At 37.0% G+C, this 225,641-nt stretch overlaps 1 long non-coding RNA gene and 1 other non-coding gene across 3 annotated transcripts; one reads left to right on the top strand and one right to left on the bottom strand.

Annotated features, from left to right (window-relative positions):
• Positions 1–66,467: 66,467 nt before the first annotated feature.
• On the bottom strand, positions 66,468–220,705 carry LOC140698040 (uncharacterized). 2 transcript variants are annotated; one of them, XR_012075433.1, is made up of 4 exons: positions 220,574–220,705; positions 216,664–216,784; positions 98,032–98,108; positions 66,468–67,432 (listed from the first exon to the last, which is right to left on the bottom strand). It is a non-coding gene; the product is annotated as an uncharacterized lncRNA (long non-coding RNA). The 2 variants fall into 2 exon arrangements; XR_012075432.1 differs by lacking the exon at positions 220,574–220,705 and adding an exon at positions 217,522–217,590.
• LOC116277701 (small nucleolar RNA SNORD36) lies at positions 172,799–172,873 on the top strand. The gene has a single exon (XR_004187179.1). It is a non-coding gene; the product is annotated as a small nucleolar RNA SNORD36 (small nucleolar RNA).
• Positions 220,706–225,641: the final 4,936 nt, after the last annotated feature.

Raw genomic sequence — 225,641 nt, 5'->3', positions numbered from 1 at the left:
ACAAAGAAAACACAAACGGAGCAGTGTCTTCACTGCACAGGAGTTCATTGACACGCACTAGAACTTGAAGCAGTCACGATGGACTCTATTCATTGACTGGTAAATGAATTAGTGCTTTGGATGAAGGCTCTGGGGAAGACTAGGTAGGGCTTTAGGAAGGGAATACCTGGAGTAGTTATATATAATATACCAGAAAATTAAAATATGTATTATTTTCATGTATTTATGTTTTACTCCATGCTAAGAAACGTAAACATATAGATTCTCAACTTAAATTTTAATTCCCAGACTTTCATCCCCTTTTTGTCCTCTCTCTCTTCCTCTTTTTCTCATTGTTTCTTTCTTCTCTTAATTGATAATGAGTGGAGGAATAGAAAAATGGAGTTGATCTCTAGAGAAAAGGAGAAATGTGAAATGAATGGTTCCATCCCATTATGTCTGCTTTCTAATGAACCCCAGTTCAGCCACTAAGGAAATAAGATGGAGGAAAAGAACCTGGAGACTGGTGTCTTTGCTTCTGTCTGTACAGAAACATCTGGGATTTGATGGTATGATACAATAAGAATCATTGGCACCATCATTGCTATTAAATGTCTGTTAAGCATTAATAGAACAGAAGAGGCTCCTTTAATATGGCATGTATACTGGAAACCTTGGGATGATGGTATGTTATGAATCACTGGTGGGCTTTATCAGTGACTGTATTTTTGGCAGGATAGCAGAAAGAGGGAACAAATGAGAATTTACTTTTGTGATCTTCCAGTGGAATAGGAGAAAGAAGAATGTGGCAGTTCTAGGGAAATATTTCAAACTTCAAAGACCAGAGCCCTAAGATCTGGTTACTGTTCTCACAGGAGCCTTTCTTTGTCCTGTTGACTGGACAAATGTTTACAATCAAAATTGTGGCTAACGGTCTGAATTCTGCTGAGGAGACTCTCTTCATTTCCATGAACAGAAGTGGTTCAAATACATTTTTCTCTTTATCTTGTAAGCTTCTTTCATTTAGTCGTGTCAGTCAAATCCAGCTCTCAGGTTTATTACTCATATTTTCTCAGTATTTATAAATTATTTCTTTAGGTATCTGTTATAGCAAATTTAAGACAGAAGTGTTAGGGACCTAATTTATTATAGAAGACATTGACTTTTACTAGTGGACAATAATGTTAAATATTTTTTCTTGGCATATTTCAGCAACGTGGCTGACTGTGATTATTTTCCATTTGCCCCTTCCTCCATTACAAACCATCTCTCTCTCTTTCTCTTTCTCCCTCTCCTCCCCCACCCCTTCCCCTTGGTTTTCCTAGGAGCATATGAAATTTAACCAATTCACTTTCTTGTGGGTCAGAACAAGAAGGCTTCAGCTTGGGATGTTATCTCTGATGAAAGTGGCCCAGGATTTGAGTAAAAACATGAAAACTGCCCTCCATAACCAACATTAGTGTCTAGAAATGAGAGAATTAATTATACATGAAAGGTTAGCAGAGAACGAAAAACTGAAGGGTGAACATGCCAGAGTATTTGCAATACTGTGATTTCGGTGTGCAGTCGCTGCGTGCCTCTCCTGCTCTTTTCCTCTGGGACCCCTGCTGGCAACACAGTCCAGAATGAGACATACAGAGATGAAATGCTGTTTGGCTTCTGAGAAACTGAGTGGTTTCATGAACTCATGGAAACAGCTCTGGACCAGACAGTTATATCCAACTTGCACTTGAAAGTGCTGTATGACCTCTAACCTCTTTAGGCCTCAGTTTCCTTGTCTGTAACAGAAGATGGTTAGAGCTCACTATATGCTTCAAAACTGACAGTTCTTCCAAATTCTCATTGTCTGTGGCTCCCTTTCATCTCACAGCCTAATTCTAAGTCCTTAATTCCTAACTCACTTCCTAGTGTAGCGGGGAGAGGAAACAAAAACTGATGTTTACAGAACTCCTCTCTGGAGAGCAGTGTCTGTGCTGAGCAAAAGCATGCTTTAAAGGGTGTGCTTCAGACCCCCTAACCCAACCCAGCAATGCCTTTAGGAACTGGGGCTGGATGAAGAGGTTCTGTGAAGAAGCAAACGGGACCTTGGAGGGGGAGGGTGACTTTATCAGGAAGGAGCTGGGGGAGGTCAGAGGAGATAAAGCTGGCCAGCAATGTGAACGGAAGCTGGAGCTGAGGAGAGGCAAGTAGTGAAAATTCCCCAGTGGTTGGAATGCAAAGATGCTTTGAAAGATAGTGACAGTCTAATAAATAAGTCTAGTGGTTTGCAGCATATGCCACCTCTACCCTGACTTCCTTCCAAATTCTCCACTAAGTTTACTGTAGTCAGTAGATTGGGTGAAACTTTGGGGAAAGGAGGGGCCCACACAAGTTGCGTGGGGGACAATCAGGTTTGTATACAGCTTATTGACTCGATAAGAAAAGGACCACCTCCTCAGGAGGTGAAATGACAGCAGAGATTAAAAAATTTAGAGAAATCAGGAGACTCCTGGAACCAGAGGTTTGGAGAAAATTAAACCTCCATGCCACCCCCCCCCCCCACTTCTTAGCAAGAAACTAGGTTTCCATCCCTAGGTAAGTCAAGATATTTTAACAATTTTATTTAAGTATTAAAGGAAAAGGTGATTGTAGCAAGCTAGAAAATTTGGAATCATCTAGGCAGCTGACATCTCAGACAAGTGATTAATAATATAATAATTCTACTTTTTATTTTCTAAGAACCAAGAGACTAGAAATAGAGATTCTTTTTTAAAGTGCAGGTTACTTCTTTCAATGATTCCTTTTGGATCCTTTAATTAAATTTTAATTTAGACTGTTTAAACTTAATAAGTCAGTAAAATAGGAACTAATATTTCTTTAAATAATTGTAATGCTTTGGAAATTCAATGTTGAAAAGAAATACCTAAGGTTTTTAAAATGAAGAAGTATATCATCCCCTTCATATCACATTCACAGACTAGCTAATGTTAACCTGCCTTTCAACACCATGAGATATAAATCAGAGTATATTGCACGTTTTCATTTAAACAGATCTTTTTATTTGGGCATTCTATTCACCATGGTTTGTGAAATGACAGATTGTGGACTAAAAGGAAATAATATATTGTTCAGATTAACCTGACTTGCCATGAGCTTCTGCATTAATCATCAGATTTTAAAACCAAGAGAAGTAATGCTTTATATTTGACTGACATACACTATCATTTTGCTCCTGGTTAACATACTGCACAAAAGTGAACATGTTAGAGAATTTTCTGAAGGATTGATGGCAGACCAAGATAACTCCTAGGAGAGAAACAAAGGAGAATATAATTTCGCTGACCTAGCTAAGTACTTTTTCTTTTAATCTTGAAGGACGGTACATGCCTAGTGCTCATAGAATTTTTGAATAGGACATTTTTTTCACTACATTTCTGGCATTATTTACTAGCAATCCCTTTAAATCAAAGCTGAGTTCCCATTTGTAGATCTGAGAATATGATAAGTATAATCAGTATATTGGATACTACTGACTTGTCTAAAATGGAGGGTCAGGGCAGGTCTTGGTAAAAGATATAAATTATTAAGTCACAAAAAGTCATGTAGTAACACAAAATCATGGATTTCCTTTTTATCTAGGACTCATATGGAAGATGCTCAAACAACCTGATCTAATGACAAAATTTAACTATGTGTTTTACTGTTTAATTTGAAACAGTGGAAGTGGTTTTATTTCCCCCAAATCAATTACCAGACATAAGGTAATTCAGGATTTAATTTGGTCTTTTTGTCATTTGCTATTATTCACACATATATAAATAACATTAACAAAACACTTCCTATCACGATATAAATATATCCACTCATTCTAGATACTGTTAGGTAGTCACATATGCATGGAATTAATTAAATAATCTACAAAATACTATCCACAACAGGGAGCCATGCTGTTCAGCCCCCAGATTTTAATAGTAACTGCAACAGTGTATATAATTAAACTGAAATTCTCTCCAAGCGAACAAACTCTTAACAGCCATTCATGCAAGCTTATGGCAGCTGTCCATTTAGAGAAATTATAGTTTTGCATGGCCCAGAATGAAAATTTTAACACCATCTGTGTCCTAATGAAAAACAAAGGAAACAAATGAGCTATGTTTAAAGATATGTTAAAATACTACACTCAAATCCCAACTGTAATCACATATTCTCTTCTGAAAGTTACTTGCCAACATTCATATCTACATGAATACAGTCTGTGTGTACAGAATTTAAGCTCTTCTTTACCTATCAAGATTTTCTCCTGTTCCTGGAATCATTTTCATAGTTGTGGATCTCATTCCATTCTATCATATGAAATACACCCACCCCACCTTTATTTTCCCAAACCAAGTGAATACAAGAGGTGGCTAATGTTCATGAAAGGTAGAGTGAATAGCCTCTAAATATCTTTTTTAAAAAACTGTCTTCATGGACTTGATGTAGCTAATAAATGATAAGAAAACTGTATTTAGAAGACAATATGAATTGTCACTGATGATACCTACAGAATGTAAAAGGTCCTTGAAAAAAATGCAAAGAAGTTCATAATTCTACACCTTAAACAGTGAATGTTACGTTTTTCTCCACCCTGTTTCCAAATTGATTTAAAAACAAGCTGCATACGGGGAGGGTATAGCTCAGTGGTAGAGTGCATGCTTAGCATGCATGAGGTCCTGGGTTCAGTCCCCAGGACCTCTATTAAGAATAAATAAACAAACAAATCTAATTATCTCCCCCACCCCAAACAACAACAAAAAATAAATAAAATGAATACCACTTAAAAATTTTTTTTAAAAAGCTGCATAAAAATTATGATATGATTATCTGGACTGAGGAATACATGTGCTTCCCTACTGAGCTGGAAAGTACCTAGAGAATCACCTGATGGGGCGTCACAAATTCTGAGAACTCCCTTATGGAATTCTGTGGCCTCCTTTGAGTAACAGTGGGAAAAATCTTGAGACCCATCGGGTTAGAAGATTTAATTCTGACAGTGAGGCTGTGTTGAGTTCATTAGGGTCTTTGGCTTTTTCAGATTTACATTTAAAAATCCTTATATGTCTGTTTCTGCCAAGCTTGTGTCCATTCTAAGCCATTTATCTTCCATATTCTTGTCCTTTGCTCTAAGAGTCTAAAAGAAACACTTTGATCTGTTAAGGGAACGTAGGAGACCCAGTGCCCTCTCTGTCACAATGTTGATTCACAGCTGCCAGGAGCAATGGGCAGCAAGCCAGGCTGCAGACAGTATCTAAATCAGGGCAACAGGTCAGATGTGGTGCTCACTTCATGGGCCCCTCTGTCTTGAGCAAGCAGCTCGCCTGTCACAGTGGGTACAACTTTCTCATGGTAGGAATTAGTTGCATACAATTTCCTGTCACCAGGATTCCTCAGAAGGCTGTTTGTGACCAGGATGTGGTACTCTCCTACAGCAAGTGGAGAATCATGTGCTCTAATACTGGGCCGCTTCCCGTGCCCAGGGACCCCAGACAGAAGAGGAAGGGAAGGGGATTCACGTTTAGTGAGCGTCTACCTCCGCTAGGCATTTTACACATGTGATATCACTGCTGTCTTGTGGCATCTCAGCGAAGTATAATTACTCATACACAGACATGCTGGTTCAGTGATTAGGCTAGGACTCAGCTGGGTTGAGACTCCAGGCCTGTTTAATGTGAGCGATTATGTTTTTTCCATTTGACCACCCTGCCTCCATATTATCCTTGGAATTTTGCTTATATCACTCAGTGACCTAGATTTTCCCCAAAGCCTGCTACCAACAAATGGCAACAAGTACCTAATAAAAGTGAATTTTAAATTTTTTTGTTACAAAATCATCATTTGATACAAATGGCTTTTTTGAAAACTGTGCTAGTAAATGTCCATTTTTATCTCTTGCATTTTCTAAAAGTTCAAAAAACAAATTCATCTTGCATTTTTTTTAACATTTTTTATTGGTTTATAATCATTTTACAATGTTGTGTCAAATTCCAATGTTCAGCACAATTTTTCAGTCATTCATGGACATATCATCTTGCATATTTTGAAAGGTGTACAAGCCCAGGTATTGAAGTTGTATAGGGTTGAATTTAGTGTTCAGGGAATACTGGCATTCCTCATCTTTGCCGAAAGGAGTCCCACAAAGGAATGAAGAATCTGAGAGATTAATTTCCAGTTAAAAATGATGGATTGAGCATACACATTTATTCCCTCCCCAAAATGATATTAAAATGACATTAGAAGAATTTGGAAAGTACGTACAAAGAAGGACAAGGGCTAGAGTTTTGTAAATTGAAGGACTATGAGGCAGAAGGGCTGAAATTTAAGAATTAAAGCTGAAAATGGGGGATGAGGAGCGAATAAATGAACTACAGGACTCTAGTGCCTTTTCAGCATCCTGCTTTCACAATTCCAAAGACCAAGCCACCATACGTATCTAAAAAAATGAATGTTCTGAAACCTACTGAGATTCTGGAACATTCTCCCATGCCAGTACTATGCTGCTTAAATTTTGTCTTGGGCCTGCTCTGGGTCTCAGTGAGCCAGGCTTGGTCAGTGGATACTTTCATCCCATATCCCTGGAGTCCCAATGCCCTGTTTGCATTTTAACAACTACTTACTAGGTGGGCGAAAGCGTGTACTGACTTGGTGCCAGGCGGTGGCAGGCTATTTTCCACTGAGCCAGTCTCACAACATAAAACTGTGAAATTTTCTAATGAGACATATGAGAATTTTGTGACAAAATAAATGGTCCTGATGGCATTTCTTTCCAACCACTGGTAGATCTTAGAATAACCCTTCATACTGTAACACTAAAAGGGAATTTCTCTGTCAAAAGTCATGCTTGTGTCTCCTCTTTCCCCACCTCCCTGCCTCCCTCCTCCGTGCTTTCTTTCAGCTGGTTTGCTACATCCAACTGCCTGAAGTCCACGCAACTTCTCCACAGTGTGGATGAATGGCGTGGTACAAACTATGAAGCATTACTGGAAATGACAAATACTACTTCACACTGTTGGATTCTCTTAGCATAGATTTAAGGCTTTAGAGAATCCCTTCTGGGATCTTTTTTTTCTTAAATCTTACTATGAATTGATCCACAGATCACTCCTTTAAGATCCCGGGGAATCTTAAGATCCAGGCTTTTCTTAACTGTGAATGTCATCCTACCTACATGCTTACATTCTAAGCTACTGAATTACTTGCTGCTCAAGATCATGGACTATTTTACATTATTTTAGTGTCTCTTGCCAGTAGACAGCACCATAGTAGGTGTTCAGTAAAAGTTCGATGAATTAATAATGTATCAATGAAAGAACTGTGACTCTTTCGACTCAGAAAAATTTTCTTCTTTAGATTCTATCTAGGTATCATCCTTTATTGCCAGGTTTTGCCACTAGCTTCTGTCCTAAAGCCCATGTTAGAGGATAAAAATAAAAATTAATCTCCTATTTGGTAAAGTCTACATATTCAAGTTTCTGTTATTTGCAGCCAAATGCAATCCTAACTGATGTGTATGTATGGGGGGAGAAGGAGAAGCACCTCAATCCTGCTGAAACAGAACATAAAGCAGGTCCACAGTGAACATATTCTAAGAGGACTTTGTACTGAAAAGATTTTGTTATAAATTGGCTAACAGTCCCTTTCATGGATGATGAGTATAGAATTACAGTGAGGCTGCTATTCCCTATTTACTAATCTGACTCAATAAATATTAAGTAATTTCTAATATGTTTAACCTCATCTCCTCAATACTATAGTAAGATAGAAGTATGAATAAAGAATGGTTCTCTACTAAGCTCAAGAGATGAATGAATCAATCAATCAATCAAGTAAGCACTCAAATATCCTTGATACAAAGTGGAGTTCAGTGTACACAATGAAATAGATATAAAGGTAATGGATGGAGACACTGAATTTTGTTGGAAGAATCTGGAAAGCTTCACAGAGGAGGCTTTGAAGACGGGCAGGACTTCAGTAGGTTGAAAGGTCAGGACACCATGGAGAGGAGAGTGGTATGGACAAAGGCATGACGGTGGGAATATGCCAGGTACGATCTTATGAGTTACTAGCTACCATATAGACTATCCTGTTTCTTTCCAGCTCCTGACAACTGTCAACATGTCATTTTTGATCACTGAGATCCCTCATTTACATTTTAATTCAGCCACCCCTGATCCTTTCGTCAGGGAAAAATTTTATTTTTCCATTTAGTTCTAGCAAGGAAAGTAGGGACTTGAAGACGTTGTAGTTTGAGGGTATTAATGTAAATGCATTCCTCATTTGTACTCACTGTCTTCGAGAAAGCCTGGAATATACTAGTATGATATTTATTTTCCATGATGCTGTGAAATATGACTGTTTTAATGACAGCAGGATTATAATAAATGCAATCTCCTTGGCTATCCTTGCCCACTATATAATGTGTAATGGTCTTTAACTGCACTCGTTGTCAGCAGAAGATATTATACAAAGGAAGTGATAGGGCCTTTGAACCAATAAGTGTGCATTTTATGAAGTGTTCCACAGTGTGTGCGAATCCCTAATGAATCTTTGTTCACCACTTTATTCCTCTTGTCTTTTAAATGAAGTCTATGGTACATTTTGTTCCTTGAGGGTGGGATGGAGAGATTTCCTTTCTTCAAGTTAGCCAAGCAATTAATACCATGACCTGAACAAAACCATTGAAATAGCTGAACAGACTGTGTGGGTTTCAGAAAGAAATGTAGTTAATTAAAAGTGTGCATATCAAAAATTATATTCTCTATGGGCAAAGAGAAGCTGGAATAATGCTACTCTTTGAGGCTGCCACATATAGACCAAGCACTGTTCATCTCTAGAGAGTGGCATTCACATCCTTGTCTGTGGAATGGCAGCCTTGCTGCTGGGTGGTGTACAACCTCCGAGGCCATGCAGAGCAGCCCTGGCCATTCTTTGAGCTGTCTTTTGTTCTGCTTATTGTAGCTGAAGGTGTCTCCTTGCCAAGTTTCCCTACGTATTTTGCCTTTCCTCCAGCTCTTACTTTTCCTGGAACCTTGGCAGTGGGATCTGTTGGCAGCTCTGTTATCCTGTACTGTATTTGGCTGTGTCCTTGAGTCCCTAGATTACCCTGCAAACTGGCATTTATATACCCACTGTCTTTGTTGGGCAATTAGTGGAGATACTTTCTTTGTGTTACCATTTTTTTTCTCCTTCTGGATGCCAAGGTCTTCCCCTGCCTGAGACTTTTTGCTTCAAAGAGAACCATATTTTGACTCTGTGTTCACTAGGGGACTATATCATATACTATTGAATCAGTGACACTTTGAAATATATCATATGGTCATCCTAATACAAAGACACAAAGACCAAACATGATTCCCTAAGAAGGAGCTGTTGATAATGAGACTGGAATAAGAGTATAAACTGGACTGTCCCGGACACCCTGGGGTGTCTGATCACCTACCTTCTCTCTATCCAAGCTGATATGCAGCAGGTTCATACCTGTAAGGGTAGAAGCTATGTCTGGAATATTTCTATTCAGTAAATAAGTAGCCAGTGCCCCTCACCACCATGACACTTCCCCCAGGACTCCCCAGACCTCCCTACTCGCCAGCATCTAAACAGGATGGCCTTGGCATGGCTGGAGGTCTCTAGAGCCCTGCACCAGACCCAAGGTTTGCATCTGCTCTGAAAGGGGCCTGTGCCATACCAAGTGTTGAAGACTTTTGATATTACCCCAGTCCTTCCCCTGTCTACCTACAAAGTCTCCTTTTCTCTTACTTTGTCCTTCTGTCAATCTAGTCTCAGGACTATGGAGAAACCCCAGCTTCAGTGTTGTTTCATCCCTGCATAAGTGTGTGTCACATTCAGTTCTGTAGCTGCTATTTATACACATGATAGATAGCAAGATAATTTTTCTGACTCAAGGAGAGGAAGGTATTTGATTTTGTTATCAGCATCACAGAACTGCCATGTGATAAGGGCTACTTTAAGCAAGTGGCTTTGAAAGGAGAGCTCTGTCTCTCTTCATAATCACAGCATTGTTGAAAGCTTGTTTCTGTGAATCCACTCTGCTGCCTGGAATGTGGAGAAGACTGGTCTCCATGAGTAAGACTAGGGAAACTAAAGGAGAGTTTCAGAGTGTAAGGGCTAAAAAGAGATCAGAAAACCATTGTGTTTTCTGGTTAAAAATCACACGCCAAATATTTCAGATTACTAGTTCAAATTAAGACCTTTTGAGAAGCAAAGAAAATGAAACAATTGGAAATTTGAGATTGGTGGGTTTTCTGAGAGCATCAGTTATGAACTACAGTCCCCCTTACTAGCCTTTTGTTCCAGAGATGACTCTTCTGATTTGGTGCTGCCACTGCATTGGCAATTGGATGGTCTGTAGGCACCAGCCCAGCTTGTGCTCTGCCCCTGCCTTTGCAGTCTACAAAGACATAGCTAAACCCTAGCTTGAGTGGTGGGCTATTTTGATACACACCCCTTGTCCACACTGCAGAACCCTGGGTAGGCGCATCATCTTGCTCTCTCTCTGGGACACTCTCAGCTAAACCCCACTCTCCACTCAAACCTAATGGAAACTTTCAGCTACTCTATCACTTAAGGTCACAGAAGACTTGGGAAGATGAGAAGGGTGATTTATGGCTCCCTCGTGGCTAGGTCTGCTGTGCTGCTGTCTCTCTAGTCTTCTTCATGACTTTGTGAAGCTGCTGCTTCTAACATCTCAGACAGAAAGCTAGGCAAATGGCTACTCTACTCTCAGAACTCAAGCGTAAAGAGAACTCTGAGGGGAATTCTCTGGGTCTGTCCTTGCTGCTTTCCTTTTTGCGTATTTATCAATGACTTGGATCAATGAATAGAAATCATGGTGTTCTAGTCAATAGATGACACGATGCTAGGAGAAACAGCTGAACATAAAATAGTAGCTGCAAACCCATGTCTAGTGCTTACTATATCCATTTTTCTATGTGCTTCACATATGTATTAGCTCATTTAATTCTTATTTCATAGATGGGAATCTTCAAGTCACTTGTCCAAGGCCACTCAGAAGGAAAGGACAGAGTTAAGGTATGAATCCAAGTAGACTGGCTCTAAAGTACAAGCTCTTAACCATTCTATTTCAGTGCCCTCAGCATGGTGTAATAGTTCAGCCAGTAGAATGGATTTTTTAGATATGCTAAAACAAAGGGAAGAATACAATAGGTAGGGAAAGGGCTGATTTTATGAGTTTATTTAAAAAGGAACAAGAGTCTTTAGTTGGTCATAATCTGGATTTGAATGGAAATAAGCTGCTTCTAAAAAAGGTAACACAACCACAGACTTGTGGCAAGGAAAAATACAATCCAGTAAAGAGGAGGTAAATGTTCCACACTGTATACAAACTACCCTGGCCTATAGATTATGCTGATATTTCATCTATCTCGTGTCAGAGTTCACGAACAACACTATCAGACTCAAGATGTCTAGGACGTTAGCCCAAATGATGTTCAGTCCAGTAAACACTCCATATGAAATGAGACAGAAGCTTGTCAAAGAGGGCATATAGTAGCAGTTTTCAGATATTCCAAGAATATTCACAAGGAAGAGGTATGGTTTGTGGTATGGTTAATAGCTCAAGATCAAAAGGAATCATCTAAGTGCTCAGATTCTTCCACAAAAGTCAGAGCTGCCTCATTAAGCAGTGACCTCTCAGGCAACAGAAGTTTCAGAATGTGTCCGGATGACCATTTGTTGAACATCTCATTATTGGAAAATAATATTAATTGGAATACCGTTCCAATGAAGCTGTTTTAGGAATCTGGCTTTTCAAAGGTAGTTTTTAGCCAAAAAACAGTTTCCCACCTAATTGTTAACTGGAAAACATCAAATTAGATTAGCTTTTCAAAACTCACATTAGCATATAATGATGAGCAATATTACCATTAAATTTGAAAGAATAATACTGAATTCTGAATAATGAAACTCTGAAACTCTTTATCATGTATTTTGCAAAAATGTTGAGAGCCCAATTTCAAATGGATGTTTTCCTGCCACTTCAGTGTTTTTAAGTGCTTTCTTCAGGAAAATGCTTCAGTAAATGAAAGTGTGAAAGTTAAGTGGCTGAACACCCTGTCAAGATGCCCTGTACAGAGAGTGCACATGTGACGAGTGAGGAAGGGAGAAAAGGTCAATGTAATTAGAGGAATGAATTCTGGGTAACCCCAAAGAACATGTCTGGTGAGGCATCTATGTTCACATTTCTTTGAACTTTGTCTGTCCTAAGGGAGATGAAGCCATTACACAGACATGATGTGTTAACCTTTCAGTACAATGCAGCCCACATTCCTCCATCCATTCATCATCATCAGTGGTATTTGTGTTCAGTGCTGTCACGCAAGCTAGTTGCCAACAATTATTAAAAAGCAAACCAAAAGGTTATGCATTTAGGAGACAAAGCAAAACCAATTTTCACAATGCGTCCTATGAAGATGTCAATCCATTAAGGGGAAAAATCGCTAAGGAGCTCCTACAAGATACTCTTACATCAAGAACTATCTCCAGAGACCTAAGAAGTAAATGAAGTGATTATCTGTCACTCATGATTTCTATTCTCTGAAATGGAATCCACAATGGCTGTGGCACAGCCGCAGAGCAGTGTCCCCTCTCTTTTGCTCTCTATTTTACCTACATTCTCACTCACTGACTGTGAAAGCCTTTTTCTCTGGACTTTCCTCATTATCTGCTTTTTTTCTTCAAAAAACAAACAAAAATACTCTAGATTTCATTACCTGTAACTGAAAATGAAGCAAGTAGCCTCTACCTGAGACCTCATCTTTGGCATTGTCTTCTCTTTCTGCTATCCTGACCTCCTGGACACTCTAGAAAACTCGAGTTAGCCAGTCAAGGCTTTATCTTTCTTTTTAATCAGCTCTCAAGAATTTACTCTCTTATCTGGGAGACTTAGGGGACCTACAACCTCATCTGGTTCTGAGTCATACTGCTGACTCTGATCTGCATCACACATTTTTTTCTTTCTTTGTTATCCTAAGTCCTAAAATGGAATATTGAAAGGCAGTGACTAAAGGAGAACTATATGTATCACATTATAAGAATTATTAGGTTGAACCCTATTAAACTAATGTTTTTGTAGGTTGACTAAGGTCAAACAGTGAAATTTAATAGGGTCAACATCTTATGAGTTTTATAATGCCCATTTTAATTTTGATAATTTGTATCAAATAATTAGAGAAAATAGACAAGTTTTAAGGAAAACTAGTATGAAAAAATAATTGCCAGTATGTTTTACATAGTTTTATTTCTTGTCTAAATCATTGTTAAGTGTGCACCAAGCAGCCCTGGCAACCTAGCATTTGGCATGCTGTGAAATCTCAAAAGAAATTTAAAAAATACATTGAGCTCCATGAAAATTAGAATATAGCATATGTAAATTTGTGGAACCCAGTTAAACCAGTGCTGAGAGGAAATCTGATAGAGCACAGATACTTTAGAAAAGAAGAAAAGTCTCATATCAATCATCTTAAGAAACTAGATAAAGAAATATAAGATAACCCCAAAGCAAGCACAGGAAGGAAATTATAATAACGACATAAATCAATGAACTTGAACACAGAAAAAAAAAATAGAGAAAATCAATGAAACCAAGCACTGGTACTTTGAAAAGATTAATAATAAACCTCTAATAATATGAACAACATAAAGAAAAAAGACACAAGTTACCTATATCAGGAATGACTTAGGAGATATCACTATAGATCCTGCAGACATCAAGAGGATAACAAGGAAATACTGCAAACAATTCCACACTCATAAATTTGACGACTCAATTGAAATGGACCAATTTGTCAAAAACCACAAACTACCACAACTCATGCAATATGAAATAGATCATTTGAATAGTCTTACAACCATTAAAGGTATTGAATTCATAATTTAGACTACCCTCCTCCATCCCCAGGCCCAGACGGTTTCATTGATGAATTCTTCCAAACATTTAAAGAAGAACAATTGTCCGTTCTACACAGTCTTTTCCAGAAAATAAAGAGGAAACATTTTCCAGTTCATTTTATGGAGTCAGCACTAACTTGATAGTAAAACCTGGCAGAGACATGACAAGATTAACAATAACAACAACGACAAAACAAAAAACAAATAAATAAACTAGTTACAATATCACTCATGAACATATACACAAAAATACTCAATAAAATATTAGGAAATTGAATCCAGTAATGTGCAAAAGAGAGTAATACACAACCACCAAGTGGGATTAATTATAAGAATGCAATTTTAGCTCAATTTTTGAAAATTAATGTAAATCTATTACATTAACAGACTAAAGAAGAAAAATTACATGATTCTATCAATTGCTGCAGAAAAAGCATTTGATAAATTCAATATTCATTTATTATAAAAACTCAGCAAAGTCAGAATAGAAGAAAACTTCTATAAACTGATAAAAGGCATCTGTGAAAATGCCACAGCTGACTTAATACTTAATGGCAAAAGACTGAATGCTTTCAAAAACAAGGTAAGAAAATTTACTTTCAGCTCTTCTATTCAACATTGTACTAAAAGTTCCAGTCATAAGTAAAAGAAAAAAAAGCATATAGATTGGAAATGAAATAAAAATCACCTTATTTGTAGATGACATGATTATCAACGTAGAAAATCTCAAACAAAGTACAAAAAAGTTCCTAGGATAAATAAGAGAGTTTGTCAAGGTAACAGGTTACAAAGACAACATATAAATATTAATTGTATTTCTATATACCAGTAATGAACAATTGGAAAACAATACCGTATAGAACAGGTCTATTAAAAAAGAACTAGTTAGGCACAAATGTAACAAATTGTACAGGAACTACATACTGAAAACTACAAAATTATGATAAAAAATTTTCAATATCTAAACAAATGAAGAGACATACTGTCTTTGTAGATTGGAAGGCTCAGTATGGTTAAGATGTTTGTTCACCTTAAATTGACCTATAGATTTAGCACAATTCCAATAAAAATTTTAGTCAGTTTTTTGTAGATCTTGAAAAGCTGACTTTAACATTTATATGGCAAGGCAAGGGAACTAGAAAATCCCAAACAATTTCAAAAAGAATAATAAACTGGAAGAGTCACACTATCTCATTTTAGGACTTACTGTAAAGTTAAAGAAATTAACATAGTGTGGTATTAACAAAGAGACACATAGATCAATGGGATGGAACAAAGAGCCCAGGAAATGACCCACACAAATATGACTGATTGACTTTAATAAAGATGCAAAGTAACTACCGTTGTGGGCACAACGCAGTGGGCCGGTAACACGGGCTCGGGCTCCTATAAGAATTACTAGAGACTGAGAAGAACTTAGGAAAGTTTAATAGGTATGCTGCTACAGACAACAGCGGGCCACACAGGCAAGAGGTGCCTGTGTGAGTGTGAGCGCCAGGGGTGGTCATGTAGGGTCTTTTTATTGGGGGGGAGGGAGCTGTGCACACAAGGAGTTGGGGCTGCTTGATCAATTTGTGCACAGGTACCTGTCTGATTGTAAGATCTGTCAGGGACTTCTCTCAACCATAGGTTTTACGACTTTGACAAGGGCAGGATGTGTCCGCCCAGGGTACTGCGAGATGGGCCATCTCCTGGGGCGGTGAGTTTTTGTTAGGCTAAACACACATCAAGAGAAGATGTTTTACATCTTGCAGAAATGCAGGTATGCGAAGGGTCTTGTGTTGAGGAGTGGGGGTTAAGGTGTCAATAGCTCCAGGCACACACAGAGCCCAGGGGTGGGGGTTTTATGACTCTAGAGAGTGCCAGCCGGCTCCACAATGACATGGAGTGAGCATAATCTTTCAACAGTTGTTTGGAACAATTGGATAGTCTTAGGCGAAGAAGTGAATTTTGGCTTAAATCTCATACCGTATATAAAAATTACCTCAAAAAGGATCATATATCTAAATACATAAAAAAAAAAACTATAAAACTTTCAGAAGACCACACAAGAGAAAATCTCCATGACCCTAGGTTAGGCTAAGAATTCTTAGATATAACACCAAAAGCATGATCCCCTAAAAGAAAAATATTAATAAATCGAGCTCACAAAATTAAACACTTTGATTTGTGAGAACTCTCAAAACTTGACAATCAGAAAACTAACAACCCAATTAATAAATGAGCCAAAGATTTCAAAAAGACGTTTTAACAAAGAAGACATGTAGATGGCAACTAAGCACGTTAAAAAATGCTCAACTTTATTAGCCATGAGGGCAATCCAAATTAAATCCACAATGAGACTGTTACGGAAACGACAGGCCAGTCAAGAAACAAGCACCACTCGGAGGGTTGGAGTACTCAGATGTATTATGCTGGCGGGCTCAGAGGGGCTTCTGCTCCAAAGCTCTGAGCACCTTCAAGATGTGCACATGAGGTTTTATAGGGTAAAGTACAAGCTTGGGGTATTCAGCCAATAGGCATGGAACAGCTTTAGCAGCAGCATCATCACAAAAGTGGAGGCGGGGAGGCTGCAAACCAACATTCCAAAGCCAGATATGTATCTTTGAAAATCCAGCTGGCTAGCAAAAAACATAAACAGCAAACCAACACTAATTAACTTAGATTTACAAGTTAGTCTAGCAGAACTCAGATCAGTATTCCAATACTTAGATTTGTGAGTTATCTTGTTACACCAGCCCAGCCTCTCCTTCGCACTCCTAGACTTATGAGTTATCTTGTCAGACCAGCCCAGTTTTTCCTTCACAAGACATTAAAGAGAACTTATTAAAGAGACTAAAATTAAAAAAATAAAACCCCCAAACAACTGACAATCTCAAGCACTGGCAAGGCTGCAGAACACCTAGAATTTTCATGCATGTTGGCGGGAATGCAAAATGTATAGCCAGTATGGAAGACAGCTTTGTAATTTCTTATCAAGTTAACTATGTGCTTCCCATATGATTTAGGAATCTCACTCCTAGGAATTTGAGAAATGAGAACTTAATGTTCACACAGAAACACTGCAAAATAAAAACTTACATTCACACTGAAAGCCTGTACATCAATGTACATATAACAGTTTTATTCATAATAGCACCAAATTAGAAATCACCTAGATATTAAATTCATTTCATATCTTCAAATTAGTGTATTTATCTTTGAGTAAAAAGTCCTGGTTTATTTTTAAAATCACTTTCAGCTCTAATACTATATGACTTCTATGCTCAGATCAGCTTCAGCTTTCTATGAGAACCACTTTTCATAAGTAGAGCTTATAAGGAGAGGTTTATTTTATCCAATTCTTTACAAGACACATAAATTCTTCTACACATTCCTGATAAGGTGCTGTCCAGATATGATTTACCAGATATGTCTCAGCTAGCAAGGTCAGACCTAAACAAAACAGCTAGTATTCAGCTGATCATTAGAGAGAATGAATATATTTAATTTATTTAATTTAATACAAATATTGAAAATAATATTTAACTTTAGTTATTGTTAGAGCAATGTATACTCCCATCAATTGTAGTAAGAGCAAAACTGTGCTCTTAAAAATCACTGTAGTAAAAAAAAATCACTATGGTATACGTCCATGTTCAGAGCAGCATTATTCACAACAGCCAAAATGTGGATACAACCCAAGTGCCCACTGATGGATAAAAGAATAAACAAAATGTGGTATATATACACACTGGAGTATTATACAGTCTTAAAAAGTAAGGAAATCCTGTGACATCACGGATGAACAGTAAGGACATTATGCTAAGTGAAATAAACCAGACACGAAAGGACAAATATTATGTTATTTCACTTATATGAGGTACTGAGAATAGTCATTCACAGAGACAGAAAGTAGAGTGGTGGCTGCCAGGGACTGGAGGCAGAATAGGGAGAAAGAGGAAGGAGGGAATGAGTGTTGTTGTTTAACAGGTATTTAGTTTAACTTTTGCAGAATGAAAAGCATCCTGGAGACTGGTGCTTTTATTTATACAGCAATGTGAAATTATTTAACACTACTGAACTCTACACTTTAAAATGGTTAAGATGCAACTTTTATGTCTATTTCACCACAACAAGAAAAATCACTATAGTAAATATTACAGTAATACATATTGTGTAAAAAAATTTTAGGATAACTTCCTTAAAGTGTTGGGATCATGTTTTAAGGTCATGATGCATATTTCCAAATTGTTCATAGAAACATGGCACCAATTTATACTTCTACTAGCAATATTTTTTAAAAAGTCTATTTCCCCACATTTTTGCAAGTACTGGATATTATCATTTGTGGCAGAGTTTCAATAGCCATTACCCTAAGTCTTTTTTCCCTTTAGCTGAACACAAGGCTGCTTAAAATAAAGATTTCTCCTTCCTCCAGCATCTCTTGCAGCTAGGTGTGGTGATATAACCACAGTCTAGTAATGGGATCTAAAAATAATGCTGTGTATAAATAAAAATAATGGGACCTAAAAGTGATGGTATGTGCAGTTTCTGGAATATTTTCTTTAAGCAGAGGGCATGTCTTTTTTCCCCTTTGTACCTGCTGCTCAGACTGTAGATGTGGCTATGGCCACCATTTTTGACCATGATTTCCACAGTTTGAAAGCCACACACGGCACAGCAACAAGACAGAAAGGTTCAGAGTCTCTGACACCTGGAACTGCACCATGAGCTCTGGACTGCCTGCCTCCAGACTGTTATGTTGGAGACAAATACATTTCTTTCTTTTTTAAAAAAAATTTTATTCAAGTGTAGTTGATTTACAATGTTAGTTTCAAGTGTATAGCAAAGTGATTCAGTTACACATATACATACATGTATATTTTCTTTTCAGATTCTTTTCCATTATGTTATTAAAAGAAATTGAATATAGTTCCCTGGGCTACACAATAGGCCCTTGAGGCTTATCTATTTTATATATAGTAATAACATATGGGAGACAAATACATTTCTAACTGGTTTAATCTATTTGCAGCCAAATTTATCCTTCAGTCTTTTAGTCTTCATTCTTTTTAGTCTTTATCATATAGGTGAAAAATGGTATCTTAGTTTTGTTACACATAGCTCTTTTCCACTGAGAGTTAAAATTTCTGGAGTTATTGCTACCTTTAGCTAAGCAAAGGAAAGAGTACAGAGACATTTTTTTTCTTCCTTTCATATCTGGGATGGCATATTGCTAGGGTCCTTCCCAATATGAAAAAGTAAATCCGTTATCATCCCCTTTCTCTTTAATTCAGATTGTCTGGAAGATAAGGTTGCTAAGATCACCAGATATTTATTGCAATATTCTATTCAACTGATACTTGGAAAGAATGCTTAGATTTTAATAGTGATGCTTTAGAGGATTTTAATAATGATAAGAAGCCAAAGTGTCAGATCTTTCTGATTCTTTTAATAAAATCAGATTGAAATTAGAAACTGGATCTACCATCTCTAGTCAGTTTAGGCCTTGCTACTCTCGTCGGGTGGGTGTGGGGAAGAAGCATAGTGAAACTATGAAATCTGTCTTGATGTTTTCAAACTTGAGTGTGTATTACAATCACACGGAGAGCTTTTTAAAAACACAGATTGCTAGGCCCCATGCCTGCAGAATTGGCTGGCCACATTCTTTTTGGACAGGCAGAACAGCAGGATGAACAATTCTGGTGTACAACTGCCTCATTCCAGGCATTTTGCCACCATTTTGGGGTAACTCTGCCAACTCAAGGGACCAGGCAAAACATTTAGAAGGAAACAGGAATGGCAAGAGGCAGGGTGTATTGTACTTTTTCAAGGTCATTGCTTAGTTTTCTTTAGGATGTTGGACTGATTTTCATCAAACAGACTGATTTCTGTCAAATTTGAACTTTTGCTTATTCCCATAGTAGAAGCATCACATAAGACCCAATCTCTACTTCAGTGCATCCAGAGAATTTTCTCCTTTTGGCATTAGGGAGCAGAGCCACAGGCCCTCATCTAATCTCCTTACAGATGAAATGATGCAACTGAATTTACGTCACAGTGTTCCTGGAGAACACTTAACCACTGTCGCAGATACTCTTGGCTACATTTCAGCAACATGAGAATCGCTTTAACTACTATTCCTGACTTCGCCGATCTCTTCCACTTTACTGTATTTACCATTAACTCTGAATCAGGGTATCTGTGGTTGAAAATAAATTTTCAGCCCCAGGATAAATTTAATGATGAGGTTTCATAGTAGTTGTTTCCCTTAAAGAGGGCATGTCACATTATTAATATTTAATTGGTGCTTATCCATTCTGAGTATTTTATTCACAATTACCAAGTTATTATACTGGTTTCCATTTCTATTAAGTAAGTTTTTATCAAATAAAACACATCTGAGTGGAAAACTTTCATTCTCTTATCTCAAATGCAGTCAGGGAAATAGAAAAGATTAGAAGAGACATTGCAATTTACAGATGTGATGTATTTTATTATATGAGTTGGAGATCTTATCCTCCAAAAAAGATAGGGAAATAAATTTAGAAGGCAGCTTAAAAATTGTTCAATTTAGCACTTTAGTTTTACAGATTCAAAAAAAATCTGAGATTCAAAGACTTTAGGTAATTTACACAAGATCACCTGACAAAACCAGTGACTAAGCCAGTTTTAGAAATGGGACCCCTAGTGCTTTGTAAACTCAATATTAAATAAAATGAACTGAATCCTAGCATTTCAAAGGGTGAATAAATTATTATAATTCTCTTTGGTCTATCTGATGAGGCTTTTAGAAAAATGAAATTGATAATTCAGAAAGTCTCAAGGTTCTACCAAACATACAAAGAAGAACTCATACCAGTCCTTCTCAAACTCTTCCAGACGATTGAAAAGGAGGGGATACTCCCAAACTCATTCTATGAAGCCACCATCACCCTGATACCAAAACCAGGAAAAGACACTACAAAAAAAGAGAATTATAGGCCAATATCACTGATGAACATAGACGCCAAAATCCTCACCAAAATTTTAGCAAATAGAATCCAACAACACATAAAAAAAGATTATACATCATGACCAAGTGGGGTTCATCCCAGGGACACAAGGCTGGTTCAACATACGCAAATCAATCAATGTAATACATCACATCAACAAGAGAAAGGACAAAAACCACATGATCATCTCAATCGATGCAGAAAAAGCATTTGATAAAATTCAACACCCATTTATGATAAAAACTCTCGCCAAAGTGGGTATAGAGGGAACATATCTCAACATAATAAAAGCTATATATGACAAACCTATAGCCAGCATAGTTCTCAACGGTGAAAAACTCAAAAGCTTCCCACTAAAATCTGGGACAAGACAAGGATGCCCACTATCACCCCTCCTATTCAATATAGTCCTGGAAGTCCTAGCCACAGCAATCAGGCAAGAGAAAGAAATAAAAGGGATCCAAATTGGAAAAGAAGAGGTAAAAGTGTCATTATATGCTGACGACATGTTACTATATATAGAAAACCCTAAAAGGTCCACAAAAAAGCTACTAGAGCTGATCGAAGAATTCAGCAAGGTAGCAGGTTACAAAATTAATGTTCAAAAATCAGTTGCATTTCTTTACACTAACGATAAATCAACAGAAATAGAAAGTAAAGAAACAATCCCCTTTAAAATAGCACCCAAAGTAATAAAATATCTGGGAATAAATCTAACCAAGGAGGCGAAAGAATTATACACAGAAAACTATAAACCATTGATGAAGGAAATTAAAGAAGACTTTAAAAAATGGAAAGATATTCCATGCTCTTGGATTGGAAGAATCAATATTGTTAAAATGGTCACACTGCCCAAGGCAATCTACAGATTTAATGCAATCTCTATCCAATTACCCAGGACATATTTCACAGAACTAGAACAAATCATAATAAAATTTATATGGAACCATCAAAGACCTAGAATTGCTAAAGCATTACTGAAGAGAAAGAAAGAGGCTGGAGGACTAACTCTCCGAGACTTCAGACAATACTACAGAGCTACAGTCATCAAGACAGCATGGTATTGGTACCAAAACAGACATATAGACCAATGGAACAGAATAGAGAGCCCAGAAATGAACCCACAAACTTTTGGTCAACTCATCTTCGACAAAGGAGGCAGGAATATACAATGGAATAAAGACAGTCTCTTCAGCAAATGGTGTTGGGAAAACTGGACAGCAGCATGTAAAACAATGAAGCTAGAACACACCCTTACACCATATACAAAAATCAACTCAAAATGGATTAAAGACTTAAACATAAGACAAGATACAATAAACCTCCTAGAGGAAAACGTAGGCAAAACATTATCTGACATACATTTCAAAAATTTTCTCCTAGAAGAAATAAAAGCAAGAATAAACAAATGGGACCTAATGAAACTTACAAGCTTCTGCAGAGCAAAGGAAACCAGAAATAAAACAAGAAGAAAACCTACGGAATGGGAGAAAATTTTTGCAAGTGAAACCGACAAAGGCTTGATCTCCAAAATATATAAGCAGCTCATACGACTCAATAAGAAAAAAATAAACAACCCAATCCAAAAATGGGCAGAAGACCTAAACAAGCAACTCTCCAAGGAAGACATACAAATGATCAAAAAGCACATGAAAAAATGCTCAATATCACTAATTATCAGAGAAATGCAAATCAAAACTACAATGAGGTATCACCTCACACCAGTCAGAATGGCCATCATTCAAAAATCCACAAATGACAAATGCTGGAGAGGCTGTGGAGAAAGGGGAACCCTCCTACACTGCTGGTGGGAATGCAGTTTGGTGCAGCCACTATGGAAAACAGTGTGGAGATTCCTCAAAAGACTAGGAATAGACTTACCATATGACCCAGGAATCCCACTCCTGGGCTTGTACCCAGAAGGGAATCTACTTCAGGATGACACCTGCACCCCAATGTTCATAGCAGCACTATTTACAATAGCCAAAACATGGAAACAACCTAAATGTCCATCAACAGGTGACTGGATAAAGAAGAAGTGGTATATTTATACAATGGAATACTACTCAGCCATAAAAACTGACAACATAACGCCATTTGCAGCAACATGGATGATCCTAGAGAATGTCATTCTAAGTGAAGTAAGCCAGAAAGAGAAAGAAAAATACCATATGAGATTGCTCATATGTGGAATCTAAAAAGCAAAAACAAACAAAAACAAAGCATAAATACAGGACAGAAATAGACTCATGGACAGAGAATACAGACTTGTGGTTACCGGGGGGGGGGGGGGGCGGGGGTAGAGGGTGGGAAGGGATAGACTGGGATTTCAAAATTGTAGAATAGATAAACAAGATTACACTGTATAGCACAGGGAAATACACACAAAATGTTATGATAAATCACAGAGAAAAAAATGTGACAATGAGTGTGTATATGTCCATGAATGACTGAAAAATTGTGCTGAACACTGGAATTTGACACAACACTGTAAAATGATTATGAATCAATAAAAAATGTAAAAAAAAAAAAAGAAAGTCTCAAGGATTTATATACTGATGTCCCTCCAAACAGTTCATTAAAATGATTGATTTAAACCAAGTAAAACCTATCATTAATGATGTATTCCTGCTGACTTATGAGGAACTGTAAGTGAGTGATACAGGGAGAATCTTGGAGAAGGGATGAAGATGCTAAAGAGAAGCCATGGGGGGGCAACAGCCCAGCTGGGATGCGTTTGGAATAAATCTTTCCCTTAATAACTTCCTCAATATTCAACAGCCTCAGTATCTCAACATCACAACATCTACACTTATTGTTTAGGCTTATATTTTTCTTCAGTCTATATTGTTTCCACAGTTGCTTAAGACTCATGAATAAATGATAGCACTAATGGCAATAATAAATTTTCATGGCAAAATAGTATTCTTTTAATTGAATATAGTTAAAGAAAATGGTTGTGATTTCAAAAACACTTAAAATATTAACTTCTTATTCTTTGAAGAATTAGAAAGAATAATTGGGGTGCTCAAACAAGGGAAATTTTGAATAAAATTTGGTTTTAAATGACCAGTTTTCATCTTGACAAGTTCTGTGGCCATACAAATATATGGCTGAATGAATTCAGGACAAAAACAATCAATCAATTGTGCCAAATTTATTAAATTCAGCTAACCCACATGCAAGTTTAGTTAGATAAAACACAATCAAGTCAGATGACTGGAGTGAGAAATACTGATGTTTTAGTTACTCAGTGCTTTATGTGTAGGTGTGAACACATCACTGAAAGGAGAACCTCCAAAAGAATGTCTAGAAACCATCTTCTCTGTTCTCACCTTGTCTTTTGGCTTTGCCCCCATGTCTCTGCACTTTGGAACCATTGGGATGAGAGCAATTCACTCCCTTCCCTTTCTGTGACTGAGGGAAGAGTCAGGCTCAGGTTCACACTGTTAGTCAACTTCAAAATTGTGAATTAGACTATGGAAAATATTGGTAGCAGCTGTCTGTTCTAGAAAAAGAATTACATCAAAGACTGTATGTTGCCTCCATGTTTGATTCTTAGCCTACTGAGAAATGATTGATAACAATTAAGTTCTAACATGTATTTTGTGTTTATTACATGTATTTACTGCTTAATGTATGTTACTTAACCCTTAACACCACCCAATAAGGTAGACCCAATTATTAATATTTCCATTTTACAGATGAAGAAATAAAGGCAGAACAAGCTTAAGCTACTTGATTAAGATGGGCAGCTCATAATTGGTAGAGTTGTAATTTAAACCCAAATCCTAATCATTCCACTCTTCTTGATCAGAGCTCAGGTTAGATGTATTTGGAAAGAAGACAATTTGTGTGAATCAAGACAAATTACTCATGGAAATTCAAAACCCATGCAAAATGAGGAATATAGCAGATGCCCTGAGATATTAGTCCGTCTGGTTGTTTGGAAACAGGAATTGTAATTATAGCTTCCATAAACAAAAGCCTGAGAGTCTAGTATCTGAGAAATACGGAGACAGAAAACATTTTATGAGGTAATCTAGCCCATTCTTTATCTTAATGCAAGACTGGCTAGAACAACAATCTTGAAAATCACTGGAATTTCTAGGTTCTTTTTTCAACAAGTATTTACTTGTTAGTATTATGAACAGTTTAAAGCATTTTAAGATACAGTTCTTGTCTTCTTGAAACCTACTGTTAGGAAAAACTGGTCATTCACATTTCACATTAACTATGTAACAACATAGGGTAATTCTATTTAGTTATGTGTCACGATGAATACTACAGACAACATACCTTTGCAATCCCTTTGGTAGATGTATTCAGTCAGGGTACAACAATGTGGACCTGTTACGAGAAGTTTCATGTAGGAAATGAGTTTGAGCTAGGACCTGAATGCTAGGTGAGATTAAGAGAATGATCAAGTGTGCATACTAAGTGGAAGGTAGGATCAGTATGTTCTGGAGGCAGTGAGGAGACAGCTGTGACTGGAAGGAAGGCATGCAGAGAGCAGTTCAATGGGTAGGATAAGGTACCCTTTGGCTTAGGAATTTGGACTAGATATTAAAGCAGCATGGAATTATGTGAGACTTTAAGGAGATGTTCAAGTGTTTTAGGATGATATGGAGAAAAGATTGGAAAGGAATAACCTGAAGTTAGGGAAAATGGTTAAGAGACTGGAGCACAAATCCTAGTATGATGCAGGAGCTGTGAAATAGGAGGGACTGTTTCTGCCCCCTCAAGTTATGTCAGCCAAGCTAACGGGTGTCAGGGCTATTGCCCGGGGTGATGAGATAAGTGGCATCCAAACAAACTGTGCCAGAAGAGATAAGAGTTCCAGAGTTCAAAGTTCAAGAAGGCAAATCTATTCTCAGGGTATAGTGGCAAGCATGGGGCCGAGAACTAGAGATGAAGATAAAAGGAGATAAAAAGATAAAGGCAGAATCTGACCAGGAGGTGAGGAGATAGTATGGGGCAAAGTGAGGAGGTTGTGAGAAGGCTAGAGTTTTCCTGTAAAAAGTTGTCTAAAGCTCTTTGCAGGGGGTGCCAGTCCTACGGCCTAACAGTTAGTGATTCTAAGCAGAGAATGGACAACCATCACTCTGGGTTTTGAAACATTAGAAAGTTTATTACAGTTGACAGAAGTCGTGTTGGGCATCGACTAGTGCAGTTTTAAGGAACTAGGAAACCAGATTGGCTCTAGGGCTTTCTCAAAAATTTTTCTCTGAAATGACAGAGTATTTTGGATGACCCCAAATTTTGCATGATCCAAGTTCTGAATCTTGGAGAAGATTGCAAGATGGAAATGAATTCAAGAAACTTGCCAAGCTAAATCAAAAATTTTAAAGATGGAGAAAACCTAAAACTGAAATCATATAATTTAAGAGCAGAAAGGGACCTTGGAAATTTTTTATAGTTCCCCACCTACAGTCTAAGCTGGATTCTCAAAAATAACATTCACTATTATCTTCAAAGTGTTTTTATATCATCGAGAATATTTCTACATACATTATAGTACTTAAATTTCCCCTTTTTATAACAATTGATTGGACTCACAGACAAATGTTAACCTTTGCAAGAATAAGCTACCGTGTATTTTATTATAAATCCTACTGCTGTGATCACATTCATTAAGAAATAAAATAAACTGGGACACTTAGATGTAGATGATGATTTTTTAAAAAATCTAGATCTATTGTAAAAATACAAAAAGTCATTTTAAATGATGTCTTGAAGAATTCCAAGGAGAAATGTCTAGCCTTGTTAATAAAACCAGCTAGTTGTATCCTACATATAAGTCGGTATGAAATATTTAAAGTGTAAAATCTCACCTGTTGCCACCAGAGAGAAAAGCTGACAGGGCTACAGGAAGTCACACAGAATCAGTGATGTCTGCCCCCACTGCAGACATTTTCAGGAGGCACTGAAAAGAAATGTTTTACTTCAAGCTGAAGACACTGAATTTGTGTTTGTAACAGGTTTTTCTTTGCCAAGGTGAGTACCTCCTGGCTCATTTGCCTCACTGTTTTTTCCTACTAGTTTGGGCATAAGAACTATTCTTAAAACCATAATACAGAAGAAATCATAGAGATATAATCTGAAATAAAATCATATTTTTCTCTACATAAAAAAGACCAAAGCAGTATCAACACATCCTAAACAATCTACTTTCTCTGGAGAATAAATTTTCTGCTCACAAAATATCTGTACATCCCATCTTGTTCGTATTATCGTTTAAGTCATATGATGAACTGTGAAAAGAATGTTACATGCCAGTGTACCCTGTCCTCATACTGAACAGCTCTGGAGCACACTGCAGCAAAGGTGAGTTTATCATTCCTTGCTTAAAACATGATGCCTATCCTTCCTTTGGAGGTAGCCAGCTACAGCTTCAATGCTATTAAGTCACTCTTTGCTTCCTCTTTGAGCTACTGTTGGGTGACTTCAAACGTGTACCACTTTTCAATAAGGCCTCGTATGTTGTACATCTGTAGTATCATTCTTTGATTTTTTTATACTAAAAATGTGGGAGTAAACTTATAAATCATCGATTCAGTGTACAAAGCAGCACAACACATTTCAACTGTGCTGACATCAGTGACTAACTTGTTAGGATGGTGCAAAGCTGATGTAAGAAATATTCTTAAAAAAAAAAAATCCTGATCTTGATGTGTCTGTGTTGAATTAGCTAATTTGGGGAAATGGCTCCAAGAAAGTCATATGAGTAACATGCATGCCCATGATGACAGAAATATGTGAATCATTCTATAAAAGTGGAGCCTGTCCCTCTAGTCTTGCAAACATTCACGGCTGATTTTACATGGGATGAATGAAAAGATTTGTGCTTCGCTGTTTGGAGGTAAGAGCTGCAGATTGCAGTGGAGGGCTTGCCACTACAAGGTTTCCTCATTAGAAATTCTCACTTATTGAACAATTCAGCTACACACGCAGGCTTGAGTTAGACTCCTGGGGGCTGAATCACGTGCAATAATTAGTCAGGATGAACTCTCGTAGGAAATGTCTATAGACCACTTGGATTTGCAGGGATGAGAAAAAATGACCCAGGTTAAAATTAGTGGTGAATAAGGGATATGCAAAGGAGGGTGTCTTCTGGTGAACCAGAGGCATACTGGGGATATTTGGTCCTTCTGCCTCTGCACTTCATTAAAATCGGCTATATCACCATTATAAGGCAAACCTCTATAAAGAAAATACATTAAGCCTCAAAATAAGTTAGTCTCATCTCCAAAAAGGTGGAATGAATTAACTGACATCAATGTTGCTCACATTTGTCCATTGTGAATCCTTGAACTTGTGTGTATTCATCTTATTATAATAACTGAGATGAGAAAAACTGGTGTCTGAAACACAAACACCAGCAATTTAAATGCATAGAAAAAGAGGAAAGGGGAATTTGAAACACTTCTGTACAGTAAGAATGAGTGACATATGATCCAATGATGATTTTTTTTTCTAAAATCTTTTTGATTATGGATGTGAATGTTCTGGAAATTCCAAACTGCATTGGCCATCTTTCTTTACTAACTGTCTAGGAATGCAAAAGTTTGGAGTTTATGAATATTCTGTTTTTGATTTAACACCATATGGAGATTGCTCACAGGAAAATATGATTTACTATTTTTTAAAAATAAAATAGTTAATAAATCCTTGGAAAACCAATCAGGGACAGCAGCTAAATCTGGAAGGGTAAGCCATCCTTTGGTGGATCTATACAGCATCATGGAAATAATTTAAGCAAGGAATGATAAACTCACCTTTGTTGCAGCATGCTCCAGAGCTGTTCAGTATGAGGACAGTGTACACTGGCTTGTAACATTCTTTTCACAGTTCATATGACAAACTATAATACGAACAAGCTGCGATGTACAGATATTTTGTGAGCAGAAAATTTATTCTCCAGTTATTTTAATAATGGACATCATTTACGGAGCATTTTCTGTGTGCCAGGTACTGCTAAGTGTTTAGCAGGCTGTGTACCAGGCTCTGTGCTAAATACTTCTCATTTAATGATCATAGCAACACTATGAGGCCCATACGGTTATGACTATGTCATTTTGTAGCTGAAGAAACTAAGGCTATAAATGTTTAAGTTAACTTGCTTACGGTCACACAGCAATGATTTTTATCTACATTTGCTTAGCTCTGAAGCATATGCATACCTCAACATTATAGAAATTAGAGCAATAAAACCCCTTATTTATTAAAAGCAAACAAATCTCTTCAATAGAATTATTTAAAGGTAGCAAAGTATGATTCTCGAGCAGTGCTGCTCCTTCACTGCACAACATGACTATTCTTGGAAATGACATTCAACACGGAGTATAGTTACTTATTAATAAGACTTTTAAAGTTATTTCGTAACTTCTCCACTCCAATTTCTCCTCCTTACATTTATATCATCACACTCATCAACATTATACATTCTTGGCTTTAGAAATCATTTAGTTCAACCTTCCTGAAGTTTTAATTCCCTTTTTAACGTCCCACCTAGTGCTTGAAATCCCACCATAAGGAAAATCTTTTCTGTACTGGTGCTGTCGATTCTACTTTTGGACTGCTCTGACAAAGAGAAAGTTTCTCATATTAAAGTTAAAATTACTTTTCTGTGAGTTTCACCCACTATTCCTAGTATAACCCCATGACTTCACAGAGTGAGTCATTCTCATTCTCAAAATGCATTTGCTAGGTAGGCTAGGTATAATCCATATAGAGTAAGGTGCCTGTTAAATAAATATGGTAAAATCTCATGATTTTATACTACTGGTAAGTGGGAAGAAGATCGGAGGGGGAGGCGAGGAGAGGGGAACAAAGGAGAAAGAGTTGACGAGGTTTTGATAAGACAGTTTTGAAATGAACACAATGCTATTCTTTCATGAAGATTCAGCCTACAAGTGGCTAACAACAGAAGCCCACCAGGTTCCTCAGATACATCAATAGGTCTAAAATCTTCAACTAGTAATTTTTTGCAAATGATGCTACCATGTGCTTGCTTAAAGACAGCTTTCTCAAGAGGCTGCTCCTTTTCCTGCTGGATTATTGTTAACATTAATTTTTTGACAAACTTTTTTTCATAGATGCTACACATAGAACATTGGTCACTTTTAGGACTGATTATTTCCAAATTCTGAGTTAATGGGATCTGATATTTCACCAAAAAGTTAGAAAATATTCTCATGCTGTTATTATTCTTTCTGGGGTATATTAATTGTCTACACAATCTGGCTTCACTTATACTGTCTCAGTTTTTGAAGCTTGGTACTTATGATGCTCGCACTGTAGTAATAGTACCTAACACAGAGTTAAGTGCATAGTAAATATTCATTAATACTTGTTGAACACAATGAAGTTGAATTAAATCAAGTAATCAGTTAATTTTTGACTGGATTAGTTGACCTTATAGGATTGAAGGAAAATGTTTCAAAGTCTGAATTATGTTTTAATTTTAGCTAGACATCGCACAAGGACCTAAAAGCAACACAGAAGATTGGAACAGTTCAGTGAAGGCCACTGCTTCAACAAGAAACAAGTCATGCGAAAAGGTGATACGGAAATAGCATTAACTTTTGAAACCTGACAGGAGTTAAGCTGCTAAAAGTCAAATAGGTAGTAAGTAACTTAACTTCTTTGAGCCTCCATTTTTTTAATCTATAAAATTATGACAAAAATATTTTAATCCAGTGACTAGTGGGCTCCTTAAATTAATTATGAAAAATTACTAAGCAGTACGTGTACCATCATTTTATTTTATGGGATTAAATAAGTGCATGGAAACAGTTCTGGAAGGACCCAGAGTACACCAGAGAGGGGGACAGTGGATGCCCTTGTTCAGGCGTCCGCTTAGATTAACATGACATTAAACAAATATTTATTGCATTTATAAAATGTGGCTCTTTGGATACTAATGTTCCAACTTTCCACTACTAAAAACAGTTTAAAGCAGGATTAATTGTCTGAAAGTCAACTGGAAATTAAAAACAAAACAGTGTGAACCTCACTAGGTCCCACTCCAGCCAGATTCTGAAAAGCAGACGAAAAGGAGCAAAGGAAGGCAAATTCACCAAAATTTACAATGAACAGGATGACAAACACTGAAGGTCGCCATTTATTTCTTAGAAGTCATTACTAAAATTAAATTATAATGTTTGCCATCTTGCTTGTACTTAAAATGTTTGGGGGAAAAATGATTTCTAGCCAAATTATCTAAGATTTTTGTCAAAACTGTCCAGTGTTTATATCTTTGTGAAACTTTTTGATCTAGTTGTTTAGAAGTCATAAAAGCTCTTGGTTAGACTCTGGAAAAGATGGTCATTCCAATTACAGGGAATGTCAAGAGTATCCTTAGGGCTGATAACAGAACTTTGAGTCAGAGGCAGCAGAATGCAGAAATATGCAGAAGCATTTAACACTGCCCTCAGGAAATGCTGGGAAGTCTCTTTCCCTGATAAAACTGGTGGCATGCGGGATCGTCTCTCCACCAGTAAAAAGATCGATGCTTGGGTAGATGCTACTGTGAGGTGCTGTACAGACCTGGTACTTTGGGAACCTTTGGCCTAAGGGCTCTTTCAGCAGAAGACCTCACATACCAATGGCATCAAATGTGGGGTGTTTTACAGTCATACTAGCTTGCTGGTTAAATTTACTTTATTAGAAATTTATTTTTATTTGAAATTTCCAATTTGATCATTTATGTTAACAAGATGAATAGTTACTGCCTGCAGAGGGGTGGTTTACTAATGCAATTGATGTAACAAAGAGGCATTTGATCAACTAGTAGGTACGACTAGAGATGGTCAGATAATATCAAGGGAAAAAGGAGATTTTGTTGAGAAAATGCAGAATTTGTCAGAAGGATCAACTGACATCAGGACCCCACAATGAAAGTAGAGAGAGAACAGGAAATTGGAGGGCAGTAGGGTGTCAGGAATCCAGAGACAGAGGCTAGGCTGCCCCTTACTTGAGTTGTGATGTCAGATGAGTCATTTAACTTCATTGGTCCCAGGTTTTCTTATTTCTTAAATATGATTAATAATAACAGCTGTTTCCCCTACTGATGGTAGGAGTGAATCTGGTAAGACAGGGTTCTCTCAGGATGTAAATGCCACTCATCCTGAGACACGAATTGGAACACAGAAGAGGGAATTTCTCCGCGTTCAGAGTTAGGTAACGCAGGTGGAGAGAGAGCAGACAGGGAGAGAGGGCCCATGTAGTGGAGACCTCTTTGGAGCTAGACACCCTGGCCCTAGAGATTAGCAGTAAGGAAGATCTGTGAGTATTAGTTAAAAGAGCTTTGGGAACTTAATTGTTGAAACATTGAGAGTTCCAACCTATAGTAGCATTAGCTTGGTCATATTACTCAGGAGAGACTTCTTTTTTCACTCCAAGCCTGGAGAATCTACTTCTAAATCCCCTGTGTTCCAATAGCAAGAGTAGAAACCAGTGAAACTCCTCAGTTATCTGATAGTACTTCCTGATTTCTCTCCATTAGATGATAGTAACCAAGTTGCTTGACTTCTTAAATTGCAAAAGAATCCATCTCTTGGAGTTATCACAGGAAGGGAGACCCAGAGAAGAGAAAAGGGACATTCTTGCAAGAAGTGGGATGGGGGCTCATAATCATTTCATTAGAATATTAAAGTGAGTGGCTCCCATTTTGAAGTTATAAATATATATGTGTGTGCACAAATGTGTTGTGCTTTGGAAACTCTAAAACATATAACAACTCTTTACATAGTTTTTTGACTATATTATCCCAAGAAGTGAAAAACTTGGAAGTTGGGAGTAACATATGGAGGATACAGATGATGAGAACAGTAGTAAAGTGCAGACTAGGAGGAGCCCCTGAAATAGAGGGATTTCATTTATTTCAAGAAAGGATATTTGAGAGAAGGAAGCTATTATGAACTGAATTGTGTTCTTCGCCTCTCCAAATTCATATGTTGAAGCCTCAACACCTGATGTGACCATATTTGGAAATAAGGACTTTAAGAAGGGAATTGATGACAAATGAGATCATGAGTGGGCCCCAATCCTATAAAAGGAAGAGACATCAGAGCTGTCTTTCTCTCTGTGTCATCACAAAAGAAAGGCCATGTGAAGACACAGCAAGAAGGCAGCCATCTACAAGCCAGGAAGAGAGCCCTCACCAGAAACCAACCCTAATGGTACCTTGATCTTGGACTTCTAGCTTTCAAAACTGTGAGAAAATAAATTTCTGTTCCTTAAGCCACTCAGTCTGTGGTATTTTGTGATGGCAGCCCAAACAGACCAATACAGAGACCTTCCTTTGGCTGGCACCAAGACCAATTGATGATAATCATGGCCAAAGGAAAAGTAGCACACCTGACAGTCCTTGATGAAGTATCACCGGAGTGATGGATTGACTGGAAGAAGCAGAGTACTGTGAATTATGGAGGCAGTAACAGCAGCAGCAAAATTATCACTAGAGTAGAGAGGCTGCCCAACAGTGCGGGTGTGTGGTGTCTGATGCCAGATGGTCTGGACTCAAAGCCTGCCTCTGGCACTTGCTAGTTGTATGACCTTACGCAAGTTACTTGAAGGAATTTTTTTCTTCATCTGTAAGATGGGATAATTATAATATACCTACTATGAAGGTTTATTGCAAGGATCAACTGACCACATATAAAGTGATTACATTAATGCCTGAGTATTATCAGCATTGTTATTAATAAGAATAAAAATATTATAATGGATGCACTTATCAGAGCAAAGTATTCTTCTCTCTTCTCTCACAGACTGACCATTAGAGTCATAACTACTAACTGCCCTAGAAGGCACTTAGCCCCTCAATCATATAATTCTCACTTTCATGTAATAAACTGGAAATCCTACAACTAGGTTTTCATATACCATAAAGACACTTTTCACTTTTGTGTTCAAATTAAAACAATTAAAAGATATATAAACCCACTGTCCTTTTCATAAGGATATGAATCAGCAGATTTGCTCCCTAAATAGCCAGCAAAAGAACTCCAGCGAAGAGGGGTGTAATGGTTTTTACATTCCTTGTAAATTGACATCAAGTCTTATTATTTACCTTCTAGGGGATGCCTTATTCCCAATATTGCAATTCCTTATGTCTTCTTGGTGACATAAAACCTATCCTATCTCTGATTTTACAATTCTTTTTGTCTCAGTGTCATAAAACCTTGTGGCCTAGCCAAAGAGTGATTCAGGTAAATCAGTAGCAGGGAAAAGGACATTCTCTGACATCCCAAAACTGGGGTGGACTTACAGGAGACATGAATCCTGTAGCAAAGGGGTGACTCATACCTTTCCTTTGGGACTCATTCAACTCAGTCTCATGAGAATCCTTGGTGCCATAATTCCTGAAAAGATTAATCTAATGAGTGTATGTACTGGGCAGTAGTGGAATTTGTACACCGATATGTACAGTGTAGGCTTCCAGAAAAGTTCAAAGCCCAAGTATTATAATAAGATTAGAAAGCAGGACCAAATGATGGAGAAAGTTTTGCTTATTATTCAGAAAACTTGTCATGTTAGCACTAGAGTCATTAAGCTTGGTTAGTTTGTTCTCATCAGCTAAACTGTATTCTCCTTTGAGATGAATTTCCTAGTAAAATAGTTCATGTTGATCATTATAGAATGAAGACAGTTTTTATCCCACCCTAATATACTTATAAAGAAACCCCTCTCTGACAGCTTCCTGTTGCCAGGCTAGTGAAACTGCCTGAGTTTATGGTTAAAAATGACCCATGATTAACTTGGTTGGTTTTGGCATAAAAAACCCTCCTACTTTTTCTAAGTCTCAATTAGTGGGTTTGGCAAAGACCTGGATCATGAGTCTATCCTAAAACATCTATCTTGTGCCTGGCATTTAGATGTATCCAGTGAAGGAGGAGGAGGAGAAGGAGAAGAAGAAGAAGAAGGAGAAGAATTTTATTTTAAGTAATTATTTAAACAAATAATACTTAAATAAGTTTTTATTTATATATAAAATATTACTAATAAAATAAATAATAGTTTTACTTTAAATAATTTAAAGGTCATTTATAATGCAGTCTTCCTGTGGGAAAATGTTATTTTTTTTCTTTACCTGGGGAAAAGACATTTTCTCCAGTTTGGCAGTATATCAGAAACACTGTCATTTTGAATATTAGGAAATAAAGTGAACGATTTTCCAGAGATTCATTTACATACTAGAATAATGCAAAGTGAAAAGGAACTTTGACAAACAGCCATAACCTTTACATTTTTTATTTCTTAGTCTTTGCTCCCTAATATATTTTCAACCATTTACTGTGCTATTCTGTTTGGTTATTCAATATGTCTGAGCAAAACTCAATGGCCCACATGCTGAATTTGAATTCTCTGCAGTTTTCAATGAACTGTCATCCTCCTGGGCAGCCATATTTGAGGACTTAGCAATATCTTTGACCAACTTCCCAATTTTTGTTCAAATCATCCAAAAAAGTCAGTGATACTGACTTATTCATTCTTTGAAATAACGTATCTATTCATTATGCTCATTCCTTCCTTTCCTTTGCTTTATCACAACCCTGAATATTTTCAGATGCATTTTCAGATGCATTTCCCTTAACTCACTATTATATGATTTTTTTCCTCAATTGCCTTCAGTGATGCATTCTTTAGACTGCAAGCAAGCCTCTTAAACTGAGAAATTATTGTATTTCCATGAGTCTAAGGGCTCATTATTTAGTAACATTTCTTCAGGAAAAAAACACACAGCTGAAAAGTTAAGATAAATTCTAATTTCAGAAATATTAAAAATTGGGAGAAAACATGCATCTAAGAGCCAAGGACATATGGCACTCCCTTCACCTCTGTAACTCTAGAAACTAGCCCAGTACCTATTATGTAGTAAGTATTACTATTTGTTTATTTCTTTTTGATTGTTACTACTATTACTACTACTAAGTAAACATTAATTGATGAAAAATAAAACATTATCATTTCAAACTGATATGTGAAGTCTTTGGTTCTCAGCTTTATTCTGCCCCATCTTTAAACCTATTTGCTCTTTAGTGTCTTTAGTTTCTTTACTTTGCTGATCATGCAAATTCCTTCCTCCAAACCTTTTTTTTTTTCCCTTCTTCTTTTAGGTGATCTCTGCTTTCCAAACTGGAGTAATGTCACACCTATCTTTCTGTCCTCTCAGTTCTGAAATCTTACATTTGATTATCAGTAGTTCGGCATTTGGTACAGTTATTAAACAGATAAAATTTAACTTTTAAAACAGATAAAAAAACAATTATCCTAACGGCTGGTGCCACAACTTCACTTACTGCAGGTAGGGAACTGTATGTGTTCAAGAAAATGTCCTCATGAATGTGAAAAGAGGGGCTCCTGAGAAGAGTTTAGAAGAAAAGGCAAAATAAAAAGAAGATGGAAATGCCCTGCATAAGAAAACAGAAACAGTATGAACTTAACTTTTTTTTGTTGGCTTTGGGAAAGAAGGAGTAAAAGTAGAGAAAGGTAGAGCAAGTAAGCAAGAAGCTGAAGGGAAGGCAAGAGACTGTAGATTGAAGCAAAGTTGATGGAAACAGCCAAGGGGCTTTGAAAATATTAGTATATATATATAATATTCTGTTATTTTCTTTTAGCATTGCTGTCACCTTAACCCACTAGTATATTCTGCAACATGCACAAAGACATTGTGTGGGGGGGAGTTAATTTTGCAAAAATTACATAGACGCAATGTCTGGGTTATCTGGGTGGAATAGAGACAACATATGTAAACCCGCCAGAGGGTCCATAAATTGAAATAGTAGGAAAAGGAGCCTGAAGCAAATGTAAGCAGGAAAGCCATTCCACCTGCACTCACCATGCTGCCATGGAGATGAGTTACATCTGTCTCCTTTCTGCTCCTATAAGATCCTTATTAGCAGACACCTTGACTTTCTTCATTTTGTACCTCCTGCTTTGCCAATACAGTATGAAACTCATAATATATATTCAAAAAAAAACCCATTGATTTGGACAATTTGACCATTTTCATTGATGCAGAAAGACAATTCCAATACACAGAGCATCTGAAGGTTCAGTGTGAGTTTACATATCTGTCCTGAACTCTATCACTAGAGACGTCTCTCAGGTACCTGATTTTCCAATATGTAATTAAATCTTTGTTCAGGATGATTATTTCCTGTCACTTGGTCATGGAAACTAATAGGATAGTTATAAGTAATTGAAAAAGAATATAGTTGAGAGAATAGAGTAAGTAATGATCTTGGTGACTTACAAGGGCAGGAAAAAACATTTACCTTGAGAAAAACCCAGATGGGTGATTTTACTTAACACTCATTCATGTCTTGTTCAACATAGTTCAGTATCATTTTTCACTAGTTTGATACCATCTAGCCTGTAGTTACTTTTTTTTTTGAAGGGATCATGTGGGAGTTGTTTTGCTGAGTGTCTCCAAGGAGCAGTTTATAAGAAAAGCTGTAAGACTAATGAATATGAACTTCTTCCAGTGATGTGAGTAGATAGGAACTATGTGAACAGACCTACAAAGAATGCAGTACTGGTTCATTTAAGCCCAGACTCTCCCAGTGCTTACAGCGAGAATTCAAGGGACACATAACTCTATTGGAGCAATTTAGGCTAGAGCTCCATAATTCATTCAATAAATAATATTCATCACCTGCTACATGAGAAGCCTGGTACTGGGCACTGAGTAGAAAGCATATGAAGAAAATATAATCCTATATTTAAGGGTTTTATAATCTAAAATTAAAATCTCATTTATAATCTAGGCCTTGAATTAACATTATCACAAAGAGCCCTAAGAGAAGGTGAAGTAATGAGTTAACAGGGTTCAAAGGAGCACATGTCATTTTTTTTTTTTTTGGTTTGATTTGGGGACATGAATTTTGAGCTGAACCTTGAAGTTGGGTTGGATTTAACAGGTGGGCACAGTGAGGAAGAGAAAGTGGAGGGGGATCCCAGGTGGAGTGAATGACATCTGTTTACCTCCAAAATTCTCTCTTCAGTTTGTTTCTAAACATCACTGCAATTGAATTTCAGTACTTTTGTTATGTCTGGCTTGCTCTACGGCAAAAGACCTTGATAGGTCTTCCTGTCTCCAGTCGTGCCTCTTCTAATTTATCCTCCAAAATTCATTGTCTCATATGTTACTTGACTACTAAAAACATCATGTTTCTCATTACACACTTAAAAAATTAAGTCCATATACAAGGCCCTTTATAATCTGGCCCAATTCTACCACTCATGTCCTCCACGGAACATTTAACAATGTATGAAGACATTTCTGGTTATTGCAATTCAAGGGAGGGTGATTCTAGCATCTGCTGGGAGAGGGCAGGGATAATGCTAAACATCCTACGGAGCACAGGATAGTCTCCCACAACAGAGAATTATCTGGCCCAAAATGTCAATAGTGCGAGCTTGAAAACCCCGAGTTTATAAAATGCAATTCAGTTGTGTAGTGAAAAAGCTCAAACCATTTAAAATATGAAGAACGTAGCTCTTTCTCTGCATCACCAAAGCAGTGATGAGTGAATGACATCATAGAGAAGTCTGACCATCAAGTCCAGATGTGGCTCCTCTTGTTTGGACACTTAAGAACCATCAAGACAGGTTTTCGCCCTCTCTCCCTACTCTCTAATAGATAACAATGGAAAAGAAGGACACACTGATTTGGGGAGGGAAGAATGGAGACAGCCAGCAGTCACTGGACGGTGGAAGTTCTGAAATCCCACTGAATGGACACTGTGAGTACCTGGGGCGAAACAGCATCCTGAATTCACTGGGCTGTGGTCCTGTTCTCCAGAGGAATCTTTGTCTAGAGGTCTTTCCAGGATGTGTCCTTTCCTCTTTATTCTTAGGTGGATCTGAAATGGGCACTGGGAACATATTCCCTCCTTGGAGGCTGAATAGCTCTCTCAGTATATTCTCATCAAGGAAGCTTGGAGGTTTTAAGTCAAATACTCTTTTGGTCAAAATTCCTGATTCTTTGGCAATTTGTTCCGTTAAGTGTAGGCTTCTGATCTAGTTCATGTACCAGTAACCTCACTGAGAACCTGGTTCTCAGATCTGGTTTCTTTCTGTGCTTCCTTGTTCCCCCAAGCCTTACTTTATCTAGACTAACTGAGGGCTATTGAGTTTAAATGGGCCTTTTTAATTTAGAAGTACTTTTTAACCTAGAAGCACTTTGATCAACGAGGAGTTTTTATTGGGTATTTTCACTCAATGTTTTTTTAGTCCTATTTTTGAGGTGCAGAAGCAGTTGACTTTCCAATCTGGAATGACCTGAATTTCTGGTCTTTCCCTACAATTCCACTGCAGCCTACTTTCAAATAGCCAGTTCTTCCTGAGTTCATTTCTTTTTGGTGATGTCTTGCTAAACGTAGCAAAAAGCCACCAATACATAGTACTAAAGCTCTATTTTCCATCATTTTAATCTACTGAATACCATGTGAGCCAACTTTCAAGTCACTACATGTGATAGTTATACCAAATACTTTATCACTGCAAAACCCATATCATTATCTTTCAGCCTCTGATATTAGTTTCCTTGCTGCTCATTACCCACTAAGGAAATTCACATATTTTAGGTTTTGTTATCCCAACACCCCACATTCAGGGATTAGTTTCCTTATGGGGATAAATAATGCTAGCTGCCACAATAAATACGCTGAAATCTCAGTGCTTACAACCAAGGGTTCATTGTACTTGCATCACGCGTCCAGAAAGAGCTGGCAGATGGGGAGGAGGGAGTTTTCCTCTACACAGTCGCTTGGGAAACTATTGGAGCTAATGGAGGCTCCACTGTCTTGTAGCTATACCACCAGGAACACTTGGCTTTCAAGGTTTCGCTGGCACAGGAAAAGAAGGACGGAGTAGCACACCACTTCTTAACTCCTCAGGCCCAGAAGTTATAAATATCACTTCTACTCAGTGGCCCATTGCCTCGACTCATCACTGAACTCTGGACTAACTGAAGAGAGACTGAGAAACGGAAGGATGCGTGTGCATAGATGGCAAGCCCTAACTGCCTCTGTCCCCGGAAGCTACTGTAGGAGTCTGCACATGTGAGAAGACTACGCGGCATTGGACAATAAGGTCCTGGCAGGAAGGTATCTGGTAATCACTAGTTCTGTTCAACAAGTATCTCCAGTTCCTCTTCCCAGCACATTAGTACTTCCCTACTTCCCTGGAGTTAGAGTAGTCATATGCTTTGGTCATTTGTTGCTTTGCGCAATGAAATGTGAAGAGAAGGATCTGTGTTTCTTCCAGGTGGACTCTTTAAGAATACTGTGTGATATGTTGTGTCCTTTCTTCTCATCTGCTGGGATGACCAGCAGTGTTCCAGACAGAGGCTGCTTCACCAGCCTGGGTCCCAGAGTGAGGGTGACTGGAACAGAGACCCAGCCAAAGCACAACAGACGTGGAGTGAGAGCGCAGAATAAATCCAAGGTTTGAGTGGGAAGTGGGTGGTTGTTTACCGCTGAAATACATTTCATTCCATTTTGACTGATATCACGCTGTCTCATCTTCATTTCTTTAATGCTAGGGATTCAACAAATGCCTGTTGAAGGAATTTTTAAGTGGAATTTAAGGAATTTAAAATTTTAATTTTAACACAAGACTTCCGCTTGTGTTACTGCTGTTCCTCCTGGTACTTCTCTATCTCTTATTTGCAATGACATTCCCAAGCAGTAGAACTAACTTTTCTAAGTTACCTGAATAGTATTCAACCCAGCAGCCATTAATGGCCTGGAGCTATGGAAAAGAATATGAAGAGAGATCACCAGTGGCTCCTAGCCTTGCTTTCAAAGCAAAACTTTTTTGTAGGTAAATTTTAGCAGAATGTCCTTTAAATACAAACTTATACACTCCTTCCCTTTCTTTCTCATTCTCTCTTTCTCCCTCCCTCCTTGCCTCAATTTTGTTGGAGGAAGACTCTTTCCTTGTTATGATAACAGTACAATGATTCTTAAAGTGATCTTAGAAAATAAGTGAAATGGCTTGATTGTACTTCTGGGTTTAATTATAAGTAGACTTAGATAATGGAAAGTTCCTAGAATTGGATTCAGAAAATTTGGATTTGAATCCTGTCTCTGCTACTTACTAGCTGTGGAGATTTTAGTTTCTTCACCTGTTAAATGGGGCTAATGTGTGCTGGGTGTTTCACAGGGTTGATATGAAAATAAAAATATTATAATAAAGATATATAATGGTGGTCAAGGCTCTTTTATGATCACAATAAAGGCCAAAGGTACTATTATCATAAACACTTTTTTCCCTCTTTTACTTATTTGCTTTAAATGCTTTTAAATTTGAGGAAACCTGAGAGAGAGACTTCCTTGATTGCAAAGTGTTCTGGTTCTCTACACCTGTCTGTGCTATAAAGAATGTTTGGCACAATCAGCCAGGAGACCCTGGTAAGGCTTCATGTCTGAGAACAGCCCTTTATCTGCCAATTTAGGTTAAAAAAAACTATTGGCTGCAATTTAAACATAGGATTTACTTAATTCAGATTGTTATACCTGGAGAGGTTTTGGCTTTCGAAATTTATATAGCAATAAAAAAATGGAAATTAGATGGAAATAATTGACTCTACACAGTTATGAGAACTCACGGTAGTTTACCAAACAGGTAATTGGTGCAAAATTGTGTCTCTGAACAATTTGGATAGTTACTTACAATTCTTCTCACTAGGGAATTGGTAAAATTTGCAGGCAGTTGTGCTTAAAGGAAACGTGGCTAATAGTTTCTTTCTGTTGCTTTCTAGATTCTCTCCTCTTTCAGCTGTTCTTTGTAGTGTTGAGTCATCTAATGATTTTTGTGTCCCTTGCTGTTGGTGTCCCACCTAACTATACTGGAATAGTTGTTCTACTTGCAATTTCAAAGAATTTTCAGTCTCTCTTTATGAAATTTTTATTAAAGATTTTGAACAGAGTTTTTATCGATAGTTATTTCTACAGAGCTAAATATTGCTGGTCTTAATTTCCTATATTTAACGTAGGCAGGACAGATCTCTTCCATTGACCCCCATCAGACAGACCCTAAACTTCCTGTACCTTGTTTTCTGCCCAGGCAGGGCGACTCATATGGACCACATCAGTGGGTTCCCATGCTCGCTGATTTCTGGTTGAGTTTTGCCAATGGACAGCCCTGGTTGTAGACTGGAGGGAGACACAGGGAGGTGAGGCTCTGGCATCATCCCTGCAAGGTCTCCTCCAGGAAGCTGTGTCTCTCCAGCAGTCACTGATTCCCTCAAGGCAGCAGGCAGACTCTTCCTCTGGGTTCCTGTACTACTCCCTCCCCTCTCAATAGCTTAGGTATTAGGCTAATACTATGTCTTGGATGTATGGTTACCCTAATCCACATCATTGCAAATGTCTCTTTGTAAATAAACCTTCATTAAGTTACCTATTTTGACATACCATCTGTATCCTCTTGGGACACCAAGTAATTCAGTGGGTGTCTCTATTTGAATCGACTCCCTATATTCCTGCTTTCTCTTTTTATGTTGGTGTTGTTGGCACTTTACCTGTGTCTGATGTCTGCTGTGTGTGACCTTTCTGTGTATTTCTGTTAGTACTGTGCGTCTCTGAACTGTCTTTAGTTTCTCTGCCAAATGAGGGCTGTAGTTTTCAGAGATCTTGTATATTTCTTTTCTTTTCTTTTCTTTTGAAACAATTAAAAACCTACCCTGAAGTAGCAGGAATAGTTTGAAGAGCTTTTTCATTCTGAAGCATTTGAGCAACTGGTTGATAAGATGCCTTATAGTCTCCAAATACTTCAGTGTGTATTTTCTACAAATAAACACAATCTTCTGCATAACTACAGTAGCGCCATCAGTCAGGAAATTAACATTGATACGTTGCTACCACATAAATCACAGGTATCGTTGAAGTTTTGCTACTTGCCCCCAAAATGTAAAGAATTTAATCCAGACTCATGTTGCACTTCGCTATTTTATCTCTCTAGTCCCCTTTTGACAGGGAACAGTTTCTCAGTCTTTTTTTTTTTTAAATTCACTTTCATGACTTTGACAATTTTTCAAGTTAACTTATAAAATATTTCTAAGTTTAAGTTTATCTAATGTTTCCTTAGGATTAGATTCAAGTTGTGCTTCTTCTAGGGCTGGAATCCATAGTAAAGATTTTGTATTCTTTTTATTGCATCCAACTATATGGTACATGTTTTCAATTTATCCTCTTACTGGTGATGTTAATTTTAATAATTTATTTGGGTTGTGTCTGCCAAATTTCTCTGCTTAAGAGTCATTCTTTTCTTCACTGCAATTAATAAGCATTTTGTGGATAGCTGAAACTATGGAAACATTTCATTTGTCATCAAACCTGCACTCACTAATTTTAGCATCTGTCAGTATTTTTTGGATGAATTAATTATTACTATGATGGTTGCCAAATGGTTATTTTCTATTTAGACTATTTCTCCTGTATTTAGTGGCTGGCATTCAACTGCAAAGAATTTATCCTTGTAACTTTTTACTTATTTACTTTTATCAGCATGAACTTATGAATTCCTTAGAGACGCTAGTTGGAGCCCTTCCAAGATGGCTTCTATAATTATTTGACCATTTCCTTACTAATAACATATCCAAAGTCATCTTTAATTTTTCCTTGCTTTAGCCCTGAAGTCAGCCATTTCTCCGTGGAGCCCTGGGTTCTTATAGTGGAGAACTGTATTTAAAAACTGAGATCTGGGCATTTGGTATGCTCACTGGTTTCGAGAGTCACTGAATCCAGACCTTGTCCACGTAAGCATGAGCTCTCTATACATATGTCACAAGGGTACCTGTTAGCTACTGCAACATAACAAACTTAGTTTCCTAAAACAGCAGACGCTTCTTACTTCACAGTTTAGTCCCGAATTCAGAGCTGGTTTAGCTGGGTGACTTTGGCTCAGTGCCCCTCAGGATGTTGCAGTCAAGACTGCAGTCTTCTTAGGGCCTGACAGGGGCTGGAGACTACACCTTCAAGGTGGCTTACTCACATGTCTGGCAAGAGGGACTAGTTGCTGGCAAGAAGTCTCATTTCCTTATGTTGCTGATTTTTCCACAGGGCTGCCTGAGGCCATCACAACGTGGTGGCTGGCTTCCCCCAGAGTGAGAAAGCCAGAATAGCTTTCATGATCTAGCCTCAAAAGTCTCACTCTTTCATTTCTATAACATTCTATTGTTTACACTGGTCAACCCTCATCAGTATAGAAAGGGACTTCATAAAGGTATGAATACCTGGATTCAAGAAAATTGGAGGTTAGAGGCTGGCAACCACAACAAATGTATGTATGTATGTATCTATTGGAAACTATGTGTTTATACCAACACCTCCAAGTTCAATGCAACACAAGATCCATCCTAGCTTGTCCTTTCCATGACAGTGAGAATGCTGACCCCCATTGTTCCCATAGAGTTTCAATATATTTATTTATTTGATCAACCCCTGTATATGAAATCAACCTCCTGGCCCTGGGCTTACAGCTAGGACATTACATATAGATGTCCTTACTGAGCCTTTAGTCTCTTACTTTTTGCCAGGCCACTCCTGCCCCTCCTCCCCACACGAACCACTGACTGATAAGACTCCACCTAATGGTTTTTGAACTAAGATATTCAGGAAGTCATTCCTTCCTATTCAGGAAGGACAATAAGTAAGTGTGACTCTATTTTTCATTGTGAATTGTAATGTGACAATGGAAAGAATTGATAATATTTAGATTTGGACTAGAGAAATAAATCTCTGGACTTAGTTTAACCTGAGAAAGGCTCCCACATCTGTGGAGAGGTCCAAGAGCTATGTCACATTTCCTGTGTATGTGGGTCAGGGTCTCCATCCCTCTGTGAACAGTTGCTTGTTTAATCTGTCAAGGACACCTTTATGTGGGCCACATTTATAGTCTTTTATCTCGTCCTTTTCCCTCCTTTCCCTTTCCTTCCTTCTCTTCTCTTCCTTTCCTTACACTTCTCTTCTTTCTGCACTTCCCACAGACTCCATCTTTGCCCATTATTTCCCCCTCTAAACTACCTTTGCTTTGAGTTTGTCACTGACATCTCACTGGCACACCCAAGCACAGTGTTTTTCCCACAGCAGCCCTAAGGGTATTAATTGTGTTGATGCAAAAAAGCAAACCTCCACTGATACGTCTTTTTAAAAAACGAATATTAGAATGACTTTTCACGTTTTAGCCCTTTGCTTCATATAAGAAAGCTTCTTTGAGAACATGGCAACAGAATTTGCAAAGTCACCATTATTCCCATGCTTCTGCTGAAGAGCTTCCTAGTGACCTGAGGACTTCAGCTTCTGAGTAAGAAATACGAAGCAGTCAGGCAGGATTTCCAGCACACAATGAATGGTTCTTCTAACAATCTGCCTTCTCTAAATTCTATGCTGAAGAATCACACAAAACATCATTCCTACTCTGGTCTTTTCATCTCCCCAGAAAGAGTGATTTCCTAGATGAGATGTTTCCTGAGGGCTATGAAGCAGAGGTTCCAACTTATGGAAGGGATGAAATTGCGGCCAAGCAAGGTGTTAAGCTATTATGCTCTTTAACAAAAAGAGGGCTAGTGGATCCTTTTTCCCCTCAAGTTCTGGAATTGGAAGTTAGGCTTGGCTAAATCACCCACAGAATTGCATGAGGTTTGGGGAGTTTGGATATGAGTTTTTTTTCCTCTATTCATAGAAACCTATCAACACATTTGTTATGCCCTGCCTGTGGGAAGATGCCTGGTAGGGGAGATAACACACACAACACGTCAGGGCCAGGGGACTGACACCTCTAAGCCCAACAAATTCTTTCACCTCACTTGAGAATAAGATGTGGAGGAGGTCAAAGGAAGGACCTAAGAAGTGTGCACGCGTGAATGCAGGCTCATGAGGGAGGCTCAGTAGGGGGCTGGGGACACGTGAGCAGATTAATATTTAGTACATTTCATGGGCTCCGAGGCTATCACTGCACAAAGCTAACATGTCATATCGGTTTCGTGCTGTGAAGAATTCACCATGCCTGTAAGATGGCCTACAATTTTTGAAATTTTATCTAAAGTAACTCTTTAGAAATATCATTCCAGTGACTTAGGAAAAGGATGAAGTAAACAACTGTAGAAGATAAACATTGTAAAATGTGACGATTGACACTTCAAAGGAGCACAGAAAAATTCCTAGATAAGACAGTATGACAACATTAACCACATTATAGGATACGGGGAGTTTCCAAATACCACTTTTATCTCGTGCTTCTGTTTAACTATACTAAGAGTTCACAAAATGAAACCAAAACTGGCTTTTGATCACTACTCCTTTTGATTTTAAAATGATAACAAAACAGCACCATTTCTCTTATACAAATTTTGACATTAAAGTCTCTTTGCCTATTCATTCTAACTCCGTTTTTTTTCTGGATGTATTTAATGTGTTCATTTGAGTAGAAAGAGAGCATTAAAGTAAAGGAAATGTGCGAGGAATGAACTATGATCTCACTCTGGGGTGGGAAGGTTAGAGAGGAATATAAATCTCAGTGATTCTTTTCTAGGAGTCATCATGGAGAAAATAAAAAACTTACTGTACTTTCAGCAGGTCAGCTGGACATTTCGTACTTCCCTTGAGTTTATCTTTCATTTGTCTTTATAAGAGAACTAAAAGGAATAAAGTTACTGGAGTTTCCAAAGAAGATTTGCAAATGGTTAACAAAACTAAAAAGTGAAAACAAATTTTAAAAACTTTCTGTTTATGAAAGTCACCTTTCTTCTCAGCAGGGGGAGAACTCCAGAGGAACAAAATCATCAGAGTTGGCATTAAGAGTTGGTCATTATTTCTCAAAATATGTAAACAAATTTTTTATTTCCCAGTGCAGCTTTTGTGGCATAAAAATATTACTGGTCATTATGGTGGAGATTTATTGTCTTGTCTCTCTAGCACTGGTTACCCCTTCTCCCCAAAGAGCACCTTCATTTTCCTTAAGATGTAAGCCCTCTCCCACTCTCCATTCATACGGGTGAGCCAATCAGCACATTCTAGCCCTTGGCCACAGTGCACAGTGATTGGTTCCAGGATCATCATGTGACCCAATTCAGAGCAACAAGAGTCAGTTCTGGACTTGGTTAAACATATTAGGAATAAGAATCTTTTTCCACTGGGATTTTTAGCTTTAGGATGATGAGGGGGACCAGTGGGTACTGGGAACAACTACACAGACAGAACCAACTTGAGAGCAGAAGTAACAGAGAAGAATGTGCTGCTAAGACAAGGACAAGGACCAAGTGCTGATGACCAGATTTGAGTTCCCTTACAGATGTGTTTTTAAAACATGAAGCTGGCCTCTTAGATCAAATTTCTGGTTAAAAAATTAGCAGAGGGCAAATATGGGATATATAGAAAGTCAGTATTGATTGTTAAGCAGTAAGTAGCCAATTCATACTGAAGTTCAAACATTTTTTTGCCTTAACCTATTCAGGCTTTTAAAAATTTATTTCACCGAAACATTTTCCTGCTTATTATGTGCCAGCCCCTGTCTTAACCACTTTACCAATAAGAACTCACTTAATTCTCCTAACAAATCCATGGTGCAGGAATTAGTGACATCCTCATTTTACCAACAGTGAAGAAAAGGCACAGAGAGGTGATGTAACTTGCCTAAACTCACACAGATAGCAAGGAGCAGACCAGACCTGGGAACTGGACTCCTTTAGCCTGACTTCAGATCAACACTAACCATTATGTAACACCGCCTTTGCAGAACAGAGCTCCACCTTATCCAAGCTCAGAAACAAACAGAAAGAATGTATATTTTACATTTTATGAAAACAATTGAGGCAGATGGATATTGTCATACAGCTTGTTAGTAACAAAAGTGAGACTGAGAGGCAATATGGTATTGTGATTAAAAGTATAGGCTTTGCATTCAAACAGCCTGGGTTTGAATTCCAGCTATACTAATTACCAGCTGTGTGGGTGTAACACCTCTGCATGTCTTTATTTCCTCATTTATAAAATGGAGCCAGTATCTACCTCTCCAGGCTGTTGTAAGGGTTAAGAGTGACAGTGTCTGTATAGCATTTAGCGGCACACACTAATTTAACTATTGTTATTAATAAATCTCATCTTTTTTGTTAGACCATTCTAACGCATAACAATTTTTTTCTCTTTCATTTATATTCTTTAGTACATATAGCTATTCTGCTCTCATTGAGCCAGTGCTTTTATGATTTTTCTCCTAAGTTCATTCTTTTAAGTCTAGGTTTTTAATCATCTCTGATCTTGTCCTATTTCTTCCAGTTCTAATGGGCTTTTCTTTTGGAACGATGAGAGAAAGGGTGGGATACAGAAAAAGTCAAGTCCCCGACCCCACCTTTTGGCCTCTGTTTTTAGAGAATCAACAAGGTACTCAGTCATTTCCTGTTCCTGTATAAGTTCAGAGATATTGGTGTTATGTGTTTGTTCAGCCCTTCAAATCATTTTCTTTGGAGAGGGACTATCAACTATTTATTAGGGAGTTGCCTCTGACCCCGATGATTCCACGCAGGAAGCCAGTGTGCATGTTAGCCTAGTTTTCAAGGGTGAAGACAAAAGATCAACCAGTAGGTGAATTTTAAAATTTTGCTACTGTGTCTGAACAACAGTGTGAACGTATTTAAGAATATGTGGTATAGTACTATTGGAAAACCTATAACAGCATCATCGATTGTGGTCATTTAGTTGCAGTGCTTTGTGTGTCATGGGCAGCCACAATTAAGTGCTTCAGAATGTTCCCTCAACCCAGTCCAGTGGCAGACATTTCACACTCACAGAAAAAGGGCAAAAGCAGCTTTTTCTTCCTCTACATGTGAGAAAAAGGTATGCTCTCCTACAGAAGGAAGCGTTACGGCAATTAAGAGCAATCGAATGCTTATGGCACTACCTCTGTCTTTCTCCTCATGACTTTCTATACTAATCAGCCATGGAGAGAAATTTAAATCTAGTTATCATATTCTACCATAATTGCCTAAGAACACAATACATAGCTTTCTTCCTCTGGACTTTCCATCATGGTAATGGGAAAGGCTGACCTGACTAAAATTATCCAGTTGTAATATTTTGTGATCCAGTTAGATTTTGAAGCTGAAGGTAAGAAGAAAATTGCTCCAACATCCTTCTATGCTCAAATGTTAAACCTAATCTCCTATTTTCTCATATGGTGAAGAAATGTTAGAAGAAAATATTTTCTCTTGAGTGTTTCGTCTCACTGTTAACAAATGTTATGACATGAACATCATCCTTTCCTCTGAGGGACTTTCTCCTAGGTCATCGCTGGCAGCAGGATGTGGCGTTAGATGGACAAACATGACCCTGTGACCCTTCTGCTAACGTGGACCTTTGGGAAGGATGAAGCAGATTTTCCAAACAACTGGTTTAAGAGCACTGAGGTAGATAAAATGGAAACACTGTTCTGCCTCAACTTTGGCACCAACTTGTCTTTGAAACCTTGAGTCATCTTCCTCTCAGCAAGTGAAAATGCTCTTAAAACAACTCATTACTCAATGACTCAGAAAGAGTTTTGAACAACTGATGAAAATGCTGTCCATTATTTTGTGAAGGTAACAAATTTATTTTCCCCAAGTTCTAGGGGACTTTTCTAGTTATTATTTGTAGGCAATGAGCTGGCAGAGGTTGTTTTGTTCATTGGGATGCTGTCTTAGGGGTGAGTTTCTAGTGATCAAGACTAAGACACTTGGGTCTACAGTTTCCTTGATGAATTGAGCCATTCGTGAGTTAGAAAAAGGGGACTCCCCAAATTCTGAGTTGCTTTAGCCCATTAGATTGTTTGGCTCTACTGGAAATAAGATGAAGCAAGAGTTTAAGATTAAAACCTTCAATATGAGGAACTGTGTTGACTGATCTGTTATTTAAACTGGAAAGAAATGTAAAGGGTAGAGACAGTTCAACTCACTCAAACAAAAATCACACACGCATGTACACATACACACATGCACACAACAACTCTATAAAGGAAAATGAAAAGTTTTGAGGTGACTTCATTGTTCTGTTTGGGTAAACAAAATTTACTTTTCTTTATCTCTTTTTTGCACTTGACAGATTATTTCATGGAACTCATATAATTTGGATAGTCATGTTTTATAGGTAAATGGAATGAGTGTGATAAGATGTAAATCCTTTTGTTTTTATAAGAACAAGTGATTTTCTTATCAATATAGTGTATAATTGATAAGCAAAAGACATCTGGCAGTACCCATTACACTCCCCAAGGGGACAGTCTAGGCAAAAACAGCCCTCAGGAGATTCTACCCAGACTGATGCAGTGTTCTAGCAAGTCACAATGTCAGAGTGACGCTGAAGCCAGGGAGATATGACATTTAGAGACGCAAAAAGCTAAGCAAACTACCATTGTCAAAAACTTGCAGTAGGATGCTTTAGGGCAGAAATTAAGGTCTCTGAGTGAATTTCCAGGAGGAAGAAAGGGAAGACCCTGCCCTGCGTCCTAGAAGAGCTACAGTACTAGAAAGGTAACCAACAGGGATCAGAACAGGGACTGAGTCACCGAACTGGTGGTGACTGGGTTTCCCCAACAAGGCAGAGGCCCAATCCAATCAGTCAGTCAGTAAGCAAACAGTTATTGAATGACTACTGTATGCCATCAGTATAGTAGGTTCTCAGGGTTCAAAGGAAAAGAAGACACAGTTGCTGTCCTCTAACTCCTCACAATTAGAGACTGGAACACAAGTTTATGACCTAACTAGGAGCAAGTATCACAGGACGATGAATGCTAAAATAGAGAACTGGCATTTTTATGTATTTTCTGCCAAATATCAGACCGATCTGTTAGATTGGGGTAAGGGATGCAGTCTTCAGGTGGAGATCAAGTAACTCTCTCGGCTCAGAAAGGTTATGTAAACGAACCAGGTCAAACCATTAATATTTTTTCCTATTGGGATTCAAGCCCAGATCTTCGTGACTCTAAAATGCAACCCCTGATGAGAAGAATAAACATTGAAAAGAAAGAACCTAAATAAATAAATATAAATAAAGTAAAATGCAATCTCTTTCTACAATTCCTAGAGGCAAACTTCAAGTTAAAACTTGGAGGTACTACTTGCCAGAATGAGTCAAATTTTGCTAGTTTTAAACTCTCCTGTTTTAAATGAGAAGATACTTTTGTCTCCTGGGTTTATCACATAATTGGTGCTTGATAAATACAGAATGAGTGAAGAAACGGGTCATACTTGCACTAGGAACGAGCTCTGTGTGTATGAACAGAAAGACCACGGAGGGCTCTTTTGAGTGTGTGCAGGGCTCCAGAGCTGACAGCTCATGACTCCTCTGTGGGAGAGAGAGGGAGGTGGTTTCCTCCAGGAAGAGGGTCGGGTAATAAAGCCACAGAGGTTTGCTGATACATTTGCTAGGCATGACTTATGGATCATTTAGGAAGTTATTTTGTGGCTCCGCTAATAAGGTTTCCCAGTGCGTCATTGCTGCCCACCGTCATCACTTCCAGTGGAGTTGATGGCTTCCTGGTCTGCAGCGGGGGCAATTATGTTCTCACTGCCAACCCCGATTCCGCATCACTTGATTCCAGTAATGAGCAGAGGAAATTTGAACTACCTGGAAATCCATTTTTGCAAGGCGTGGGATATCACTAATCTTTTGATGCTGAAATGCTGGGGTGTGTAAGATTATCTGAGCATTCTCAGGAATAACTGTCACTACTCTGCAGAATTAACAGATGGATGAAAGCTAAAGTCTTCTCGTTGCATGGGAGTCATATATTTTCTTTTTTCTTTTATAAATAATTTGTTATTTTCTAATTATAAGATAACATGGGGGTATTAGCAAATACTATATTTTAAAGAAAAGTTGAAAGAAGAAAAAAAATCACGTACAATTCCCCCACAATAAATAAGACAACTACTGCTAACATTTTATTGAATTTCTTTCTAGTCTTAGCATTTTAATCTTGGCAGCTGAGTCATACTAAGCATATAATTTGTACCCCTTTTCTTGCCTCTTCACTTAATGTTATTTGAACACTTCCCCAAGTTATTAAAAATGTAAAATCCTTCTAAAAGATTCTTAACTTAATATTTGAATTATTTTCAATGTTATCATAAAGCCTCCAAATACATATATACATAACATATATACATAATTGTGTAATTTTTCCCCTATAAATCAGCCATAATTGTCTGAGGTCGCATATCTGGTTAGTCACAGAACTAGGACTAGAAACAATTTTCTCTGATTCATTTAAGAGTATAATCTAAGTAAGTTTTTTCCCCTCCACATTTTCAGATAAAGGCTAATATTAAAAGTAGAATTGGGATTTTCATTAAAACCAAACTTATTCCCTCTTAAAAGAGTTTCACATCTTGCATATTTAGTCTTTTTTTTTTTTTTTTATGCTTCCCAGAAGATTATTTAGTTTTGAAGGAGTTCAAAGAATGCAGGGAAAGAACAATGCCAGTAGTGCACTCTAATGGGATTTATTTTGCCGGTTAAAGAATACATCACGTTAGTGTCTGTACCAGATGGAACATAAGCAGCTTTTTAGTGACAAATGATATAATATCATGGCATCTACTATAGGTTGGTGGGAGTGGGTTATGTTGTGGGTTTAATTATAACAATTTGATCTATAGTTTGAGTTTGAACACTGAGATTCTTCCCCTCCCTACCAAACTTTCCTTGACATTTTTTATAGATGAAGAAATAGGAATGTGGAAGTATAATCATTTGTCTGAGGTCACAGAGGGAGATGGTTGCACAGCTGGAATGTAAGCCTTGTACTTGAATGAAACCTTGGTTTTGTCCATGGGCCCAGATAGACACATAAAGCTTTTCTCTTCCCCAGCAGTGATTTTGACTACCAGCTTCCAGAGATTTATTTGACATTGAATCTAAGCTTTGTGATCAGTATTTAGCAGGAGAAGAGGAGGAATTACTTATCCTTTTGCATACATTAGCATGCAAATAAATCCTTTCTCTGCACAGTGGAAGGGTCTGAAATGACTGCATTTACAATGTATCTTTTATCAGTGGCTCTGAAAACAAATGTTGCTTTGAAGAATCCACATTTAGAGGCCTTCTCTAAACATTTACAGTGCTTCTTTTTCTTAGGATTAGTACTTCTATCTACTGTCATTTTTAACAAAAAGAGAATTATGAATTAGGTAATTTATTCATTACTTACAACCCTCCAGTCTCTCCCAAATGTTTTAACATGGCCTGCACTGATATATATGTATACAATAAAGCTTCAGATTTAAATAGAAAATTGAAACTACCAAAAGAGAGTATCTGCACCTATTTGTCAGGCCTGGGGCAGTTACTGTTTGCTGCTAAAGTTTCTTCTACAGATGCAAGAAAAAAGTGTTCTGGCACTTTCCGTCTGTCTGATTTGGCAGCCAAGATTAAATGGGGGATTATAAGGGAAAAAACATGGTAATATAGGGAAAAACATGGGAGTTTTTGCAAGTCAGAATTGAACTTATACAGCGATGAGCCTGTTTTACTCCAAAGAAGAGCCCCAAATTTGGGTTTAAGAAACAAACAAGTAAACAAACTGCAAAGATAATATAACTCACACATTGTATTCACATGGGTACATGACTGATCTTTTAGTCTGGGGTTTTTGTGTTTTGTTTTTTTGTTGTTTTGGCAGTCCAGGCTAAATCAGGACGAACCACTACAATCTCATTTGATTAACAGAAACATAAGATCATTTCCAGTGTGATAACAATTTTTCTGTATTAACATTTAAAGCAAAGTTATTCCAAGCGATCATACATAAGGGGCATTGTCTACAGACTGTGGCTACTGTTGTTTGAAGTCTAGGGGAAGATTCAATGCTATCAGATGTTTGTTGGCTGAGAAATTATCAGCTGATACCATTGGCTGCTATGCTGTATACCGCAGGCAGTAAGATTTGAGAATGTTTGCTAACACACTAAGCAGTGAAGAGGACGACTGATTCTAAATTTCAAAACTCTTTACCAGTGGTAAGCTGAGTTGGAATTCTTAAAATTATTATTGGGTTTATGTTTCTCTCTCTAGCTGTACATTTTTACTGATTTGCAAAATGCTCTTTACATATTCAGGATGTCAACCTTCTCTGATATTAAGCAAATAATTTTTCTAAATTCATTGTTTGCTTATTTATAATTTCTGAATTTGTATCAAACATGACAGCGAATCTGATGTAGGAGTTCTCAATCAGGGGTTATTTTGTACCCCAAAGGACATTTGGCAATCTCTGGAGACATTTTTGGTTGTCACAACTGGAGGAAGGGTGATTAGAGGACAGGAATGCTGCTAGACATCTTATAATGCACAAGGTACTCTCACAACAAAGAATTATCCAACCCCAAAGTTCAGTAATGCTAAAGTTGAGAAACTCTGATTTAAACAATTATCCTGGTATATTATTTTTTCCAGTAGTTTCCTATTATTAAAAGAGAACGTGAAGATTTCCCCAGAATTTTCCAAGAGTAGGTTATCTCTTTATTTCCTGATCCTTTAAAACTTACTTGCTAAACAGCCATAATACTGGCTAAGAAAAGCCAGATGAAATCAACCATATGATTTTTCTGTGATGAATTAAAGTCAGTGTTGTGATTTTACAAGCCTTGCAGAGAAAACTGGTCAAAACGTAAGGCAGGCCCTCACATTAAACTCCTAAGCTAGCAATCCTTCCCTAGAAGACTTCTCTATTGAATATCCTTGACCTGCACATGACTGTCTTCCTAGTCCACAGGCAACCTTCCCCAGACAACTTGTCTACTCTTACTAGCAAGCCTATCATTGGCAGAGTTACCCTGTTTGCTCTTTGCTGTTTTCAATGTCAGAGACCTGATCGCAAGTCCTTGTTTCTCCATGACCTGGCCCTTTTCTTTTCCATGCTGAATTTCATTAAAAAAAAAATTAGCAAATTTATTGAGATATAATTGACATAAAATAAATTGCACCTACGTAAAGTTTGTTACAACTTGGGAAATGTTGACATGTGTATATACTTATGAAGCCTTCACCACAATCAAGATCATAAACATATTCTTCACCCTCAAGAGTTTCTTTTGCCATTTTGTAATTCCTCCCTCTCCTCTTTCACTGCTTCCTCCTGTCCTTGGGCAACCTCTGATCTGCTTTGTGTCAGTACAGATTAGTTTGCATTTTCTAAGAATTTTATACAACTGGAAGAGTCACACAATTTTTTTTTTTGGTCTGATTTCTTTTACTTAGCATAATTATCTTGAGATATATTTATGCTGTTAAGAGTATCAATAGTTTAGTCCCTTTTATGCTGAGTAGTATTCTATCATATGGATAAACCATAATTTATTTATCCATTCATTTCATCCAGTTATAAATCCAATAAACTCTACAGAGTGGGGAAAAAAAGAGACATTAAGGTACAAAACCTTTTGGAATTTCTCTTTCTGTAATACAGCTTTACGCTATCTCTTTATGCTTATTTCTGTAAGTATTTGAAACTAAATTTATATCATGTAAATTAAAAGGGTTTATTGGATCCAGATGGTAAATTGTAGTGATTATTTTTTTCTGGTATACTGAGGGATAACCAAGGAAAACTCCCTGAAATTCTAATTTCTACTTAACCAAAAATATTGCTGGATTATAAGTACGTTTTGAACTTTGATATCTCACTTTCAACAGTATTTTATCAAAACAAATATATGGGACGAAAATCAGAACCATCACCACTAGCACCATAGAAACAATAAAAATGAAGGGAAGAATGACAACATTCACCACCTGAACAATCAGCTGTATTTGATTTGAGAAATCCTGGTCTAAACAATCATCCTCGTACATTGTTTTTTTCCAGTAGCTACCCTATTTTTAAAAGAGAAATGTGAAGATTTCCTCAGAATTTTCACCTCAATCATCAGCTATTTTTTCCTCACATATTTTAAAGCAATTGGTCTTAGATTCTCAGCTTGAGGGAATGAGATTCATTTTACTTGGAGAGTGGGAAGCAGGAGGAAGATAAAAATCACTCGGGAAACATAAAGGACTTGGCCTGTTAAGTTGGGTAACTGCCCAGCTTAAAATTGGGATAATGAACTGCCTTCTCTACCTGGATGAAGTATTTCTCATGCTTCAGATTTCAGGACTCTTTTGGATGGCTTCCATCTCTCCAAACAGTTGCAAGTGAAACACGAGAAAATCTGCTTTCCACAGGCTGGGTGATTTAGCAGGTGTTGACTAACCATCGGCCAGGAGATGGGAGCAATCTTTTTTGATCTTACAAGTTCACCCTTCCTTTCAACTGGCTTTAAGAACTTTCAGTCATGGTGCCCATGAGTTCTACACTGAAGGATGCATCTCAAAGATCCTAAAACAGTAAACAATTTCTGGCTGTTAAGGAGTTTTTGAACAGAAAGAAATCTGTCACACTGGAAGCTCTTCTGTCTGTGAGTGGTTCAGTGGAAGCAGGCAGGGCAGGGAAAGACTCCTCCACAGACAGCGTCCCCACTGAACTCCCACACGTTCCTGGCCGTGTGTGAGTATCGAACCCTGGGGCCTCATTATGGAATCTTTCCTATCACTGCAACAGTTAAAAAATTTAGCATGTCTTACAATTTTTAAAACACTATTCAATTAACCATCCATTGGTAGACCTAATAGATTGGATTAGGTCTAAGATATTCTCACAGAAACTGATTATAACAAAAATTTAAATTCTACCAACTCTTTATGGAAAATTCATACAAGCATCATTTTTTTTTAAATAAAAGGCTCACTTCTTATCTTTTACTATTGGAAAATGAAAAATACATTTTTCTAATATTTCTAAGAAATACTAAAGGACCCACCCAATTCCCAGGCTACTCACTGTTTTTCCTCTTAATTGCTTTTACATCAGGTCCAAGTCTGAGTGTTTGCACTTGACACATGCTTGATAAACTCTGCCAGGTCAAAGGATGCTTGTCTGTTTTACATTCCTCAGCCTGTGAAGCATTTTTTTCTGCTTCACATGCCTGAAGGGGCAAAGGTCAAACCTCCTCAGCTGCAGATGAGGTCATCCTTGCTGATGGTCTGCAGCTGATCACAATAAAAACAGGGTCTCCCCTGTGAGCAGTCCTCCCCATTTAGGAGCAGTGATGTCATCCCTGGTGAGACAGGATGAGACATGCAACTTCGTTTAAATTGAACTACATAAATTTTTCTTGTGACTTCACTGCATCCTTTTATTTATTTAGCAGGAGAACTGGTTTGGTTATCATTTCAAATTAAAAAAAACCAGATATATGAAATAAAGGAAGCTTCTCTTTTACAAGTCATCCTTCATATTTAGGGAAAGCCAGATAAAAATGCCATTTTTCTATGTCGAAATGAAGGAATATTGGCAGTCTCCCGTGGCTCATCCTTGTACGTCCAAATCACCTACCTCCAAGAACAGCACATGTTCTTTCCCGGGTTCCAGACTCAGGCAGAACTTAGTTTGAATTCTACCTCTGCCATTTACTCTCTGGGTGACCTTAAAACCTTCAGGGTTAATTCCTAAGCCTTACTTTATTCAACTGGTTAAAGTGCAGAAAATAATGTGTACCTCACCAGGTTGTATTTAACATGTTTAAAGCGCTTAGAAGTATTCAATCCACGTTGTTAGTAACAACAGCAGTAGTACTGGTGGTGTGGCAGCGTAGGTCCCTTAACCGAAGTCCTCAGGGTCAGATGTGTTTTATAATTTATCACTTTTCAGATTTTAGAAAGATGCTTTGGTGCTTATACTCGGGACCAGCTATACAGTTTGCAGGGCCCTGTGCAAAATGAAAAATGCAAAATGTTTTGTTCAAAAGTTATTAAGGATTTCAAGATAGCGACAGCAGAGCTTTAAGCCAAGTGCAGGACCTTTCTAAGTGTGGGGCCCTGTGTGACTGCCCTGCTTACACAGTACTGAGATATACACACCCACGGCAAGGGGCTGAGAGCAGGAATGAAACACATGCACAGTTTTCCAGTGAAATGTGTGAATATTCACACCAAGTGTGAAGATAAAGATAGATACCTCATGTCAGTTTAGGTCAGGTTTACCACCAAATAAATTTACTATAAACTAATGAAAACCTTAATGGTTTTCAGAGTTTCTGGATTTTGGAAATTCAGATAAGGGATTAAGGTGGTACTTGCATTGTACTTTCCAGGCCAGCCACACACTGGGCATTTATGTGATAGACCTAAAGAAGCCAAGGGAAACTGAGTTTGGATCCTGTTTTGACATATATTAGCTGTGGGACTTCAGGTAAGACAAACTGGAGGCAGAGGTAAAGGTGGCTCTCACTTCAGGGGAAGGAACCTAGGAGGAGAAGAGAGGAGGGTTGAGAGGGAAATTAAAGCCTTTAGTGGTGGTTGGAAGGGCAGCAAGCTCCTAAAATCAACAAGAGAACTTAAAAAACAAAACAAAATAAAAACCCTACAATTTTTGACTTCTACTTAGCTGGAATCCTGCTTTCACGCATTTTCCTCTAATGCCTTTTCATGATGGTGTTAAAATTGTCATGCTAACATATTTTCTTTACAAATGTGCTCAAAATACAGGATGCGCTCAGATGGACTAACTGGGCCTCCTGTCTGAGCACCCACCCTAGAGTTTGAGTCTTTATTGAAATTTACCATTTTTGAAAAAAAAAAAAAGCAGTTGAATCCATGGGTAATAGGGGCTTGGACTCTGGGCTCCTATTCATATATGTGATTTATTTATCAGGGGCTATATACATGTAATATCCAACTAGTTACCCAACAGAATGATCCCTGTGAAGTTTTAATGAAATGAAACAAAATGTAAGTATATGTTTATATCTTACTCACAATGCGGAAAGCAGATTATTTTGGTATGTATCATATACACTAAGTTATTAATATATCATCTTATTAGAACATGAAATAAATGGGATGAATTTTTTAAGTTTAAGAGAATGGAATTTTAGTGGAAAATTGAAAAACAGAAATGAACAAAAAAGTAGTTGCATAAACATGCACCAGGAAAAAATACTGGTTTTTAATATTCTTACAGAATAAGGATTAAGGCAGCTGATGAAATCATCCTAGTAGAACACAGGACTATGTAATCATTTCAAGCATGTTGGATTGAGAAAATTAAGGGCAGGACCTGTATTCCACTCATTTGCTTCCTAGAAAATGAGGCTGCCTGAGAAAGAAAGCATGACCAACTCCAATTATCTTTCACAAGCAGCATGTGCAATTGTGTTATCATTCAATAGAAGTTCAAAGTGGGAAAGTATCTTATTAGAGTTAGGGACACACCAAGAACTTTCCCATTGAAACAAATGGATCTTCAGAGTGAACAGAAATATTCAGAAATAAGTATGTGTGCATTAAGAGAGCTAAATGCTAGATGCAAAATGTTTGGACGTTAAGTCCCTCAATTAAGAAGCAGAAATGAACACAAAAAATCTGGTCACTGGGATCAAGAAAGGGGTGGCTTTATTTGATAAGAACTGCAGGTGACTACTTTCCTTGGGTGAGTGAAGTTTGGATGAATCACAAATTCTACACCAACAATATAAGACCCCAGTAAGAAGATTTGTAAATGGTATCAACAATACAAGATAGGCTTTAAAAAATACCTAATTGGCCTGATAAAATAATAACATTTTTTCACCAAATACCCACAATCCGGGAGACTGCCTCTACCAGATGCTCATTAAATGTCACCCTTTATTCCTCAGGCTAGAGAGGCTTGGGTCAGCCATTTCCCATGACTGTCCCCTCCTGGCCTCAGGCTGTACATGGTCACCTATTCTGACCGTTTTCTTTCTTTTATCTTTAATAAGGTTAGAGGTTTTCAAAAGCCATTAGGAGTCAAGAAAGTAAAATCAACCAACCAGCCAACGTCCCCAAATGTAAAGAATCTGCATTGTAAAGCTTCTTACCCAAACTTGACTGCATCCCATTCCACATGGCTGTGTCCCAAGAGGCACCCATCTGTGCCTTTACCTTCCTGAGAGACTAACAGACTCCCCATATCTGCTGAAGTGCTTTCTTATTTTGTGGGACGTGCGGGATAATTCTGTTACTAACCTTTAATGGGAGAAGCCTCATGCTTCCCGAAATCTTGAGATGTGGAATCACTACGTCTTCACTGTCGTGACGGTCTTCCTCTTTCCAATTTAAGATTGTTTGGGTTTCACTCCTTCTCTCCTTTTTGCTGCTATGTCTGCAATACAAAGTTCTTCATCTTAAGAATAGCCACGGGGTGGCAAGAGAGGCTATAGCTCAGTGGTAGAGCGCACACTTAGCGTGTACGAGGTCCTGGATTCAATCCCCAGTACCTATAAATAAATAAATGCCGAATTACACCCCCCCAAACAAAACAAACAAAAGAAGAACAGCCACACTTGCATAGCACAAACTCTGTGCCAGGCACTGTTCTGAGTCACATTCCTTTACTCATTTAGCCTCACTCCATCCTCCATCTTAAAAGTGAGGACACTGAGTCTGAGAGAGAGATGTAACTCATCACTCAATGTGGCACCACTAACAAGTGGCAGAACCCCCGTTTCAACCCCACAGTCCACTGCCACGTGCTCTCACCTTACCAGACTTTCCTTCCTTCTACTATTATTTTCCTCTGTGCCTTTAGCCCTGGGTCATTTTATCCCCTCATGTGTAGAAAGTCTTCAATTTTTATAACAAGCAGAAATAAAGGCTAAATGTATTTTGAGGTCCTTTTAACTTTTTCTAAATCAGATAGTTTCTATCTCTATCACCATGGACAGTTTTCCCTCAACAACCCAGCCTCTATTATGTGCAATATGGGGATTTTAATAACTGCATCACAGGGTTCTTATGACATGTGATATTGTTAAAGCAGGACTGAGCTCACCCCTCGAGACTGCCGTGATGCGACTTCATACTTGGCACCCTAGACTCCAGAATCTTGATTTCAGTGGTCAGTTAGCGTCTACCCAGTCCAAGAATCTATTTAATCAATACCTGGAAGGACTCTTGATTTTAGAACTTATGAAACACAAAACATTTTTTTTTCAAACCATTCTACCCATTTTTGGTATTTAATTACATACAGCTTCTTATCATATGTACCACATATCAATTTACTGTCTGTCAGCTCCAAATTTACTCTCCAGTATCTGCTCTGTGAGAAAGGATGGAATTCCTGTGACCATGTCTCCTTCACAGTGAGGAAGCTGTTCAGCTCTCTCAGTAGAGGGCGCTACAAGGACAGAGCAGGAGGAAGGCAATCTTCTGTTTGCAGAGACTGCAGAGTAAGGGCGTGTGTGAGTGTGTGAAAACAGAGTCGTGCTCTGCCCCAGCCAGGAACCTGGAATGTGTGACCCCTCGTCACCCTCACAGCTCCAGCCCAGGTGGTGGTCACTTTCCTGCACCCTTCTCAACATAGACAACTCTGCACTCTAGGTCTCCTGGTCCCACGACCTCCACTCCCTCAGCACACTCATGTCCCTGGACACTAGCTGATGTTCACCTGTACCCTGCTTGGGCCTGGAGGGCTGTCCCTGCCTGTCAGCATGCCGCCTGGGGCAAGCCTGCATCCCAGATTGCTTCCTACTCCGCTAGCGACAATAGACCAGATTTTGTTCCAGGCAAACCAGCCACCTTCCCTGCCATGCTATGGGCTACAACCTCACCTTCTCCAGGGAGGTTTGAGCTCACTCAGCCCTGGGGGAAGGGCCTCTTTCCAAATATGACCTTCCTCAGATACTAGCTCTCTCAGCCCTAGGGTACCATATACAGTTTTGAAAATACCTTGCAGCTACTCTTTGGTCATCGCTTCATAATCCTTTAATATTAAACTTTCCTATTTAAATCACTGTGTGGTTTACGTCTCTTAATTGGACCTGAACTGCTACATGATATTTATATGCAACAAAACATGAAGAATATACAATGGGTTCTGGAGTCCGAACACTTCCTCCTCTCTAAGAGCTTACAACCTAACAGTTTTTTTTTCTTTCCATTTTTTTCTTTCTCCCTTCCTTCTTCCCTCCCTCTCTTTTTCTCTCCCCCTCTTTCAGTTCTGAAGATGGCTGGATAATGTGGGACTGCACCATCTCTCTCTAACCTGAGAGTGCTAGCCTGGTGTTCTGCTCAAAACACTCCACTTTCTTTTCCCCAGACTAACATGACCTCTGGTTGCTGTGACTGAGGAAGTAGCTTTAAAGCTTGTTTGGCAGGGAGCTTTTCCAGTCCTAGTGTCTCACAAGAAAAAGGACCCTCCCATTCATGCAGCACGGTGACACTTAACCGTGTCATTCCACTGCAGGATACAGCTCCTGCAGAAATCAGTCTCCTAATGTTTTGCAGTGTTAGAAATGCTGGCGTACACCCGAAATTAACACAACATCGTAAGCTGACCATACTTCACTTAAAAATAAATAAATAAAAAAAATAAAGTAGAATGTATTAAAAAAAATGCTGGAAAATAAAGCCATAAGGCATGGTGATATAAAGTGGGAAAATAGCAAGACAATAAAAAACCCATTATGAATGCCTATTTCTTAGAGGTTTCTGTTGATTGACAGTGACTGGTTGTCTCTCATATGTAAGAGTTAAGGAGGAAATGTGAAGATTCCAGAATAAGCGCTGGATTGGGGCATTGAGGACGGAGTGCGCTGTTAATATGGAAGGAAAGCTCCTCTTTGCATGTGAGGTGTTCTTTCACACTGCCTCAAGCGGCTCCCAGATGAGCCTTCTCGCCACTCCCCCCCACCCCACCCCCGGCCTTCTCTTCCCTGCTCCCGGGAGCAGCTGTGCTCTAGGCACAGGACAGCAAGGTCCCTGCTGTTCAACAGTCTGTACATGAGAAAAACAAGGTGGAAACATTCGCCTCTTGCTTCCACCATGTGAGAATTAAATGGGGGGGGGGGAGGAGCATGAAGAGATTTCGTGCTTTTTCCTAGTACTGTACTCCCCCCTACTGGTGAAAGCCTGTAACTTTTTTTCTCCCACCGATGCAGCTTTAAAAAGAAGTAATCGACTAGGTTTGTTGTTTCTGAACTCCAGGGAAACATTTGGTGTTTTCTTGCACATAAGGCATTGTTTTTGGAGCCTGACAAAATCTCCAAGGAATTCATCTTTTACTTTCTCACAGATTCAGTTCTGAAATATTCTTGTCCAAACAATGCCGTAGTGTCTGGGGAGAGTCTGCATTTATTTACCAGATGAGCATCTCTCTCCCAGTGTATTTTATTTTCCAACTAATTATACTTTAGAAGGAAGCTCTTTCAATGTTTACCCTAGGAGACTCTCTTTTCAGTCTCCCCAGAGAATGAACAGTGCAGATGTATTCCAGAATTGAGAGGTATCAAATTGATATCTTGTATCAAATTCAGCTGACCTAGAAAGATCCTTGTGACCTAAACTTGAGGCTATCCTACTTATTTCTGTCTTCTGAGGAAGGCTAAGTCAGAGGAAATGGGCTGTTCTAATGATTAACCTGAGAAACCCCAGAGGCGATGCCTTATTAGACTCAAAGAGGATTACTAAGCCCTGTAATATCTGCATAGTTTAACACTAGTGTGATTTTTGCATTAATATGAGCAGGAAGTAAGAAATCCATGTAAATCGAGGGAGAAAAAGGAAACTGACATTTGGATTCAATTCATCTGGACATTTTGATCAAGGCAGTGAGGTAAATAATTAAAACAATGTATTTACAGGCAGTTTTCGGAGTATTACTTGAAGACTGTTGCTGACCAAGTGGACTTGCATCATGTTCTATGTGCATAAATGTTTAAATGCATCCTTCTAGTACACTAATAATTATTCCCAACTCAACTCCCAGTTAATTTGGAAAGCTTGGTGTCCCCTTTCCACTGTTTTTCCTTCCTTCCATGTTTCGAATTGCATGTACACTTTCTCCTAAAACTAATACTGTTGTGGAGAGTATTAAAAGATGATTTTTAAAAAAATGTTAGAAGGGTGACTCTCACATAGAGATAAAACTGAATAGGTGTTACAGATTTTGTTCTACTTATTAACCAGTGAGGGTACCAGGCAGGTGTTATAACTAGTTCAAGAGAATCTGAAGAAACACATTTCTCAAACAGGAATATGGAAATGAAGGTGCAGATGGAGGCAAAATCAGTTTTCCCACAGTGGGGGAAGGGAAATCAACTGAACCTCTACAGGGCAGGGCACAATTTGTATGTCAATAGACAAGAATTATTTTACATTGTGACTACTTATCTTCAATTTAGAAAGTTGCAAAAGGGCTCAAGGACAATAAAAGACTAGAATCAGATAATTCTGAGAGCGTTCTCTAGAGCCCAGACAATGCATCTTCCAGGGAAGCAAAAAATTTTTCCTACAAGAGAAAATAATTTTCTGCTTGAAGCTCTTCCCTTTATCAGTTTTCTTAGAAAACAGGCAAATTTCCAGGCTCACTCTGCAACCCATAGGTGCCCATGCCAGATTCTTCTTGTTACTTCTCTTACACAGGATATGGTGAACCTGGGTATGAATTTGCATAGTACACATGGGAGATAGTCCATAGTTAGAGGTTTTCTTTTTCCCCCAATGAAGTTTTATTTAACCATGTGAAATATCTAATTTTTTCTAGTTCCTTAGCATTCATTCTATTCAGTTAGCAAATATTTACCAATCACCCATTTACCTGGTATCAGCTCTAAGAAAACAGATCTAGATCAGACAAGGTCTCTGTTCTCAAGGAACTGGAATACAACAGATACGAATTTGATTTCAGAAACTCAGAGGCACGATAAATACGTGAATGAAAATTACTGCAAACCATACCAGTAAACCAAGAATGCTAGAACCATCAAGTCATCAGCGGCTCCCGCCACCCCGCAGTGAAGACAAGCCTGCAGCCCAGTCTCTGCAGCCACTCACAATGGTGCACCCTGAGGGGACTTAGAATAAGAAAGGGCAGGATACTGGCTCTAGATAGCTTGGTGCTTGTCAAAGGAATGAATTCAATGAGCCCAAATGTTTGCTTCCTCCCATACATAGAAAAGTGCTATATTCTTTAACTTGAGATGCCTGGTTTTCTTTAAGTTAACAAGTAATCTATTAATGTTCCAACTACCTAGTCTCTGTTGTAAAGCTCCTATATATCCTAGCTCCTCCCCTACTTTCGGAGCAGTCCCTCAGAGCCATTTGAGGCTGTCATCTCGGGCTGAGTCCTCAGAATTGTCCACCGAATAAAACAACTCTCAACTTTTAGGTTGTGCAGTTATTTCAGTCAACAAATATCAACACATTTTATTTTCTTTAAATCAAAGGTATTCTGAATCTGAGACCCAGACGCCTGCTTGGCAAATCATTTCATCTCAGTCATTATCCAGCTTCCATGGGGTCATGTGAAGGTCCTAGCAGTTATAAAAAAGCAACATATTTGTGAGGGTTTTCTGTGGTCTTTGGTCCCATAGGGGAAATTGTGCCCATTTGTAATTTAGTAGGCATTCTGGCTACCTCATCCATGCAGGCTGTTCCTGCTTTTGGTTGTCTTTGACTAGGTTATCTTACATCTCCATAGGGATAGACGTTAACTTGTAGAGCACTAGTAATATTGCAAATGTTTCCTGTGTGCAGCCAAGCAAATGATTCTGGTTCAGAGCAATGCAAATGAATCTTGTCAGATAGAGAATATAAATCTCCGAAAGTCCAATTTCCATTTGAACTGGTTTTTGTATATCTTACTGATTCCCTCATTAATTATTGAGTTAAATAAAATCCTTAATGTATTCATCTTAGATTTGTGTGAGAGTCATGATTTTATCCTCTTTTAAAATGTATAGTCTTGTTAGAACAGGCAGATAGCTAGATATGAGCAGATAAAGGGGGACACAGACCAAATGGCAGGAATTGGGCAGAAAGGAGGGGCACAGGCCAAATGCAGGAAACCACACATCATGTGAGCAGCAGGGATCCTTGGGCAGAGAAAGAAAAGCTGGAATCTTTGGGCTGATAAGGGGCCACACCTTTTGACTTGGAGACCAAAGAAAGGTCAGAAAAGGCAGGAATTTTCAGTGTCCGAATGTAACCTTTTACTCATTATGCCCTCATTTCAATAAAATTAGCCTTGCAGATCAGAAGTACCCATCATGCACCGACGCCATGACACTTCCGATCCAGACTAAATAAGGACAAAAATCCCTCCTCCCTTTGGGAAGGTGGAGTTGGGATGATAATCAGGGAATACGACCCCAAACTCTTCCCTCCCCAGTGAATATTCTGCCCATTCATTTTTACACCTATGTAACTAACTTGCCAAAGAAACTCAGGGCAGCTGCTCACCTGAGCCTGCTCGCTCTCCCCTGAGAGTGTACTATCCATCCTTTAATATAATCCTCACTTTATCTTTTTAACCTCTAAGTCTTGTCTCTGAATTCTTTCTGGGACGGGACAAGAACCTGAAACACCAGTTGCACCTGTCGGCACCAGTCTGTCAACCAAAGAAATAATGATGGAGGCTGCAAATATGAAAAGAGTTTATTTAGAGTTCTAAGAATTGCAATTCAGAAACAGAAAGTAACCTTTAAAAATTGTACAAAATAAAAAAAAAGAATTGCAATTCTAGAGACACAGATTCAGGTAAACTCCAAAGTGTGCTCTGAGGAAGAGAAAGAGTCGGAGGCTTATAAAGGCAAAAAGCCATGAGGTTCTTTGTTAGAAGTTGCCTGGTGAGGACTGTGATTTCATTCTGGCATGACTCAGAAAATATTTGTCCTTAAGGAATCACAGGTTGTTTTAGTGTAGGGTTCTGATATGTACAGTGTGATGAATTATTTTAGAGTAAGGTTCTGGTAAGTATCTTGAGTTTCTGGCAGGTGTTCTGGATAACTTCATCAGATAAGAAGGTCAGATTCCATCCAGGCCAAGACATGCTAGGTCACACCTCCTTAACGGCCTCCTGGCTCCATTTTAGAGAGTTCTCTTAGCAACACTGATACCATTTTGGTTTTCCTTTCACAAGTCTCATGAATATGATTCTACTGAAGCGCACATGTCATGTGAAGTGGTTTCCAGCTTCAGTAAGGATGATATCCTTGCCAGGGATCTGCAGTTTTAGGGCTGCTGTGCTGTTGTGCAGGTTTTGCACTACTCAACTCTAGGAGGTGCCATTCACACAGACCAACCAGGAGTAAAATTTTTCATAGGCCACAGGTCTCTGTCATTAACTACTCAACACTACAGTTATAACTGCAGCTGGAGGCATTCCCCTCACAAATTTTATTTATAAAAACAGGCCTTGGCCCACGGGCTGCAGTTTGCCAACTCCTGACAGATGCCATGTTAGCATGTTGGCAGCCCCCTTGGAAAGCTTTAAGAGGAGGAGAAGTAGGGCCTCATCGTGTATCTTTCTTTCCCCTGTTCTACTCACTCCTCAAAAGGCGCTTGGTTTTTTTCTCTCATAATCCTCCAGAATAATTTTCTCGAAAAGGCTAGTCTTTTGAAAATGAAAGACAGGAGGCAAATTATCAGGAAATTTCACTTTGGTCCCATAATGTCCTTGAATCAAAGTACCAGAAGACTGGCTACCTTGATAGAAAAAAAAGAAGAAAAATACAAGATCAAAACACAGATTGAGATCTCAGTAAGCTATCCTGTCACCGAGATAAGACCTGCATTTTTCTATAATTATTACTTTAAAAATTTTCTTGATATTGTGAAACACTGTATGGTTTTCAAAGCACTTTTCACACGTACACAGATACAGAAAGCAAACAGGAAGAGACAAGTCAGTGGTGTCCTAGTCAGTGTTTTTATCGACCAGCAAAAGACTTAAGCTAGGTCAGAAAAAGCCATATGGCTTCAGCCTACTGCTTCTGGGATGCTTGCTCAGAAAGAAACCAGCTATTCTACAGGAAATCTGGCTACCCTTGAGACAGGAAGGGGGCAGGGAACAGTCATTCAAGGAATAACACAGCAGTTAACACCAGAATGACAAAAGATTCAAGCCCAGTAGGACTTGAGGCTCAAGATGATGGGACATTTAACTTCTAGTAGATCTTAAGCTTCATTATATGCTTATTGTACTATGTTAGCATGATGAATAACAAGCCTACAGGTGCCATGGCAGTCCCAAGGCTAGCCACAAAAGGTCAAAGAGTGGGAAATGGCCAACTTCCTGGGAATCCCAGCCCCTTCCCCAGGCTACTTAGACTGGTCCTTCCACTTATTAACATATAAAGCCACTGAGGCCATAAAAACTTGCAACGCGGCACCTCGTGACCACCGCCCCCTCTCTCTCTCTCTTCGGAGACGGCATGTACTTTGTCTATGGAGTGTGTACCTACTTTTACTCTAATCTGAGCACCCAACCCCCACACCTCGTGGCCTTTCTTCTTATCTTTTGAAACAGCGTATGCTCTATGCAGCATGTATCTCTCTAAATAAATCTACCTTTACTCAACTGTGGCTTGCTCTTGAATTCTTTCCTGCACAAAGCCAAGAACCCACACTTGGTGGGGCATGTCCCAGGGGCTCAACCAAAGCCTGGGACACGGCCCTCCTCACACCTCATGCTGTTGTTTTGTTGTTTTATACCACTAAATTTTTTTTGTGTGCATAATTGTCATTAACTTTTATTTCATGGGATACTCAACGTATGTGTGCCAACTACATCTCAATTTTTTCAGAATTAAATAAGGGAATGGTGTTAGCCCTGAATGTTTTCTTAGAGGTAATAGTTAATCCAGAGGTTATTATTATGCACATGAATATAAATCACCAAAGGATGAGATCAATATTGTTTTTATCTACTGAACAGCTAAGAGTTGGACTGCACCAAGTTAAGGATGCAGTATACCATCAGTCTTACGCAAGCAAAGCTTCCATCTCAGTGCCCTCTGAGGTCTACAATATACATTAACCATAATGACCTTGGAAGTCAAATATTTACCCAATTTTGTAAAGAAATTAGTATTATACCTAGTCCCAGTTGATGTGACAATGTGTGGCCTCTTAAGCTTATTTTTGTTTTTAATAAGGATTTGATGCTGCATCTAACCTTCTTCTGATCCTATTTATACCACCAGTTTTTAGGTTAGTTTGTTATACAGCAATAGGAACTGTGTTAGGAAGAAAACAAGAGTGTCTGAAGAGTTGTTGTACACAGAGAGTGAAGGAGAAAGTCAAATAAGATTCTACATACTGAGTTTTGTGGAAATAGTTTCATCATCTTGGTGAACAGGAAAGCGAATTGAAGAATTAAAATGTAGGCGAGAATATGAGCAGATGATCTTGAGTGCACTACATCTGGAATGTGTCTTAGTTCAGGCTGCTATAACAGAATACCACAGAGTGAGTGGCTCAAACAACAGAAATGTATTTCTCATTAGTTCTAGAGGTGGGAAATTTAAGATCAAGGTTCTGGCAGTTCCAGTGTCTGTATCCTTCCTGTTTGCAGTTGGCCATCTTCTCCATCTTCGTATGTCAGAAAGCAGAGGGCCAGAGGGCAAGCTCCTGTGTCTCTTCTGATCAGAGCACTGTGATGCTGTGAGTTCTAGTAAGATGCATTTGGTCTTCTTCCCTGTTCCTAGAGAAGAGCTCCCACAGCCCCTGTAATTTCCTTAGTGATAGAGCAATGAAGGTGTCTTTTGTTATTCAAAACAAGCCCCTTCCAACCACACCTGAGTTTTGTTAAAGAGGTGGTTTTTGGAAAGCCCCTAAGTTTGGGGACTGGTTCCCAGGAAAGCCAATCATGTGATTAGAGGGTTAAAACTTTCAATCCCACCACAATCTCCTGGGAAGGGAGAGGGGCTGCAGGTCGAATTACTCCTCCATGACCAACGATTTAATGAACCACACCTACATTATGAAGCTTTCATAAACATCCCTGAAGTACAGAGTCCAGAGAGCTTCCTGGTTGTTGAAGTGGAGGTGCTAGAAAGGTGGCGTGTCCAGGCAGGTCCCCCTTCCCACACACCTTGCCCCGTATATCTCTTCCATTTGGCTGTTTCTACACTATATCCTTCTATACTAACCAGTAATCTACTAAGTACAATGTTTTCCTGAGTTCTGTGAGTCATTTTAGTAAATTAATTGAACCTGAGGAGAGGGTCATGGGAAATTCTGATTTATAGCTGGTCGGTCAGAAGTGCAGGTGACAACCTGGAATCTGTGTTGGCATCTAAAGTGAGGACAATCTTGTGGGACTGAGCCTTTAACCTGTGAGATCTGATGCTATTTCCAGGTAGTTAGTATCTGATTTAGTTAAACTGTAGGACACCCAGTCAATATCCTCCAGAGAACTGGAGAATTGCTTGGTGTGGGGAAAATCTCACACATCTGGTCAAAGAAGTGTTCAGTGTGGGTAGTAGAAAAGAGAAGAAATGTAAGTGTGTTTTTCTTCTTTCAGGCAATAATCCCATTCCTGAGGGTTCTCCCCTTATGACCCAATCAGCTCCCCAAGGCCTCTACTTCTTGATACCATCACTTGGGGGTTAAACTTTAACATACGGATTGTAGGGAGACAGAAACATTCAGTTCATAACAGGATGTGTTGAAAATAGTGAATACATTCACAAAAGGATGGGTACAAGAATATTTATAGTATCTTCACCAGGTTATTCCCAAACTAGACACGACCCAAATGCCTACCAAATAGAACATGTCTGAATATCCATATTATTAAAGAAATAGTTTTCTTTAATAATAAAATAAACAGTGTTCATGTAATATCCTTTCTCTGTTTAATATTATTTTATTTTTTTGAAAAAATACATGAATGGAAAATGGAACATTTGGGAATCAACAGACTTTTAAAAAAATTAAAAGCCACTTACAACGTATTTGTATTGCACTCCTTTTCAAAAAGAAGAGATTGTTCCTGAGGAACACAGAGCTTGGGAGGTGAGAAAGTGACACTTAAGAGACGATCTTTCACTTAAACAAGTAGGTTATTGATTGGCACCCAGTGGACCAGGTTTTATTTAAAGACTTTTGATTATTTAAATGTACATTCTGACCTGTTGTTTTATTTGTAACATGGATACTCTAACCACAGGGACAGAATCGCTACATTTCTCACAATTTCATTTAAAAATTTCAACAACTAAGACATTTTTTAAAGTGCTACACTTTAAAGAAGTACTACACATAAATGACAAAAAATTCAAATACTTCAAAAGAGTATTTTAGGACAAAAGTAAGTTGTCCTCCCATTTCAGACCCTTTTTCTCCCTTTCCGTAGGCATCCACTGTCAAGTTTCTCATGGCTTTTTCCATAAATACTCTGTGCTAATGCAAGCACATGTAGATGTATGTACAGACATGTATATGTTCAATTTTTTACTGAGATGTACCTGAGAGAGACTGATCCTTTTAGACCTACTCTGGTCTTTCCATGGGGGCATAGCTTTCTAGCATATGACTGTGCCAATATGTTATACTATATCCTGTATGTATATTATTCTATATATGAGTATATATTTAACATGTTTTTATTAGTGAACATTTAGCTTATTTTCAAATTTTTAAAAAATTACAACTGCAATTAGCATGTGTGTGCATATACGTATTTCATACATACATAAAAGTATTTATGTCAGTGTATGTATATGAGAGTTTATCTGTAGCATAAACTTCTGAAAATGGAAGGGCTAGGTCAAAGAATATACAAATTTTGTATTTTAAAAGATAATAGCAAATTGCCCCCAGGGAGATTTATCAGCTTCACTCCCATTGCCTATTTTCTCATGTGCATACCAATAGCTGTTATCGAATTTTTTTTCTACCACTCTCATTGGTGACATATTGTATCGTTACTTTAATTTGCATTTTCTTAATTATTCGCTTTAGTGCTTTTAGTATATTTTTGGCCAGTTATATTTCCCTTAACTTACCAATTTCCTTGTTTTTAGTAGATTTTCATGGCTCTTTGCACATTAGGGACTACTAAGTATGAGGCATTCAGTTGCAAATCAGTAGCCTGGCCAGGAGAGGAGTGTGGGCCTCTGGAAGGCAAAATTTTGCCATCTCTGCACGTGGGGACAAGAGAATGAAGAGGGTGACCATAAAGTCAGGGGTCCTGTCCCAGTGATTCAGAAGGGATCAGGAAATAGGCTTTCTCATTCTGAAATGAGCCTCTATTGGTAAATAATTATGAAAAACATACCCTGCTCAGGAGTAATAATTAAGTGGTGTATATTTTATTTAAAGGACAGTGGAACAATGACACAGAGCATTCCTGGATTTACAGTAAAACACTGGCCCTGGCTCCTAAAGTCGTGAGTTAGTTGGTCTGTGCCTTTGGACTTAGCCTCAGGGATTTGCTTCTTTCACTCCATTTCTAGAACAGATTAGCAGAGATGGAGTGTTTAAACATTCAGGTACATTTTGGAGCTTAAAATCAAACAGTATATTTACTTCTGTTACAGACATGCTCCACCAGGGAGAACTATTTTTCTGGGTTGGGATCCTCGTTCCCAGGTCTGCAGAGAACCCCAGAGACCAGAGATTTGATTTTTCTCTTACTAGGGCGTCAAAGGCAGGACTTGGTGGCTTTTGCTCAAATAAAGACAAAGGGCTGAGAAGCTGAGCTACTAATAACCCTTACAGAAGTTAGCAAGTATGCATGTGCCGCCCAAGGAACACAGTGAGGTTATGAACTGCATTCTCCCCTCGTCACAAGTGGCCAGGCCCTGCAGTCCAGGAACAGAAGATACACTTCTTTTCTCTGTGACTGCAGCTGCTACTGTCATTCCGCCCTGACCTCAGGTAGCGGAATTCCCTGCAAAGCCATGGTGCAGGACCAAGCATGACCAGAGATGCAAGTTATGCTCTCAGTCTCCAAATGCTATCTTCTATCGCCTTACTTCAGAGGCTTAGAAGAAATTATAATTTACAGGCCACTTGCTAGATGAGTTCAGAGACTGAAATGTCAGCCAGTAACTGAGTCACAGGCCACTGGCTGCCAGACACTTATAATCCACTATCTGGTGGAAGTTTTGTTCTTAATAGAGGCCTCGTATTTTCAAAGATATGAGGTCAGTCTCCACATAAAATCTACCACTGATACTCATGTTGCTATCTGTTTTTATCTGGATATTGAATAAGTGGGAAGTGCTCTAATTAAATATTGTGCAGCCTATCTAAAAATATAGGAATGATCAGCAAATAGATTGTATGAGATGATGGAGCAGAGAGGTCCTTAAGACAGGAAGGGGTGGGTGATATGGGAAGTCTTACCCAGTGCTATGTACTCAGTGTAGGGTATCTGCTGACCTAGGAGGAGACACCTGAGATTTTTGCTGCATTTCTGTATCAGCAAAAATTCAAGTTGACATGGTGCATATGGTTGTACCTCTAGGGATGGATTCAAGTTATGCATCAGTAGCAGGAATGTTGCAGAAGTGATGCAGTTTTCTCATAAACCCTATTAGGTGGCACACATCTTCAACTTATTGCACTAAATGATGTTTACTTGGATCACTTGCCCAAAGTCGTATCTGCCATGCTTCCTCACTGCAACATTACACTCTTCCCCCTTGGAATTAAAAATATTTTGTGGAAAGGTACTTTAAATATATATAAATATCTCTTTCCTCATCACTTTCAATGTCCTCATTTATTTATTTATATCCTATTTAGTTTTCTTATTTAGTTTAATGGTAATAACCTGTTGTTATCATCATGGATTTTGATACTCAAATTCTCCTAGAGTTAGTCAGTGGGCATCCCTTCAAGCTAGCTCCTTCATCCCTTTGACAAGACCCATTACTCTCTGAGTACTTCTTGAGTTTCTATCACAAGATATTCTAGGTTCATTTTGTATTTTCTCTTCCTTCTCCAACCTGATATCAGTCATTTTGTCAAAGTGCCATTTTGCCAATGAAAAATTATGCTTAAATACCTTGATCTGAGTACTAGGTGTCCTCACTGATTTGGGATGTTGCTGTTCACAGTTCCTTTCAGTGGTCACACACAAACATATATACCTTTACACATTTACTTCTCTATATTCTAAAAATCAACTTTATTTTTGTTTTTACTTATTTGTTTTTGTTTTGGGGGGAAGTAATTAGGCTTATTTATTTATTTATTTTTTGATGAAGGTACCAGGGATTGAACCCAGGACCTCATGCATGCTAAGCATGTGCTCTAACACTGAGCTATCCCTTCCCTCACAAAAACCGACTTCTTTTAAGTTTAATGTACATACAATAAAATACCCACATGTCAAGTATATAGTTAAATGAGTTTTGACAAGTGTACAAAACCTTGTAACTATGTCCCCAGTCAAGATACGGTATATGTCCATCACCCCAGAAAGCTCCCCTGTGCTCCTCTGCAGTCACTTGTTTTTTTCTTATATGGTTGGTGATTTTTGTGTCTTGAAAAAGAAATCTTTGCTCAACTGAAGGTCACAAAAATTTTACTTCTATGTATTTCTCTAGGTGTTTTATAGTTTTAGCTTTTAGGTATATTTTTATGATCCATTTTGAGTTTATTTGTGTGCCAACAAAGAGGACAATCAAATTGTATCACACATTTAAACTTCCAGAAAAGTGCTAATAAATATATTGGATCAAGGAAGATTCCTTCCTCCTTTGTAAACCAGGAGAAAGTAACTTTGGAATTAGGTGATGGTTGGGCTTCCTTAGTCTTCCGGTAAAAATGTTTTGGGCAAATGTACATAGAAATCAAATCTTTGGGTGTTCCAAATTTTGATTTTACTGCAAAAAACCAAATAAGTAAAAACATACTTAGTGCCAAACCAGACTGATTTTATTTTTTAAATTGCCTTTTCAGAGACTTTATAGCCCAAAAGAGAATATTAACCGCACTGGCCCATCAGCATTTAAAGTCAAGGGAATAATTTTCTCCAGTGAATAGCTTTTTCTAATTTTTATGGGGAGGCAAACTTGTTTTCCCTCTCTCCTTCGGTTTGACATTTTAATGCTGGATATTAGCCAGGTTGTCTTTCATACCCGCAAAAGCTCTTCTCAGGACTGTTTCTATATATCATGAACCAGAGTTTCTCAACCTTGCCACTATTGGCATTTGGGGCTGGATAATTGTATTAATTAATTAGGGCTGTCATAAAAAACGCCACACACTGTGGTCTTAAACAACAGGAATGTATTTCTTCATGGTTCTGGAGGCTGGAAGTCCAAGATCGAGGTATTGGCAGGTTTGGTTTCTTCTGAGGCCACCCTCCTTGCCTTGCATATGCTTGCAGTCATACTGGGTCCTCGCAGGGTCTTTCCTCAGTGTGAGCACATCCCTGGGGTCTCTCTTTATGTCCAGGTTTCCTCTTTTTACAAGCATGCCAGTCAGAATAGGGCCCATGCTCGTGACCTTATTTTAACTTAATCATGCCTCTAAAGGCCCTGTCTCCAAATACAGTCACATTTTGAGGTGATGGGGGTTTGGGCTTCAGCCCATCAATCTTAGGGTACATGATTCAGCCCACACCAATAATTCTTTGTTGTGAGAGCCGTGTTGTGCTTTGTAGGACATTTAGCAGCATCCCTGACCTTTACTCATTAGATGCCAGTAGCATCTCTCCAGCTGTGACAACCAGAAATGTCTCCAGACATTCCCCAATGTCCCCTGAGGGACAAAATCGCTCTTGGTTGAGCGCTAGTAATTTAAAGGAACTTAAAGATATTTTGCATTTTGTTTCCTTTCTGCCCCACAGGATTTACCACTATTAAATAAAATCACTCAGTAGTTGAGATAATTTTGAACCCAGATATTACTTGAACTTGCATCAAAAAACCACCCCCTCACAACCTAAACATTTAAAAAGTTCAAGTGAATTTGGGAACATAAATTACTGTGTACTTATTAGATACCGTATGTTATCTCTCTAGTTTTCCACCAATCCATTCATCCACTATCCATCATGGTTTTCAATTATAATCCAACCACACAGGATTTTATTCTAGTTTTCTCTCTTTCCATATTTGTACTGCTCTTTTTTTGACAGTGAGAAACCTCCCTTTATAAATGTGGAGTCATCTGCCTGCCTATCTATCTATCTATCTATCTATCTATCTATCTATCTATCTATCTATCTCAGCTCCCCTAGATGTATCCAATCTCTCATTGACACTGTCACCACTGAGGTCCCATTCCTGATGTGCATATCCTCTTTGCTCTGCTGGGCTCCAGTACCCCTGGGCTGCTCTCCTGCACAGATACCCTTCGGACACTGCTCACATTGTACGCCCTGAGTTAAGGTACCTCTACATGTATGTCCTCCTCACTCTGCTTGGTGGTAACCTGAGCTGAGCTACCCCTTCAGCTGGGTAACTTCCTCTTCCTGCTTGGGTTCTGATACCTCATGCTGGGCCACCCTCACATGAATACTCTCTTTACTTCTCCCAAACTATGACAATCTGCATTAAGCAGGCTTCTTAACTGCCACGTGGGATCTGATCTCCTATGTCAGCCTCACCCTACCTGGGCTCTGATCGTTCCTGTTGGCCTGTTACCATGTGTGAATGACCGTTTTGCCCTCAAAGACCGGGCCACTCTGCTCCCTACCTTCTTGCATGGATATCTACTTTGCTCAGCGCTCCCTAATGGCTTTGGACTGATTTTTTTTTTTTCTGGAAAGGAAAGGAAAGGAGAGGAGAGGAGAGGAGAGGAGAGGGAAGGGAAGGGAAGGGAAGGGAAGGGAAGGGAAGGGAAGGGAAGGGAAGGGAAGGATGGGACGTAAAAAGACTTAAAGAAGCCAAATAGAAAGGAGTTGCTCAGTAGAGACCTTGCTCAAATCAGGATTCATCATCTTTCAACCTAGGCTAGCTCTTCCTCCTGTTTCTACTGGTGGTGACATTCTCCTAATCAGCAGTAAGCTCTTTGGCAAGAACAGAAAATTACAGTCAGTGAACATTTGCTAAATACTGGTTAGAAAATAATTTTTTGATTTTTTTTCCCCAAGTCATGGGGCTTTCTTCTTTGAAATCTTTTTTTTTTTTTAAAGAGCTGTAAAGGTTTAGGATCATATTATGAAAAAGAAAGACATTCTACTAAAATGTCATAAGAATGCCAACTTCTCCAGGGTCTTTGGCCCTGGGGTGGGAAGACTACCTTTCATGTTGGACGGGGATTATACCCTGGCATCAAAAATCTGTTTAAACTTGAAAATCAAATGTACTGATTCCTCTTCCAAGAACTGTCATTAATTCATTGTTTCATTAGACAAGTCCTGGACGTTGGTTTCTCTTTGGGTAAAGTGAGAACAGCATTTCCTATTGGCCAAAATAAGCAGAGGTCGGTGCAATAAAAAACTTAAAACCATGACACGCTGCACTTCTCAGGTGAAAACTTTTATGTAAGCACAGAGTATTGATTTATTTCTAAAATATCATTATCTTTATTAGAAACACTCCAGAGGACAAAATATTTTCATTGCTTTGGAAATTAAATAAAAGTATCAGCAAATATTGGCCTAAAGATATAACGAGCTGGGCCATTTTAAAGATAATCATTCATGTCACTGACATTTGAAATAAAATAATCATGTAAAAAATGAATGTTTTGGTTATTTGTGATGGGAAAGTACAGAGGTTGGCCTCTTGGTCATGGAGTTGAATGAAGTTAATGGGAATTTGTGGATGCTTGGAGAAAGAAGGATTGACCAAATTACCCTGAATACTGACATTTGATATTTTTTTCCACGTCTATTTTATTCTCTCTTTCATCAAACAAAATATCAAAGTGTTTCAACTTTAAGTTTATGACCTGTAGCCTGTATTACAAACTAGTTCTGCTCCTAAGAAGTCACTTTGCCAAGTTCTCTCTGTATTTTATTGACTTGAATGACTTTAGCTGAATTACGTTCAGATAAAGTTATCAGTTGTTATAGTTGGCCAGGAAGGCCAATGATGGAGTGGAAAATATCCTGGTCAAGGAATCCTAAGAATTGAGTTCATGCTTCAGGTCTGTGGAAGCTAAGTTATTTTTCTCTTTGGGGCTCAGTTTCATTTGTCAAGTAGGGGATGAATATATTGCATCTAATCACCTCAGGTGGCTTTGTGTGACTCTAAATAAGTGTGAAAGCAATTTTTAAAATTCTATAACGCTGTACTATAGAAGACGCTAATTTATATTTCTTCGCCTCTGTGGTGATCTACATTTGTCAAGTGAATTTATCGTTTCCACATTTATTCGACTTTCCAACCTTTCCTTTTCTGACAGCAGTGGCATCCCGATTCCTCTGATCACACAGGCTGGAGGTTTTGTAGACTCATTCTGTATTTTTCTGTGAACTTTTACTGCTGTCTTCAATTTTTCATCAAGCTTCATTATTTCTTCCTCCGTGTTATAGCTCAGTTTAACTCATTTGCTCTGTTATCATTGCTATCAATCTACGTTCAACCTTCTCCTCTTTAGTAATAAGTCAGGAGATAGTGTATCAAAAACTATGTTCAGTTTTATCCCTGCTTGGGAGTCTTACCTCATAAGAGTGCTTCTAGCTAGTGATATTTTAGCTAAAACTCCCCAACAGAAGGCACAGTATGGTTTTATGCCATATACACTGAATCCTGTTTTGGAGCAGGCATACTGGGGGCACCTGAACTTGCATAAAACAACATGATAGCTGGATATTATGGCTATAGACTGATCTAGAAGAGATTCAGAAAAAGAGTTGATAATAATGGTTGGGGGAAAGGTTCTCCAAAGACTTGAGTTTGTCCCATGCATGAACAGAGCACAAGGTTAGAGAAGTGGGTGACATTTGAAAATCCAGAGAGGGAAATAGTCAGCATCCAGGAAATCTGTTAACAGGGAGCAGACGCTCAGGCAGTGAGCAGAAAGCTAGACCTTTGGAGAGGGGCTGTTAAGAGCTGGTCATGTCTCTAGCCAAGGATGAGCAGCTGAGTGTGCAGAGTATATTTGGTTTTAAGAACAAACTAGATTAGCGTGGGGATCAGTCTGTTGAATTAAAACAAAGCCAGGTTATCAGAATGGGGGAGGAGAATGAACACCTTCTTTAATTCAAGTAAATGGTGCTGAGTTCTACAAGTTTGAGTCAAAGCTCATTAAATCTTTTCCACCTAAAGTCAGGTTTGTCCTGGGGATTGAGACATTGCTGAGGCTGATTCAGCTATGGAAAAAGGAGTTCTCTGGAGGCTGAGAATGAGGCAAGGTTGGCTGATAGCTGCATTGTAAGCAAAAGAAAATTGGCTTTGAAATCAGTATGTGTGTGTTTTAGCCCAGTCTCATACTACCTTGTGGTGGTGAGCAATTTACTGACTTTCTGGGAATCAGTTTCCTTATCTATAAAGTAGGGATGATGTTGTCCATGTAATAAGGTTACTTTAAGGCTTAAGTAAAATGATATATAGTTTCGGGAACTATACGGGGCTATATATTCATTGATGTTCTCACTGATTTTAAAAATAGTGTTACTACCACTTCCTATGTGAGAAAACCAGAGGTTTAGAAAAATTTTTAAAACTGTGGGCAAGGCTGGTTTGTTTTTTGGTTCAGTTTATTCCTTTTGGGAGTCACTATCTTAAACAAAACTAGGCTTTTTTTTTTTTTTTTTTGAGCAAATACTAACAAGTCATCCTTTCATTTAACCAATATTTACTGAGCATCTACTATATGTGAGGCACTGTTCTAAGTGCTTGGGATACTTCATAAGCAAATAAAACAAAAATCTCTTGTTAATAGGGCTAACATTCTAGTGGGAGGAGACAGAAGATAAACAATGAACACAACCCATATATTAGACTGTTTTAAGTGCTGGAAAAAATAAAGCAGGAGAAGGAGAGTTGAAATTTTAAACGGAGTAATTAGGGTAGGCTTCACTGAAAAGATGATATTTGAACAAGTACTTGTGGAAGTGGGTGAGTAAGTTACATGGGTATTTGGAGGAAGTGTCCTCCTGGCAGAGGGAACAGCCTGTGCAAAGACATCAAAGTGGGAGCTTCCTCGCCATGTTCTAGGGTGGGAATTGGAAAACAGCCTGTGGGCCAAATCTGGCCCACCAACTGTTTTTGGCAATAGAATTATTGGCACACAGCCAAGCTCACTGTTTACATGTTATGCATGGTTTCATTTGTGCTAAGCAATAGAGTTGAGTAGTTGCAATAGAAAACTTACGGCCTTCAAAACCTTAACTATTTACTATTTGAAACCCATTATAAAACAAAATTTCCCCAGCCCCTGCTCTAGAGGTCAGTGCTGGAGTGGAATGAACAAATACCAAATTCTTACTTTTTCTTTTTTGTGGGGGAAGGGATTAAAAAGTTAATCTATTCACCATTTTTCTTTACGGATACTCCTTTTTAGCTTCCTTAGACTATGTCTAGAGAAAGCACATTATTAATACTCATCAATTTTTTCAACAGACTATAAGGGACTTTGCTGCCTTTTATCATGTTTATTTCCTCTAACTGTGGCAATCATGCTTTTATTTATTCTTTAAATTTTGCCCATGAAAGAAAAATGCCCAGCCTTTTCAGAAAGAATATTTGAAAACAAATGGTGAACAGAAGTGTGATACCAGACTGAGTCCAACAGGTGGCTGTATTTCTCAAAGTTTCAAAACCAGCCTGATTGTGTATTGCATGCACATTCACATCTCAGTTTGCACTTACACTAATTCTGTGATTCCAGGATCATTGATTTTATGACAAAGGGCTAAGCAGTGGAGAAAGAAAAGAGAGGTTGTCACATAACCAGAGATTATTTCATTGACTTTATCTCAATCAGTGCTTTTATTGCTCATTCAACAGATTCATAATCAATTTTTGTCCATATCCTCGGTCTGGTTAGGGACTCTGTGGCACCATCTCAAATCACATGGAAAATATATAGAAGAGTCAAAAATCTGCAGTCAGAGACATTGAGTGGCATCTTGAATGCATCATGTAGCAGCTGAGTGAATTTGGAAGTTATTTGGTCCCTTGGAGTAATTTAATCAGTAAAAGTAATTAATAATAATTTCTACTTCATAGTATTTTAGGAGGTTATAAAAGAGATATATAATATTTATCAATTATGTATGAATTTTGGTCAAGAGGGTTTATACTAAATGTTATTATTACTATTCCCTCTTTTTTCCCTCATCTCAAATGTTTATTAACATTCTATTTTATTCCATCAGAAGTGTCTATGTAGAGACCTCACCTTGCCAACTTTGAATGATCTCTACACGATCACATTGATCTCGTTGTTTAAAAGATTTTTGAGTTCATCATCATTCTCTGGGCACTGGCATCTGGATATCTGAAAACTTGTCATTCCAAACGTTTTCCCTCAGGTGTTCTTTTCTTTTTTTTAATTGAAGTATAGTTGATTTATAATGTTGTGTTAGTTTCTGGTATACAGCACAGTATATATATATATATATATATATATATACACTTTTTCATTATAGGTTATTACAAGATACTGAATATAGTCCCCTGTGCTATATAGTAGGACCTTGTTGTTTTATTTATTTTCTATATAGCAGTTTGTATCTTCCCCAGGTATTTTCTTCTGAATATTCCAGTATTTGTGTTTGTCTCCTATGATGCCATTGTCCAAAATGGAATCTGCTTTTACTTCAAAGTACTATTTTAACATCTTTTTGTACATGTTAGTATGATTTTTGTCAGACATGGTCTTTCCAATCCTTGTAGAATAATGCTGTCCCCGGGCCATTATTCTGATAAGTCAATGTGCAAAAAATGAAACTCAGTAATTTATAAACTGTGGACAAGACACTGTGCTAAAGGTTTTAGTTTATAAAAGTCTACCCCTAGGAAGGTTACAACCAAGTGTGAAATATCGTAAGAGAAGCCAATTCTCTATGGTACTAGTCAGAGAGTCAGAGTAGTCTTGTTTTTCCCCACTCATTTCATTACTGGGTATCCACTTCTTACATCATTCTCTCTCTACAGAAAAATTAAAGACCAGTTGGTGGACATAAAAAATGTTGGCAGGCTTTCTATCTATCTCAGCTACAAGCCTATACTGCCAGATTAGCCACGTCAAGTCAAGTCACCATACAGCCTTCACCGCTCCTTAATAACCCCATACCCCAGGGATTCATTCTAAAATAGAATTCTATTATTCATCCTATGTGGAAGAGGTTTCTACATTTTTCAGTCTTTGGAATACTGTAGCTTATTCTGACCACTTTACCTAACACAGAATTTGAAAAAATACAAAGAGTAAAACAATCAAGTGCCTGTATTGATTAGAAAAGGTCAATGGAGATGATTATAGTTTTTTCTCAGTGTTAAAAGATATTGAGTTGGGATATAAATTTCTAAATTTATTGCAAATGCTAAGAGCAAATGGGACTTCAGTTATTCACTAAGGGTTTACTCATTAAAACTTAGAAGAGTTATAATCATGTATTAATTTGACATTCACTTAACACTTTTTATGTGTCAGGCACGTGGTGGATGATGGGGATATAGTGATAACCAAGACAGACAACATCTCTGTCCTCATGGAGTGTATCAGTTTTCTATAGCCTTTAACAAATTACCACAAACTTTGTGGCTTAAAACAACACAAATATAGTATCTTACAGTTCTGGAGGTCAGAAGTCCAACATGGGTCTCACTGGGCTAAAGTCAAAGCTATTGGAAAGGCTGTATTCCTTTCTAGAATCCCTAGGGCAGATTCCTTTTCCTGCCTTTTCCAGGGTCGAAAGGCTGGGCTCGTGGCCCCCCTCCTCTACCTTCCGTCAACAATGTGATATCTCGCTCTTTGTCCTTCGTCACCTTTTTCTAGTGATTACAGCTCGGGAAAGGTTCTTCACTTCTAAGAACTCATGCTTTTAGACTAGGGCCACCTGTAATATTCAAGTCACTCTCCCCATCTCAAGGTCTGTGCCCTTAATCACATCTGCAAAGTCCCTTTTGCCTTGCAAAGTAATATACTCCCAGGTCCTGGGGATTAGGCATGGGTATCTTCGGGGCCATTATCCTGCCTATTACATGGGGCTTGTGGTCCAGTAAATGAGCAGCAAACCCAAATGCCAAAAGAGCAGGCAAGTGACAGAAATGAGTGAGATCAGCAGGGGAAAGCAGTGGAGAACTAGAGAAATCACATTGACTATTAGCACATGAAGATTCTAGCTCCATTTGCCAGAACTTTCCATATTTTAAGAAAAGCTAGAACTAGATTACGTGAAACCTACCAATTTAAAAATTGCGAGCAAATGCTTCAGTTTGGTTTCCCAGAAGCAAACCCTGAGTTAAACATTAGTATGTAAGTAATTTATTTAGGAAGTCAGTCGTCCAGGGAAACTGAGAAGGAAGCAGGAGAGGCAGGATCAGGAATGGGAAGAAACCCAGCAAAGTCTTATAGCTGGAGTGCACAGAGGAACTCAGGAGCATAAGTCGTATCTCATAGTTACCCCTGTGTGGAACAAGGGAGCTGGGGCTTTCGTAATTATGCACTGCTCAGCCACTGATTAAGAGGCACCTGCGGGGCATGCAAACTACCTGATATTACTTGATCACAGGTAACAGCACAAGTAACAGTGCCCATGTTATAGTCTTACTTGGCCTGATCTTTGTCTGCTCCAGAGACATCAGAGTATCAACAATTATTAAAGGCACCCATGAGGCTCGCTGACCATCCTAATTCCATACGCCCTTCTAAATCCAGGTAAGTATGGATGGGAGATTGTAGTAGTGTCTTTTAGGTCAGTAAAAGGCTTTATAGTTTACCCACTTGAGCTCACACATTTTTGTAGAGAGGGCATGAGGAGTACCGTGGGGCCAGTGTTGGCGAGAAGAATAATATTTCAATCTCTTTGATTTTTTTTCTTGGAAACCACCGTTCATTGCCTGAGACTATAGCTAACACTTGATTTTGCTACTGAAAAGGGTGCTATCAGCACCTTTGCTACAGTTTCATGAAGTAATCTTTCTTTTGAAATGATAGGTTTTCTATGTCTTCTGAGGGTCACAACAAAGATGCTAGTTTTTACTTATGTATCTTCCAGAGCAATAGAAGAACCCAGGTGCATAAAAAACATTGCCATAGGTTAATTAAGACATCCAGGTAAATTGGCCATTTTTTTCAGAACTCAAAGAAAATGAGTTGGTTGATATATATTTTTTTTAAAATTTAAGAATATTTGTGACTGTCACTCCTTTCTGTAAGATTTTTGTAGGAATTCTAACAATGAACAAATTTGGCGAACACATTTAGTTCTAAGTTAATCTATTCATTTTTGGATGCCTTGAAGGGGACGGAAATGGCATTGGAAAGTAATAATAAGGCAGCTAAAAATTGGGGAAGCCAATATTTAAATTTTATTGTTTAGAGAACTGAATGAAATTGGAAAAAGAGACTCTTTATCATGCCTAAGAGAACATATGGTGTTAGTCTGGGGATAATCTCATGAGTCTTGTTAAAGAAAGATCATATGACTGTCTGTTGACAGTTTTGGCACAATTCTGATTGTCTACACTTAACCCAGTCATAATTATATTTTTACAATATTCTAGATGTTGCAATCACTATCAGTTGCCCAACTAAACAATACATTCCATATGGACTCATTAGTCTTGTGGAATTCACATCATAATTTTTCATTTACAAATATATCTTTTAATTGGTTTAAGGCACTAACACCATGTACTGAAGGCTACTAGTGTACTAATGTGAAGACCAACTCATAAAAAAAAGAGTCAAAATATTTGTATGCTAAATTCCTAGATGTTGTCTATGAGGTCAGTAACTTGGATTTGTTTCTATAGAATGTTGTTGACTAAATTGCATATATAATTTGCTAATATCTTTTACCTTATATTTTATCTTTACACTGTCATGTGTGTGTTAGATCCCAAACGCTGTCAAACCTACAAAACAACCATGGTGAAGATACGGGAGATAACTGAGTCAAGTGCATGTGGGGTGTAGCTCTATGTTCAAAGATAGTGATGGAGTCAAAAGGATACCAGTTTGGAAGTGGAGACGCTAGCTTTTGATTTTTACTAGCGGTGACAACACATGAGTGTCTTAGCCTCAGGATACCTATTTCCTCATCTTCAAAATGAGGAGTTTAGATTTAGACAATTTATGAAGCCTTTTCCAACTCTGACATTCTGCCTCATCCCTTGTTCTTCCATTCAGACAGTCCAGAGACAAGTCAGGATGACATCACTGTCTTCTCACTTGCTCCACTGATTTATCCTACAGTTTTCTGGCTATTTCCTTCTAATCCTGAACTCTAAGCTTAGGAAATCCTAGCTGGCATTCTGGGGTTTCTGAACCCTGTAAAGGGAGGCTCTGGACTTTCTCCTACTCAGTCGAACTATTTATTCCCTCCACTAACACCATGAAAGTCAGCTTTCTGTTTCTATTTTTCTTGCTTTGACTCCTTGGCAGTGAAGAAAATTGCTCCGAAGATACTAGACAAGTTTCTTTTCTCTGGCCACGTTTGACTGGTGGTCCTGGGAGGCAACAGGAAAGAATTGGAAAGCTGGTCTCTGGGGGAAATGGGCTGTATGGTTGCTTCTACCTGCAGCATCCAGAACCTGCTGGACAGACCCTGGTGAAGGCTCTCCACTGGGATCAGGGACTAGGATACACTCTCGCCTTTGGAAACAGGGACATTCTTTTATTCTGAGTGAGCAGAACTGTTTTAAACAGTTCCAAGCAGTGTTCATAGTAATTACATGTTCTGTTTGTTTCTGGACTGCAGAACTGTTGAAAACTGTTCCAAACTATGTTCACAGTAATTACACGTTCTATTTGTTTTTCCCCTTATTTCTTTGGTTCTGTGTTTTTGCTAGAACAATCTGTAAGCTCTTTTTGAGCCTGATATTCCTTTTTATGAAAGGAATTGGGTGGTTAGTAGAGGAAAGAATGAGAAGGGAGAAGAGAGAAGAGGAGAGAAAATGAATCACTTCCAGTTCCTTCCCAAGTACTCTTTCTGTTTTGGACACTTATATTATGAATGACATGGAGGGGAAGACATGGAAAGAGACACCTATTTCCCTCTTAAACCCTATAAAAACCACATATTTTTGTTCAAAGAGCCATATACGGTCAGGGAGACTAAGAGAATTCTAGATTTTACAGCCATGTTTCTAGGCATGCTTCCCTTGGGGATAGGTGTACTAAAGTTGTATAAGACTGTCAATCCCAAGAGCCAAAGACAGTTGCTCGCGATCTATCTCCGGCCCACTGCCACAGTCCAAGTCCTTACCAGGCTCAAAGACCAGTCAACTGAAATAAAATCATTCTGTTTCAAGGTTGTGTGATGGGGACACCGAACCTGAGGTGCTGTAGAGATGAAGGAGAGATTTAGAGGGAGATGTCTTTCATGTCTCAGGGTTTCTCAACCTTGGCATTATTGACATCTTGTGGTAGATTCTTCTTTGATGGTGGGCAGGGGATGATGGGAGTGTCCTGTGCATTGTAGGATATTTAGCAGTGTCCTTGGCTTTTACCTGCTGGATGCCAGTAGCCCTTCCCCCACAGCCTTAAAAGTTGGGACAACCAGAATTGTCTCCAGACGTTGCCAAATGTCTGCTAGGAAGCATCATCTTCCTTGGCTGAGACCACTGCCCTATCTTAAATAAATCTTGGTTTGACACTGTTCTATCACATTTGACAGAATGGTCTCTGCTATATGGAAGCAAGTTGATCCACCCAAAATTGATTTGACAAAAGTCAATTCACCAAATCCCCATTTGCCAAAGGATCAAATGCCAAATGAGTAATTCACCACATTTGCTATTTTTATTCAATTCATAAGAAGTTCCTTTAAGAAATACTCTTCCTGAACATATTATGTGAATTTTCAAGAATATATATAGTCCTAAGAAATATATATTCAAATTCTTTGACTATATTTTCAAAATAATATCTTTAAACATGTTTTTGGCAAATAAACAAAGCCGAAAAACATAACAAATTATTTTTTCAGTGAACTGGTTTTCAGAGAAGTGATGTCAGGGAATTAACCTAGGTTCTTACCATATCTATTCTCATGGCAACCAGAGTGGTACCTGTCCTTGGAAGGGACCCTAGTGGCTGTGACAGTAACTCAGTAGACATGTTATGAAGATGTGTTTCTTGAGAAGGATAAAACAGATATGTAAGTGTCATTTCTGTTTGTGGCAAAGAAAACCAAAAGTATCTTATCTTGGGTTCATGTTTTATACATGGGTTCACAAAGTAAGCATATGTATCAGAGCCTTTTTTTTAGAATGTGAAAATTCTTTAATAAAGAGTATGCATGTATACAAGACAGTGAGGGAGAAGACACAGAACAAAAGAGAAAAGAGAGAAATGGTACTCAAGCAAGCATTTCCTCATAATAATAATTAAATAAATTATTCTCATAAGACTCTCTTACCATTTAAGAGAATAAGATCAAATCGTTCAATCTAAATATTCCTTCAGAGGCATTTGGAGTTAATATCATGTTCCCATGCCTACATTTAAATAGTAACTTAGCTTTTAAACTAAGGTAGCAGATAGAACCTACCAGATGGAACTCTCCTTGCTTGGCCTCTTTACTTGACATTATCGTTATTATTTGCCCATATTAATCACAGGAGCAGCATAAGTTTAGAACTGGGCAGAGGAAGCAATGCTATGGTACACCTGTTACGTTCTGGTTACTGTATGGAGATTTTATTTGGGAACCTGATGGGCGCAGGAGAAGTACAGTTGAAAAGATGAAGGTGAGGAAAAGAAAAAATTCTGACATTTCTTGCCGTGAAATACCCATAAAGCTCTATTATTAGATTAACTTCTCTGGGTTAAGTCGTGAGATTAGGAGGAACAGATAGGGGAAAGCAATGCCTCTCAAAAAGCAGACATTATTTAGAAGGGGGAAGAGTTCTGGGGATGGCATTAAGATTTAAGTAGCCTTTAAATTCAAGAATGTCTTAAGGAGATCAGTTTACCCAACTATCATCTTAGAGAACACCTTCAGAGAGGTGGCAGAGGTACAAGTATACCCACTTGAATGGAGACTAGTTGGAAACCCTGGAAGCATAATCCCCAGTCCCAAAACTCTCTGGTTGGGTTACTGGAAGTTAGAGATGTCAGCCAGTAGGCATGAGTGGTGGAGGTGGGAGGGGAGAGAATGTTTCAAGAGAAAGTATTATAAATAGGTTCAGGTCAAATCCTTCTTCATATTTACTCTTTTTTTTAAATTAGGGTTTGCCTGGTTGGCAAATGAGAAGATGCTTTTGGATGTTTGAATGTTTGTTGGTTTCATTACTCACATGTTTAGAACCGCCATAGGAAATATCCTGTTGATTTTCCATTCATATCAGATATGACTGATATGATATTTTCTCCTGGTTTGTTTAAAGTCAGCTTCAGAATCTCTTTGTAGTACTTTAAGCAGCTACTACCAAATAATCAGAGTTGGCACATGAGTTTAAAGCTCACACAACATCTCTGATGCTTGGGGTCAAGAGGTATACCTATTATTACTATACTAGGATTACTAAGTTATCCTCTAAGAAATCTCTGTTTTACAGTACTCATAAAATTTTTGTCAACCTCAGATCTTTGCCTTTGTTAGTGCCATAATTTGGCATATACTTTGGAATACACTTGGCTGGAATGTAAATAGCTTGGAAGTTCCCCCTGATATAGCACATTGTCTCATTCTTTCACAAAAACTTTGAAAATATCAAGTCTTTTATTTGAAGGCAGGGAACTTTCAGCACTCAATAAACACTTGTTCATTTGACTTGCTCCAAATTCTCACATCATCACCACTGATAAACAATATTCAGAAAGTATAGTTCCATACAACTAAATCCTTATTTTAATGAGAGATTCTACTGTTTCTTTCCTTAGAGGAAGGTCAGGAAGCTCACCTTCAAGTGGGAAGATGGTTGTTCCTATGCGCTTTGGAGTTGCTCTACCTTACTACACTGCTTCATTAAGTTTGGCTTTACAAAAGTCAGGTTTTCAGGAACTGGGAAAAATAGCCTTTGTTTACCAGCCTCAATTACATTGAAATCTCTCTTTCAGAATAAAATTTATAACTGTGGCCAAAATAGATAACACTCATGCCTTGCTCATTCTTATATTCTATGCTTCCTCAACTGTCAGAAATTTTTCCTTAAACATGTCAACTGTACTTGCCTACTTTTTGTAATCTTTTTGAAAGCAGGTCATGACCTTCTTCATTTTGTGCACACACTCATTACATACACATATATATGAAATACTTAAATATTTACAGCTTTTGTGAGATTGTCAATTGTGTTCTCAGTAGGTTTAGGTCTGCTGCTATATTATCACCTGTCCATTACTTGTTTATTCAAGTGACAAGTACTGAACATATACTGGGAGCCAGGAACTGTAATAGGAACAAGAGGAAAGGTGATACAGGGAGACTGTGGCACTTTTCTTTGCTGGTAGATGCAGGACCCACATCAGTATTCTTTCATTAGAAGAAAAACAGACGAACCTTCATCTCTTAATTTAGGGACCACTTAATTAGTTTTGTGACTTCTATACAGAAAAAAAAATCAATATTCTATTAGGGTAGCTTTAGATTCCATTTTCTAGGTCATGTTATTGGCCTATACTAGCATTAAGCTCATTGCCAATTAAAATCTTTTATATTCTCACAAGTGCTGCTGTTAAACCACATTCCTTCTTTCCTGAACTTGTACAACTGATTTTCTTCTTATTCTAAGTTCAGTTTACTTCCTTCTCATAAAATTCAGGTCAATATTAGTCAATATTTTCAAGCTCAGAGAGAATGTTTTGAACTCCTATTCTGTTGATGTAGTTCTCCAAAATATTGGTTTTCTAAAGATTATATAAGCATGCTTTTGCCTTCATGTGAGTCACTGATAAACACATGCACAAGGCCAAACATGAGCCCTGAAACACAGGTTCTCTTTGGTCAGGTACAAATCCCTCTTACTCTGCCAAAATCTAGCTTACATTTCTTCACCTTATCTGTAAACTTATTTTGAAAGGGTTTGTGAAATGTTTTAAGACATTCTCTCTTATCTACGAATGTTGTTTCTCCAAATTGTAAAAGAAATTACTTAGAAATATCTTCAGCTTAGACCTAAGAAAAGGCCATTTCCAGTTCTTAAGATGGAACAAAATGTGGAAAGCATCTCTCTAAAAATGATAAATCAGTCAGTACATCAGAGGTTGGATTGGAAATGGAAAGACAAGAAAAGGAACACAAGAGAGGAAGCCACTGACACAATCAAAGCAATAGGTAATGAAAGCCCCGACTAAGGTGTGAAGAGTAAACATGGAAAAGATGGGAGAAATTGATGCATACTGGAAGAAATAGAGTATCTTAACTTTGAAGGTGATTTGAAGGTGATGACTCTAAGCCCCCAAAATGAGGAACTTTGGAGGGGATGTACTATGCTAATATGCACAGGTTGTGTAAAGAAATATCTGAGTAGTTTTCATTTTGTTTTTTGTAACATTATATTTTATGTAGCATTTGGCATAGAATGGGAGACATTAATTATCAGTCAACTCCATTTGAAGTAACAAGTATAAAGACATGGACCACTCTTTCATTCATGACACATCAGTTCACACCACTCCTCTTAGTGTCTCTCCACTCCCCTCATTGTAGCTCTTCAGATGTCCAAAACAAGTCAGTCTACAACTCAAATGTGTAGTAAGGTTAGGCAAGAGGCAGAGATTAGATATAGAGAGAATGCTGGGAATTACACAGGAAGAGAAACAGAGGCCTGAAGATCATCCTTTCAGTGAAGGAAATAGAGAAAGAGGACTGAAACAAAGATGAATTGGTTAGCGAGGTAGAAGAAACAAAATAGGAAGGAAAGCCAAGACAATGGCCTCTGGTAGAAAAGAATGGTCAAATATGTAAAACGTTACTGAAATGAGCTATTTGGATTTGCTTAGAGTGATATTATTGCTGGCTTTATAGATCCATTACAGTAGATTTGAGGGCTTAATAACACACTACAAGGAATGGTTGGTTAAAAAATAGAAGTGGATGAGGGAGATGACAGAAGGAACAGCTGCACTGAAGTGCTTACGTTTCTGGATGGAAGAGACTGGAGAGTGAAAGCGGGAGGAGAGAGGCTGGTTTAGTGCGGGAAGCTGGAAGTGCTAAAAAGTTTTCCCAAAGTGTTAACTCCTGGAAAGAGGCATTTGTAGAGATGAGAAGAGTTGGAATTGAAGGGACAAGAGGAAAGCTTATCTTCAGGACAGAGAGAGACCTCTTTTTCTGAGACTGCATGAGAAGGATAAATATGAAAAGGGCAGCTGAGCCAGACAATGCCAGAGAACTCAGAGTCCCCACTTTTCAGAACTTCTCAAGAATAATTCCATTGATGTGAAGTTCGACTTTCCAATATTCACTCACTCATCGCCTTGTTATGTTCATTTAGGACTTTGCTAGTTCATCTTCTGTGTAATGATCAATACCCTTATAGTTCCCTTCGCCAAGCTTTCTGAAAACTCCACTACAGAAATATATGAATGGGGAACACAGGCAGGGTCCCATCTACTTGGACTCATTTACTTTAGGGTCCTAAATATGGGGTGATTTTAAGGGACATTCAAAGGGCTTCCTCACCCTGAATGATTTTTCCACTAGTTAAGGAGAGAACCTGAAATGTCATCTTTGAGAGTTTAACTTTTGTTTTACCATGTGTCTTTTAAAAATACAAAAACTCAAAAATTCCTTGGGGTTTTGACCTTTGAAGGTTGGCCACAGCTGTTTTTATCTTATTAAGGATGTATTTCTCTTAGAATCCTTTCTTCCTTTGTTTCTCCCTCCCTTAGTTCCTTTTCTTCCATGCTCCCTTCCTTTCTTCCTACTTTTCTTCCTTCCCATCTTCCTTCCTTCCACACATAATGAACCCTTCTGGATGTCCCAAGCACTATGTGAGGCTGGGGAATCCTAGAATGAATATGAACCCTCAAACACCTCATATTTGAAAGAGGCACATGGATGTCAATCCAATGACAGCATAGTGAAGTAACTGGTACCATGGAGGTATGCTGGGATCTATGCACTCAAACTCAAGAAGATGACTAGAGGGTAAGAAAGAACAGTGATGTCATCTGGAGTGTGCGACACTACTCAAAGAAGTGTGGCTGGAGAAGACGACCCTAGCCAGTAACCTCAGCAGTCAGACGATAGCTGTCATGAGGTAGGAGAACCCTGTAGCCACAATACACGCCTGGGTCTGCCCTGAAGACAGGAATGGGTAGGTAGGCCATAAAGCACAATGCCTAATTCTTGAGCTTCAATGTTTCTGTTGCCTACCAATGAGCAATTAGCACACAAAAGTATGTGGATCCAACCCAGGGTTAGAATGAAATGTCTCAATAAATTACGTCTCTATTCTCAAACAATAGTATCATAAATTTGCCGAGCTGATTTTGGAAGGCAGAATAGCTCACATAAATCAGTTTTAACTGGGAAGGTTTAGATCTAATCTCAATTAATAATGAACTTCAAATGGGATGTTGTCTTTCTTCCAGCCGTTACCCAAATAAATATAGATCATTTATATTTTGACTTATTCCCATGGCTCTCACTGTTAGGACACTGGAATTATTGTCCATGGCAAAACACAAAAGGCAAAAGAGAAGAAGGGGACTGGGAAAATGAATTTAAGTCCAAGTTTTTCTTACTAAATACTTCCCTTCTGCTCAATTTTATTATTATTTTCACAGAGCTATTAAATGTCACATTGAAGTAAATGTCATTAAAAATCCAGAGGCAAATTAGAAAAATAACATCTGAGTTTAATAAGAAAATATCTCCTTAGAACTATAGAAGCTGGTGGAAAGAGAATTCTCTGTGCCTCCCCTGCTCCACATGCTCCCAACTCACCCCCCACTCCCACCCCTTCCTCTCCAAAAGGACATCTAGTGACAGTGCACTTAATCAATGAAAGATAACGGTCTCACTGGCTTAGAATTTTATTAGGTGGCTCTAGTTGTGAAGAAAGAACATTTTATTTTTCCAAAAATGTTCTCCTTAGGACATGATGCAAACCATCCCCCAAACTGGTGATCTGAGAAACTGCACATGATATTCGGCAGTTGCATTCTTTCTAAATGTCAGCAATGTGCCAGCCAATACTCAGATTATAGAACTGGAGGGCTCTAATTTTAGAGACTCTTTGAGGGGAAAATTTTTGTTCCCAACCCACATTAAGCTATAGTGAGAAATTATCGAGAGATTATTGCAATGTTCAGATGTCCTGCTTAATGATAAAAATCAGATCACCACATTGTTGATGGCCCTTTGGAAATACCGATCTGATTGTGCTGCACAGTGTCATGGGTTGAGAAATATCTAGGATGCTTGGTTTCTGTGGATCATAGCTTGATCTACAAATCCATTTTAATAATAATTCTACTAAATTATTTTAATTCTTTTTTCAGATCAAGGAGTATCACAAACTTTTGGAGTAGTGGGAAAAAGGGACAAATATTCTTTCAATACTTTTGTCTTTCCAAAGACTTAAAAAATAACATATCAATGTAATCACTTCATCCTTTTTGATAATAAGTTATTGCACACCAATTACGTGACAGATCTTTTGCTGAGAACAGGCTATATATTGTCTCTAAACTTCTCAATAGCCTTGTGTGCTAGGTCTCATTAATTCCCTTTCAGAGGTGAAATAGCTGAAAATAGCAGAGACAGAATTTGGGTTCAGAGCTAGTGAATCCAAGGCCTAGGTTTTAACTAGATCAAAATGGTATCTCCTATGCAAGAAAGGATGACACCACTTGGATGGTTTTCTGTTTACACGTGTAACACTCTTCCATCGGTAACACCTCCCATTAAACTACATTAAATGTAATTGACTACAGTAAATGTCATTTAAGACCCAGAAGCAAATTAGGAAAATAGCATCTGAGTTTAATAGGAAAATTTCTGTTTAGAACTGTACAAACTGATGGAAAGAGGATTCTCTGTATCACCACTACACACTTCCACAGGTTATCTAGTGATAATGCATTTATCCACTGGAAGACTACTGTTTCACTGGCCTCGTGAGCAAGAGGGTGTGTACATAGATCAAAATGTCCGACACACATCAGCAGCCCCTCACACAGCTGAGAATCACTGCTATCTAGATAGCTTCACAGCCCTGTGATTCTCTAATTAATCAGACTTACATAAAAAGGGTCATCTGAAAGACAGCACCTTCATAAAGTAACTACTGAAAACCTGGTGCACTGTAATTTAATGTTTTTTAAGAATCATTTGGATGCAATCTTATTAGAGTTCAGTTCCAGGAAAATCTGTCTTTCCTGATGAAAGAAATAACAGAAATGAAAAATATTAATTACAAAATAACTCTGAAGAAAATAGCATGAAGAGCTCATCAAAAATGGAGACCAATCATGTTTATGTTTTACTTTGTACCCTGGCTCTAGGAAAACCCAGATTTATATCGTATAGTAAATTACAGCACTTATCTTTATCTTTGCATGCTGGCAAACATGATCTATTTTTGACTGTTCACATTATTTGATACTTAATCCTTTGTAATTTGAAGTTCTATTTTAAATGTCTTTGATTTTAAATTATCTCAAATAAATTTGTGCATAAATGACCGTAAATAATACAATTAAAAAGAAAAGCATCTGTTTGTTCCATTTCAGATTGCCCAAGTCTCTAAGTTTTTCCTGATATTTGCTTTCAATTATCACTCACGCCTAATCATTCATCTATTCTTTCGATTCTTCCTTAAAAGAAAGATTCTTTCTTTCCTTCCTCTTAACCTCTCCATTTCCACCTGGAGCGTTCAAATCTGAACTTTTGCCATTACTGAATTACTGAATGTTCCCCAACAGATCTTCCTCTGCCCAGTCTCCCTTCTTGGCAGTTCTCCGTGTTCTGTCCACAGTGGGCACTGAGCAACACTGTTCCAGTTGCTGTGTGCTTGCAATTTAATGATAAGATAGATACCAAAGACAGACATTAAATGACTAATACTATAAATGTAATGAATACTGCTCCAGAAGCGTCCACAGGCTACCCTGATCCAATGCAGGGTTTCTCAAACTTGACACTATTGACATTTTGTACAGGACAGTTCCTTGTTGTGGGGGGCTGTACTGTGTGCATTGTAGGATGTTTAGCAGCACCCCTGGCCTCTGCCCGCTACATGCCAGTAGCACCTCCCCAGTGGTGAGATGCAAAATGATCTCCAAACATTGCCAAATGTTCTCTGGGGGAGAAATGTTCCCCTTGCTGAGAATGACTTCTCAACTGTACTCTGTGTGGGTTCGAGATGAGTTTAGCGTGGAAACGTTTACCTGTGGCTAGGCCATTTGGACTGAGAGCTGAAGGATGAGTAGAGACTAGTAGGAAGAAACTAGGACGCTTTGGGAGATGGGAGAGTCTCAGCGTTCTAACAAGGAAGCTCAGTCTATGCAAAGACCTTGAAATGGGAATGAACCTAGAATATTCTAAGGACTGAAAGAAGGCCAGTATAGACTAGCACAGAGTGTGTTTAAAGAGTGGGAATTTCCGAGGTTGAGAGATGTACTCATCTGGCCAGTCTGTGTAGACCATGCTTAGAACTATGAGCAGTGAGAAACACTGAATGATTTTTCAAAAGAATTTTTCACAAGATGTTGAAGTCAATCAGGGTAATGGTAGAAGTCAGGATGAAGGGAAAGCTTAAGCCTACACCAGCACCTCCAGTGACTGAGGCTGGGCTGGGCAGGTGTGTGGATGACCGCAAGGAGGAGTATAGCAGGGGTGTGGCTAACTGGTAATGGCATTAGGCTCTGGAGCAAGGTATGTATGTATGCATGTTTGTATGCACGTCTGTGTGCATGATTTTCTACCTATTTTAACAAAAGGGTCACTTCTGAAGGAGTCTTGGAAGGCCTTTGTAGGATGATATCAGCTACCCTTTGTAACCCTGTAACCCTTGGATAGGGGAGGTGGGAGTAGTGTAGAAGGTGCAGCTTCCATTGGGAAGGGGCACAGAGGAGGTGATCTTACAGGAGACAAGGAAAGAAGAGGGAATGTTAATGAAGAGGTTGAGGATTTCAAGGCAGATTTTCCCTCATAAAACTCCCTAGGATACCGCTGAAGGCAGGGGAAAGGGAGGGGAGTGGTCTGGGGTTAGAGGGAAAAGAGGTACAGATTTTTCCAGGGGTGACAGCCTGGACCACTTTGGATGTCTGGGGATTCTGTCCCTTTGGACATGAACCAGGAAGGCTAGGAACATGGCATATGATAGATTATTTCTGAGTATCTCGAGGGGCAGAGTAGGCACTTGGATCTACTAGGGAGACCTGGAGATTTTGGCATCATGAAATAAATCTTTCCAAAAGCTCACTTTTATAATATTTGCTCTAACCCTTTCCTCCCAGACCCTTCCAGAAACCTGACAAACAAGTAGGACCTCTTACAACCTAGTTATCAAATTTCGGGTGACACTTCTGCTCCACATGAGCTGCGCTCTGCCTGTCCTGGTCTTCCCGTTCTCGTAGTACGCCTTGTCCTCCTCCCCGCCCTGTGCCACAAGTCTGGTTTTTGCCTCTTCAAATCCTACCCATTTTTAAAGGCCTCGCTCATATCCTGCCTCCCCCATGGCACTTCCCAGACCTCTGTGTCCATAGACGCTGTCTCTTTTTAATTGGCACTTTATTAAAACCTGCCTTGGCGCTTCTTTTGTACTGGTATCACATATTGGTAACTTTTTGTGGGTATGACTTTGTTGTTTCTAAAATTAAATTGCGAATTTCCTGAAAGTCAGAATTAGGTTCTGTGTCTTTTAATACACTCCAAGAGGCCTAATATAGGACTTGACACCCCATAGTTACTCAACGACTTGTTTAATTAATGCTCTGGTTAAGATATGTATCACTTTTCTGGGAGAGATGCAGAAGAGGACAGTGTTATGTGGCATGCAGACTCAAGGTATGAATTTGCCTGTGGCATTCATTTCTTTTCTCCTCTGCACAGAACTTCTGGGAAGGATCTGACTCACTATTTTGCTCATCTTATGGGGAACCCACTGTCCTTTTCAGATGACTCTAGGGTAGACACAATTTCCAAAACAAGGAAGTGAGAGTGACTCTCGGCACAGATGGAGTGGTCAGGAATGCAAGGAAGGACCAGACCCAGCCAGACCACGCAAGGGGCATTACAAGGACACTGGGGCTGGGCAGAAGAACAAGACGGTGAGGGATGCCAATAGAAGGTGATTTATTCAGCAATCTGTCTCAGGTTTGTGTTCTAAAGTTTAAATTGTGAGCACTTCAGAGAGAGTGAGCAAACTTTCTGTTATCAGCGAACGGACTTTTACTTCTATGGTCACAATGGGAAATACATCTTTCCAAATTTACATTTTCAGACCTTTAGCTGAAAGCAATAGGTGTGAGCAAAAGAGCATTTGGTCTCAGCAAAGAAGAGTGGTGGTGTGTGCACGTCTGTCTGACTACTTTGAACATTCTCGAAAAAAAAAAATGTGACTGTAATTCTGTTTTGTAAAGTGACAATACCTTTGCCCACTCTCCTCCCCATGAGTCCAGATGATGGTAGGCCTACTTCCCACCCTATCTTCGGTTGCTCCTTGGCAACTGATTTTCCATCTCCCTCCGGGTTGGGGTGGGGGCAGCAGAGACCTAACCAGGCACAAGCTGCACCCTAACAAAGGTCTGACTAACGCCAAGCCTGGAGCGGAGGGTTGCTGTGATGTCTTTCCGTACTGCTTTTCTATTATTCCAGCTCACGTTCATTTTTACCTTTAAAAATAACATTGATGTGCAGTGAGTCCTTCAGCAAGCCTCAAACTGAGAACTTGCTTGTTTTTAGCCTCGGAGTGAGTTTTCCAGGTCTCACTGCCCCACTTGTGTAAGTTTACATCCAAATCCAACTCTCTGATCAGTCCAGAAATTTCTACCCATTTGGAATAGGCTAACACAGTGTATTAACCATTTCTCTTATTTTTAGAGACTAACACTTTGATCCTGATCCTGATGGGATTGCTTCCCAAGGTTAGCTAATTCCTAGAGATGGCAAGTCTTCCAGCACACCTGTTGTATGCAAACCAACCAATCCAGAGCTCAGACCTCAACCACCTTGTTTACAGTGCTCTCACACTCCTGGGCCTCTCCACCTGCCCTAGTCCACCTCAAGACTAGGTACCAGACAAGCAGGGACAGCTCCTATGCTCCAGAGCCTGCTGAAATTTTTCAGACTAGCCAGTTCTAAGCCTGCTTACCTTATCTTCCTCCAGAAACCACAAGAAAGACTCTTGTCTAAAGGCAAATATCACCTGATATCATCTATATGTGGAACCTAAAAAAAAAAAAGATACAAATGAACCTATTTATAAAACAGAAACAGACTCACAGAAAATAAACTTAGTTACCAAAAAGGAAAGGGGATGGGGAGGGATTAATTAAGAGCTCAAGATTAGCAGATACAAACTACTGTATATAAAATAGATAAACAACAAGGTCCTACTGTATAGCATAGGGAACTATATGCAATACCTTATAATAACTTACAATGGAAAAGAATATGAAAAAGAATGTCTATATATGTACAACTGAATCACTATGCTGTATACCAGAAACTAACACAACACTGTAAATCAATTATATTCCAATTAAAAAAAAAGAAAGAAAAGCTCTTGTCCATGTTTTCCCCTCACACTGCCCCCTGACTGACCTCGGTGCTTCCCTACATGGTCCCTTATGGTGTTGTGTGCCTCCTTCTAGTGAGATCCATGAATAACAGCTGTCTTTTTCAATGCCAGTCATCTCCTGATCTTTTGGCCCCATCATACATGGATAATAATGAAATCTGTATTTAAAAACATGCAGTTATATACTGAACCTACTTTTTTCATTATCTTATAAACAACATGGCTGTCAATGTCAGCTGACCCCATTTTTGTGTACTGTATTAATCTTTTCTGAGCCACAAATATTAATATCCCCAAACTTATACTGTACAAGTCAGTCTCAGATAACCTGGATGAATATTTTATTATAATTTATTTTATTATAATTCACAAGCTTATCTCATTATATAGGTCACTTTAACATTGTATTCTCTATGTCAAGACTATGAAGTCTTTGAGGGAGGGGGAAGTGGCTGTACTCTTTTTTTTTGGTACCAAAGAAGCGTGATAACCTCTTTGGCATTTCTATCATGGCAGTGAAGTGAAACATACATTTGGCCAGATAGTACTCATCCTCCACCTGAAAAATTTCTTTTCATTTGAGTGGGCAGTTTTGAGAGGGATACAAGTAAATGATAAGAGAGGATAGTCATACTTTTTTAGTCAAAGAGAGACATCAATTTAGTCCTATGGTCACTTAGATCACCTTTAATGCAATACATTGGCCTTTATTATGTTAGTCATAGTTGTAGGATCCTTATAAGTCACTGAGATAAGCTTCTTGTTGAATGTCTTCCTTTGTGTCTTCTATGTAGAGCCTGTATGTTCTGGTCTTTCCTGTCAGTCTAAAATGGAGGTCACATTTAATTTTAACCCCTGCTCCTGTAATAGGATCTCATAACCACCTCACGTATACCCTAATTATTTCTGAGTGTCCTCAAAAATTCTCTCTCTCCCAAACAGTACGTCAGCTACAGTTAACATTGACATATTGTTGTTTTTCCTTTTGTCTCTTGTTGGGCCATGTCTGCTATCTACAAACACCCTTAGAGAAGCCTCATGGCTGGCTCAGCTGACACTGCCCATGATCAGCACCCCTATCGGAATGCCAATGGTGCTCTTCCCAGCTATGAGATAGCCCCATGGCTGTTGGCCCTGCAGTGCCAAGCTTGGTTCCACTGAGAGGCAGGAAGAGTCAACTCTGTCCTGCTTTATCTCTACATCTCCATAGGGCCCATTTTGTAATACACTGATCTTATCAATCAAATTTATGCCTTGGCACTCATCAATCAGATCAAATCTAGAGGCATAGATGGACACTGCTTCTTGCTTAAAGGTTTAATTAAAGAATTCTCAGTTTACCAGGATAAGATAATTAAACTAAACCTGTGTTCTAAGTATTTAAGAATATATTTAAACAACAATGTGGTTTCTCCATGGCCCAACAGAAATAAAACACTTATTTTTAAAAGCATACTGAAAGCATAATGGAAGTTTTTTTAACATTCTTATATATAAAAAATATTTTCCAAGAGTACCAAGATTTCTTTTTTCCATTCTTTGGAACTTACTTGAAATATAATGCTTTCATTGATATGATCTAGAAATTAATTAGATGTTTATAGAAGCTAATTTAATTGACAAAGAACATGTCAAGAATTTTCCATGTTATTGTGTCATTAAGGGTTGGTAAATGTTTATATTGGTAATGGAATATTGTTCAGTATTGAGTACCTGCAGAAGAAAAGTATATCTTTCAAGAAACTATAAAAAGTCATCACTAAAATTGCACATGCAATTAAAATAAATGAAACAAGGAATAATGTTACCCATTATCTTTTGAATTTTTCCACATAAGATTTGGATAGGGCCTTTCACATAATGAACAGAAGGATGTTAGGTTTTATCTTGTGGATTCATATCTTTACTCATTAGAATAGGATGATTATTTATGTATTTAAAAGATAGAAATGAAACAGACTGTGACTGACTACACAGTGTACATGATATATCATTTTTCTTAAAAATAAAGTTTTATTGGAACACAGCCATGCCCATTTATTTGCATACTTTTCCTATATAAAGTGAACTTTGGAAACATGACTCAAACTTGTTTTGAAGAATTTTTTGCAATTATACCTTCAGAGTAAATTCCTAGAACTGGAGTCGCTCAGTCACAGAGTTTGTACAACATTAAAGACCTTCATATATTTTGGTCCTAATTTATCTCCAGAAAAACTGTCCATTAACATACAATTATATTAATATGAGGTGAATACATTCCCTATATCCTTGCCAATCTCATAAAATTAAAAATTTGAGTCTTTTATTAAAAAAGGAATATCTTTGTACATAGTACTTTATTTATGATCATTATTTAAGATACTTTCCTATGAGCAAAATTACAGAAGCAAAGTATAGTATATTAAAAGAGCATTAAATTCTTTGGATACATCACACTCATTTTTGCTTACATCTTTTCTATTCACTTGTCTCAGCTACTGATCTCCATAAAAAAGATAAAATGCATCACACAGTCAAAATCATTGAAATTAAACAATTGTTCTGAATATTATCTTAAGTGAGTGAATTGTCGTAAAAATTTATGTTTTCTAACAACTTCAGTGTGTAACTTGCCTCAAACTTGTACAAAGAAAGGGAAAACTTATATTTCTACAAGTCCCTACCAGTCATCTATACAACTGTATCTCTTTGCCCTTCATATTTTTTTAGTCAAATATCTACAAATGCTTCTAAGAATTGTTTCTGAGGGCATATTACATTTGGTCCACAGAGGGGGCTCTCCTAGAGCATACAGCTCTGGTGACCATAGGAGAGTGTGTTGCTGGACCCTATAGGATGTCCCCAACATAAGGTAACTTCTCCAAGATCAGGACATGTAACTGACCTACCTAATACATAGAAATAAAAACAGAGATTTAGGCAACATGAGGCAACAGAGGAGTATGTTCCAAATGAAGAAACAAGATAAAACCACAGAAAAACTAAATGAAGTGGAAATAAGCAACCTAATAAAGAGTTCAAGGTAATGATCATAAAGATGCTCAACAAACTTGGAAGAAGAATGGATAAACATAATGACAAATTTAACAAAGAGAAAATATAAAGAAGAACAAAACAGAGCTGAAGGGTATAAGAACTGAGACAAAAAATATACTAGAAGTAATCAACAGTAGATTAAATGATACAAAGAAACAGGTCAGTAAAATGGAAGACAAAGTACTGGAAATTACCTAAGATAAACAGAAAAAAGAAAGAAGAACTTAAGAAAATGAGGACAGTTTGAGACCTCTGAAACAACATCAAGCATGTCAACATTCACATTTTAGGGGTCCTAGGAGAATAAAAAAGGGGCAGAGAACTTATTGAAGAGACAATAGCTGAAAACTTCCCTAATCTAAGAAAGGAAACAGACATCCAGGTCCAGGAAGCACTGAGAGTTCCAAACAAGATGAACCCAAAGAGATCCACACAAAGACACACTGTAATTAAAATAGCAAAAATTAAAGGTAGAGAATTTTAAAGCAACAAAGGAAAAGCAACTAGTTACATACAAGGGAATTCCCATAAGATTGTCAGCTGACTTTTCAGTAGAAACTCTGCAGGCCAGAAGGGAGTGGCATAATATATTTAAAGTGATGAAAAGGAAAAAGCTACACCCAAGAATAATCTAACCAGAAAGGCTATCATTTTGATATAAAGGAAAGATAGAGTTTTACAGACATGCAAAAGCTAAAATAGTTTAACACCACTAATCCAGCTTTATAAGAAACGTTAAAGGGACTTCTCTAAGTCAAACACACAGACACACACCCACACCCACACCTACCCATTGAGAACTATGAAAATTACAAAAAGAAGAGTCTCATTGGTAAAGGCAAATATACAATAAGATTTGTGTTTCAATCATTTACAAAGCTAATAGGAAGCTTAAAAGACAAAATAATCTGCATACACAATATGTAGTTAAGGGATACACAAAACAAAAATATATAAATGGTAATGTCAAAAGCATTATTGTGGGGTAGCAGTAAAAATGTAGGGTTGTTCAAATATATTCAAACTAAAAAAAAGAAAATCAACATAAATTAAACATGTTATATACAGGTTGTTATATATTAACCTCATGGCAACCAATAACTAAAAATCTATAATAGATATGCACAAAAAAGAGAAAGAAATCCAAACATAACTGTAGATAGTCATCAAATCATAAGGCAACAGAGCAAAAGAAGATAGGAACAAAAAAGAACCACAAAACAAACTGAAAACAATCAACAAAATGGCAATAATTAGTAATATTAATAATTACTTTAAATGTAAATGGACTAAATACTCCAATCAAGATGTAGAGTGGCTGAATGGATTAAAAAGCAAGATCTATATATATGCTGCCACAAAAGACTCACTACAGAGCTAAAGACACAGACAGACTGAAAGTGAAGGAATGGAAAAAGGTACTCCATGCAAACGGAAACAAAAAGAAAGTAGGAAGACAGTACTTGTATCAGATAAAATAGACTGAAACAAAGACTGTAATGAGAAACAGAAAAGGACATTATATAATGATAAAGGGATTAATTCAACAAGAAGATATAACAATCATAACAATTGTAAATATATATGCATCCAACGTATGAGCACCTAAATATATACAGCAAATATTAACAAACATAAAGGGAGAAATTGACAGTGACACAATAATTTTCAGGGATTTTAGTAACCCTGCTTACTCCAATGGGCAGATTATCCAGACAGAAAAGCAATAACAAAACACTGGTCTTAAAAAACACATTAGACTTAATGGATTTAAAAAATACATGTAGACTATTCCAAGCAAAAGCAGCAGAATATATATTCTTCACAAGTGCACATGGAACACTCTCCAGGATGGATTACATGCTAGGCTACAAAGCAAATCTCAATAAATTAAAGATTTAAATTGTATCAAACATTTTTTCCAACTACAATGTTAATGAGATTAGAGATTAAATACAAAAAACAAACCCTGAAAAAACACAAATATGTGGAGGCTAAAAAATATGCTACTAAACATCCAATGGGTCACTGAAGAAATTAAAGAGGAAATCAGAAAATACCTGGAGACAAATGAAAGTGGAACACAACAATTCAAAATATATGGGATGCAGTAAAAGCAGTTCAAAGAGGGAAGTTTATAGTGATACAAGCCTACCTCAGGGAGCAAGGTAAGTATCAATCTAGCCTTATATCTAAAGAACTAGAAAAAGAAGAACAAACAAAACCCAAAATGAGTAGAGGGAAAGAAATAATAAAGATCAGAGGAAAAATAAAAGAAATTGAAACTAAAAAAAAAAAAATCAATAAAAGCTAAGAGCTAGTTCTTTGAAAAGATAAACAAGATTGATAAGCCTTTAGCCAGAATAATCAAGAAAAAAGAGGTCCTAAATAAATAAAAATCAGAAACAAAAAAGGAGAAGTTCTAACTAATACCACAGAAGATCATAAGAGATTACTATGAACAATTGTATGCCAATAAAATGGATGATCTAGAAGAAATGGATAAATCTCTACATATGTACAAACTCCCTAGACTGAATTAGGAGGAAAAAGAAAACATGAACAGACCAAATACCAGTAATAAAACTGAATTAGTAGTCAAAAGCCTCCCAAAAAACAAAAGTCCAGGACCAGAAAGCTTCACAGATGATCGCTACCAAACATTTAAAAAAAGAGTTAAAACCTATCCTTCTCAAACTATTCTAAAAATTGCAGAGGAAGAAATGCTTCTGAGATCATTCTATGAGGCCAACAGTACTCTTATACCAAAACATCACAAAAAAGAAAATTACAGGCCAATATTACTGATGAACATACATGCAAAACTCCTCAACAAAATATTAGCATACCAAATTCTATAATACATTAAAAAGGTCATGCACCATAATCAAGTGGAATTTACCCCAGGGATGCTATGATGGCTTAATATCCACAAATCAATGAATGTGATACACCACATTAACAAATCGAAGAATAAAAATCATATGATAATCTCAATAGATACAGAAAAAGCTGACAAATTTCAACATTCATTTATGATACAAACTCTCTACAAAGTGGATACACAGGGAATGTATCTCAACATAATAAAGATCATATATGACAAGCCTACAGCTAATATACTACATTCAACAGTAGAAAGCTGAAAGCATTTCCTCTAACATAAGAAGTAAGACAAGGATGCCCACACTGGACAGTTTTATTCAACATAGTATTGGAAGTCCTAGCCACATCAATCAGATAAGAAAAAGAAATAAAAGGATTCCAAATTGGAAAGGAACAAGTAAAACTGTTACTGTTTGCAGATCACATGATCCTACACATAAAATATTATAAAGATGCCACCAGCAAACTACTAAAGCTCATCAATGAATTCAGTGAAGTTTCAGAATACAAAATTAATATACAGAAATCTGTGGCATTTCTATGTGCTACCAACAAAACATCAGAAAGAGAAATTAAGGAACCAGTTCCATTTACAATCCTACCAAAACAAAGAAAATACCTAGGAATAAACCTACTTAAGGAGATAAAAGACTGGTACTGGTAACACCAAAAGACACCGACAAAAGAATTTGAAGATGACACAAACAGATGGAGATATATACTGTGTTCATAGATTAGAAGAATTAATATTGTTAAAATGACCATACTCCTCAAGGCAATCTATAGACTCAATGCAATTCCTACCAAAATACTTACAGCATTTTTCACAGAACTGGAACAAATAATTAAAAAATTTATATGGAAACACAAAAGACCCCAAAACAATCTTGAGAAATAAGAACAAAGCTGGAGGTACCATATTTTTTAAAATATGTCTCTTAAGGCAAAGGAAACAAAAGCAAAAATAAACACATGGGACCTAATTAAACTTAAAAGCGTTTGCATAGCAAAGGAAATCATGGACAAAAACAAAAAGCCTACTGAATGGGAGAAAATATTTGCAAATGATATGACCGGTAAGGGGTTAATATCCAAAATATATAAACATCTCACACAACTCAACATCAAAAAACAAACAATGCAATTAAAAATTGGGCAGACAATCTAAATAGACATTTTTCCAAAGAAGACATACAGATAGCCAACCAGCACATGAAAAGATGCTCAACGTTGCTAACTATCAGAGAACTGTAAATCAAAACCACAATGAGATATCATCTCACACCTGTCAGAATGGCTATCATCAAAAAGACCACAAATAACAAACTTTGTTGAAGATGTGGAGAAAGTGGAATCCTTGTATACCGTTGGTGGGAATGTAAATTGGTGCAGCCATGGTGGGAGGCAGTATGTAGGTTCCTCAAAAAACTAAAAATATAACTACCATATGATTCAGCAATTCCACCCATGAAAATCTGAAGAAAGCGAAAACATTAATTTGAATACATACATACACACCAATGTTTACAGCAGCATTATACACAATAGCAAAGATATATAAGCAACTTAAGTGTCCATCAACACATAAAGGGATAAAGAAGATGTAAACTACGTAAGGGTTTTAAATTTTATTTCAATTACAATAAGAAGCTATTGGAGAGATTTAAGTAAGGATTTACATGATATGTATTCTAAGAAAGCACTGTGGTTCCTGGGAGGAGAATAGATCACAGAGGACCAGGAGTCAAAGCCAGAAATCCAATGTGGAAGTTCTTGAAATAGTCAATGTTGATGGTGACTTGGCCTAGGGTGATGATTGCTGAGATGGAGCAAGGTGACAGACCCATTACTGGTTTTGTAGATAGAGTCAATATGACTTGTTGAAATAGCCAAGGGTGGCAAGAAAATAACAAGAATTAAGAAAAATTATGTTTTTTAAGTTGAAAAATGGGTGGGGTGGCTGAGGATCCATTTTCTAAGATCATGAAGAGGTGGGAAGGGATTAAATGAGATTCCTACTTGCCATTAAAAAGAGAGGTCAATTAAGTAATTAGATACACAAGTCATAAGTCTTGAGAGATTAGAGTTGGACATACAGATTTAGGAGCTTTAGGCATACAAGTGGGATTAAAGCCACACCACTGAATAAGGCCACTTAGGAAGAATGTGTGGCTATGGAATTGTGCACACGTATATCTCTAAAGAGTCTGACAGATATCAGAGAAGGAGAAACCAGCAAAGAGTAAAGAGAAGAAAAGACATTGCCCTAATCATCAATTATTATATTGGACTGCAATATTTCAACATTCTTATAAGCTATTGTAATACAAAAAATTTTTCTTCCCTTTCAGAGCTGCAATGTTCTCAAAGCTATTATAGTATAAAAAGGTACTTTCATCTTTGCCAACTGTACTTTTTCTGACTACTATTGCTCATCCAAGATGTGAATTTTAATTTGCTGTATCTATTATGTATCAAAAGATTAATTTCTTGTTGAATGGAGTAAAAAGGCTCAATTAGGCAAAAATGCTCACTCTCACCACTTCTGTTTAACATTGTACAGTTGATCCTAGTGTAATAAGACAAGAAAACAAATAGAGGAAATGGGTAAAAAAAAAGCACAAGAATTGGAAAAGAGAAAACAAAACTATTACTATTTGCAAATGATGTTACTGGCTAAATAGAATACACCACAAAATCAACAGACTGTTATAATCAACAGTAGAGATCAACAGAGTAGAGAAATATGAAACATAGAGAAATACACAAAATGAAGTGCCCTTCTATGCTGCAGCACAAACCGAAAAAATATTTTTTAAAAAGGAAAATACTTACAATAGAGACAACAGAAAAGATATTTAGTAATAAATCTAACAAAAGAGTTGCAGGAACTTTTAGGAAATACTTCAAAAACTTCAAAATAAAGATACCAATTCTCACTGAATTAATCTATAGATCCCACACAGTTCTATTCAAAAACTCAACTGGTTTTCTTTGAGGAACAGTATTCGCTCATTCTGAAATATATATGGAAGAACGGATGCCCAAGAAAGCCAAGCCATTCTAGAAGCAGGATCAGGATAAGGTAGCATAAGGAGATTTATGCTACTAGATATTGATGTTTATTATGTAGCTATTTGAATTAAGATAGTGTTTTATTGGGCACAGATGAACATACTGACCTGAACAGACTGGAGAACCCAGAAGCAGATCTAGCATATATGAAGAATTGTTATAGGACCTAGGTGACATGGTACATCATTGGAAAAATGATCAATTATTACACATGGAAAAAATGAAACTGGATCTTACCTCAGACAAAGCACAAAACTCAGTTTGAGAGGGATTAGAAGAATTGAATGTGAAATGTAAAACTTCAGGCTGTTTAGAGGAAGTGTAAGAGAATATCTTTACATTGGTCTAGGGAAGAATTTCTCAAATGTGACTCAAAACCACTAACCATTAAAAAAAAGGAAAGCAGGAAACATTAAAATTAAGAACTTCTGTGCATCAGAAGGCACCATAAATACAGCAAAAATATGGGCCACAAACTTGGAGAATATGTTTACATTTTAAGTGGATGAAATAACTAGCATCCAGAATCAAGGTGTTAGCATTGCACAACTTCAAGGTGGACAATCACATTCTGTTCTAAGTAAATGGCAGCCTCTGGATTTGAGAATGTGTTTCTTGGAATTGTGTCACATGGTGACATTATGTAAAATGCATAAATAACTCATAAATAAAATAGTAATAAAACAAAATAGAATGAAAGACTTGAACAGACATTTCACAAAAGAGCAAAGAAAAATGGCTATACACATTGTAACAAGATGCTTCATAATAATTAGGAAAATGTAACTTAAGGTCATAAAGAGATATTAATTTATAGTGCTATTGGCAAATTTAAGCTGACAGACAATACTAAGGGTTGGTAAGACTGTAGATGAATTAGAGCCAGAATTATACTGTATATGTCTATTGATCAAATTTCAGATGTTTAACTTTCAACATTTTTCAGGAATGTGCTATATAGGAAAGTAGATGGAGGTTTCTTATAAAAGAAAAATTTTAATAAAACCCCAAGTTCCACATAACTGAATAAAAGTGCCCTATTTTACAGAACAATATAAAAAATCAGTTGAGTAAATATATGGGTCTAACAAATAACTAACTCCAAAAATGTCTCTAAATTTTATTTGAAAGTGAAAGATATAATTTTTATACTCTTCTCTTAAGCATGGATGTGGATCCTTTCCTAAAATTCTCTGGTGGAATCTCATGTAAGCTAGCTCTCCAAAGTACAAATAACTCATTGTCTTTCCTTTTCTAAGATGCCTTGGTAATACACCACATACATTCAGCTTCAGGGTAGAAATGATCTTCTGAACTTTCCAAACCATTCCAGAGGCTGGCTGAGTAACAGCCTGTCACATGAAAGAAAGGTAGTCTCATTTGAGAAGAATTTAAATTTCATTAAGAAAGGGGGGCTGTTTCTAGTCTTGCAGTCTGAGCTTTTTGCTTGTAGTACATGCCGCTCTTAAAAGTGGCTCAGTTTAATTGTACGTAAAAAATAATCTTCCAAGGAAAATAATAAATACATTTCTAATTTTATCCTTGTGGAATTATTCCATTGGAAAAACTTATGTGAAGGCTTGGGACAGGTATCCAAAAACAACTGGAAGTCTAGAGTTGGGGGGGCACTCAGCCTGAATGTTTTGTCTGTAGGATCTGCACTTCTTCAATTTTAATCCTTCTAAATTTTGCTTGAGACATCAATGTTTTCTCTAACCTTTCCTTGGAAACATTTATTTTTAAAATTTAGTTAAGGATTATTTTCATGGGCCTGCTTTATAGAGTCTTGAGTGATATAGAAAAATGTTTTTATTTTTACTTTTATTTATGTAGATATTTGCCCCAAATTCCAGTGCAGTTGTTCTTAATCTTTATGGGGCTATAAATTTCTTTGAGAATATAATAGAAGCTGTGATCCATCTCCCCTCAAAATTTTTTTTAAGTACATGTACGTGGAAGGCTCTTGTAGTTCTCAGGTTAAACTATTGTTTCCCCAGTCTTACTGAGATATAGATAGACATATAACCTTCTGTAAGTTACAAGGTGTTAAATTGATACAGTTACACATTGCAAATGATGCCACCATAACATTAGCTAACACCGCTCTCATGTCACATAAATATCATTTTTTATGGTGACATTTAGATTTACTCTCTTAGCCACTTTTAAGTATATAATACAGTATTATTAACTATAATCACCAACCTGTACATTAGAGACCCCTAGAAATTATTCATCTTATAACTCAAAGTTTCTACTGCTGTACGGAAGCTTTTTAGTTTGATGTAGTCCTACTTGTTTATTTGTGTTTGTTGCCTTTGCTTTTGGTGTTAGATCAAAAAAATTATCGCCAAGACCAATTTCAAGGAGCCTATCCCTATGCTTTAAGATTTTTATGGTTTTTGTTTATCTTCAAGTTTTTTTTAACATTTTTTATTGATTTATAATCATTTTACAATGTTGTGTCAAATTCCAGTGTTCAGCACAATTTTTCACTCATTCATGGACATATACACACTCATTGTCACATTTTTTTCTGTGATTTATCATAACATTTTGTGTATATTTCCCTGTGCTATACAGTGTAATCTTGTTTATCTATTCTACAATTTTGAAATCCCAGTCTATCCCTTCCCACCCTCTACCCCCCTGGTAACCACAAGTCTGTATTCTCTGTCCATGAGTCTTTAGATTCCACATATGAGCGATCTCATATGGTATTTTTCTTTCTCTTTCTGGCTTACTTCACTTAGAATGACATTCTCTAGGAGCATCCATGTTGCTGCAAATGGCATTATGTTGTCGGTTTTTATGGCTGAGTAGTATTCCATTGTATAAATATACCACCTCTTCTTTATCCAGTCACCTACTGATGGACATTTAGGCTGTTTCCATGTTTTGGCTATTGTAAATAGTGCTGCTATGAACACTGGAGTGCAGGTGTCATCCTGAAGTAGATTTCCTTCTGGATACAAGCCCAGGAGTGGGATTCCTGGGTCATATGGTAAGTCTATTCCTAGTCTTTTGAGGAATCTCCATACTGTTTTCCATAGTGGCTGCACCAAACTGCATTCCCACCAGCAGTGTAGGAGGGCTCCCCTTTCTCCACAGCCTCTCCAGCATTTGTCATTTGTGGATTTTTGAATGACGGCCTTTCTGACTGGTGTGAGGTGATACCTCATTGTAGTTTTGATTTGCATTTCTCTGATAATTAGTGATATTGAGCATTTTTTCATGTGCTTTTTGATCATTTGTATGTCTTCCTTGGAGAATTGCTTGTTTAGGTCTTCTGCCCATTTTTGGATTGGGTTGTTTATTTTTTTCTTATTGAGTCTTATGAGCTGCTTATATATTCTGGAGATCAAGCATTTGTTGGTTTCACTTGCAAAAATTTTCTCCCATTCCGTAGGTTTTCTTCTTGTTTTATTTCTGGTTTCCTATCTTCAAGTTTTTAATCTATTTTGAGTTGATTTTTGTGTATGGTATAAGTTAAGGGTCCAGTTTAATTCTTTTGCATGTATTATCCAATTTTTCCAGCACCATTTATTGAAGAGACTGTCCTTTCTCCACTCAGTATTCCTGACTCCCTTTTCAAATATTAGTCGACTGTATTATGTAGGGGTTTATTTCTCTCCATTCTGTTCCATTGGTCTATGTGTCTACTTTTATGCCAGTACCGTATTTTTTTATTACTCTAGTTTTGTCACATAGTTTGCCGTAGGGAAATTGGATGCTCCAGCTTTGACTTTTTACTCAAGATTGCTTTGGCTATTTGGGGTCTTCTGTGATTCCATGCAAATTTTAGGAATCTTTTTTCTATTTCTGTGAAAAATTCCACTGGAGGATTCATAACGATTACCCTTAATCTATAGATGGCTTTGGGTAGTATGGACACTTTAACATTATTAATTCTCCCAATCCATGAGCACAAAGTATCTTGCATATCTTGCCATTTATTTGTGTCTTTTTCAGTTTCTTTTTTCAATGTTATACTTCTCAGTTTATAGATATTTTTACTTCCTTGGTTAAATCCATTCCTTAGTATTTTATTACTTTTGATGTACTTTTAAATGGGATTATTTTCTTAATTTCTCTTTCACATACTTCATTGTTAGTGTATAGAAATGCAACTCATTTTTGTATATTGATTTTGCATCCTGCAGAGTTACTGAATATGTATATTAGTTCTAACAGTTTTCTGGTGGAGTTCATAGTTTTCTATATATACTATTATTACATCTCCAAATAGAAACAATTTCACTTCTTTCTTCCAATTTGGATGTCTTTTCCTTCTTTTTCTTACCTAATCACTGTGGCTAAGACTATCAGTGCTATGTTGAATAAAAAAGGTGAGAGGGGTCATCCTTGTCTTGTTCCTGATCTTAGAGGAAGAGGTTTCAGCTTTTTACCTTTGAGTATGATGTTAGCTCTGGGCTTGTCATATATGGCCTGTATTAAGTTGAGATATTTTCCCTCGATCCCCAATTTGTTGAGTTATCATGAAAGGATATTCAATTTTACCAAATGCATCTCCTGCATAGATTGAGAAGATTATATGTTTTTATCTCTCATTTTGTTAATGTTGTGTATCACAAGATTTGCAGATGTTGGATCATCCTTGTATCCCTGGAGTAAACCCCACTTGATCATGGCATACAATTTTCTTAATGGACTGTTGAATTCAGTTTACTAATATTTTAGTAAGAATTGTTGAATCTATGTTTATCAAGTGTATTGCTTATAACTTCTCTTCTTGTGGCATCCTTGGCTGTTTTTGGTATCAGGGTAATGCTGGCCTCATAAAATGAATTTGGAAATGTTCCTTTCTATTCTATATTTTTGGAAAAGTTTGAGAAAGATTGCTATTAATTCTTCATTAAATGTTTGGTGGAATTCACAGTGAAGCCATCTGGTCCTGCACTTTTCTTTGTTTAGGAGGTTTTTGATTATTATTTAATCCCTTTACTAATAAATGGCCTGTTTGGATTTCTATTTCTTTATGATTCAGTTTTGACAGGCTGTATGTTTCTATCACTTTTGAAAATCGTCTAGTATGTCTAATTTGTTGGTGTATACTTTTTCATAGTAGTGTCTTAAGATTCTTTGTATTTGTGTGGTATCAGTTGTACTGTCTCCTCTTTCATTTCTGATTTTATTTGAATCTTCTTTTTTCTTGGAGGATTTAGCTAAAGTGTCCTTTTAATTTTCTGAATGTTTTATTTTCATAATTTAAAAATTAAGTTATAACTGTCATATAACATTAATTTCAGGTATATGACATAATGATTCAATATTTGTATATACTTTCAAATGATCACCAACATAAGTCTAACTACCATCCATTACCATGTGACAAGAACTTTAACGATTTACTCTCTCAGTAACTTTCAAATATACAATATAGTATTATTAACTATAGTCACCATGCTGTATATTACATCCTCATGATTTATTTATTTTATAACTGGAGTTTTTTTACATTTTAACCCCTTCACCCAAATTGCATCCCTCACTCTGTCAAACATCAGTCTGTTCCTTGTATATATGAGCTTGGTATTTTTGGTTTTGTTTATATTTGTTTGTTTAGATTCCACACATAAGTGATATCATATGGTATCTGACTTTCTCTGTCTGATTTATTGCACTTAGTATAATGCCATCAAGATCAATTCCTGTTGTGGAAAAGAGCAAGATTCCATTTTTTGTTTGTGGCTGAGTAGTATTTCATTGTATGTACACGCACACCTACATACATACACACACCACAAGATGGACACTTAGGTTGTTTCCATATCTTGGGTATTGTAAATAATGTTGAAAGGAACATGAGAGTTCATATATCTTTCTGAACTAATTTACTAATTTCTTCAGATAAATACCCAGACGGAGAATTGCTAGATTATATGGTAATTACAGTTTTAATATTTTGAGGAACATCCATACTGTTTTCCATAGTAAGTGCACCAATTTACATCCCCACCTATATTACGAGGCTATAGTAATCAAAACAGTATGGTATTAACATTAAAAACAGACACATAGACAAATGGAACAGAAAGGAGAGCTCAGAAATAAACCCTCTCATATATCACCAATTAATTTATGACAAAGGAGCCAAGAATACACAGTGGGGAAAAGACAGCCCTTTCAATAAATGGGTGTTGGAAAAACTGGAAAGCCACATGAAAAAGAATGAAATTAGACTGCTGTCTTACACTGTACATAAACATTAACTCAAAATGGATTAAAGATTTGTATCTAAGACCTGAAACCATAATACTCCTTGAAGAAAATATAGGCAGTAAGCTCCTTGACATCAGTCTTGGTGCTGAGTTTTTTGACCTGACTCCAAAAGCAAGGCAATTAATAAAAACTTAACAAGTGGGACTACATCAAACTAAAAAGCTTCTGCATAGCAAAAAAAATCATCCACAAAATAAAAGGCAATCTACTGAATGAGAGAAAGTATTTGCAAATAATATATCCAATAAGTAGTTAACATCCAAAATATATAAAAATCACACAGAACTCAACATCAGAAAAAAATATAGATTCAAAAATGGGCAGAGGACCTACATAGACATTTTTCCAATAGACATACAAATGGTCAACAGACACATGAAAAGATACTCAACATCACTAATCATCAGGGAAATGCAAACCAAAACCACAATACAATTATCACCTCACACCTGTTTTTATTTATTTTGTTTTTTATTTTTTCACCTCACATCTATTATAATGGCTATTATCAAAAAGACAAGAAATAACAAGTGTTGGCACGAATGTGGAGAAAATGGAACTCTAAAACATAGCTAAGATTTTAACTTAATTATCTTTCAAAAAAACCAGCTCAGTTTTATTGAGATTTTCTATTTTCTTTTTGTCTTTTTATTTCTATTCTTATCTTTGTTATTTCTTTGCTACTAACTTTGGGCTTTGCTTTTCTGTTTTCTAGTTCCATGAGGTATAAAGTTAAGTTGTAAGTTCTTTCTTTCTTCTTGATGTAGGAATTTATTGCTATAAACTTCCCTCTTTGAACAGCTTTGGCTGCACCCTGTAAGTTTACGTTGTGTTTCCATTTTCATTTGTCTTAAGATACTTCTCGATATCTCTTTTGATTTCTGCTTTGACCTATTGGTTGTTCAGTAGCATGCTGTTTAACCTCCACATATCTTTTAATTTTCCAGTCTTCTTCATGTAACTGATTTCTAGTTTCATACCACTGTGTTTGGAAAATATGCCTGATATGATTTCAATCTTTTAAAATGTATTAAGACTTTTTTTGTGGCCTAATGTATGATCTTTCCTGAAGAATGCTGCATGTGCACTTGAGAGGAATGTGCATCCTGTTGCTAAAAAAAAAAAATGTTAATGTCCATTAAGTCTATCTGGTCTAATATGTCGGTTATTTTTTAAAATATTTTATATCAGTTTTATTGAACTACAATTCACATATCATAAAATTCACCCGTTTAAAGTGTGGAGTTCAGTGGCTTTTAATATATTCAGTTTCACAATCATCTCCACAATTTTAGAACATGTTTATCACCCTCAAAAGAAACCCCACATCCCTTAAAAGTCAGTCCCTGTTTCCCTCTAACTCCCAATGCAAACTCTAATATAATTCCTGTCTCTATATAATTGTTTACTATGGACATTTCATATAAATGGAGTCATATAATATTCAGTCTTTTGTGAGTGCCTTCTTTCACTTAGCATCATGTTCTGATGGACCATCCATATTGTAGTATGTATTGGTATATCATTTTTTATTGTCAAATAATATTGTGCAGCTATACCACATTTTGTTTATCCATTCATCATCTGATGCACATTTGGGTTGTTTCCACTTCTTGGCTGTTGTGAATAACATTTATAGGAACATTCATGTACAAGTTTTTCTGTGGATATATGTTTTCACTTCTTTTGGCATATACCTAGGAGTGGAATTCATCATTTTATTATTACAAATTTCAAATATACAACAAAGTTGAAAGAATTTTATAGTGAACATGATTCTCACCACCACCAAGCTTCTGCTGTTAACATTTTATTCTCCTTCCTTTATCACATACCTATCCAACTGTCTATTCTTCCAGCCAGCCATCAATCAACCTTATTTTCAAATGTATGTCAAGGTAAATGACATCAGTATTTTTTCCCCTAAATACTTCAGCATGTATATAATTAACTAGAGTTCAATATTTCTTTTGTCTCATTTCTTGTCAGATAATGTTTACATATGATGAAATACACAAATCTTAAGTGTATATTCACTAAGTTTTTTTTTAAATATGTAATTTAAATCCAATGTTTCCTTATTGATTTTCTGCCTGGATGATCTATCCATTGTTGAAAGGGTGTTGAAGTCTTCTACATTGCTATATTGCTGTCTATTTCTCCCTTCAGATATGCTAATATTTGTATTATATAGCATATAATTTCATATTTTCAGATATGCTATATAATTCTTATATATTTGGGTGCTCATGTTGAGTGCATAAATACTTTTAAATGTTACAGCCTCTTGATGAATTGACTCCTTTATCATTATATAACTCTCTTTAGCTCTTATTACAACACTTGGGTTAAAGTCTATTTTGTCTGATAGAAGTATAGTAAACCCTGCTTTCTTTCAGTTTTCATTTGCATGTAATATCTTTTTCCAGTCCTTCATTTTCAGTCTGTGTAATTCCTTAAAACTTAGGTGAGTTTCTTGTAGGCAGCACATAATTGTATCTTATTTTATCCACTCAGCCACTCTACATCTTTTAATTGGAGAATTTAGTCTACTTTCATTTAAAGTAATTATTGATAGTTATGAATTTACTATTGCCATTTTGTTAATTGGTTTCTGGTTGTTTTTAATTTTCTTATTTCTTTCTTTTCCTCTTCCTTTGTGGTTTGATGATTTCCTCTAGTGGTGTGTTTTGATTCCTTTCTCTTATTCTTTTATGTATAAATTTTGTTTTGGTTACCATGAGGCTTACAAAAACACCTTAAATTTATAACAGTCTACTTTAAACTAATAACAATTTAACTCAGAGCATATAGAAAAGTAGTACATTTCTATACCTCCCAACATTTTATGTTTTTGATGTCACAGTTTATCTTTTGCATTGTGTATCCATAAATAAATTATTGTTTGTTATGAATATTTTTGATACTTTAGTCTTTCAATCATTATACTGGAGTTATAAGTGATTTTCCCACCACCATTACAATATTAGAGTATTCTGAATTTAACTGTGTATTTACCTCTACCAGTGAGATTTATACTATGTTTTTCTATTACTAATTAGCATCTTTTAGTTCCAGCTTGAAGTCCCTTTAACATTTTTTCTAAGGCTGAATTAGTGATGATGAACTCTTTCAGCTCTTCCTTGTTCACAAATTTCTATCTCTCCCTCAACTCTGAAGCATTAATTTGCCAGATAGAGTATTCTTGGTTGGGAGTTTTTGTTTTTTGTTTTTTTTAAGCACCTGAATGTATCATACCACTCCTGGCCTGCTAAGATTCTGTTGAAAATCTGCTTATCGTCTTGTGGGGAATTCTCTTGTGTGTAACAAGTTTTTCTTGCTGTTTTTAGATTTTCTCCTTGTGTTTAATTTTGACAATTTAATTATAATGTGTCTCTTATTGTGGGTCTTTTGTGATTTATGTTATTTCAAATTCTCTGTTTCCTATTTCTAGATATCTGTTTGTTGCACCAGGGTAGGGATATTTTTAGTCATTATTTTTTTTTACAGAAGCCTTCTGCCCCTTTCTGTCTTTCTTTTCCTTCTGGGATTTCTATAATGCAAATGTCGATTTTCTTGATGCTGTGCCATAAGTCCCTTAAGCTACCTTCACTCTTTTTCATTCTTTTGTTTTCTTTTTGCTCCTTTGATTGCATGAGCTCCACTGCCCTGTATTCTAGTTCATTGATCCTTTCTTCTTTGGATCTAGTCTGCTGATGAATCCCTCTACTGAGTTTTTCAATTAAGTTGTTCTATTCTTCATTTCTGTGATTTCTATTTAGTGTTTTTAAACATTTTCTTTCTTTTTGCTAAAACTGTCATTTTGTTCATGCATGGTCTCCTGACCTCAGTGAACCCTTATGGCCATTATTTTGAACTCTTTATCTTTTACTCTATCAGGAAAATCATTGGTTACTCAGGTGAGTGGGAAGATTCTGTCTAGGATGATCTATTCTATCTGGGATGATTGGAAGCTTTTGCTTTCAATGACTTGAATGAAAGTTTGCTGTTGATATCACATCTGAACAAAGTGAAATGGAATTGTGAGTGTTTAACTGGTAGGAAGTTTCCACAAGAGATAATGAATCCATTTCAAATAATTAAACAAAGTTTGACAGAATTTATAGTTAAACACTTTTAGAAGTGTTCCCAGGGACATAGAACTGAGAAATTTATCATGGCAATGAGATGGCAGTTGCCTGTCAATAATTGCTAATAAAAGAAAAGATTCACATTTCAATTTTAAAGCAGTTAATCACTTTAATTATATAACCAACTCATGATGAAAAGGAAATGATTGTGATGATGAAAAGAAAAACTATTCCCTGATGTGACAGAACTGAAGTGTTAGGTTTGGGAGTTGGAGGCAGAGCATATTCCCAGAGAAGTAACTGCCAAATGCTTGAGATTTGTTTTTACGAAGGAATATGGAGGGAGCTTCTATACTCTAGTTTCTAAGGAACTTTCATAGGGTGCAGAGGGTGGGATTCACATCATCGTTGTTTCATATCAAATATGCTTCTTTCAACTTTCTTTGCTAGGTAACAGGCGTTTGCAAAGCACTGACTGAAAGGGGAAACCCCCCTATCCAACCCTGACATTTCTGCCCTCTTGGAGAAAATAAAGGCAGACTGTAGAGAAAGCCTGAAAATGATTGCTTCTTTCATGCTTTTCAGCTCAAGAGTGAGATACTTCCAACTGCTTAAAATCAGGACACATGGTGGTAGATCCACCATGTGTCCTCAGGGGGGCACCTGGCTCCCACACATGGAACAGGGTAATCCCACATCTGAGAAGGGAGAGCAATGCTTCTCAGCCACTTTGGATCAACCTTCAATTACTTCTTCCACTCAGCTTAGGTCACTATCCTCTCTCTGTGTATTAAGGATTCTGTGCACATGATACACATACCACACAGATGACACATAGTGGCAAAGAAAGAAGTAGCCCCCAGTAGCCTCAGTCATTCTGGATTCACTAGTTCATTCAGCAAATATTTACCGAATGTCTACTATGTACTAGATACCATGCTAGGCACGGATGCTGTGCTGAACAGGACAAACACATACAGAAAGACAATCCAGTGATGGAGGCCAAACCCAAATCCAATACATAGATAAATTAAATAATATAAATTTTTATAAGATTGATGAATAAAATAAACAAGGTACTGAGAAAGAAAACAATAGGAGAGAGGAGCAGTAATTTTGGTAGAAACATCAGGGGAGGCTTATCTATGGAGGTGACATTTGAGATAATGTTTTATTTAGTTAAAACTCCAGGGATGAGAAGGAGATGACTACATGAAGACTGAGGAGTGAGTCAGATAGAGGGAAGGACATATGCAAAAGTCCAGAAATAGGAAACAGCTTTGAAAGTTCTTGAAAGTGAAAAGAAGGCAATGTAGCTGAAGCACTGTAAGGGGAAAGAAAGTCAGGGAAAGGTGAGATTGGACAAGTGGGCTGGGGTTGTCATGTAGGACCTATCAGGTTATCTTGTAGGGCAATTTTATTTTAAATGCAATAGGAAGCCACTGAGGCCTTTTAAGCTGGAACTTAACATCATGCAGCTTCTGCTTAAGATCACTTGCTTCTGTTTAGGCAGAAGTTTGGAAGGAGACAAGAATGGAAGGATGTGGAACTGTTAGAAAGCTGTTGTGTCATCCAAGTCAGAGATGATGTTGGCCTGGAGTAACAAGGAGGAAGTGAACAGAAGTGAATAGATACTGGTCAGGAAAAAAGACTGTATTTTACATATGAAAAGAGACATGAAGATTACATCATGATGCATAAATCTAATTCTTGCATATCAAACAATAATAAAAGTAACTTATAGATCATATGGCAATACTTCCATTTTACAGATAAGTCTGAAACCCAGAGAGGAAAAGATTAGTTAGTAGGAGACTCACTATCAAAGCACCTCTTCTGATTTCCTCTTCGGGACTTTTTCCTTTATAGAATATTGTGAATTATAAAAATATAATTATGGTATATTCATCTATTTTTAGTTGTATATATTTTAAAATATAGATGGCTGTAGCATTGGGTAAAACGGATGAGATCTATTTGTCCTGAATACTGTATTCATAAAGATGACTGGTTGAGGAGAAAAACAATTTTGGGGGGTGCAGGGGATTGAGGACCAGCCTTAGAAATATTTAGGTGGTTTAGAACAGCACAGTATACACTAAGCTTAACTTCTGAGTACCAAGAGAAGAATATTTAGTGGACTACACATGCATATTTTTAGGTTTTTTTGCAATGTAGTATCTAAATTGGCAGAATATATGAATAGGTTGAGAGAAAGTTTAGACAATTAGACAGAACTGCCTCCCTTTTTGGGACTCCTCGTGTCTTTGGCTTCTCCCTGCTCCTGGTAGCTAAGCTGGAGAAATAGCCGAAGTGGCAAGGGTAGATACAGTGAGTGCTTGATGGAATCTCAGAGGTGAGGCTAGCATCTTCCTGGGCTAATGAGCTAAATGAATGCTGAGTTTGTAGATTTTCCTCACTAACTACAACCCTCTCCCCTCCACTGACCAGGCGCTTTGTCTGAAATTTTCAGAGCACAAACTTTTCATATTAGTGGTTATGTTCTTTTCATAATCTGTTCATGTCTGCCTGCTGCACCCTAGTACTCTGCTTTTCTGTACATGCCTGATTCAATTGAACAAATCTCTTCCTTTAACTTAAGATGTAAGTAGACTCGGTACAGTTTGCCCTTGTCATTAAAAAAAAAAATGAATTAGACAAATGGCAACCTGGTAAAGTGAAAAGGAAAAGAAAAACAAAAAACAAAATCCTGAATCATTTATGATTTTATGATTTGCTGTGATCTTTGTTATCAAAAGAATTTTTTGGTCAATCACCTGCTCCTTATTTTCAGAGATCATAGATTCATACTTACCTGCTTTCAACTCAACTTTGAGAAAATTAAATCAAAATATCCTGCCACAATCACAGAGGAAAGTTGATACTGAAATTGAAAAAAATCTCAAATTCCTAGGTAACTTGCACCTTAAGATATATTCCCATTTCCCTCTTTTCTTGTTGCATCCCTCACATTATTTCTTATGCAATAAATAAAGTCAGATAGATAAAAGATATATGAGAAGGTGCACTAGTGAAGGAGAAATAATAAAATGGCTGCACTTAGGCTAACAAATTCTTGGCTTTATGCTTACTGCTTGCTTTTAGAACAGTCAGCAAACCTGCCTGACCGGATACTGCTTCTAGCCCCAGGCCCACAGTTAAAACTAAAATTATTGATGCTACTGTTCAATTTTACCCTACTCTGATAATTAAAATTTACAATCATGTTTGGCATCTGAGTCATTCCCCAGGAAGGGAGTCATGGGACGATAACCTTAGGAAAATGACCAGAACCCCCCCCCCCCCCGAGTTCCTCCATAGCGCCAGAGGAGTCTGACCAGATAAAGAAGGTCACGGGATGATGACCTTCCGGACCACCAGGAGGTCCCATGACACCAGACTCATCAAGATTTAGGAGGAAGTTTCAGCAGAGACCCTTGTTGATCATGACCACCTTTTAGGCTCCCACCTGTTGTTATCACCTTTCATGCTCCAACCTGTTCGTCTATATAATCACTAAGCCCCAGCCCCAAGATGGGTTCACAGTTTTGAAGGCACTAGCCTATTGTGAGGCCCCTTTGCCCAGCAAAGCGACAAAGCTGCCTCTTTTCTTTTAAGCTCTAAGACCTTGTCTCTGAGTTACTCAGCTCATCAGGGACAGGGGTGGAGCTTTCAGCAACACTACATGGAAAGAAATATAGACGAGAAAATAATCCTATTTCATTTATTAGCTTCAAGTAGGTTTATATAAATCCATCACCATGTCCCACATAAGTCTTGCAGGTTTGGTATATATCTCCTCATTAAGTAAATTGGATGCATTTAGTTTGTTTCAGTTTACATTAAGTTCCAGGCAAGATCAATTAAATTTATCTAAATTTTAGTGAAAAAAGACATGGTAGTCTCTGTAGATTAATGGTATTATAAATTAATTTCATTTCTATTTTTATATCTACAAGAAAGGTTACGGTGTTCAAACATGAGGTAAAACACAATGCTTAATCTAAAACATTCAGGAAGTGTGTGATAATTTAAAACTAAGCCTGATGGAACAGTCTAGTTCTTCTAGAAAATACTTCTAAAAGTGACCCAGTGATGAAGATTGTAACTAGTAGAGACTTTTGAAGAGCTAATTAAAATAAACCAGCTGTAGGAATTACGTGAAAATTTGGTATGGGTTGATTTATAAAGCGTTTTAACATTTTGGCTAAGAGGCAGTATACACTTGAAAAACTGGTGAAAAAAGGAGGCACTTGACAATATTTGCAGTGATTTACTTCTTTGGAAAAAGGAAGGAACCCTAACAGAAGCAAGTAAGGCTAAATGTTGACATCTATTTTGTCTTGCTGGTGGCTACATAGGTGTCTGTTATATTTTTTTCTATTTGTTTAAAATACTTTATCATTAAAATTTTTAAGGGTGGGATTGCTGTCACCACTTTTTTTTTTAACTTTTAGAGACACACACTGAAATATATTGGGATGAAAGGACATATTTGGGATTCTTTGAAATACTTCAACATTAAGGAAATAAGAGTTAAAAAAGATAAATAGAACAAGTGAGGCACAATCTTGATATAGCGTTGTGTGACAGTAAAGGAGTACCTCATTTTAAATGTAGTCTGGAAGCCCTGAATGGGGAGCTCTCACGCATGTACCTTCTGCGGCAGCTTATTTGACACTCCTGGGCAGGATGAAACTTACTTTACTACCTCAGCAGGAGGAAGGAAGATTCTCTCCTAGGCCAGTAAAGGCCCAGCCAATAAGAAACTGCAGCGACTCAGCCATCACCACCCTGAACTTCTGCTTTCCTACAATGGACTTATGTTCAAAGCAGCCCTTCCCAACTTTCTTCTTTTCTCTATAAAGTAACCCTTCCTCTCCTGTGTTCTCTGGACTTGCCTATGCCTTGCTATAGTTTGCATGTCCTGAATTGCAATTCCTCTGTCACTCCCAAATAAACTTCTTTTTTTTTTTTGCTGGTAAAATAACTAGCCATTTTATTTTTAATGTTGAAAGCTGATTCTAGATGATAAGTTTACACACACAAAAATACTTTAAAATGAGAAATAATACATTATCTTAAAGCTCTTTCGATAAGGATGCTTAGATGAACTCAAAAAGGAATTAATAATAGATGAAGTCAGAAGATTAATTAATGTACATTCTTTTACACCAATTCTGTGTTTCTAAAAGTTTTAATTTATATCAAATGTCCAAAATGTTGGGCTGGTTCATTTTTGATGAGCAGAGAGTAAGACAACTAAGAAGTTAGGTTCCTGGGAAATTCCAGCTCTCTGCTTGTGTAACCCCTGCTGGTTTGCTCTACTGTTCCTAACCATTGCTTAAGTCATCCCCAAACTCTCTTTCACCCACCTGCTCCCTGCAAATGAAGACTGACCGTGAGAGTCACCCTAAGCTAAATTCTACGGGAAAAATGAGTAAGAGAAGGAGTTAATGAAAGTTAAGTAAGGAACATTCTGAAAAGTTCATTTGAAATTGAAAGGATGTGAGGACACTCTCAGCAGAATACAGTCCTGGAGCTGGTGAGCAAACATTTGCCACATCAACATCTATGACTAATAAGTAGTTGAAATTTACTTATCAAAGTTCATCTAAATAACCATTCTTTTTCATTTATGTGCTATTTCCTTATTTCCTCCTGTAAACACACTTCACATAAGTAGTCAAAGTAATGTGAAGTTAGTTTAGTTCTTGGAATTTTTGTTAAGAAAATATTTTCACATAAAATGAAAAGACCCCGTTATTTGGAAATTAGCACAAATCTTTTATCCTGCCCAAAAGGCAGGATAAATCCTTTATTGTGTTTCCTTAATTTTTCCTATGTCCTGTATATTTTGGACTTGACAGCAATGCGTTGTATCCTGTGTTGGTGTTTCTGTTTTGGTTAACCAGACTAGGTTCAGGATTCAGGACTTTTAGCGCCCATCCCAATGCATGTTAAATCAATTATGGAGGCACAGGGTAGACGTGAAAGCATTTCTACCCAAAAGGCCCTGCTAAAACTGTTAGATTCAATTAGGTACAAATTCTGTCTTCAGGATCAGAGTTTTATATTCCAAGCCAGAGCTCACTTCCCTTTGTTCGTCCCTATACCCACACATGCATTTTGCTACTGAGGCCCTGTATCCCCGCCATGCTGTCTAGCCCTGGAAAGACACAGTAATTCACAGCCCTCCTTCTGAGAAGTTGATTACATTCACCAGTTGGGTTTGGAAGAATTCTGAAGGCTTCTATTTGGGGGGTGGGTAGTGAGAGAGGGCATTTTTTGTTGGTTACTACATGAGAGATTTAGGTTTTAAGTTTTATTTTCATACCAGGGTTGGGTTGTCGAGCCGGAAATCGAATTAAAACTGGCACGTCTCTGTGGCTTCGTTTGCTTTTCTTCCCGCCATGGGACAAGCTGGCACCAAAGCCTTGTTTTGAAACCCTGAAATACAAGCCTTAGACAGTCAGTGCCAGTAGTGCGAGTTGAAATTGCTTGGTTTGACTTTTCATACGATTGTGGGGACCCAAATAGAAAGGCTGAATGGAGTTTGTCTCAGCAGCCAGCAGAGTATCTTCTTTGGGAAGGTTGGTAAAGGATACAGACATTGTCTTACAAAATGTTTAAAAGTTAAACTTGCACCAGTCCTTCCTCTGCTGTGTGTAGAGAGAGAGTATCCTGCTTATGGGAGAAATGAATAGATGTGTAAAGGCCAAAAGGAGAAAGTGAGAGTTGCTGTTTTGAAGGAGAGTTTTCAGGGATTTTGTAAAAGGAACAGAGGAAATTTGGGCAGCTGAATTTGTTCATTGTGGGACATTGTGAGAAAAATGGATAGAGAGGATTTTAGAGACATTTTTGCTATACTCTTATGAGTGGAATTTTCTTTGGAAACACTTTGAGAAATTTAAGCAAAGATTTAAATTGCTTTTAACTGCCTCCTCCACCTTTTTTTAAAAAAAGGTTAGACTCCTTTAAAATAGCGTGCTTAAGCACTTCTGACATCAGTTTGGGCTTGTTCTCTTAGTAAGTTGCACAGTTCACCTAATAGCCTAGCTTTATCTTCAGGAAGAGTTTTGAAACTCTCTTTTCATTAATTTCTGTTCAATATTAGATTTTGAATTTGGAAATATCTCCAATCCAAATCAATGTAACAGGAGATTTAATTATTTCTCTTCATCATTTTTTATTCAATATTAGATTTTGCAATTGGAACTATTTCCAACTTCAGGCAGTATAATGTGTTATTGATTAATAGAGGGGTCAGAACTTGTTAGGCTCATTGTCACTGCAGTCCAGTGGACTATTTATATACAAAAGTGAAGATCAGGTAAGAGATAATGTAAAGACACTTGCAACTGTGAGATTCCTTGGAGGCATCTTTTCTTTTCTTCCCCTCAGCAATACTATATATTAGAAGCATCTTTAAAATACTTCTAATATTTCACACACTATGGAATGTAGAAGGGAGACATACAGAAAGGAGACCGCATCTGCATCTATCACATGGAAATGATAATCAACTAGATTTTTCAAAATGCCTTGAATCAAGTTTAACTGGAAGAATGAAATGGGAGTACAGTCAATGTGCTTTTAAAGACTCCCTTCCAGAGTAGAGAGGGTATAGCTCAGTGGTAGAGTATATGGTTAGTGTGCATGAGGTCCGGGGTTCAAGCCCCAGTACCTCCATTAAATAAATAAATAAACCTAATTACCCTTGCGTCCCCCCCAAAAACTAAAAAAAAAAAAAAAAAAAAATTAGAAAAGGCTTAGAGAGGATCTGAGGACTATGAACAGCTTGTGAAGTCTTAAGGGAAAAAAAAAATCCATAAAAAAGATTCCTTTCCAGATGAATGGTCTCTGGGATCAACACTTCCAGTTTGGCTCAGGTAGGAATTTGAGAGAAGGAAAATGGATTTTTTATGGAATAATTTTTGTTTGATTTTGGCCCTGAAAAGACTTAGCTAACATACACAGAAGCACAAATGTTATAATTTAGAAATGTGATAAAAGCTCATTTTTTCCTTAAAAAAACCCAACCCCCCCCCAAACAAATAAAAACTTTTCAGTTTATCTACTAGACAATAAAATTGGATTAAAAAGCCTTTTATGAATGGAGGTCTTGGTGTGAAAATGTCCAGCTTCCGTTTAGTGCCCTTCAGCCTGTATACCCTTTATCATTATTTCTTATGAGGTATATTTGAAGACACATAGGACAAAACAGACAACTGATAGGAGTGTGAGCCTTGGACCAATTATACCTCACATGATTTAACAAGGAGTGGCGCTAGCAAACCTTTCACATCAAGGAAGCTGAAAGACATATACCATAGTGCACCAGATTTGAGAAATAGGAATGTTTGTAATTCCACATCTGTACTTAATTTTAGTAAACTTCCCTGGTTATACAAGTCTTACGCAGTGTACATTCTAGTTCGACCTCCATGCAAAGCACAGAGTTGTTGGTTTATTCTAGTCTGGATGTTTAGTTAATAGCTTTTGGAGGAAAACAGCTTAACCAGGCACTGGAGAATGTGATCATATTTGGGAAAAAGTTAAAGACATTAAATATGATTAAAATATGTTTTTAATCAATACATTATAAAAACTATGATGTTTAAAAGTAGAGTGAAGGAAGAGCGTTTCTGTTTATTTAGGCATTAATGTAGTCTTGCTTTCCACATCAGTCCACAGAGAGGAAATGGGAAAGGAGTGAAAGTCACATTAATCATGCTTAGAGTCTCAGGCTAGGCCCAATTTAATTTCTGCCCTTGAGAGATAATATCATGGTTAAACTACTCAACTTTTAGGTGAGTTCAGACTTTAATGAATTTCAAAATCAGAAGATTTCTGAGAAGTATTAAGGCTGAAAATGAAAATTGTCCTATTGAACTGAAGAAAATAAAGCCAAAGAATCGTAAGTTCCAGGAATTGAAGTGACCTTCAAGCACAAGACAGGCCTCACCCCCAATTCCAGAAAAGACTATGCCGAGCTCTTACTCACAGCTAGGTGTCTACCCAACTCTAAAAGCTTAACCAGGCACTGGAGAATGTGATTATATTTGGGAAAGAATTCTATTTTTTTCTTTACTGAATAAAAATTATAAGGGTTTTTCTTTTTTAAAACTTGAATCCCTCCTACTTTAAGCACAGTTCACGGTTAGGTAGTCATCCATCCTGGTATGATTCTGAGACAGCACACAGATAAGAACACAGAATCACCTGACGTTATTATAAAGGTACCAACAAAATTGAATTGAGTGGAACATTTTTCAGTTTTGGAACTCTTTCTCCCTCCCAAGTGATACAGTATTTTGCTTGAAAGGGTGTCAGAAATATAAGAACCAATGCATTGATTAATCTCTGCCACCATGCCTCTGAGATAGTTGAGGATCAAATGACTCAATAGATGGAAAAGTGTTTGACAATCTCAAAGCTACGTTCAAGATGTGGAGATTATTTCAGTGGCTCTGACCCTGATGTACTATATTATGTTAGGCCAGTCATTAAACCTCACTAGGTCACCGTGGCTTCATGAGAAAATGAGGAGGTTGGATTAAGTGATATGTAAGATCGCTTCTGGTTTGAACATTCTATGATTTCAAGGTGTTTGCTTTTCAATTAAGTCAAATCTGTTAAAAAAAAAAAAGAAAAGGGAAAAAAAAAAGATGATCATCCCAAAGGTAGATAGCCCTGAAACTGGGTCTTAAAGCCATGGATTTGAAAATAGTTGTTCAGTGGATATTTCTTTCTTTTTAAAAATAATTCTTGTTCTCTTACCACCTGGGTTATTTAGGGTATACCTTTGGAATCTTGTACACCCTCCTACCTCAAAGTAAAGCCAAAGATTTCTGATGAAGAAGTTCCAATTATACACCAAATATAATCAGAAGGATCTGGCAGAATATAATGCCCACAGTGTCCAGAACTTTCACATTTTATGCTGGTTTGGGAGATTGGTTTTTGTTAAGTATTTTCCAACATCTCATTGCTCTTAATTGAACCCTGAAGGCTTTTCTTGGCAATTGATTTCAGGCTTCACTATGTCTGAGTAGGTCCCTCCGTGTGGGTAGAAGCAGTGTGCTATTAGAATCCTTGATTTCTCTCTCAAAACTCTGCTTAGGCAAACAGAGACCATCTCCTGCTGCTTGATTGATGCCCAGGCAGAATTTTCCAAGATGGAGGTTGCTGGTGCATAGGGTTTAAACAAACCCCCAATGGCTGCCAGGGAATGTGGTTTTGAGACGGAGGTTATATATTCCCATCTCCGTAGTCCTCTTAGGGTCACTTCTGTTCTCTAGAAGGTAAAAGGAGTTGGCTAGCAAAATCGAGCAAATTAGAGAATGATGGTATTTTCCCTCTACTGAAATTCATTAATATTTTTTAAGATCTGCAAATTGATAATCTGAAAACTCTTCAGAGGTCTGACTGGTGACAAAGTTTAGCTTCTGCTGTCTTTGTGCTTTTCTTTCATGAGGGCAGAAGTGGCTTCTTTTTTTTTTTTTCTTTTTATTATTTTCTTTTTCTTTAAATTGAAGTTTAGTCAGTTACAATGTGTCAGTTTCTGGTTTACAGCACAATGTCCCAGTCATACATATACATACATATATTTATTTGTATATTTTTTTCATTAAAGGTTATTACAAGATATTGAATATAGTTCCCTGTGCTATACAGAAGAAATTTGTTTTTTAAATACATATTTATATATAGTGGCTAATATTTGTAAATCTCAAACTCCCAAATTTATCCCTTCCCACTCGCTTCCCCTGGTAACCATAAGACTGTTCGCTATGTCTGTGAGTCTGTTTCTGTTTTATAGATGAGTTCATTACTGTCCTCTTTTTTTCTTTTTTTTTTAGATTCCACATATGAGTGATATCGTATGGTATTTTTCTTTCTCTTTCTGGCTTGCTTCATTTAGAATGATGATCTCTAAGTCCATCCATGTTGTTGCAAATGGCATTATTTTATTCTTTTTTATGGCTGAGTAGTATTCCATTGAGTAAACAGACCACATCTTCTTTATCCAGTCATCTGTTGATGAACATTTAGGTTGCTTCCATGTCTTGGCTATTGTATATAGTGCTATGAACATTGGGGTGCATGTATCTTTTTGAATTAGAGTTCCCTCTGGATATATGCCCAGAATTAGGATCATATAGTAAGTCTATTTTCAGTCTTTTGAGGAATCTCCATACTATTTTCTATAATGGCTACACCAAACTACATTCCCATCAGCAGTGCAGGAGGGTTCCCTTTTCTCCACACCCTCTCCACCATTTATCATTCATGGACTTCTGAATGATGGCCATTCTGACTGGTGTGAGGTGATACCTCATTATAGTTTTGATTTGCATTTCTCTGATAATTAGTGATATTGAGCACTTTTTCATGTGCCTATTGGTCATTTGTATGTCTTCATTGGAGAATTGCTTGTTTAGGTCTTCTGTGCATTTTTGGATTCGGTTGTTTATGTTTTTTGTTATTTAGTTGTTATGGGCTCATTGTGTATTCTGGAAATAAAACCTCTGCCAGTTGCATCATTTGCAAATATTTTCTCCCATTCTGTACGTTGTTGTTTTGTTTATGGTTTCCTTTGCTGTGCAAAAGCTTATAAGTTTAATTAGGTCCTATCTGTTAATTTTTGCTTTTATTTCTACTGCCTGGGTAGACTGCCCTAGGAGAACATTGCTGATTTCTGTCAGAGAATGTTTTGCCTATGTTTTCTTCTAGGAGGTTTATCATGTCTTTAAGCCACTTTGAGTTTATTTTTGTATATCGTGTGAAGGAGTGTTTCTAACTTCATTGATTTACATGTTACTGTCCAGTTTTTCCAATACCATTTGCTGAAGAGACTGTCTTTTTTCCATTGTATATTCTTGCCTCCTTTGTCAAAGATTAATTGACCTTAGGTGTGTGGGTTTATTTCTGGGCTCTCTAGTCTGTTTTGTTGATCCATATGTCTGTTTTTATTCCAATACTACACTCTTTTGATTACTGTAGCTCTGTAGTATTATCTGAAGTCTGGGAAGGTTATTCCTCCAGCTTCGTTCTTTTTCTTCAATACTGCTTTGGCAATTGTAGGTCTTTTGTGATTCCATATAAATTTTAGGATTGCTTGTTCTATTCCTGTGAAAACTGTCCTGGGTAATTTGATAGGGATCACCTTAAATTTGTAGATTGCCTTGGGCAGTATGGCCATTTTAACAATATTGATTCTTCCAATTCAAGAGCATGGGCTATCTTTCCATTTTTTTAAGTCATCTTTAATTTCCTTAATCAATTTTTTGTAGTTTTCCATTTATACGTCTTTCACCTCCTTGGTCAGATTTATTCCTAAGTATTTTATTGTTTTGGATGCAATTATAAAGGAATTGTTTCTTTACTTCTGTCCCCGCTTATTCATTTTTAATGTAAAGAAATGCAGCTGATTTCTGTATGTTAATCTTGTACCCTGCTACCTTGCTGAGTTCTTTTATTAGCTCTAGTAGTTTCTGTGTGGAGCATTTAGGATTTTCTGTATATAGTATCATGTCATCCACATACAGTGACATAATTTTACCCCTTCTCTTCCAATTTGGATCCCTTTTATTTATTTTTCTTGCCTGATTGCTGTGGCTAGGACTTCTAGGACTATGTTGAATAGCAGAAGTGGCTTCTTAAAAGTGAAAACAAGTTCATAGGAAGAAGAAAAAGTGTTGTTTTGGATATCTGCTTACAAGAAGGCAAGGTGTGGTACTAATGAATTTGGATTGCGTTATTGGCTAAAAATGGGGACATAACCCATAATACAGTGAAGGAAAGAACAACCCCAGCACTTTGCTGCAAAGGATGTGTGATGCCTGGTGAAATGATTTTAGATTCCATCCGTAGGATCCTTATCACTAGCAAATAGTAAAATGTCATAGGGGAGAAGAGGATTGGAGTTGATCTCTGTGTTCTCTATCCCAGTTAAGTTAGTCTGCCTCCAACCAAGTGACCTGACTGTCCACATGATCAGTTTACTAGGCGAGGCTTTTACTATATGCAGCTCATGGTCACCAGCGCTAAAGCTGGCTTCTCTTACCTGGTACTGGCTGCAATATAAAGTACTTTACACATTTGGAAGGAAAACTCCTCAAATATATAGAGGTGATTGAAAATTATTTTATCTTTAACTTTTATAAAAATAACACATAGAAAATCAGAAATTAGAAGAGCAGGAAAAAAGTATTGCCTATTCCTACCACTCACTGACAACCAATAGTAGTAACAGTCTATTTCTAGCCAACCTTTTTTCCTAAGCATTTTCAATCATGATTATAATGATATTATATATAAAATTTTGTATTTGCCTTTTCATATATAACATTATATTTTTTCCCAAGCTTTACTGAGGGATAATTGACATAAAACATTACGTACATTTACAGTGTACAATGTGATGTTTTGGTATATATGTGTAGTGTGTCATTTATTTTTATTCAGGCATTTGTCCATGTTATATATAACCTCTTCATAACCACAACTGAATTTTAAATAATGGCTACATAACAGTGTGTAATGTGACTATACGGTAGATTATTGAACAATTTATTGACTGATATTTTAGTTGTTTTCAAATTCTCACTGTTACAAGTTACACAAACATCTTTGTAGTATAAGTAAATTTTCTAGAAATTTCTCATTTTTTCCCTTATGAGAGATACCCAGAATATCACTCACTCTTCAAGTTACTGTTGAGCAATAGAACTTTAAAGAACCTCAGAAATTATCTCAATTAGCCTGCTCACTTTATAAATGAAATATGTGAATGGTGGCTTTTTTCTTCCTTTTCTTGTTTAATTTCTCTTTAACATGATTGCATGTGTGCTCTAAAGGAAGCAGGGGTGGGAAGTTCAATATTCCCTGCAGTCATAAGGGACAACTCTCAAGTGACTGTCTTTAGCTATCCTTTCCATGATGAAAACCACCCAGGAAACTGCTGATGTATCCAGCAGTCACTGTTCTGAGCCAGTTTGGCTTTGAGATTCCTAATACAATTTCTTACACTATAGTTTCTTTCCCATTGGGCATGCTTCTCCCTCAGATACTTTCCACCACCCCACCTCCTGTGTGATACACACAGAGCAGGAAATAAAACCTGGTGTCCTTAGCCCTAATTCAACAATGAAAATTTATGGGCATATTGAGAATATTGTTCTGGTGATTTATCTAGTTGACAAAACCCATTTCTGAAAGTTTAAATCAGATTTTTGTTGTTGTTTGTTTTCAATTTTAAAGTGACTGATGGTCTTCTGCCTTTAGCTTTCATTATCTTCCTGATTACAGTACGAAGTGTCCAAATTAAGAATTTTGACTAAACTGGGGAACGCTTGCCTTTTCTATTGCTTCATCCTTTTTGCTTCTTTTAATGTCAGCTCTTCCTTGATTTCACATTGTTCCTCCTCTCTGAAGCGTTCTTTTGACATAACCAATTGATTATGGAGTAGAAAAGTGGTGCTCCACTTTTTTTTCCTCCCTTATTTTTGGGTCATAGAGAAAAAAGATACGAAAACAAGCAAAAATTCTCTACTTAAATTGGAGTCAGATGGCTTGCCTTTGAATATAAGCTCTAGTATTTGTCACATGTATAACCCTGGGCAAGTTACTTGACCTATGTGTGCATCAGTTTCCTTTCCTGTAAGACTGGCCTAATATCTTCAGCATGTGGATGAGGACAATAATCTAAGAGAGTTTACACACCTTGTGCACAGTCATTCACATACATAGGGAGTGCCAGATTGGGATCTCTACCCAGTCTGGGCTATATCTCTTCCCAACAACTAGCCTATAGCAATTATATCAGAGGAAAGGTAATTTAGAGTTAAAAGTCAGAAGTCTTAGAAAATGAAATTCTGAGTATTGTATTTCTAACAGTTGAGAGAAATGTGCTTAAAATGTCAAGAACAAAATGCCATGTTGCAGCTGTGACTTAGTAACTTGTGAATACATGCTGTGTGGGACCAAAGTAAGTCATCTTTCCCACAATGAGTCACCACAGAGTGCTGGTGTGGGGAACATGTTTAATGTGGCTGGGCAGTTTCAAAGGACAGACAACATGAAATGACAGGGAATAATAAGTTAACTGAAGTTTTAAAAAAGTTGTAGACATACGCATTATACAAAAGTATAATTTTCCTAATAATCCTCAAGTAAGGTTTTAATCTTTAAGAAAGACTAGCATTGCCTCCTCAGTTACACTGAACAGTTTCTAATTTTAAGAGGTCCCATTTTCAAACCCTTGATCTGGGATTCTTTTATCTTACCTCTGAGAAACTGACAACTTGGTATAGTGTCTAGAAACTAGGGACACTAGTTCCTAATATTGCTTTTGTCTCCTTCTTATGGACGAGAGCTTGCAGAATTTGTTTGTTCCCCTCTTGAGCCTTTCTCCCAAGGTCTTTCTCCTTTCCCTTTGCACATCTCTTCCCTCCTCTGAACAAGGCACTTGGGTAAAGATAGGATGGCAGCTGTGCCAGACTTTAGTGGTCCTGAGGTCAGCACATTACTCAGCCCATATTCTTTCCCTGCTGTATCACATGGGCTAAAGGGAAATCCTAAAAGGGTCCAAGGAGTTTCTATGGCTATGGAGCCTGCATGTCCAATTTCAAGATAAGAATTCATGTTAAACCGATATATTACTCCAGGATTTAATGTATTTTTTTTCCCTAAAGAACTGGACTAGGCCATTGGCTCCTAACTTAAAGCCCCTTGGCTCCCTCCCTCCTCCCCCCCCCCCCCCCCGCCAGATACTCGTGAAGAATAAGAAGTGTATGTTACTGACAGTGTGTGGGGTTTTTTAATTCAGAAATAATATAGTCACCAGAGGTTAACTAAAAATTCAAGTTTCTCTATTTTTTGTTATCAGTAATTGTGTTAGCACTGGTTCCTAATACTAGCAATGACTAGGAATTTTGTTTTATATGCTAAAGGTGTAAAACTAATTAATTCGTAAAGTTTGTTTTTTCATAAAGATTTGACTACCACCTATACTCCAATGACTATAAACCCTTATTTTTAAGTTTAATCTCTCTCTCAGCTTCAAAATCAAATATCCAACTACCTGACCCATCTCACCTGCCAGATGTTGTGCTGCTGCTTCAAACTGAACTCATATCCCTCTTCAGTCTCTCTGCCTCTTTTTCTGACTTCCCTATTTTCACTAACCCATCACCCTCTTCACAATTCCCAAGAAAGATGTTAGGAATTCACTCTTACTGTCTTCATCTCCCTCTTTCTTCAAATGTAGCCATTTAATTCTGTCATTTCATTTGATTTCAGAAATATCACTCAACTCACAGTTGGTAGTATTGGAAAAATGTCCTTATTTGTCTCCTTGACTCTTTCCTCTTTGTAAAGTGCATTCAATCCATGGCCACCACAGATCTGATCACAGTATTTCTGTTTTTAAAATCTGCTCCATATTATCCAGAGAGCAAGTCCAAATCCCTAGCAAGCATACAAGGCCTTTTAACACATGGCCTGAGTCTAACAAACTCCCTCATTTCTGGGTATTTCTGATCCACACTGTATCCTAACCACTCACTGAAACATCCACATACACTCTTACTTTGTTTCCGTAGCCAGCACTGCTCCTCCCAACCTAATCTGTCCTGTTAACCTCTACTCACTGTTTTAAAATCTGGCTCATTGTCACTTATCTTTAGCTTTTATTTCAGGTACAATTAGTCATTCCTTGTCTTTTCTTTTTTCTTTTTTTTTTTTCACTACAAATAAAACTAGTCATAAAGACAATGAGTTATTCCTTTTCATTGTACCCCCACTGTATCATTTTCTTCATGTAATCACCCATTTAGTCATTTATTTGTTCACACATTCATCCATCTATTCAAATATTTATTGAGAGTCTTTTATGTATTCTAGTAGCTGAGATACAGCAGAGAATAATACAAAGTCCTTACCCTTATAGACTTTTTTATACATTCTAGTATAAAATAATAAATAAATAAATAAAGGTTGAAATAATATGATTCAGATAGTGATAGTGCCAGGAATAAAATCAAGCAGTTTAAGAGGCTAGAAGGTATCAGAAGCTGGGAAGGGTGGCTACATTAAATTAAGAGATCAGGGAATATCTTTCTGAGGGCATGATAATTGCTATTTTAATTAAGTATAGGAGACATGCTGGTGAAATTCTAATGGGTGGGATGTGGGCTATGAGAGAAAGAGGAAGCAAGAATAAAGTCTAGGCTTGAGACAAGGGCATTTGGATGAACTGGTGACCCCATTTACCAGGATGAAGGTGATTAAAAGAGCATAAGATAGGCAGAGGATATATTCACTGAACACTTAATTATTTACAGATTCACATCTCTCATTAGTTTTTTTTTTTAACATTTTTTATTGATTTATAATCACTTTACAATGTTGTGTCAAATTCCAGTGTTCAGCACAATTTTTCACTCATTCATGGACATATACACACTCATTGTCACATTTTTTTCTCTGTGATTTATCATAACATTTTGTGTATATTTCCCTGTGCTATACAGTGTAATCTTGTTTATCTATTCTACAATTTTGAAATCCCAGTCTATCCCTTCCCACCCTCCACCCCCCTGGTAACCACAAGTCTGTATTCTCTGTCTGTGAGTCTATTTCTGTCCTGTATTTACGCTTTGTTTTTGTTTGTTTTTGTTTTTGTTTTTTAGATTCCACATATGAGCGATCTCATATGGTATTTTTCTTTCTCTTTCTGGCTTACTTCACTTAGAATGACATTCTCTAGGAGCATCCATGTTGCTGCAAATGGCATTATGCTGTCAGTTTTTATGGCTGAGTAGTATTCCATTGTATAAATATACCACTACTTCTTTATCCAGTCACCTGTTGATGGACATTTAGGCTGTTTCCATGTTTTGGCTATTGTAAATAGTGCTGCTATGAACATTGGGGTGCAGGTGTCATCCTGAAGTAGATTTTCTTCTGGATACAAGCCCAGGAGTGGGATTCCTGGGTCATATGGTAAGTCTATTCCTAGTCTTTTGAGGAATCTGCACACTGTTTTCCATAGTGGCTGCACCAAACTGCATTCCCACCAGCAGTGTAGGAGGGTTCCCCTTTCTCCACAGCCTCTCCAGCATTTGTCATTTGTGGATTTTTGAATGACGGCCATTCTGACTGGTGTGAGGTGATACCTCATTGTAGTTTTGATTTGCATTTCTCTGATAATTAGTGATATTGAGCATTTTCTCATTAGTTTTTGAGTTCCTTGAAGACTGGTACTATATTTTCTTTGGCTTTGGACCAAATAGGCAAAATATTCAAAAACAGAGAGGATGGTTGGAAGTGGGCAGTGAGTGGCTCATAAAAAGGCCACTGGGTGGCCAAAATGTTAGGCCCACATTACTGTTATTTCTATTGTCACTTCTAGCTCTATAAAATTATATGCATCTAAGTCTTAAAATTTTCAGACGAACAATTACTCAGGAGTTGAAAATCAAATACTACCAACCAATATTCAGAATAATATTCTCCATATACAAAGATTATCATCTTCATTAAAAGCTTTCAAATTAAAATAACATCTTCAATATGATGCAGAAAAAAATAATAAAATGGCCAAAAATGTTAGCTGAAATATAGTTAATAATACGGAAGTTCTGAAGTGAAACTTAAAGCTCAATGCCATCTTTTTCATGAAGTTTTTTTGAGCAATCACATGGTCTCTCTCTTTTCCAAACATCCATCACACAGATCACATATAACAAACTAAGGAGACGGCGCAGGGATATGGGCAGAACAGAGGGATGGGAAGACAGGCAATAACCCCACTTCTGCCACTTATTATCTTGGAAGTCAATTTGAGCTCTATGAACCTGATTTTCATTGACTATGAAATGGGAATTTAGGCTCTGCCCATCCTATAGGGTTATAGTGGCTCTTGGCCAAGCGGTCTCTTGCACTTAAAAGCTTTTCACAGACTACAAAACTTCATTCACAGACAAAGTAATCCCTATTATTTATGATATATTTGCCTTTTTCCAGGCACTACAAGGGCCTCAAAGATCAATAAAACACAATCACGGTTCCCTAAGAGCTTAACCTGTAGCAGCAAAGACAGGAGGATAGCCAAGGAACAACAGAGACACACAGCAAGATGCAGGAGGCATTGCTATTAATGTCTGCATTGTAGTGACTGGTGTACAGATTCATTTCCCAAAGAGGCAATGAATTCCTACATGGTAGAGGCCATGTCTTATATAATATTCTTATATTCCCACTACTAGCGGAAGTTAGGAGTTCAAAATAGTTAAATGAATGAGTCCAAATAGGGAATCTGGGCTGAGGAACATATCACTACAAATACAAACACTCTATAAATCTCCTAGTCCATATATGCAGTTTTCTTGCTATGCCCTGTGCCCCTTTGCCTTCGAACATGGGAATGTCCATTTTATAGAATTAAATTTGTTTTCTTGGGCTGTACTCCTTATCCCCTGTGTCAGGATTACTCTCCCATAAATATTTCCAAAGACATTCCTGAAAGATAGGCACACCTCAGTTTTCCTAGGAAAAGTATATTTCCCATAAATGTTTTGGCAAAGTTAGTCTAACCTCTTGAAACTTGTAGAAAAATGCTTTTGGGGTATAGCTTTTATTCACTGATCTTGGTACCTCTTAAAATAGCTTATTACAGGTATTTTAGTGATTGCTTGAACTAAAATTCCCTAGTACCCCAGAGGAGTCATCACTAGACAGAAACTCAGGTTACATCCTGACACCTACAGCTAAAACTGGTCAACTACAGAGAGGTTGTTGCAGATGCAGGAAACAGCTGCAAAATGACACACTTTGTCTGGAAACTTGATTTCTATGGTCTTACGCCAAACTTGCTGTCTCTTCTGAATACACACTTTTGTGTAGTGATGTTTTTCCCAAGTGCATCCCAAACACATTCTGCCAATTTTTAAGTATGACTCAGCATGAGTATTTAACTTGTCTGACTTCACAGAACACATGGCTTATGACATTATAAAACATAGAAAGTGACTCTTTGATCATTAATGGTATGTAATGATCTTTTTCATGCCCTTTAAGGTCATGGTATTCAGTGGATATGTCATCAAGGAAGTGTAATTAGTTGGATGTTTTTGGTTCATGTGAATTTTGTTTTGGGATATGTTGACTTGGGCACGAGAAAACATCATAAAGTATTGGGGAATTTCTCCTTTCAGAAGTCAGGAGGCTAGGATTCTGGTTCCATCTTTGCCACTAACTGACTCGGTGACCTTGGATAAACAATTTCACCTTTTGAAGTCCACTGTTGTTACCAGTTCATGGAGAGATGTGGACTGAGTTCATGACAATCCTTTCTGGCTGGAACATTCTTTAGTGCTAATCACTTTTAGCATTAGGTAGTGTAAAGTTAATTTATTACTTAGCCTAGGAAGAGTAATAGTTTTTGAGAAAGTTTTGAATGACAGAAGGCAGAATACTAGGTGAGCTAAGTGAAAAGAAAGCACTTATATAAATCAGAAGCAAAGTATAAGACCAGAAATTACAATATATAGAATAACTATGTGAACAAGAAGAAAACAACAGGTTAGCCTGTCTAATGTTCTAACAAGCTTAATTAATAAGTTCTATTGGGGCCAGACTTCTTCAGGTCTTATTAAAAGGTGACCAACCTGGCTCTTTTACTTCAAACATCAATGTCCCCTGCCCGCTAGTCTACATGAGCAGACTAGAGAACTTTGAGAACGTCTGCAGTCTAAGATGAAAGAGCTGGAACTTTTCCTTTTCCCCTGATGGAGGAGGTAGAATAGAGCTTCCTTGTGGTCCCCAGATCAAGAGACCCAAGAGAATCACTTCTAGAGTCTGGAGGAGTTAGCCATAATGGGAGCCTGGCATCTCAGAGTCTGGTGGGATATATGTCCAGACAGAGGACTGACTAAACACCCCTGTGTCGAACTGAGCAAAAGAAAGGGAACTGGAGAGATATGGACCAGAGAGATGGGGAAAGGACTGAGGAAGGGGACAGGAGTGGAGCAAGAGTTCACCTCACTTCCACTATCTGTCATGACAAGATGGATGCAGTGCTGGTGTATCTAAGGTCTTCCAGGCAAAGGCAACCCAGAAGCAAGATCACTATAAGAAGGAGCTGATAGAGCTTGAGAGTGTCAAGCTGGAACAAATCTTTCATGCAGAAACTGTGCATCTAGAAGTCCCCTCAAGGGTCCTCTAAAGAACCCACTTATGTGCCCATTAGAGAACCACCCAATCAAGATCATCTCACAGAGAAGACTACTACTGTAGCAAGAGATAGGTAAGGAACATTTGCTTATGGCCTTCCATTTCTCCTCCCAATATGCCAGAAGTGAAAGGGACACACAGAAGGGCTGGGGGTTGTTCTAGGAACACCCCATGTCCCTTATTCATTCTGTATTCTTCAGGCCACGCTAAAGATGAGCTGGGGGAAGGGAGGCTATGAGGTTAAAAGTTTGAAATGATTAAATTGGACTGGACGTTTTGGCAACTGAAAGTGACTGGAAAACTGAAAGTGAGTATGGAAACTGACAGATTTCATGAAGAGATAGGAAATGGAAATTCCTCCCTTCACAGTAAAAGAAGTGTTAGCAAACTAGAAACCCATTTCACTTTGATATCCCACTATATCCAGAATGTTCAACAATCTGGCAGAAAAACAGCAGGTTATTCTCATGCCTTGGTCCAGGATCTCAGGTGTGGGGAAACTGGCCTTGTTACAGATGATGTACCTGTCGATATGTGGCTACTTTTAGCTTAGCTTCTAGAATTTGTGGAAATTCATGAAATATCAACTTCAAAGAAGTAAGGATGCTGGTCTATTGTTCCAAAGTATCTACAAAAAATATCTGTGTACATTTTTCTTGGTAGATAATTCTCCATGGATATTTTCATATTTTTGCATAGATTAAGCTTTATGACTGAATCCTAAATGCTAGAAGATAAGACATTGTGCATTGCTCCAGAGATATTTAAAGATTTATCTCCCCAGAGCCAATTGTTTGCATTCTAGGGTACAGCCCTTCTCTTCCATTCCCCAGAGAAAATGTGGTTACATTTCAGAGTGAAATGCTCTCTCTCTGGAGAGGAAGAGGGAGGGGCAGATATGCCAGCTGCTCTATATAAGCTTTGAGTCATAATTTCAGGGTTTCTCTCCTCTGATGCCAATCTCACGGATGCTCAGGTAAACAACTGATCCTCGTCCTGGTGTCTTCTGGGGAACTGGAGCTAAGATGCTCTGTGAGAATAATCTGTCTGTTCTCTAATCCAGAGATACCATGTTTTCTGTCAGTTTATATGACATACACTACACACAGACACAGACATATTGAGATATACCACATACATCTGTAGTATATGTCAATTTTGCAAAATCAGCAGCATGTTTAACAATTTTAGTCTACAGATATTAATAAAAATTACTATTTATAATCAAATAAGCAGTCAGTTTTAAGCCCAGAAACTAGGATAAAGTATTTCTAGTATTTCTATTACGGGATTAATTTTTAGAAATTATTTCAGAGATACTGACAGTTTGCAGGATAAAAGTACTTGATTTTGTATTATTTAGACATAAATTTCCTGAGTATTGGGTAGATGTTATAGATTCCAGAGTTAAGGCCTAAACAAGGTATGCATTTTGAATTTTGACCCAGCTAGGTGTATCTGTAAGGGCTTGTGGGACAAATAGTGTTTTAATGAAGATCTGGTGAGGTGTCTGACAGCAACCTTGGCTGGATGAGGTGGGAAGCTGGAGGTCAAGGGCCAGATCCCTTTCTTTTCTGTGAAATGTAGCAAGGGGAGAGAGAGTTGGGGTATGAAAGGATGGGAATTGGTGGGGAGGAGTGATTTTGACTTTAGCACATCATAGCACCACTTAACTTGTCCTTTTGCCTTGACCCAGGAAACAATGCAGGTCCTTAGCGAGTAAGGGACAAAAATGAACTAGCTGACCTGATCAGATAAAAGATTTTATCTCTTGATGAGGGAGACCATGATGAGATCACACAAATTAGCATGTTTTGTGATCAAGTTGACATTAGTTCAAGAACTCTTATTTAGCTTCTTTTGTGCATAAGGTAATGCACTAGGAACTGGGCTTAAAAGATGAATATGACACAGTTCAAGCCTGTGTGTGTGTGTGTGTGTGTATTTCGGTATCAAGCAATAAGTACAGGGACAAAGGACCAAAGACAGAGTTGGGAGACAAGGAGAACCACAAGCAGTTTGGTAAAACGAAAGCAGTATTTCCAACCATGGCTGCACAGTGGAATCAACTTATGAACTTTAAAAAATTGCCCATGCCAAGGTCTCACCCTAGATCAATAAAATCTGAATCTCTGGAGGTGGGGCCCAGGCACTGGTCAGCTTTATAAACCTCCCAGATGATTCTCATTGTATTTGGGTTGAAATCTACTGTCATGGTCATTAAGCGTAAAGTAGGTCTTCATGAGAGATGATGCAGTTGTCCCATCTGTAAAACAGGGTAAATAACGCCTACCTTGCCTAATTCATCTGGTTGTTACAAATATATTTTGAATGTAAGAAAGCTTTGAAAATGCTTTGTAAACTACAAAGCCCTACAAGAATGAATGATGATAATAGCTCTCCTGCCAAACTGAGAGCCCTTTAAACATAGAGAATTATTAATTTTTATTGATATTAATCTCTATAAGATTAATCTTATTAACCTTGATTATCTCCACACTTCCCAATATAAGATCTGCCACACAGTAGATGTCCAATATATGTTTGTTGAATGGGTGAATGAATAAATCAATCAACAATGTAAATAAACACACATTGAACTCTTGAAACAATACTGAAATAGAAAAAGTGAATAAAGTTAAAGTATATCCTTATGGTTTATATTCAAAGGGAAAGTTTATACAGGCATTTGAGTTTATGGAGTGATTTAAATTAGGTTGATTTATTGCACCTTTCAAACAACATGTGAATGAACCTTAAAAATATGTATAGAAGCATGTCCCTGATTTTGGGTGTTCCAGCTGAGAACCTAGCTTGATATGCAGACAATGTGAACAACAGGAAATTTCCAGAAAAAAAGTCAATATTTGAAGTCAGAGCACAGTGGACTTCTTGGAAAGAAGTCACATTTTCTTTGGAGTCTTCCACTTTTATCCTTCACATGGTTTGCCTTCGAATAAAATCATATGAGGAATGTGTCTGTGTGTAACTGATGTGTGGATTTAGACATTAAGGATATGCTTAGATAAAATAAATCTGCAATCCAAAAGTGATCAACAAGTTTGAAATTTAAGAAAAAAATATTGCATGCTTCATCAATGAATGAGGTAAGGCACAGAAATATAAATGCATTGTATTTGCACTCTGCTCTTTGTGATTTTCAAAGAAATATCATAAAATATGCCCTCATTGTTGGTGTCAAAGAAAAACTGATCTTTTTGTGCTTTTCTTCCAATTTGACATTCTGATTGTCCACTAACTTGTCTTCATTCTGCCATTATGATATATTCCTATTTATCAGCTTCATTTCCCAGAAAGAGATTAATGTAGGCTGCCATCCAATGCTAGATAGAGGAATGCATGTGGGCAAGAAAACAGGGCAAGATTATGTTGAGGGGAAAAATAGGAGTAGAAATAGCACTCCCAGAGAGGTGCCAACCATAACAACATGTTTTTCACAGTTCAGAATCAAACAGGTATCAATATCTAATTAGACTCTATACTAGGAACATAGGATAATTTATCTATAATTTCAGAAGTTTGATACCAAGATGGCAGTTACATTATTTCATATCCAAGGAGACATGGTATCATATCCAAGGAGATCCATTTGAAAATGAGGGAGTGTGATAAGAAGACAGAAGGTAAGAGAGAAGACCCAAGTTAACAGGCCAGAGTCCAGAGCAACCTTCCCGGGGGCCACTGGTCTAGGTAGGGAGATGTTAATATGGAAAAAGCCCAGGAATTCAAGGAGAGTAGGCAGCAAGTAGAAGGCCTGCACCTGCCACAGTAATGTTCAGAAGACTTGCCTCTTGATAACTTCATCAAATTTCTTCTACATATGCCTAATGACAGCAGGTAAAAACATTTTTCAAGAAATGCTATTTAATGGGGTAAAACATTTTCCTATAGTACTGGGTTAGAGCCTGGTGGTTCGTGCAAGCTAATCTGCAGATGGTTATTGGCTCATTTGAAAAGTTGGATTGAAACTAAAATGGATGGAGTCAATATGTTGTCCCTTGGCTTTGCTCATATCTTCATCATCTTTTGTTAGTATTATTATAATGGTCCTCTACCTAGTCCACCTGCTTCCAGTCCACCTCCACAATAATCTTCCAAAAATGTGAATCTAATAGCATTACCCTTTAACATCACCTTTATCACTTTTAATGGAATCTTCACAGTGTGTCACATTGCTATGAGGTTAATCCCTAAAATCTAACTTTCCACTGTCCAGTGGTCATTCCCCCCATTCCTTGGCTCTAACTGCTTTCTATGTATGGAATACTCCAACCTCTAAACTTCTGAAATTCCACATTTCCTTCAAGGGCAGTTTCAAATCTTAGCTCTGGGTAGTTTTGCCCAAACTTCCAAGCCAAGATTTCTTTGAATACTTTGTTCACTTCTCTTTTTGACTATTCTATAAGACTAAAAATTTAAGATGTATATTTATGTTTGTCTCCTCCATAAATCTGTGAGCACATCAGAGGCAGGGAATCTATCTGATTTGTATTATTTCTAGTTCTCAACACTCAGCATAGTGCCCAGTAGACAATACATGTTCAAATGTTTTTGGTTAAGTGAATAGATGAATATATATGATTTGCAATTAGGTTTGATTTAATATAATAGGAATCCAAAATACATGACTCAAACAAAATAGCAGATTTTTTTTTTTTGCCTCATGTAAAGGAAATTCAGAGATAGGCTGTCGAGGGCTATCTGGTGGCTTCATGATAGCACCAGTATCACAAGAATCTACTAAAATTCTGGTACCAATCTGCTATGGGCTGAATTGTGTCCCCCCGCCAAATTAATGCATTGAAGCCCTAATCTCCAGTGTGTCTGTATTTAGAGACAAGGCCTATAAAGAGGGAATTAGGTTAACAGAGGTTATAAGAGTAGGGCTGCCGTATGATAGGATTAGTGTCTTTAAAAGAAGAGATACCTGAATGTTCCTCCACCCCCAGAGCCCTAAGCACACAAAGAAGAGGTCATGTGTGATCTTGGAATTCCAGTTTCCAGAACTGTGAGAAAATAAATACCTATTGTTTAAGCCACCCACTTTGTGTTGTTTTGTTATGGTATCGTGAGTTAACTAAGACACCAACCTCAGCTTCAGAATCTCTTTCTGATGTAAGATGGCTGCTGGAGCACCAGTGATTACATCTGAGTTCCAGGTAATATGAAGGAAGAAGGGGGAAAAGAAAAAAGGGAAAGAATTCCTCTCTTACCTAGATGAATAAGTGCTCCTTTAAGATTTCCCAGACATCCATGTCTTCAAGCGAGGCTGGGAAATGTAATTTTTAAGCTAGGCACATTGCCACCTAGAATAAAATCAGGGTTCTGTTTGTAAGCAAGATGGGGAAAATGTATATTAGGTTGGTACTTAGCAGTTTCTGCCACAAATGTCTTCATGGCAGTTTTGGCTTTTGGATAGAAATTCTGTGTCCTGGCTGAATGGGGTGGGCACCTATGCTGCACTGAATTTGTAAAATGAACTGTCATTTAGGTACCATAGACAGCTACTATCATTTGATTAAAGTGTTGGGTGGTACAATATTTTACTTCTTCCCTGGAAGAGTTTTACAAGGTTATTCTCTTTCTCTCTGAGCCAGGAGAGTCTCAATCAGATATTCCTATAAAAATGAAAATCCATCCTGGACCTATCACTTCAGAAAGGTTGATAATGTTATACTTATCAGAATTCATTCACCAAAGTTAGTACAAGAAAGGAAATAATAAAGATCAGAGCAGAAATATGTGAAATATAGACCAGAAAAATAATGGGAAAGATCAATGAAATTATGAGTTTTAGAAAGATAAACAAAACTGAAGGAAGATTAGCTAGATTAACAATGAAAAAAAGAGAGAAGACTCAAATAAATAAAATCAGAAATGAAAGAGGAGACATTACTGATACTAGAGAAATATACAGGATCATAAAAGACTATTCTGAACAATTAGATAATCTAGAATAAGTGGATAAATTCCTAGAAACAAGCAACCTTCCAAAACTGAATCAAAAAATAAAAAATATGAACAGACCAATAACAAGTAAAGAAACTGAATCAGTAATCAAAAACCTCCTAACACAGAAAAACACAGGACCAAACAGCTTCACAATGAATTCTATCAAATGTTTAAAGCAGAATTAATGACAATTCTTTCCAAACTCTTCCAAAGAATTGAAGAGGAAGGAACACTTCCAAACTTAATATACGAGGCCAGTATTAACTCATACTCAAACCAGGTAAGAATACTACAAGAAAATTTATAGATCAATAACGCTGATGAAGATAGATATAGAAATTTTCAACAAAATACTAGCAAACCAAATTCAAGAACACATTAAAAGTATTATAAACCATGACCAAGTGGGATTTATCCCCAGATGCAAGAATAGTTCAATGCATGTAAATCAATAAATGTGATACACCACATTAATAGAATGAGAGAAAAAAATCATACAGTAATCTCAATAGATGCAGAAAAAGCATTTGACAAAATACAAAATCCTTTCATTATAAAAACCCTCAAAAGACTGGGTATAGAAGGAACATATCTCAACATAACAAAGGCCATGTATGACAGACTCACAGCTAACATTATACTCAATCAAGAAAAATGAAGAGTTTTTCTCTAAGATTAGGTACAAGACAAACGGTGCCCACTCTCACCACTCTTATTCAATATAGTATTGGAGGTCCTAGCTAGACAATAATGCAAGACAAAGAAATGAAAAGCATCCAAATTGGAAATGACGAACTAAAACTGTTGTCATCTGAAAATGCTATGATTTTATACCTACAAAAAATGCTAAAGACTTAACCAAAAATTAAAACCCCAAAAAACTGCTAGAACTAATCAATGAATTCAGTAAAGTTGTAGGATATAAAATCAATGTACAGAAATTAGTTGAATTTCTATAAACTAACAATGAAATCTCCGAAAAAGAAATAAAACTATCCCATTCCAAACGACATCAAAAACAATAAAATACCAAGGAATAAATTTAACAAATGAAGTAAAAGATCTCTACACTGAAAACTACAAGACTGTACTGAAAGAAACTGAAGGAGACACAGACAAATGGAAATACAACTCATGTTAATTGATCAGAAGATTAATATTGTTAAAATGTCAATATTACACAAAGCCATCTGTAGATTCAATGCAATCCCTATTAAAATTTCCATGGTGATTTTTACATAAATAGAAAAAAATCCTAAAGTTTATAAGAAACCACAGAAGATTCTAAACAGTCAAAACAACCCTGAGAAAGACAAACGAAGCTGGAGGCATCATTTCCTAATTTCAAGCTATACTACAAAGTTATATAGTAAAAATAGTATGGTACTGACATAAAAATAGATGTGTAGACCAATGGAATAGAACAGGAAGTCCAGAATTAAACCCCCATATATATAGTCAGCTAATATTTGACAAGTGAGCCTAGAACACCCAATGGGGAAAGCATAGTCTCTTCAACAAATGGTGATGGGAACAGTGAATAACCACATGCAGAAACTTAAAATTAGACCCCTATCCTATACTACTCACAAGAATTAACTCTAAAAGGATCAAAGACTTAAACATAAGACCTGAAATTATAATACTCTTAGGAGAAAATACAGGGAAGAATGTCCTCAATATTGACTTTTTTGGATATGACACCAAAAGCACAAACAACAAAAGCAAAAATCAATAAGCAGAATTCCATCAAACATAAATGCTTGTGCACAGCAAAATAAATGACCAACAAAATGAAAAGACAACCTATAGAATGGGAGGAAATATTTGCAAACCATCTATCAGATAAGCAGTTAATATCCAAAATACATAAAAACTCATACAACTCAATAATAACAAGAAAAAACAATCTGATTTTTAAAATGGGCAGAGGAACTAAATAGACATTTTCCCAAAGTAGACATATAAATGGCCAACAGGTATATAAAAAGATGTTCAATGTCACTAATCATTAAGTAAATGCAAATCAAAACCATACTGAGATATCTATCACTTCATTCCTGTTAGAATGGCTAAAATCAAGGAGACAAGAGTCAGCAAATGCTGGTGAGAATGTGGAGAAAAGGCAACCCTTGTGCACTGTTGGTGAGAACGTAAGTTGGTGCAGCCACTATGGAAAACAATATGGAAGTTCTTCAAAAAGAGAACTATCATATGAACCAGCAATCCCACTTCTGGGTATACATCCAAAGGAAATGAATACAGGATACTGAAGAGACATATGCGTGATTCACAATAGCCAAGATAAGGAAAGAACCTAAATGTCCATCAATAGATGAATGGATAAAGAATTAGTGATACACACATACACACACACAAAATGTGTGCACACACACACAGAAATATTTTTCAGCCATAAGAAAGATGGGAATCCTGCCATTTGTGACAACATGGATGGACTGTGAGGACATTTGAGATTAAGTCAGACAGAATGAGATGAATACTGTTTAATATTATTTATACATGGAATCTGAAAAAATCAAACTTGTAAAACAGAGTTGAATGATGGTTAACAAAGTTTGGGTGCTGGGAGAATAGAAGAGATGCTGTTTAAGAGTACAAACATAACTGGTAGATAGACAATGCACAGTATAGTCATTATAGACAAAAACACTGTATTATAAATATCAAACTTTCTAAGAAAAAAAAGGATTCATTTAGGTAACTCAAATTGAGCTATAGCATTCTGATTTCAAAGTGAGGGTGAACTAAAAGTTCTCATCTTCTGAGGGGAGAAGCAGGAGCAGGTAATAGGAGAGAGCCATGCTAGGTGTGCAATACCAGGGCAATCAATCTCCAGAACTGTTGAGGTAGAGGGTGGACCTCTACACTTCAATATCATCCTATGGTAGTTTTTAAGGTTTGAGTTCACAAAACTAGTACCAATAATTGGGAGAGTTTTGAAATGCTGTCACCATCCTGGAATTCCTATTTAACCACAAAGAGCCAGAGTGCTTTCCATGTTTAAACTGAAATGGATAACCATCACTTATTAGTCAGACCCAAACAGGTTTGCACTGGGGAGCCTGTTCCCTGATATCCCTAGCTGACTCACTGTCATTTTATTAACTCTGCTGCAATCCTGCAGTTATGCAATAAATGCAATTCTGCTTTTTACCCAGTTGCATTGTTCGGTCCCATTATGACTCTATGACCATTTCTACTGTTTTTACATCACCATCTGACACCATCTGAAAGGGGAAAGGAAATAATATCCATCAATGCCTGCTATATATTACAGGATCTAAGGCCCTTCTGTCCAGCATATCTAATGGCATTTCACCACTGAAAACTTTTATTTTATTTAATAAGCATCTTTAGAATGTAACTACCTGGGAGTTAAGGAATTTTGCCCACAGTACACAAAGCACTAGTGGCTGAGCAGAGTTGTAAGTTATACTGTGCATATCTCAACCACAAAGTTTCATTTAGGGTCACAGGTACCATTTATTGAACAATCATTATATGCCATGTTCTTTGCTCAACATTCCACATCTATCATTCCTATTTACTCTATAATCGTCCCCTGAGCTCTGGATTATTACCATTTTACAGATGATGAAACACATAGAGGGCTTAAAACTGGCCCAAGAAGGTGAGCAATAACTAACACCAATTTGATATCTCTTCCAAGCCTGTGTTCTTAACCATATGCCAGATTCCATAACGTAGAAGGAGGAAGCATGTTGTCATAACTCATTGCTTGGGCTCTGGAATATGGATTAAAATCCTGCCTCAGCCTCTTACTAGCTCTGTAGTATTGCACAATTTATTCAAACTCTCTATAGAGTGGTATCTTTCTTTACTTGTGAAATGGGAATACTAAAAATACTTACATTCTATGGTTGGGATGAATAATAAATGAGAGATATTATCCTATGGCTATCCAAAGCATTCTCCAGCATTGCTTTCCACAATGACCTGGGGCTCTGCACCCAGCTATTTGTTATTTGGGAAAATAACATGCTAAATTCATTTATGATAAGTTAACCAGTATTAGTTCACTCTGTTATTTAAGCAGAAGAATTCTGAATACTGTGGTGGCATATATTTTAAAGCAACAGAAATTTACACTTCAAAAGAAATCTCAAGCGATAACCAAAATATATAGTCCGGACAAGAGCAGGAGTCTCACTAAAATTCCTCTCAGGTTTTGGTAGCTGGTTAGGCATGGTGATCCTAGGGATGGGATATTTGGAAATTAGTGGTGGGGTTCAAAATGGGGAGCTCAGCCTGGGCTTGTGGTGACTGTGGGACATGAGACAGAGGGATAGCAGGTAGATGCAGAGAGGTCTCAAGCTCAGGATGGATTTTGAACTGGAGACACAGGTATGGAGGGATGGGGTGCTGTGTGCCTTGTCAGGTATAAATCAGTCAACACTGGGTGTTTGCAAAGGCCAGGTGAATGGAATTAGTATGCAAAATGGAGACAGAACCACAGATAGAAGGAGAAAAAAATACCTTAAACACTGGGTGGAAGAAAAGGAATGCGTGGAAGAATCCAAGAAGGAAGGGCATGAGAGGGAGGACAATAATGGAGAGGAGAGCCACAGAAGCTGTTCTAGAGATGCAAACCATATCCTTCCTGCCACCATGTTGGGGGGCATGCCCACTCACCAGCACAATCTGAGCACCCCTGAATTAGACCTCAAACTACTGGCCACAACTGAGACCATGACGTGACATAAGACTCAAGCTGGGACAAGTTGATTCCTTCTTCTTGATGGGTGTAATTGTAATGAAAGACTCTAGCCATTTTACTGGGCTTTTGCACTAGAGGCCATGGAATCCAGAGTCAGGTCAGCCATTCGGGACTAAAGCAGAGAAAACAGATCTGAGAAGTAATGACAGAGTCAGTGGGCATAGGGTGCTTGAGAAAGAAACTTAGGTTGCAACTTTCTGGTTCCAGTTGCTCAGAGGTCCAGAGGGTTATCCACCTGTGGGTTTTGTTACTTAGGCTGCCTTGAGCAGTTTGGGTTCCCAGCAGCCCCAGATCAAGGCAGAAATCAGGGGAAGAAAGCATTTTAAGGAGGTTGTGGTTAATAGTATTTAGTGCTGCAACAAAATTAAGGATACAGTCTGAAACATATCCATCTATTTGGTGAAGAAATAAGGATTGGCCTTGCAAAGGGTATATCCCGAGTACTGACAGTGACAAGACTTATGTGGCAGTTTGGAGAATGAAATGGATGCAATCTGGCTCTTCACAGGAGAAGAGTGAGGGGTAAGAAGGTGTAGATTTTTTAAAATTAAAATTAAGGGCAATTTGCTGGGAACAAAGAGCCCATAGAAGGAGCATCTTTGCTGACACAATGGTCTGCAAAGCAGAGAGTGTGGGATGCTGTGTGCCCTATGAGGTACAAAGTGATTCATGAGGGTGCAGGAAAAAAATGAGCACTTTTAAATATTTTTTCTCATTTTAAATTATTAATATGTAGTTTTCTAATGTATGTATTATAAAATGGTACAGTTGTATAATTTATAAATACGTATACATAGATTGTGGGTGTGTGGTCAATAATTCTATTGATAGACGTGCATAATCAAGAAAGTCTGAGGCTACAGCACTGAAGTGTCAAAGAAGCAGGATGTTCACTCTCCTAAAAGCCAATAGGGTACTGTATATCACAGAAGTGTCTACATGAAAGCCAATGTTTTGGCAAAAAACTAAAACAGTGGGAAAAGGTATATCCTCAATCTAAAGAAGTTTTGCATTTTTTATCCCTTTTGCTTTGTGCTTCCTTGAAGCCTTTACTTCTTTCTTAATGAGGTGAGCTTTATGATGCTGGAAACAGAGTGGAACTCAAGTATTTTTTACTTCATTACTTTTCCAGACCAAAGACTCTTGGTCATCAATGACCGATCATAGCATACCAAAAAAAAAAAAAAATCAGGTATGAAATAAAACATTTCCATAAAACAAGTGCCAGTAGAGTCTGCTTTCCTTTTTTCCTTAACTCAGTGGTCTTCGGATGTCCTCTGAAGGCTCATTTCTAACCAGTCATGGAAAAAAAGGAAAAAAATTTTCTGATTTCTAAAGCTAAGGCTTTTTTTTGTCTTTCGTTTTGTTTTGTTTTACATTTGAGATAGAAAAAGAACACAGAAAGCAGAAAAAAATCTTGTTCCAAACATTGCGAAACTCTCAGTCTTCCTACAGCTTTATAATAATTATAATAAAAGTTCAATCAATTCAATGGCAACAGGTTCATTTTCATGTGTTGTATATCTTTAGGCCGCTAGAACACAGAATTTAAAGCTCATGTGATAAATACTAGCAACGTTCTCTTAGGGCAGTCTACTCAGGCAATGGAAATAAGAGCAAAAATTAAAAAGTGGGACCTAGTTAATCCTATAAGCTTTTGCACAGCAAAGGAAACCACAAGCAAAATAAAACAACCTATGGAATGGGAGAAAATATTTGCAAATGATGTGACTGACAAAGACTTAGTTTCCAGAATATATAAACACCTCATATAGCTTAATAACAAAAAAACAAACAACCCAGTCCAAAAAATGGGCAGATCTAAACAAGCAATTCTCCAGTGAAGACATACAAATGGCCAACAGACACATGAAAAAGTGCTCAATATCACTAATTATCAGAGAAATGCAAATCAAAACTACAATGACGTATCACCTCACACCAGTTAGAATGACCATCATTTAAAAGTTCATGAATGATAAATGATAGAAAGGCTGTGGAGAAAAGGAAACTCACCTACACTGTTGGTGGAAATATAGTTTGGTGTACCACTTTGAAACAGTATGGAGATTCCTCAAAAAACTACAAACAGATTTAACATATAATCCAGCAATCCCACTTCTGGATATATATCCGGAGGGAACTCTAATGCGAAGATACTTGCACCCCAATGTTCATAGCAGCACTATTTACAATAGCCAAGACTTGGAAGCAACCTAAATGTCCATCAACAGATGACTGCATAAAGAAGTTATGGTATATTTATACAATGGACTACTACTCAGCCAAAAAAAGAGTAAAATAATGCCATTTGCAGCAACATGGATGGACTGAGAGATTGTCATTTTAAGTGACATAAGCCAGAAAGAGAAAGAAAACTACCACATGATATTACTCATATGTGGAATCTAAAAAAAAAGAGAAAAAGAGGACACTAATGAACTCATCTATAGAACAGAAACAGACTCGTAGACATAGTAAACAATCTTATGGTTACCAGGAAAAGGGGGTGGGAAGGGATAAATTTGGGAGTTTGAGATTTGCAAATTTTAGCCACTGTATAAAAAAATTTTAAAAACCCCACAAATTTCTTCTGTATAGCACAGGGAACTCTATTCAATATCTTATAAAAACCTTTAATGAAAAAGAATACAAAGACAAATAAATGCATGTATATGCATGACTGGGACATTATGCTATACACCAGAAACTGACACACTGTAACTGACTATACTTCAACTAAAAAAAAGTTAAGCTCATGTGAAAAGGCAGAGTTTTCTTTTTCTCTCCAATTGGGTGAGAGTGGGAGTATTTAATAAAAAAGTAGGGACACATGTTTCTGGCATAATGGTGTGTAGGAGAATTGTAACTTATCAGCAAGGAAAGGCTCATCTTATAAATGCTGCTCAATGAAAGTACAGCCAGGATCCTGGGAGGAGGTGGGATGACAAGAAATAAATGATCAAGAGAATTGGGCTGAAAGTGAAGAGTAAGTGGAAATCACAAAGGAAAACTAGAGGGCTGAGGCAAACTACTGGATGGTCATCTGAAGCAGATTCTATATGAATATATGAGTCATTCAGAAAGGTTAAAAAAAGTTTTGTATTTTTATCATCTATTAGAATCTATGTGTATGAACAACCCATAACATGAAATTTTTTCCAGTCATAAACCTAGAGGCTATGTCACACCTATGAGATTCTGAATAATCGGGCTGCCGGACTGCTATCTGGTTGCAGTATCTGCCCATCATTAATTTTCAGAAGTAACCCAGCAGATTCTCCCCACCAGAGAACATCACCCTTTACTGCAGAAACTGCTGTTATTTCGGAAACTTTCCACAATTTAGTGTCTGACTTTTCCAGAGAGGTAATCAACTCTAAGTCCTAAACCTATAACTGAGTTTGTACCAAGTATCAGTATTATTTCCCCACTGAGCTTAGTTTTAGTAGAAATGTTAATTCTTATTTCTTTACTATATTTTGCAAAATTTATTTCTGGTATTAATTTAGGTTTCAGTTAGCTTTGCCCTATTTTGGCATATATATAGGCCTAAGTATGATAATTTCCAAATACTATCTTTTCAAGGCAAAGTCTAGTAAGGGGCCAAATGACAACCAGAATTTTGAGATTGAAATAATTTATAAGCCCACAGTTCATATTTTATATATTTATAAGTTTATGGTTTGCTACACACTCCTCTGAGCATAGTTAAGTGATAAAATTTTGAATTATGCATAAGATAGTGTGATAGTTAATTTTATGTCACCTTGGCTAGGCTATGGGGCCCAGTTGTTTGGTCAAACACTAGTTTACATGTTGCTGCAAAGGTAAATTTTAGATGTGGTTAACTTTAAATTAGTAAGTAGACTTTGAGTAAAGTACATTACCCTCTATAATGTGAGTGGGCCTCATCCAATCAGTTGACAGCTTTAGAGAAAAGACTGAGGTCCTTGGAAGGGGAAGGATATCTGCTTTCAGACTGCCTTTGGAATCAAGACTGCAACATCAACTTCTGCTGGAATTTCCAAGCTGCCAGCCTGCTCTGCAGAGTTTAGATCTGCCAGTGTCCACAATGGCGTGAGCCAGTTCCTTAAAATTTCTCTCTCTCATTCATATTTATATATGAATATAAATAGAAAAAAATTCCAACTTTCTGTGTAAATTTTTTCCTTCTCAAAGCAATTGAAGAAATTATGACATTCTTTTGAGAATGAATAAAGCCATGTAAACATATGTATTCACATATCAAAAAAAATTTTTTTAACCAAGTAAATAATGGGAAATGAAACATGGGGAGAGACGTGTGTGCCCAGGGAATGTGCATCTCACCAAGCATACCAGGGAGGGTAGTGGAGCTAGCTGACTTCATTTTTAAATGTCCTGTTGTGAGTACCCCCCTTGATTCTGTTGTTAGTTTCTACACCTGCTGGTCGGGAGAAGCACTGTCAAGTCTGCAGTGAAGTCCTGACGACACTGGCCTTACTTCACCCAGAATATCCTTTGTGGAAGTGCAGTCCAAGCATTTCAATAGCTGTGGTTGGTCCACCATTAACAACTGAACCAAGATTTTGAAGATTATTCAAAGTTTTCCAGATGCTGAGTCCATACATGCATTCTATCTGAAAATCAGTCTGCTTAGATACACAAAGGTTTACCCAGTAGTAACGAATGTTTTGTTTTGGCTGCTACCCAGTGTAAGCAACTGTAAGAGATTCCAGTAATTTCTTCCTTGATGTGCTGATATTTAATAAGTTAGAAATGTCTGTCTTTCAGCAAACAGATTTTATGCCTTACCTTTTAACTCTAAGACATCTGTACAGTTAGAACAGAGTTATGGAATACCAAAAGGTTGGGTAAGTTCGAGTGCTTCACTTAAATCTTTGGTTCCCCAGATAGTCCCTGAATTACAAAATCATCTGCACGATAGTTTCCCTTTTGGAGACTGTTTTTTATTCTCGCCTTGAAAAGCTGACTAGTCAGTCTGGCTGGCCTGATGCTCAAAGAGGGTCATATTGAACCACTACTGAAATGCCTACAACTATCTATTTTCCAATTCTGTTGTAATTGTGGAAGCACAGCTAGAAAAAAACTGATTGATTTTAGATATTAACCTTGTCTAATTATGGAATAAATAAAATACAGCTTAAGAAGAAACTCATTCAGATACAGTGGGATTAGCCACGGAAATCCTCAGACCAATTGCAGGTATTTCTCCATTTACCTTTTAATCACATGGATGTCCCCTGGTGTTCAGGGATCATGGTGAGAAATCTGGGATTTGAGTGCACTAGGATATTAGAATTAAATGTGTAAATGTGATGCATATTTAATCATAGTCACGTCTTAATCAGTGTATTTTGAGTGAATTGCTTATCTTTCTAAAAGGTACATTCATTGTACCAATTTCAGTAGTCCTAGGTTTCTCCCAACTTGCCCTCTTATTCATATCAGAAAAGAGTCTTACTTTTTGTAAGGCCAAGATAGAAAAATAATCTATTATTTCATTTTGTCAGGACCAAGTTGGACCAACAAACCTAGGAGGGTGAGTTTAAGTTGTCAAAAGAAAGAGACAGATGAAAAAATATCTCAGACTAAACATTTACACATCATCTATCTGGACTTGACTTTGACGAATCTGTTTTTAAATCTCTGGTAATGTGTCACAGACAGCAGGGCTGCCAGCCTCTTATCCAGGGACGTAGGTGGCCAAAGGCATCTGACCATCGTTGTGAATATTCAGAAAGTCTGAACAAACATCAACATTTTCATAAGGAAGCCGAGGAATTCCAGATGCACGAACCCAGTGAGAGAAAAGCTCTGGAAAGGAAACTGTGGCAGACGCTCCCACACCTCCTGGACAGACATCCACAGTCTACATTTCCTACTTGGGGGCATCTACTTACCCCTAAGTGTGAGAACTGAGCAAATATCACTTTCATAACCCAGTCCAGTGAAGGCACATTTTGATTTCAGAAATTAAGCAAGCTGACCAAATAAGTCTACCTATGAACATTTCTGGCCACTTTCTCCCAAACTGAAACAAGAATGACAAGAAACATTTTTCCTTGGAGAAGAGAATCCTGCTGAGATTTTAAACTCTGTTCTAGACAGGCTCTAGCCTCTAGGATTTTAGGCAAGACTAAGTCAGTTAAAAAGAATTGTTTTACAGATACACATTACTAGATATAAAATAGATAACAAGGACCTACTGTATAGCATAGGGAACTATATTCAATTTCCTGCAATGAGCAATAATGGAAAAGAAACTGAAAAAATATGTATGTGTGTATGTATATGTATAACTGAATCACTTTGCGGTACACCTGAAACTAACATTGTAAATCGGCCACACTTCAATGAAAAATAAGAATAAAGAAAAGAATTGTGTGCAGTAAAGTCAAACACCTAAAGAAATCCCATAAACATTTTTGAGTGTTGTTATACAAGGTGTTTTAAAGGGAAGGGATTATATTTTTACAGGAAATACTTAGAGGCCAGAGTATTTTTTGAATATATTTTTTCTTCTAGGTTTACTATTGCTCCTCTATTCAAATTTATTAAATGATGAACTATCTTATTTAAGTGTGGTAGTGGGGAATTCAGCTCGAAAAGGTCAATACTGGAAATGGAAATTCTTCCTGGAAGCTGTGGCTCTACTGCTCTTCCACTGGTTGGCAGGTGGATTTCAGAACTGTGTTTCCACAGGCTGCCTTTCACGATAGCTGGATTCTGTCCTGTACGAAGGGAGGACTCCACACTGTTGGTTTTTTGTTCCAAGGTGTATAAGGGTCCACCCACCATCCCTAACAAAATTGCGACAGTGTACATTTTCAGATTTTTAGCAAGAAATACTGAAATGCTTACCTTTGAATCCAACTTCAGTAAAATAAAATAATTTTAGCAAATGAGTTAAGTTGTAAAACATTTATGTGGAATGTATTTCCCTCAGTGGCCTCATTCATTTCTTTAATGTTTATTGAGTCACCTAGTATGTTCATATGTATTTTAAGTCTTTAACTTCTACTTATGGAGTGAAAAGCTTTCTTTTGCTAAGTATTTTCAGGCATGTGAAACTGAAGCAGAAACAGGCTTAGTCTTGAAGAACAGCAAATCCAATGTCCTAACCCAAATCAATAACCAGTAACTTCTTAGGAAGTTTGGGGATAAAAGAAGATGCTAAGAAAGAAGTTTATTGTTACTGAAAAGTTACCTGTTTCATCTAAATTAGGACTAGATTTTACCAATGGTAGAACTTGATTATGTTCTAGCCTAAACAGCCATGCAGGAATCAGTTTCCCTTTCTCCTTATGGTGTCTGCACTCTGTGAGGCTATCAATTAGTCTCTTTTGATCTAATTAACAAGCAGACTTGTGGCAAGAGAGCAATTAGAATAAAAAATGGTTAATAAAACTCTAGGAGTGCTCCTTATGACTCAAAGATTATGGTCTACACATTGAGTAATTGAGACTAAAGTCACCAGAAAAATAAATTAGGAGCAGTTTAAGAGTTCAGTAGACTCTGGCTGTTGGTTCTGCTTGCACCCCCTCCACACTGAGAGGAGTCTGACCTATTAACTTCAGTGGAATTCTTGCTCACTCTGCACCACAGGATTGAGCCAGCCATTATATTGGAAGTGGGGCCTCCGTACACTTGGACTGAATGAATTCAGGACTGCCAACCATTGTCAGTTAGTAGCTGAATTGCAGAGATCTTGGCACAGGGGGTTTAAAAATATGCTCTGGCTAGTCCCCAAAGAACTACTTTGCTTTTAGAGTAATTTGAAAACACATTGAGTCAGAGCAAGGCCAAGTGTATGTTTGGCACAGGTTTATATTACTATATTTATTTGTATATTTTCATATATCTGTATGACCTATCAGTACACCTAAGCTTTTATATAGAAACGTAATATCTTCGAATGGAAGTAATTGGAGGATAATCAATTTCCTCTGTAAGCTGAGACTATGATAAAGAAATGCATAAAGGTTTAAGAGTTGGCCAAGCTTGTAGAATGACTGTGCATTATTTATCATCTATACTTCATATGTAACAGTTACCCATGTCTAAACTGAGTAGTAGCAAGGCAGCGATGCTTGCTTTGCTTCACATTGAACTATATAAACTAATGAGTCTAAAACTCATTGCATACCAACGGGCAAGGCACAATCACTCCGAGTCTCCTCCTCATTTACAAATTGAGGTGGTTTGACCGTAAGATATATTCTACTCCCTAGTTCTTAATCTTCAAGAGACAATGAGAAGAAAACAAAGTGTGGAAACACAATAATGAGACAACTTCGCAGATTTTGTTCCTTCCCAAAGGCCATGTCTGTGAAGCTTTTTCATCAGCTCTAGAATCTCTTTGCTTAAGTTCAGCATTCCCATAATCAGGTCAGGAACCAGAAAGAATGGCACAAACTAGCTAGATTATAGTGCCATGATGATTCAGTGGCTTGTGAAGTCAGATCAAAGTTGCTGCGGAAATAGGTTCATTAGCATTCTGGCATGGTTAACTTTAGGGACCATTCTTTGAATAAGCATGTTTTTGACACCAGGCAAGGTCTAGGGACAGAGATTATGATTCAATTCAAGGATTTCAATTTCTTTTCGGTCTCTCTGACACAAAAGGCCTCTGGCCTGGTCCAACATCATGACTGCACAGGCCACTTTTAATCTTTCTTGCTCTTACTTCCTCATTTATAAGATGAGGTGCTGTCTAAAGACATTTACTGTTCTGATATTTTATCAGTTACAGAATATTTTGGCCTTAAGAGAGAACAAAATAGTTAACTCCTTCCTAAATGTTTTTGCAGAATTAATTGTATGTTTTAATTTTTATTACGATAGACAAGCTGACATTTTTTTACCTGTATGAAATAGCAACCTAACATCTTTGGATCCTTCTTGCTCTTTTAAGCCTGCAACCGGATGCAGGCATTTCTTTGTGTATCACTTGCTTCCCAGTTTTATTAGGCCTCCTTAAAAACCCAGAAAACTATCTGTTCTTAAACACTCTCTGAATTCCTCTAGTTACGTTAAAGAAGTCTTCTTTTTAAGATGCAAAGTTTTCTACAGCAAGCAGCAATGCTAGTCAGCACTGGGAAATTGCCAGAAAAGCTAACCCTGTATTAGTTTGCTAGGGCTGCCATGACAAAATACCACAAACTGGGTGGCATAAACAACAAAAATTTATTGTCTCACAACCCTGGAGGCCAGAAGGCCAAGACCAAGGTGTCAACAGGACTGGTTCCTTTTGAGAGCTGTGAGGGAGAATCTATTCCATGCTTCCTAACTAGCTTCTGGTGGTCTGGTGGAAATCTGACATTTCTTGGTTTGTAGAATCTCTACTCGATCTCTACCTTCATCTTTGCATGGTATTCTCTCTCTCTCTCTCTCTCTCTCTCTGTGTGTGTGTGTGTGTGTGTGTGTGTGTGTGTGTGTGTGTGTGTGTGTGTGTGTGTCTATGTCCAAATATGTCCCTTTTATAAGGACATCAGTCATACTGGATTAGGGGCCACCATACTCCAGTATGACCTAATTTAACTAATTACATCTGCAATAATCCTATTTCCAAATAAGGTCACATTCTGTGGTACTGGGGGTTAATACTTCAATATACGAATTTTGGGCAGACACAATTTACCCCATAATATACAGCTTCCAATATTCTCAGTGTGGGGAGAATTCTGCTAATGGTACTGGATTTGCACTTTGTACCAGGGCTCAGTTGCATTAATAATGAACACCCATGGAAGGCTGTTGGCTAAATTATGAAGGAGTTTGCTTTCTGTTTTTCTGCTGCCTCCTTCTAGGTCCTTTTGTCTCTGGTAGGCCCTCCACTCTTAGTCCTTTCACGTACTTCTCTTTCAGAATGGATATATAATTCACAATATTAAATTTATGCCCCAGCCTTCGTTGCTTTGGGGAACATTTCTGAACTCTCCTTGTTAATTATTACAGAATTTTAGAGTCTGGTTAGCTTCTTGGCTGGCAGCTTTATCAAACGTGCTTACAGAATAACAAGATATTAGATTTTAAAATCATCGATTTTTCACTTTGCACTCCTTATCTATACTAAATTCTTCACCTTCTTCATCAACAAAGTAACCACATTTTAACAAGCTCCTATTTCTGTGACCAGTTCTTTTTTTTTTTTTCTTGTTTGAGGAAGTCTTGTCTTTAAGTCTTGTCTCTCTTCATCACCAATACCCAACTTGTTAGCAGTCACTATAATTTCTTCCTTTGACTTATCTCTCATTTCCACTACATCTAGAAGTTTCAGGCATTTATTTTAAGCACTTTATTTGGGGAAAATATTCCTAAATTTGCATATTTACAGAAATATCTATAACCTATTTTTTTGTGATGGAGTAAGAAGGGGATGGGACCTAAGTCTGATCAAATCTGGACACTTCCCTAGACATTCTAAGTAGATTATTTATTTAAATCTTACAATAACCCCATGAGGTATTCTTGCTTAAATTTATGAACAAAATAGAAACTAGCTAAAGTATTTGTTTGTGATCATTAACTAATAGCCAAGAAGGAAGGACCTCTGGAGTTCTTTCCATTTCAAGAAGGAATGCTGAATCTTTAATAACATCTTGAATGGTAACAATAATGATGTCTGGTCTCATATTTATTGATCACTGACTGTACTAGGTACTAGCCCACAAGTGCTTTGCTTACTTTATGCGTTTTATCGTCACAACAACTCTTTGAGGAAGACGCAAACCCTGTTTTTTTTCTAACTTATGATATAACTGATACAATATCATATTAGTTTCATGTATTCAACATAATAATTTGACACTTGTATATACTGCAAAATGATCACCACCACAGGTCTAGTCAGCATCCATCACCATATAGAGTTACATTTTTTTTTTCTTGTGATAAGAACTTTTCAGATCTATTCTCTTAGAAACTTTCAAATACACAGTATAGTATCTTTAACTATATTCCTCATGCTATGCTTTACGTCCCTAGACTTAATTAATTACTGTAAGTTTGTACTTTGTGACTACCTTCAACCATTCTGACCACCCCTTACCCCCTACTTCTGGCAACTACCAGTCTGTTCCCTGTATTTATGGGACTGTTTTTCTATTTTTTGGTTTTTTCCACATACAAGTGAGATCATATGGTATTTGTCTTTCTCTCTGACTTATTTCACTTAGCATAATGCTCTCAAGGTCCACAAACTTTGTTTTACAAGATGAGAAAATTGAGGCTGAGGAAAGGTTAAATAACTTGACCAAAGTTTCATGGCTAGGAGTTAGTAAAACCTATCCTGGAACCCTGCCAGCTTGAATTAAGTCCCTCCAGTTTTAACCACAGCACTTTATTTGAAAGTGAAAATATCACACATTACTTTTTACTCAGTCATCTTTTGCAAAAAGTCCTCAGCTCTCCTTATTAAAATTGCCACATATAAATGCTGCACATCTCCCCTGGGTGTCTAGCTGGGTACTGGACCCAAAGCTTTCGCTGAAGACATACTTTTAAGCAGCCATATGTATGTATCCCTTAAATTTATAATAAATACAACTGGGAAAGTCATTATTGAACTCGGGGCAGGGAAAAACATTGAACAGATTATTAAGAGATCTATGTTCTAGCCCTGCGTAACACCTGTGATACTAAGTTCCCTCATCTGTAAATTAAAAAGCTTGGTTTTAACGGTCTGAGTTCAAAATGGTTTTTAAATGCATAGCTACCCACCCCCCATGCCCCATTTTGTAGTTCCAATCATGTTTTAATTATGTTGGAAAATATCTGCACTTCTGGTTAATAGCAAAGACTATGTGGAATGTCAATTTCAACATAGTGGTTTGTTACCATGGTTTTTAGGAACGCAAATTATGTGTACCCAGGTTTTGGCTGAACCACATCTTTGTGGTGTATGTTTTAAGTGTGTTTGTGTGCATGTGTGTTTAGTATCAGTGGTCAGATATAATCTAATCTGTGTATATTCCATCAGAAATACATATGTGTATCTTTGTTGAAGTGTCCTATCTTTCTCTTAACATTTAATTTTTAATTCCAACCCTTAAAAAGAGACCAGCTAGTAGTTTTTAGGCATGAAAACTGGCAGCCAGTGAACCATCGTTTGATACTGGACATACAAACAGGCAGGCTTCCTGTAGAGGTGGTAAAATATAGCTAACCCAATTTTATCCAGTATTTAGTATTTTTTCAGACACGTTGTAATATTTACCTGTATTAGCTCCTTTAATCCTTATAATAACCTTATGTGGTAGGTGCTATTAACCGCTCCCTCTTGCATAAAGGGAACTGAGACAGAGAGGCCATATATCCTGCTCAAAGGCATACAGCAAACCCAGCATTTAAATCCATGCAGTCTCATTCCGAACCCAACCCACTAACCATTCCTTAAAATAGAAATGTGAACAACATCCCAACCAGTGATTTTTTTAAATAAAAAAAATTCTCTATTTAAATTGCCATGATTAAACAATAAAAGATGAATAAATCTTAAAACGCCAGTTTGTAACAACAAAGTTGCAGTGGGTTATCTTCCTAATCCTTAGCTCTTCTCAACAGCCACTTAATTTTCAGATTTGATCTTGGCCTCCATAGATTACTTTCTTAGAATATAATCTAATTTCCTAATTTAGAATGCTCCCAGCTTCAATGTTTCCACAGATTCTCCAAGTATAAATTTTTATACATTTTTTCTGCACCCAAAGTTTTTAATATCCCCAGGGAATGAATCTTAATTGTGAGACACCTAAGGAATCAAAAAAAGGCCTTCCTGAATTTTCCCTGCTCTTATCTGCAGCTAATGTGGGGTGAAGAGAAACACTCTCATTTCAATGAGTTCTATAGAAATTAAGTTGCTATATCAATAAATAAGTGAATTTTCTTAGGTCTAGCTGGAGAGTCAAAGCATCTTGAGTATATATTTCATCCCAAGTAGGTCTTCAAATCAAAATTGAATGAGCAGGCAGTAACTTGGACTTATCTTTTGCAGAAATATTCAAATTATTGATGCAAAAATAGATTTAAAGTTTAAAATGAAAGACTGACAATATTCATTCATTGCCCTCCAGTACATTACACATACTCAACTGCAAGGACAGAAAACCAATTAAAAAAAAAATCATGTCTCAATTTCATGTATTTTGGCTCATTCAGGTTTATTCTTCTGTTAACTGACTTTTTCTAGTCTTCATGCATTCTTCTAATGAGTTTTTCTTTTTATTGATTTGAGTTCTTTATGTATTTTAGATACTAATTATTTGTTGGTTCTAAGCACTATAAATATTTTACCCCAATCCATGTTTCGGCACTTCAATTTATTTATGGTGTCTTCTGCCAGAGAAAAGAATTAAACTTAGTAGTTAAATATATCCATCATTTCCTTTATGTTTTGGCTCTATGTGTCTTTTTTATTTTAATTGAGGTATAGTTGATTTATAATATTATATGTTTCAAGTGTACAGCATAGTAATTCACAATTTTTAAAGGTTATTCTCCATTTGTAATATAAAATATTGTATATATATTTTGTAATATAAAATACTGTAATATAAAATATAATATAAAATATAAAATATTGGCTATTTCTTTGGATATATACCCAGGCGTGGAATTGCTGGATCAAGTGGTAGTTCTACTTTTAATTTTTTGAGGAGACTCCATACTGTTTTCCACAGTGGCTGCACCAGTTTATATTCTCACCAGAAGTGTACAAGGCTTCCCATATCTACATATCATCACCAACATTTATTATTTGTGATCTTTTTGAGGATAGCCATTCTGACAGGTATCAGGTGATATCTCATTGTGGTTTTGATTTGCATTTCTCTGATGATTAACAATGTCGATATCTTTCTATGTGCCTCTTGGCCACCGGTATGTCTTCTTTGAAAAACAAATGCCTATTCAAGTCTTCTGCCCATTTTTTAATTGAGGTCTTTTTTTTCTGACTATTGAGCTGTAAGAACTTTATATATATTTTGGATATTAACCCCCTGTTGTTCATCTCATTTGCAAATATTTTCTCCCATTTATTTGGTTGTCTTTTTGTCTTGTTGATTGTTTCCTTTGCCGTGTAAAAGCTTTTAAATTTAGTTAGGTCGCACTTGTTTATTTTTGCTTTTGTTTCCTTTGCCTTAAGAGAAAAATCCAAAAAATATTGCTATGATTTATGTCAAAGAGTATTCTGCCTATGTTCTCTTCTAGGAGTTTTATGGTTTGCGGTCTTTAGTCCATTTTGAGGTTTTGGTTTTTTTTTGAGTTTATTTTTATATATGGCATTAGAAAATATTCCAATTTCATTCTTTTACAGGTAGCTGTCCAGTTTTTCTAGCACCACTTACTGAAGAGGACTGTCTTTTCTCCACTGTATATTCATGCCTCCTTTGTCATAGTTTAACTGACTGCAAGTGATTGGGTTTATTTCCTGGCACCGTATTCTGTTTGACTCTCTGTGTCGATTAAATAACCCTTCACTAGGGCATGCCATGAAGATATCCTTTGATATCTCTTCAAAAATTTAAAATTTGGCTTTTCACATTTACCCTTTAAATAATCTATCATCTATTTTTTATAGATGGTATTATGTGAGGTGAATCTTATCTTTTTACCATATGTGTGTAATATTATTTTTTTACCATATGGGCATGCAATCATCTCACACCTTTTATTGGACACCCCATTTTTCCCACAACAACTAATAATACCCCTAATATTTTCCCAGCCTGTGTATACAAAAGTAAGATTCTATGCTATATTATCCTCACTGTTCTTTCGGTCACTTCTTACATCAATACCACATTGTTTTAATTATGGCAAGTCTTGATGGTAAATCAGCTCTTATGTTTTAAGATTTTCTTTGTTGTTCTTGATTCTTGTTTCATATATAGTTTGTGATCAGCTTCTCACATTAAAACTCTATTTGAGAATTAGAATGGAATTATTTGAAATTTTAAAGACATATTCATATGTATATATGTAATATATATGTCTGTATATATATATAAATAAAACATGTATGTACACATATGTACACATACACATGCTAGGAGCACTTCATTCTCATGACATTGACTCTTCTCATTCAGTAAGCTATCTTATAGATATCTCCGTGATTCACAGTAAGATTTTATATAATTTCTTCATAAATTTTTTGCACACATTGTATTATCTTTATTTACAGGTGCCTTATGTTTATTGTAACTATATCTTTTAAAATCACATTTTCTAAATGGTTCTGCCTTATAGAAACATATTTAAATTTTACAGAATTTTGTATATTAATCCTATATTTGGCATGACTTTGCTAACTTTCTTATCAGTTTTAAAAGTCTGATGGTAAAATTCACCAACATTTTTAATGTAGAAAGTAGAACAGTTTGCAAGTACTCCATTGAAAGAATAATTAAACTATTCATTTTGGACTCCAAAGGAAAGTTTCTTAAGATTAGGTATTATCATTAGTTTTTACCACTAGTTAATTTTTTATTAGTTACCTTCTATCAGAAATTCTTTTTCCCTATAGCCAGCGACGCTCTGCTAACTAAGAGGGAATAAGAATCACCTGGAGACCTTATTAAACCAGAGAGCTGGGCCCTAACCCTGGAGTTTCTGATTTAGGTCTGTGGAGGAGCCTGAAGACTTGCTTTTATAACAAGTTTATAGATGACACTGACGCTGTTTATCAGGGGGCCACACTGAGTATCACTGCCACTCCTCCATGTTAAACATTGGTCCCTATCATTGTATATAAGGATATATAAAACCTTATATATGTACAAGTTGTATACTTACAGTGAAATGGTTTTTTATGTGTTCCCAAATATGCCTATTTCAGTTTTATTATGGTCCCCTGCATTTCCCTGTGGTCCCTTGTTATTGTGGTCCTTTGTTGATGACTAATGACTGCAACAGTTTTATAAATATTTGCCCACCTTTTATAGTTGTTTTGTTGATTCTTTTTGTCTCTCACTACTCTTTGTTCATTGTATATTTCTCCCAATACTTTACTATAAAAATTTCAAACATGTAAGAATTGAAATCATTTTACACTGAACACCTGTATACCCATCACCTATATTCTACTATAACATTTTACTATACTTGATGTACACACATTTGTCTACCTAGCCATCTCTCTATCCATTTATCACCACACCTTATTTTTATGCTTTTATGTCCTTTTCCCCTACATCTTTGAGTCTTACTTTTTCTCTCTTTATTTAATCATCTTAATCATTTATTTCAGAAACTCTGTCAGATTGTTCTATTTTCTGCCATTAATGGGATTCAACATCTCCTGTTGTATGTGCTGTCTCATTCATGGTAGATTGTTTCCTCTTATAACTGCACTGTAAATTCATTTTCCTTCTCTTGGGAATCCTGTGCAGCACAGGTTGAAAGCATGTCTTATCAGAGAATTCTTGTGTTTCTTTTAATTCCATGACTCTTAGAAGTATTGCTGTTATAAGAGCAATTTTTATGGTAATTTATTTTCCAAACCAGACAATGTTTGATACAGGCCTAATACAGAGCAATTTTTTTTTAGCCACTTAAAACCCAGACTAAAGAAAACTTTCTTATAGTCTCCCTGTGTCAGTAGACTTTTCTTTTTAACCTTTTAATTGAGTACAGGCCCTTCAGGTTCCAACTTTATGTTGGGAGTCTCAGTTCCAATTCCTTGCTTTTCTGAGTCCCAGTGTCTCTGCTACTGTTTCAATCTGTGCTAAAACCCAAGGTTAGCACACCCCTAAGAGCAGATATGCCTCAGCTCACAGACTTGCTACTTATTTCTTTTTTTGCTCCCTGTCACTTCTGGTTTCTCAATGCATTTAAAGAACGTCTGTTATTTTCTTTCATGTTCTCTACTTCTTGTATTTTTGGCAAACAGAAATCTACATCTATTTTATTCATTTCAATTTTATTTCTCTGTATATTCTGAGGAGGTGCCTATTTCTGTTTCTCATTTGTTTACCTATACTGATCAGTCTCATGTTCTTTTGTAGTTTTCTATCTGATATCATCTTTATTTTTTATTTTTTCTATAACTTATTTAAAAAAAAAAAACCTTTATTGAAGTCAAACATAGACACATAAAAGTGTACACATCACCAGGGTACAGCTTATGAACTTTCACAAACTGATCATACCTGTGAAGTAGCACTCATAAAAAAAAAGTTAGCCTTCATCAACTTTTTAAAAATTAAAGTATAGTTGATTTACAATATTGTGTTAGTTTCAAGTGTATAGCAAAGTGATTCAGTTACATATTTTTTCAGATTCTTTTCTATTATAGATTATTATAAGATATTGAACATAGCTCCCTGTACTATACAGTAAATCCTTGTTGTTTATCTATTTTATATAGATTAATGTGTATCTGTTAATCCCATACTCCTAATTTATCCCTCCCCTACTTTTCCCTTTGGTAACTAAGTTTGTTTTCTGTTTATTAGTCTGTTTCTATCTGTAAATAAATTCATTTGTATTATTTTTTAGATTCCACATATAGATGATATCATATAATAGTTGTCTTCCTCTTTCTGACTTACTTCACTTAGTGTGATATTCTCTAGGTCCATCCATGTTGCTGCAAATAGCAATATTTCATCCTTTTTTATAGCTGAGTAATATTCCATTCATCTGTTGATGAACACAGCTTGCTTCTATGTCTTAGATACTGTAAACAGTGCTGCTGTGAACATTGGGGTGCATGTATCTTTTCAAATTAATGGTTTCATCTTTTCTGGATATATGTCCAGGAGTAGGATTGCTGGATCATATGGTAGCTCTATTTTCAGTTTTTTAAGGAACCTCCATACTGTTTTCCATAGTGGCTGCACCAAATTACATTCCCACTAACAGTGTAGGAGGGTTCCCTTTTCTCCACACCCTCTCCAAAATTTATTGTTTGTAGACTTTTGAATGATGGCCATTCTGATCAGTGTGAAGTGATACCTCATTGTAGTTTTGATTTGCATTTCCCTGATAATTAGCAATGTTGAGCATCTTTTCATGTGCCTGTTAGTCATCTGTATGCCTTCTTTGGAGAAATGTCTAGATCTTCTGTCTGTTTATTGTAAAATTATCTTTATTTAAAATTCACCAGTGGAATTTTATCTCTACTTTACATCTTTCTAAAGCTTACATGTTATTATAACCAAAGAGAAATTATGAGCCAGGTGGAGTATATGTATAGAAAAATCCCTTAGCTCACTTGGAGTGTCTGTTTTCCCTCTGTAAATCACAATGACTGATGCTCATGGCACAGCAAACACTCATAACCAAAGACTATTTTATTCTCCAAGCCATATTGGTACTTCTGTTCCCATCAGTTGTGTTATAGACTTAGCAAAAGTCAGTTTTGTTGTTGCCTTATGTTACTTAATATTTTAATGTCATTTTAAATTATTTTATTTAAAATTTAAAAATTCATTCAGATATTTAACTGAAAGAAATATGAGTGGAAAATAGTTATTTCTATCAAAACTAAGTTCATTTCTCTAATTTAGGCATGATAATCTTGTGTTTCTAAATAAAATTTTCTTTTTAAATTAGGTGTAGATAAGAAATTTATAAATGATTGGGAAAATATTCTCAAAATCTTAACACTTATGCACCAATATTAATTTGCAAATGTGTTTACATTTTTACTTTACTCTAAAGAAGCCAAAATTGGAAATTACAGATTGTCATATTAGGGATGATGGTCTTCATGCAACATGGACTACCATGGAACACTCCAATAAAAAATATTTACACATAATAAGCTAAAATATTATCTTCAAACAATATATCATTTTAAAAAATTCCTCACATTAAATTTTTGACTAATTACTGGTCCTGATTGCATAGGATAAGAGGATTTCTACTTCTTGATTTTGTTATTATTGCTATCCAAATTTCTCACTGTCTCAAGTGCTACTGAAATGTTTATATTCATTTATTTTTATGTATTTATGTTGAGTTGAAAACTGGCCCAAGTTGGTCCAAGTGAATAGACAGGAATCAATAAATCAGACTTCTTAAAATAAAATAAAATATTTAAAAACATTTAGCAAATTAAGATAAAAAAACCAAGGAATGTCAGTTAGTGTAGTGCATTCAGGTTGCCATGAGAGGTCTCTGACTACTAGCATGCCCCCAACCTTGGGATAGAATCCTTGCCTATGGTCACTATGGTTTGTGCAACATGACTACACAACCCTTGGGAAAGCTGACTGGATAGGGGCTGAGGGTGGGGAACATGACTCAGAGACATAGGCAATAGACCTATAAAGGTGATTAGAGCCCCAGCAAATCTGTCCTGGTGTCTGGCACACTCAAACCGATCCTCCAAGAAAAGAATAAGACCAAAGGAGAATAGCTCAGAAAAATAAAAGGTAATATAACCCAAGAAGGTAATGATAATCAGCTCTAGTTAATAAAAGATGTGAGACAGAGAAAAAGAGGTGTAGAGGCAGGTTAATTTACATGGAATAAAAACAAACAACCAGAGAAATAAGGAGGGTGGTGATGGTAGAATCCTAGGCACAGGAGGTGTATATTCTCACTGGCTTTCCAGAGATGCCCTCTGACTTCTCCAGCTTTTGTGGATCTCGAACTGTAAAGATGCAGTTGTAATCATTGGAATGATGTCCTAGTTTTCCTTAAGGCCTTAGGTGACCAGGTTCTGTCCTTCCCTCTTCTTGTATCCCAACTATAAACTCTACCTGGAACCTGAGTATATGTGCTTCTTGCATGTTGAAAGAGCCTAACACAGTGGAAAGGGAACTAATTTACAATTCTGCTATCTTTAACAGCTAATATTCTTGAAGGCAGGGACCATATGTCTACCACATTTGGGCATGCTAATAAGGCAGCAGAATAAAAACAGCTTTAGTGAGTTTATCTGCATGAATTTGCTCATTTAGAACCCTATCTTAGCCAAGAGGCTTACCAATATGTTGATATAACTTATCTCACATCTTTGCATGCGTATCATGTGAATTAAAGGCTGTAAAACATTGGACTGGGAGTCGTAATCAGAATTCAACCATGACAAGGAGTTGATGACTTTGGAAAAATCATCCAAAATCTCTCAGCCTCAGTTTATCTGTGGGCTCATGTGTTTTGACTTAAAGCTGCTGTAAAAATCAAATTAGATAATATATGTGAAGGTATTTTATAAATTTGATATGTCATACAAATACAGGTGATAAAACTTTGTAATCTTAGAGTTGGACGGGACTTTGCAGCAGCTCAGGACCAGACTTTACCTGATTCAGAATAATTTTTAATGCTTTTAATCCTTTACAACTTGTCCTTATCCCGTCTGACTTCCATACTTGTTTCATTTAAATATGGATAATATTTTATCATACTTTGTTCAAATGAATTTCCTGATATTCCTGAAAGAACATTTGAAAAAAGGACTAGGTTTATTTTTCTCTTGAGTCGACGACTAAATGCAGAGGGAAGAAGAGAAGGATTCACTCTCCTACTCCATGAACATGAAGTTATTGATAGCACAGAAGGCATCTGAGTGTGCTAATAGACATGTTTATATCAGACGGGGCGTGGGCTGGGCAGAAACCTAAGGTAGTGGAGTCCCACCAGCATTGCCCTCTCCCTCCTGCCCCTCTCCCTCAGCTCCAGGGCTGCCTCTCATCTATGCTCTGGGGCAGCAAACACCTGTTAAGTCTGACCTCTCCTTCCCTCTTCTTGTCTTTAAAATGTGTGTGTCCTCTGGGCTCTGCCAAAAATAACAAGAGTTAATGAAGAAAAGGTCTGTTAGGAATGTATTTCTCACCTTGAATAATATTTGCATTTTAAAAGCTGTCTGAATAGCAGTTACTAACATTAACAAGTCCAGTCAGCTGTCTGTGAAATCCTTTCTCAGGACACCTCTGGTGAGTCTCACAGGTAGGCCAAGAAGCAGGCTAGCTCTCTACACAAGAGGGTGTGTGTGTGTGTGTGTGTCTGTCTGTCTGTCTGTCTTGGAGGAAAAACAGCTGGAAGTTTGCCTTCTATCTCATTTTTATTATAACCATGAATGGAATTGCTTTCCAAAGTGATTAAATCTGCCCTATCTGGGGAAGATAGCTGGCCAACAGATGTCAGAGAATGACTTTTCTAATCATTGACAATTCTTCTATTGATGTAGCCAGCAGCGACCAGGTTGGAGAAACACTGTCTACTCATGATTTAAATGCATGCTGATATCTCATTAGGCCCAGATGTTCATATTCCCAGATACAATTTTGACACCAGAGCCCAAATCATTATTCTGGGAGACTGAATGTCTCAAAGTCAGCCCTTAACTATTTTTACTCTGTTGGGAGAATGTCCATCTCCCTTCTCTCCTACCTCAAATGCTACAGATTACAAAGTGAACAGTTTAAAAACAAACAGAATGAAAACGTATTTGGAGCAGTGGGATTTTAGGCCTTCCTTAGCAAGACTCAAAAGGTACAAGAATTCCAGTCATATGAAGCCCTCTCCACAGCTGAACTATGGTGGTAATAACAGACAAATAACTTCAGAAGAACTTAATTGGAAAAGATACAGAGAATAATCCAAGAAATAACAGTAAGAATGATTAACGGGATGAAGATTAAATCAGATAAAAAGGGTTATGGAGTTAAAGTTTTTTGGTTCCAGAAAAACTAAATCCCAGGGCTGACTTGCTAATTGATTATTAATAATTGGCAGAGTTTGATTTGGAGTTCCTAAATAAATTGTTACAAAGAATTTTTCCAGCCTCAATGATTTTAGGCAAAGCAAGGGTCATTCAAATAGAGCTATACCTAAGCTCTGCTTCAAGAATATAAAAATCTACTTTAAACAAGATTTTGGTGCACTGTCTTATACTGAAAACCAGATGCCAGTAAGTGGACTTATTTCAGTGATTAAAAGTTAAGCTAGTGATTCTAAGTTAAGATATCCTAGATCTTAAGGGAGATCGATTATACACTGAGAGACCAAGAGAGTTTAAAAGGACACATATTCCTAAAATATGTTCAACCAGCACCATAATGTAAAAATAATGTTTTATGTTCCTTAAATACTTTTGATTTATTTCCATGATTTTAACTTCTTAGTGAAAGAGTGTTGATTGAACCATTTGAATAGATCATGAAATAGTGAGTAATTACAACCTTATAGGCAAATCAATAACATTTATACAATAGGAGTTATGCACTGAAAACTAAAAATGCATAATTTTTAGTAGACTGCTTTTGCCCTAATAAAAATTAAACCTTCTTTCAGACTGTAGTGCTTTTAATTCAGATTACCTAATATACTGAATGTCAAATTTGGTAGCTTTTTAGCCACTAAGATGTTAATATCTGAGGGCATTTTTGAGCAGTATTAAAGTCCAAATCATTTCATTGTAAATATCTATTTAGGACAATGATCACAATTAGGCAGGCTCTCTGATAGCCTCAAATGCTAGTTATGCATTGCTGCTGTAGATGTGACCTACAAAATGCAAAGTAGTTTCTCAAGTACTCTCACTTTAAATTATGTCCCCAATCAAAATCAGAAGAAAATTGACATGAGAGCCTTTTGATTTTCTTTTGGACTTGAACAGCAGTACATGTTTATCGTTGGATTTTAAAAGTTATAGCTAAGCAAGGAAATGGGAAAAAAAACTCAAAATGTGATCACTCAAAGGTAAGCATGGTTAGTATCTCTGTTTGCTTCCTCTTTTCAGAGAAGTGATGTGTGTGTGTTTACATTTTGTTGTGTAATGTTTTTTCTCACAAAACTATTACGAACTTTTTTTCATGCTACTAAACAAGTGTTGATTTCAAAATAAGCATGCTTTGAAGACATGATCATGAGAAGAATACTTTCAGAGCAAGCCATTTGGATTCAGAATGAATGATGAATATTAAAAGGCAACTACTGAAACCTTTCTAGGGAAGTTTCCTTCAGAGTATTTTGGTTACATAATCATTTAAGTGACTTCACCCAATGTTAATGAGTTAGTTGTAGGAGACATATAACTCCACAGGTTAAAAGTAGCTTGATTTGGCAGTGATGCATGAATTTCTTCACCTGGAATCGCTGTGAAGCGTGAAATTGAGCTTTTTAACCCTGAGTCCATAGCTGGGCCCACAGTAGAACTGCTCTTGTGGACAGCAGCTCCCACCCCTCTGGTGCAAATGGGTTGTGTGTTCTAGGGATTAATACTGTCACCACCTTGGTGGAGAACAAGAAGGCTCAGCTGGTGGTGACTGCACATGATGTGGACCCCACTGAGCTGGTTGTCTTCCTGCCTGCCCTGTGTCAGAAGATGGGGGTTCCCTACTGCATCACCAAGGGGAAGGCCAGGCTGGGGCGCCTGGTCCACAGAAAGACCTGCACCACCGTTGCCTTCACGCAGGTGAACTTGGAAGACAAAGGAGCCCTGGCCAAGCTGGTGGAAGCCATCAGGACCAATTACAAAGACGAGATCCACTGTCACTGGGGAGGCAGTATCCTGGTTCCAAAATCAGTGGTTCGCATTGTCAAGCTGGAAAAGGCAAAGGCCAAAGAACTGGCCACCAATTGGGCTAGGTGTACCCTACCAAATTTTCTGTACATAAAGGTAATAAAAATTCTTCAGCCAAAAAAAAAAAAAGTACCTTGATTTGCTAGAAATTGTATTAACCTGGAAATCCACAATCTGGGTTCTAATCAGTGCTCTGCCACACAGACCCAGTGAGTAACATTAGGCAAAGGAATTTACCTAGATGTCTTTGTTTATACTGTGAGCCTAACACTGCCAGACTGTGCTTCTCCAAATCACGAATGAAGTAAATGTTTGACGTGGATGATTCTGCATAACTTAGTTAAGAAATTCAGTCAGATTATTGTCATTTTTGTGAGGAAAGCTGTGACAGAATAGGGATTTAAGGATTTTATACCTCACTTAAAAAGCTATTCATAGCAGCCCTATATGCAATAGCCAAGACATGGAAGCAACCTAAATGTCCATCAACAGATGACTGCATAAAGGAGTTGTGGTATATTTATACAATGGAGTACTATTTAGCCATAAAAAGAATAAAATAATGTCATTTACAGCAACATGGATGTCTCTGGAGAATGTCATTCTAATTGAAGTAAGCCAGAAAGAGAAAGAAAAATACCACATGATATCACTCATATGTGGAATCAAAAAAAGAAAAAAGAGAACACTAATGAACTCACTACAAAAGAGAAACAGACTTGTGGACATAGTAAGTAATTTTATGGTTATCAGGGAAAAGGGGGTGGGAAGGGATAAATTTGGGAGTTTCATATTTGCAAAGGTTAACCACTATATATAAAAACAAATAAAAACCCCAAATCTCTTCTGTATAGCACAGGAACTATACTCAATATCTTATAATAACCTTTAATGGAAAAGAATATGAAAACAAATATATGTGTGTATATACATGACTGGGACATTATGCTGTATACCAGAAAATGACACATTGCAACTGACTATACTTCAATTTAAAAAAAAGCTATTCAAACAATCTGTTCCTTGAATCTTAGAAAAAGATGTTCATAACATACCAGTCACTTAATATATCTATTTTTTTCTGTAATTCAAAATTATACAGAATTGGACCAAATGCCAAAGTCTAAAATGTAACTCTTAGGAAAAAAGTAATTGAAGATAAATTATTTTATGGAAAAATTCTATAGTAAAAATATCGGCAATGATAGTTTATACCTATTTCTTTACATGCAGCTAATCATTTCCCTTCAGCTGTTCAGAAACTAGAATCTCATCTATCTCAATGACAAAACTAGTTCACAGAAGGTTTCATTGCTTTATTAAAAATTTCTCAAAGATGTAAAACTTACATATGGCTTTGTTAGGTGGGGTAAATGAGAAGTAACCAATGGAGGAAGAGTTTGCTTTGGGATAGTTCCATCTACTGAAGTTATGACAATATAAAATTGTGAGAAGAATGCTCAAGATACACAATCAGTGCATTTCCAACAGCAGCATATAGAGCCCCCAAAATATGGAGGGAAACTCTCATCTCTTTCAGAGAAGAAGATTTATTCAATAACTTAACTTCATTGCTTATAGGAAATTATTCCAAACAAAATTATGTCCCTCTTAATTTAGTTTAAACCCATTTTATAATGTACTATGCACATTCAAGTTTGAAAAGAGCTGGCCACCACTCACTGAATAAAATCCCTTTGTATGTTTAAAGACTGGCACATGGACAGCTACATGTAAAAATAATTAGAAAATTTTCTCACACCATATACAAAAATAAGCTTAAAATGGATTAAAGACCTAAATATAAGATCAGAAACCATAAAACTCCTAGACAAGAACACAGGCAGAAAACTCTTTGACGTAAATCATAGCAGTATTTTTTGGATCTAATTCCTAAAGCAAAAAAAACCCAAAACAAAAACAAACACATGGGACCTAATTAAACTTAAAACTTTGGCACAGCAAAGGAAATCACTGACAAAATGGAAAGACAAGCTACTGAATGTGAGAATTATTTGCAAACGATATCACTGATAAGAGGTTAACATTCAAAATATATAAATAGCTTATACAACTCAATATCAAAAAAGCAAACAACCCAATTAAAAAATGGAAAGAAGACCTGAATAGATTTTTTTTCCAAAGAAGATATCCAGATGGCCAAGAGGCACATCAAAAGATGCTCACTAGTTATTAGAGAAATGCAAATCAATACCACAATGAGATATCACCTCATACCTGTCAGAATGGCTATTATCAGAGACCACAATAACAAATATTGATGAGGATGTAGAGAAAAGGCAATCCTAGTACATTGTTGGTGGGAATGTAAACTGGTGTAGCCACTATCGAAAACAGTATGGACTTTCCTCAAAACACTAAGAATAGAACCACCACATTATCCAGCAATTCCTCTCCTGGGTATGTATCTGAAGAAAACAAAAATACTAATTTGAAAAGATACATGCACTCCAATATTCACAGCAGCATTATTTACAGTAGCCAAGCTATGAGAGCAACCTAAGTGCCTATCAACAGATAAATGAGTAAAGAAGATGTGGCATATATACCATGGAATACTACTAATCTATAAAAGGAATGAAATTCTTCCATTTGCAACAATGTGAATGGACATAGAGGGTATTATGCTTAGGGACATACGTTAGACAGAGAAGGATAAGTACGCTGTATTATCACTTATATATAGAGTCCAAAAAATGAAACAAATGAATGAATATAACAAAACAGAAACAAACTCACAGGTACAGAGAACAAACTAGTGGATATCACTGGGGAGAGGGAAAGGGAAGAGCAGCAAGATGGGGATAGGGGATTAAGAGATATAAATGACTATGTATCAAACAAATAAGCATCAAGGATATATTGTACTGCACAGGGAAATACAGCCATTATTTTGTAATAATTTTAAATTGAGTATAATCTATAAAAACATTGAATCATGATGCTGTACACCTGAAACTAATATAATATTGTACATCAACTATACTTCAATAAAAAATTAAAATTAAAAAAGACTGGCATTAAATGACTGTTGGGTCTTTTCTTTATCAAGTTATATAGTTTCAGCTTTATTAACCTCTCAGTGTCAGTCTTTGTTTCCAGTCCTTTAATCATCTTCTGGATCATCTATAAAGCTGTTCAGCGGTCTTTAATGAGTCAGTTTTACTTCAATAAGCCCTCTAACTGCTATGAAACATGTTAAGATCTGAGTTTAGTTTTCATAGCATTTTATGTCTCTTGATCTGTATTTCTTTGAAAATTCCAGGTATGAGGCAAAGATTGGGCTTTAAAAGGTATAACTTTCCTTTTTTTCCCCCATTTTCTATTTTTTGGTATTATAATATTAATGATAGCTTTGCCAGTGAGCCAGAGATTCTTCATCTAAGGGCATAACCTTACTAGAAACAAGGATAAAACCTTAGTTATATTGAATTCAAGAGATTCTAAATAGCCAGATTTTTCACTTAGCTGAGTTTCCTCCTTCAAGAAGCTTAACTTTATTAATTACCATCTGGATGAAACACTTTAAAAATGTATCATTTCCTTCTTTTTACATATTCTATCCTGAATATATTTTGGCATTTTTGTTTGATAACATAATACAATTAAGCACTTACAAAAACAAGCAGCGTTGTTAGGATATTTGATGGAAACAAAGATTTAATGAAATTCAGGTCTTCACTTAAGATCTTATTATGAGCTTACAATCTAGTATGAGAGAGAAATAATGCAGTAGAGTAAAACCCATACACCCAGCTGGGTGACCCACAAACAGAAAGATAATTACAGTTGCAGAGGTTCTCCCAAAGGCTCCAAGTCCCACATCACTCTCCCCAGTGTGGGGGTGCTATACTGAGAAGGCCCCCAGAACATTTGGCTTTGAAGGACAGCGGGTGCTTGCTTTTAGGAGAGCCAGAGGGCTGTAGGAAATAGAGACTCAACTCCTGAAGGGCACACATAAAATCTAACACACCGCAGGACCCAGGGCCGAAGCAGTAATTTGATAAGAGCCTGGGTCAGATTGACCTCCTGATTTTGGAGAGTCTCCCACAGACACAGAAGGCAGCTAGGGCTCAGCCTGGGGACACAGACACTGGCAGGAGCCATTCTGAGGAGCTAATTCTACCATGCGGACACTGGTGCTGGCAAATGCCATTTTGGAAGCCTCCTCTATCTTATTAGTGCTGGGACCTGGCCCGGCCCAGCAGCGTATCAGCACCAGTCCTGGGACACCTCAGGCCAAGCAACTAGCTGGGCAGGGTCACAGCTCCATCCCATCTATCAGCTGCTCTGCTGTCCTAAGACCCGCTGAACTTATAACTGCCCCAGGATCTGGCTACCGGGCACTGTGGGTCCCAGAACTAGTGTCTGCCTGCTGGTGTGTGAGGCTGGATCCTGGGCTACCTCGCTGGGGGGCTGTAGTGGTCCTGGAGCTACTATCCACCCACTGATGGGTGATTCTGAGTCCTGGGATTAGTGCTTACCCACTGGTGGGCAGAGCTAGGTCCTGGAGTCTCTGGTGTTTCTTCCTGCTGATGGGGCCAAGAGGTGTCCTGGAGCTGGTGCATACCCACTGGTGGATGAGGCTTGTCCTGGGGCTGGTGCTTGCCCACTGATGGGCAGGGCTAGGTCCCAAGGTCTCTAGCTACAGAGCCCTGTAGGTCCCAGGGCTAGTGCCAGCACACTGGTGTGTCAAGTGTCTGTTCCAGGGCCCTCTTTTGGACATAGCCAGAGACCCATGAATGTGGCTCCAACCTCCAGTGAGCTGGCACTAGCCTTGGGATACTCTGGGCCCTGGCCCCACCCACCAGCAGGTAGACACCTTTGAGTTACCTTGGACCTCTCAATCTGCCAACCCAGGATCTAGCCCCACTCACTAGTGGGCCAATACCAGCTTTGGGACATACTGGACCCCACAGCCAGCTGTGACGGGAATTAGCCCTGCCCTCCAACACTAGATCTTGGACAATCATTTCTAGAACCTGGCTTCACCCACCAGAGGACCAGCATTTGCCTTTGGACTTCCCAGGATCCCATCAGCAGCAGCCTCACGATCAAACCCTACCAACCACTGGTGGGAAGCCTCCATGCAAGAAATATCCCAGCAACCAACCAACTAGGGGCCAGCTACACCTTCTAGACTGCCACAGTAGACAGCCTGCCACAACAGAAGGACCCAAACAGCTCAAACAGGAGACACCCCTAGAGCATATAGTTCTGTTATCAGAAGGGAATGAGCTTCCAGGGCACATAGGACATCTCCTATGAAAGGCTATTTCTCCAAGGTTGGGGAACATAATCAATCTACAAAATACATAGAAATAAAAACAGAAAATTAGGCAAAATGAGGTGACAGAGGCATATATCCCAAATGAAGAAATCAGTGAAGTAGAGACAGGCAACCTACCTAATAAAGACTTCAAGGTAATGACTGTAAAGATACTCAAAGAACTCAGGAGAAGAAGGCATAAACAGAGTGAGAAATGTAATAAAGAGTTAAAAAATATAAAGAATAGCCAAACAGAGATAAAGAATACAATAACTGAAATGAAAAATACACTAGAAGGAATATAGAGTAGATTAAATGATAAAGAGGAATGATCAATGCACTGAAAGACAGAGTAGTGGAAGTCACTGAAGCTGAACAGAAAAAAGAATAAAAAGAAATGAGGACAGTTTAAGAGACCTGTGTGGCAATGTCAAGCATACTACTAACACTTGCAATATTGGAGTCCTAGAAGGAAAAGAGAGAAAGGGATAGAGCACACATTTGAAGACATAATAGTTAAAAATGCCCCTAACCTGGAAAAGGAAATAGACATCCAAGTCCAGGAAGCACAGATAGTTCCAAGTAAGATTAATGCAAAGTGGACCACAACAAGACACATTATAATTAAAATGGTAAAAATTAAAGACAAAGAGAGAATATTAAAGGCAGCAAGGGAAAAGCAACAAGTTACATACAAAGGGCCTCCCATAAGGTTATCAGCTGACTTTTCGGCAGAATCTCTGCAGGCCAAAAGTGGGTGGTATGATATATTTAAAGTATGCAAGGGAAAATCTACAACCAAGAATACTCTACCCAGCAAGGCTTTCATTCATATTTGCTGGAGAGATCAAAAGTTTTACAGACAAGCAAAAGCCAAAAGAGTTCAGGACCACCAAACCAGCTTAATGGTAAATGTTAAAAGGACTTCTCTAAGTAAAACATAAAAGGCCATAACTAGAAACATGAAAATTACAATAGGAAAAAGGTCACTAGTAAAGGCAAATATACAGTAAAGGTAGCAAATCAGTTATGCATAAAACTAGTAGAAAGGTTAAAAGACAGAAGTACTAAAATCATCTATATCTGTAATAAATTATTAAGGAATACACAAAACAAAATGATGTAAAATATAATGTCAAACAGTAAATGTGGTTGGGTGAGTAAAAATTCATGTTAAAAATATTTGAACTTGAGAGATCAGCAACTTAAAATAATCATATATATCTCTATCTGTATATCTAGATATATAGAAATAGGTATAGACATATAGATTGGTAATGACAAACCAAAAATCTGTAATAGGTACACCTACACAATTGACAACGGAGAGGGGAGGGTATCACTCAGTGGTAGAGTGTATGCTTAACAAATGCAGGAGGTCCTGGGTTCAATCCCCAGTACCTCCATTAAAAAAAAAAAAAATAAATAAATAAATAAATAAAACCAATTATCTCCTCTCCCTGAAAAAAAGCTCCAAAAAGTAAAAAAAAAAAAAAAAAGAGAGAGAGAGGAAAAGAAAAAAAAAGACAAAGGAATCCAAACATAACACTAAACATAGTCATAAAATATTAAGAGAAGAGAAAAAAAAGAAAGAAACAAAAAAGAACTACAAAGACAACCTCTAAACAATTAACAAAATGGAAATAAATACACACCTATCAATAATTACTTTAGATGTAAATGGACTAAATGCTTCAATCAAAAGACAGAGTGACTGAATGGATACAAACACAAGACCAATACATACACTGCCTACAAAAGACTTCAGATCTAATGACACACAATAGTTATATTCCATATAAATGGAAAGAAAAGAAAGCCAGCATAGCAATATTTATACTGACAAAATAGACTTTAAAACAAAGACTGCAACAAGAGGCAAAGAAGGATATTACATAATGACAAATTATGTAATCAGGTCAAGGAAAAGATATAATAATTATAAATATATATGCATCCAACACACAAGCACCTAAATTCATAAAGCAAATATTAACAAACATAAAGGGAGAAACTGACAGTTAAACATAATAATAGTAGGGGACTTTAATATCCCATTTATATCAATGGACAGATTATCTAGACAGAAAATCCATAGGGAAACACTGGCCTTAAATGACACATTAGATCAGATGATCATAGTAGATTTCATAGAACATTCAATCCAAAGATCAGAATAAATGAGTCATGGGTATAAAACACACAATGTGGGGAATATAGTCAATAATAAGTAATATCTTTGTATCGTGATATATCATAACTAGACACATTGTGATGATCATTTTGAAATGTAAGAAAAAAACCACTCTTTTGTGTAACATGAACTAACACAGAGTTGTAGGTCAATTAAACTTCAAAAACAAAAACATTCAAACAAACTTTTAGATAAGTAATGAGATTTGTGGTTACCAGAGGTGGGGACTGGGGACAGAGGGAATTGGATGAAGTCAGTCAAAATGTATGATAAACTTCTAGTTATAAAATAAATAAGTACTAGTGATGTAACATACAACATGATAAACATAATTAACACTGCTGTATATTATATACAAAAGTTCTTAAGAGAGTACACGCTAAGAGTTCTCATCATGCATACACAATTAAAAAAATGTCTTTAATTTGGTATCTGTATGAGATGATGGATGTTCACTAAATTTACTGTGATAATCACTTCATAATTTATGTAAGTCAAATCATTATGCTGTATACCTTTAACTTATACAATACTGTTTGTTGGTTATGTATCATTAATTGGAAGAAAAATTATCAAATAAAATAGTAGGGAATTTAAAATGATAAATTAGGAAAACATTAAAGAACAGCTGATGTCAAAGATGATTCCACGTTAAAAAAAAAACATTTTATGGTTAAACACCATACATCTTGACTAATCTGTGCTTATGCCAGGAATTCAGAAACAGAACATCAAAATTATCTATATGATTCATTATATAACAGATTGAAGAAAAGTCATATGATCTTTTCAACAAATGCAGTAAAATTAGGAAAATTTAATAATTCATACTTTAAAAAATATCTTAGCAAACTAGGAACTAAAGGGAACTTCCTTAAATTTGTAAAGTATATCTACCAAAAACCTATATCAAACATCACAGTTAATAATAATCTTTATCAGTTAATACTTTCAAATCAGCCAAAAACTCTACTAAACTCATTACTATTCAACACAGTATTGATATCACAGCTAATAAACAAGACAAAAAAAAAAAGAAAGTAAGAGTTTTAAGAACTGCAAAGAATAAAGCAAAATTGTCATTATTTTCAGATAATTTCAGAGAATCAAAAAATTTGGAAAAGACTTCTGCAGGACTTCTGAAACAAGATCAACATGTAAAAAACACTATTGGTCATATATATCAGTCTTAAAATATCTAGAAAATGTAGCAATAACTCTATATTTAATAGCAATAAAATCTATTGCTACTATGAATAAATCAAATGAAAGACTACAAAACATGGAGGAAATTATTTATTAAAGAACATAAAAGGAAACCTGAATAAATAGAGGAGAAAATACTACTTACGAATTGGAAAGTTCAATATAATAAAGATGTCATTTTATCCCGATAAATATATAAATTATAATAGTTTCAACACTATTCCAACAATTAATGAATTTATAATAAAATTTTAAAAATATTCCTATGAATGAAAAGTAGCAAAAATATAAAAGTGGGAGAAGAGTCACCAAAGTAATGACAATGGTTGCTTCTGAGCAGAGAGAAATGGAAGGGGGCTGGCAAAGGGAACAGAGGAAATTAAATCTCAGCAGTCAAGTTTCATTTTTTTATAACAATGTACGAGGGACAAAGCGTGAACACTGTGACAATCTGTCTTGAGAATTCACAAGTATATATTTTAGTGATATCTTTACTTTTCTCCATTGTTTAAACTTTTCACATTGAAATAATACTGGCTTTTGTTTGACGGGGTCTCCTCTGAAGGTGGGTAGAAAGTAAGAGTAACATGATTTTTCACTTTCACTCATTTCAACTAAAATTCTTAAGGTTTCCACATAGCTAAGTTACAATCAGGTGAAATTCTACTCTGTTATAAAAATAAGAGGAAAATATTATCCTCTAAAAAAGCAAGGTTTTTGCAGGTGATTATCTACAACAATTTTTACTATAAAGACTGTCATCCCTGACTTCTACTGAAAAACAGGAAAAAGGCTCCATTTACTCAGTTATATAATTTGCCTCCACAATGCCAATGATGTCTAAAATCCTACACAAATTCTTGGTCTGTGTCAGTCACTAAATTAGTATACTAAGCAATCATTTCAGCTGTAATTTTTTGAATATTGTTTTCTAGGTGTACAGCTGTTTCAGTAACTACTTGTTTGTGCTTGTTCAATATCACACTGTCTAGATTGACTTGTATGGTTACTGGTTCTAACTACATTCCAAAACTTCATATTTCTTTTACTAAGAATCTTTTTGTTCCAATTGTTATCAAAATACCAGCTCTTATTGTTATTAAGACCAGAGTTATCTACAAGTGAGTGAATTTCATGCAGGCAACAAAATGTATTTTTAATCCAAGTTAATGTTCATGTATATAGCACTGAGAATGTAAAAAAAATTAAAAAATCCGAAGTTTCTTAAAGGAGAATTTCGATGGAGACGGGAAGATTTCTGAAGAAGCCATTATCCAAGACTGAGGTAGAGTTTATCCAGGCTTGAGAGAGCCAGACTTGTTCTCAGGCTCTTGATTTTCTGCTTAGTATGATCTCTGTTTGATTCAAAAGTACTTGGAAAATGTTCTTGAAGAACACAGATTACATACAACATGTATTATCTTTGCAAATTAGTTCTTAACCTACCATTTTAGTAGCACAGTGACTTATTTACGTAAAGAGTTAATAAGACTGATTTGTCCTTGTATATTTTGAAAGATGCTCACCTTTGTTAAGGACATGAATGAATTTCATCAGGAAGAAAACTATATTCCTAAAGTAAAATTATATTCCCTAATATATTTGAAAGATCATTCTTCCACCTGGTCATTTTACTACAAGGAATGCTAACCAGGGAAAAGCTTGAATTGGAGTTGGTTAATCTATCCTCAAGAATGTTCCTATAGACAACACATAACAGGCAGTGTCCGTTTGATTCATCCACCAGCTAGCCTCTAGGTAATAAAAAGAGGAACAGCTGAGTGAGTGACACAGCATCCCTCTGCACACTTCAGAAGCATTTATCTTATGTTGTTAGGCCTGAGAAGTATATTTGTATGCCCTAGAGAAACTGTTTCTAATCAAAGTTAAATGGAAACTGAAATCCCTGATCTAAACACATGGTTGGAACTACTTCATATCTAGTGTTGGGGCTTAAGAAAAGGCCTAGGCAACTGGATGCATGATTAAAGATTAAAGGAATTAGTATTATTTGGTTTGGAGAAAGCACAAGTAGGAAGTGCCGGACCATGAATCTTTAAACGTGATGTTATTATTTAGAAGACATTGACCAGCTGTTTCCAGCTCCAGTATGTCCTGAATGTAAGAAAATTATTTAAAACAGCGACACAAAAAATACAGGCTAGATCAAATGAAGAACTCACACACTCTAGTATGAAGCTATTAAGGGCTAGAAGGGACTGTATGAGTGGCTATTATAAATATTTAATACTTGAGGGAGCTCATGTCCAGCCATTTCAATCCCACAGTATATGGGCTGCACAGACATTCATTTGGGTAAAAGAAAAGTAACTATTGACATGATTACATAAATTATAAGGTGGTGATTTTATATACCACTGTAAAGCAAAAAAATGGTTGTTAGGATACTTATTTTTCTTTTAAGTCATTGATGTCTTCCTCAAATTAAGCTAAATGTCGAATCTTTGCCACACATGCTGCGATTCTTTGATCCCATGGTCATAACAGAAAGGCATTCAACAGAGTGAAGGAAAACTGTATCTCCTGAAGTTTCCACAGTTTAAAATTTTCCTAGTGATGGTTACAAGCCGAAATAGCTATGAGTTAATGAAGCCCGTGTGGGTGAGATCGTGCTTTGCTCCATAAGCAGAAAGAGACTGGGCTAATTAAGTCATAGACAGAAGACGGTGCTGCTAGTAAGTACATAAACGTTCTAGCGTAAGGACAGAAATAAAGTTCATTAAACAAATCAGTTGTGTCAAGTTTCTAAAATTCAACACACACAGGCGTAAGGACAGAGTATCTCCGCCACTAACTGAAATACCTTTGTCTTTCTCAACATCATGAAGATTTCTTCCAGTTTCTTTTAGAAGTTTTATAGATTTAGCTTCTCAATTATATCTATATTTCAATTTAATTTTTGCTGATAGTGTGAGATGAAGATTAAACTTCATTGTTTTCCATTTTGGTATCCTATTGTTTCAACAGAATTTGTTGAAAAACTCTCCCCATGAATTACTTTAGCGACTTTGCTGAAAATAACTGATCAAATATGCATGGATCTGATTTTGAACTTTCTATTCTATTCCATTGATTTATATGTCTAATTTTATACCAGTGCCACATTCTCTTGAACATCGTAGCTTCATAATATTAGCCATTTATACATTTTCCTTGAAGAAATATCTACTCAAGTCTGCCTTCTCACAGGTTTTCAGCAATTTGATTATGATTTGCCTTTGTGTGATTGTGTATGTGTGTGTGTTTGCAGTGTGTGTGGGTTTAACACTGCTTGATATTGTCCCATGTGTAACTGGTGCTCTGTTCTTTTTTTTCCCAGCCACATTTCTTTTCTTGCTTCGATTTTGGAGAGATTATATTTTATTGACTTTAAGTTTATTGATCATTTCTTCTTTAGGGCTGAAACTTCTGATACCAGTCAGATACCAGAAAATTTCATTTCTAACATTTTATTTTTTCATATATTTTTCATCTCTAGATGTTCCATGGTTCTTTTTTCTAAAGTATATTTTTCTCCTCGTTATGTTCATGCTATCTTTTAAACACTTGAACATCCTATAGTAGTTCTTCTTAACCTCTTCTTTTAGTTCTCTTAGTCCTGACACTTTTTTTTTTTCTGATTTCTCTCCCTCGCTATGGGTCACAATAACCTGGTTCTTGGCATGTCTACTAATTTTTTTCTGGATGTTGGACTGCACGAATTTTATGTGTCCAAGTACGTAGATTTCAATGTCTTCCTTGAAGAGTGTTTCACTTTGTTCTGACAGGCAGTTAAATTACTTGTTGATAAGTTGGACCATTTTTAGGTCTATTTTAAAGATTTTTAGGGCAGGTCTAGAGTTGTAATCCAGTCTCCACGGGTAGTTCAACTCTAATTTCAAGGTATCATACTTCTGGGGTCTTCACTGAACACCTGGCTTATCTCTAAGGGCTCTCCATTTTGATGTCAGAGCTCAATTTCTTCTTGTATAAACACTAGGAATTGTTTAGCTTATAATTCCCAATTGTTCTTTGCCTGGCTTTGTGAAGTTTCACTATAATCACATCCAGCTTAATACTCAAAAAAGACTCAAGGGAGCTGCTATGCACATTTTTGGAGGTTTCTGTGAATATGTCTCTCCTTTGTGAAACTCTGTGCTATAATTTCCAACCATCTCAGTCTTCCTGAACAGTGATTTTCATCTCCTCAGTTCCGTGAGGCCACTGTGTTTTCTTGTGCTCCCACCCCTGCCCTCATATCTGTGGTTTGGAAACTGCCTTTAGGTAGAAAATTGGAGCAATTGTAGGGCATACTTTGTTTTCCTTCTCTCAGTCATCACATTCTGTGCTGCCTACTGCCCGAAGTTTGAAAGCAGTTGCTTCATATATTTTCTCAGTTCCTAATTGTTTACAGCATGTTAGGTCCAATATTTGTCACTTTGTCATGACCCACAGAAGAAATCCATAACTGATTTTTACATTTTTAAATTAGGGACTATTTCAAGTCCACAAAAAATTATAGGAAGATACACCCACTTTAACCAGATTAAAAACTATTTTACTCTTATGGCTCAGATCATTTAATAGGAAAGAAAAAATGTTATGGATGTAGTTAAAGCTTTATTTACCTCAAGCCTATTTTTTTCTCTTCTATATTAGAGGGAAACAGTGTGTATGTTTCTTAAACATATTTTAATACTTTCATTACAAATCTATTTGCCCATAAACACTATGTAACATGGTTTTCTTCATATTTCATCTCAGTAGCAGGTTCTCTCTACTAACATCTAAGACTTTTTCTGCCCATACAGAGCCCATCCTTTAGACCTGAGGGTAACACTCATGTAGAACACTGCTTCTTCCCTGTGGAGTCTTTACCTCATTGGCACCTTAACCCCACACATTTCTGCTGCATTAGCAGAGCCAGACTCTTACGTCTTCCTCCTCTGCTCACTGAGTGCTGTCTCCGACTTGGGCATTACCAACTACTGCAGTCATGAAAGTGGCCCTAGTAAGAAAGGGCAGATGTAAAGCTCAAATCTCATACTCTCTTTTTCTTAAGGATCACAGAATACACAGCTTGCTGCCCATACCACAAACAACTGAAATGTTCTCTAAAATCCAGTTTTATAGTTGCTTATAATAGGAGACTAAGTCTGAAACCAAATCATGGCTAGGAGCAGAAGTTTCCACATAGCCTTAAAAAGTGACATAACTGAAATGCATTACGTAATAATACGTATTCTTAGAACTTCTCTTAATACAAAACATAACTGTTGAAAGTAAAATTCATACATACCACACTCTCACCTCAAGTTTCCTTTCTTTTGGTTAAATCAATTAATTACTCTCAGAGCTTCTCTGTGCCATTTGACACTGGATTCTTTTCTGTGTCCATAAGCCACTTCTGTGTCATATGTCCTTTTCATTCTGCTTAGTTTCTGTGGTGTCTCTCTAGCCCTCTTTTGATAATATACTGAACTCCCCTGTCCCATCTCTTCTATCCCATCAACAGAGTCATCAATTACCTTTTCAATTTCCAAATCCAATGAACAATTTTCAGTTCCTATTTTGCCTTATCATTTACTTTTTGACACCATTTTTGAAACATATTCTTCCTTTAGCTTCTAATTTTCCTTCTTCCCTAACAGTTTAGTGTCTTTTTAAAAACATTTTTTGCATTTTAAAAAAGCTTTTATTTTTATTTTTAATTTTTTTGTTTTTTGGGGGGAGGTAGTTAGGTTTATTTATTTATTTGTTGTTTTAGTGGAGGTACTGGGGATTGAACCCAGAACCTCGTGCATACTAAGCATGCGCTCTACCACTTAGCTATACCCTCCCCAATTCAGTGTCCTTTGATGTTCTTTTTCCTCTGCACATTCCTTGAATGTTGATATTTTTAGGTTCTCTCATTTCTTTCCATACATTCTCCTTGAGCAATTACTTCCACTCTAGAGTTTGTAGGGTGAAAATTAAGCTAATGTAACACAGAGACCCTATAAAGTCCAATCACTTAAAGAACAAAGAAATTTTTTCAATGTCACCCAACAGTCCAAGGTAAATACTTAGGGTAGTGGGAAACTTTGCTCCAAGGATGTAGGTTTCTTCTCAATCACTGCTTCACCATGCTATAAGGCATTGCTGTGGTCTCCATGGTCAGTGCTGGGTTGTTTCAGGGTCCATTGTTCATCCATTGGAAAGAAGCAAAAAATATAGAAAAGACATTCCAGTTGCCTTTACCCCTGTTCAGGGAATTACCATCATCATTCTCTTGATTAGCATTCATACATCTACTATTTTCAACTTTGGTCCATTTTCTACACATCATCCAGGATGATCTTTTAAAAGTACAAACCTGCTCATGTCACTTAAAAGCAATGGTTAAAAAGATAAAGTCCTAACCCCTTAACTTGTTTTATAAATCTTACTACATTCTAGCTCTGTATGCTCAGCTATATTGAGGATCATTCTTTCATCTTTTTAAACTCTGTAGTCCAGCAGTATTCAAATAATCTCAGTCTCTTAATGTAATATGTTCTTTCTCATCTGGTTTTTTCATATCTGTCATTGCCTTTGTCTGGATCTCTCTTTCTCTTTTGCTTGCTGTTTTCCATCTTTCACTCATTCGTCAGGTTTCAGCTTAAATTTTACTTCCTCCAGTGAATTTGTAAGTGATTCTAATTTAGATAATTGGAGAAATAATTGAAAAAGAATGTAGAAAATATAATGAGAAGTATTAATAAAACTACTGACTTAGCAACCTACTGTGTATACACTCATTGGCTATAATTTTTAGTACAAGTTCTGTTGCAGATGGCAGGCACATTTAACTGAAAACTGTGAAACCTTAACTAGATTCACTAAAATTAGGCATCATCCAATTACGAACATGTATATTTACATCCCTGAATCCAAATGTGGTAATGTAGAAGCAGCATCTGGGCATTTATTTAGGCATTTTCCCTCTGCTCAACTGCCGTATTTTTTGTGTGCTCAGATATATTCTTTATAACAGGACATAGCTAGTGAGTTCTTCTACAATGTCAGTTCAATTAACAATTTAAAAATTGAAATCTACTGTGCCTATCCTATTGTTTACACATGAAAATGGGTAGTTTGGCCTGGGTATCTTGGCACACATGCTATATTTATTTTTAATCTGACTCATCTCCAGTTTAATTTGAAAAATTGCCTATGTCACTGACATTGCCAAAGATATTTCATCAAAGTCTGCACTTCATCAGATCTCCAAGAAGACGGGGGAGAATTATGATTTTTCTAAGGTGGCTCCAGTAATTTCAGGCTTGGAAGAATTTTTTTTTCTTTTAGACCATCCTTATTAAAATGCTTTCAGTATAAAAATTCATCCCAATAAGCTCCATCCATCAACTATTTTGGCTTTCACCATACAGATTTTTATCCAGAACTTCTTTATATATCTTTTTTGTCTTGTATGGGACTGATTCTGTGCATTTCTTTTATTTTGTATAGAGTTGACTCTACAGTTTTCAATTTCTCAACTAACTATTCCATGATTTAGAGGAAAAATACTTGCTTTACATTTTATATAGTACTTAAGACAATACATATCATATATTAGCTACTTAGTAAATAACTGAGAACTAAGAAGTCTATGGACACCAATGAAATGACTAATAGGGGTAATTCTTCAAACACTTGAGGAAAAGATATAAGGATATAAAATACTGCCATCTTAATGAATGTTTTATTATTTTCTTCCAAAGAGAGTCATTCCCTAAATTAATCTCTACAGGTTCCTACTTTAAGTAAATAAATGCTAATAAAATAATTTACATAATAGTAAACTAATAAGTCACAGTATTAAATTCTATGTTTTGCTATCGTTCTTATGAAAGAAATTACCCGTGAATCTTTATAATGGGAATATAACAGACTTAGTAATATGCTAGCTGCTCTTTATTGCACCCAAACTGTTCCCTATTTCCCATCATTTCTGGTGGTGAAGTGAGGAATGAAATTTTCTAGAAAAGAGCACAGTGAAAGGTTCACAGCATGGTAACTGAACATATAAACTTTCAGAAGGATTTACAAAGGAGGAAGCAACAAAAGGACTGAGTCAGGAGATTCTCTGTGAAAATGGGAAAATGTCAGGCTAACTATAAAAGTAATATCACTAGGGGAAGGGGAAAGAAGGCTGGAGATGGTGTTGTGGAGCTGAGTCATGTGAAATTCCACGAACCCCTACTTCCTCATCCCGATAGAAAGAAATGACATGCCTGTAACTTCAGGAGATATGAGGGTTTCAGTAGTAATAGGAATCGTATGGAAGATTGGCTGTCACAAATGTGAACACCAACTTCATAGTAGAGGTATCATTTTTAGGGGTGCAAATAAATGTCTCAAATATTTTCCAAAAGAAGGAAAATGAAAATGCAAGTAAAGATCAGAATTACATAAGATCCAGGTGAAGGTGATGGGATGTCTATGTCACTTGTGAATTCATTTACCCAGAATTTTCCCCAAATCACAAGCCTATAAATGGCAGAGTGCAAAGTTCACAGGCCTGTTTTTAAACAAGCTTTCACTGAAACATGGGCATTATTAATTCTTGGCCTAGATATCAGAGGATAGTTCAAGACATAAGCAGCAGGGTAACTGAAGAAGGTTAGGGGTCAAACCTGTACTGAATCATCTCAAGAATGATTGTTCCAGAATCTTCTAGCTAATTACATTAAGTTTTACAATGTGAAATTACAAACAGTAGACCGCTTTTGTTTTTAAAAATATTTATGATGATTAACTGGCTAGAAGAGACATTTGGACTATTTCCTACACTTTCATCCCTACTCTGCAACCCCAGCAGTTGTAAGAGCTCTTTCATGCTGCACCCAAGTTACCAAGGAAAACCAGAGGACAAGTCTCAGAGAAACAGACTGTCTTTCCAAAAATATTTTGCCCCCAGTCCTTAAAGTTCTACCAAAGTAGTGACCCAGTACACAGTGACTGTAAACATTCCCAGCACATTGGAATCTGATGGTTATGCTTAGAAAATTGTGTGAGTTTCAAATGGTTTTGGGTATGTTTTTTTTCTTTTTATGTTAGGTGAAACTACTGTTATATTACAGTGAGGTTAGTGAAAATTTTGCGAGGAACTACATATCTTTTTGAGGCCTGGTGTTTTTTGAGCTCAACGGTGCTTTCCAGCAGAATCCACAGTAAATATTATTGCATATAATTACATTAACCATATCAAGCTAAACTTTAAAATACTGATAATTATCCCAATAATAACATTAGAGAATTAAAAAGTGCGCATATGTCCCCACACATGTGCACCTTCAAAGCTTAACTCTTTAATACGAGACTTACAGACATAACCACTCTAGGGGCTGGGGACTATTAACTTTGTTTAAAACTAATCACATTGCTTAAAAATGGCTTTGTGCTTGACTTTGAGAATCCTGAGGAACACGCTAAGAAGTTGTTTCTAGGCAAAAGAATAACAATTCTTTAGAGGAGTCAGTGTCTTCATGGCCTGGTTCTCTTACAGCCCAGGCTCTCAGAATTTAGCTCTGACTGACATAATTAAGAAATACCAACTCATTCTCATCGTTTTAAGTCTTGAAGGCATGAGTAAGTTTTCAGGAGACAGATCTAGGATACTTTGGAAGCACTGGGTCTGGAAGTTTCAAAGGAAGCTGACAAATAAGCAGTAATCTAAATTCCCTACAGTTTTGTCTGAACATTTCACTAGGAAAATTTACATTTTCCTCCATGTCTATGTAAACTGAAAATTTTGCAGTTACAGTTTTGCCACTGGATGATGCTCTTGCATTTTCAGTAAGGGAAAATCAAGCTTGAATTATATTTTACTGTCACTATAAGTCTGGCCAGAAAGTAACCAACAATAGCATTACAATGGAAAATTTTGCAAACTGGCATCTTGTAAGCAGCAGCATTGAAAGAACTAGATGCCAGAAAGGTGAAGTGGAGAAGACTATACTATCTCTATTTTATTCTGTGTCTGCAAATGCTGTGGTTGGGGTGATATTTTGATCTAATAACCATGTGGGGTTTTTTTGCCACTGTTCCCAATAATGCTTTTATTTACGGCCCTGTGGCTCTTGACATACGAAATAGGCACGAGATATCCACTGCCTCAAAGAAATGTTGTTATAGCACATTTAGATAATTTAAAATTCATATTCATAAATTAGAGGTTTGGAATTTGCAGATAACATATATATACTACTATGTAGAAAATAAACAACAAGGTCCTACTATGTAGCATACAGAACTATATTCAATATCTTATAATCACCTATAATGAAAAAGAATACATATATCATACATATATACAATTGAATCACTATGCTGTACACCACAAACTAACACATTGTTAATAACTATACTTCAATTAAAAATTCATACTGTCAGCTTTTTAATCATAAAAGTCAGTGTCCATAAGAAAGGGGGTAAAAAGACTTTGAGGATATATAATCATGGTCAGTCAGAGGACCCGTTTTCCTCCTTCTGCTAGGAAACTATACTGGGTTACCCAATGGGAGAAGAGGGAGAGATGGAGGGGAAACACAGCATTAAATACCTGTATGCCTCTGAGAAGGATCCACTGCCCACATCCTCCAGCTAAGCCCCCTTGGGGAGTAAAAAAAAATTATATATATTAGAAACTCGCCAGTTTACGCCATTTTTCCTTCAAAAATACAAATGGACAACTAAGAACCACAGTTATATTAGAAAAATGCAGCATAAAAGAGAGAAAAATAGCAAAAACAACAAAAAGGGCTGGGGAGGGATGGAGCAGTGAGAGAGAGAGAGATTTATTTTACGGAATTGACTCACACAATTATGGAGTCTGGATAATCTAAGATCTTTAGCCTAAGCCAGCAGGCTGAAGACCCAGGGAAGAGCTGATGTTGCATCTTGAGTTCAAAGACAGTTTGGAGACAAAATTCCCTCTTCTTTGGGGGAAACTCAGTCTTTTTTTCTTAAGGCTTTCAACTGATTGAATGAGGCCCACTGACAGTAGGGAGGGCAATCTGCTTTACTCAAGTCTACTGATTTAAATGTTTATCTCGTCTAAAAGCAATACCTTCACAGCAACACCTAGACTAATGTTTGACCAAATATCTGGGTACTGGGGCCTAGCCAAGTTGAAACATACAATTAATCATTTTAAACATTAAAACTTTCAGCAGAAAGACTGCTGAATGAAGTTTAGGAAACCTTCTAGAATGTAAACAGAAGAGAAAAAAAGATGAGATATATGAAGACAAAAGGATGTAAGTCATCAGATTGCAAGGGATCACAAAATAGCTACCAGAAGTTAATAAAAAATGAAAGAAGTCTGGTGTCTAAGAAAGCCTCCTGAAATTACAGAACATCAAAACTGAGAGAAGATTCTAAACATTTTCAGAGAGGAAAAAAATCACTTACAAAGGAATATAAATTAGAGTTGTCACCAGCAACCACTGGATGTTGGAAGAAAGTGATGTAATCTCTTCAAATTTTGAGGAAAAATGATATACTTGACTTCAAATTCTATTCCCAGGCAAACTATCAGTCAAAAAAGAAATCAGGAAAAAGGGATATTCAGACATATGAGGACTCCAAAAGTTTTTCTCCACATACTCTTGCTAAGAGAGTTATTCCAAGATTTACTCTGGCAATTCAAGAGGGTGAAAAAGTATCACAGGGAAAAAAACCACTCTTTATATATATACAAAGTAAAGAAGCTGAATTGTAGATGTGGAATGTAGTCTCTCAACACAGCAAAGACTGGACTTTACTTTCTTTTAATTTTTATTGAAGTATAGTAAATTTACAATGCTGTGCTAATTTCTGGTGTTCATCATAGGGATTTAGTTATACACGTATATATATTCCTTTTCATATTCTTTTTCATTATAGACCATTCCAAGGTATTGAATATAGTCCCTTGTGCTATACAGTAGGACCTTGCTGTTTATTTTATATATAGTAGTTAGTATCTATAAATCTTGAACTTCCAATTTATTCCTTATCACTCACTTTTCCTCCTGGTAACCATAAGTTTGTTTTCTATGTCTGTGAGTCTCTTTTGTAATAAGTTCATTTGTGGTGTTTTTTTTTTTTAATATTCCACATATAATACATATAAGTGATATTATATGGTATTTGTCTTTCTCTTTCTGGCTTACTTCATTTGGTATGACAATCTCCAGGTCCATCCATGCTGCCGCAAGTGATATTATTTTATTATTTTTTATGGCTGAGTAGTATTCCATTATAGCAACCTAAATGTCCATTGACGGATGACTGGATAAAGAAGTTGTAGTACGTGTGTGTGTGTGTGTGTGTGTATACATATATATATGTATGTATGTGTGTAGATGTGTGTGTGTGTGTGTGTGTGTGTGTGTGTGTGTGTGTATATATATACCGATTTTATCTAGACCCTGAGGAAGGTAGAGCTTAAGGACCTGCTGACTTTCAGAAGCATTCTGAAGTGAAGTGCTCCGTTGATTAGCTAACCATGAGAGGCCTAGTACTTAAATGAAGCTGCCACTGATTGATTGGGTTAGGTTTAAAACCTGTTCTGAGGGATCCTGTTTATGACTTGGGCTAAATAATAATCAGTATTGTCTTTTCTTGATCTTGGAGAAGAGGAAATTTTATTCTCAAAACCAAAAGGATGGTATGGGGCCCAGGAAAGGTAGATCCAAACAAGAGAAAAGAGAAGTTCCAGCTGGCAGTGGCTCAGTAGATCTAAAGAACTACTTAGTTGCTTTGGATCAGAAAGTTAGAAGTCTTCAGGAAACAGGCATTTAGTGCCAAAGAGGACTGAATAAAATATGAAGAATGCTGGGGAGTTTGGAGGACATGTGGTGTAGTACAGCATCATATTTATAAGCACACACTTGGGAGCTGACTGGCCATGCTTGAGTCTCACCTCTACTTGTTACACATCTCCACTGTGTAACCTTGAGTGTGCCACTTAAACTCTCTCTGTCTCTCTTGCTTCATCTATAAATTGACCACAGTAATAGTATCTATCTTACAGAAATGTTGTGAGGATCACACAACGTGTACTGTTATCTATTGCTTTGTTACAAATTATTGCAAAATTTGGGGGCTTAAAACAATGATAATCATTTATTATCTCTCATAGTTGCTGCGAGTGAGGCTTGGCTGGGAGACCTGACTCAAGGTCTTTGATAATGTGGCAATCAGGATGGTGAGGTTACTCATTGGCTGGCAAGTTGGTGCTGGCTGTTGATAGGGACCTTGGTTTCTCTTCCTCTGTCCTCTCCCAGAGATGCTGAAGTGTCCTTATGATAACAGTGGCTGGCTTCCCCCAGAGAAAGTGATAGAAAGGAAGAGCTTGGCAGAAGCTATCCTTTTCATGACTTAGTCTCAGAACCACATAGCATCACTTCTGCCCCATTCTACTCAGTAGAATGAATCATTCCATCCACCCTGCATTTGAGGGAAAGGAAGCATGCCAATAAATTTACACATATTTAAAAACTATGTACAGTATGAGTCTTTCTGTAGAAAACACCAAAAAAGAATATGGAAAAATTACATTTTCTTTTTTAACTTATTTGAAACAATGCAGACAAACACACACACACACACACCACACACACACACACACACACACACACACACACACACACATTCAAACAAGCAGTGATTGAACTTAAATATAGAAACAGTATGGCTTCTTAAATTAATTTTACAGTTGATGTAGTTCACAATTATTAGTAGTTTTTGCCCTAAGTAGAAAGGTGTACCCATGGAGAGGTTATGAGTTCTGCTTTCCCTCAGGGCTCCTGAGAACAAAACATAACGTCACAGAGCCAGAGCCAGGCAGTACATTAGCCTGCATTCAGCAAAGCAGAAACAAAGCCTTATTTTATGTTTCCTTCTAGAATAAATAAATTTTTTAAAAGAAACTAGCTTTTCTGTTTTCCCTTGGAGTTGAGCCCTGTTGACCTTAAAGATTTTACCTTTACCCCTATTTAACACTCCAGCAGGTAAGAATTGCTGGTGACTAGCCAGCTGGAAAAGTAGGACAGCCTCCCTTGAAACTCACTTTCCTTCTCCTTTTACCATGCTGGAAGTGGCTCATTTTCAGTCCAGAAGGCAGCATTCTCTGAACATCAGGACTGCTGTCACACACAGTCGCAGGGGTCAAATCTCAATAAATGTCAAACAAGTTGTTGATTTCACTCACTTTGCATCCTGTGTCTCCCTTAGGAGAGTGAAGGTTGGTTTAAAGAAGAGGGTGTATGGGAAAAGCTGGCAAAGTCTTCGTACGTGTTGGCAAAGCATAAAGGAAGGCAAGGTTGGCGAGAGACAGAATAATAATTACTACCATGCTTGGAGTGCCTAGTATATGCCAAGCATTTATAAACATAATATCACTTATTCTTCTCCTACTCTAAGGAGCAAACACTGTTATCTACAGTTTACATATGAGAAGCTGATGCTCAGAGAAGTTAAGTAAATTTTACTTCAGGTAGTGGTTGAACTAGGATGTGAACCCAGTCCTATCCGAGTCTGAATTCCACACTGCTGCATCCTGAGTATTCCAAACAGTACACTTTCATCTATACTTCCTTTTGCTTGAATATATTGCCAACGGTACATATTTAAAAGTACAAACAAGTTTTAACAGTGAAATATAATGGTAAATGAACTAGACTAATCAGTTATTTGTACTCGGAATAACAGTTCCAAGACTATGTTGACAAGATGCCCCCTTATTTGGGGGGTTATGGTAAGACAGTGTCCTCCCAAGTCTTCCAAATTCAATAGGTTGTACACCAGAAGTTGACACAACATTGTAAACTGACTATACTTCAATAAAAATATATATATATACACAAAAACCCCCGAATTCAATAGGTTGTGTATTTTAATAAACATTCCCTTCAGGCAAATAAGCAATGCAACATTTTGCAATGGATCATTAAAAACAAGATTCTGGTGTAAAAGAGCTTTCAGATCTCATAAATTTGATTGGTTGTCACCAGTTTATAATCATGAACAAATTACCAACTAATAATAAGTGTACCAGTTCCAACAATTTTATTAACTTCAAATGATACCACATGCATTAAAACTGCTGGAGAAATAACAGACGGCCTTTCAATAGATACTTGGACAACTAACTGGTTGTTATATTTCCAAATTTATGTTTTTGAAAAAAGCATTGTGCTGTTATTTCTGCAAGCAATTCATTTTCTATGAATAGATGTGACTACAGGCTTTCTGGAATTCAGAGAACTACACTTTTACAAAAGTGAGATACCTAGATGAAATACAACAGCCTAATTTTATGGATTTCCAACATTGCTCTGAGGAAGTTACGAGAAACAGGAGAAACTGGTGGTATCTAGAGGGATTTCTCCATATAAGTGCATAAATATAGATGAACATGGTGTTTTTACGTTATTTAGGTGGTAAAACTGTGAGTCAGACTGACCTTCAATTGGGAATAACTATATAAATAACCAAAGAAGAAAATATGATTTTATTGCATACAGCTTCTCTACTTTTATTTCATGAATTCATTCATTTATTGGTGTATTATTTATTGACATGTTATATATCCAATAGAAATTATCAACAACTGACAATTTGCTAGGATAGAGTACAGGGGAGTTTTGGTTTTTTTCTTTTGTGGAAAAGGGAGAGGAAAGACACATGTACAACATGTAGAAGGAAGAATAAAGGAGCAGCCAATAAGGGGACCATCTAAGTCTTCTGTTCAGTCTGGTTATAGGAATCTACTCTCTCCATTTTTGGGTGGATTCATCAATTGCCACAAAATGAATACTAAGAAAACAACCAAACAATTTAAATATATGTAAAGTGAAAAGTGAACGTCTTCTCATTTTTAACCCTACTCTCACATTTTCACTAAGTATATATCCAATTCAGACTTTTCCTACGCTTATAAACAAACACATATTCATAAAGATATTAAAAAAGACATCAAATATATATATACACACATATATATTTTTTTCTGTTTCATCTTTTATAATACTATAGCCCTCTTCCTCTATTAATGCATTTCAAGCTACTTGTTTTTTTTTTAGATGCAGAATATTCCATAATGTAACTATATTACAGCTAATTTAACCATTGCCCTATTCATGTACATTTGTAGTATTTTCATTTTCCCCTGTATTTTGAAAACCTTCTGTTCTTTCAACAGAATCATCATGGGCTTGTAAATCCTTCCAAATTAACACTGAAGAATCTATAGATGGAAACATGGACGTTGTTTGAAAAGGTAAGACAATCTGGAGAGATGACGGCTACTTTAAATGATGGGAGGTGGAGACTGCTGTAGTGTGTGGTAAAAGGCAACTTTGTGTGTGTGTGTGTGTGTGTGTGTGTGTGTGTGTAAGAGAGAGAGAGAGAGACAGAGAGAGAGAAAGTGTGTCTGTATTCCTGAGAAGTGGTTTACAGTCTTCTCTTGGCTTTTCCTTACTGTTGTCTTGGGATAGTCATCATCTGCCTCTTTCTGCAGAAATCCGAAGCAATGGTATAGATGAGTGCAGTATCTAAAGAGGATCTCATAAGCCTTGATGAGGTGAATGGTTGAATAAACTGGTCAGCATCAGTAAATGCTTAGCATGGACTCCTCATGTCCCCCTTTTAAATCCACAGGGCAGATAAATTTTCACCTGACACTTGCTCCTCCCCATAATATTTCTCCTCCTGGTTTAAAACAGAAGAGCCGATCTAAAGAATTGCTTGATGAGATGATAACAAATGTAACTAATTAAGTTGTGGGATGCTCCAACTTAAGAAGAGCCTTAAGGCTCCTCTCTTCTCGGATGCACAGAGCCAACATACTGTGGGGTATGACTTTCTGCTCTTCCCCAAACACATCAACAGACTGAGGAGCAGATAGCCTCAGAGGAATAGGAGCTCATAGATAAAAATAATAGGACATACGAAGAGGACAATCACCTCAAAGGAAAACTCCAAACTCAAGCACATTAATCAAAAAAAGCAAGGGTATAAGAACAAATGTACCTCAAATTCAGGATAAGAATACTAACTATACTAAAAGAGGCAAGAGGAAATGCTAAGAACATGAAGTAAGACCCAAACAAATCATAAAAAAGAACCAAAGGAGAATACCAGGTATGAATAATCTAATTGCTAAAAAGAATACAATAATTGAGATAAATAATGGAATAATACACAACTAAAAATATGCTAGTGAATTAAAAGATCAGTTTCAGGAACTCTCTGAGGTTAAAGCAGGGAACAATGAAGAACTGTAAATTTAAAAGGTAAGCTAAAAGTTGTGGTGGGCATAAAAAGTACCAACTTCCAGATAATAGGAGATCAGAAGGAGAGAAATAAAAATGGAGCAGTACAAATATTTTCTAAGATAAGAAAAAGTGAACACACAGATTAAAAAGTTTCATAGGTACCAAAGAGGAGAGAGAAGGAAAAACTAACACACTTAGGCAGATACTAGTGAAATCTCACTATGTGAAGAAGAAGAAAAGGAGGAGGATTTAAAGGAAGAGGAGAGGGAGAAAGAGAAGGGGAAAAAAAAAAAAAGAGAAAATATCCTGAAAGCCTTTCAAGAGCAAGAGTCAATCACCTACAAAAACATAAGAATCAGACTGATGACAGACTTCTGTACAACACTGAATGCAGTAAGACAATAGAGCAATGTTTAAGTATTTATAAAAATCGTTATTCAAATGTAAATGTCTAAAATAAACATTTTAGCATATAATGCCTCAAAAATTTGCTATCGAATGACTCACACTGAAAACTCTTTTGGCAAGAAGTTCTCATACAGGAAGAGCCGTAAATATGAGGAGATGTGATATAAGGTAGTCACAAGTCATAGAAGAGTCTTCATAATTATATTTTAAATGTTTAAGGCAAAAAAAAAGAAATTGAAGAAGTACTTCTGTATCATGAAATTAATAGTCTAGTAATATCAACAAAATAATGGATAGATGGAAAAGATCGTAAGAAAGTTCCTTTTAGGGGAGAATGATGCATGCTGGTTTGAGTCACAGTTAAAAAAGCAGGAAATGAGGCTATGAAAACAAGAAATATCGAAAAAGCAAAGAAAATGTAAATAAAAAAGGAAGAGATTAAAGTCTAAAAATACCAGCAAACACAACAAATTTAAATGAACGAATCTCACCACTTAAAAGAGATAATCAGATTGGATAAAGAAACAATTATCTATATGGTATTTATATAAACACAAGGACATAAAAAGACCAAAAGTAAAGATGTTAAAAAAGATATATCGGGCAAACACTACTTAGAGGAAAGCTGGGGTAGCTATATTATTATCAGACATACAGACCTGAAGGTAAAAGGCAGCCGTTCATCAGAAATATCATATGGTTATGGCATAGACACATTTCCTAGGGTAAATATATGTGAATTTACTCATGAAATAAATGCTACACATCTGCTAGCAGTTTAATTAGATTCATCTGTGCTAGCAAATGGCTGGGCCAGACTCACTCAGAATCATGCTTGCTGATCTGCATTTGCTGGAACACGGCACAATTATTTTCATTTTCTTTGTGTAGATGCCAGGGCTGCGATTTCTTTCTGTACTCAGTCAGCAATGCCAACTCACACAGTCATGTGACAAGACAGCACTGTTCTGACATAGGGGCCCTTCACCAACACCATACTTAATGACCAAGTTTACAGTGGCTTCATGAATGCCACAGGATTCCATCCCTAGAAAGGATGATCAGAAGAAAGTCTTTAGAAACCCCAACTTTCCATCACCTATGGTGATCAACTGTTCATTTCGAAGCCTTACAGACTTCTTCGTGAAGATCCTGACAGCAGGAGGATTTGTTCAGCTTTATTCCCACAGCTGTGAGGGATTTTGTGTGTGACTTCAAGAGGAAGCTAAGACATGGGGCGCAATGGCGGGAGGCTGGGGTCGTATCCAGGAAAATCATGTCTGCAAGTGTCAGAGCCATTGTTGTTGCTGAGTGCAGAGATTTCTTTCTCTCTTCTAATCTGAGTAATTGGTTTCTGCATTGGCTGGGGGGAATGTGGGCAGAGAGCACATGAGAGCACGAGAATCTGAGATTTCATTTCACCCATTGTAATTCTGATTTATTTCAAGAAACACCGATTGTTGCACTGAAAACATATAGTTGCTGGAAATAACGGGTCATATACTTTAGAGCTAACAAGCTTATATGTATTTGTTGTGTCTTCCCCTAGTTATATTATCATGTCTTAGACACACGGCCAATGCTTAAAATGTGTTTAACTTACTGGTAAATTATTTTCATCATAGTGAATAATCCCTTTACACATTGGCAGGCTATTTGAATGTGTTACTAAACAGTGTCTTTCCAAATTAATTATTATTAAAATGTATTGAGTAAAAATTATGAAAATAATATCACAGGAAAATTTTCAAACCACTCATGGTTCCAGTTAGGCTTTAGTGCTTGAAGGGTTTTAAATAATTAATTACAAAAGTATTTGGTTCTGACAAGTATCCTAGTATTAAGGAATTAACACAAACATTAGCATATGTGGATTTCAGAAATGTGCCAAATAGCAGAGGTGTTGAAACAAATTGGATTTTTTTGTTGTTTTATTTCTTTTTCTGCTGTAAGGGACAAATATCCACAGTCAACACAATTAAAGTATAGCCTTTAACTGTAAGCTATAACCAAGATATAACCACAGAAAAAGTGACTGCATACATAGGTGTGCCTTCATTTTATAAGGCTGTAATCCAGTCATGAAAATAATCTCTGGTTCATGTGGCCAGTGATTAAAGAAATCAGATCACAAGATCTCAAAGAAATTTAATACATGCATGTCCCCATGTTATTCCCTTTCTTTTTGTTTAAATTTCTTAGGTATTTGTATTTAAAAGAGTAGTCCCAGTGCATTTGTTAAGGGCAAAACTTGTATTTTTTTAGTCTAGTGAAAGAAAAGCACAAAAAGAAGTGAAAGGGGAAGTGGGTAAAAAGGGAATCAGAAAATATGCTCAGATTTTTATAACCAAATCCTCACATTTACAGTGATGACTATCAAAGGCACCAGCATCTTTTTTCCAGTCTGCCACGTCTTCTAACTGCTTCCCCACATCTATTCATTCCACCTTTACATAGTAGCCAACATGATATTTTAAAAAGATGAATCAGATCATATTTCCCACCCATTTAAGCCCATCCAGCAGCTTCCTCTTTTTCAGAGAATAAAAACCAACAAATACCACATTGTGCCCTCAAACCTGATTCAGTCCTCTCCCTGCCCAGCTGTTCTACTTCACTGAGTGCCACAGCCCCACCATGCTCCAGCTATAAGAGCTCCTGGTCTGGCCCAGGACTAGGCAAGATTTTTTGCCTTAAGGCTTTCCAGCTGTTGTTCCCTCTGCTAAGACAATTCTCTTGCTAGATCTGTGCACGGGTAGCTTCTTTGAGGATTTCAGATCTCAGTTTAAATGTCACATCCACAGAACTTTCCTGATCACATAAGATAATGCATCTTCTGTTCCATCCCTCTCTATTCCTTTACCTAACTTTGCGCTCTTCCTAGCAATAATCACTTTCCAAAATTACCTTGTTCATGTGTTTATTTTCCCCACCCCGCTCAGCAGGTACTCAATGATATTGCTTGAAGGCATGGAATATGAATACTTCTGAAGACTACCAGGCTGGCACAGTGTTCAAGTTTAGATCTGACTGAGATTTTGCAGAGCAATATTTCCTTGTCTTCTGTACTAGTGGTTTTAAAGTATTCACATTTGTAAGATGTGAATACCTTCTGCCTTGATTATGCCTATAATTCTATCTTCAAAGAGCAGTGTTAGAACAGAATCCATAGTTGATCAATAAGATACTAAATTGCATATTATCTGCATGGATTACACTTTCAAGGAATTCATAGGGGCCCTTTGTGGATGAGTAACTAGAAATCACTTAAATTTACCTTTACACATATCTAATATGGTTCACTGACTCGAAGTCAGATATATATTTTAGAGAGACAAGAAAAACAGATGAGCACAGTGTAACAAGGGCCAAAAAAAAAAAAAAAGAAGGGGGACATAGGTTCAAACACTGCAGTTATATCAATAATGAATGAAAAGTAAGAATATTTTTGCCAATATATGAGAAATGCTTCACTCGATTAGTGAAAGGGTCAGAGCCCAGGTAATGATAGAGGACTAATGAAAAGGCAATGAAATAAGAGAGAATATAGACTTGGCCTTTAAAATTTTGGTAGTGCAGGGAAGGAAACAATGGAAAAATAACTTTAGAGAAGAATAAAGTAGAGGGATGGTTTTGGCTTTTTCCTATGTTCTGATTGATATATTTTCTTCAGAAAAATGTCTATTTTCAAGTCCCTTTGCCCATTTTTAATTGCATTGTTTCCCTTTTTGTTGTTGAGTAGTAAGAATTCTTTATATATTATGGATACTAGATGCTTATTAGATACATAATTTGCAAATATTTTCTCTCATTCAATGGGTTTTTTTTTTCACTTTATTGTGTGTCCATTGATACACAAGCTTTTAGTTTTGATACAGTCCAATTTATTTTTTCTCTAGCCATTTGGTGCTTTTGGTGTCATATCTAAGAATCCATTGCCAAATCCAAGGTCACTGAGATTCGCCCCAATGTTTTCTTCTAAGAGTTTTATGGTTTTAGCTCCTACATTTAAATCATTCTACTTTCAGTTAAATTTTACATATGGTATGAGGTAAGGGTCCAATATCATTTTTTGCATGTGGTTATTCAGTTGTTTCAGCACCATATGTTGAAAAGACTACTCTTTTCCCATTGAATGGTCTTGACATCCTTGCTGAAAGTTAATTGACCATAGATATATGAGTTTATTTCTGGACTCTCCATTCTGTTCCACTGACCTGTATATCTATCCTTGCCAATACCACACTATTTTGATTACTGTAGCTCTGTAGCAAGTTTTGAAATCAAGCTGTGTGAGTTTTCCAAGTTTTCTCTTCTTTTTAAAGATGGTTTTGGCTATTTGGGGTCCCTTGTAATTCAATAAGAATTTTAGAATCAGTTTATCCATTTCAGCAAAAATTAAAAATAAAAATAAAAAAGGAATTTGAATTTTAATAGGCATGGCATAGAATCTGTAGATCAAATTTGGGAGCATTGCCACCTTAACAACATTAAAGTCTTCTACTCCATAAACACAGGATAACATTTCATTTATTTCAAATTTTAAAAATTTATTTCTTCTGCCAGTTGTCTCATTACCCATCCTTTTCTGCCAAGCTTTGCAGTTTGTCCATATTTGCCCTGTTATTTCCTGCTCTGGGTGGCAGCTGCTAATTCATTTGCCTCTGAAAGGTTTTGACAAATGCCCCCTGAGCAGCCACCTCAGCTTGTGGATTTTTCTGAGTTAGGCAAAATAAAGGGAAGCCCTTTGAGCTGGCCCTTCAGAGACCAACAGATAGGTCAAAAGAAACAGCCAAAATTGTTTAAGAATAAGTTCTGTTCTTCTCTTCCTGATACCAGGAGCCTGTATGAGGAAGGCAGGTTATTGTCTGTAAGGCTGCTTCTGACCTGAGGAGTGCGGCATGGGGACAGGGTAAGTTAAAATGCCACAAAGCTCTCTTACTTACAGTCAGACAATTTTCTCTTGACTAAGCATTCACCTGGTTGCTATAAACCCTTGATTAGTTTCCGAGTTCTGATAAAGTTGATTCAGACAGTCCTTGCCAGGTTATTTATTGCTTTTGAGGAGGGACAAGATTTTGGAGTTTCCTACTCCACCATTATCCCTGGTATCACTGTGAGACTCGGTTTTTGTTAAGGTAACAAACATCCCCCAAGTTTCAATAGATCAACACCACAAAGGCTTATGTCTTGCTCATGATTCATGTCTAGGTGCACAGGCTGTGTCTCTGGTCCATGTTCACCTCTACCTGAAGACTCAGCATGACAGAACAACCAGAATCTGAGGCTGTGCCAAGAGCTACGGCTGAGGAAAAGGGAATGTGTCAGATCATCCACTCACTCTTATAGCTTCCATGTGGAAGAGACCCATTAACATTTCACTGACCAAAGCAATTCACAGGGCCATGCCTAACTTCAAAGAGGGCAGGAAAGTTACACTCCTACAAAGTAACTAGAGGGAGAGGGAACTGAATATTTGTGGACAGCATTAATCGGGCAAAGAAAATTTGAGATTCCTATTCCTATTAAAGTTATACTTAAGAGTATTTATATTAATAGTTTTGAGCCTGACAGTTAAGTAAATAGTAAGGTAATTTGCTGTGAGTATAGGAGGTGAAGACAACATGGGGCCCCTGAGAGTATACAAAACATTTGGAACAGGTTGTCATATATAGGTAATTCAATACAGTGGTAATTTAAGAGAGAAAGGGGTTTTGAGCAGTATTGAAGCCCAGGTGAAGTTAGCTATATATTCATCATACATCTAATCATTGTGGGATAGTCTCTAGTAATGCTTCAAATCTCCAGACAAACAAAATATATTTAGCATTATAGGGTGACCAACAATAAAACCTACCACTAAACTAGAAGTAAAGGCCATGCCTGAATTTGGATTATTGTTCTAATTTGAGATGCATTTTATTTTATTCACACTGGCTCATACAATGTTTTGGACAGTTCAACATCATTTATGCTACTTTGAATAAATCCAAATGTAATGGGCTGAAACCTATGAAGAAAAGACTTGCTTGTGGCTTGGCTAGATGACCTGTCCATGAAATGCTACTGACAAAGATATAATCCTTGGCCTCCAACAAGAATATTTAAAATATTTTTTATCTTAAAATGCATATGTGACAGTTTATATTGTTTCACCTCAGAAGTTTATGAATGGTTTGGGAAATAAGTAATGATAAAAGAAATGATTATTTGCAGATTGAAGAGCAAAATATAAAAGATTTAAAAATTGGTAATTACTTGTACCAAAGGTGACAAGAGACAATTAGATTTTGTGGAATAAAACTACCTACTCCTTTGAAACAGTGGATCAGGGACAGGGTCAAGGTCAATTCCAGACTCAAGAAGGGCTGCCCTAGTGATAGAAAGCTTTGGTAGAATTCTGAGAGGTTGACCGGTAAATGCAGGAAGAGTATACTGGCCAGTTGATGATAAAACTAAACCCCAAACCTACAAAATGTTAATGGACAGCTGCTTAGCACTTCCCCTTCAGTGGTACCTTTGATGAGACCCACATGACTATATTAAGTGGGGGAGAGTACTTAAGGGTCCTAGTCCTGTAATACCACCAGCCTTGTCCACCCATCTGCAAACCTCAGCCTTATTACCTTCTCCTCAGTAAAACCACAAGTAAGGTAGAGGCAACTGAAAGAGTAACTGCCTTCATAAAAAGCTTTTAAGAGGGCTGTACAGGGAGTTTACAGCACTTCTACTGGAGGAACCTGTAAAAGCAGTTGACAGCCATCTTTACTGAAAGCTTTAGATTTCATTTCATAGATAGGCAGAGTTTATAAATCCTGTAAACTTTTGCTGAGTCCTGTTAGGGATAAGAACAACATTAGTCACACACAGTATGCACAAAGCCAAATAACAAGTAGTTGCTGCCCTTACAAACCTTATGACATAGCAAATGTTAGAAGTAATTGTAGGAACAGCATCTTAATGTGGCAGGGGCAGTCATTACTGGTGCTTAGGGAGGTGGTACATCAGAAGCAGTTCATGTCTCTGACTGAATCCTGGGTTACCACAGCTCATGCCCAGATCTACACCAAGCAGCTGCTACAGTGCCTCTTGCTGTGGCACTACTCCACTCTGGGGTTAGGGAGCTGGTGTTGGGAGAGGACACACTTAGAACTGAACCACCTCAGACACAACCTTCAAGGCTTCTGTTCTAGCAACATGGGACCTGCCCCTACCCCTGGGTGGCACTGTTGCCACTGAGTAGTGTTGGCCACTGAGTATAAGCCTCAGTTCATACCTAGTCCAATCTAGTTCCTCCATCTCCAGTCCCACCTCCTACCAAGATGATAGCTGACAGCACATTCTGGGGGAAGACGTGACTTGAGCTCACATCACATCCTGCACTCCCACCAAAGCCACAGTGCATATGCAGACAGTATAGGGATGCTCCCACACAAAAACATGCCTTCTACACCAGAATAGGTAACTGTATCACCTAATTTCATAGAGACAGAGAAAGTTAAGCAAAATGAGAAGACAGAAGAATTTGTTTCAATTAAAAGAACAAGAGAAACTTCTTGAAAAAACAACTAATAAAACAGAAATAAACACTTTACCAGATAAAGAGTTCAAAGCATTAGTAATAAAAATTCCAACTGAATGAGGGAAAAGAATAGATGAGCACAGTGAGAATTTTAACTAGGATCTAGAACATATAAAAAAGAACCAGTCAGAACTGAAAAATTCAAAAATTGAAATGAAGAGCACACTATAAGGAATTAACAGTAGACTAGGTGATACAGAGGAATGCATAAGTAATCTGGAGGACAGAATAATGGAAATCATCCAATCAGAATAGTAAAAAGGAAAAAATTAAAAAAAAGAACAGTTTAAAGGACCTGTGGGACAACATTAAGTATACCAACATCCATATGATAGGTGTCCCAGAAGGAGAAGAGAGAGAGAGAAAAGGGTCAAAAATGCATTTGAAGAAATTTTGGTGTAAAAATTCCTGAACCTGAAGAAGGAAAAAGATGTTCAGGTATAGGAAACACAGAGTCCCAAAAAATGAATACAAACAGAATCACACAAAGACTTTATCATAATTGAAATGGCAAAAATTAAAGATACAGAGAGAATTCTAAAGACAGCGAAAGAAAAACAAAGAGTTGTGATACACAAGGGAACCCCCATAAGGCTATCTGCTGATTTTTCTGCAGAAACTTGCAGGCCAGAGGGAGTAGCATGACATATTTGAAGTGCTAAAAAGGAAACACCTGCAACTTAGGCTACTCTATCCAGCAAGATTATCATTTAGAACTGAAGGACAGCTAAAGAACTTATCAGACAAGCAAAAATTAAAAGAGTTCATCAATACTAAATTGACCCTAAAAGAAATGTTAAAGGGTCTTCAATGAGTGGAAAAGAAAAGATTGCAATAAGAGATAAGTATTTAGAAAAATCCCAATAATAAAGGCAGATCTATAGTAAAGGCTGAAGATCAACCACATAAACAAGCAAGTACAAAGATGAAAAGACAAAAAAGTATAAAATCAACTATAACTGCAATAAACAGTGAAGGGATAAACGACATGAATATGAAAAATATGACATCAAAAACTCAAAATGTAGGGGAAAGAGTTAAAAGGTAGATTTTTAAAAGAATGTCTTTGAACTTAAATGACTTACAGTTTAAAATAATAGATATTCTTATAGGTCAACATATAGGAACCCCATGGTAACCACAAATCAAAAACAAAAAACAGATTCACTAAAACTAGAGAGAAAGGAACATAAGCATACCACTAAAGAAAATCATCAAACTACAGGAGGAAAAGAACAGAGAAGAGCTACAAAAACAACCAGAAAACTAGTAACAAAATGATAGTAATGACATATCTATCAATAATCTCTTTAAATGTCAATGGAATAAATATTTCAATGAAAAGACATAGGATAGCTTATTGGATAAAGAAACAAAACCCATTGATATGGTGCTTATAAGAAACTCACTTCAGAGCTAAAGATACACAAAGACTGAAAGCGAGAGTGTGGAAAAATATATTTTACACAAATAGTAAGAACAAGAAAGCAGGGGTAGCAATACTCATATCAGACAAAATAGACTTTAAAACAAAGGCTATAACAAAAGCAGAAGACTATAACACTGAGGAAGCAAGGTGAAGATGACACAAAGAAATGAAAAGATATGCCATGTTAATCGACTGGAAGAAATACTGTTAAAATACCCATAGTATCCAAGGCAATCTACAGATTTAATGCAATCTCTATCAAAATACCCATGACATTTTTTTTTACAGAATTAGAACAAGTAATCCTAATATTTATATGTAACCACAAAAGACTCTGAATTGCTAAAGCAATCTTGAGGGGAAAAACAAAACAAAACAAAACTTAAGTTAGAGGTATCAGGCTATCTGACTTCAGATCATATTACAAAGCTACAGTAATCAAAACAAAACAGAGAAAGCAACATGGATGCACCTGGAGACTCCCATTCTAAATGAAGTAATGCAGAAAGAGAAAGAAAAATATCATATGATATCACTTACATGTGGAATCTGAAAGAGGACACAAATGAACTTATCTACAAAACAGAAACAGACTCACAGACATAGAGAATAAACTAATGGTTACCAGGGGGTAAAGTGGGTAGTAAGGGATAAACTGGGAATTAGAAATTTGCACCTCTTGGGGAATAATGGAAATGTTAGCTATCTTGATTGTGGTGGTGGTTTCACTGGTGTATACATTTAATAAAATTCATCAAATTGTACATCTGAAATATGTGTACAGGAATCATACCACTATAAAGGTGTTTGAAAAAACAAAAACAAAACAATGGAGAAAAACAATCTCTTCAGCAAGTGGTGTTGGGAAAACTGGATAGCCGCATGTAAATCAATGAAGTTAGAACATTCCCTCACACCTTACACAAAAATAAACTCAAAATGGCTTAAAGACTTAAATATAAGACATGACATGATAAACCTCCTAGAAGAAATCACAGGCAAAACATTCTCTGACATAAATCTTAGCAATGTTCTCCTAGGGTATTCTAACCTGGCAATAGAACTAAAAGCAAACATTAACAAATGAGACCTAATTAAACTTAGAAGCTTTTGCACAACAAAGGAAATCATAAGTAAAACAAAATAACAATCTAAAGAATGGGAAAAAATATTTGCAAATGATGTGACTGATTTAAACAAAGGTTTAAATTCCAGAATATATAAACAGCTCATACAACTTAACAAGAACACAAACAACCCAATACAAAAATGGGCAGATCTAAACAAGCAATTCTCCAATGAAGACATACAAATGGCCAATAGGCACATAAAGAAATGCTCAGTATTGCTAATTGTCAGAGAAATGCAAATCAAAACTACAATGAGGTATCACCCCACATTCGTCAGAATGGCCATCATTAAAAAGTTCACAAACAATAAATGCTGGAAAGGGAGTGGAGAAGAGGCAACCCTCCTACACTGCTGGTGGGAATGTAGTTTCTTGCAGCCACTATGGAAAACAGCATAGAGATTCCTCAAAAAGTAAAAATAGACTTACCATATGATCCAGCAATCCCACTCCTGGGCATGTATCTGGAGGGAACTCTAATTTGAAAAGATACATGCACCTCATTGTTCATAGCAGTACTATATTCAATACCCAAGACATGGGAACAACCTAAATGCCCATTGACAGATGACTGGATAAAGAAGTTATGGCATATTTATACAATGGAATACTACTCAGCTATAAAAAAATAATAAAATAATGCCATTTGCAGCAACATGGATGGATCTGGATATTGCCATTCTAAGTGACATAAGCCAGAAAGAGAAAGAAAAATACCATATGATATCACTCATATGTGGAATCTAAAGAAAAAAAGAAGAAGACACAACTAAACTTATTTACAAAACAGAAACAGACTCACAGACATAGGAAACAAACTTATGGTTACTGGGGGGAAGTGGGTGGGAAGGGATAAATTGAGAGATCAAGATTGTGAAAATATTAACTAATACATATAAAATAGATAAACAACAAACTTCTTCTGTATAGCACAGGGAACTATATTCAATATCTTATAATCTATAAAGAAAAAGAATATGAAAATATGTATGTATATGTATGACTGAAACATTATGCTGTACATCAGAAATTGATGCACTGTAAACTGACTATACTTCAATTTAAAAAAAGAAAGAAAAAAGAACCCCCCGAAAAAATAAAAACCAGCATGGTACTGGCACAAAACCAGACACATAGATCAAAAGGACAGAAAAGTGAGCCTAGAAATAAACCCATGCACCTATAGTCGATTAATCTATGACAAAGAAGGCAAGAAGAGATAATGGAGAAAAGACAGTCTCTTCATTAAGTGGTGCTGGGAAAACTGGACAGCTACACATAAAAAAAAAAAAGAAATTAGAACATTTTCTCTAATTTCATGCCATATACCAAAGTAAACTCAAAATGGATTAAACCTGCAGCCATAAAACTCCTGTAAGAGAATATGGGCAGTACACTCTTTGACATAAATTACAGCAATATTTTTTGAAGCTGTCTTCTAATGCAAAAGAAACAAAAGCAAAAATAAACAAATGGGACCTAATTAAACTTAAGCACTTACACAGCAAAGGAAACCAATGACAAAATGTAAAGACCACCTACTGAATGGGGGAAAATATATGCAAATGATATGACTGATAAGGGGTTAATATCCAAAATATATACATATCTCATACTAGTCAAGATAAAAAAAATGAGCAACCTGATTAAAAAATGGGCAGTAGAACTGAATAGACATTTTTCCAAAGAAGGTATACAGATGGCCAACAGGCACATGAAAAGAAGCTCAACGTTGAAAATCATCAGAAAAATATAAATCAAAACCACAATGAGATATCTCACACCTGTAAAAATGGCTATCATCAAAAAGTCTACAAATAGCAAATGTTGGTGAGGATGTGGAGAAAAGCAGATTCTTACACACTGTTATTGGGAAGGTAAATTAATGTATTCACTAGGCAAAACAGTATGGAGGGCTCTCAAAAAGTTAAAAATAAAACTACCATATGCTTCAGCAATTCCACTCCTGGGAATATATTTGGAAAAAAATGAAAATATGAATTCAAAAAGATACAAGCACCTCAATGTTCTTGGCAGCATTATTTACAATTGCCAAGATATGGAAGCAACCTAAGTGTCTATCAACAGATGAACAGGTAAAGAAGATGTTATATACATAAAGAAGATGTATACACACACACACACGCACGCACAAATTCACAATGGAATATTACTCAGCCATAAAAACGAACAAAACTCTGCTATCTGCAACATGGTTGGATGTAAAGGGTATTATGTTTACTGAAATAAGTCAAAGAAAGACAAATACTCTATGTTATCACTTATATGTGGAATCTAAAAAAACAAAACAAATGCATGAATATAACAAAATAGAAACAGACAGATATAGAGAACAAACTAATGGTTACCAGTGAGGAAATGGAAGTTGAGAGGGGCAAGATAAGGGTAGGGGACTAAGAGATACAAACTACTATATATCAAATAAATAAGTAACAAGGATATATTGGCATATATATCCAATATACAGCATAGGGAAACCTAGCCATTATTTTTTAATAACTTTAAATGGAGTATAACCTATAAAAATATTGAATCACTATGCTGTACACCTGAAACTAATATAATATTGTAAATCAAATATACTTCAATGGATAAATAAATAAATGAATAAATAAATAAATGTTCAGTTATAGAACTCTAAAGCTAGAAAGAACATACCAAGAGCAACAAGTAAGGGAGAAACAGTGCCATGAGTTTCAGATAAAGCAATTCTCACATTAGTTGGGTTGATGGGCAGGATTTCACCACATTAAAAAGAGGTGTTATTTAAGGCAAAAGAAATAGTTTGAACAGAGATGAAAGAGTATGAGGTAATTTCTGTAAACAGAATATACCAGTTTGGCCAGAGAAGCGTGTGCTACTGAACTACAGGGGATAAGGCTGAGAATGTTCTGAGGAGCTAGACTATGAAGAGTCCAGAATGCTAGGAGGTAGAGAATATGTTATCCTGAGTTGACAATGGGAAGACACTCAAGGTTTTAGAAATCTTCCATGCCATGATCAAAACTGTGGGGAAGACATCACTCTAATTGTCATCCAGGTGGGTAAAGAATCGAAATCAAGGTAACTAATTAGGAGACTGTTTCAATAGTGCCAGGTAAGATATAAAGTCTCGAGTAATATGGTGACAGAGGAATAAAAGCAACACCCAGATGTGAGTAGCAAGACTTGGCAAGTGAGTTCATATGTAAAGAGGCGGAGCTAAATTTTACTTTGATGGATTGAGGTTTAGTAGGAGCTTTCAATGGTGCTACTAGTAAAAACAGAAGAATGAAAAGAATAAAGGAGCAGGAAGTAGGAGACCCTAGCTGGTCTTTAATTCCAGATATACTGAGCAAGTCATTGAAATTCTGTGGGTCTTCTTGAACTTCTCCTCTAAATTAAGACAGTTGGGATTATGGAGTAACTGCTAATAATCCATACAGCTCTATGAGTTGAAATTTTGAGGAGAAAGGATGAGTTCATTTTGAAGTATCTCGGTTTTGAGATACTTGTGGAGTATCCATCAGATGTGTCTAGGACGCAAATAAAACTTAAAATTTGGAATTAGAAAATACAGAAGTGTAGACTACTTGAGATGCACTCAAGACCATTCAGATCCTATTTTAATTTGTGCAAAATACTGTGGAAAACTATCCTTTTGGCAGAAACTGTACTTTTGAGTTGTATCCAAAAGTGTATTTCTTTTGGAAAAAAATGATGCAAATGTGTTAAACCATGTTTGAGTTAGAAACAGGTGAAAAAGTATCTTTTACTATTGTTAAAGGATCTGAAATTCCTTTTGGTGCATTGCTTAGAGGGAGAGTTTAAAAGTCGAAACTTCACAGGTGTCAAGTTATCACTAAGGAATTTATTACTTATTAATAAAATCACTGTTACCATTGAAAACAATCTTGCACAGAAAGCAAGGTCATTTTTGTAAAACTGACTCAAATGGAACAATAGAACCTCAATTTCTTTGAACTCTACTGAGGTGAATGGATCAGCAGACAGGGAGGAGAAATAGAAGGGGCATGAATAGGGAAACATGATGGAACTGAGAAAATACATTCTTCCTTTTTACATCCCTCTGTGTTTATTAAAGAGGAAATAAAGAGCAATAAGTTAAACTTACTCAGTGTTTAGGTTCCAGACATAAATACAGGGAGGCCAAGAACTGCAAAAAATCAAGTTTTCTTTTCACCATGGTGCACATTCCTCAGCAGTTCATTTAATAGTCTTTAGAGAATAGTGTAAACATCAGAAGCACAGATCTAGCACTTTTTTACTTTACTGTAATTGCATTTAGAAGTATAATTTGTTTGTACACAAGCGTCCTTAGGTCAGTGTGTTAGTACATGGATTTGACTTAAAAGGTCCCATCTTTTGCAGATGTCATGATGGAGAAACCAGCTTCCTCTTCAAACTACCATGTATGTCAACAGTTCACATCACTTGGAGGGAGTGGGGAACAGCCCATCCAGATGGAGAGTTACGTAGATTCACAAGGTCTGTTTGTGTGTTCATCTAATGAGTTAGAATATCGTTTATATTTTACTTCTACCTCTTTTTAATAGCTGGGCAGCCTTTAAGAAGGTCCCCAAAGATCCTCACCTATTGGTATTCATGACCTTGTATAATTCCCTCTCCTTGAGGGCAGGCTGGCTACCATGTGTAACAAATAGAATATTGCAATAGTGATGAATGATTAGGTGACAGTGAAAGACTGTGACTTCATTCTTGGGCATACACTCACCCCCTCCAACTCTATCAAAGATGCCAACTGCCATATTGTGAGGTGTCCAAAGGAGAAGTCGGTGTGGCAATTATCTGTAGCCAACAGTTAGTGAGCACCTGATGCCTGCCAACACAGCCATGTGAGTGAGACTGGAAATGGATCCTCCCCTAGTGGAGCCCCAAAATGATGGCAGCTGCTGCTAACACCTTGGTTGCAGCCTCGTGAAAAGCCCTGGGCCAGAGGCACCCAGTTCAACCATGCCTGGAGTCCTGGTCTCCAGAAACTGACACGGTATATATGCATTATTTTAAACCACTAAGTTTTGGGATAATTTTTTACACAGAAATAAAACCCAATACGTGTTCTTGTTACAAAAGACTGGTGAATTGACCAAGAAAAAGTAAGAGAGTGATTTTTTTTTTTAAAGTCAAATATGCTTCTGAAAGACCATATGGTTTATCCCAAGAACAGCAAGGATTTGTAAAGACTCTATCTTTAGTGAAAAACAAGTTTAGTGATACAGATCTTTTCCTTTAGAGTCAACATTACGCCTTGTAGCAGTCAGATTTGATGCCTGTTCTAGCTCCTGGAGAGAGATCACTAGGAGCCTTGTAGGATCACCAGGAATAGTACATACCGTGCCATTTATTCTCCATCCTTTCCTTATTGTTTAAACAATCTGAGTATATAAATATGACACTGTATACAAATTGCTGATACTGTGTGTATTATTTATGTGCACCTGAATTCTCTTTGCTAGTGTTAAGGAGCTGATATACTATCAATCTATTATACTATATACTAATCTAGTATGTTCTCCTCAGCATGCCTCCTCTACTTTGATACCATATTCCTGATATAAGTCACCAACTGGTAACACTGAATACCCAAGGCTTTGTAAATTTCAGTTTCAGTTTTATATTGATTTTTTTTTGCATCATATTTATACTTGAATCCTTCCCTTAAGGTAATTTTCTTCAGACTGCTCACTAGGTCTCCTCTGTAAGTCTTGGAATTATCATAATAATGGACCAACGGGTGGGACCCAGGCCTCAGATTCATAAAGGTATTTGAGATTTAAACTTTTAGGTAATCTTCAAATTAATTTATAAATACACTCATCGTTCAACGTGGGACTTGTGCTCATTACTGAGACTTATTTCCTGGAGCATACTATGGATAAATATTTACCATAACATAATTTTCTTATGAGTATTGCAATTATACTACATAGCACTTTTGCATTAAAAGATTAAATATTTTTAAATATTCTATAATTTTGAGAAGAATGTTTCAATATTTTCATTTTTAAATATACTGGAAGTCTCAGAAAAAGGGAATATCCTGGGCTATTTGATATCTGGTAGTCTGCAGACAGATCATGACAAATTCTTAAGTGTGATGCAGCATGTGCCCTTTCCTTGTTCTCTTTTGCCACTTTCAGAAAGAAAATAGGGGATAAAATTGGGGGGAAAAGAAACAGAGTAGCTAAAAGGGTGCTTGCTAAGTAACTATGTATCCACTTCCAATACTCTTAAGAGCTAAGGTAACCTGTTTATGAAGATTTTCTGAGTTTTTTTTCAAGAAAAAGCTTTATGAAGTCCTCAGCATTTTCTTGGTATCTCTCAGCTAGTCCTCCTTATACTGAATTACAATTTTAGGTGAAATTACTGATCCACTTCACTGTCCCCTTTCCCATGTCAGACTCTGTACTCTTCAAGGCAAAAATGTGTGTCATCCTTGCTTATATCCGAGCCACTGTCCCAACCACAATGCCTGGCATGAAGAAGGCACTCTAGACACCTGGGTTGAAGGGAAAAATATGAACAAAGAGGACTGTTCCTTCTTCCTTTTGTGTCCTGGCATGTCAAAAGAACTTAACATTCTGTATATGTTGATTTATACAATGTATCTACCAAACAATCTATTTCATGGCAGATACACTGGGTGTCTAGTACATCCATACACTGTGACAGGCAATGTATGAGTTACAGAAAGCCAGAAGATGAATGTTCTGTTTCCAAGGAGCTTGCCATTCCAATTAGTAACTCTGATATCCGAATTGAAAAAACAAGTTTTCTATTTGTCACTTAGGTACCTAATAGGCACCAGTATGACCAAGAAAACAATACTTACCGTATCCACTAGTGAAAGAGGCCCCTTCTACCCTTTTTAACCAAAAACTTGCAGTGAATTTTCCATATGTGCTTCTTTTATTTTTCTCTTGGTACAGAGTTCCAGTAAACATACAAAACGTCTTTGAAGAAAAAAAAGGTAACGAAATTTATGTAGAAATTTATTTAATCCTAAGTGATCAGAGACAAAAAACTCTTTCACCTAACTCAAACCACATAAAGGACTTTCAAAAACATTTGAGCATTCCTGGGCTCTGTTCCCTCCACATATTCTACTAGCCAGACAAGGAAGTACCTCGTTCCCTATGTGAAATCTCTTCTGTTGGACAATTAGTTCCAGGTCTTGGGATCTCATTTCCTAAGGGCCTGCCAGTGACCTTCTCTTAAAAACCATTAATTCTTGTGAGATGCTGGCCAGGTGAAGTTTGGTCTGGCTCCTGGACAAGGGTGATCCTGGGCAGTCCTGTGAAGCCTAAAGCAGTATTACACATCGCCTTGCAGTCGGAACATTTTTGGCCCTCCAGTGACTGACTCAGGGAGGTAAAAGGACTGGCTGAAGCATTGCTGTGTAAGTCGTAACTCTATAATCATAGTTGTGTGTGTGTGTGTGTGTGTGTGTGTATGTGTGTGTGTGTGTTTAAAGAATTTGGCTTTGGGGTGGCAGGCAGCAGTGTTAAGCCCTTCCAGGGAGTTTTTATGACCCTTGCCAGGGTTATTTATACTCGATGAAATGGTTCCTTGAACTCTGCTCACTGAATGGTCTCCCATCAATACACCCAAGCCCCATCTAAAATCAAATCAAACCACAACACCTATGTCTCTACCCTCTTTCCCTGAACAGCTTGTTTTATATGGTTACCTTGGAACTTCTCTGGCCTTCCCCTTAGAACAGATCAACACTTATTGACTAAGGCTGGTACTTTGTTCTAGGGAAAAGAAAAGGTCAAGAGAAGTGAGGAACATTTTCTTTTTGACTATCAGCTAAGGATCTCCATTTTACTTCACTTAATATGTTACCTACCTATCTAACAAGGGAAAAACACACATTCTGAAAGGTGTACATTGGTGATGCACTGGGCTGTGGCTTTCTGCTTTTTATTGGTGGAGTGGGAATTTAAAGGAGAAAGAGGGACTGAGATGGGAAGCAATGATGATAAATGAAATAAAGGAATAACTAACTTTAAGCACAACTTTAAGAAGTGTGCATCTCTGGCTTTTGTACATTTATTGGAAGGGAATATTTCCTGACTACTCTGGGTATGTGTGGCAGAGATATTATTTCATATTTCACACAGATGCTATATTTCATTTACTCGATCAGTCAGTTACTGTCCACTGAGTACACTCCAGAGAGGCACTGGAGGACTGGGTCCTTGTTTTCCCCCAGGACCAGATTTAGGTCCTCTGTGTGATAGATTTCCAAGTCCATCTCAGTGAACTCTGGCATTACTGTGGGAGTGAGCTGGTCTCTTGGGTCTTCTCTTCACAGGAGTGGTTTAGAGTGGGACTCCTAGGCTACCCTGGAATGAAGTTCGTGCCTACAAAGAGTTCCAAGATTGTGGAGGCCTCAGTGGTCTCAGAGACATGCTGCATCCCTCACCATCTTTCTTTGTTTTAGGTCTCAGTCCAGGCAGGGATTCTGGGGAAGCCCATTTAAATGTCTTGATGAAACTCTTGAAATGCTTAATTTCTAGAGAAGAAGCACTTGCTTACTCTGTGACTTAGGCAGAAACTATAACTATCACTATTACCACTGCTTGCTAATAACATCTGTTCCATGCCATTTTTTAATACATATGAATAATCTTCACAACCAAGATCAATGTTCTCATCTGTTTTAACGCTTTAGAAAATTGAGTCTCTAAGAAAATTAGTAACTTTCCAAAGGTGTTAATTAGCTGTTAAGTGGTAGAATCAAAATTTGAACCCTCATCTTCCCATGAGGGAAACTGATGTCAGTATTTTTTTTACTCTAAAGTTATAAATTATTCAATATATGAATTATTAACCTTTACAGTTTGCTTAATTAATAACTCACTTAGAATTTAAGATTTCATGTTTTTTATAATTTGAAATTTCTTAAATAAACATACATTTTGTATGTGGTCCATTACAATTCAACACATCAAATATTTTTTTGAGAACCAGGGATGTGCCAGGTTGTTTTAACACTGGGGTTAGAGCAATGCCAAACAAATTCGGCTTCTGATCTCATAGTGTCATATTGTTTATTTTTGTTTCCCAGTGAGGGGAGACAGGAAACAAATTGAAAAAACAAAAATCAATGCCCATGTGATGATAATTTCAATGAAAAAAAATGAAGCAAACTAAGGGGGACAAATAACGAAAGGGATAGCAGGGGTTTGTGTTACTTTCAAATAGGGTGGAAAAGGTTGCCTTTATGATAAGGTAACATTTGAAAAGAGACTTGAAGGAAATGAGAACGTGAGCCATGTGGCTATCTGGCAGAGCAACATTCTAGTGCAGGGAGCCCCAAGTGCAAAGGTCTTAATGTGGAACCATCTTGATGGAACCATTTTCTTCTGTGAATCATCTTTGATCTTGCAAAAATTGCAAGAAGGCAAGTCCACCTGGAGCAGAAGGATGAAGCTCAGCAGCTGGGAGGGAGAGGAGAGATGAGAGGAAGATGTAATTGAGATGGGCTGAGAGACAGTAGAGAGCCAGATTGCGTTGGGCTTGGATGGTCATGGTAATGATGAGGGGTTTGGATTTCATGCGGAGAAGCCATCAGTAAGGTTTGAATAGAGGAAAACATGATCTGACCTAGCTGTTAAAAAGTATCACTAACACACTCTGGGTCAAACCAGTAATGAAGCAAGTATGGGGATAAGTGAACCCATATGAATATAAGTGAGTAGCACTGAAGGAGTAAACCAGGGTGGGAGGAATCAAAGGGCAGCACTGGCAGAATTTGCTGATAGACTGAATGTGAGGCACAGGAGAGAGAAGAGAGTAAGGATGACACTAAGATTTTTGCCTTTCCTAAGTAGAAGAATAAAGTGGTGTTTATTGAGGTAAGGAAGATGTGGAAAGGGACAGATTTGGGGAAGGGTACTAGGGAAGATCACAAGTTCCAATTTAGACATGATAAGTTTGAGATGTATATTAGCCATTTAAAGGGATCTTTCAAAGAGTCAGCTGGATTTTAAGAGTCTGGAGCTCAGGGAAGAGATCAGGAAGGTAGATACAAATTTAGGCAACACTGATGTATTCAATATCATGAAACTGAAGGATAACATTTGGGTGAAAATACAGTGAATGTAATAAAGAAAGAGAGGAAAACTGAGCCCTGAGGCATTCAAGTCCTCGTGGCTAGTAAGAAGGGGAAGATCTAGCAAAGGAGCAGCCAGTAAAGGAAAAAGAGGAAGGATAAAAATGGTGGTTCTGAAGCTCAGGAAAGGGAGTGTATCAGGACTTAGGTAGTAAACAACTGTGTCGACAGAGGTTATTAAATAGGTCAAATATGGTAGGGATGACATAGTTCCATTAAACTGAGCAACAGGGACCTATTAATCAGGTCAGATATGATAGGGACTGAGCATAGTTCCGTTAGATTGAGCAATCAACCACTTGATACAGTATCTGTGGCACTGCCATGGAATGAACAAAACATTTTGAGTAGAATTTAATCTATTCCAGAAAATTACTCACTTGACAGTTATACCCTAAAACTTATATTTCTTCTAGTTATATTGAAATATATAATCTGAAGTATGAGCAAAAGGGAAGACTTTCTTGTGAGGTGCCTTTTGAAATACTGAAACCAGTCATGAGCCTTCAAAGGAGAAAAAGTTCAGTCTCCTAAGAATGAACATCTATCTTACATACTGTATAATAAACATAGTTAGAGAACTTGACTTTTCCAAACTGTAGTAATCACAATACCCAACTAATAATCTTGGAAAATGTGACGACAAAACACAGTCACGGATAGCACCACCAAGGCTCGTAGACAGGGCTTCACTAGCGTTCAATGCTTGCACTTGCTTAATAAGGACCACCATGGAGTTAGGCAAAATGGTTGTTATTTCTGTAAATTAAAAACAGGCATTTCAGCGCACCCAGTTCTATAACATTTCTTACAAAGCAACCAGGATATTTTTGGTAGAGGCCCAGGCCAAATACAGAAGTGGCCCTGCTCATGACTCATTCCAAGGGTTTTTCAATAGTTTTGAAATATAGTAATAGTCCCTTCTCCAACCCCTAGATTAGGGCATAGTCAGTATATTTATTTCCAGGGCTGCTACTGGGGAAAATGGGGAATTTATTTTTGCTAACCCTCTTTCTCTTCTGACTTTAGGTACCCATTCATTCAGATTCCTCACTTTTCTCTTCTTTCCCATGTTCCCAACACCTTACTTCACCTTATCTTTTTCAAACATTCACAAACACACATCTCTAGATCTTTTCCCACATTATTCTTTCCTTGCGTCATTCATTCGTTTATTCGCCCATCAAATTTAACAAATATTTCTTTGGGGCTTATCATGCACTCAGCAGTGTGCCAGGTGCTGGGTATGAAGTGGGAAACAAGATATGCTTCTGTGTTTGTGGATACTCACAGAAGGAGGCAAGAATAAAGGACAAGAATAAAAAGGGAAAAAAGGAAAACTATCAGAGAGTGATAAGCGATATGAGAATTTAGATTATATTTTAATAGGTGACAGAGTGGCTCCATTGAAATACACCTTCCTGTACTAGATCTCCAAAGTGGCAAATAACTTGAAAAATTAATGTAGGCTTTTCTGTTTAAAACTTCCTTTCTTTCTTCCCTTTTAATTAATGTAATTTCTAACATTTGCAAACTAGAGATAATATCACCACCCAAAAGAGTGACTAATAGATAGCAGACGTTTCAAGTACTAAGAAAATGGGGTGGGATATTTGGGAGCAGACCATGGTTGATTGCCTAGGCTGTCCCAGAGCTGGTTCTAGCTTGGTGCTCCTTCTTTATTTCTTTTATAGATTTCTCAGTCTAAATCTGTCTCCTGAGCTCTTGGTGCTTCTGGGTTTTTCCACTGTATCACACAGGAGAGGAAAGGACTTCTAACCACTCCCCAGTGAGTCGTTTCTCCTTTGTCTTTCTGGCCCTGTCCCCATTCAATGCAGTCTCCCCTCACAGCAGATGTCTTCCTCCATTGCCTCCTAGGTGTCATTCTATCTCGTGATGGATTAGATTGTCTTATTTTTGCCCCTGTGAAGGCCATTTCATCCCATACACAGAGGTCTTCTTGATTTTTTTTTTTTTTTTTTTTTACTGGAGAGTGACAAGTTGTCTAACATTTCAAGGAATGAAGCCTGAATAAAGGCATTTTTTTTGTGTGTGTCTTAAAAATTCCTTTTGGCTCCATGCAACTTTGGGTTGCCACCTTTCCAAAGAAAATGAAAGGCCTAGATCATTAGTTTACAAACTTTATGAGTCTCTGAAATTCTTATGGGCTGTTTTTCATGCTTTAGACTCCAAAGACTCATTGCAGGATTGGGCCAGTGCCGGCTGCTGGTGGAGCAGACACAAAGCAAACACATCCTAAACGGTCATGTTATTTTTCTTTCAAAGAACCCTTAGAGGTATTTTGAGTCTGAGGAGAAAGACAGGAAGGAAGACTAGATCTGTACCCTTCCAGTGTACAAGCCTTAAAACAAAAGACAATCTGAGGATGGTAGAGGAAAGAGACAAGATGACAAAATGATGTGCAGATGAAACAGAAGGAAGTGAGCACAGACTACAATGCACAGGATAGGTCTACATGCTGCCCACCCCAAATGGCATCCTAGGGCTGTGAAACAATTTCTCAAGACTCAGAGATCAGCCTTACGAGTTCCTCTCCTGGCCCCCACAACAGTGGTGGAGTCTTGCTTTGGCATGTTTTGTCAACTGGACCAGGAGAAAATCTATGCATCTATTACAGGTCCTGGGAACACTGACAGCAACTAAAAGTCTGAAAGTCAGCTCCCTGGAATTCTGAAATTTAATGAAATAGTTTGAGAAGCTCTATTCTAGATTAGTATTCTATGTAGTATCAAAAATTTGAAGTTTGAAAGGGTCCTTTGATATCTCTGCCAACCTCTGCTGCACAAATGAGGAGACTGAAGCCTAAATAGGTTATGACTATGTCTGGATAGCTACTTATGAACAAATATGCAATTAAGTAGGAAACATGAAAATAATGTGAAGTCAAATACATATTCTGCTAGTAGATTGGAGTTTGACTTTTAGAAAGTTACATAATCTCTGTGAACTAAATTATGCATATATTTAAAACAGAAATCTAGAAAACCATCTAGACCATGACAGATTTTATAAAGGATGAAGAACTAGTGGTTGGATGTCAGTCACTCATTCATCAAAGTACTTCACAATAGCAAAACAAAAAAACACCCTACAGAATGGGAGAAAATATCTGCAAATGATGTGACTGACAAAGGTTTAATTTCCAGAATATATAAACAGCTCATACAACTTAACAAGAAAACAAACAACCCAATCCAAAAATGGGCAGAAGATCTAAAGAAATTCTCCAATGAAAACATACAAATGGCCAATAAGCACATGATAAAATGCTCAATATTGCTAATTATCAAAGAAATGCAAATCAAAATGACAATGAGGTATCACCTCACACCAGTCAGAATGGCCATAATTCAAAAGTCCACAAAGATAAATGCTGGAGAGGGTGTGGAGAAAAGGGAACCCTCCTACGCTGCTGGTGGGAATGTAGTTTCATGCAGCCATTATGGAAAATAGCATGGAGATTCCTCAAAAAACTAAAAACAGACTTACCATATGATCCAGCAATCCCACTTCTGGGGATCTTTCTGGAAGGAACTCTAATTCGAAAAAGTACATGCACCCCAATGTTCACAGCAGCCTTATATACAATAGCCAAGACATGGGAACAACCTAAATGTCCATTGACAGATGACTGCATAAAGAAGTTGTATATTTACTCAATGGAATACTACTCAGCCATAAAAAAGAACAAAATAATGCTATTTGCAGGAACATGGGATGGACCTAGAGATTGTCATTCTAAGTTACATTAGCCAGAAAGAGAAAAGAAAAATACCATATGAATATCACTCATATGTGGAATCAAAAAAAAAAGAAAGAAAAAAAGAGGACATTAAGGAACTCATCTACAAAACAGAAACAGACTCACATAGTAAACAATCTTACAGTTACATGGGGAAGGGATAAATTTGGGAGTTTGAGATTTACAAATGTTAGCCACAATATATAAAAATAGATTTAAAAGGCTTCTGTATAGCACAGGGAATTGAATTCAATATCTTACAGTAACCTAAAATGAAAAAGAATATGAAAATGAATATATGTACATATATGCATGACTGGGACATTGTGCTGTGCACCAGAAATTGACACAATGTCACTGTACTTCAATTAAAAAAAAAAAAGAACAAAGTACTTCACACTATAAAAACGTTTATAGAGTATTTGGTCCTAAAATAATTGAAACATGTTACATGCCACAACTTTTTAAGAAATAGAAGCTTTTAAACTCTCAGTCTACATTTTGGGATAGCCCTGAGAATACTGCATAATTTAGATTTAGGAGCTGAAACACGTATAACATCACAACTGCTTGGATGAATAGTGTTAAAAATAAGACAATAGGCCCAAAATGGAGTGGCTTATTCTTAGCCAAATGTTTCTAAACCAAGACTTAATTACAGTTAAATTGTAATTAAGCTCCTCTTGAAATAAAATCTTAAATCAGTCAATCAGGAACTGCGAGGTTAGAACTAGTTAGGTCATCTGCATGACAGACGTCTGCCATCGCCTAAAGGAAAGTGATATTGCAGTAACCAACTTGCTTTGTTGCTTAGTTTAACTTCCTTGTTCCTGCTCTGTTTTGGCTATAAACGTCTCCCATTTTGTACAGCTCCTCAGAGTGTCTTTCTGTCTTCTAGACTGGATGCTGACGATTCGAATCAATTTTTGCACAAATTAATTCAACATTTTTAATATGCCTCAGTTCATCTTTTAACAGTTCTCTCCAAATAGTTTTGGTTATACATCATTAAATTGAAAAGAACCAGATTTGCTCATACAGACCCACTATGATATATTTGTTCACAAATTATATCTACATATTACTGAACTAATATGTTTAAAATTTATAAGCAAGAGAAATTAAAAATAAGACAAAAATGAAATCAATATTTTATATTATTTTATTACTAACAATATAAAAGTGCTCTGCTTTCATTTAATGTTTTTTGTTGAGAGAAAATATTCTTTCTTAATATAAAATCTTAGTTTAATATATTATGCTACAGTGATTTAAAAAATCTGGTTTTAGGTTCAGCTTATTTTACACTTGGTGCTAATAGCTGCTTTAGTATTTAAATTGCTAAAAACAACCCATAGGTCAAAATGGAAAAAGTGTTTCCCTGGTTGTATTTAAGTCTTCAGAGTCATTTTTCAGTCTCATCCACCAATTATGAATGGTTTTTGACAAATTCAGCTAGTAAAGTTTTATGTTCTCTTAATGTCAATCCATTGGTCCTAAAAAATAATGGGAAGTTAGTCTAGTTTTATATTTTCAGAAAATGACAAGTTATCAAAATACACTAGAATCTTTCATCTGGAAAATGTTTTGACTAAAGTATCCTTATTTCAAGAGTATTGTTTGTGAAGGAAAAATACTGCAAATCGTATCAGTAAACAAAGAATGCTGAAGCCATCAAGTCATCAGCTGCTGCCTCGCCCACACCCGACTCTGTGAAGACAAGCCTGCAGCCCAGCCCCAGCAGCCACTGACAATGGTGCACCCTGAGGGGACTCAGAATAAGAAAGGACGAGATACTGGCCCTAGATGGCTAGGTGCTTGTTAAAGGAATGAATTCAATGAGCCCAAATGTTTGCTTCCACCCATAAACAGAAAAGCACTAAATTCTTTAACTTGAGATACCTAGTTTTCTTTAGATAACAAG

Source organism: Vicugna pacos, chromosome 1, assembly GCF_048564905.1.
Source record: "Vicugna pacos chromosome 1, VicPac4, whole genome shotgun sequence".
Taxonomy (NCBI): domain Eukaryota; kingdom Metazoa; phylum Chordata; class Mammalia; order Artiodactyla; family Camelidae; genus Vicugna; species Vicugna pacos.
This window is presented reverse-complemented; position numbering and strand designations above follow the sequence as displayed.